This window comes from Leptinotarsa decemlineata, unplaced genomic scaffold (assembly GCF_025532065.1).
Source record: "Leptinotarsa decemlineata unplaced genomic scaffold, Ldec_3_MD MMD2_tig00001393_RagTag_RagTag, whole genome shotgun sequence".
Taxonomy (NCBI): Eukaryota; Metazoa; Arthropoda; class Insecta; order Coleoptera; family Chrysomelidae; genus Leptinotarsa; species Leptinotarsa decemlineata.
In genome coordinates this window covers 5,321,115-5,609,472 of record NW_027412562.1, presented here as the reverse complement: position 1 = coordinate 5,609,472, position 288,358 = coordinate 5,321,115, and the positions used below count along the sequence as shown (strand labels likewise).

At 35.7% G+C, this 288,358-nt stretch overlaps 4 protein-coding genes and 2 long non-coding RNA genes across 8 annotated transcripts in view; 2 read left to right on the top strand and 4 right to left on the bottom strand.

Annotated features, from left to right (window-relative positions):
• LOC111515765 (dopaminechrome tautomerase) overlaps window positions 1–153,378 on the bottom strand; it is a 162,119-nt gene extending 8,741 nt beyond the window's left edge. The window contains exons 1-5 of the mRNA XM_074175885.1: window positions 153,187–153,378; window positions 107,654–107,827; window positions 101,138–101,365; window positions 94,298–94,444; window positions 3,889–4,259 (exon numbers count right to left, since the gene is read on the bottom strand). Of these exons, the coding sequence (XP_074031986.1) occupies window positions 3,889–4,259; window positions 94,298–94,444; window positions 101,138–101,365; window positions 107,654–107,783 (876 nt within the window). The 5' untranslated portion in view covers window positions 107,784–107,827; window positions 153,187–153,378. The remainder of the gene's footprint in view (window positions 1–3,888; window positions 4,260–94,297; window positions 94,445–101,137; window positions 101,366–107,653; window positions 107,828–153,186) is intronic.
• LOC111514224 (15-hydroxyprostaglandin dehydrogenase [NAD(+)]) lies at window positions 27,079–81,969 on the top strand. Of its 2 annotated transcripts, none has more exons than XM_074175887.1 (5): window positions 27,079–27,259; window positions 44,838–44,964; window positions 45,026–45,147; window positions 76,144–76,475; window positions 81,757–81,969. In XM_074175887.1, the coding sequence occupies exons 1-5, from the start codon at window positions 27,161–27,163 to the stop codon at window positions 81,890–81,892; spliced, it is 816 nt and encodes a 271-aa protein (XP_074031988.1). In that variant the 5' UTR covers window positions 27,079–27,160; the 3' UTR covers window positions 81,893–81,969. The 2 variants fall into 2 exon arrangements, with proteins under 2 accessions (XP_074031988.1, XP_023026235.2); XM_023170467.2 differs by having other exon boundaries at window positions 27,084–27,259; window positions 45,041–45,147.
• Window positions 53,541–58,161, top strand: LOC141482503 (uncharacterized). The gene is made up of 2 exons (XR_012465566.1): window positions 53,541–55,087; window positions 55,146–58,161. It is a non-coding gene; the product is annotated as an uncharacterized lncRNA (long non-coding RNA).
• An 11,562-nt stretch (window positions 153,379–164,940) lies between the features above and the next one.
• LOC111515800 (major royal jelly protein 9) lies at window positions 164,941–233,716 on the bottom strand. The gene is made up of 8 exons (XM_074175886.1): window positions 233,606–233,716; window positions 224,562–224,771; window positions 213,696–213,886; window positions 208,233–208,328; window positions 207,940–208,177; window positions 196,257–196,441; window positions 182,560–182,748; window positions 164,941–165,319 (listed from the first exon to the last, which is right to left on the bottom strand). The coding sequence occupies exons 1-8, from the start codon at window positions 233,664–233,666 to the stop codon at window positions 165,131–165,133; spliced, it is 1,359 nt and encodes a 452-aa protein (XP_074031987.1). The 5' UTR covers window positions 233,667–233,716; the 3' UTR covers window positions 164,941–165,130.
• A 3,561-nt stretch (window positions 233,717–237,277) lies between these two features.
• LOC111512764 (major royal jelly protein 9) lies at window positions 237,278–281,610 on the bottom strand. 2 transcript variants are annotated; one of them, XM_023168916.2, is made up of 8 exons: window positions 281,322–281,602; window positions 267,388–267,594; window positions 263,354–263,544; window positions 262,886–262,981; window positions 259,119–259,356; window positions 246,940–247,124; window positions 240,500–240,688; window positions 237,278–237,570 (listed from the first exon to the last, which is right to left on the bottom strand). In XM_023168916.2, the coding sequence occupies exons 1-8, from the start codon at window positions 281,326–281,328 to the stop codon at window positions 237,337–237,339; spliced, it is 1,347 nt and encodes a 448-aa protein (XP_023024684.2). In that variant the 5' UTR covers window positions 281,329–281,602; the 3' UTR covers window positions 237,278–237,336. The 2 variants fall into 2 exon arrangements, with proteins under 2 accessions (XP_023024684.2, XP_074031983.1); XM_074175882.1 differs by lacking the exon at window positions 267,388–267,594 and having other exon boundaries at window positions 281,322–281,610.
• A 3,924-nt stretch (window positions 281,611–285,534) lies between these two features.
• LOC141482502 (uncharacterized) lies at window positions 285,535–287,198 on the bottom strand. Its single transcript, XR_012465565.1, has 3 exons — window positions 286,278–287,198; window positions 286,120–286,212; window positions 285,535–285,818 (listed from the first exon to the last, which is right to left on the bottom strand). It is a non-coding gene; the product is annotated as an uncharacterized lncRNA (long non-coding RNA).
• Window positions 287,199–288,358: the final 1,160 nt, after the last annotated feature.

The following is a 288,358-nucleotide window of genomic DNA, read 5'->3' as shown; positions in this document are numbered from 1 at the left end:
AACCAGACTAATGGATCTTCATCAAGTAACGACCGAATCAATCAGGTAATAATAATAATATGAGGTAATAAGCTTGAGGTTAGTTGAGAAGATACTCGAAATGGTTGCCTTGAACTTTTTGATATATGAACAGCCTATCCGATATTTCACGCCGAACATTTTCGAACACAGTAACGTCAATATCTCTACAGATATTTATTATTTTCTGCCATATAACCAATATTGAAGCAGGTTCAGTTTCGTACAACTTTTGCTTCAAATAGCCCCATGAAAAAGTCCAAAGGTGTCAAATCTGGCGAGCGAGCTGGCCAGGTCAATTGTTATGTCAAAATAGAAGCAACTTTAGTAATGCTCCTCACAATGTTTTAACATTTCCGTATTGTAATTAGACTAAAAACATTGCTTTTCAATCTACCGCAGTTGAAGAAGAAATCGCATATGGGTGCCTACTCTTTTCTTTCAAAATCTGCTCACTAACAAATTAGCCATGAAAAAATACAACGGGTTTCCTTGGTGCTTGTAAAAACAGTTAGCGAACTGAAAGCAATATTATCCCATGCAAATTTCTGCTTCGACTCTTTCACCATGAAGATACATCAGAAGATCCTAGAATCACATAATTTCGAATATTTTGGTTAGTGTCCTCATATCGAATATAATTGAAGAGGAATACATCCAACTTGCAAAAATTTGCATGGGACAAAATTGCTTCCAGTTATCTAACAAGCAGCCTGGGGATCCGGCAAAAGACGATCCGTTGTCTATAAGATGAAGAAAATACTTTTGTCTAATTTCTACTAAGTATAAATTAATACAATAATACAATACAATATATTCACCAAATATACAAGTAGTGTTTGAATACAACTATTGCTAAACAAACAGTAAATGGTGGTAAATAAATGCGAAGCGCACAAAAGGTTCCCCTTGTTCATAAGTATTTTAAGTTCTTGGGTAGTATATAGAATTATAGTTTATAGAATATACAATATATACATAGATATTACAAGAAGATAGATAGATATAGATACCAAAAAAACCAACGTAGATATCACAAACAAGAAAGTATATGAATATAAGTATGTTCTTGAACAATACAGATACGAGATTGCTTTATACATAAGTAGACAAGGCATAGTATATCTCACTTCAAGTTTTTCCAATTGATCGGTGTATATTTTCACTTGAATAGCTATGAATGCAATTGTTTAGTTTTTTTTTAGCAAGCCGAATGATCGTATTCTGCGGAGATCATCTGGTAAATAAATGAACTTTGACATTTTCGTGTATCAATTCTTGGAATAGCTTTGAAGCGTGTTTCATGTTTGTGCTGTATATGCCTGTATTTAAGCTTGTTTTTATAGTGGTGAAGAATTAGTGATTGGTAGTAAAGTTGACAGGTACCCAGAGCTTTTGCTTCTGTGAATAATGTTTCCGTTGGGCATCTATAGTTTTTACGGAGTATGATCTTGTGAGGCTCTTTCTGTCTTCTAGACGAAGTCTTGTTCCACCATCACTTTGGGGCAATCATTCCATTGAAGATCATTTTTGATGATGCCTAGTTTCTTTTCGAGACCTTCCTTTGTATTGAAAGCACGGTCTACTAGAGTATTGATGATTCCTCTACTAGTCGATTGATGTCATAGTCGATTGATGGTGGTTGGATTCCTAGTTCAGATACTGTCCCGTGTGACGGGGTTTTCGATATTTCCCATTTAGTGTTGGTCCTCTTCACCAATACGTTCCAGAATGGCAATTCGTTGTGGACTTCCTTGTCCATTGAGAAAGTGATGGGAGGACTTACGTTGTTGATGTGCTTCAGGAAGATGTCTAGTACTGCATGCCCATGGTTCCATACTATGAAGGTGTTGTCCACGTATTTCAACCAGACTCGGAGCTTCTTCTGGGCTTCTCCAAAGGCTAGAGTTTCAAACCACTCCATATATTTGTTGGCTACAACCGGTGAAAGTGGCGATCCCATTGGCAGTCCCTCATCTTGCGTAAAGAACTCGTCCTAAGGAGGAACACTCGTTTGGGAGAAAATTCAAAGGAGCCGCAAATATGTTGTCCAACAACCCATTCAGCACACAACCAACTCCCACCAAACGGTCAGCTCCCGCAAAAACTGACGAAGCGGAGAGAGGGAAGAGGGGATAGGGGAAATTACTCGAATGACCTATAAGGTTTGTTCTGGTTCTAACATCCGAAACTGTTTGGAAACTGCGCAAGACATGATCACTTCAAACAAAAAATCTTAAACAGTGTCGGACACTTGGTTAAACCAGAACGCATCTTGAGGAGACCACTGCGCCACCTATCGTATATATGAAGAAATGAAGACGAGAAAATACTGTTGATCATGTCCATTTTGCTATGTAGCGTATCCTTGTTGTCAGTCCCAATGTTATCTAACCTCAATCATTAATTATTTTAATCAAAAAATATCCTAGAAAATAGCCTAAACAAATTTCAACATGAATGCGCATGAGCAACGGGGACAGTTCCCAACAGTTCAGCCTCGAGAGCAAGAACGATTCGGAACGGTTCTAGACAGTTTGGGATCATTTCGCAGTCGAAACCAGAACAGAGGATTCATCAATTCGAACTTATTCTCAATAAACCAGAACGCTTTATATCAACCGTGCATGATCCTGACGTCCTAGATCCTGAATTTCGTAGAACCAGAACAAACCTATGAATAGTCAGATCTCGGAGGAATGGATCCAGTTATCACTCGAAGACGATTGTGAATACTAACAATCGAAACGTCGTGAAGTAAGTTTGCTTGAAATCTTTTAATTTTCATTTCTTGTTGATGATTTTTGATATTCATCTGGTGTTGATGTTTCAATTTTTTGATTTATTGATTGTTTCTTGTATTGTTTATTCAATTGTAATTTAAGTTTTTTTGTTTAATATAATTGTTATTGTTCAGCTAATCTTTTTAGTAATCTTTTATAGATTCTTTCAGAGATTTCAAATCAATTTATATCATATTAGATAATGGAAATCTGAAGAAATAAAATGCTCCTTTCAAAACAATCAAGTAAACCGTATTCCGTAGTTTTACTTGTATGCCTATTTGTGAGCGACTCCTTTGGACTCGATTTTGACTAACCTTAAACGGACAGGTTTATTTTAAACTTTATACTTATCAAAAATCGATGACAATACAAAAATTTCAAAAGTGTATCTCATTATGAATATGTCTAATTTCTACTAAGTTTACTATTTGTTAAGACCGGTCGTAACAAATAATAAACTTAGTAGAAATTAGACAAAAGTTATTTGCTTTATTTTTTATTCAATACGAATTTCTACAAAATAAATAGGTCATCAATCGAGTTATCTCATTATCCTAAACAGGTGGAATAATTCTCTCACACAGTCTTTGTGTGAGGAAAACTAATGGGCTTGAAATAGCAAGGCAAACTGAATAGTGGAAAATAAATAATGGTTTTGAAAAACTATAAAGAAACACGCTTTAATAGCAACACAAACTGAAAAATAGAAAACTAATTTAAGATTGTGTTCAACATCGATAATAAGTCCTATCCGGAATCAGAATAAATCAATTTACAAAAAATTAATTTTGTTAGCTACTATCCCGGTGTAACTAAGTTGGTCTACAGTAATGAGTGTTGAAAAGGGGTATACTATTTCTGTAAATGTCTCTACATGGCAACCGAATGAGAGCTTTTAATTTGGTTACCCTTTTCAACACACCGCCCTCGCCTCCGCGAATCAAGAGCTAGCCATTCCAGCTGGGCACATGTACCGTTTTTTTGCTCTAGATCAAGAAACGAGTAAAGGAAACGGTATAATCTTATACCGTATAAAGGGTAGGAAGAAGGGGCTTTAACGTCCGCATTGTACACTCATTCTTACCTTGTAAGCAGCAGCTAATGGTTCGGGAAAAAACAGATGATCCGTGACTCTCCATCCTCTCATCTTTTCCAAACTGAAAACAACTATCCCAAATCGCCAGACGTCCGCTAAGTAGGCGTGGACGTTGAGACAATCACCTTCACGTTCATCTATGACGATATTGGAATACAAACTATCCTGCTTTATAAACTCATCTGGTAGAACATATTTTCCCAAGAGCAGATCTGTTCTCAGATCGAATATCAAGACTTTGGGAGGACAGACCTGTTTTGGCTCCATTGTGACATCGATTTGACCACTGTCTAAGACCCACAAACGTCCACATTGGTCTGCCTGTATCCTGAAGACAGAAGTTATGCCATCACATGAATCTGAAACAAATCAGAGCATTATCTTTCTCGTCACGGAGAGAAGATATCCCGAATTTCTGAGAGAATCAGAAGCTAGTGACGGAGCTGTATATATTTTTTGTTCGGATTATCACATTTCATATCTATCTTTGGCGTGTATTATGAAAACATGGTTTTGTTTAATTCACTATTTATTGAACACAAGTGATGTTGAACACAAGTAATCTACTAAGGCAACATTGTAAAATCAATTTCAGACAATTAAGATGCAGGTATCTAGCAGAGGTAACTATGGTATAAATGAGCTCAACATTGTATGTAGATTCAGGTATATTCAGTATAATCTTCCTCTTGAAGATGATCACTATTTTGCAATAATAACAAAATTTTTTTTGAATCAAAATATGGTTTTCTAGAAAACAGATCAACAGAAAACGCAGTTTTTGAGATTGTTAACCAAATCAACAACTGTTTTCAAAATCAACAAAAATGCATAACTGTCTTTTTGGATTTGGCCAAGGTATTTGATACTGTGGATCATAATATACTCCTTCAACGTTTAGCTAACATTGGTGTGAAGGTTGTTGCTTTGAAAATATTTGTAGACTATTTGGCAAATAGAACACAGATTGTCAAGGTAAACGACTCTCTGTGCGACCTACTAAAAATTACTCGGGGCGTACCCCAAGGAACTGTATTAGGACCCATCTTATTTCTAATACATATGAACAACATCTTCAAAATTTCCGATTTTAATGGTGAAATTTGCTGATGACACAGCTATCACTTTTGTTGGAAAAACGTGGGAAGAAGTATACACCCAGTCTGAAATAGGCATCAAAACGATTTTCAACTGGTTGAGTTCTAATTTATTGAGTGTCAATATTAATTTATTGCATTTGCATTTACTCCAAGAACTAGATATCAACCAGCTACAAACATAAAAATCTACAAAACATCTTGTGCAAATGTTCCCAATTGTAGCTGTACTTCTATACAGAAAACGGATACAATAAATACCTAGGGGTATTAGTGGACCAATCTCTTCGGTGGAATGCACACATTGATTATACAGTAGCTAGAGTACGTAAAATAATATATAAATTTTATCAGCTCAGGAATATACTAAACAGGGAAATGATACTGATGGTGTATGATGCCTTGGCTAACTCCATAATACGTTACTGTATAATAGTATGGGGTAGTACCTTCAAAACATCGCTAATTAACTCAAAAGTGATTCAAAATTCATTAATAAGAATCATGATGAAAAAGATCGGAGGTATTGTACCCAGTCGTTGTATGATGAAACTGGGATATTCGGTGTTAGAAAAACTTACATTCTCCAGAGTTTATTATGGACTGCTAATTCTTCAACCCAATTTGTACAGTATGCTTTCAATACTCGTAACAGTTCAGTTAAGACCATGAATGTTCCATGATGCAGACTCACGCATAATCAAAAATATATAACCTATCTGGGACCCAAACTTTATAACACTCTACCTGAATTATTGAAAGGCATGAGAAACAAACTCAAATTCAAAATAGAGTTGAAAAAATTTGTTGACAATAATTATGATATGCTTCTTCTGATACTTGAAAAAGAAATATCTATTATTAGAGTTGTCTTTCAGAGGGCATCACAGAAAATCTTTCTCTCTCTCTCTCTCTCTTTCTCGTCCTCTATCTTCTTCTTATTATCTCTTCCTTTCTATACTCTCTTCACTACGTATGGTTATACAAAAAAAGATGTACTATTTAGTTTGCTGGCTACAATACAAGCTTGCTTAGGTTGCCGTAACTTTCATTAGAGTGTATAATCTCTACGTTTCATGTCTCTTCATTCATTTATTTTATTTTATTTTTCTACCCTTTTGTCATAGACGACTATGTATTTTGTCTTAATACCGAATTGCATAAAATTTACTTACTTGGTGACTGAAACACGTGTCGAGGTGTTAAAATTAACGGTTTTGTGTTGGGATGAAAGTCCAGTAATATTCACAAGTAATGTTTGTGGAGAAAATCATATTTTTTCTATGGATCTTCTGGGAAGTTCTCGTTTCCACAATCTGACAAAAAAATTGATGAAAAACTTTATACAGCTGAAGAAAAGGAGAACTTCTAGTTCTCACCGATAAGTTAGTGTGTTAATCCAACGTATTTTTCACCGAGAAAAATGCGCTTCTCATCTGTATTTGGTAGTTCTTCATAATTTTGGATGTCAAAAGAAGAGCTGAGGATTGTATGGATATTTTAATGAAGACAAAACAGAAGCACTACAGGAAAATCATTAAGGCGCTCTCAGAGCGATGCGTGTGCAAAAGTAGCGATTCACATTGGATTTGAATCGCTGGAGATGGAATCTATTTGGAAAAACGTTCTCAGGAAGTTTGTTTCACATAAACGCAGCTCTCCAGATGAAAGAGTTCTCAAACAGTGAAGTTTGTGGTGTACCGAGTTGAACCCCAAACGAGAGAGACAAATCTCCAACCTTTCTTCGATGTTCCAGGCTATTAAGGTTGCACGTGATGTTTACTTCCCTTCCCGTGAAGGTATCTATAGAAGGGAAACCAATCTCCAACCTTTCTTCGATGTTCCAGGCTATTAAGGTTGCACGTGATGTTCGCGTCTCCAATCGGGCGGATGGTTCTTTTCTGGATGAAATCCAGCAACTTCAGGACATGTTTGGGAGCAGAGCTCCATACATGAGAACAATACTGTGAAGAAGGTATGATCTCAGCTATATGAAGCATGAAAAGTTGCTGAGGTGTGAACCGTTGTCTGGTTTGTGATAGTGTCCCAACCTTTTGAGAAGCATGTAGCCCGCAAAAAGCTACTAAGAAATGGAAGTCGCTATGACGACCAAGTATTCGGCTCCGGCTAATTCTAGTGGAGGCGGGAGCGGGTTGTAACAAAAATGTCTTAGGTGTTTGGGCGCTAGGTACCTTTAACTCTCGAACACTCAATCAACTACCAATCACAAAGTACCCAACTAATTGGAGTTTGACTTCAAAAATGTTGCAATAATAAAAAGAATAAATCTCGCTGGTGAATTAATGCTTTACTAATAACAATAAGTTCTCTTCCTAGTCAATATAAATGGGAAGGGCGCAGAAATTAATGAATGGATAGTTATCAGCACCAAAATTAAGATAATAACCGTCGCTAGCTTTGGGCCCGAAGCGAAAGGCGCATTAACTAATGATCTTGTTTTTATTTTATTTTTATCGTTGTTTTAATAAAATAATTAATGATCTCTTACTATTCAACACCGTTACCGATTAATTTCCGCAAATAACAAATGTGAAATTTGAAATAATACAATAAATTTGACAACAAAAAAATCAAAGTCTCAACAATAACTCAAAATATTTTATCCCGGTTAAGAGTGATACGGGTAGCAGTCTACTTGCGTGACGCCAGTACATGCGTAATAGCTTGAAAATCCCCTCTACTACGGTGCTGGACAGAAAGTCTATTTCGGTTCCTCTCCTTTCGAATTAATAGTTCTCACTCTTCAGCCTTCAACGGTCTTCAGCAGGAAGTGGACAGTCTTCCACGACCGGTAATAGAATGGTATTTCACGTTGGAACGTAAAAAAACCCTTTCAGAAATAAAGTACCAATCAAAATTCAAGAAAAAAATGAACTTGAAATGAGAAGTACCCAACCGTGCGTCGTAACGCAAATTGAAATCAATGAAACCAACGAGAAAATAATGATTTAGATTTGCTTCAATTTTTTTGATCTGACAATCCCGCGAGGCCGAAAATTAATTAATTAAATACGAAAATAAAAATAGAACCGGTAGATTTCAGGTTTCTTAGGAAATTTGGCAACATGGCAAAATAATAAATTATCTAGGAGGTGAATTACAATGTTAAAAAAAGTATTCAAATCGTATTTCAGTTTGTGTGAACATGAAATACGTAGTTATTCATCCCTACGAATTCACAATAATAATTAATTAAAAAAAAAATCAAGTTAACGCAAGAAAAAAACTCAGACGCAGACCAAACTTTTTTCCCCATCTATCTTTTACACTAGAGTTGCATTGTTTGAAAAAAATAATACTTTTGCTACAAATTCTAACAGTATATACCACAAGAAAACTAACATTTTTGTTTAATGAAAATTACTGTATACAGTATGAGGTAAATTATAATTTATCCCCTTCAAAGTAGTCCCTCTGAGATATAATACACTTGTGCCAGTGTTTTTCTAATCTTCGAAGTAGTTCTGATACGAACTTTTTGGTATGTCCTTGAGCTCTATCGACGATTCGGATTTTATCTCCTCAATCGTCGCCAAACGTCGTCCTTTCATGGATGTTTTCAATCTTGGGAACAGGAAAAAGTCGCAGGGAGACAAACCTGATAAATACGGTGGCTGAGGCATGATCACAGTGTTGTTCTTGGCCAAAAAATCACAAAAAACAATCGCTTTATCATAATGAAGAAAAGAGAAATGAAACTTTCTATGTTTTTTACCGCTTTTATTTGTAACTAACGTTACTGCAGTTTATTGATTGATTTATTCATTTAAGTAGGACAATCCTAATTTACAAAAAATAAAATAGTTAACATACTTATTTTACACTAAATATAACTTATAATAAATGTAAGTATAAAAATATATAATGAATTTGAGTATAAATATACATATACACACATATATACACATATACACACACATATATATATATATATATATCTATAAAGTTGAATACAGTATAGAATAATGGTGGAATATTTTTTTTCAATTATAATACAAAATCAAATTTTGTTTGAATTCTGGTATACTTCTTGACTCTTCAACATATTGTGGTAAACTATTGTACTGAATGAATCCTTAAAAACTTTACACTATATGAGGTACTCTGCCTGTTTACATATAAATGATTCTGGCCTCTAGTATTGTATATGTGGATTTGGTTTACAGTTATAATAAACTTACCCATGTAAGTTGGAGTCAGTTTATGTATCATTTTATAGATATACATCATAGTTAAGTACGTCAGTCTCCGCTCCACAGTAAATAACTGTAAAGTTTCCAGTATCAATGACATAGGAGTTGACCTATTACATCGCAATACTATTCTCATTGCTCGATTTTGTAGTTTTTGTAATTGGGAGATTTTATTCAGATCAAAGCAGTAAAGTAATGTAGGGCAATATTCAAAATGAGGTTGAATGATAGTCTTATACACAGTTATTCTAGAATTCAGACTTAAGTTTTGGGACACTTTGTAAAAGAAATATAGTTTTTTCAAGATTTTTTTTTGATATATTCAAAGGCTACTAAATAATAAATGATTATCCAACATAAATCCCAGATATTTAAACTCCTTTACAATTTCAATTTTTTCATTGTTTATTTCTATGTTAATGTTACTACTATTTATTTGTTTATATTTATATGGTGTAGTAATTATCATTGCCTTACTTTTACTTACATTTAACTTCAATTTATTCATTTTCAAATATCTATCCATATTTTTCATCACATAATTTATTTTGATCACTGCTCTGTCGATATTCCCATCACTTACTGATATCAGAGTATCATCTGCGAATATATGAATGTAGTGACATTCAACATATTTTTCCATATCATTAATATATATTAAAAACAATAGAGGGCCCAAAATACTACCCTGAGGAACTCCATGATTCACTGTAATAGCTGACGACATTACGTCACAAATTTTTGTTGTCTATTTTCTATTTGTAAGGTATCCTCTGATCCAATTGAATACTTCACCCTCTACACCATATTTATTTAGTTTTTTAATAATATCTCTCTATTTACTGTTTCAAAAGCCCGTTTTAGATCCAGTGATACTGCTATAGTGTACAGATGATTACTCATTTTTTCCTTCCATTTAGTGACAGTAAGTTGTATAGCTGATTCACATGTGTGCTTTGATCTAAAGCCAGACTGATTAGTGGATAGCAAATTATTTGAGTGATTATATTCTAATAACTGTTGATAAACTACTGTCTCTAATAGCTTTTCTTCAAATGGCAAAGAATTGATTGGTCTAAACTCACCACTTTTACTAGTATTTGCAACCTTTTCGATAGGTGTAACAGTGCTGGTTTTTAATTCCTCGGACAATGTGCCATTTTTCAATGATACATTCACAAAATGGCACCACACATGACCAATAACATCAGAGTTATTTTTCACAACTTTACTGTTTAGTTCATAAATTTGACTTCCTTTATTTTCTAGATTTTTCATAATTATACCCAACTCATGTATAGATACTAATTTAAAATTACTGATTTTTTTTCAGTCCACTGTATATTACAAGAAAACTCAATATCTTCAATACTAGACACCATATCATCAATACTATTGACAAAGAACTCATTGAAATGTCCAGAAATCTCTCCTTTATCTCTTACACAAAAAATCTGAAATTTTTTTTCGAATTGCACACCATTGCAGAAATAATTATTAATTTGTTTAGGGTTTATTCATTTTTTTAGCGTTTTCCACATTAAACGTGGATTATGCACATTTCTGTCAATATGATTATAATAATAACAATTTTTTTCTCTTTTATCAAATTAACAACAGCGTTACGTTATTGTTTACAATTTTCCCAGTTAGTTGTATTAGAGATACTTTTGAAGATTTTATATGCACGATCTTTCTCTCTGCCTAATTTTTTTTATATTATCGTCATACAAAGGTAGGTCGTTTACGCCATATATTTCACGGATGCACGGATGCACTTTTCACGGATGTGATCTTATTAACAATTTTGCCTACAATGTCCTTAATATTGTTGTAAATGTCGTATATTGTTGTAAAAGTTTAGTCTTATATGGACATTTTCAAACTAATTGTATTTATTGTATTGTAGTTTCTTGTATAAGTTTGAAAATGTCCATATAGGACGAAACTGCAGTAACGTTAGTTACAAATGAAAGTGGTAAAAACATAGAAAGTTTCATTTCTCTTTTCTTCATTATGATTTTCTACCACGTAGTAACGGCTACATCCATCAATTTATTGAATATTTTTTTCCACAATACCGGACGTTTCCTTCGTATTGTTTTTCGCAAGCGGCGCATAACTTCAAGATGATAATCTTTATTGACCGTACGATCATGTGACAAGAGCTCCTGATGTACTTCACACCGGTAATCAGAGAAAACAGGCGCAGAACCTTGACATTTGATCGAACTCTACGTGTTTAATTGGTCTGTGCTCTTCTGAGCTCTTTCATTGGGACGAATAGATTTTGGTTTCGATGTCATAACTATATACCTATGATTCGTAACCATTTATAGCCTTTCAAGCAAATCTGGATAACTGTTGACGTTTACCAACTGGCCGGATAGCCTTAGTTGCTGAGGCCATTGAATCGAAAAGAAGAAGAAGAACTGTTGACGTCATTCGAAAATTCCTGAGCGATGCTCATGCTACGGGTATTTTGTCAAAACTCTGAGATTTTGGAACGAAAGTTTCTGAAAAAATTGCATACCATGAGCCAACCGATTTGCCGCCATCTTCAGCAACTTCTTAATAGTAATTCGACGATTCTTCATAGCAATTTTTATAACATTCCTAATATTTTCATCGGCTGTTGATGTCTTGGGGCGTCCAGGCCAAGCTTCGTCATTCACATGTTCTCGACCTTCTGTTTCTGACCCATAGTACAATCACCGTATGCCACTGTCAACATTTCAGGTGTTTTATATCACCTTATTACATTTTTTTACACAAAATTTGATGCAAATTCATTATTTTCGAACACTTCAAACTTTCATGACTTTCACCAACAAACTAAACATACTAAACAATTGAAACTATGTACATATGTTCGCGACAAGTGTCGATGAGCAGAAGAATTGCTTTGAATTGATGACCTTTTTGAGGAATATGTCAACACCTTGTGATTATTTTCCCAATTATTTCCTCTGCTTTGCTATACTGTACCTATCTGTTAGTGAGTTAAATTCATATGAAGAACTTTTGTAACCATCAATTGCTGAAAAAAATTATATTCCTTCAAGGACCAAAATTCGAAACGCATCATCGATTCTGAAATTCTTCCACTCGTATACGAAGTTTGTCAAAAAATGTGAATTTTGTTCTAGAGAAAAGGATATTTACTTTGGAAAACATTAAAAATTTTCATTGAAAAAAGTTGATGAGAATTGAAAAAAAAAAACGTCTGAATATTCCACTACATCAATTCAAAATATTTTCTTACATTTCGAAATGTTATTACGTTTTAATTATTCCAGAACCAAAATCAATTCATTAAGTAGAAATATTGGTGAAAAGTAAAGAAACGCGATTTTTTTAATGTAAATTATTGAAATTACATTGTAACGTGTTCCACAAAATTCATAATTTCTGATAAACTCCGTATACGACAGAAATAATTCGATAACCGGAAGTGACATTTCAGGTTCCAGTCCCCGCAAAACTTTTAATGAAGAATAACGTTTTTTCCCTAAAGTTATTAATAACGAAGTAAGTTATTAATAACAAAGTAAGTCTAAACGTACTGAGACATATTGTATACATATTACTTTGCTTTCTTTAGCGATCCGCTCTGGGTAGGTACTGTTAGAAAGTTTAGAAAAATGGTACGTTAGGTCTCATTCTCCCTGTACATCTCTCATGCCAGAAGATTATCTAACAAGCTCTGTTTGATAAAATTGTAATATTCGTATGGGTCATTGGTTTGACCTCGTATTTTTGTACGATTAGTGTTTGTTATTTTTTACTTGTGATAATACTGATACGATTCCAAAACATTTTTTACTATAAATCTGCGGGCTATAGATAATTTTCGTTGAAATTTATTTTCATGAGTGATTTTGTATTTTCCACATCTCTATCAAATACTGATATTATTGTATATAAAATGAGGAATCTCTAATATAAAAATATCTTCAACTTTTTATGAGCACAATTTGGAATTGTTTTTCATAAATTTCAAATTTTTGAAATTCGGATCTGTCGAAATGACTGCTTGAAAAATTTCTCTTTCTCAGATATTATTGTATATAAAATAAGGGATCTCTAATATAAAAACATCTTCATCTTTTTATGAGCACAATTTGGAATTAAATTAACTAAGAACAATTCGTTCAGGCCAGTATCAACTCCCTACACTGTAGGTTAATGGACTGACACCTATCAGAAAACAACTACTTCCCTGGCTAGTACCACGAAGGGCGTTGGATTATATCCAACGCGCATTTACATGACTAACAATATGTTTTCTGATAGGTGTCAGTCCATTAACCTACTGTGTTGAGACTGGCCTGAACGAATTGTTCTTAGATAGTTTGATTTAAAGTCAGTCTTCAAGTATGCCCACTGACTATATGTGACAATTTGGAATTGTTTTGCATAAATTTAGAATTTTTGAAATTCGGTTCTGTCGAAATGACCGTTTGGAAAATTTCTCTTTCAACTATATTGGTAAATAAATACAGAATACCCAAAAAAGGGTACCCTTGAGCATGGGTGTGATGTATAATCTACAGGGTGTTTCAAATTCGATCCTCACCATTGGGACCTCGGAAACTATCAGAGATACGAAGATGGTTAAATTGGGGCAAAGTTGCGCATTTACATGACTAAAAATATGCCGTTGGTAAAGTTTTGAAATTCTGAGTATATCCGGAGATATCCTGAAAAACAGAAATTTCGGAAAAATGTTTTCATTTTTTCTGGCGTTATTCTTCGAAAGATCCGAAAATGAATTGCACTTCCACATTGCCACTTTTTCCCTGCTACATACTGGTGTTTCCAGATTTGCTATCCGACGTTTCCTCTTCGGGCCACCATCATCAACTTTATTTTTTCTTATTGGCGCTACATTGGATTCTTTCTGTTTTGAATAGAACCAAATTTTACCTTTTCAATAATGTATCATAAGTAATCATTCTTTTTCAAAAAAATGAAGATATTGAAAAAAATAATTCTTATCATAATAGGCTTTGACTTTGATGTTTCTAAATTTGTTACACTCAATGACATTATTGTACAAGTCATTGAATTTTTGGCGAAAAATGGCTTTTACGAATGAAGGAAAAAAATACGATACAAATTTATTACAAATGCAGTAGCAACAATGTTAGGACATTGGAAATGTATTCAAACTTGTATCTCGAAAGACACGAACCACATCGAACTATACTTGTGATGCACTGTTTGGAAACTTTGGTGTAGTAATGAATATTACCGGAGATTTTTTTCTAACACCAAACCGTTATTTTAACACCTCTACACGTATTTCTGTCACTAAATGATCATCGTCAAGAGGAAGATCAAACTGATATTCCTCTCAAAAAAATCAGGTACTTGAAATGTAGCTACTTCAAATTGTAGAATAAGATATATTTAGCATTGAATATGTAGAATTAGTTAGTAAAGACACGCCCAAAGAAGCCTGTAGTAAGTAGTGGTCAAGTCGTACTAGTAGTCACTGCTGTTTGTGACAACTAGCTCAGAGACATAAAAAGGGTTCCTGCATTATCGACATGCACATGAAGATGATGACAGAATGTGTTAGTTGTTTTCTCTGTAGCTGTACTCAATTTTAATAAAGTAGTTAAGGAACGTGTTTGAGTATAAATAATATTATACATTATACTGTTCAGGATAATACTACATGGCGCAGTCGGAGAAGAACTATTGAGCTGGAAGAGAGTATATCAATCTGGTGGGTTGTAAATGAAAGAAGTCATCAGCAGGTCGAATTGATAAAAGAAAACATGGAGGGCAGAATACCAGAGCAAATGAAATGTGAGGGAAACCTCAGTGAATATTTCAAAAAATTTTACCAGAATTTTGAAACTTATCTCATAGCAACTGAGAGAGACACCAAAGTGGACAAAATTAAAATTGCATTGTTCCTGAACCTAATAGGACCAGAAGGATTAGAGATATACAATATTCTGAAAATTCCGGCAAAGGATGTGTACAAAAGCGTTATTGATGCATTTAAAAAATATTGTGCCCCACGAAAAAATAAAACGTATGAACGCTTTGTATTCAATAGCAGAGTTCAAGGAATAAATGAGCCTTTTGACAATTTCTTTGGTGATTTAAAGAAATTGGTACAAAGTTGTGAATATGACACTCAAGAGGATAGTATATTAGTTGACAGAATAATTCTAGGAACTAATGACACACAAGCGCAAGAAAAATTGTTGAATATCGATAACATCACATTAGAAAAATCTGTGGAACTTTGTAGAAATGCTGAAGTAATGAAACGACAGATAGAGTCGGTCAGGAATAGAGAAGGTTTAGGAGCAAGCAAGGTAGATGAGGTGAAGACTAAAAGAAAATCTGAGAATATGAGAGAAAATGTAGGGAAGAATCCTTGTAAAAAATGTAATGGCCGACATGGATATGCTGAATGTCCAGCATTTGGAAAAAAATGTTTCAGATGTGGCGGAGACAATCATTTCAGTACTGTTTGTATGACTAGAAGATATGGAAACTTTGAAAAAAGAGGTGAAAGCTCTCAAAGGAAAAATGTAAGAACAATAAAAGAAATGAAGAAAGAAGAAAGTGAAGATAATTCTGATTTTGACAGTTTGTTTGTGGACAGCTTGAGAAAGGTAGGCGAGATCAAAACCAAGAATAAAATGGTATGGACTGAAAATTTTATAGTACATGATAAAAACATAAGATTTAAGATAGATACTGGTTCTGAGGTGAATGTATTGCCAAAAAAAGTTCTGAATGTTTTATGCGTAGGCAGTAAATGTCATGAAATAGAAAAATGTGGTATAGTACTGGAAGCTTATGGTGGTACAAAGCTAACACCTAAGGGAAAAGTTAAACTTCAATGTTTATGGTCAAATAAATCTCTTGAATTGGAATTTTTAGTAGTAGATTTGGATGTTAAACCAATAGTTGGTTTACCATCATGTTATGATTTAGGTTTGATCAAAAGGTCAGAAAGTGTTGTCAGTCAGGAGACAAGAGATAAAGAAAAAATAATTGCCCAAAATAGGGATGTTTTTGAAGGAATTGGTACGTTTTCTGATATTTGTAAAATTCAGTTGAGGGAAAATAGCACGCCTGTAGCAAAGCCTTGTAGGCGTGTACCACTTTCTATAAAGGATAGGTTAAAGAAAAAATTAGATGAATTAGAGCAACAAACTATAATAGTTAAAGTTGAAGAAGCTAGTGAATGGGTTAATAATTTAGTAATAATTGAAAAACCAAACAAATCATTGCGTTTGTGTCTGGATCCACAAGACTTGAATAAGTGTATTAAGAGGCAATACTTTGAAATTCCAAATTTAGATGAAATAAGTTCTAAGTTGTCTGGAAAACAATATTTTTCTGTGTTGGACTTTAAGGACGGGTTCTATCAGATAAAACTTGATGAGAGTTCTAGTTTGTTAACCACCTTTGCAACTCCTTTTGGCTGTTACAGATTTCTAAGGCTACCGTTTGGATTGAATTTAGCACCTGAGTATTTTCAAAAGATAAATTATAAAAATTTTGGAGATATTAAAAATGTAATAATATATTTTGATGACTTGTTAATTGCTTGTGATACTTTAGAAGAACATGACAAAACGTTGAACTCAGTGCTGGATAGGGCTAGAAAAAAAGGGGTGAAATTTAATGAACAAAAATTTCAGTACAAACAGAATGAAGTCAAGTATATGGGTCATATTTTCAGTAAAGAGGGTATGAGAGTAGATAATGAGAAACTTAAAGCCATTGAAGATATAAGGGCACCAGCCAATAAAAAAGAATTACAAAAGCTGCTAGGGTTGGTGAATTATGTCAGGAAGTTCATTCCAAAATTAGGAGAAATGGCTGAACCTCTTTGTCAGTTACTTAAAAAAGACATTATTTTTCAGTGGTTAGGAGTTCATGAGAAGGCACTAAAGAATATTAAAAAGGAAATTGCTAAAAATGTTACGTTGAAAAATTTTGATCTTGAGAAAAATATAATAATTCAAACAGATGCATCACTTAACGGTTTAGGATGTTGTTTGTTGCAAGAAGGGAGGCCTGTAGCATATGCCTCTAGACAGTTGACGGATACAGAAAAAAATTATGCAGTAATAGAAAAAGAGTTGCTTGCTGTTGTGTATGCTTGTGAAAAGTTTCATAATCTTATTTACGGACGGTCCGTCAAAATTATTACAGATCATAAACCTAATGTTAGCATCATGAATAAACAAATATCCCTAATAAATTCTCCAAGATTGCAGCGACTAAAATTGAAATTATTGAAATATGATTTACAAATACAGTACATGCCGGGAAAATATTTATATATTGCGGATTATTTATCAAGGAATGTAAGTTCTGAAAAGGTAGAAAATGATGATGAAATGAACGAAATGGTACACTCTGTAGAAAAGTACCTGAGAATGAGTGAGAGTAGGAAAGAACAATTCAGAAAAGAAACCGTGAATGATAGCATTCTGAAAGAAGTTATAGAGTATTGTGAAAAGGGATGGAATAAGAGAAAAAGATATGAAGGAGAACTGGGAGTTTATTACAATCTTAGGGCTGATTTGAGTGTGGTAGAGAATTTGTTGTTTTTTAATGATAGGGTGATTGTACCTGCGGTTTTGCGCAAAGATATGCTAAAGATTATACATGAAGGACATTTTGGAATAAATCGTACTATTGATAGGGCTCGTTGTGTGCTATTTTGGCCTGGAATGAGTGCAGAGATAAAAAGAGATGTTCAGCAGTGTAAAATTTGTGAGAAATACAGATATGCTAATGTGAAAGAACCACTATTGTCACACGACATTCCTGAACTGCCATTTCAAAAGTTAGGCTGTGATATTATGGAATATGGTGGAAAGTCCTACCTAGTAATAGTAGATTATTTAACTAAGTGGCTGGAAATAATTCCCTTAAAAGGGAAGCAGTCAGGAGACATTATAAATGCTCTCAAACAAATATTTGCTACTCATGGTGTGCCTGATATCATTGTAGCTGATAACATGCCATTCGGATCATATGAGTGTAGAAAGTTTGCAGAAAGCTTTGATTTTAAATTTCAAACAAGTAGTCCTAGATATCCGCAATCCAACGGTTTAGCCGAGAGGTTTGTTCAAACGGCTAAAAATATAATTCGAAAGTCTGATGATATGTGGATCGCGTTAATGGAATATCGTAATACTCCTATTACATGTCTTAAAAGGTCCCCCGCAGAACTATTGTTTTCACGAAAATTAAAAACAAAATTACCTCTGGTTGAAGAGCAAGATGTTAGGATTAAAGAATTTAGAGATGAATTGAAAAAAAGAAATAATGTATACAAAGAACGTTATGACAAACATACTAGGGAAAGATCTGAGTTTAATGTAGGTGATAATATTGTATATAGACAGGATAATAAGTGGTGTCCCGCAGTAGTCATAGGTGAACATGAATCACCTAGGTCATATTTAATAAATAATGGAACCAATGTTTTGAGGCGAAATAGTTATCATATGCGTGATTCTAGGAATAAGTTTAATATCGGGTATAACTCTAAAAACTGTACCTTAGATGATTACGAATATTCGCAAATGTGTAATAAAAAACCAACTTGTAATTTTAGTGAAACTGGAGTTGAATCTCGCGTTTCTATAAACCATGAGACTGATGATAATAATCCTCAAAGTATCTCCAATAGCCCAGAGTATAGAAACACGAGACCCACTCGTTTAAAAATGAAACCTGTAAAGTTTTCGGACTATATTATGTAAATAAGTTATAAGGGGAAGATGTAGTAAGTAGTGGTCAAGTCGTACTAGTAGTCACTGCTGTTTGTGACAACTAGCTCAGAGACATAAAAAGGGTTCCTGCATTATCGACATGCACATGAAGATGATGACAGAATGTGTTAGTTGTTTTCTCTGTAGCTGTACTCAATTTTAATAAAGTAGTTAAGGAACGTGTTTGAGTATAAATAATATTATACATTATACTGTTCAGGATAATACTACAAAGCCATTGTATGGCGGAACACGTGTTACGTTTTTGTAAAATCGTTTAGTGAAAATCTCACAATAAATTTTTTTTTGAATACGTTAGTAATGGATTTTCATCAAGTATCGGCCAATTCCATCATATATATTATTATAGTCACTGTAAGTCGTTCAGCTGGAGTAATGGCTTTCCGAAAGTCGGTATTTCTATAAGTGATGTGAGCTCGTATCAGCTCTAAAAGTTTGTCAAAACTGGTCACACTCATCCGGTAGTATTTGAAAAATTTTTCCGAATGAACTCCCAAGTCGTCATTAATTTTTGAAATTGCCATTCGGTTAATCGTTGGGAAGTCATTGGATGCAGCCAAAACCTCTCCTTTCGTTTTCTCTTTCTTCTTATTATTAATTCAAGCGCACATACCACTGCCACCTCAACGAAGTTCAGTTTGAAATTAAACGAATCAGTTGCATGTATGCGCGGTCCCGATTCCCAATCAGTTCAGTTGCGTATGTGTGCGGGGTTTGATGCAATCGCAACCATTCAGTTGCGCAATCGCATATTGCAAGTCAGCGCCCAGCCTAAGGAGTTCTTGCCACAATAAAGAGTACCCATTATCTCGAAGTGTTGCGCCGCTTGCGAGAAGTGATACGAAGAAAACGTCCCGTATTGTGCTTTTGCATCACGATAATGCACCTGCTTGGAAATAACGCCGACAAAGGAGACTGAGGAAGACTACTTTTGAGGGGGTAAAATAAAAATTGATGTATCAATAAATTTGGGAATAATGAAAATTTTTGTCAAAAGATGTCTACGACAATTGATATATAAAAACTTCGTTGAATCAGTTGTGCGCACCGAGGGGAGCAAGGGGGAGCAATATGCCCTCCGCCCTTTCCAAAATGTTGTTCTTGGTGCCCTTTCGATTTTAAATATTTCACAAATATATTGTTAGATACATAACACGGAACACCAATAAACGTGACAACATTCGCTTTCAATACCTCGACCTCGATCAATTGTGAATCCCATATCGGTCGCTGTCTAAAGCTTGTCATCGTCCACTCGTCCGGCATAACACAACACGGCGCTATCCGTCGCCTGATGGCGACGGACTTGTCCAGCTACAACCAGAATACTGAAGCTGCAGTTTGTTCTATTTAAGGGAATTTCAACTGACATCGAGCGGTGATGGAAACATGCCTATCATTAGCAGTTCTGACGAAGAAGTCGTCATTATAATGGCAGGATTATTGAATGTAGAAGAGGGTAAATCTGAGGGCTGTAGATAATTTTCGTTGAAATTTATTTTGATGAGTGATTTTGTATTTTCAACATCTCTATCAAATACCGAAAATGTCCATGAATGTTCCTCAGTTTCTTCAGATATTATTGTATATAAAATAAGGAACCTCTAATATAAAAACATCTTCATCTTTTTATGAGCACAACTTGGAATTTTTGGGAAAGAAAGTTTTTGGCTTTCTACTACTCCATCTTGATACAAAAAACAAGGACGAGGAAATCTTCCAAGGAAAGGAAGGAAGTAATCAATTTCAAAATAAGTAACTCTATACATGGATGTGTAGATCATGCAAAGAAGTAACTTTCAGACACAAACTGAAAGAAAGTCCTCCTGAAACAGCTACTTTCATATAAACATTGAATTACACGAAAGAAAATAATTCTTTCGAAACAAATACTTCTATATGAACACTGAATTATACAGAAGATACTTTTCTCCACTCAGTTTGTATTTCAAACATTCGTTGTGGAATAAAAATCAGATATCATTCACATGAGTCCTACTTTAAATGAATGGTAATAAATTGTACTCACATGGAACACTGTCACCCTCACTGGTATACACCGATGTTTCGCCTTAAGACACTTGCCCCAAAGCTCTTCAGTACCAAATTGGATAACATTATAGAAAATACACACAGTTCATTCATAAATTACGATTTTTAATGTCACGGAATAAGCTTGATCTGCTTATGTCCATGTATAGAGTTACTTATTTTGAAATTGATTACTTCCTTCCTTTTCTTGGAAGATTTCCTCGTCCTTGTTTTTTGTATCAAGATGGAGTAGTAGAAAGCCAAAAACTTTCTTTCCCAAAAATTATTATCTCCTAAAAATATAACCCCTTCAACTTGGAATTGTTTTGCATAAATTTCGAATTTTTGAAATTCGGTTCTGTCGAAATGACTGTTTGAAAAATTTCTCTTTTGCTAAATAAATACAGAACCCAAAAAAGGTTACCCTTGAACTTGGGTGTGACGTATAATCTACAGGGTGTTTCAAATTCGATCCTCACCATTGGGATCTCGGAACCTATCAGAGATACGAAGATGGTTAAATTGGGGCAAAGTTGGGCATTTACATGACTAACAATATGCCGTTGGTAAAGTTTTTTTAAATTCTGAGTATATCCGGAGATATCCTGAAAAACAGAAATTTCGGAAAAATGTTTTTATTTTTTCTGGCGTTATTCTTAGAAAGATCCGAGATCGAATTGCACTTCCACTTTGCCACTTTTTCCCTGCTACATATTGGCGTTTTCAGATTCGCTATCCAACGTTTCCTCTTCGGGCCACCGTCATCAACTTTATTTTTTCTTATTGGCGATACATTGGATTCTTTCTGTTTTGAATAGAACCAAATGTTACCTTTTCAATGATGTATCATAAGTAATCATTCTTTTTCAAAAAAATGAAGATATTGTAAAAAATAATTCCTATCATAATAGGCTCTGACTTTGATGTTTCTAAATTTGTTACACTCAATGACATTATTCTACAAGTCATTGTAGTAATGAATATTACTGGAGTTTTTTTTTCTAACACCAAACCGTTATTTTAACACCTCCACACGTGTTTGGGTCACCAAATGATCATCTTTAAGAGGAAGATCAAACTGATATTCCTCTCAAAAAAATCAGGTACTTGAAATGTAGCTAATACAAATTGTAGAATAAGGTATATTTAGCAATGAATATGTGGAATTAGTTAGTAAAGCCGCTATTAAAACTATCTATTATGCATTTGTTTATAGCAAGTTGAATTTCGCTAGCATTATATGGAATCCTTGCTATAATACATTCAAATTGCGTTTAGAACGACTGCAAAATAGGTTTGTTAGACATCTTCATTACCGACTCACTAATGTCTATGTAACTCACGGTATTAATCAAATCCGTAACTATTATAACATTCAGCCTCTAGTTCGGACTTCCATTGTCTATTATATAAAATGATTTGAAATCCCTGAAACAAGTAAAAAAGAATAATTAAAAAAGAATAGTTGAAAATAACAATTATATTAAGCAACAATAAACCTGAAATGAAATGATAGTAAAATAACCTACAAGTAAAAATATAATAATTGAATAAATAAAAAATTAAAGGAATGCAAAAAGAAAATAATAAAAATAAAAAAGTGTAGAGATTCCAAGTCACGTTAGTTCACGACGTTTCGATTGTTGGTATCTACAATCGTCTTCGGGTGATGACTGGACTGATTCCTCCGAGAGATGACTATTTTATAGGTCGTTGAAATACTTTCACTTTCTCTACTTTCCATTTTCCGCTTCACTGATTCCGTGAGAGATGACCGATTTGGCGGTCAATTTATTCAATTATTATATTTTTACTTGTAGGTTATTTTACTATCATTTCATTTCAGGTTTATTGTTGCTTAATATAATTGTTATTTTCAACTATTCTTTTTTAATTATTCTTTTTTACTTGTTTCAGGGATTTCAAATCATTTTATATAATAGACAATGGAAGTCCGAACTAGTGAAATTCATCACGAAACATTGTCAATCACCTTCAAACATTCAGCCTCTAGAGCAACGGAGAATCACTTCGGATCTAGTGTTTGGCTATAAAATTTTAACGAATCTTATTGACTCACCTGAGTTGATAGCAATGATGTCCTTTCATGTACGCCAGAGAAACACAAGGAATAAATATTTATTAGCTACTTCCACATATAACACCAATGTGGGGAAAAACTCTCCAATAAATAGAATTACAGACTCATTCAACAGATACTGTTCCAATTTGGACGTTTTCTCCATGTCCTTACAAATGTATAAAAGTAACATAAGGAAAATATTCAATTTTTAATCATTTATGTTTTAGATTAAGCATTTAGATCATTTACCTGTTGAACGCCAGTTTAGTTAGCACAATCTGTATTTTAGTGGATACTTGTTTGGGTTCTTTTACCTATATGTGTCCCGAATTTAGAATAAATAAATAAATAAATAAAAAAATAAATAAAAAGACACGCCTAAAGAAGCCATTGTATGACGAAACACAATAAAGTTTTTTTGAATACGTTAGTAATGGATTTTCATCAAGTATCGGCCAATTCTATCACATAAATTATTATAGTCACTGTAAGTCGTTCAGCTGGAGTAATGGCTTTCCGAAAGTGGTTATTTTTATAAGTGATGTGAGGTCGTATCAGCTCTAAAAGTTTGTCAAAACTGGTCACACTCATTTGGTAGTATTTGAAAAAATTTTCCGAATGAACTCCCAAGTCGTCATTGATTTTTTAAATTGCCGTTCGGTTGATCGTTGGACAGTCATTGGATGCAGCCAGAACCTCTTCTTTCATTTTTTCTTTCTTCTTATTATTAATTCAAGCGCACATACCACTACCACCTCAACGAAGTTCAGTTTGAAATTAAACGAATCAATTGCATGTATGCGCGGTCTCGATTCCCAATCAGTTCAGTTGCGTATGTGTGCGGGGTTTGATGCAATCGCAACCATTCAGTTGCGCAATCGCATATTGCAAGTCAGCGCCCAGCCTAAGGAGTTCTTGCCACAATAAACAGTATTATCTCGAAGTGTTGCGCCGCTTGCGAGAAGTAATACGAAGAAAACGTCCTGTATTGTGCTTTTGCATCACGATAATGCACCTGCTTGGAAAAAACGCCGACAAAGGAGACTGAGAAAGACTACTTTTAAGGGGGCAAAATAGAAATTTTTGTCAAACAAACAGTTAATATATAAAAACTTCGTTGAATCAGTTGTGTTTCTTTCGATTTTAAATATTTCACAAATATATTGTTAGGTACATAACACGGAAAACCAATACACGTGACAACATTCGCTTTCAATACCTCGACCTCGATCAATTGTGAATTCCATATCGCTCGCTGTCTAAAGCTTGTCGCCCACTTGTCCGGTATAGCACAACACGGCGCTATCCGTCGCCTGATGGCGACGGACTTGTCCAGCTACAACCAGCATACTGAAGCTGCAGTTCGTTCGATTTTGAGGGAATTTCAACTGACATCGAGCGGTGACGGAAACATGCCTATCATTAGCAGTTCTGACGAACAAAAAAGAGGGATATGGGTCCATCTCATTATTCAAAAGAGGGCGAATCTGTGAGAGTTTCATCATCTTTTCAACGACCTGAAAGAAGACGAGGAGTAATATTTCCAGTATTACCAAATGACTCCAGGCAAATTTTCAGAACTTCTGGATATTCTAGAGCTTGCCTTAACAAGCAACCCAATTTTTCCTCGTCTATTTTCATAGGTACCGTCTGACACTGTGCTGTCAACTGATGTAAGAGCAAAACAGAAAGACATAAACTTCCCATACACATTTGGACAAGTTAATGCTGGTAAGCACTGGCCGGCGAGGCGCTCATTTGGCCAGTCCGTCACAGCACGTATCGTTATTCATCTCCGATCCAGTCCGATGGACTGGATCGGAGAGCTGGAATCTTTTCCGGCGGCAGACTCTCTTGGCTGTGCCGTGCCGGGCTAGTGGACGGTTCTCCATTCATTTTTATTGTTCCGATCCTATCCCTATTTTGACAGCACGGCGCTGTCCGTCGCCTGATGACGACGGGTAGTAGCATCGCCCACTTGTACAGCTACAACCAGCATACTGAAGATGATGTTTGTTCGATTTCAAGAAAATTTCAGTTGACATCAAGCGGTGACAGAAACATGTACATCACTAGCAGTTCTGACGAAGAAGTTGTCATTACAGTAGCCGCATTATTGTATGTAGAAGAAAATAGTCACAAAAAAGAATGTTGTGGGTACATCCAATTAATCAAAAGATGGTAAATCTGTGAGAATAGCAAAACAGAGAGACCTAAACTTCCCAGGCACGTTTGGACAGGTTGATGCTGGCAAGCACTGGCCGGCGACGCGCCCACTTGGCCAGTCCGTCACAGCATCTAACGTTATTTGCCGGACAGGATCGGAGAGCTGGAATCCTTTCCGGCGGCGGACGCTCTTGGCTGTGCCGTGCCGGGCTAGTGGGCGGTTGTCCATTCATTTTCATTGTTCCAATCCTATCCGTATTTTGACGGGACCTTGCTGTGCTGTGCCGGACAAGTGGGCGACAAGCTCAAACAGTTTGTTGATTTTATTGATTATGGAAAAAAAGATAAAATTGCGAGTTAAAATATGCTGCTACATCACATTCTCAAACAAAATAAAATTTTTGTAGAACTTGCAATTCGAAAGTTGTTGATTTTCAATTGAAGATCCGAGATATTATTCATTATGGAAACTTATACATTCACAGAGGAACAAAAGAACAATTAATTTAAACTGAAAGTTGTGTGTAGAGGAATCGGTTCCAAATAATCCTGACACTACGGAGAGTATGGTCAGTACGAAGTCAACATTTCTTGATGTTCCATCTACATCAACTTATAGAGTAAGAACAAAATCTGATTTCTAATAATGATAATTATAATAATTCATTTAACAAGAGACAAAACATTGAATTGGAATACTCAAGCCTAGAAAAAAAAACATACAAGGTAGATTTTACAATATCACATTCAGAGCTTTGGAATACGAAGACTCGCCGTTAAAAATATATAAACACATATAAAAATGATAATACCTATAAAAATGTAAAATATAACAGAAACACTAATGACAGTATTCACATGAGATATCTTCTGAAAATAATTCATCTGTTGAATAAAAACATCTTGTAACAAGTAATTTTTTGAGCTGCTTTTTGAAAGTCAATAACGAAGAACAGTTTTTCAATTCATTCGGTAATTTATTGAATGCACGTAAGCCATTATTAAATCACCAAATGAATTGAAAAAGTGTTCTTCGTCATAAGGTTCTACTGATTTAACATTTAAGAAAGTAGATTATAATTCGAATTTGGATAGTGATAGTACTCAAGAACAAGACGATTCTGATAAGATCTGCTGAGAATGAAGGTGGGTGAAACATTTTATTTTCACATGGATCATTTTATAATTGATATTTCAATTTTGTAGGTATTCACTTTTCTGTCGATAAAGATTCTTATCCCGTCGACCCATTTTTATTCAAAAATACTATTTTAATCCTTGAAATAGTGCGTCAACTAATTCTTCCAAGACTTTCCAGTTTCCAATTAGGGAAAATTTTCCGCTTCTTGGTACAAATTAAAAAAAAAACGTCTTTTGGATAGCGCACCGTATGAGTGGTTAGTTTACTTTCCAAGAGGTAATAAAATGTTTTGTTTTGTATGCTGGCTTTTTGATAGTACGCAATGTTTATCTTTTATTGAAATATATTTTTTGTTATACTTTTGTGATATTATTTCTTTTCTTAATGGAAAATACTGTATTACTTCAAATATCTATACCTTTTTACTGAATCTTGGCGCCTAGTTATGTCGTGCCCTCTCCGACCTTAATTTTTAAAATCGCCAGTGCGTTGAATGGACTATTTAGTTCAGTAATCATTACAAAATTCATGTCTCTTATCAAAGTGAGTTAATATTCAAAACAACAAGAGTTATTGAATTATTATCTTGTTTGATGCGAGTTTTACATAGTGAAAGAAAACAAACATAGTGTTATCTCGTTTGCTAGTTACGACTTCTGGATCTATAAGATCATGTGATTCGTCTCCTCTGCCTCAGTTAGTTTGTTCGTGCCTGCCTTTTTTGATAATCGATCATGGCTTTTCAAGTAGAAGGAAAATACGCCCTCATTACTGGAGGTGCCTCAGGTCTAGGTTTGTTATATGCAAAGGAATTGTTACGAAATGGACTTAAGGTAAGAATACGAATTAGGTAAGAATACGAATTCATATTAGGAATATTGAATTAATTGAGAATATTTATAATGATCGATTTGCTCGTCTTGAAGTATGTGTAATTTCAGTTTTAATCTCAATATACAGGTAATGTTACGGACATTTGAAAAGCCGGTAATAGATTCAAAATCTGAGGAAAAAATTAAATTAAAACCGCACGTTTGAAGGTTAGATTTCGGTAATGCTTATCTTGACTATGTTTCCACTTCTGAGGGTGGTCATTCACAGAGAGGCGACATATTTCAACAGATTATTTTAACAGATATACGGGAATTATTGAAATTACCGATATGATGATTGAACTAACAGAATGTCAAAAATAAAAAAAAAATGATAGAAATTGAAGATTGTAGAAACAGTTCGTGCATTTGAATGAAAATGAATCAGAAATGGGTTGAACAATGGGTGAAATGTTGATTATATGCAAACAAAAATGGAAGAATGAATTAAAATTGAAATAATAATAATAATAATAATATTTATTTCGACGGCAAGTTTCCATATACAAGTAAAACAATTAAGTAAAAATGAATAAATATAAGAAGATTCCACGAGGGTTTCCCCTGTGTGTGGAAAAGGGTATATTTAACTTAAGCCTAGGAGTATTGAGATCATGGAGTATTACAATAAAATTAAATTTAATATTCAATAATAAAATTATATTTTCAAATTCATGGTTTACATTTTATCTAGAAATAATGAGTGTTTAGAAATAATAAGTGTTTTTCAGGTCAATATATTGATGGATTTTTAAGCGTGGCAACGTATTAATCCAGGCGATGAGATGTTTTCTGAATGATTGCATTGATATGATTATTTTTAGTTCGTTGGGTATCATATTGTAACACCTGGGTGCTAGAAAGTTATAATTTCTCATTAATGTGTTTTTCTTGGTTCTTGTTAGTGTGAGTGTGTAATGTTTATTTCGCGTTTCATATGTGTGAGTTCTACTGGTCGACATGTTTTTATTCAAATGCTGTCTTATAACGATTTTTACAAAGTATAACTGTCTGACGTCCATTATTTTGGTCTCTCGATATAAAATTTCAGTCGGGTAATCATATGGTTTTTTATAGATAAATTTGAGTATCCGCTTCTGTATCATTTCCAGTGGTATTATATGGTTAGAATAGGCAGCTCCCCAGGCAATGATACCATAGTTGATATGACTTTGTACAAGTGCGTAGTATATTGTCCTCATTTGTTCTAGGTTCAAACAATTACAGTAATGTCTCATTCTATAGAGCACAAATATGAGTTTTTTTACTGTGGCGTTTATATGATCATGCCATTTGAGATGTGGATCAATGATTATGCCCAAGTACTTAGTATTCTGTGCTGGGAACACATTGACCTCTTTGCCATTGTTCAAAATAACTCTGAGTGATTTATATTTAGGGAGGAATTTTTCATATGATGAGAAAGGTAAAAATATGGTTTTTTCAAAGTTGATTGTTAGCAGGCGACTATCAAACCATTGTATGATTTGTTTAAAGTCTTCCTCCGCAACCCTTTTCAGCTCAGCCCAGGTTTCTTCCGCATAAAGCACCGCAGTGTCATCAGCGAAACTGATAATATCGCCTTTAACTAACATGGTGTATAAATCATTGAGGTAAATATTGAAAAGGATTGGACCTAGAACTGTTCCTTGGGGAACTCCATAATTGACTGTCTTAGAATCACTGTATTGATTATGTATCCTTACACTCTGTGTTCTTGATGTTAAGTAGTCTTTCATTAATTTATGCGTGTTTCCTCTGAATCCTATCCTTTCTAGTACCTCAAGTAGTTGGCTGTGACTTACTGTGTCAAAGGCTTTTGCTAGATCTACGAAAATACATAAACTGGGTGTTTTTGTATCTATGTATTGGCTGATTTTATTAACTAGATGACTTATAGCGTCCTGCCTTCTCTAAATCCGAATTGGCGATCAGACAATATGTTATTTTTATTCATAAAGGTAACAATACGTTTCTTTAATATTTTTTCGAAAATTTTGGCCAAATTTGAAATGAGCGATATTTGCCTATGATTTGACACGTCAGTTTTATCTCCTTTTTTGAATATAGGGTTGATAATGGCCGTTTTTAATGCTATTGGGCACTGTCCTGTTGAGAACATTGTATTGATTATATAAGTGAGGGGTTTTGCGATTTCATGTGCTATCGTCTTTAAGGTTTCAGCTCTGATACCGTCGATTCCGGGGGATTTTTTATTTTTTAATTCAAATATTGTTTTGAGAACTTCATCTTCAGTTGTTTCTTCTAGGAAAAATGACTTACATAAGCTTTTTTTTGGAAAGTTACGGAGTTGCGTTTTATCTATTTTATCAGCCAATGATTTACCAACGTCAGTAAAATAGTCAAGGAACTCATTCGCTATTTCTTTTTTGTTTTCCAGTATCTATCCTGTTTTATTTACTATCTTATCAATTTCTCTTCCTTTACTTCTTGTAGATATTTCATTTATTGTTTTCCACATAGCGTTAGAGTCATTCCCATTTTTTTAAATCTGTTTTTGGTAATACTCTCTTTTGGCGTTATCTATTATTTTTTCAAGATCATTTTTCATTTTATTGTATCCTGTTTTGTTTTCCGTAGTCGGGTCAGCTTTAAATTTTCCGTACAAACAGTTTTTCTCATTTGTTAACTTTATCAAGTGATTTGTTATCCATGGGCTACGTTTAATAGTTTCTTCCTTTATCTTAATTTTATTTGTGCTTCTTTCGACTACAGTTTGTATTTTTCTAATAAATAGTTCTGTTGATAGTTCTAGATTCTCGGCTGTGTATATATGGTGCCAGTTTTCTTTTCGGATATTTTTTATTAGTTTACTATGATCCAGATAACTTTTTGTTCTTGTTAAACTGGTATTGACCTTCTTATTCTGTGATGTAAGCTGTAGAATGATAGGGTAGTGATCAGTTATATGCTCCTCTAATATATAAGGTATGTATGTGAAGGTTTCCTCCCTATCCTTCACAAAAAAATGGTCTATGCACGTTTTCGTTTCACCTTGTATACGTGTGTAATTATAATTATAGGAAAGGAATCCAAATGAGTTCATGATGTTTAAATAATTGTGGGTTACTTCGCTTTGGTTGTCCAATATATTGATGTTTATATCGCCAACTATCAGATGAATATCTGATTTAGTATTTTTTGGTGATTGTAAGTATTTTATGAGACTACTACAAAACTCATTGACGCATGTGGATGGAGATCTATATATAGATATATAAATAATGCAGATAAATGTTGGAAACAATGCAAATGGATGGAAAATATGAAAAAATAACAGAAAAATCAAACCAAGCTATTTCTCCATGTTTCGATTGTCAGTAACAAGTAATAAATGACCTATTCCTGATACTTGTAACAATTCATTGAGTTTGTTGGGATTCAACCCATCATCATTTAATTTTCATTTCAGGGTAGTTTGTACAATTTTAATTTTCATTTTCAATCTTATTTCAATTTTGAAGTCCATATAAATATTTCGATTCGGTTGTATTTAGTATTTTTGAAAATTTCAATATTTCAATATCGATTCTTGCTTCTGTCCGAACCTGTCACAACTACATTCAAAAATTATCCAACGAATCTTGCTTTGATAATTCCACTCCATATCTTGGTTATTAGAGAAACTATTCCTACAGGGTGTAACAAAATAAGTGTAAAACATTTAAAGAGGTGATTCCTCATCGAAAAAAAGATAGGATCTTTCATATAAAGAAATTTCATCGGAGCATCCCTTGTTAAGATACAGCCCCTTAAAGGGGGTACATAAAATTTGTATAACAATTTTTTTCACAAGCACTAAAAAAGTTACAATATTGAAATTAACCTGACGTTTTGTACTACCAAAAAGACACTTAGCCAGAAATTTATTTTGGTTTACCCCATGGTTGTAAGTGGTGGAAAACGCAACCCCTAAAATTTATTTCCAATGTAACTTTTTGTCTTATTATGTGTTTACCATTAAAATATTTAATTTCGATAGCCCGTTTTATTCTAAACAAAAAATGTCTCTTGGGTTTTTTGCCAAAAATAAACCAGTTCGCAGCAAAAAATTATTTTAGGAACAACTATAGAGATACATCGTCATAAATGCGAAAATACAAAACTAATCTATCTAGTAGGTCGCTATTAGCGATAGTGACAATTGAATTGGTATGACGCTGTCAGTTTTTGAATTTTCGAAATTGAATTAATACTAATTATGTGTTTTTGTTCTGTTCCTAATTTGTTACTTTAATAAATCACTTGTTATTAAAATGGCATACACAAATGAGGAAATGGCTGATATGCATTACGTTTACGGTCTGTCGCAGGGGAATGGGTTAGAAGCTTCTAGAAGATATGCTGAAATGTATTACCAACGGCAGCATCCTTCACATAGAATATTTGCTCGACTTCATCAACGATTACGAGAATATGGTTCATTCGACAAAAGAACGCAGGATTGTGGTCGCCATCGAGAAATAGGAACACCACAGCTTGAGGAAGCAGTACTCAATTTGATTGAAGAACAACCTGCTACCAGTACTAGAAAGATTGCTTTCCAGCTAAATGTTGATCATATGATGGTATTTCGAATTTTAAAGGAACAAGTCTTATACCCTTACCATCTGCAACGAGTACAGGCACTGTTACCGCGCAATTGGATGCTGGAAATGATTAAAAGAAATTGTGACTTTCTGAAGACGATAGAATTCACAGACGAATGTGGTTTTTCTCGGGACAAGATCATTAATTTCTGATGAAGACCCTCACGCTATTGTCGAAACTAACCATCAAGAACAGTTTTCTCTTAACGTGTGGCTCGGAGTTATTCGGAATGATTTAATTGGGCCTCATTTTCTACCTCCTCGATTAAATGGTGAGGCATACGTTCAATTTTTAAGAGAAGTGCATCCAGTACTGCTGGAGGAAGTTCCTTTGGGCGTCAGAAGGGATATGTTTTTTATGTATGAAGGGGCTTCCGCCCATTTTAGTCAAGTAGCACGGTAGCATTTAACTGAAACATATGCAAATCGGTAGATAGGTCGAGGAGGACCACAGAACTGGCCCGCTCGATCCCCGGATCTCAATCCTCTCGATTTCTCTATTTGGGGCCATTTACAGCATTTGCTTTTTCGTTCTCCTGTTCGCGATGTAGAGGACTTAAGAAACCGCATCATCGATGCGTGCATGGTATTCAGAGAGACTCCAGGAATATTTGAGCAAATACGTGGCTCAATGCGCCGACGTCTAGATGCATGCGTAATGTCTGAAGGTAGACATATTGAACATTTACTATGATTTCTACTTGTTGTGTGTTTTGTTGCTATTACATTAGTTTTGTTCATTACCCTTTAATCGTTTAATGCAGGTACTAACTACAAAATAACAATAAATCCAGTTCGCATTTATGACGATGTATCTCTGTAGTTGTTCGTAAAATAATTTTTTGCTGCGAACTGGTTTATTTTGGGAAAAAAACCCAGGAGACATTTTTTGTTTAGAATGAAACAGGCTATCGGAAATAAATTTTTAAATGGTAAACAAATAATAAGACAAAAAGTTACGTTGGAAATAAATTTTAGTGGTTGCGTTTTCCATCCCTTACAACCATGTGTGTCTTTTTTTTTGGTAGTACAAAACGTCAGGTTAATTTCAATATTGTAACTTTTTCAGTGCTCGTGAAAAAAATTGTTATACAAATTTTATGTACCCCCTTTAATGGGCTGTATCTTAACAAGGGATGCTCCAATGAAGTTTCTTTCTATGAAAGATCCTTTTTTTTTTTTCGATGAGGAATCACCTCCTTAAATGTTTTACACTTATTCAGTTACACCCTGTTTAATAGATGCAATCTACCGCTACTCAAAATCAGGATGGAACACTGAAGCCTTATTCCTGTGGAATGGTTACAGCATTTCGATAAATGTGTGAATGCTTCTGAGTAAGAGCCTTTGTTAGTTGTTTTAGACAACTATGCCACAAACTCCTCAATGCAGTCCTATAAATTCTATCGTGAAAACGGGATCGTTCTTGTTTCGTTACCACCACTCACCTCTTACCGGCTTCAGTCCCTGGACACAGTATACTTATATACAGTAGTCCCACTTAGCGTCGGTCCCTTTGATGTTGGTGTCCAGGAGTTTCAGTTTTTGTTGATACTAATGACATGTCTCCCTACTACAATCTCAACCAAAGCGTCTAAACACTGCTCAACATAACAACTATTCAGTCGATGAAAACCATGTTGGGCACCTGTACAAATGATAATTTTGCTTTTGTGTATGTAATATTCAAGTAACCCAGATCATTTGGACAATGATGAACTATGTTTCAAGTAGATTTTAAAAATTCATGGGATCGGCAGATGTTCATATTCCGATTTGACAAAATATATTTCCATTTCAACAAGAAAGACAAGATGAAGAACGAGTTTTTTTATTCATGAACCATGGTACGAATCCATGCGAAATTTCTTTGTAGTGATTTTTGGGGTCGAATATAGCATATTCATTTATTGATTTGAGAATTCAAAGGCCAATTATTAAAAATATTCATAATCGAATTCATCACTCAAGATTTGAGAATCTGAAGAGCCTATTCTTTTTGAATTCTAATATTCAGTATTTGTAGTAATAACTTACTGCATATAAATAACTTACTTGAATTATGTAGTACTATTTAGGACTTGAAGAAGTGAAAAAGTAAATGTGTAGTGTTCAATCATGCAAAAATATTTTTTGTATGTATGTACTAACTATAAATGTACGTGAGAGTTTTCGGAGTCGGAAGTTATGAATTATATACACCGTATGATAAATAATAGATTGTTTTGCTGTTTTCAGATTTCACCCAAATAAAAATTGACAATGAATTTACTGACAAGCCTAAATGCATTTTGACTATACCTTAATATATGTTTTCTGACAGAAAACAACTACTTCTTCAGCTAATAACTTGATATATATTGAAAAATGTACAATTGATATTACAATCTATACAAAATGTAGATATCTAATCAACCCCGAAAAGTTGCTGCGTTGATTAAAAACAGTTATTCTAAATGAAACATGTCCAATTAGTCAGCAACTTCTTATATAATGTAAATTTGACTATCAAAAATACCTTACGACTGTTAACGTTTCGGAATCCAAGTCTCCTCAGACATAAGTGCAAAGATTCTCACTTTGGAGAAACAACTTTGCAAGAGCTCTCTAGGACAAATAGTGCGACTTCGCCTGATTCGAACAAGGAACCAACTGCGGACCGTTTTGAAGTATTCCTCATCAGTACAGACCATGCTATCACTTGGTATTCCTCCTAGAGAGATCTTGCAGAGTTGTTCCTTCAAAGAAAGGATCTTTCATATGTTCGAGATACAATTCAACATCTGTTGGGATAGTTGCCCGAGAAGTAGTTGTTTTGTCAGACACATGCCATACAACGTATACAAAGGTATAGACATTTCCAAAATGAATGTTTGCGACTGTTCTACAGTCCCTAAATCATTTTAAGAAGGTTTTTCCTCCTGACCTGACTGATAAGTACAGTAGAACAAAAAAAATTATATCCTATAGTGTATCTGGAAAAGCTTTAGTGGGGTTGCAGTCAGAATTTTTGGTACTAGGTCAAAGAAGACTCCTTATTTTCGTCAAGCTTTCGATAGTTTATTTTTATCTTCCTTAAATAAGAAATCACCTCAGGCTTTGAATACACTTTATTCAGAAAACAAACAAATTTTTCTATTGCTGAAGTATGGGTACATATAAACACTAGGTATTTAAGAAGTATTAGACAAAATTTACAAATGTCGAATAAAATACGTGGAATATTTCTAAGGACCGACGCCTCATCCAGTAATAGTCCTGTAATCAGAATTTGATGGAATAAGAGACCACCTTTAACATTTTTTCACGATTTGTAAAATAATATACCACAGTAGGTTGGGTGAAACCCATGAAATTCGACAACTATGAAACGGTTGCGTGCCTGTCTTGAACTCGGCATTTGCGCAGACCTGAGACTGCAACTCCTGGGTCTGCGTTTAGAAAATTCAAACCAAAAATCACCCGAAGTGGGATTACTGTATATAAGTATACTGTGCTCTTGACGTTTTTCAGTTTATTGAAGACAGCATGTAGCAAAGAATGCAATCTTTATATGAAATTCCATCATTTGTATACAATCGTATCATTTCCAAAGGCTTGAGCGTATTTAAAAATACGGGTATCTTTCCGTTGAATAGAAACGTATTTGGAGAAGAGGAGTTCACTGAAATACTAGAAGAACCAAATTTCTATATTCAGGTAGAAGCGAGCGAACTGGACGAGTTTTTCGAGCAAACAATACATTTAGATGCGAAGCCCGGAACAAATAGAGATCCAGACCCATCGTATGTACCAAGCAGACATGATGAATTCGATATGCGTCAGGTTACACCGCCACTGGAAGAGTGTAACATGGAGCCACGTGTTAAATGAAAGAAAAAGAGGCATCAACGAAGGATGCCTCCCGTGATAGTTCATCAGCAATGATAGAAGTATTCCATGATAACGCCACCGATGATGAAGCCAAGACCGTTCAATTAATATGCACATCTTTTGAAGACTTTGATCCGATACCCCAATTAACAAAAAAACCACGCCCTAAGAGAAAAACATTCAAATCTCAAATACTAACTTTCACAACGCTGAAGGAATCTTTGAAGGAGAAGGAAGAAAAGAGGGACAAGAAGAAAGTTGAGAACGCTTAAAAAAATTTATTTCAAAAATTGGTAGGATTCAAAACAACAATAGCTAGAAACCAAATAAAGAACGAATGTAAACCTAAAAAAAAACAACAACATGATGCGGGGCCTATGAAAAAGAAATACTTATGTGCAATATTCGTGAAAACTGGGGCATCAGACGAACTGTGGTGGCGGTGTAGATCATGTGGTAACTGGCTCCATTCTGTCTGTTCTGAGGTGTCTCAGCCAGAAGACCTGGATTCGTGTGAAGCATGCGTATAGACATTGATCGACATTACCGATGTTATCCTCCTGTATGATCGATATCAACAGACCATAGTTGGTTTGCGGACTGCGCGGACAGCAATTCCAATAATTGCATTTGCCGAATACCCTGCGAGTGCGGAGAATCATATATCGGTGAAACTGAGAGGCCATTGAAAGTTCGCATTGCTGAGCACAAGAAACATACACAGCGAGGAGAAACCAGCGAGTCCGGAATAGCAGAGCATGTTTGGAGTCATCAACATAACATCAAGTGGGCTCAAGCTGAAGTAATCCACAAAGAGGAACACTGGTTTAGAAGAAAATTCAAAGAAGCTTCGTATATGTTGTCGAACAACGCATTTAGCCAAGCTAGCGTAGAGATACGTAACATATGGAAACCTCTAATCATGCGGAAAACGACCAACTCCCGCCAAACGGTCATCTCCCGCTGAATCCAATGAAGCGGAGAGAGGGGATAGGTGAAAGCACTCGAGTGACCTATAAATAGTCAGATCTCGGAGGAATAAGTCCAGTTATCACCCGAAGACGATTGTGGATACTAACAATTGAAACGTCGTGACGTAACTTGGTTTGGAATCTGTTAATTTTTTATTTTCACTTCTTGTTAATAATATTTTTTATTTTTTTTTTAATTTTCAGCTTGTATTAATATTTCAATTTTTTTATTTATTTTGGTTGTTGCTTGTATGTTATATCTTTGTAATTTCAGTTTTTGTTTAATAAAATTGTTATTTTTCGGTTAATCTTTTTTAATTTTTTAAAATTTTTTACAGATTCTTTCAGGGATTTCAAATCATATCGATCAGTTAGAGTTTTCGTTTTTATTTTTTTACTTCTTTTACTAAGATATATGGATTTGTTTGTATTATTATGTTAGTTAAGAGTTGGTTTTCAAAAAATAAGTTTTTAAAAAGTTTATTTTATTCAAAAACACGTGTTACAATAAGGATGTATCAAGTCAGACTGAATATAAAAATGAAAATTCTCATAGGAATAAAAATGCAAGTTCATCTTCGTCAGCGGTGTCGAGTATCGCTGACCCATCATGAACCTTGTCGATTCTCCGTGGATTCAGATTGTAACTTCTCCATCCCCTGAAGAAGTTTTATGAGGGTGGAATAAAACTTGAGTCCTGGTGGTGTTTCAGAGATCCTCTGGCATCGTAAAGTGTGACGGAATTTGAATACCAAAATTCCAATTACCGCTGTAGCAATTATGAATACAGGGGTAGTCCAAAAGTGTGTACTATCGACTGGAATATCCTCAAAACCTAGGGGTTGCAATAGGCTTTGTTCGTGAATTTTGTGAAGTTCATCTAAGGGGATTTTTTCTAGCTGGATAGGTAGCATCTTCTTCTCATGTGGTATTGAAATTGTTCGGACTTTTGGCAAGGCTAGGGGCTGCTCGTATGTGAAGCCCTTGGAATTGATGTAGTTGGCTTCGGGTGTCTCAAATCCGCATCATGGAGGCACTTCTATAAGGTAGGTGCCGTGCAATTCCTGCATTCCGGGAGTGGAACATTCAGTAGATATTTTTGTTGGCTTTGGGAATATACCAACATAGTGAGCTGGTGTGATTTCCTCTATCAGGGTACCCTTTATTGAAACCGGAACTTGTTGGCATCTGGCTTCATCTTCAGAGATGTGTAAAATTTGGGAAATGCAATCTCGTGGCTGAATGTCACCTCGAATGATTGGAATTTGGCAAAGGAATCCAAGGTTGATCTTCTTGCATGGTCTCTGCGAATAGTGGTGTAGTCCAGTATTCAATGTCAGATACGGAGCTGGAGGGATGATTGTGGTAAAGTTACTAGTAGGGATTGAATATAAATGGAAATGTGTAAATTTTTCCGGGTGGAGGAGAGGAAAGTGCAGAACAAACACGATTATTGCATTGGAATAATAAGCATCGACAGTGATCAAATCGTAATATTTCCTGAAGTCTTCTGGTTTGGTATAGAATAGTTGGCTAGTTGTATGGTGTCGAGCCATCGTCTGAATTATCGTGTTCATTTCGGTTGGCTGTATGATGTTATTATACAAGGTATTAGTTTTTGCAAACACAATTGCATTTTCCAGGTCCGTCAGCAGCTGTAAGGTTATTTGCAATGACAAATTTAGTTGGTCTAAAACATTCCTGATCTCCATAAAGTGATTGAAATCGAATGTTATTGTATCGATTTCTTTATTAATTCTATCAATTGGAGATTGGAGATTATATCGTCGTTATGCCTGATAAGTGACACGGTTTTATTGAAATTCTCTATGAGTGAGGTGGTGAGAGATATGTGCTGGTTCAATCTTTGTAGAATGTTATATCTACCCTTCTGTAGTGATGCTATTGCTTGGTCATACCGCTGAGCATCTTCTTGATCTAAATTTCCGGATATTGATTTTATGATGCTGCCAAGTCCGTTGATTAGACCTCTTTTGGTTCTGTGGGATGGGTTGATGCTGTGAAATTTTTGATATACAATTTTCAGTTGATATTTCAGTGCTTGATTGAAATTGATGAGTCCTTCTAGGTAGGGGTAACTCGGGCCGTTTGTGAGGGTTTCAGTGATGTCATCGAATTGCTTTTGTATTAGATCGATTTCCTCGGCAATCGGCGTCAAGTTATAGTAGTGCAGGAAGTCGTGAATGCTAGTCTGGATCCTGGCTTCTCCCAGCTTTAGGGGAAGAATTCCCGGGTTGTCTTTGAGATCTTGAATTCGAATTTCTAGACCCAATGCGAGGGTGCACCTGTAAAACCATTTTCTTGTTATGTTTTGGGATGTGTTTTATATTCTTTTTATGAACAGTAGTATAGGGTGTAGCTACTGTTACTTTTTTGTTAGATTCAACTACACGTGGTACAAATCTAGGTAAAAGCTTATTTCGAACACCTGTTGTTTTGGTATAAATTTTTGTGCTAGGTGAGTAGGCTACAGGATGGTGTCTGCTCTCATTTCGTTTATTTATAGTCCTTTCTTTCAGTTTGACAGCTTTTTCATTGATTTTTTGGTAGACAGCTTTTGTTTTATCTCGATGTTGTTGCATGTAGTTGTTCAGTAGAATCCTTTCTATGTCGATATCAAAGGGGTCCTTACTGTCGAAGTGTCCATTGAGAACATCGATGGGCTTTTGTCCTGTTACTGAATGGATTGTATTGTTATAGCCTAATAGTGCATAAAGCATTTGTTCCTTGATGTTCAGCTGTTTCTTATTTTGCAATAATAATCGTAAATGTTCTATAATGGTCGAGTGAAAACGTTCAATCATTCCATTTGATTGTGGACTCTCCGGGGTTGTGTGGTGGATCAAAATTTTATGTGTATCCACAAATTCTTGTACAAGGCCGTTTTTGAATTCGGTGCCACTGTCTGAGACAATGATCTGTGGCAAACCATGGTGAGTAACGAATATCAGCAATGCTTTCAATATGTTAATGGCATTGGCTCCTTCTAATGGATAGGCTTGTCCATATTTTGAAAAGGCGTCCACAATTGTTAAAAATTTCTGTCCATCTGCCTGAAAGGTGTCTAGGTGAATAATTTCGAGAGGTTTACTTGGTGTAGGAGTTATCATAAATTTGGGTTTTGGTGGGTTTCTGTCATACTTATTCATTTGACATGTTTCGCACATATTGACGTATCCTTCAATGTCTTTTTTCAAAGTTGGCCAGTAATATTTTCTTCGTACTCGCAATTCAGTTTCATTTATTCCACGATGGTTTGACTTCCCTTCGTGGTAGTTTCGAATTATTATTTGTTGTTGATCTTCGTTGTTAACATCTTCCAAGATTTCATTGTATTTTACCAAATCGAAGGCAGTGTTTCTGAAAATTTTCTGAAGAATATTGCAGGTTGACTTATATTGGGTATCTGGGTCGAAATATACAGCATGTTTGACTTTTGGTGGAATATAGTCTTTGAAGAATTTCACAATGTTTTCTTCTTTTGCATTCATACCAATTTGAACATGAATTCGTTTTTTATTTGCGAACGCTTGTTCTATACAGATTGGCCCTGGGTTATAATGGACAAATGTCATTTTTATCTGGTTATTGTAATAATTGAAAGGCTTTTCTGATATTGGAATTGTGAATGCCGGTTCTTCTTGAGTTGTGTGTATGGTTCTGTTACTTCCTTCGTTTTCAGGTTGGTTAAGGTCATTTATAACTTCGTCAGCTGTGTCAGTTGATGATGTCCTTTTTGGTTGGTCGAGGTCGGGATTTTCGTCAGCTGTATCGGTTGATGATGTTCTTTTCTGTTGAAGACGGTCGGGATTTTCGTCTGCAGTGTCAGTAGCGGAGGTGTCTTCGCTGATTCTTCTTTGAGATTGGTCGGTAACGGTATTTTCAGATGGTGCATTGTTGTATAACGAAGCATTTTCTTCAAGTTCTTTGTTGAAATTTTCTATGTATTCTTTCAAACTGAAGGCTTCTTTGGTGTGTACTTCTATTCTTGAAAGGGCATCAGCGTTCGTATTGCTTTTTCCTTTCTTGTAAACGACTTCATAGTCGAATTCTTCTAACTTCAATCTCCATCTCACAAGTTTGGAATTCGGATCTTTCAAAGAGAAAAGCCATTGTAGAGGGCGGTGATCGGATAAGATTTTGAATTTTTGACCAAATAGGTACGGTCTAAAGTACTTAGTCGCCCACACCATAGCAAGCATTTCCTTTTATATGGTTGTGTAATTTTGTTCGCTTTCGTTCAACGTACGAGAGGCATATGCAATTGGTTTGTCCTTTCCAACAGGTCCTTGCGATAGGATGGCACCTATAGCAAAATTGCTGGCATCCGTCGTGAGATTGAATGGTTTTGTGAAGTCGGGATATTGTAGAAGCGGTTCGTTTACTAGAAGATTTTTGCATGTTTCGAAACATTCTATGAATTTCGGTGTATGCTCAATTTTCTGGTTTTTCTTAAGACAGGAGGTGAGTGGTTTGGTTATTTTTGCGAAGTCCTTGATGAATTTTCTATAGTATCCCAGGAGTCCTAGGAATCCTTTGATTTCTTTGGTTGTTCGGGGTATAGGATACTTTAAGATTGCCTCAATTTTTTGGGGATTTGGTCGAATTCCTTCTGAAGTGATGATGTGTCCCAAAAATGCTACTTCCCTTTGCAAAAACTCTGATTTGTCTAGTTGAACCTTGAGATTTGTTTCCCTGAACCTTTCGAAGACTTTGGAGAGGTTGATCATATGCTCCTGCAATGAAGTTGAGTACACAATTATGTCGTCCATATATGTAAGACATATTTTTCCTTGTAGACCCTTCAAAACGTTATCTATAACACGTTGAAAGGTAGCTGGAGCTGATTTCAATCTAAACGGCATCCTGGTGTATTCGTAGTGCCCATGCTCCACTGTGAAGGCTGTTTTTGGAATATCCTCTTCTGCCATCTCAATCTGGTGGAAGCCACTCGCTAGGTCCAAAGTAGTGAAGTATTGGCACCTTCCTAGCTTGTCCAATATGTCATTGATGTTGGGGACTGGATATTTATCGTCGATAGTTTTCTCGTTCACCTTCCTATAATCTACGACGATCCTCCATTTGATTTGTCCAGAAGCGTCTGCTTTCTTTGGGACGACCCATATAGGTGAAGACCAGGGTGATTGGCTTGGCCTTATGATTCCCTGATCCAACATTGAGTTTACCTGTTTTTCCACTTCAGGCTTATGCAGATTTGGGTATCTGTATGATTTGGTAAAAACAGGAATTTCGTCTCTTGTCCTGATTCGGTGTTTCACTTGATTTGTGAACGTTAGTGGTGTGTCTGGCACATAAAAAATATCGGAATATTTTTTGCATAGCCGTAGTACATGTCTTCTCTCTTCCTCGTTCAAATGTTCTGTTCTGATTGATTTTTCTATATCCAAATGGTGCGACGATTTTGTTGAAATATCTGCCGTAAATAAATAAAATTCACCTATGTCAAATTTTCTCGATTTTATTGAGTCGGTCAGTGCTATATTGAGTTCAAAATCCGTATCATTGATAAGTTCTGCCCACGCAAGATTATTACATGCGATTGTTAATGTTTCTCGTAATTTTGCTCCTTGAATATTTTGTTGTGGTAATATGATAGTACCTTCGCACTGTGCTACTGGTAACCTGAGACGTGTAATTGTATGAGGCTCGAGTTGAGCGGAATAAGACTGATTATTGTTCGTTTCGTGGTAAAAAATGGGTGACGTTGCGAATGCAGAAATAAGATTCGAGTTAATGAAATCTAATTGGGCTTGCATTAATTTTAAATTATCTAAACCAATTAGTCCATCAAAAACTTTGTGAAATTTGAATAGATAAAATTTCAAATTGGAGCTACTGTTGAATTCTGAAAAACTAGGAATTCCGGCACAATAATCTTGAGAATAACTTTGAAAAATTGAAGTTACTACAAATGGCTCGTGTTTAATGCAATTTTTGAAAAATTTAAAAGCCACTTCAGGGTTGAGAAATGATTTTGTGGAGCCTGTATCAATCAAAAGTTTCAAAGGTGGATTGCTTATAATTATGTAGGGCAGTTCTTTCTTATCGGTGAAGCTGTGTAATTCTACTACGTTTCTGGCATTTTGTTGTCGTCCTCGAGAAAATTTTCTTCTTCGTGCTTCAAGATTTCTTCAGGCACGAAATCTTCAGCACATGCTTCTTGATATTCTTCGTTGTAGTATCCACCGCATTCTTCGGGTATTTCGCAATTATAAACTTGTTCTTGATGTTCAACATTGAAAAGTTCTTCGGACGTGAAAGTTGGGCGAAAAGTTTGAGGCCTAAAATGATTTTGTTGGTGAGTATTTCGTGTTGAAATACTCATTGGTACTAGATCTTGTCTGTACGATGGTTTTTGATTATTTTTCGGGTCCCGAACGTTTTGTGGTTTTCCAAAGACTTGCTGATTGGTCGGAAAACGTCGTGGTGGTAAATTGACTCGAGGTGGTAGGTTAATCGGTCCAGTTGGAAATTGGGGTCTGGTATAGGCTGACTGGGAAGGCCATACTGGGCGTTGAAATTGTTGATATTGAGACGGGGGTACCATTCGTTGCTGTGTGTATCTTTGGGGTGGTAATGGTCTTCTAACGGATGATGAAACTTCTGGAGCGTGACTTTTTTGTAGATAACGGATGTTATTTTCTTCCTGAATGTATTGCATCGCTGTGGCCAAAGAATTTGGACGCATTGCTCTTATCGTCGATCCTAAAGGTTCCTTCAATCCGGCCAAGAAGGTAGTTAAGGCTTGTTGTCTGAAGAATTCTTTTTTACTCGTTTTCACTACATCGTTGTCATTATGAATGTCGATATAATTGCAGATCACACTCAGTAAGCCCATGCACTTTTCGTAAAATCGAAAAGGTGTTTCATTTGATTGCCTTAAGTTAACTAGGTCCCGTGTTAATGCATTCTCGTCTCTTTGGTCTCCAAAATGTTGAATGAGGACATTTTTGATTTCATCCCAAGTGTTACATCCATATACAGAAACGACTTCTTTTGCTTTTCCTGTTAACTTTCCGAGAATACCATACATGAGCAGTTTATTTTGGATGCAGTTGATATTGGCAGGTGTTGTATCAAAATAGTGGTTGAGAAGGGTTGCTGATATGTTAAAAAATTCGTGAAGGCTGTTGGGGTTCCCATCGAACTCCGGAACTACGCACAAATTTTTGATGTCAAAGTTTGGTCGTGCCATTATTACTAAATTACTATTATTGATATTCAAAGGTATATTTGATTCACTGTGGTTCTGATTCGATGCATTTTCAATAGATAAATTCGCAACTTAAGTCTAGCTCTGCACTAGGGTCAATAAATGGACTAGGAACAGAGGAATCTGACATTAATACTCACAGAAGAATGGTGATGGCTTGATGCATTCCCAAAGATCTGCTTTCTCCTTTTGGTCCTTGGAGGGTAGTCGTGATGCTGCCGTCAAGGGATGGTTTGTTTCGGATCGCGAATAAACGTTTAAAAACGACGAGGAACTTTCACAGACTCTTTCGCGAATCCTACCGACTGCGCCAGTTAAGAGTTGGTTTTCGAAAAATAAGTTTTTAAAAAGTTTATTTTATTCAAAAACACGTGTTACAATAAGGATGTATCAAGTCAGACTGAATATAAAAATGAAAATTCTCATAGGAATAAAAATGCAAGTTCATCTTCGTCAGCGGTGTCGAGTATCGCTGACCCATCATGAACCTTGTCGATTCTCCGTGGATTCAGATTGTAACTTGTTCTAAAGATAATAAAGTTTACGTTTAATACAAAAAATAACAGTGTTTGTTGCTTTTATCTTACATTATCTTTTAAGTGATCGATATTCGATTTCCTTTCCCAAAACGCTCGAACGATTTACGACAAACTTCATTTTACAAGAAAGGGTCATATTTCTGACTTGTTGAATAATAAACTTCCAGATTCGATATAATTCTCAATTCCTGCCATAAATTCAAAGTAGAATTGATATAAACCAGGTTTTCGATGTGACCCTAACAAATGAGTCAATTAATATACAACAAATCTGGAAAATATTTGTTTCAGGGAGTTACACTTGCTGATATGAGCGAGGAATTCGGAGAGAAGGCTTTGAAGGAGATTGAAGAAGAATTTGGTCCAGATAGAGCCATATTTGTGAAGACCGACGTTGTTGACTATCAGCAGTTTGACAGTTGGTTTTGCTTTATTTCTAAATAAAATCGAAAGATAAATTTATTCTGAGACTTTATAAGATATTTCTATTTTAGATGCTTATCAGAAAACCGTAGAAAAATTCAGGAATGTTGATATCCTCATAAATAACGCCGGTATTTTGAATGACGCTGTTTGGGAAAAACAAATTGCGATAAATATAGTAAGTATTTTCATGGTCGTAGCTCTAATCGTAAATTTGTTGGGCCAAATCCATGTTTATGCAGTAGCTTTAACAGAATATTTTGAACTCACTGATAATTCCGTTATCTCAACACTATTTATAAACGTAGATACAGAACCAATGATTATTTGAGGGGGGGATTATTTAAGGCATGTTTTCAATTACCCATTCTCTCGGAAGTGTGGGATCACATCCTTCAATTAGAAGGTAGAGTTTGTCGGCCAATATGTACAGATTTTTGTTTCTGAAGTCTACCGTCCTTGTCTGCGGTAGATTTCATCAAAGGCGATTGGGCAACGGAGGGATCGTTCTGCTTGTCCTCGAAGTAGATATTATACAGTGCATTTCTTTAATGTCCCCCCTTTTATTTTTTGAACGGGTCAACTCAAAAAATTGAAATTTGATATAATGAAATTATTGCATGAATTCCTAATTTTGATGTGAAATTGACAGATGAAACTTTCAAGATGGCGACTGGGCGCCATCTGGAAAAAAAATTTATTGGAAAGGGGGGTCTTGTGATCATTTTGAATCTCCTGATGAAAACTTCACAACCCTAGAATATGAAGTCAATATCTTCACCTACTACAAAATTGCAGAACATTTAAAAATTTTCTGAAGACAAACACATCAATATGGATATTTCTATAAATATTCCTTTTTATCTGCCATATAGCAATTTCAACAACTCGATAAGGTTTGTTAGGTTACTTTTTGTTTATAAAATCGACAAAAAATGTTAGTACGACAATGAACATCATTGTTCAGTTAGAATATTCTCATTAAGTTTTCGGTTTTACTAGTAGAAAGGTACCACGTCAACAATCTCTAAAATGGACAACTCTCGTCCATTGGAAGAAAAAATTTAAGTGATTTTTATTTACGGTGCGACGCGTAACTTTCACGAGACCAAAAGAATTTTCAATTAACGTTTTCCGAATCGTCCTATCTGTAGAAAATATTTGAGGGAACTTGTATCCAAATTCACAACTACCGGTAGTGTACCTAACAAAAAGCCCCCAGGTCATCCCTCCATTCCGGAAGAACAGCAAATGCCAATAATTGGTGAGATGGTAGTAAATCCTGAACATTCTACTTATTCCGTCGCGAATGTTTGTGAGGTGTCTTCTGCTACTGTGTGGGGACTTTTGAAGAGGAACAGGTATCATCGTACCAAAATCAAGATGGTACACCAATTAACTGAAGATGAGCCTGATCGAAGAATAGAATTCTGCGAAATCATGACGGAAACTATTGCAAGTCCTATCTATCTCCAAAATATTTTTTTTTAGTGACAAATGTACATTTTTTTCAAACAGCAATGTTCACAGACAAAATTGCCGTTGTTGTTTCGGGAAACACATACCCATTATCTAGAATAAATTGACGTTTGGGCAGGAATATTGGGAAACCATATTGTAGGACCTCTAGTTATTGATCAAAATTTAACAGGGAACTGTATTTGAATATGCTGAAAACCACTATTGATCCTCTCATCACTGAAATCGTCAAAGCGAATCCTAATATTCGATTGGATATTGTATTCCAACAAGATGGAGCATCACCACATTTCTCCAGACAAGCAAGAAACTATTTGGAGACTACTTTTCCCGATCGTTGGATTGGACGTCGAGGTCCTACAGGATGGCCAGCCCGCTCGCCAGATTTGACAACTTTTGACTTATTTTATTGGTGTAATTTGAAGCAAAAGGTGTACGAAACTGCACCTTCTTCAATATTGAATATACGGCAGAGAATAATGAATATTTGTAGAGGTATTGGCGTTACTGTGTTCGAAAATGTTCGGCGTGAAATATCGGATAGGCTGTTCATATGCCAAGAAGTTCAAGGCAACCATTTCGAGCATCTTCTGAACTGACCTCAAGTTTATTACCTCATCTTATGTAGTTAAATGTCAATGTATTCAGGCAAGTATTGAAAAATCCACCATTTTGTAGTAGTGGAAGATATTGACATGATATTCTACGGTTGTGAAGCATTCGTCAGGAGCTTCAAAAATATGTGTCATAAGAACCCCCTTTCCATTTATTTTTTTCCCAAATGGCGCCCAATAGTCATCTTGAAAAATTCATCTGTCAATTTCTCTTCAAAATAAAGTATTCATGCATTAATTTCATTTTTCCAAATTTGAACTTTTTGAGTTGACCCGTTCGAAAAATAAAAGGGGGCGGGCATTAAAGAAATGCACTGCAGAATTGTTTTGGAATTCTGGTTTTATTCCATTGGTGATGGTACTATCTTCGTTTCTATCGGTTCAAGAAATGACCTGGTACGACAATTGAATGTAAGTGACCAGATTTCATTAATGTTGATATCATCTTCCTTTCGGTTGAAATTATTAAAGTGATCCACAGCTACAAGGGATTCGGTAAATCCCCGGTGATTCTGAAGACTCTCTGAGGTCCATAGTTGACCTAAGGTTCTAGCTGGCCTGAAAGAAAATGCCATTTCCGTGATGAACACGAGGGAATACAACGAGAAACTCACCACCTCACTTCCACCACGAACGAATAATTTTGTCCCTTCATCAAGTATTGATGATCATACAAAAAGGCTTTTTCAATAATATGAAGCTTCTTTCGCTACGTCTACATGACTTGCTAAAAATATACGAAGATGATGTGCCACTTACACTTATCGATACTGGACGGATACATCAGGAGGATAGCATTATATGCATCCCCTCTGAATGACCACCAGTATGCTTATCAAACGGGCAAATCGACAGATTTTGCATTAAACAACCTTGTAGAGAAAATCTCCCAATCCCTTGTCAACAAGGAGATTGCGGTTGCTGTATTTTTTTATATTGAAGGAGCATTTCACAATGCACTACCTAAATCTATAGGATCGTCTGTGGCTAGGAAAGTTATAGAATCGACCATAACTGGCTGGATCTATGCTATGCTGGTAAACAGAACTGCAACTACTACTCTTCAAGGCGTGGCCATTAAGTTAAGGGTCACCAGAAGCTGCCCTCAAGGTGGGGAACTTCTATGGTTGCCCCCGATGGATAGTCTGCTTGATGTCCTCGATAGATGAAAAGTAGATCTGCAAACTTATGCAGATGACCTTGTCATTTTGGCAGGGTCCACGTCGGAAAGGGTAGCTTGTAATATCCTCCAAAGCATGTTGGTAGTTGTTTACAGTTGGTGCCTGAGGAAGCAGATGTCTGTCAACCCCAGCAAAACTTTCCCGCAATGGTGAGGTCATTCCATTTGGAATGAAGGTGAAATATCTTGGCTTTGTCCTTGATAAGAGAGTCACATGAAACGCCCCCTTTGAAAAAGGTTTACACAAAGCCAGACTGTCTCTATTGAGTTATCGAAGGATTTGTGGTAAAACTTGGGGTGTAGGTCCCAAACAAATCCATTGGATTTATGTGATGATTGTCAGACCAATGATCACTAATGGTACAATTTCCTGGTGGCCGAAGGCTTTACAGAAAACGGTTCAGGCGAAGCTCTCTGGCTTACAGAGACCGGCTTGTCTGGCTACTAGTGGTGTCATCAGTACCACACCGTCAGCGGCCATGGAGATCCTTCTAGATCTACCTCTTCTCCACATTTTTCTGCAGAGTGCAACAGACTGTTGGCTGACACTGGAAGTCACAGCATTCTGGAAATGACCTCTGACTTTATGCCTCCAATTGTCATCTACGAACTGCCTTATAAAGTACTGTTCCCGAGTAGAGAGGACTGGGTCTTCTGGGAGAAGGAAATAATAAGTGTAGATAGTTGTTGGTTCACAGATGGATCAAAAACACCTTCCGGTTCTGGTGCAGATGTTTTTAGTCGCAGACCCAGGACAGAGATATCTACCTGCCTAGGAACCTATGCGACTGTATTTCAAGCGTAAATTTACGCTATTGAATTGCGTGCAGAAAAATCCAACCTCATACACAAGTCAATAAAAATATTCTCGAACAGTCATACGGCGTTGGAAGCTCTTGGCTTCTAGCGAGCAACGTCTAAATTGATAGCAAATTGCCAAAAAACGACTCTCCCCGATAGGAAGACTTAACAGATTCCTGGCCATACTGGCCTGGAAGGCAATTAGGCTGCTGACTCCCTTGCAATGGAGGGTGCTGCAAGCAGCTTCATCAAACCAGAACCTGTTATTGGCATCGCTTTAGGCTTTGTCAAACCTGGATGGCAAAAAGAGTTATGGACTTCTGGCAGAATCTTCCAGGATGGCAAAAAGAGTTATGGACTTCCAGGATTGGCTCACTCCAAGGCGTTTATTGACCCTTCGAAGCTTGATACCAAACAGTTGTTGGACTACACTAGAGATGAACTACGATGTCTAACAGGCCTTCTCACAGGTCACTGTGTGTGTTGCCTGTTTGGAAAATGATGAAACAGCAGATCACATACTTTGTGCCGGTCCCACTGGGGATCGAATCAGGTTTTTAGAGTTCGGCAGAGCCGTACTCTTACCGTCTGACCTAAAAGACCACTCACCATACGAACTAAGCAGCTTCGTTGAAAAGCTGGTTTTATTTGGTCAAGTGTGAATAGATGTGAGCCACAATAAACCCTTGCGGGTTGCGGTGGAGGGTCGAATGGACCCACTCACTTCAGACCTAACCTAACTTATACTAATCGTGAAATACTTGATGAAAACATTCTCAATGCATCCCTTATTCTTTCAGGAATTGAGGGTTGAACTCTACCTCATCGACATATCAGGCCATTTGCAGTAATTCAATTTTTTTTCAGGACAAAACACAAGCACTACAGGAAAATCCTTAAGGCGCTCTAAGAGCGGTGCCTATGCGAAAGTAGTGAATCATATTGGATCATTGGAATTGTTATTATAGAAACTAACTGATTCATCATCAGACTTTAAATCACGAACAGTAAAACAGTAGCTTGAAAACCAAAACCGATCTACTGCAGATTGATTCACAATATTCAGCGGTATAATTATATTACGGTTTCACTGTCAATGATTAGATTTTCCCGCTTGCAGTTTTGTAAATGATACTTTGATGGGTATTGCTGACTTTATTTCCTTTATGACACAATAATTATTCATCGTGAATGTCATAACATCAATTGTCTTTACGCGCACCATGACAGTTACTATAAACGGTTATGAAACGTAGCTGGTAGATAATCTACAAAACATCGTTGGGAATAGTGATAACAGACCACTATACAGGGTGTAACATAATTACGTTAAAATATTCAGGTAACGTATTCCTGATAACTTGCGTCCAGAAATGCCTCGTTTCGAAGATATCGGGTTTTGAAATTGTTTTAATTTGTTCGTAATAACTTCTGCAAAAAATAAGTTATTTGCGCGAAATTTAGCACCCAGGGTTTTCTCGACGTGTGGAATCAAATTTTCTCATTGATTTTTATGTAACATCTAGAAGGCGCCGCGTATGCTCTCATTATTTATTTCAAATTGCCCTAACTTTCTTGACAATGAACTTTTGGTAATTTTTAATGAAAAAAAAAATAATTCCCATACCTTCTCCAAGTAAATAAGGTACAATTTTCTATATCGACGCAAATTACTTATCTCCTAGGGCGCTAGTGAAGTTGCTGAAAACATAAAAAAAAAACTAAGTATATAGTGGATATCGTCAAAATTCAATTCGATTCAATTCAATGTATTCACGTAATGAAAGGAGGAAGATAGAAGAGAATAAGGGCATTAGAAGCTAAATAATTCGGGGTTACTTAGGATATATTCTTTGATTTTGATTTTGTATTTTTTCATGTTGGATATTCCCCTCATTTAAAGTGGTAGTAAATTAAATAACTTTGGTCCATAATACAAAACGCAATATATACCTCAGGGTGTAGAATTTGTTGATCATTTGTCCCAACTTTTTAATTAACAACTTTTTCCTATAAAATGTTTATCTAAAATTCATTCGTTTTCGAGATACAAATTGTTGAAACTTTTCAGAATATGATTGGTTTTTGTCATAAGTTTTTGCAATTTTAGTTATTAGTATCTCGAAAATAAATGATTCTTCGATAAACATGTAATAACAAAAATTGTTTATTTTGACGAGATCCACCATATACTTAGGTTTTGTAATGTTCTCAGCAACTTCACTTAGCACCGTAGGAGCTAAGTTATATGCATCTGTTTAAAAAAAATCTGTTTTTCCGTTAATCAGCTGTCGCCCCCATACGAACGATAACTCTCAGAAGTTGAGAAACTTGTGCGAGCTAAGGACTAACGAGGTATTACCTTTTAACGTGTGATTCCTAACACGGTTGCAGAATCATTCCAGCTTCAACCAGATAAATTCTCTCGAGAAAAATATCTGGTCAAGGCAGGAATCGAACCCACGGTCTTCCGATCGTGGTCGCGGCCAATTCCACATATAGAAGATTGAAAATATCTAAAAAACAATCACCTCTAGTGGTGTTGAGGAAGTGTACCTTTTTCGTTTTGAAAAGGTGTTAGAATTAGTTTTTTTTCACGAAAGATGCCAAAAGTTCACTGTCTAAAAAGTAAGGGCAATTTGAAATAAATAATGATATCGTACGCAGCACTCTCTGGATGTTACATACAAATTAATAAAAACATTATGATTTTTCACGTCAAAAAAAACCCGGGTACCAAATTTCGTGCAAATAACTTATTTTTTGCAAAAGTAATATTTAAAGAACGAACAAAAAAATCACTTTCAACACCCCGTATCTCCGAAACGAAGCATTTTCGGACACAAGTTCATATAGACTTTTTTTCTTAAAATTATCTCAGGAATACGTCACTTGAATATTTTAACGTACTTATGTTAAACCCTCTATGCATAGGTACAATTCCTGAAGTATTTTCGAAGATTGGTTGCCTAAAGAGTTATATTTTCCGCCTGTAGCTGATACATGGTTTCGATCACAGGAAGTGTTCGATTCCGTCATTACCATCTTCAACATCTGAAACGTCATGCCCTAATTCTTGTTCCGATGCAGTGCCACTATCCTCATCAGGTAAATCAATAATCAGATAATCTACGTTGATTTCTATCTTGGGTTCATTTGATATAAAATCTTCCTCAAATGTCTTTGCTTGTTCACAACGAGATTTCCATTGCTCGAAAGAAAACTTTTCTAAAAAATTGTGTAGCATGAATATATGTTTCATCGTCATAAATAATAGGTTGACCTTCTCCATTTTTTTCAAGAAACAATTTCTCTGCTTCGACCACTTATTATCTTGTTTTTCAGTCTACTGTTCGAGTACATTTCAATAAACAACAAATAACCCAAAGTTCACCACATATAATTATTTATCCGCTTACTGTACTAACACGATGTTCGCTACACGAGTTCCTCGATGTCAATCAGCTCCCGTCCCACTCTGCCGGCTGATCTACTGCGCATCTAATATTCAGAGTAGCTTCGAGTAGTGAAATGTGATGTGGGCAGTTGGTTAGGCGTAAATGTGTGGTGTAGGAGAGGGGGCCGCACAAACATCTCGTAATTTATCTTCTAATCTTCATCACAACGGCAGTCAGTCAGCTCGTCACCTGTTCTCGTTCAGTAAACCATTCAATTGACTGAACTATTCTCATTTCTTTTCTTTTACAGCTTTTCCTTTGTCTTTGGTACATGTACTTGTTTAAATGACGATGTTTTTTCTTGATAACAAATTAGTGTCAAATAGTGAAAAAGTATTTTTCAAGTTGGAAAATTCCTAGTTTCAGCTCTCCCGCCGTGTATGCGTTGTATTACATATTTCACATCAAAAAGATGCGGATATATACTCATAATAATAGAATAGAATAGGAATTCATTTATACTGAACAACAAACAGAATGGTTTCCACTTACATGATGTACAGTTTTTTCGAAAGTTCCTTACATATTGTATTCATGGAATACCATTGATACAGTTAAAATCTATATAAAATATCACAATATAAAACAGTAAATAATAAAATGGCCGTCAAAATATTTACACACATTTGAGCACTCGAAGGAGTTGTCCCTCTGTAATAATGAATATATCCAGTTCACAGTTCCTCGCCATTTTCTTAACTGTTTCGAGACATTGTTGAAGAGGAGACAAATTGTTTGAGATACGAAATAGATTGTCTCTTCTTCTCAGTCTTACGTCAGATACAATAAAATCAATATTATAGAGAATTTCAGGTACTTTCAGTTTTCTAAGAATGTTAAAAACAAAAATTATTTCCGAGGACTCACGGCGGTCTTTCAATGGTTGCATGTTAAATTCTTGTAATTGGCTAGAATATGATATAAATAAAGGCCAAACATTGTGTTTTCTGGAAAAGAGTGTTCCTAATAATCGTTTCTGGACTTTTTCTATAGTTTCAGAATATAAAAAGGTCTTTGGATTCCAAATGATACAACCATAGTAGGAGATTTGAGCCGGTTCTAAGCCTCCCCCCACCACTATGACGTATTAATTGCTTTTTTATTGGTTGTTGTTTGGTGAAGTCAAGGTGATGTGACCTTGAAGGGTGTGGTGTATGGATTGTTCAGAAATTTTTTCCCGGTTCTAATCCTCCCCCCACCAATATGACGTGTTATTTGCTTTTTTTTGTTGTGCAGTGAAGTCAAGGCGTTGTGACCTTGAAGTGTCTGGTGCATGGATCGTTCAGATTTTTTTTTTCATATGAGATTTTGTGTGTGTATGTGTGTGTGTGTGTGTGTGTTAGAGAATGCACGGTACAGGGTTTCATCATGTGCTTGTTTGTCTATGTACAAACATACGTCTGCATACTTCGAAGATCCTCCAAGTAATGAATGCTCCATCGGTGTGAGGGCACCAAGTTAGTAGTGGAGTGACGTCACAGCAATAACCGTTCAACGGCTAGAGAGCGACATGTTCACTCCACGACGTGTGGCAGAGTAATGCGTATTCATCGGTCTGCTCTCACCTCCCTCGATGTAGTGAAGGATGTGACGTAACGCCCCAGACTCGCCATCAATGGTGACACGCAGGCGGGCGAGGACTGTGCTAACGTCTGTCTTCTCCGAGAGCGCAACGACAATTGCTTGTTCGGCTATCGCTCTCGAAGCAGTGAATGATGTGACGTAACGCATCACCCTACCCTCGCTATTGATGGTGACACGCAGGCGGGCGAGGACTGTGCAAACGTCTGCCCTCTCCGAGAGCGCAACGATCACTGCTTGCTCGTGCCGGCAACTCGCATCAAATTGGGAGATGGGCTTGGCTGTGACGTCAGGCATTTCTAGCGGATGCATCGATGTGTCCTTACCTACCCTCACTCTCTACGGTGATGCGCAGGCGACGTGGATTATGGTATTTAAGAAGCGGGCGAGTGTTGGTTATGTCAGTTTCCATCGAGTGAGTTAGTGAGAACATATCATAGAAAATGTATTCTTGTGAATGTGGTAAATCTTTTACCCGTAGTGACAACCTTCGTCGTCATCAGCTCCAGAGTTGCCAAGGAGGGCCATCAGTGAAACGAGTGAGATTAGATGACGCTGCAGCACCTATGTACACATGTAATTGTTGTAATGTGATGATTCCATTGACTCAAGTGAATTCTCACAATAGAACTCTACAACATAAGAATAATACATGTGTTCAATTCAGTGATGGTGTTCAAATTATAAAGAGCGCCTTCAAACGTCGGATTGCGACATACAGGGTGCAGAGTTCCATTGTTTCCACCGATTACATGTTATTCTTTAATGAAATCAGGCAGAAAGTTATAGAATTATTGGAATCGGCCATCAGGGTTCACAAAATCATCAAAGTGAATATGGAAGTATTTGGGAGTTATATTCTACAAACACAAGACCTGAAGGAAACCAAATCATTTAATTCACAGAATAGAACAGTTGATCAATCTACTGATTTGAATTCCTTATTTGATGGATTTCGAAATGGGATTATCGCTCAAACTACAGAATTCCAGGAACGTGATTCAGGTAAACATTTCTACCAAGTTTTAATTGGATGGATTAGTAATATTGTTCTGTATTTAAGGTTGGACTTGTGAAAAAATCATGTTTCTGGAGTTGAACATTAATAAATACAGCCCGCTCAGTGGATGTTCATATGTGAAGCTGCCTGAATGTATTGAGCGTAGGAAGGCCGTGGTTAATGTCCGTAATGAAGATCAGCATTGTTTTGCATGGGCTATCACTTCAGCACTACATCCTGCAATCGATAGAACATCAGAAGTTTCATCGTATCCACATTTCAGTACAGTCATAGATGTAACAGGTATGAATTTTCCGGTAAAGTTGAAAGATATTGTGAAATTTGAAGACAAGAATGATATTTCAGTTAATGTGTACGGTTTAGAAAGTAAATTCGAGAAGGGTAAAATAATGTATGAAATAATTGGACCATTACGTTACTCTCAGAGAAGACTTAGAAGACATGTCAATTTGTTACTTATCACAGATGATTTCGGTAATAATCATTATTGTTGGATCAAAGATCTTTCAAGATTAGTTTCAAGCCAATTATCGGCTCATGAACATAAGAAATATTTTTGTGATGGCTGTTTATTATATTTTTCTAATGAACAATTACTATTACGTCATAAGATAAATGATTGTAATCACTTGAGTACTACAACACCATCAACCAATTTCAAAGTCAATAAATATGGGAAAACGGTACCTGAAAATATACTAACTTTTGAAAACTTTGAGAAACAAATGAAGGTACCATTTGTAGTGTATGCAGATTTTGAATCAGTACTGAAGCCGATTCAAACCACTAAACCAAATCCTGAATACTCGTATTCGATCAAGACATTCAAACATGAGCCTTATTCATTTGCTTATTTGATTAAATGTTCATACAATGATGATTTATCAAAATTTGTTTCGTATAGGGGTGTGGATGCAGCCCAGAAATTCGTTAGCAAAATCGAAGATGATTTGAAAAATATTTATGAAAATCATCTCAGGTTTCCTATTCCTATGGATGTACAAACTCCTGAGGAAGAGGAACAGTTTGCTTCTGCCACAAATTGTGGCATTTGTTCCAAACAATTTAATGATGGCGAAGTCAAAGTGAGGGATCATTGTCACCTCACAGGAAAAAAAAGGTCCCCTGCTGCTCATTCATCTTGTAATTTGAATTTTAAATTGCCAAATTTCATTCCTATAATTTTTCACAATCTCAGTGGATATGATTGTCATTTATTCATAAAGGAATTGTATAAAAACAAAGATAAAGTGGATGTCATCCCACAAACTAATGAGAAATATATATCTTTCACAAAACATCTCTTTACACACTCCTATACGGATAAAGATGGTAGGGTGAAGAAGAATTATTTGAAAATGAGATTCATTGATAGTTTCAGATTCATGCCTAGTTCTTTGGAGAATTTAGGTGCAAATTTAACATCTGATCAGTGTATCGAGATGCGCAAACATTTCCCACAAATTGAAAATTTCAATTTGATGAGAAAGAAAGGTGTATTTCCCTATAGTTTTGTTGATGACATCGAAAAACTGAATCATCCAAGACTTCCAACCAAAAATCAATTTTATGATAAACTCAATTGTGAACATATATCAGATAATGATTATGGGAGAGCTCAACTTGTTTGGAATTTATTCGAATGTCAGGATTTGGGTGAATACTCTGATTTATATTTAAAGTCAGATGTGTTACTATTATGTGACATTTTTGAAAACTTTAGAAATATATCTGTTGATAAATATAAATTGGATCCGGCACAATACTTCACTGCACCCGGATTATCGTGGGATGCCATGTTGAAATATACTAATATTGAATTGGAATTACTAACTGATATTGATATGGTTCACTTCTTTCAAAAAGGTATTCGTGGTGGAATAAGTCAATGTAGTGAAAGGAAACATAAAGCAAACAATACATTTTTACCGGATTATAATCCAAATGAACCATCTTCATTCATTTCATATTTGGATGCAACAAATCTATATGGTCACAGCATGTCGCAACCATTACCAACAGGTGAATTTTCATGGTTAGCACCTCATGAAATTCTCAATCTTGATATAATGAATGTGGATATCGATAGTCCTTATGGATATGTATTGGAAGTGGATATACATTATCCCCAAGAACTTCATGATAAACATTCCGATTTACCATTCTTAGTTGAACGTTTGATACCTCCATATGCAAAATCGAAAGTTCCCAAATTAATTCCAAATTTAAACGACAAAAGAAAATATATTGTTCACTATAGAAACTTACAGCAAGCTGTCAATCATGGTTTGATAGTGATGAACACACATAGAGTATTGAGGTTTAAGCAATCATGTTGGATGAAGCCTTATATAGATTTGAATACTGAAATGCGTAATAGGTCTAATAACAAATCTGAAAAAGATTTCTACAAACTAATGAATAATGCAGTCTATGGAAAAACAATGGAAAACGTAGACAATAGAATTGATGTTAGACTCATTACACATTGGGAAAATATAAAAAGAACTATAGGTGCTAGTTGTCTCATATCTCGACCAAATTTTAAAAAATGCTCTATTTTTACAGAAAATTTTGTTGCCATTCAATTGGCTAGAGTAAAAGTTCATTATGATAAACCACTATATTTAGGATTTTCCATTCTAGAATTATCTAAAACAGTTATGTATGATTTTTTCTATGGATGTATCAAACAAGAGTTTGGAGAAGATGCGTCCTTACTCTACACTGATACCGACTCCCTTATTCTCAAAGTAAATACAGACAATTTCTATGAATTTATCAAAAATAATATAAATAAGTTCGATACATCTAATTATAAAATAGGAAACCAATTCAATATTCCAGTGACAAAGTCAGTTCTGGGTAATTTCAAAGATGAATTCCCAAATGATCCAATAATCAGCTTTTACGGTACAGGTGCTAAAGCGTATTACGTGAAATCTGTTGATGGTGAACTGAAGAAGGCCAAAGGTGTGAAACGATCTGTTATAAAGAATGAATTGACATGTGAAGACTATGAAAAAATCATTGAAGAGGGAGGTATGATATTCAGGAAGATGAACTCGTTCAGAAGCGTATTGCATGATATTTACACTGAATTGAAAAATAAAGTCGCTTTATCGTATCATGACGACAAGAGATTCATCATTCCGAATACCACTCGAACTCTTCCATGGGGTCATAGCGATATAGAATTTTATCGAAATGATCCTAATGATAACATTCGTTGGGTGTCTGAAATCGTTCATTCTTTTTCTCAAGAGAGCGCCTTAGACCAACTAATCAATTTGTTGACTGTAGAGATGAATAATTGAATTATAATTCGAAGTATTATTGCTTATTCCTTCAAACCGGAACATTCTTATTTGTGATTATTTGTGATTATTGTATTATGTATTGTATATGTATCACTTTTACCAAGTTACTTAGATGAATAAAAAATGATAAAAATATTATTTGTTTCATTTCTATTTTCCTAACCAATTACTGTAAAGTATATAGCATAATGTAAATGAAAGAAATATCAGTTTGAAAAGAATCATCGTAGAGTGCACAATGTCTAAAACAATCGATAAGTTTGGTAGAAAAAGAAAATTGGGTGGTAATGTCATTCGAGGTCCTCCCGGGATTGGTTTTAAATTAACAAAAGATGGTCATTATGACATGCAAAGAAAAATATTGAAAAATATAAGCGAACCAATTGACAAGAGTGATTGTGTAACTGTATCATATCTTGAGGGGGAAATTAACGGAACAAAGGAGGTTATACTTCTAGCCCTACAAGCTGCAATACAATCCACAATAGGTAATATTGCTCGCGATGCCCGTCAAGCATTTGACGATAAAATTGCAGAGGCTCGGATAACTTTCACTCGTAAATTTGACAAACTTACAAATGATGTGGACATAAAAATGTCTGACATAACAGCGTCTACAAATAAAAAATTTGATGCTATGTCAAACATAACAGGGACTACAATGAAAAAGTATGATGTACTAGAAGAGAGAGTTGAAGTTTTGGAGAAAAGCCATAAAGTCAGGCCATCAGGTGGACTGGGATATCCAGGACTGGACATTGATCCAAATGTTAGAATAATAGAACCAAAACCAAAACCAACAGATGACGTATTAATTGAACCAACATGGTGAATTTACTCCCGCGTTAGGTTAGATTAGATTAATACATACAGTAGGTTAGGGTCATAGGTGTTAGGTTAGGTTAGGTTCCACGGCGCGCGAAGCGCGCGGGTGGGGGTGGGGGGCGGCGGGGCCGCGCGTAGCGCGGCCCCGCCGCCCCCCACCCCCCACCCCCCCCTCCTCCCCCCGGGGTGGTGGGTGGGGGGCCACCGCGCCGGCGCGCGAAGCGCGCCGGCGCGGTGGCCCCATTACGCTCGCGCCGGCGCGCGAAGCGCGCCGGCGCGAGCGTAGCGAATTGGGGCGTAAGCCGCGCGGAGCGCGGCCCGCTTTCTTCCCACCATTGCTCACCCCGCCCACTTCCTACCATTTCTCGCCCCACCATATTCCAACCATTGCGCATGCACGCCCCCACCTCATTCCCTCCACTCCCAATGATGTTGATACCCCGAGGAGCACGTTCTTCTACATTCAGTACGACAACTCCAGTCATCCAGAGCAGTCCAGCCATACTCAACCAGAAGCAGTGTACTATACGACGAGGAGCTAAGTTTGAGTAAGTTAACAATGTACTTTAATTTTTTACATCTACTAACTTTGTATTATTTTACATTTTTAGAATGGCATCCAACACTCAGGAATTAAATAACGCTGTGGCATCCATCATGCCTATGACAGAGCAGGAGAAGGCATCCACTTCGCGAGTTAGGTGCAGATCCACCAGCCCTGACTTATTCGAGGAGGAGGAGGAAGTCAGGCCTGTAAAGAAGGTTTGCCAACGACCTGCAGCGAAGGTTGGTCCTATTTCTAAGTACCGAGCTACTTGCAATAGGACTAATCCTTATGCAGGTAGTTGGTCGACCGCTCCAAACAGCTTAAGGCCCTCCACACCACCCGCAGCAGTAGTGGAACAACCTAGGGCGCCTTCTCCGGAGGAGCCACCAGTTGTATTGTCCCCATCGGAGGAGGCTCCCATCGTATTCACTCCGTCGGTGGTGCCGCTTTCGCCGATGCTGGCAACACCGGTGACGAATCCTGAAGTGTTAGTGCCACAAGTGCGACAGCCTATCGGAGAGGTTAGTGAAATGTTGGACAGTTTTCTACAGAGATGTAAGGAAGCAGAACATGCTTCTCGAGCTAGTGAGGCCGCGTTGGTTAAAAGGAAGCGCGAAATGGCTGAAATTGTTAACCGACGGAGGGAAGCAGAAAAAGTAATAGCCGAACTAGATCGGAAGTATGCATCTCTGGAGAAAAAGTGTGAAGCAGATACCTCTTCGATAGAGACTTATAAAAAGTTAGTGACTTTTATAAAAACTTTCCCATAGATTAAGTGTAAGTGTAGTAAGATTAGTTTTAGGTTAGTTAGGAATATTTAATTAAGATAGTTTTAAGTTTATGTTTGTAATTTTAGGAAATAAAAATAAAATAAAAAAAAAAAGAAGTGAAATTAAGGGTGTACATTATTTTGGTTTGGTACACATTGAACAATGCGATGGTTGGAGCATTTTTCTTCACTTCGTCTCATTATTATTTCCTTTTTTTATTTCAATTACAAGTTCTTCTATGCAAATACCTCACATCAATTTTTGTGTTCTCTAATCTATTGTAAATAATCTCTTGGGAAGAAAATATGTTTCATAATGAAATCAATAAGTATATTTCATATAATTCATATAGTATTTTCAATTTTCTCTTTCATGGAATATAGCTCATGTCATTTTTGAAATTCATTCCCACTCAATCCCCTCTCCTCCCCACTCCTCCCCCACTCCCTTTCAAAAGTATAAAAGTAGGAATTATCTGTTGGAATATTCAGTTGATCAGCCACCTTCAACATGGAACCTGATTCAACTACTGAGCCGTACAGTGACCCAGCGCATCAACATCCTTACTGGGCTTCTATCCATGAAGGTTTCGTTACCTCCACGACGGCACCTCACTCGATGGATTATGATGACATAATTTATGATGATCGGATACAAGTGCTTCACGTTACTGGAACCGATCAAGCGGACCTGTCTGATGGGGATTATCCAGATCCCTATGATTGGCGGAATGATTACGAATGGGATACACAGTCCGGAAACACAGACGACGACGACAGCGATGACGATGATGACGGTGACGCTGACAATGAGTCCGATGATAGTCCTCCACCATCCCCTATCCTGATTGATGAAGTCCTGAATTCAGACGATGATATGTAATCGTTTCCTCATTTCTCCCATCCTTTCTATTCCTTTCCTTTACTTCCACGGAGTACACACTTTTTGGTTGGTGTACACGAGGCACTGCGAGGTTGGGGCAGTGTCTTTTTCCCTCTCCCTTATTAGTTTTTTTTATAATAATCACTCAGAGTTTCTCATAATAATAATCACTTAGAATTTCAAGAAAATTGTCATTCTTATTGCTTTCGAATTTCAAACACTGAATTGTTCTACATTTACACTTCACCCCCTCCTTTTTTTTCCAATATAAATAAAGCATCAATCCCAGTTCTATATCATTCTTCCACAATGTCGAGTGCTGATTCCACCACCGAACCGATGAGTGTACCAGAGTGTTCTATGACGAGTACAGGCCCCATCCAGGTACATGGAATAGATTCAACGTTCGATCATTTCAGTACAAATTTTGCACAAATGCTGCAACGTATCTATGATCTACCTGATGATTTCCCGGCACGTATGGAAGAAGGTATGCAAGAGGAAGTAGAGGCAGAGTTAGAGATGGATGTCAATGAGTTAGACGATCTAGAGGATAACGAGCTAGATAATTATGCTAATGATGATTCCATTAGTATATCGTCTGATTCAGATGATTATGAGGATGACATCATCAGTATATCATCAGATACAGATGATGATACAATCATCATTGTTTCTGATGATGATGAGGAGCGTTAGTCCATACCATTGCATGGATTAATAAAAAACAGCCCTTTTCAGGGCTACAATTGAAGACTGAAACAATAAAAAAAAATAGCTCTTTTCAGAGCTATCATTATACTTTCAAACAGAAACAGGTTCATACCATTGTTAACATTATAGTCTCAAACAAAATGTATGTATGTAAAAGTATTCATCATTATATGCATACAATGATTGACAAAATGCCAACTTCAACTTTCATTTAAAGTAGTACTCATCATATGCATAGATATTCAATGACTATCAAATTCCAAATATCGACTTTTCAGTCAAAGTAGTAATTTATTTGTCATATAATGTATAGATATTCAAAGACTAACAAATTACTTAGACTTTTATTAGTCAAAGTATTCATTTGTCATATAATCTATGAATACTAATACAACTAACTACTGTTTGTGTGAATAATGTAGCCCTGAAAAGGGCTGTTGTTTTTTTTTTGACCAGTAGGTCCACGGTTATTGTGCCACAGGTTGGACATTATTACATATAATACATGTAGATAGTCGGGTGAAGTTTGTTAGTGGCCTCTCGCAAGCTTCACACCAATTCTGTCCCATTTCCATAATTGAGACAGTGTTGTGGGTGTTGACATGGGCATACCACCCTCCATTATTGTTTCTATGCGAATAAAACCGAAAGCAGCACCAACATAGTTTTTTGTTCTCTCCATCTATTGTGCTGATCAATACGTATGCATCCATTGCACAATACAAATCCAAGGGATCTTCCAGTGTCTCACTGACATTGAGCGTTCGCATACCGATCCTCAAAGCACCATCGCCTTCAGTTGTGTCAGCTTCTATCCCTTCATCATCTCCTTCTTCATCCATGACCCTCTCAAACTCCATCACGTCATCATCTTCGTCGCTTTGGTTGGCCTCGTTTTCAACTTCGTCTATCTCATCTTCATCGACTCCAACATCTTCTGCTTCAACTATCACTTCCTCTAGCGGAACATTGACATCCTCATCATCTGATTCGTCTATCCAATTGTTTTCATCAACAGCAGATATTCTATTTAATGCAGCATTTATTTTTGCAGAATTCATCTTGTTGTTGTTTGCTCACAGTTGTAGAGAGTGAATGAATGAACTCTAGGTTTGCAAGTCGACTTATATAGGAGGTGATGCGACTCCCACTTGACTCGTTTAGAGTGGAATAGTAGGAGAAGTTATCCCACTATACTTTCACATGATGTCGATTTGTATAAATAGAGATCGTAGGTGTAGGAGAGAGCATTCAGAGTTTCTGTAAGTCATCTCTTAATATTTCTAATCGAATTAGTAAAATGCCGTTTCCAAAAGAGTGGAATGAAAAACCAAAAGTGTGTGTCTACCCAATGATGATTGCAGGGGCTATTGTGTGCTACTTTTGTCAAATAAGTAGACCTAAGGATTCAATCAATCCATGTACTGGTATGTGTAGTGATTGCGTGTTGCGGATTCAACTATCGCCTCCTTCTCATCCACCGAAGCGAACAAAATCGGATTATCGTCAACAACAGTTACAGTGTCTGAAGTGTTCCGAACCTATAATATTTAACAATATAGGTATCTGTAGAAATATTTGCGGTACCTGTGCTGCCGTTCCAACTCCACTGCAACGTTGTTTGCGTTGTGATACATATTCCATGAATTGTTGGAATCATGTATGCAATGCATGTAGAAGTACTTGGGATCTGTGTGAGAAGGTTGGTCAACTCTACCCCAATAGGAGAATCCATTTTTTTCAATGTTGGTGTTTGACGCACGAGCAACAACTATTGAGGAATAGAGTCAAAGAACGTTCCACATCCACAGAGACATATTAACATTTTTCATTTTATATTTTTTATTATCGTTATTGTCCTCTATTATTAATAAATATATATATATATATATTTTGAATTTATTTGTATTATTTTCTAACATTTAAAAATACATGCATGCAACACAAAGTTTTCCTCTTAAATGACAAAGATTGTTACATGCGTGAATAGTTTAGTGAGAGAGCGCATGTGCCAGTTGATGAAAGAGCGCATGCGCTAGTTTATTTTCTTCTATAAATGGTGAGGTCTCAGTAACATCATCACCTTTCCTATCCACATTCTATTGCTATCACATATCATTCCTCAGACCTTAATAATCATGAGCTCTATGCCGCTATTGATTGCTGAAGATGGTTCACCACTTATTGATATCGATCAGACTGATTTTGAAAATATTCCAGTATTACATTTATCCAGTCAAGATTCGATAAATGATTTTGATATTAACGACTTCGTTAACTTTGCAGATGTGCCAGAACCAAATGAGCAAATTATTATTGAAAATCCGATCGTTTCGCAATTATCATCACTCAAACACTCTTCATCTACCCTTCCTCTTGGTGTTGATAAGAAATCTAGAACAATCAAGAGGAAGGTTACTAAGGCATCTTCATCGATTGTCACTGACTTTAAAGAAAAGAAAGAATCCAAAAGTGTTGTGCGACAGAAAAAACCCGCAACGAAAAGTGACAGATCGAAGAGGAAGCCAAAAGGTACTCCTAAAGAAATGAAGAGTGATTTGAAAGCTGAACCGCTATCTTCTTTCAGTCCCCTCCATCGGTTTGGGGAAATGAAAAGGAAAGCAAAATACCGTCTTGTAAAGGCACAGATGACTATTGCTGAACTTGAAAAGAGTGAGCGAGCTATTAATGCTAATAATGAAACTCTTGAAGCATTAGATGCCAAGATTGCATTAGCGAAGGTTGAATTGGCTAGAATGTCTAAAGATGCTGATGAACTCCGTTCAAAAATAGGTAAAGATAAGCAATTCCATCAACGTTCGAGAATGCAAGCTCAGGCTGAGCTTGAGCAGTCGACTAAGCTTTATGAGACGGCATTATCAGTGAGAGATAATTGGCAAAAGGAGTTGGATACTGCATTTCAAAGTGACGGCGATTAGTTTTGGGAATGATAATGTGTTTTCAATATCGTGAGTTGAAAAATATAAGCGGGAATGGAGTATACAATTAATTTGGTTTGGTATACACAGAACATTGCGAATGGCTGGGGCAATGTTTACCGCTGCAATATTTTTCAATTCACATACTTATAATTGAAATGAAAACAATAATGAACTTTAATATTACTTTATTCATAAAAGTCACTATTAGATACATTTAAACCATATTTGATTCATCAATCCAAGAATTTTGTTCGCTAGGAAGACCTAACCACTTTACATATACTTTATTTTTTCTTCTCTTCAACACCTTCTCAATCAGATATACGTCAGGATTCTCGGTTCGTAATAACTCTTCTTCGTAAAAACATCCTCTAATCGGCTGTTCATTCATATCTTCAAGATTATAAGTCGTTGGGATGGTTTTATTAATTTTAACAATCTTGAATAGCTCCGTGGTAAAATTCGCAGTGTAAGACTTTTCAAAAATATTTTTGTATTTACTTATACGTACAATATCATTCAATTGGAATTTGGGTTTACTTTGTCTTCCTCCAATTCCATTGATACCCTTGAATTTCAATTTTGTTGTTGAATCAACATTGATGGGTGCCATACCTATTGTACGATGAACTTTATTATTATATCTACTAGTTATAATTGGAAGAATATCAAGCCATTTGTGGTGACCTCTCATCGAAAATTCCTTGTAGAGCCATGCCTTTATTGTACGAATCACTCTTTCTGCTATAGCTGCCTTCTTTGTGCTGAATGTTGAATAATGATTGATATTATATTCTCGCATGAGAGATGAGAAGCTTCTATTAAAAAATTCTTTCCCTTGATCGCTTTGTATATGTTTAGGGGAAAATTTGGCTTTCTTCAGTACATATTTCATTGCATTAGTTATTGTACTACCTGTTTTATCTTTAACTGGCACAGTCCATAGATATTTTGAGTAACAATCAATTACTATAAGTATATATCGGTATCCTTCATTACTTTTTGCATAAGGCTGTAGTTCAGCTAGATCTATTTGCCATAGATCTGCAAAACCTTTGATGGTAGTTATTCTTCTACGAAAATTACGTCTTGCAGGTCTATGTAATTCATTAACAACTTGTCGTTTGATATCACTTACTTCATTAGTCATTCTATTTCAATATGATTAAAGAGAAAAAAAGTGATAATGTTACTGCATTGAATGATGATGTGACAGTGATCATTACTTGTGGATATATATTAATATATTATACCTTCTTCACGTAATTCTTCAATTATTGAAATTATTTCATTATCATGTCCGGTATGTCCAGCTGACTTTGATGCTACCAATAGTCGTAGGCGAGCAACTAACTCTTTCGGTGAATTCCAGTACACATAATTCGCAGGTTTAGAATTATATGTTTTCTCCATTTTCACTCGTTTGAGTGCTCCACCAATTTTACTTCTACTCCTAATTGGATATTGTCGTGAGTCTAATAGTGGTTTGATGACTTCACGAAATTTTTTAGAATTTGTATTTTTAAAACCATTCTTCAGATGATATTGTTTATATGGAGCATTCGTTATTTTCAATATTTTGGAATATACTTGACGAGTTTCTTCATTATCAACATCTTGTGGATTCTTCAAAAAGATCATATCATATAATTCTGGACTACCTGCGCATTCATATTTTTTCACTTTATTAGCATCCCAAAATGAAATGTTTCCATCTTTGAAATGTACCACTAGACTTCCCATTTTCAGCTTTTGTGTAATTGGATCCATACGTACGCCAAATGTTCCATCATATGCTGGATTTCTAGATTTTACATTATTCAAATGTTTCATCAAAACATCTTCACCACTTTCATTCATAACAGGTGAGATGTCAGGATCCGAGGAATCGATGTGGGACGATGATGGTGTTTCGAATAGAGTTGTTCTCATATCGTCTTGAAGTGTGCTCGTGTCACTATTCACAGATGATACACCATCAAAAGATTGTTTTCTTCTTATTGGAGTACTCATGGGATAATTTGAAGTAGATTGAACAGATCCACGATTTGGTGATAACACTGCTGATTTAGAAGTAGCGTTTGATGATAAAACATTCAATGGTTTCATTATGGGCTCATACAATCTTTCAAGTGTCGAACGATTTTCAATATTATCATTCTTGATAGAGTTGAATTTCTGTCTGACAGCTTCTGTTGTCTCTACTAGTTGACGTTTCAGATTCATTTCATTGTTTTTATGTTCAGAATCGTTTTTTGTATTCATAATGCCCTTTTTAAATTATAGCTCAATTCGTTGATGAAGTGACCTCTACAATATTCAGTGATCGAATAAGTTTCAAAAACAAGATCATGGGTATATAAAACTATCGAATCCTTTGCGATATCTACCTTCATCTATTTTTCTATCCTTATCAATTACTAGAAATCCATATTGATCCTCCCAGCATTTAACACACATCAATTGGAATTGTTTGAATGTTACATCGGGTGAAACATGATCTGAATAAATGTGATGTAAATTCGTCTCATCTTGTTTGAACATTATAATGAAATTGGTATTGTCACGCACTAACTGTTTGGGTACCCGTGAATATGTCTGTGCTAGATAAAAACAATCAACATCCTTATGACGTCCCATACAGAAATATGATCTAATAATATCTTGCTTTTCACATATCACATCATCGAAAATGAAAACAGAATTAGGCTTAGCGTCGGAGGGTTCCACTATTTCTGCATTATTGCTGAATGTATAAAAACCTAATCCTTTTATAGGTTCCAAAACACTTCGCAAGTACTGATATTTAGGTTGATTGAGTGACTTCGAATAGAGATACACATTTCTAAATCTCAATCCTTGTGGATGTGTTAATAGTGATATCATTGCATTCGTCTTTCCACAATTTGAAGGTCCTATAATGAGTCCTCGAACTGATGATGGAAGTAGTGGACCATGTCTGAATACTCTTTGTCCATTCAATCCACACCCAAATTTCTCATCTAGATTATCTACAGCAAACTTTTCTTTCTGTTTTACAATGCGCATCGTGCCGTGGTTGGAGACTATATAAATGTTATTAGCTTATTCATTTCAATGTGTACCATCAAACGATACGGACGTATTGAAAGTGATCGTAAAATTAAAAGAGGTTGTGGTTTTGTTAATGATTTAATAAACAAACTTCCTTTCGAATTACATCTACCTGGAGGATATCAATACTGTGGACCGGGTACAAAATTGAAACAACGTTTAGCTCGTAACGATCCTGGAATCAATAAATTAGATATTGAATGCAAAAAACACGATATTCAATATTCTAAGCATCCATCTGATCTTGCAGCAAGACATTTAGCCGACAAAGAACTTGAATACAGCGCTTGGGATAGGGTTAAATCAAAGGACGCGAGTATTGGGGAAAGAGCAGCTGCATTACTTGTCACCAACATTATGAAAGCGAAAAGACATATGGGCATGGGTTGTAGTACCAATAAGAAAAAATGTAAGAGGAAACAATCGAAGAAAAATAATATTAAAAAAGTTGCATTTGGTGCTGGGATAGTCCATAAAGTGCGAAATGTATTGAAGAAAGCTGGTGGGAATCAATTTGTGACGAATAATAGCAAAAAAGCTATCACTGTGGCATTGCAGGCGGCACGTAAATACCTTAAAGCTGCCGGTGGAAAGAAGAAAATCCGCACACCACGCATAATTCCTGTTCCCAAGATCGGTGGACTTTTACCATTGATACCAATTTTTGCTGGACTATCCGCACTAGGAAGTTTGGCGGGAGCCGCTGCTGGTATTACCAAGGCCGTGAATTCGGCAAAAGCCAGCAGAGCGGCTTTAATGGAAGCCAATCGTCACAATAAAACCATGGAGGCTGTAGCATTAGGCAAACGCGGAAGTGGAATATATCTCAAACCATACCGTAAAGGTTTAGGACTATATTTAAAACCATACAAAGCCACAAACAAAACAAAAAACTGATTGAACCCCTACCTCAGAGGCCTCTTACTGATCTCGATCTCAGTTATTATGCACAAAAAATGAAAATTCCACATTTTCGTGGTGTTTTTATGCGTGATAGATTACCATCTTCAGGTCCAAAACAAAACGAGACAGCTATTGTTAATTTAGATGGAATAAGTGGACCAGGAACACATTGGGTGGCATATAAAAAATGTGGGAAAGAAGTCACATATTTCGATAGTTTTGGAGATCTACCCCCACCATTGGAATTGACTCGATTCTTTCGAAAATGTTCGAATGTAAAAATCAAATATAACTATGATCGACAACAGAAATTTAATACAGTTCTCTGTGGTCACTTGTGCTTGCAGTTTCTCTCTAAATAATTTTCCAAATAAAAATGGATTCAACACCAAAACTGGATCGGGAGGCTATCAAGGGAATGGGGTTTTCACTTAGAATGTTTTCAAAATATGGTACCTTGAAAAAAATGGATAAAGTGATGCTTGCAAATATGCCTAAGGAAGTGATACTTGCATGTGTTGCACATGAGATTGCATATGTTTGGGAAAAGTTGCCTAAGCATCTGCAAGATGACATCGATATAATGAAACATAGATATTGTTATGAGCACCACCACGATCAAAATTCAGATTCGGATGTTAATGATGGTCCTATACCTCGAAAATCTATGTGTTGTATTTGTAATATAGAGGATGTGAATATTGGTATCAATAAAAATGATACTTATTACAATACAACACCTTCCAAAAAGTGTAAATTGTCTCAAATGTGCTGTTGCTGTGTACAATAATAAATTGAAATGTGTTTCAAAATATTCATCAGTCATGTCACGAAAGTTCGAGCTACAAGCTGTCGGGACAAGTGTCTTGAGTGCGGATTTTTTTCCACCAATTGAATTGGATAGGAACAGTCGTTATGGATTAGGACTTTTGGGATTCTATGGATGCAATACAATCAATAATATAACTGAAGCTAATAACTTAGTTAGTTTTAGAATCAGTAATGACAACTCATCGATACCCCAAAAGTTGACAATTGAAATTCCATGTGGTGCTTACGAAATAGAAGAGATCAATGCCGTCATACAGAAACATATCATGTTCAGATTGTTTCATGATAAAAAACCAAATGATGTCGTTGCAGATGATATTTTCTATCTACACGCCAATAATAATACATTCAAATGTGAAATGCGATCCAAATATGAAATTGATCTGACACATCCAAATTCTATAGCAGAAATGATGGGGTTCGCTCATGGAATATTTCCACCAAATCAGATACATGAATCATCATTACCAATAAACATTACAACTGTGAGACTTATCCGCTTAGATTGCAATATAATATCAGGTTCATATATAAATGGTGAAGAATCTCACATTCTTTTCTCATTCGATATTGATGTTGAACCTGGCTACAATCTTACTAAAGAACCACACAGTATTATATATATGCCTGTCAGTCCAGAAGGTCGTCAATTGATTCACAACATTACAGTGCGTATTTTGGATGAAAAAAATAACCTTATCGATTTTGGAAGTGAAGAAGAGATTTTCATTATTTTGGAATTGAAGAAAATCGAATAACTGTTGTTATGGGTTTCATTTACAATAGACAAAATCGCATTGAACAATCCCAAACGAGTTGCACTATCAAAAAGAAAGGTGTGCATAAAAAGAAAAGTGTGCATAAAAAGAAGCTCATTCCACAAGTGTATGCTAAACAGTTAGCACATAACGCTCTGTCTGTGAGTGATCTTAAATTTTTGAAATCGATTGGATTGAAAGTGAGAAAATAACAATGGTGCTCGAAACAAACAGTGAAAAGTTGAATATATTCAATGAACCAGTGCTCGATCATTCTCTCATAAGTTTACATGAGCACACATATAAGCCCTATGGATCACCGCTATTCAGGAATTCGGATGAAATCAGAATTGCAATCAATAATCAAGATGTTATACTAGATATTGCCGACAGCTTCATTTACATAGAAGGTAAATTCACCCCCAAAGATGTAGCGAAAACATGCTATCTCTCGAATAATGCAATTGCATTTCTCTTTGACGAAATTCGTTATGAAATGGGTGGTGAACAAGTGGCTGTTGTTAGAAAACCTGGGATAACATCTACAATGAAAACCATGATATCATTTGGACAATCTCATGCTAACACATTATTGACATCTGGTTGGGGACTTTCACAATTGAAGCAAGATATCTTGGATACAAACAGTCATGTTTTTAGTGGAAAACTACCACTGAAATATTTGATGGGTTTTGCTGAAGATTACAACAAAAGTATCTTGAATGCCAAACAGGAATTGATTTTGATTATCGCTCGATCATTCAAAAACTCGTATATAGGTGAGGTTGATGCTGATTTGGAAATAAATAAAATCGAATGGAAAATAAGACATATTGTACCAGATGATAAACACAAGCTAAAACTTTTGAGTAGAATAAACAAAAGCGGTCTGAATGCCAAAATCAAGTTGGCGTATCGTATGTGGGACCTCTATGAACTACCATCATTACGTGGGACTTCTTCAGACATATGGGCCATCAAAACAACTAATGCATTGGAAACTCCTCGTTTTGTCATCATCGCATTCCAAAGTACTACCACATCTGAAGATAGAACACAGGATATTACAAAATTCACAACTGCTGATATCAATAGTATTCGAGTATACTTGAATTCTGAAGTTTATCCATATGAGCGTTGGAATTTGAATTTCGATAAAAAACTTGATGCTCCTGCTTATTATGCTTTTGAGAGTTTCCAGCGAAGTTATTATGATAAAGATATGAGTGAACCTCTGATGGACATTGGGCAATTTAGAGATAATCCACTATTCGTCATCGATTGTTCCCATCAACCGAATGCAACAAAATCATCAACTATTGATATAAAGATTGAGTTTGAGACGAGGAAGACCAAGTTTCCAGACAACACTAAAGTATATGCATTAATTTTGCATGATACAGTTTTAACATACAATGCATTGGATGGTTCAGTTCATAGCAGATATTGACACTTTTTTTCACTCTATCATATACTGTTTTATGATCTTTTTTTTATTTGTAACTGACTTATATCATGTATTGTATTTTATATCATATTTATTGTTTTGTAATCATTTTCTATTGTATTTCATGAGATTTAAATAAATAAAACATGAAAATAATTCAAAGTTTTTTATTTGACATTATTTATGATTTACAGGAACATACAGACTATCTAAAATAACTTCTTCCTCATAATCATCATTTTCGCGACCATCTTCAATTTCCTCTCGATTTTCATCATTCAATTCAAAGTGATGAATAATCCATTCTGGCAAGTATGGTTGGAGGCTATACAGGAATCTTCTTAGGTTCAGTTCAATCATAACCTCACAAAGTTGCCACAATTCCAATTCATTATCCAAAAATTTGTTACAAACTTCTGCACCACTCCAATACTTCTCAGCATCACGAAGGCATAATTCGATTTGTTTTTCATCATAGCATACACTCATATCATAATTGCTTGCATGTTCGGCTCCATCACCCAACACCTTCAATTTAGACGACAAATGTTGAACCGATGATTTGAGATCTACAACATCGACCCAATCTTGACTTGCGTACTGCATCCACATCTTTAAATGGTGGAACTGAAATCGAATAAAAAAAAACAATAAGCAACCTCCAATTTTTCAGTGATATAATACTCACATTCCCATTTTACTTGTAGTTACAAAGTGGGTGTATTCAACTAAGTTAGTAATGTTTATATTTCCATATAATTATCATCTAATATATGAATATTAATAAAACAATAAGAAATTCATTATAATTACTATTATTATTCAATCATATTGAATTTGACTAGAGTTAGCGTTTTCACACCAAAAAACTTTGTAAGCTATGACCTAAAGAAATTCGCTATAAATTATTACAATTATTATTCAATCATATTGAATTTAACTAGAGATCGCGTTTTCATGCCAGCAAAACTTTGTTGGCTCTGTCCTAAATACACCATCGTATATTTACCACCTGATGAGTTGATACAAGATATATCGTCATCACTGAATTGCAACGAAATACGTTTTGGTAGCCATGTTTTAAATAATTTATCATTGCTCACATCTTGCAAAGTTAATAAAATTGATTTACCAAATCGTGTAGAATAAGTTGACATATTTTTAATTATGTACACTTCATCAATTGGCAATGATGATAAGGCCTTTTGCTCTAGTATTTCAACCTCCTGTACAATCAAATTATTAATTTTATTCAAGTCTACTTTTGAAACGGACATGATGATAATATATATGAAAATATAAACAATTTCCAACAGACAAATACACTCACCGTCTTCCTTCTATTACGAACTGAATAACACTCTACCAATTGCTAACTGCTGCAGATATATTCGTCTACTGATTTCATAGTGTGCCAGGCATTTCTTTTATATTAAACAGTGCGAGTCACCCCCACCATGAACCGTGAAAGGTTCACATTGCTAGTTGCTATCCACTAGACATGCCTGACGTCACAGCCAAGCCCATCTCCCAATTTGATGCGAGTTGCCGGCACGAGCAAGCAGTGATCGTTGCGCTCTCGGAGAGGGCAGACGTTTGCACAGTCCTCGCCCGCCTGCGTGTCACCATCAATAGCGAGGGTAGGGTGATGCGTTACGTCACATCATTCACTGCTTCGAGAGCGATAGCCGAACAAGCAATTGTCGTTGCGCTCTCGGAGAAGACAGACGTTAGCACAGTCCTCGCCCGCCTGCGTGTCACCATTGATGGCGAGTCTGGGGCGTTACGTCACATCCTTCACTACATCGAGGGAGGTGAGAGCAGACCGATGAATACGCATTACTCTGCCACACGTCGTGGAGTGAACATGTCGCTCTCTAGCCGTTGAACGGTTATTGCTGTGACGTCACTCCACTACTAACTTGGTGCCCTCACACCGATGGAGCATTCATTACTTGGAGGATCTTCGAAGTATGCAGACGTATGTTTGTACATAGACAAACAAGCACATGATGAAACCCTGTACCGTGCATTCTCTAACACACACACACACACACACATACACACACAAAATCTCATATGAAAAAAAAAATCTGAACGATCCATGCACCAGACACTTCAAGGTCACAACGCCTTGACTTCACTGCACAACAAAAAAAAGCAAATAACACGTCATATTGGTGGGGGGAGGATTAGAACCGGGAAAAAATTTCTGAACAATCCATACACCACACCCTTCAAGGTCACATCACCTTGACTTCACCAAACAACAACCAATAAAAAAGCAATTAATACGTCATAGTGGTGGGGGGAGGCTTAGAACCGGCTCAAATCTCCTACTAACCATATTTCAGCTTAGAACGAACAATGGAGTTAAAGAGTAACAAACAAGTATCGTGATTGAATTCACGGCTAGATCTTAAGATAAAGCTTATTTTTCTATAACATTCAGATACTAAGTATTCAATGTGCCCAGAGAAACTGAACACACTAGTAAAATGATCCCGAGATCTTTCATCTCATTGATTCTCTGTAAATTGGTATGATTAATGAAATAGTCCTTGATAGTGGGTGACTTCTTTCGTGTGAAACTCATTATTTTGCATTTAGCTTCGTTGAGAGATAGGTCAGATACTGAAAAGTAAGTAGATAGATTATTGATATCATCTTGAAGCATATCAGAATCGTTTTCGCTTTCAATTCTTCTAAACAGCTTGAGATCATCGGCATATAGGAGAAATTGAGAATGCCCGGTATACCGAGAAATGTCATTAACAAATAACACGAAAAGGAGAGGTTCCAAAATCGGAACTCCCGAAGTAGCGGTGAATTTGAAGGAAGATACGTTGTTAAACTGTACGAACTGTATTCCGTTGAATAGATAGCAGTGAAAGAAATCAAGTGTGTTGTTTGTGAAACCGAATGCTTTTAATTTCAGGATCAAAACCTCGTGGTTAACTCTGTCGAATGCCTTGGCCAGGTCAGTGTATAAAACGTCTATTTGATAGCCATTTTTTATTCCATCCGTAACAAAGTTACTAAATGCGCATAAATTGGTAATGGTAGATTTATTACGAATAAAGCCGTGCTGTTGGTCGATTATTACTGAGTCCACTTGATTGTATACTCGACTATATTTTACCCGTTCAAATATCTTCGACAAAGCTGGTAAGACTGTTATAGATTTGTAGTTTCTTACATTGTTCTTATTGCCGTTCTTGCGTATGGGGGTAACTTTGCCAAGTTTGAGAAAGCTTGGAAAACGATTTTCTTTCAGAGAAAGATTGAATATCAATGTCAGTGCTTGCTTTACCAAGTCACAGTAAGCCTTGAAAAAGTAGGCTGGAATGCCATCGATTCCAATGGCTGCTTTAGGTTTCAGTGTCTTAATAGCATTTTCAACCTCTTGTTCCTTAATATCATCAATTTCAATGATGTCTAGGTCGTACTCAGGAACTAGTGTGGGGTTTACCGGCACACCGCTATTCGTGAAAGTTGATTTGAAGAAAGTAGCAAAACCGTCTGCAATATCCTTATCATTGAATAATTCATCATTATCATAAGTGAATCTGTTAGCAACAGCACAGTTTCTTCGACGTTCCTTGATATAAGCCCAGAATTTTTTGGGATCGTTCTGTAAGTCTCCCTCTATTTCTTTTATATAGGATTCATTATTATACGGACGTATCACATCCATTCTGAGTTCGTTGTATTTTTCTTCATAATAATAATGTATTTTGACTTTTTTCTCATCATTTTGAAAAGGTGTTCTTTTAATTTGATTTTGTGCATGCTTCGAAATTGGTTCTTTTGAGAACCATGCGGGAAATCGATTCTGGATGAAAGTATTTTTTTCCAAGCATTTCTCAAAAACGGCCTTCTGGGTGATAAAAAAACTATGTGGCGTTCTGCACACAACGAAAACGCGCGGTAAGCAGCGCGGCACTGAATTCGTGTTCGCTCCTGTCGTCTGCTATAAACTATACAATATGTTCAAAAAACTTACAGAACGGTACCATCCATGGAATTCTTTTGGGGCTCGAGAAATATTTTCCAAAATACAAGCAAGGAACAGAAGCACTCATCGTCAACATTAGTTCCACTGCTGGTCTGCAAGGATACGGCCACGTTCCCGTTTATTGTGCAACCAAACACGCTGTAATAGGAATGGGTAGGGGCTGGAGCGACCCCTTTCTCTACGAAAGAACCAAGGTCCGGTTTATCACTGTCTGTCCAGGAGTTACTCTGACCCCGTTGATTTTCGATATGGGAGGCAGGAATATGGGAGGAATCTATGAGGAGTTCCTTCAGAAAAATGGCGAAAAATGGGTTTCTCAAGAGTAAGTTTGAAGTTTCATTTACTTGCTAAAGACAGGGTGAATCAACGATATGTGGGTGTACAATATATGCTTCATTTCTGGTAGATTACATAATTAACTACCGCCATACAGGGCGTCCGATAGACGTGTGACCTAGTGGTGATTTTGAAAAAAATATTCTATGTATTTTACTCGAGTACTTTTTTTCAAACGAAATTTAATCAAATCGAAAATTGAACATTAATTCATTGAAGAAGTGAGTTTACTATTGCAACATAGGCTATTACGGTCAGAGTCACTACCAAAGAGGGCAAAATTCGGTATGATAGCCCGTTGTCAAATGAAACCTGAAGTAACGAACGTTTCATCTGCTACTGCGACAGACATCATCAGTGATGTATGCGTTGACTGCGAGGACGGAAGTCAGTCTCAGCTGTGACTCCGAGATATAACCTTCGTACTCGAAGTCAACACTCATACCACTGATGATGTCTGCCGCAGTAGCAGACGAAACGTTAGGTACTTCAGCTTCCATTCTATCACGGCCAATAGGCCGGATTTTGTTTTGTTTGAGAGAAAGTATACTATTTGAATTTCAAAAACTACACCACTATTTGATCTCAACAAAATTTTATTTGAGAAATATATCACATTTTTCGTTAGCACAGTAGCTTTTTCAAGTGATTTGAATACTTTAAGTTGTTCTTGCATTAATATTTATATACTACAGGTAACCATAATTGAGACGACCTTCAAAAAAATACCTAAACCTCTACCTGAGGTACCTGTTCAACTATGATCACCTGAAGCATATTACCTCACATCTTCATCAATAATAATTCTTTCTCGGTTTTTAAGAAAACATGTTCAATAATGGTGATCTATTCAAATCTAGTTGGTCATTCATTGGAATGTTTGCATTTTTAAGTTTATTAATTTCAATTGCTTTCAAATGATTCAGTTTCAAACCTTTATTTACTATGTGCAAAATTTCGAACTCTTCGTTGACGATATGATTTTTTTCTAGAAGTTGATTTGAATATGTTGAATTTGTTTTCTTATTCACATAGCTCATATGATGTTCCTGGATTCGATTCCTAAATATTCTGCCAGTTTGACCAATAAACCTTAGGACACGTTCCACACTATAATTCATATACTCCTGATTTCTCGAATTTGGATGTTTAATCTTCATTATTTTTAACTAACTTTCCCAATGTATTACTTGTTCTATATGCTATTTTCATATCTAGTTTCTTCAAAAATGAAGCCACTTTTTCCGTTGGTTGTCCAAAATACGTTAAAGCTCTATAATTTTGATTTTGTACCTCAACAATAGGAAACACGTCTCGAATCACTTTTGCGTAGACTTTTTTTGACAAGTACCTATTTTGTTTATTAATTAGGCTTTAAACCCATTGTCAACCCCAATTTGCTTGATGATATTAAGTTCTTTATTGAAATTATCTATTGAAAGAGGAACATTGACTAACCTGTGAATTATGCTATTATAAGCTGATACCTTGTGTGGATAAGGATGGGTAGAATCGTAATGTATAGTAATATCCGTATAGGACGGTTTGTGATAAATTGTTGTTCCTTCTACTAATTGTTAAGTCCAAGAAATCAGAAGATATCTAATTTTTATTCCACAACGAATGTTTGAAATACAAACTGAGTAGAGAAAAGTATCTTCTGTATAATTCAGTGTTCATATAGAAGTATTGTTGTTTCGTGTAATTCAATGTTTATATGAAAGTAGCTGTTTCAGGAGGACTTTCTTTCTTTGCATGATCTACACATCCAGTAGTTGACGCCGTAATTCACTTCAACATGGGTCAACACGTCTACTTCTTTTTCTTCACTGACGATGAAGTTATTGGCATTTTCTTCTGGTTTATTTCACATTTTTCTTTCCAGTCTTGGAAAATAATGCCAAGTGGCATAGCGACGATTAGGGAACCTCTGAGCATAAATTCGAGCTGCATCAGTTGCAATCTTGGTTCCATCAAATCTGGCGAATATGGTATATGCGGGAGCAATTCGAAGCCCATTTCATGCAATTTTGTTATCATTTTCATTGATTTGTAATACTGTGCATTGTCTTGATGAAGCAGCACTCTCTGTATTTTCAAATGGGGTCGCAATTTTGACTGTCAAATGCTTCAATAATGCTATATAATTTTCACTGTTGATGACATTTTCCTTCTCAAAATAGTCGATGAATATTACACCACGCACATCCCATAATACCGAGACCATAATCTTTCCTGCCGATTTTTGTACTTTCGGGCGCTTTCGCGAGGTTCATCAGTTTCTCTACACTCAGATAACGATCGTTTTGATTCCGCAGTGAAGTGATGGATCCATGTTTCATCCATTGTCACATATCGATGTAAAAATTCCGATTTGTTGCGTATAAACATAGCCAACCACTGCTCAGAATCATCAGAGTTTTCAACCTGTCTTACAAGAAAGGGATTTTTCCTTCTTCTTGGAAGATTGCTCGCGTACAGCCCATTCCCAAAAAGGGTAAGAGACATTTTCCAAATAACTTTAGACAAGTCGTTTTGCTATCAGTGATATTAAAAATCATGGAGAAATTGGTAAACTACTATATACTTAACGATGAGTAACGATGAGATTGGAACCTTTGGTGTGAAAGTTGAATAACTTTTTTCGAGATCAATTGCCCTAACACCAAACTGATATTTTTGCACCCGACGCGCGTTTCGCCAACAAAATAAGCATCCTCAGGAGAAGAAAATTGTAATCAATTGATTGGAGACAAAATGCATCCCCAGGGAGGTGTTCAAGTGACTTGACACATTTGATTCCACCAAGAGCGGTACATATCACAAATACACAACGGACTGTTGCTGCTCATCGTTTTGAGATACACCTCGAACTTCACAGTTTAAGAACTCTTTCATCTATAGAACTGCGTTCATGTGGAATAAAATATAGACGTTCTTGTTTTTGATCAACAGTGAGCTCGCGCGACACCCACTTTGAACAGAGCTCTCTCATAGTCGAATACTCATGCAATAGAAAGCCAACACGTTTTTTTGATATCTTTATAATATCAGCTAACTCACGCAACTTCACTTTCTGATCATTCAAAACGATTTTGTGGATTTTTTGATATTTTTTTTGGTGTTGCTGCCTCATTTGGACGTCCACTGCGTTCTGCATCATCGGTGTATCTATGACCACGTTTGAAGTCAGCAATGTTGTTTCTGATGGAGCGGTGTCTTTATAACACTTTTCAAACCATTGCTTCGCTTGAACGGTATTTTTGCTCATCAAGAAGCGGTGTAAAATTAAGACACAAAATTGTTTTTGATCCATTGTTTTGAAAATAACAAAAGTGGTATCACTCTTAGCCCAACAACTCACAAACTTATGAGTGGAATATCAGCTTTCTTTTGAAGGTTAGTAAGTACTAACTGAAAAAGCAGTGAATGCAATTACACTAGCGCCACCTATGTGTTGGTCCCGAAACTTTTCAGTCCATATAGTAGGTATGTGGTGCAGTCATGTAATTGAAGATTGTGTTAATAAATATTATAGACCAGTAGTAAATTCAATGGGATGCTAAGTCAGGGCCGTAGCGAAAAGTAAAACCAGGGGGGGGGGAGGGAATCCAAATTTTCCCAACTCCACCAGCAAAATTATCCAACTTTCGAAGAAATGAAAGCCGATGAATTAATTACTACTATAATATATTAATTTTCTTACTCAGCTATCCAAAGATTGGCTGAATGCTTATGCCCATTAGGGTATGCACAAACAAAAATAAATTTTGATTATAAAAATAATAATGGGAATTATTCTACTTTGGATCAAGGTCCCTGGTTTTCCACCATATCCACCATGTATAGGAATATTCAATACAAATGAAAGGAAACAACACTTAAATAATATTGTGCTTATTGTTTTCTGCTATTATTTTTTCTATCTTCACGGCCCGAAATTTCCCAACTTTTCCAAGTCGGCAAAACGTCAAAAAGTTGGAAATTTTGTAAAATTGTCACTTCAAAATTTGTGGACTGTTCAGGACTGTTCTCTTACTTGGGAGAAATTAAACTTTTTTGAAGATTTCAAACAACTCAGAATTCTCTTCAAGTTATGCATGTGGGGAAATCCCAACCTTCTCCTAGTTTTTTCACTTTTCTTATCACCTCTCCTTTTCTTTTCTCTCTTTTTTATTTTTTTAATTTTTATTCATTTTTTTATGATTATTTTTTTCCATCTTCATGGCCCAAAGTTTTCCAACTTTTTCCCAAGTCGAAAAAGCAGGGGGGAGGCTCCCCCCATCCCGCCATGGCGGCGGCCCTATGCTAAATCGCTGTGGAAGACATGACGGATTTGGGAGATTATCAATTACGTTGGAAAATTAACCTCATTTCCCCCTACTGAAGTTTTTGTGACTGATATAGTTTATCCAAATTGAAAGAAGACATTATAAATGTAAATTGTGGTGGTACAATTGATTTATAAACATATTATGAATGGACTGACCCGTTACCTGAAGGAAGTTGATGACACTATCCATGTTAATAGATATACTACAATTCCATAATAGTAGGAACCAAATTCTCAGAAATATTACCTATTGCATTAAAACGAAACGATTGTTGTCAAATGGTGATTATATATATTTTATCCTTCTATATATTTCATCAGTCGATAAAATATCTAGAATGACACCCTGACAACAATGTTTTCGTTTAAATGCAGTAATATTTCTGAGACTTTATTATGGAATTTTAGAATAGATAGATACTTGATGGAAATCCATTATAACATATTCAAAAAACACACTTCAATGTGAGATATTCATTTGAAAGTTTACAAAACTGTGACACGTATTTCGCTATTCAACGACATCTTTGGGCGTCACAATACACGTGTTGCGGTTTTGTAAACTTTCAAGTGAAAATCTTACATTTAAAAGTGTTTTCTTGGAAACAATTCTCAGACATTCATTCTTGCATTTTTTAACAAGCTGATGAGTGGCTAATGAGCCCGAAACCCGTCTGCAAGTGTGCCCATTCCAAAATTGAAGGTCGACTCTTGCTAGGGAAGCAGTTGTTTTCTGATATCGTCAGTCCATTTAACCTGCTGTATAGGTATATTCGAGAGTGGCTTGAACGTTTGAAGTTAATTTCTTTAGATCTATTTTTTGTAATGTTTGGAAAATCAGTGAAGAAGCAGAATCACAATGGAAAACTTGAAAGTGACTTTTCAAAAATTTCCGATTAACAAGTTGAAAATAAAAAATATTTCTCCATTACAGACCTGACCACATGGCGAAGGAAATGGTCAACATCATCAAAAATGCTTCTAATGGAACTATTTGGGTGGTGGAAGGTGGAGACCCAGCTTATGAATACATTCCAGCAGAAAGGAGGGGAGTATTGAGCAAAAAATAAGAAAAGTTTTTGTTTGTTATACTGTATTGTAAAAACCAATCCTGAGTTTTTAGTGATATTACACTATTCAAAATATATTACTGTAGTTATGTAACCATCCTTAGGAATCACACATTAAAATGTAAGACCTCGTTAATCCTTAGATTGCACAAGTTTCGACTTCTGAGGGTTGTCGTTCATAGGGGTGCGACAGCTGGATTTTTGTTAAACAGAGAGATCCTGAATTTCTAGCATTTTTAATAATTCAATCAAGTATGGGGTATTTTTCACAAAACATTATAAATATGAAATTTCAAAGACTATGAAAAATGAGGAAAAAAATTCTTTATTTTTTTACCACTTGTATTAATTCATAACTAACGTTACGCAGTTTCGTCCTATAGGGACATTTTCAAACGTATACGAGGAGGGGTCCTACTATTTATATCAAAAATCATCAAAGAACAAAATATCTTGAGAATATTCCAAGAAATAGTTCCTGAATTTTTTGCCGCATGTTTAATAAACACTCTGTGAGGTTTTCGAATATTTTTATTTGATGAAGTTGGTAGAAACAAATATTCCACAAGATCCCTAACTACTACTTATACAAGGTGTAACTGAATAAGTGTAAAATATTTAAGGAGGTGATTCCTCCTTAAATGGAAAAAAGATAGGATCTTTCATATAAAGAAACTTCATTGGAGCGTCCCTTGTTAAGATACAGCTCCTTAAAGGGGGTACATAAAATTTGTATAACAATTTTTTTCACAAGCACTGAAAAAGTAACAATATTGAAATCAACCTGAGGTTTTGTACTACCAAAAAGACACTTAGCCAGTAATTTATTTGGTTTACCCCATAGCTGTAAGGGGTGGAAAACGCAACCCCTAAAATTTATTTCCAATGTAACTTTTTGTCTTATCATTTGTGTACCATTTAAAAATTCATTTTCGATAGCATGTTTAATTCTAAACAAAAAATGTCTCCTGGGTTTTTTGCCCAAAATAAACCAGTTCGCAGCAAAAAATTATTTTACGAACAACTACAGATCGAAGAGGAATCACCTTCTTAAATGTTTTACACTTATTCAGTTACACCCTGTATTTCGGTGAAAGCAAATAACAAATATTTTTTTATGAAAATGGCTTTATTTTTTTTCGAAATATTTCCATTGATGATCAATACACTTTTGAAATCATTTGTTAAAGCAGTTTTTCCATTCCTCTTGAGACACCTCCAAAACATAGTTTTTGAACGCTTCAACTGATTCTTCGGCGCTCGTAAATCATTGACCACGCAGTTTACCTTTGATATCCAAAAAGTAGAAGAAGTCATTTGGTGCCAAATCAGTACTGCACGGAGGATGTCATCAATTCGATGTTTTGACTGCTCAAAAACTCACCTGTTTGACGAGATGTGTGAGCTCGCATTGTCATGATGGAGAATGATTCATCTTAGGCAGTTAGTTAACGAATTTCTCCGAAGACTTTCGGCAAACAAATGGTTGTATACCACTCAGAATTGACCGTTCTACGTTGCTCAAGCGGAACAGTGGCCACATGACCCTTTCGGCAGAGGAAACAGGGGACCATTTGCTTCGCTATGCTTCCACAAACAACTTCTGTTGGATTCAGCTCGTCTTGGAATACCCACACGGTTGACTGCTGTTTTGTTTCCGACTCATACGCATATATCCATGATTCGTCACCTGTCACGATCTTATACACGTCTTTTGAAGCACCACGGTCGGACTTTTTTGAATGATTGATGAGTTATGGGATATTCAACGAGAACTTTTTCTTTCACAAGTAAGTGTTTATTTGAGTAGGTAACTGTTCATTGTGGGACCCCCGCTTCCAGTAATCACATGGTGAAACTGATCTACTCGAACTCTCTTCCTTAGATTATAGGTGTGGGTGGTACCATTTACCTGGGTTTCTTATTCTGCTTGTTTTAGCCCAATTACCTGTGTTGGCTGGTTACCGGTGTTGTCACGCCTGCTTTTGTCATCATACCTGAATTATCACATGTACAATAAACAAACAGAACACACAACCCCGAAAGCAAAACTAAACACGTGATTCAGGGATAATGACAAATATATTTCACAGACTTTCATGAATTCTCGCCCAGCTATTTCTTCCTTGGAATAAAACGGATGTACGATTCTTCTAATTGCATGTTTGTAGTTTTCATCAATAGGCACAGTTTTTCCTCCTTTCACAGCTCCATGTTATTCTTTTTTCTTGAATATATAACATTTCCACCAGAGTAAACCACCATATCTTCAAGTATTTGGGAGGCTTCAACATCTTGAGCGATCATTGATATGTCTTTAGGAAAAGATCAACAGGCGACCTTCTATCTTATGTCAACCATATTTGGAATAACGCAATCGAAAAACATGGAGAGTCAAAAACTTCTGCGCTTGATATTTCTAAGGCCTTCGACAGTGTGTGGCATGAGGGTTTGCTGGACAAACTTCGATGCTATGGCTTTGCGGATCATTTTTGTATGGCTCTTCAGCTCCTTGAAAGAACGTTCCCTGTAAGTGGCCGTCGATGTATATCTCTCGAATATTTTCACTATCAAAGCTGGTGTTCCCCATGGATCCATATTGTCTCCACCTTTTTTCTATTGTATATCAACCTCTTATTGGAAAAAACTAAGGCATCGGTTTCCTTTATGAAGATAAATGACTCCAAATCGAATATAATAATATCAGGTTGAACAATTTCGCTTGCCGCTTCGATAAGTTTATTGGGAGTTAAAACGGACACCAATATGTCTTGGTATAATTATGTCGCTGGAATTGCAAAGGCTGCTTCTCAAAAGCTTGGAACACTGTTCTGAACCAGAGAACTGTACACACTTCAGCAACTTTTGATGCTTTATAAAGCTCAGATCAAGCCTTCTTTGGATTATTGTTCTCATGTATGGAGCTCGGCCCCCAAACATACCCTATAGCTGCTGGATTCCATCCAGAAAAGAGCCATCCATCTGATTGGAGACGCGAACATCACTTGCAACCTTGAAAGTGTGGAACATCGAAGAGAAGTTGGAGATTTATCTCTCTTCTATAGATCTATAGATATTTTCATGGGAAGTTTTCGATATCCTATGAGGCAGACACTTGGCTTGAATTGAAAAAGAACGTAGAAACAAATTTCCACTTGCTCAAAACATGGTTTGACCAAAGGCGCCTGTGAATCTGGAAAAAACTAATTTTCTTTCTTTCAGCTGCTTTCTATCCAATGATTGTCCATTTGAAACTCTTGATGTCGGCCAACAAGGAAAAACATTAAAAATAGATTCCCTAAGAGAAATCAAATACTTGGGAGTCTACATAAATAGAAACTTAAGGTGGGACTCTCATATAAAATATATAATAAATAAACTGCAAACAATGCTCCACAACTTCCGTTCATTGAAAAATTACTTACCTCACAAAGAACTTAATCAATTATATAGTTCCCTAGTAGAGAGCCATTTGAGATTGGTATAACAGCATGGGGATCAGCTCTGCGTGTACACCTCAATCCCTCAGAGGTATTACAAAGGAGATTCATGAAGTTGATCATGTCTAGAAATTCACGTTTCTCGTCAGATCTCCTGTATAAAGAGTGTGAAGTTATGGATATGAGACAATTATATTACTATTGTACAAACGTGAAGTATTATTTCCGCAAAAATAAAGCATCTTCACGAAACCACGACTATAACACACGACATCGCGACCAACTAACCTATCATACTGTTAAAAAGTCAATTTCACAAAGAGCATATTCTTTCATGCCAACTAAATTATATAACACCGTACCTCACAAAATAAGAAATTCTTATTGCAAACCAATATTCGAAAAACAAATAAGAAAACACATTTTCGAAAAAGATAGACAATTTAAAAAAAATCTGTTAGAGTGAATTAAGTTAGTCTTAGTCAAATTTATCCCAAAGTTGTATCATACTGTATTGTAAGTAGCATAATCTTATCCATATCGCCTGAGATTTTATCTATTTGTGCATGGATATTTTATTCTTATAGAACGTGTAACGTTATATAAGAATAAATATTTCTTCCTTTTTGTTTGTCTAGTATTTAATCGGCCTATTTTACCTCAAGCCGACATATAATTTGCTTAACTAAAACACCAAATTCACAAAATTCAACAAATGTTTTGTAGTTTCTACTCCATGAAGGCCATACTTACTTTTATACAAATATTTATGTACTTACATATTCTTTATAACTTCGTGGGAAACAAGAGCTCTGCTCTAATCGTCAAACCACTTTGTTCACATATTTTGTTTTAATTGTACTCGAATCTGTATGCGTTGTGAATAAAGTTATTATTATTATTATTATTATTTGATTCTACCAAGAGCGGTGCATGTCAGAAATACGCGACGTACTGGAGCTGCTCATCGTTATGAGGTTCAACTCAGTATACCACGAACTACACTGTTTAAGAACTCTTTCATTTGGAGAATGGCGTTTATGTGGAATTAACTTACCGGGAACGTTTTTCCAAATGAATTTAATGTTCAGCGATCCAATTTGAATGACTACTTTCGCACAGGCACTGCTCTGAGAGCGCATTAAGGATTTTCATGTAGTGTTTGTGTTTTGTCCTTAAAAAATTATACGAATGATTTAGGGGTATGAGAGCGTCATATACATTAAGAATAATAATTTTTTTTCAACAGAAAAAGCACATTTGCTCATTCGTTTTACTGGAAACGAAACTGAAGTAGCCATTTAAATTTTTACCCCACTCAATTATGTATGTCTATGGAACAGGTACCTGAAAGTAATTCGTTACTCCGCTGCTCAAGGAAATAGAGTGTAGTTCGCCATTTTGATCAGCTCGATATATTTTATTCACTATAGCGTCACTTTGCTTATTGTGTTTCGCTTATTATACCCATACCAATAAAGAGGTTACTGTGAAAATTATAAATCGCCATTTTATAATGTCCGCCATATTGAATTGAAAATTTAGGCATTCAGGTAATCGTATATTTTCACGAGATCCATACGTGTATATAAAATTTCAGCTCAGTCGGACAATGGGATGTGAGTAAAATTCAACAGACACTGGGACAGGTAAAACTAAAAAAAATAATTTTCTTTTCCCGAAGGACAGTAGCCGGTAGGTCAGGGAAAGTGATTCGTTCGACTCTTTCAATCGAACGCTATGTTGAACGGTAGTTCGAGCCCGACAGACGGATGATCGATCTCCATTGCGTATAGTTGAAACCGTGCTTGGAATTACACGTGGAGAAGTGAGACCTCGCTAATCCCTAGCTCGTATAAAGTTCATACTCCTGAGGAGTTTCGTTGGTTAGTGGACAAACATATCCTAAATAAATTTCAAACAGTGAATTGACAAATAAAAGTTCGAATTATAGATGTTACTGAAATTTCGACTTTTGTGTGACCGTAACTCGGAAAGTTGACCGGAGCAACAAATTGTGGCGTGAAATTCATGAATAGCAGAAAAATTTATGTGACCACGATCCAAATTCTTAAAAAACAAAAAATATATTGAACGAACAGAAGATGATTTCGTAGACAGGTGTGAAGAAAGTCGTCATTGTTTTCTCTACCACTGTCAATGTGAAAAGCTGAAATTTTAAATGAATTAATTGCATTATTCAAATAATCAACTGATGTATTATTTCAGATTTACATTTAGCGGAACAATTTCTATATATCTATTATATAATCAAATTGGTCAAAAAATGTTATTATAATATTATAAACCTGTCTCAGATGCATTCGATTCATAACACTGTTTCGTCACTACCAAGATATTAGTTGGCATACAAAATTATCATAATTTATTGAAGGCATTGCGGGCCTTGACTCAGAAAGACCAATCCCCGCATAATTAGAATTTCAAAACATGTTCTGCAAGAACATTTTTAAATGAGGCAGTAGCTCAAGTCCAGTTTATGAAACGATTGTAGGTTAGACAGGAGAAAATAAAATAATGAAGTTATTCTAAATCAACATTTCTGTTGAGGGATCCTTGTTTGTTGCCATAAAAAACAAACCACACCACAAACATTCAGATATTTTCCACATATTTTCCACATCCACACAAAAATATGGATAATTGAAGGAAAATACTACGACATTTCTAAAATTTTATCCGTTTCAATGTCATGTGTTTATGTAGCTCCATATCTCAATTAATATTTATTCTACTGTGCCCTCGTATTACACCATAGTCGATAATTTTTGAAACAAAAAAAATAACAGTAAGATTAGAAAAGGAGGGAAATATGATGAAAATGAAAGGAAAAATAAATTACGCGTGATCTGAGTTCGTGAAGTGGGAGGGAGTCAGTTTTTAAGGGTAAAAAATGGTTTATCTCGATTTCCAGCAAAACTACAAGTGAAATGGCAAATTTGTAGGTAATAAAAAGATCTACAACTTTGGTATTCACAATTTTTTCACATTACCTCAAAATTTATTTGAAAAATTCAAATAACCAAGTTTTTGGTTTTTATTTTTATCTTTTAAAAAAAAATTCACGAAATTTGGTGAAAACTTAACTTTTTATGTCCAATTCATTCAAAATATTAATTTTTTCACCCTATTTTGACTTAGTATCAAAAAGCACCCTAATTTTCAATCGAAAAAAAAAAGTGGTGTAAAGAAAATATACATTACTAAAGTAAATGTTCTCAGAACATGCAAAAAATCGAAAAAAAAACTCGAATTAGAATTTTTTTTTAATCATGTACAATTTCATAAAAAAAATGTGAGTGCTGCAATTTCATTCAGTTCAAAAGTTTATTTATTTAATTTCAATTACATTCATGTTATACATAGAAAATCTCATAAAATACAAATATACATGTGAATCGTACTATTGAATTTAGATACTTCATTCTGATTAAGTTATTGATTAAAATATTTTTGAAAACGTTAATCTTGTTGTTTGAAGGTGATTGACAATGTTTCATGATGAATTTCACTAGTTCGGACTTCCATTGTCTACTATATAAAATGATTTGAAATCCCTGAAACAACTAAAAAAGAAGAATTGAAAATGAGTAGCTGAAAATAACAATTATATTAACCAAAATAAACCTGAAATGAAATAATAGTGAAATAAAATACAAGTGAAAATAGAACAATTGAATAAATAAAAATAAAGAAATAAAAAATGAAAAGAAAATGAAAATAAAAAAGCGGAGATTCCAAGTCACGTTAGTTCACGAGGTTTCGATTGTTAGTATCTACAATCGTCTTCGGGTGATGACTGGACTGATTCCTCTGGGAGATGACTATTTATAGGTCGTTCGAGTACTTTCACTTATCCCCGCTTTCCATTTTCCGCTTCACTGGTTTCGTGGGAGATGACCGTTTTGGCGGGAGTTGGCCATTTTTCGCTTGATGATGGGTTTCCATATGTTGCGTATTTCTACGCTAGCTTGGCTGAATACGTTGTTGGACAACATGTATGCGGAGAAAATTCAAGGAAGCAGGTAGCAAGTAGCAATAGCTGTCTAAGTGGTCGTGTTAGATGTAGCCTGGGAATTCTAGGTCTTCTAACTGGAACCACAAATGTGCGGTTGGCTCCTGTTATTGACTCCGTGCGTTTGTGTTGTTTCCTGATTTCGGCAAACAAGTGTTGCCCATCTTTACACTTGGCTGCACCGCGCTGATGAGGCCAATAGCCAGAAATACGTGTCCGCGGTTTGCCCCCGTGTTTGGAGTGTTGTGTCCACGAATTGTTTCATTTTTCATTTATATCATGCCCACTCGATATATATATATATATATATATATATATATATATATATATATATATATATATATATATATATATATATATATATACATATATATATATATATACATATAATATATATATATATATACATATATATATATATATATATATATATATATATATATATATATATATATATATATATATCGCTTCGAGAGGCGAAGCAGTAACTCGTCTTGATAATGCCATCTGAGATGATGGCGAAACGTCGACTATCGAATAGTACACAACGGATGAACACCCGGAAAAACAACACATCATATTCTACCATCCGTGAAAACCTACATTGTAATATATATATATATATATATATATATATATATATATATATATATATATATATATATATATATATATATATATATATATATAGTTGACTTATCAACTTCAATGCCACGGGGATAAATTACTAAATTCATTTTATATTTACTTATTTACCTACTTGTTAGATTTATCCGACTTTGCACTTTGTATTTATAAAAAAATATTTGCTTTTGACGACTCTTCTCCTATTATTGTACATTGCAACATGGTTGCAACAACTGTACTTTTTAATTTGAGAAATAAAGATATTATTATTATAATACCCTTACAGTCTATTGCTACGTGAATCAATATTCTAACAGTTTATTTGTACATGGATAACGGCACATGGTACGTTGGTACAACTCACCTACACAGAAGGTTCTGGTAAATACCTGTCGGAAAACTACTGGTATGCGTAGGACGAAGGATTCATACATGCAGTCGGGCTGCGTTGGAATTATTCGAGTCTCAGGCACACTGCTTTTTTTCAGTCGCAGATCCAGGACAGAGACATCAACCTGTCTGGGAATCTATGCGACTGTATTTCAAGCGGAAATTTCCGCTATTGAATTGTATGGGGATAGATTGGTGGAATCCAATCTCATACATAAATCAATAAAAATATTCTCGGACAGCCAAGCGACATTGGAAGCTCTTGGCTCCTACTAAGCAACGTCTAAATTGGTAGCAAATTGCCAAAAACGACTCTCCTCGATAAGAAGACTTTTGGACTAGATTCTTTACCATACTGGAATGAAAGGCAATGAGGCTGCTGAGTCCCTTACAAAAGAAGGTGCTGCAAGCAGCTTCATCGGACCAGGACCTGTCATTAGCATCGCTTTAGGCTTTCCCATACAAATATTGAACACCTGGATGGCAGAATCTTCCAGGATTGGCTCACTTGAAGGCGTTTATTCGCCCTTCGAAGCTTGATACCAAACAGTTGTTGACTATAGTAGGGATGAACTGCGATATCTAATAGGCCTTCTCACAGGTCACTGTCATTTGTATCATCATATGCAGAGAAACGGACGGTCGGAAGACAGTGTATGTCGCCTCAGTATGGAAAATGGATGAAACAGCATAGTACATAATTTATGCCTGCTCCGCTGGGGACCGAATCAGGTTTTTAGAGTTCGGTAGAGCCGTTCTCTTACATCTGACCGGAGAGACCACTCACCATACAAACTAATCGGCTTCGTTAAGAAGCTGGGTTTATTTGGTTGAGTGTGAATAGGTGTGAGCCACAATAAACTCTTGCGGGTTGTGGTGGAGGGTCGAATAGACCCACTCACTTTGGACCTAACCTAACCTCACACTGCTTTTTGGCTCGGACATTTCTGCACTGATGAGAAGTAATACCTCGAAACCGGTCTGAAGGCATGGTGCTGCTTGACAGAGGCCAACCTCTGTGAGGTATTTTGCATAAATGTCTGTCGGATATAGTCCAAAGTCCAGCGTAGTATTAGCCGGGGAAGTAGTTGTGTTTCGGAAAGCATTTACCAGATTCTACTGTGTAGGGAGAGATGGATATTTTGAGATTTCATTTCGAAATGTTCATTTTCTTCGAATCGAAAAAGGGGTATTTTGTTAGGATAGAACAATTTTTGGGAAAGAGGAGTTTTGGCTTTCTGCTTCTCCATCTTCACACAAAAAAATGTGGAAATCTTCCAAAGGAAGGAAGCAATCAATTTATAAAAATTGACTCCACACAAATATGTGTAGACCATACAAAACCTGAATATTTTGTTTTGAGTGAAGCAGTTTCGTGTTACAACCCTTCAAATTATGACAAATTCAGGTTCAGCAAGGTATGCTTTACAGAAAGTATTCAGAAGTAACTCCTCGAATAACTAATACCTGTCATATACTGTCATATAGATGGTGTTCCATAAAAGATACATAAGTCTGGCTTTTTCACACTTTCTGTGACAACTTGTTTGAATGAAAATGAGCCTGCTTTAAACTATCCCACCTAACCTAGTGCTTCAATGGATTTCTTGCGAAAAACAGGAAAAGGTTATCTATTATAATTGTTAAACCCGTCGTTTAGCCTTTATACTCGATTAAAGAAACTTTTCAGCCAAAACATCCCGACAGATAATATTTATACAAAACTATATGTGAGAAATCCTTTATTCATACAAACACTTTCGTAGAAACCTACAGTTTTAAAAGTATTCCGACTCTGCCGCAATTCCATCACTCCCAGAACTAAGTGTTTCTTAACAGTTTTATAGGGGTAACATAGTAGCTAAAATACGTTGAAATGCTTGCTACTGATACCAATTTATTTTATAGAACAACGCCATGTTAGCGATCCGGGATACTGGAATTAGATGAGTTGAAAATATGAAATACCGCACATTTAGTGATATTTACAGCTGAATAGTACATACATATTATATTATTTAGAATGAAGTGAGTTGAGTTTGCGACTAGAAAATAAATACGTCGACAGAGTGAATTTTTGTATAATTAATAATTTTACCGAAAACATTTATGAATGAGTGGCGCGCCTAAATTTTGCTAATAATAAATAGGCTATATATTTGTCAATAAAATTTCATTTGCCGTAAAAATATCAGTCTTCGAAACACAAACAATGTCTTTAACAGTTTAATGAGTGCAAAAGTGAAATTTAAAAATGGCTTCAACCTTTCTATTTGTTACTTTTCAGTTGGTGACATATCTATTACATTTTCCTAGTATCCAATACAAAATTACTTCTTGGGTCTTCAAAAAACATTTTTAACACTTTTTTATTTTATTGTTATCGTTTGAGGATGTATTATATTTTATAACGCCTACTAGGAACTACTAAAAACTCTTACTGTCTTCTGATTGTTTTATAAGTATCGCTTGAATATGTTGCAAAAGTGCAGTAAGGGAAGTCTCTACAAAACTACTTTTTAAGAGTGTTAGACAAATTTTATAGTAACTGCCAAAATGTTTATAAAACTGTTTTCCAGTGTTTGTAAAAGGCCTTACAAAATATTGATAATAACTATAAATTTTAATAAAACGGTGACAATTTCCTATTTATTGCAGTTTTATAAACACATTGAAAACATTTCTGGGAGAAATGCAGTTTTATAATTTGTTTCTCCGAAACGTGTCCGCAACTATTATAAAATATGAAATTGCTAGTTGGGATATTATAAAAGTAAATTATCTCCCAAGTATCCCACAGAATTTTCTGGTTTTTATGTCAATTAACAACTGAGCAACAGCAATTGAAAATGTGATATCGCCCGCGGTACATCTTGACGTCACACCAGGCAACGAGCTTCGAGCGGTGGTAACCGGGCCTGTAGTTGTAGATTATGAATCGCTGCCATCGTCGGATTTTGTTTCATTTGCTGACTGGGTTGAAAACACCACGTGTTACACATTCACGCAGTTGATACACTGCAGTAAACAACACACAACTTGCTCTCTACGGCTTCAGTACACGTATGTATTTCGCTTATCCGCCAGCACTTCCTTGTCGCCGAATCGGCTGATGTGACGTCAAGTTTGACCACGCCCCGTTTCGGTGAACTATTAATTTGAAGGGGAAGATAAAGAGTGAAAATTCAGATTTTTTGCAGACGTACTAACTGAAACATGAACTTTCAAATAATTGAATTAAAAAAAATAACTCATGACAAATCATGAGTATTAATGGTTATGATATCGAAATCATACTCCAATCATCTCGATTGAAGGAGATCCATTAGAGCCAAGAGTAATTTCGATCAAGCATCAAGGTTTTGCTCACTGTTTTCTTCGATAACCGTGGCGTAGTGCACCAGGAGTTCTTGCCACATTGTCGCACGGTTTTTCAGTTCAAGTGGTAGCTGATTAAATAATCTGAGCCCTATAACATTGGGGGAATGGTAAATCAGTGTATTTTACAATATGGCATAATTATGAAAGTTATGAGTTATTGTACATCTTATAATCTTTTTCTAGGCGACCAAAACATGAAGAGGAAGCTTCCCAGAAAGTAATACCATACCGAAGACGCGATTCGACTTGAGCATGATACAGCATAATCAGCTGTTTCTGGTCTAAAATATTACGAAGGTTTCTCAGAAGATAATTCATGGAAGTTATGCGCTGCTTGCCAGAAGCAATATGAAGAAAACGTCCGGTATTGTGGAAAAACAATTCATGGCTTTTGCATCATTATAATGCACTTGCTCACTTGTCATTGCTGTTTGTAATTTTTTAATTGATTTGAAATGAAAAATGTCACTCATTGAGGAACGGTTTCCTCGCATACAGTCAAACTAAAGGATAAGATCTTTTTTGACTCACCCGTCTGATGCCATTCCCAACTTGGATAGGGTACTAACTTTGGTGACTGTTCTTTGGGAACTCTTGGCAATACTGCTAAACTTGCTGGAACTCCAGGTTTCCATTTTGGCATAGTTAGGAAAAGTCTATCCCCAAACACTTCCACACCTTCAATGGAGAAAAAAATCGTCAAAAATGATTACTGAACATGATATTCAATGAACAAGAAAGTTTTTGGAACACCACTTCCATTGTCTGATTTTTTCCTTCACTGTTATCTTCGAATGTTTTTTGTTCTATTTCAATTCAGAGAGACAAGTTTTGTGACGTCAAACTGCCGTCATATGGAATTTGAAGAAAATGGGTTGTATGTACGCTAGTATTTTGAAAAAAAATTGTTACTTCTGTTGAACTGTTCGAAGAAGATTTTTATATTCTACCCAATGATTTAAAAAAATATATTTTGGTACAGAGTGTCCCAAATTCAAGGGACTGTGAGAGATACATGGTCGGTTGAATCATCAAGACAAAGCTGCGTTGCTTGGTACTCTTTTAAATGATGTTTTGGAATCTGATGAATTCCGGATTCTTCCGGAAAGATCCTGAGAAAATCGAAAATGTACAATTTCGTTTTAGTTTTTTCTGACGTTATTGCAGTGCTTCAATTTTGAATCCAACAATTCGTTTCCCAGGAACCATCATGAGCTTTGTATTTTATATGAAACACGCTGTATGCGATAGAGCTTTTCAAAAGGAGTTCAATGATCAAGCATATCAAGAGAAAAATATGAAATCGCTTACAGAAACTTGGACGGGAAAATGAGAGCCAAGGTAAATTCTTGTTCCGAATTCTTGTTAGTTTATTTTGAAGAGTTGTAAAGAAGATTGGAATCATCAACATTATGGTCTCAGTACTCTATGCTGAGGAGTACCTTGATTATTAAAAACTGTGTTGATATATCGAAATACGTAAAACTACGTTCATTTTTAAAACGCCAATCTGAAAAATGTGCTCCATAGCTAACAAAATGAACATTTCAAAAAGTATAGTAGAATCCATTTAGCATCCAGTGCCATTAGAACCTGAAAACAACAATGCTGTGGTATGTTTCCCCATCAACTTCAACTTCGACCGCTGCTAATATTTCAATTACCGAAAAGATGTTGAAACAAAAAGACCTACCAGGAATTACTTCACAAAATTGTTCAAATATAACTGTTAATTACTATTTTAAATAAAATATAAAAATGAGTTATTGACATACAAGGATTATTATACAGTGTCACCGATAAAGTCCGCATCAAATGGGAAACTTTTTTATTTATCGTTTTATGTGAAATTTGATTTTGGCAGTAGATTTTGCTTAAGAAATGATGTCAAATGGCGTCTACAAAATAGGTCACGTGATTTCCTTAACCTGTCAAAATTGACATTTAAAAAAGAAACATCAAAAAATGACATTATTCTTCAAAATATTCAAAAATATCAAATGATAAAAACATTTTCTTTTGTAATTTTATACCCACACACCAAGTTTCAAACCCATAATAAGTATTTTATATTTTCACTATTTTTCCGCATTCCTGCTTTTTCTACTTATCAAAATTTAAGCACACCTGTACTAAATCATTTATTTTAACTGAACTCGTCACCGAATTTCTTTTTTTGTAATATAATAATATTTTAAGAGCCTCTTTGATGTTAAAAACAAATTTTGAAAAATAAAAGTTGTCAAACTTAATGCAAAGTTCATCTAGTTTCAACGGGGCTTTCCAAACTATACAGTACTTAAGTTTTTTAATGAGCAAATGGCCTCACAATATGAATTAGAACAAAACGGAACATTAGGAAACAATATCTTAGAGTGTTTATTGTTTTTTTAACAAAAAATACAGTGGAATTTAATCTTAATTAAAAGGAACTGAAAATAAACATGTACCTATACCTAATAGCAAAAAAACACGAAAAAAAGACTCACGACATTAAATACACTACATTTCTGTATGTCTTCCATCGCGTTCTATGCAGATAATTGTCCTTCTTGATACATCTTTTATTGAGTTGCTGATACTCACAGGGTTTATGTTTAAAATAGAGTTTCTAATAACAGTTTCTAGGTGATTCACGTCACGAAAAGGTCTTTATTTATAAACGATTTGTTTTAAATAACCCCACAAGAGAAAATCTAGTGGGGTTAAATCTGGCGACCTAGGCGGCCATATTTGCTCCATATTTCGCCCAATAACTTTGCCCCTAAACATTTCTAATAGTTTCTCTTTGACTTGTCTTGAACTATGAATAGGAGCCCCGTCACATTGATACCACAGACTGTGTCTTATTTCAACCGGCATATTGTCCACTATATCACTGATCTCAGTATTTAGAAATTGCAAATAATCCTGAGAAGTTAAATTGTGTCTAAAAAAGAATGGTCCCATTACCTGATTATTTAAAACACTGCACCACACATTTGTTTTAAATGAATATTGGTCCCGACATTCTATCACAAAATGAGGATTTTCCTGAGCCCACCACCTACAATTCTGGGAACTGACTACGCCGTTCGATGTGAAGGTAGCTTCGTCGGTCCATAGGATTTTGTAAGGAAATTTTCTGTTAAATTCTATTTCTCCTTGGTACCAGAAAGAGAAATCTAGTCGAACATCGAAATCTCTTTCCTTTAAGGTATTTATAAATTTGGGTTTGTAGGGTTTGGATTTATTTTCATGTAAAATTGCTCTTACGCTTTCTCTTTTAACGCCAGTTCTATCTACAATATTGGTAATACTTGATTTTCCCTGTTCGATAACATCCAGGCAGACAGCCAACTGAACCTCATCATTATTGCGTGATGGATTATGACGTTTTTTAAAAGTATTTTCAAACGAACCAGTCAGTTTAAATTTTTTTAAAATCCTACTTACAGTGGATTGCTGTACATGTCTACCAGGATGTCTTGCGTTAAAAATATCAGCCACTTGTCGATGCAATGTGTTTTTACCACAAATTAGCACAATTTCAATTTTTTCTTGTAAAGATAACATATTATTTTAATTTTCATACATTACATTGAACTAACGGGCATTAATTTATTCAGTGACAGTGACGTTTTCTAAAACACATTATGTAGTTTCATATTTATTCACAGCCTACCCAGTTTTTTTAAATTAGTGTTGTTATGAGTTTTTTTCTTTTATTGAATGGGCTTCAAGAATCACGAAATGATGTTTCCTAATGTTCCGTTTTGTTCTAATTCATATTGTGAGGCCATTTGCTCATTAAAAAACTCAAGTACTGTATAGTTTTGAAAGCCCCGTTGAAACTAGATGAACTTTGCATCAAGTTTGACAACTTTTATTTTTCAAAATTTGTTTTTAACATCAAAGAGGCTCTTAAAATATTATTATATTACAAAAAAAGAAATTCGGTGACGAGTTTAGTTAAAATAAATGATTTAGTACAGGTGTGCTTAAATTTTGATAAGTAGAAAAAGCAGGAGTGCGGAAAAATAGTGAAAATATAAAATACTTATTATGGGTTTGAAACTTGGTGTGTGGGTATAAAATTACAAAAGAAAATGTTTTTATCATTTGATATTTTTGGATATTTTGAAGAATAATGTCATTTTTCGATGTTTCTTTTTTTAAATGTCAATTTTGACAGGTTAAGGAAATCACGTGACCTATTTTGTAGACGCCATTTGACATCATTTCTTAAGCAAAATCTACTGCCAAAATCAAATTTCACATAAAACGATAAATAAAAAAGTTTCCCATTTGATGCGGACTTTATCGATGACACTGTATATGTATTTTACTTTTCAATACTTGAAAACAACGCACCCCTATAAAAAGTACAGTGTACAACGCGTGAGAAAATGACATATTTCTCATGTCATTTTTCTCACTTGTTGTACAATATACTATTATCTCATTTTACTTTTATTCAAACAATAGGCCATGTCAAAGTGACATTGGCCGAGTCAGTAACTGAAATGAAAGAAGGCTATGGAGAGAAAAAAAAATGTAATTGTTCAACGTCAATATCAGTTGTTGTAACTTCAACTTCCAAATTCTATAAAAAGAGAAAATGCCGTTTTCAAATTTAGAAAAGCGTTATACGTTTCGAATTCATCATGGCTCAAATCGGAATTCTAGAACGTCTTATCAGCGTTACTTTCAACAATTCCTCAACGGTTGCAGCCGAATGAAAATCACTTTGCCAAACTTGGTGAGAATCAATTGGAATTTGGAGGTTTTGACGAACCCAATGGTCGGCGAACAAATGCTGAGGAAGAACAAAATATTCTGAATTCGGTAAGTTTGGGAATATTTTTTTTAATTTAAGGTCACTAGTTCACCTCAAGGATCCACAAAGCATTTTAAAAACTAAATTCAACTGCCCAGAATAAGAATAAGGTGATATGGTGAACTGTGAATTTGAATAACAGATCTGATAAAATTTACTTGAGTCAAAAACTCAAACCGGTTGATAATATTAGACGCCTGGTATTTTGTCACTGCCTTTCTAATGTCAGTTTTAACTTTAAGAAATATGAATCGATGAATGCTGTTTTTTCACTTCTTTTGATGTGTGAGTAGGAATGTGGTCCTATAATATATGAGGGTAGTTCATCCAGAGAAAGATATATAGCTTCAGTATAAAACAACATACTATATCAAGTCGATACTCTCAATATTATTAGGCAGTTATGGTGGCAACAAGATGGTGCCCCTCCTCATTAAGGGAAGATTGGTCACAGCTAATTTTAATGAAATCAAATTATCTAGTAGAACAATCCGTCCAGGCCAGTCTCAAATTTCCTACACTGTAGGTAAATGGACTGACACCTATCAAGTGTCAGTGCAGGATTCTTCACTGAAGTTATTTCTGCATATGCTGTTGAATGCTATTGAAACACATTTGCAGACCGGTGTCGGGCTGTTTGGCCACTCGTCAGTGCAAGGTAATGTCTATCATCAACATGAAGTCGATAATTTCCGATAACTCAAAATTGAATTCCGTCAGAGTATCATTCCTCGAACTAGGTTGAAGCAAACAACAAACAACTGCTTTGTCAACGCCCTCTCTGCCTGTGAACGAGGTAACCAGCAACAGCATATGCAGGAATGACTTCAGTGAAGAATCCTGCACTGACACCTGTCTGTCGGATATAATCCATCACCCTTCGTGGTATTAGCCAGGGAAGTAGTTGTTTTCTGATAGGTGTCAGTCCATTGGCCTACAGTATAGCTAGTTTGAGACTGGCCTGAAGGAATTGTTCTTTTAGATAATTTGATTTTCAGCCAGTCTCCAAATATGCCCACTCAATTTGTGAAGTTTTCTTCGTTTTACGAGGAATTGGGCAAGTTACCTCGTTCACAGGCAGATGAAGCGATGACAAACCAGTTGTTTGATGTTCCTTTGGGGTTTAGGTTTGTGTACAATTAGGGACTGTTAACTAGATTTTATTAGGTGTTCATTGCTTCTTTTCTCAAATTGAAAGGAATTCTATTGCCTCTCCATGTATTCTTAGATAGTAATTTTGAGTTCTATCGAGTATTCACTCATCTACGAATGAGATAATCTGAGTGCCTTGTTTGAGCTACAGCTTCATGGTTATAGTTTGAACATCTTTTATAAATAAGAGTTGATTTGGTAATTAATGTTTAAAATTTATGTATTTGTATTATTCATGCAGTGCTATATTATAATTTCAAAATAGTAGGCACTAAATTCTCAGAAATGACTGTCGTTTTTGCCTCAATCTGTCTCTTGCAGTGGCGCACGGAAATTATACTAAACAAGTGAAAAAAATGATGATGAAATATATAGAATCACAAACTTTACAACAATTTTTTCGTTTCACTGCAATAATATTTCTGAGAATTTAGTGCCTACTATTATGGAATTGCAATATAGTTCGATAATGGTTTTTTCAGTGAATATTTATTATAAAATAATGTTTAGTGAATCAACGTTGTTTTTGTTTTGTAATATTTATTAAACTAGAAATCTTTTGGATGTAAAAATAAAAAGTTTCAGTAAGAAATAACGTTTTAATAGCCGCCTTCCATTTCATTCAGCTACCCCTCCAATGTCGCTTTGGCATAGCCTACTGTTTGAATAAAAATAAAATAAAGTCGTTATTTTAGACCAAAAACCATATAATTGATTGTGATATATCATTGAATTCGTTTTAAGAAGCTCTATCAGACACAGGGTATTTCATTATATCGATCAATATAAAAAACAAAGCTGGAGATGGTTTCTGAAAAAAGAAACGTCGTATTCAAAATCTGAGCACTGCATGTGGTGGAACAAAAAAGTTGCTGTTTTCCAATAGTCTGTTCAAAATCTTCAAATGCTTCAAAAAACGCAAAAAAATATAGAAACGAAATCGCTCATTTTCGTTTATTTCAGAATATCTCCGGAAGTGTTCGGAATTTTATAGATTTCATAACATTATTTTGAAGAGTACTAAATTACGTACCTTTGTCTCAATTAAACCGACTATATATCTTCCACGGTTTCCGATATTTCAATAATCACCCTCGAATTTGGGATACCCGTGATACGGCTTCATTTCAAATTAGTAATTTCTTATGTCAAAAAAAAATAACGACGTCGTGTACATCGGTTTCTTCGTCACCCGGTATGCTTAAAAATGATAATTTCAATTATAGTTTATTCGAATATATTGCGCATAAGCACTTATCCAATCTTCTGGTTGCTGATATCTTCAGCAATTCATCTATGTTTATTTTTTATATGCATTGATTTTCAAAAACAAACATGTTATATGCCAACATTATTATAATCATAATGAGATCGAGTCTGATTCAAAATGAGGTTCTTACCTAACGGGAGATTATTTTTTTGTATGAATTCTTCTTTAGAGATGGCCAGATCCCTTTCGTATTCTGAAGGATATGCGAAATCCAAAACTTTCCAACTATACCACGTTGTAAATGGGCCGGTTCTTTCTGATCCAATTGTACTGCTACTATCTGGAAAACTTGGTTTTGCGAGACCAAGTGATAGTAAATATGGCAGAAAAGTATCAGGTCGTCCATGGTCTGGATTTCCTAGAATAGAAAGATTTTTAATGACATAGTGACAGATTAGGAAAGAGTGTGTTTTGTGTAATTCAATGTTCTTATCTATTAAAGAAAAAATCTGTTTTTCCGTTAATCAGCTATCGCCTCCATACGAACGACAACTCTCAGAAGTTGAGAAACTTGTGCGAGCTAAGCACTAACGGGGTCTTACGTTTTAACGTGTGATTCCTACATATGAATATAGTTTTTTCGAAAGTGATATTTGTTTCGTGTAATTCACTGTTTATGTGAAAGTATTCGTTTCGAAAGGGCTTTTTGTTACAGTATGTATAATAATAATATGTTTATTCACCCAAATAATTTATCACAATTATGTCGGATACATTGGATATGAGACAAAAAGGAGAGAAGTTCAACGTAGTTGCTCTTCCACTTCTCCCTAGGAAAAACTGTTTTTTTCATTTTAACACAAGACAAAAATACCTAAGCTAATTTTGTGGTAATAACAAATTCATATATTTGTATACAAATGAGTTATGAAAGCATATAAGTAAAACAAAAAAAACTGAAAGAAAAAAAATGGGAATGAAATTATTGAAGAATTCTTATACGTATTGCTCTTTGAAAATAACTAGACAGTAGATGTTTATACAGAGTGGTCCAACGAAAAGTATGCACCTTGCTTTTCTCCTTTTTTTGTAACTTAACGCAAAAATGCTCGGACAGGTCAATTTTGCTTTTGAGGGGGACACATTTTAGAAGTATTTTTCTACCTGTGCCTTCAACCCCCTAGCGAGGGTGAGTAACAACTCTAAAATTTTAAATGAAAAGTGGGGTCGAGTGATATATCATTTGAAAGGGCACAAAATTATCTTTCCAATGATACCTAATTTGTTGTATTTCACTCGAACATATAGGTATTATGAAGAAAAACAACTACAACCCAGTACTTTGAAATGTGTAATTGACTCAGAAGAATCCTACTTCAGCAAGTGCTGAAAATGTGACGCATTTGCTTCCATACAATAATACAGATTTTGTTCAAATCTATTCCTAACATTCTGTAGCATATCAGGTGTTATACTTCTGCACTCTACTGTGATTCGTTGGCGAAGATCTTCTATGGACTCGGGCTGCGTAGCAGCCGTGGCCTCTCCTTCCAATCCACCGTCCAGGAAACCGGTCATCTAAAAACTCTCTTACCGGAGCAACATAGTGAGGAGGTGCTCCATCTTGCTGGAAATGAAGCCGTTCATTATTATGATTTTGGTCATTTTCAATTATTTCTGTCGTGAGAGGATCAATTGTATCTTCAAGCATGTTCAGGTAGACCTCACCAGTTACATTCCCAGGATGTTACATTCCCTACGATATGACAAGTTACATTCCCTACGATATGACTACCTAATATGCTACACCAGACATTGATTTTTTGAGGGTACTGGGTATGGACCTCTCGGAATAAGTGTGGGTTACTGTCATCCCAGTAACGGCAATTATGCATATTCACAGCTCCATTAAAAAAAAATGTATTCTCATCGGAAAAGCACGTGTTGATTGATAGGTGCGGATCATCAATTAGTAGCTGGCTCAGTTGTTCACAAAATTGCAGCCTTCTATCAGGATCATCTTCATTGAGTTCCTGTACTAATTTAATTTTGTACGGATGAAATTTATAGGCTTTTAATATCTGTATTATGGACGAACGGGAGACACCTGAGGCTGCAGCAAGCTGACGGGTACTTTGAGTATGATCCAATGCAACATGTCCCAAAACAGCGACTTCCACTGCTTCATTTCTGATCGGTTTCCGTGGCTGGTGTTTCACATTACAGACAGATCCGGTATCGACAAACTTTTGGACTAACTTGGCAACGTACGAATCATTCACATTTTTCTCGGGATGACTGTTATTAAAGAGGCGAGCAGTAAGTCTAGCGCAACTATCATGTTGATAATAAAGTTTAACAATTTCAACTCGTTCAGGAATGGAATGAATCAGTTTTACAGTAAAGTTGAAATAATTTCAAAAGCAACCGAACTGAATCAATGAACGTTTGCCTAAATTCTTTTTGTACACTTATCTGCTGTTGTTATTTGAATCAAAAAACGCACGAGAGAAATTGAGGAATGTAGTAGTGATACAAATGCCGTTTTTTCCGCATTTTCATCAACACCAAAAATATCGAGTAAATGTTCTTGATTTTTTCATAACTATTCAAGTAAATACAACAAATTAGGTGTCATTGGAAAGAGAATTTTGTGCCCTTTCAAATGATCTATCACTCGACTCCACTTTCCATTTAAAATTTTAGGGTTGTTACTCACCCTCGCTAGGGGGTTGAAGGCACAGGTAGAAGAATACATCTGAAATGTGTCCCCGTCAAAAGCAAAATTGACCTGTCCGGGCATTTTTGCGTTAAGTTACAAAAAAAAGAGATATAGAAAATCGTATTATCAGTTTTTCTATTGCAGTTTTGCTTTGAAAAGAGTTCATCTGAGGAGTCTTTGTTCATTCAGTAGTTTGAGTTTGATTTCTTTCTTCAATTTGTGATATTTAATTTTTTTATTTCAATAGCTAAACCATTCCAACGTTGTACGGCTACACAAGTGAAAGATTCATGATAAGAAGCGGTCCTGTGAATTGAAAAAACAAAATTTGTGTTATGATGTCTAGTTCTGTGTGCTTCTGTGTGCTTCTTGAGCTTTTTTGCGAGGTAGATTGGCCCGTTTTGATCTACAATTTTGTGAATTAGAGTGTAGAAATGGAGTTCCCGTCGTTTCTCCATAGTGAGCTCGGAGTGGCTATTTAGGTAATGTGTTCTCGAGATGGTATATTGAAGGAGTAACGCATACAGGAGTTTTGAACGTGTTGAATTTGCTTGGATGTAGATGCAGCAACAGAATGTGTATATACAACATGTGAAAGTTACTTCTTTGCATCATCTTGGAATTGGCCGCGGTGGTAGTGCGCCCCATTCACGATCGGTAGACCGTGGGTTCGATTCCCGCCTCGACCAGATAATTTTCTTGAGAGAATTCATCTGGTTGAAGCTGGAAATATTCCGCAACCGTGTTAGGAATCACACGTAAAAGGTAAGACCTCGTTAGTCCTTAGCTCGCACAAGTTTCTCAACTTCTGAGAGTTGTCGTTCGTATGAGGGTGACAGCCGATTGAGGGAAAAACAGATTTTAAACAGATTTTCAAAGAGATCTACACACATTTTGAAATTCTTTCTTTTTTGGAAAATTCCCACATTTTTTATTTCTCCAAAATGAAGTGTGATATTTAAAAAAATGCTCAAAATTGAAAAAAAATTGATTTGAAAAATTGTATGATACTATGAGGATACCAAATTTTAATATTTTTCTTCAAATTCAAATTCATTTATTCATCTGAATAGAATATCACACAATACATGTAAGTGAGGAGTTATTACATTTAGTACATACAGTGCATTTCTTTATTGCCCCCTTCCCATTTTATTTTTTGAACGGGTCAACTCAAAAAATTTAAATTCGATATGATGAAATTGATGTATGAATACTTTATTTCGAAGTGACACTGACAGATGAAACTTTCTAGATGGCGAATGGGCGCAACCTGGGAAAAAAATTAGATGGAAAGGGGGTCTTGTGACAAATCTTTTTGAAGCTCGTGACAAATGCTTCAGAAACCCAAAATATGATATCAATATCTTCAACCACTAGAAAGTGGCGAAACTTTTAATAATTGCCGCTGTTCATTGGCATTTAACTACATAATATGAGGTAATAAGCTTGAGGTCATTTCAGAAGATGCTCGAAATGGTTGCCTTGAACTTCTTGACATATGAACAGCCTATCCGATATTTCATGCCGAACATTTTCGAACACAGTAACGTCAATATCTCTACTAATATTTATTATTCTCTGCCATATATCCAATATTGAAGCAGGTTCAGTTCCCTACACCTTTTGCTTCAAATAGCCCCATGAAAAAAAGTCCAAAGGTGTCAAATTTGGCGAGAGGGCTGCCTATTCTGTAGGACCTCAACGGTCAATCCAACGACCGGGAAAAGTAGTATCCAAATAGTTTCTTACTTGTCTGAAGAAATGTGGTGGTACTTCATCTAGTTGAAATATTATATCCATATCGAATTCATTAGGATTCGCTTCGACGATTTCAGTGATGAGAGGGTTAACAGTAGTTTCCAGCATATTCAAATACAGTTTCCCTGTTAAATTTTGACCAATAAATAGAGGTCCTATAATATGGCTTCCCAATAATCCTGCCCGAACGTTAATTTTTTCCGGATATTGGGTATGTGTTTCCCGGAAAACGTGAGGGTTGGTGTCACTCCAATAACGGCATTTTTGTCTGTGAACATTGCCGTTTAAAAAAAAAGTACATTCGTAACTAAAACAAATATTGTGGAGATAGGTAAGATGCCTTGCAATGGTTTCCGTCATGACTTCGCAGAATTCTGTTCTTCGATCAGGGTCATCCTCAGTTGATTGGTGTACCATCTCAATTTTTCATGGATGATACCTATTCCTCTTCAAAAGTCTCCACACAGTAGAAGGAGACACCTCACAAACATTCATGACAAAATAAGTAGACTGTTCAGGATTTACTACCATCTCACCAATTATTTGCATTTGCTGTTCTTCCGCAATGAACGGATGACCTGGGGGCTTTTTGTTGTGTACACTACCGGTAGTTGTGAATTTGGATACAAGTTAGTTCCCTCAAATATTTTCTACAGAAGGGACGATTCGGAAAATGTTAAGTAAAAATTCTTTTGGTCTCGTGAAAGTTACGCGTCGCACCGTAAATAAAAATCGCTTCAATTGTTTCTTCCAATGGACGAGAATTGACCATTATAGAGATTTTCGACGTGGTACCTTTCTACTAGTAAAACCGAGAACTTAATGAGAAGATCATAACTGAACAATTGATGTTCATTGCCGTATTGACATTTTTGTCGTTTTTATAAACAAAAAATATCAAACCTTATCGGGTTGTTGGAATTGCCATATGGCAGATAAAAAGGAATATTTCTAGAAATATCGATATTAATGTGTTTGTCTTCAAGAAATTAATAAATGTTCCGCCATTTTGTAGTAGGTAGAGATATTGACTTCAAATTCTAGGGTTGTGAAGTATTCGTCGTGAGCTTCAAAATGATGTGTCAAAAGACCCTCCTTTCCTTTTAATTTTTTTTCCAGATGGCGCCCAGTCGTCATCTTGAAAGTTTCATCTGTCAGTTTTAATTTTTTGAGTTGACCCGTTCAAAAAATAAAAGGGGGGGGGACATTAAAGAAATGCACTGTAAAACCAAAATCAACATTTTCATTATTCAAGGCAAAACAAAATACCAACACATAAGATAAGTAAGCAAAAAAAACGTAAGAAAACATTCTACTCATTATCTTCAACGTCTGATTCATCTTCTTCCATGAATTTATTTTCTTGGGAAGCTTCGTCTAACACCTTATAAAATTCTCGATTTTCTTCCTTTCCTATATACTGAACAAGGAATTCATAATTGGCTAGTTTTTCAGATTTAAGCTTTATGAAATGATATATTTTCTTCAAAGTCACTTATTTTCGCAAAAAAACAAGGCTACTATATGAAAATAACAACACAATGAAAGTAACAAAACGCGCACTTTTCTGTATCTATTCAACACTTAGGTTCTTCTTGCACGAAACCTGCACTTCGGAACATTTTAGGCGAAAACTAGATAGTCGTGAAAAGCAAATTGAATACTACATATATATTTCGAGAATATAATATTTCAAAACAATATTTATTATATTTTGTTTCCACTTCGAATTTTATGGAAGCGAAGGCAGGCTTTAGAGTGAATATTCATTATCCTGGTTTAGAATTGCCGGTGTACGAAATCATATTTTCTAATTTTCCAACGTTTAACAAAAAAAGTAACATTAATTTCATCAGAGTTAATGACATATCTTCAATTTTTACTCACAATATTGAAATTTGTGTTTTTACACCCACTGAATACACGATAATATCTTAATGAATGTAGAAGTTACAATGTTGACGTAACGTATCACACGTTAAAAGGTAAGACCTCGTTAATCCTTAGCTCGCACAAGTTTCGACTTCTGAGGGTTATCGTTCGTAGGGGTGTGACAACTGATTAACGGAAAAACAGATTTTAAACAGATTTAAACAAACGTATTAAAAATGTCGAGGAGCATCCAATGATTATTATCTAAATAAACAATCGAACAACGCTTCGATCGTTCGGCTCCATTTAGCAAATGAACACACAAAAAAAGAAAAGTGAATAGGTACTCACTTGGTTTTTGTTGGTACCCTAAATCGTAAACGTTGCTGAAATTCGTCAAGTGAAGTGGACCATGAAATGGCTGCTGGTCTGGTATGAGACCTGTGGGCGGTTGCCAAGAATGGAACCAATTGTCCGTCATTTTTCACGCTGTCCAAATAATCGACAAAAATATCAATATAGCATCTGTAACAAAAAAAAACGTTATATCATTCATCTAATTGTTTATAATAATAATAAAACAGAGTGTACGAGGTTTGTTAAAAAAATAAGGTAAGTGTTAAGATTTCGCAAGCTACGTACATTTGATTAGCGATTCTATCATGTTGGTAAATTCGTTTCACAGTTTCAGCTGTTGAGCACGTTTAGTTTGTTGGTGACAGGTATATAAGTTAGAAATGTTTTACGTGTTTGGCAATTTTCTGCTATCTAAATGAATGGATCAAAGAATTTGCATAAAATTTAGTGTGAAAAATGGAATTGTGTTCTCAAAAACACTTGGAATGTTGACAGTGGCATACGTTGATTGTACTAGGAGTCACAAAAATGTTTACAAGTGGCACGAGTTTTTCACAGAAGGCCGGGAAGATATGAATGACGACGCTCACCCTGAACGTCTCATCAGATCAACAACCGATGAAAATGCCGAGAAAGTGAAGAAAATCGTTGAGAAAGCATATCAGTTAGCTCATGCCACGTAATGTTTTCGAACTTTATGGACATGAAGCGTGTGGCATCGAAGTTAGTTACAAAATTGCTGAATTTTGACCAGAAAAATCGTCGCACGAGCATCGCTCAGGAATTTTTGAATGACGTCAACGGCGATCCAAATCGTAGGTGAATGGTTATGACATCAAAACCAAAGTCCTGAAACTTGAATGGCTGAACGTCCAGCGGTACGGGAAAATGGGCGTTCAATCCTCGGTACAATAAACGCCCAGGGCCTCAGTAGAAAAAGATATCATACCAAAGCTCTCCTTCACATCCAAAATATCCAAATCCTTTGCATCACCGGTACCCTAACCAAAAATCCTCCCAACTTCTCCGGTTATAACACTACCCACAGACTGAAAGGCCAACTATCCCGAGGCATTGCCATCCTAACCAAACGGGGACTAGCACACAAAAACCGAACCTTCAACCTAACCTATCTGCGATTGCCTTGCGATCGATCCACTTTTCAACACCGGCAACATGACAATCATAGCCTACTACAATCACCCAATTCAATCAGTTTCCAGAGAAATAATTGAATATTTAGCTTCTCTCCCCAAAGCATTCTTAATAGGAGATTTCAACTCCAGACACACTCAACTCGGAGTTTCTACCTCAAATGCCAACGGCCGTCTTTTAGGCAACCTTTTACTCGACCACAACCTGTACAGAATTCCCTGTCCTGACTCGACGTTTCAGAGCCACCGGGAGGCCTCAATCATTGATCATATCTTGTGCTCTGAGAGTCTGATAAAAATAGTCGATGATCTGGCCTATATCGGTGACACAATCACGTCGGATTACCTCCCCTTGATGGTCAAACCTTTTTTAACATTTCCTATGCCGTCAACCCCTGAAACCATTTCCTATAAAAACCACAAATTTACTAATGTTAAACGATTCCACTTCCTCATCAACCAAAAACTTTCTTTCCTTGATAATCCTCCCCTCACTCATGCCAGACAAATAGACGCACAAATTGACAAAATTGTGATGACTTAGCCACCCCAACTTCAACCAGACAAATCGATCAACCCCCACTTCCACCTTATCTCATAACACTTATCAAGAAAAAACACAAACTATACAGAACATTCGTCCCAACCAGAGACCCTGTTCTAAAAACCGAGTGGAACCGACTTAATACGCGCATAAGTCTCCTCATCAATCAGTTCACCCAGAAAAGATGGATCAAGGAGACAAAAAAACTTGACTACTGGGACGGAACGGATTTCTGGAACAAATTCAAAGTCCTTACTGGACAAAAACGGAAAACCGACAGTCACCTGGTGATTGACAGTAACATCATATTCAATCCTTCTGATAAAGCAGAAGCCTTCCGTGAAGATCTCGAACTTACATTCCGACTTCCTAACGACGCTCATTTCGACAACCTACATCTCAACTACATACACCAGCAAGTGCCTGCGCAGCTGGGCAGGCATCCCTGTCAGATTCCCCTTGACATCAACTGCCCCTTAAGATCCCCATTCAGCGAGGAAGATATCCTCAATACTATTCACAGTGGTAGAAATATCGCTCCAGGTCCAGACTCAGTGAACCGCCGAGTGCTGATATACTTTCCTGACTCCGCCATTCTTTTCCTCAAACACATCCTTAAAGCTTGTCTAGTACACTTCTACTTCCCAAACGCCTGAAAACAGGCAAATTAAATCCTAATTCTAAAACCTCACAAGGATCTCACCAAACCGGATTCCTATAGACCTATCAGCCTGCTTAGTTGTCTGGGCAAACTGCTGAAACGTTTAATGAACAATCGACTGAATGACTTCCTCTCCACCAGCATGGTTTCAGACCTGAACATTCCACTAGTTGAATAACACACCCACATCTCCCAAAATATCAACTCTTCTTTTGGCACTATCGTCATCCTCTTAGACATTCAAAAAGCTTTCGACAAGGTCTGGTACGCGGGCCTGATCTGGAAACTTATCCAAATTCGTCTCCCACACCACTTCATCAGACTAGTAGCTACCTATCTAACCGAAAAATCCGCGTTAAAATCGGTGACGCCTTATCCTCCCCACTTTCTCCCAAATCCGGTGTTCCCCAGGGCTCAGTCCTCGCTCCTTCCTTATTTCTAATTTACGCTCACGACGTCCCCACTACCCAGAAAATCCTCCAGTATGCCGACATACTATTCTTTACTCTTCCGCTCCCAACACCCGCAGCTTGCAAATTCAAGCACAAAACATGATCGACCACTTCAAGCAGTGGTGCAACAAGTGGCGTATCAAAATTAATCACGCCAAAACCTGAACCATCCTATTCCGACATTCTCATACCACTACCCGCCTTAAACTAAATCCCCATAACTTGAACCTCAGACTCTTAGGAGAAAACCTCATACTCCAGGATTCGGTGTCCTATTTGGGGTTCACCTTCACGAGGAGCCTCAACTGGGAGGTCAACCTGAAAGAAACTCTGGACAGAATCTGGACAGGTAAACCTGCTGAAAGCTCCGGGAGGCATACATATAAATCTTTCATCAGACCAGTCTTAGACTACAAAGCTATGATAAACTGTACGCTTCCCCCGAGACTATCCCACCGTATCCTAACTACCGAGAGAAGAATCTTACGCAACATCCACAACCTCCCTTACCGTTACCCATCCCAAATCTTATGTAACCTAATAAACACAACACCAATCAACCTACGATTTCAGGAACTTCAAGGACGATACGCAACAAGAACGATGAGCAGTAGTGACATCGATGCCATCAACTCGCTGACTACACCGTGGACCCCGTGGAGGACCCAGAACAATTCCTAGGAAGAAGCTCCCGTTTCCCCCAGCAAGACTCCTGGGAACAATGGAAGATCCGCCGGAACAGATACAGGATATCCTAGAGGAATTCCCACTTGGAATCAGATAGTGGACAGCTATGTCCTGGAAGGAGCTGAAATCTGAAGCCATTACCCCCGGCCTTACAACCCGTACCCAAAAAACCCCAATGGCCACTGCAACGGAGCAACGGAAAAAACAACACATGTCAACTAAAACAACACTATATTAGACATCATTACACAAGACACACACATACAACCCTTAAAGCTAATAAACATTTTTGATTTGACCAAAGTCCAATAATCCCAATGGAAGATCCCAGGAAAACCAAGACAAAAAAAACATGGTTCGATCAAATATCAAGGTTTTGCTCAGTGTTTTCTAAGGTTACCGCGGATAAGTTACCGTGCATAAGGATTTCTTGCCACATGGTCGCACGGTCAATAAGGACTATTATTTTGATGTTATGCGCTGCTTGCGAAAAAAACGTCTGGTATTGTGAAAACACAATTCATGTCTTTTGCATTATGACAATGAACCTGCTCACTTGTCATTGTTTATTCGTAATTTTTCGGCCAAAAACAACTCTGTTATCATGCCTCAACCACCGTATTTACCAGATTCAGCCCCTTGCGACTTCTTCCAGTTCCCTAGATCAGAAAGACTCATGAAAGGACGGTGTTTTGCGACGAATGAGGTGATAAAAACCGAATCGCTGAGAGAGCTTCGAAGATTGAAAAAAACGCTACCACAAGTTTAATATATCTGAGTGGACTACTTTGAAGGGGACAACGCGGTCTGATTGTATGTATGAAAACTTCGTTCAAGAAAAAACTTTTTCAACTTGACCTACAGTCAAACCGCGTTAAAGCTGCTCTGTAGATGATCTACTCGATTGACTTCAGTGTGGTCCTACAGCAGGATAAACTAGAAGCATCTTTAGGAGAGACATAAATTTTCTGAGGGATATGGCCTAATGTACAGAGTGGTATTAGCAGGAGAACTAGGTGTGTATGTACATTGGAAGAGTTGAATGTTTCAAGATTTCATTTCGAAACTTTCATTTTCTCATAATTATTGAGCACTCTTTTACAAAACTCATTAGGCCACTTTCAACGATTTGTGATCCTACCTACATATGCATAATCACAAGTAATAAAATATTTGAAAGAGAAGGAAGTATTACCCGAAGTACAATTAGGATTTAGGCGAAATTATTATACTAACCTGATATGAATCTGTTCAGTCTGTTTAAAATCTGTTTTTTCCGTTAACCAGCTGTCACACCCCTACGAACGACAACTCTCAGAAATCAAAACTTGTGCGAGCTAAGGACTAATGAGGTCTTACCTCTTATACATGTGATTCCTAACACGGGTTGGACGATAGCGAGTGAAAATCGATCGTTCAGCCTGGGGCTTGAACCACCGACCAACACGGCGGCCAATTTGAGTCAGTGAACAAAGCACCCATGTCGAACCGACGGCTACCGATCGGAATAAGTCGTTTGATTTAGTGAATTTAGAAATACTACATCACGTAGAAATGTTTAATGATGCTTCATCTTGGTTTGAAGACTCAGTGAGTGAGAGTAATATCATCGGGAGTTCCTCAATATACTGTCGTTGAACCACTTCTATTCGTCATATTCAGTTTTTCACTTCATGATGTAACAAAAACGTCGAAAATCCGAATGCTATGCAATTATCTCGGTAAGTAAACTGTATAAATTTGGATCCAGATATATTTCTATGATATGGTGCAGTGAAAGCTGCAGTGGAAGACAGAGAACGAATCTCGTCACTTTTGAGGACAGTGGAGTCCATGCATTTGTGGTTCAGCCTAGCACGACTGATGAGACCTACGGCGGATCAAAACAACACTGTCTGGTGTCGACTCATATATGTGTTCTGTTCAGGCTCTGGGTTTCAGTTAACTACAATAGAGATGAATTACAGAATATTCCAGAGCCTCACAAGGAAGAGAAGCCATTACAACTAGTTCTTGCCCTTTTCTACGTCAGAAGATTGTCGGAAAAGATAGGGAGAATTGGGTTCATGTACGACATCAGAACCTGCTTCAGATCTGGAAACACCATCCGTAGCAGCCCACAAAAATCAGGCCTTCAAACGCGGCCTGCAATTCCAAGAATTGCATTTACCGGATACCCTGTGACTGCGGCAAATCCTATATCAGTGAAACTGTGAGGTCATTGAAATTCCGCATTGCTAAGCACGATAGAAATACATAGCGAGGACCCATCAAGTGGTCTCAAGCTGAGATCATCCACAGGGAGGTTCAAGAGGAAGTTCAAAGAAGCTGCATATCAGTTTTCCAACGACGCATTCAGTCAAGCTAGCATATAGATTCACAACATATTCAAACCTGTAATCAAGCGGAAAAACGGTCAACTCCCGCTGAACCGATGAAGCGGAGAGAGGGAAAGGGGATAGATGGAAGTGTTCGAATGACATATGAATAGTCATCTCTCGGAGTAATAGTCCAGTTATCATCCGAAGACGATTGTGGATACTAACAATCGAAACGTCGTGAAATAACTTGGTTTGAAATATTTTTCAAAATGTTTCTATTCAATTTTTATTTGTTCAATTCAACATTTTTTCTGCATATTTTTATTTAATTGTTATTTTATTTCACATTTTATAGCCTGCTATAGTCGATGTTTTCAGCTACTCATTTTAATTTGATTTGTTTTTCAGATATTTCAAATCAGATTAAAATCATATCGGACAATGAAAGTCCGAAGTAGTAAAATTTAAGATACTCAAAATAATCATTCAGGAATTGCTAGCAATAACCTTAGATAGGTTACTATATTCCATTTACACTCCGTACTGATGAGATGATCAATTGTCTATGATGTTGATGAAGGGTTAATAATTTTATAATATTTCAGCACTCAACAAGAGAATTTGGAAATACTTTCTCACATAGCTCATTAGTTTTATCAAATATCTGCATAGACAAATATAATGTATCATTCAACATTTCTCCAGAGCAATATCTGATCTATTCGAATATTTTCCAAAATATATACGGAAAAACTTATATAGGTGAAACATGAGAGCACCTAAGTGTACGACGAAACGAACATCTTTACTATCATTGCATAGTATAAAACAAAGTCGCTTCCCGCTGTCTGTCCCTATGTATGCTCAGATCTTCAAAACTACGCAACGGATTTTGATGCGGGTTTTTCACAGATACAACGATTCAAGGGGAAGGTTCATGTATAACATGCATGTTGTATGTTGTTTATTGACCTTCTCCATTCATAACCAAGGTGACTCGAAGTAAACAAGATCCAATGTCAACGCTGATGCTGCAGAATCAACACCTGCATATATACAACTCTTCAAGACGACACAAAGACTCTTTCTTCTCTTATTTTATTTTTAGAACATGTAAACAATATTTTCCTATAAATACCGTCCTGCGTGGCGAAATAAGTTAGTTACAGACTGTCAGACTTACATTCAAGTTAGTGACGAATAATATTGTTGTAACTCAGGGGAAGTCAGTACTGTTTCCCCATTTTCAAAATAAATAATTTTTAAAAAAACTTATATTTCAAAAGTGAGATATAACATGCATAATACAGGATTTTCATGATGAGCGTTAATTAGCCGTTTTTGGCAAACTATTAAACGGATCAACCTGAAAATTACACAGTATGCATAAGTCAATATGACCTACACGCCTAATAGTAATATTATGCAACGATCATGTAATGATGGTTATTAAGACACGAGCATTAACCGGATACGAAACGAGCCGAAGGCGAGTTTTGTATGGTATATGCGAGTGTATTGATAACCATTACATGAGAGTTGCATACGCTATTTTTTCTAAACCCGATAAATATTGAATATAACAACTGTAATTAATCTGATCTTTTAAAAATATTGGAGTCGATGGTATTCCTTCTATATCGCTGTTTTCAGACATTGGTAGTAGCGGCTTTCAAACACATAATGGAAGAAAAAGTCCTCTCAAAACAGCTCTTTTCATATAAACATTGAATTACACGAAAGAAAAATACTTTCGAAACAAATACTTTTATTTCACCAGTTCGGACTTCCATTGTCTACTATATAAAATGATTTGAAATCCCTGAAACAACTATAAAAGAAGAATTAAAAATGAGTAGCTGAAAATAATAATTATATCAACCAAAATAAATCTGAAATGAATTAATAGTGAAATAAAATACAAGTAAAAATAGAACAATTGAATAAATAAAAATAAAGAAATGAAAAAAATAAAAAAAAATTAAAAAAAATGAATAAAAATGAAAAAGTGTCAGCCAAGTCACGCTGGCTTGGCTGAAAACGTTGTTGGACAACATGTATGCGGCTTCCTTGAATTTTCTCCTAAACCAATGTTCCTCTCTGTGCAAGATCTCAGCTTGGGACCACTCGATGTTGTGTTGATGGGTCCAAACATGGTCTGCTATTCCTTTTATATGAATGCTGAATTATACAAAAAACACTTCTTTCTATTCCGTTTGAATTCCAAATATTCGTAATGGAATCGAAGCAGATATCATTCACAGAATTTCTCTACAATATAATGAACAAAATAAGTGAAATTTCACTCAAATGGAACACTGTCATCCTCACTAGTGGAACTCCGATGTTTCGCCGTAAGACACTTGCCTTATTGGCTCTTCAGTACCAAATACGTATAACATTATAAGAAAAAACACTCAATTCATTTATAAAATTACGGCTTTTTGTCACGGAATTAGTTGAATCCACTAATAACATCGATGCCAGTACGTAAATAACATTCATTCGCTTGTTTGATTAATAATGTTCAAATTGGAAGGGTATACTTTTAGAAGAGAATAATTTTTATAGAGAATTGATTTTTTGAAATTGATTGCTTCCTTTCTTTCTCTGGAAGATTCGCCTCTCAATTTTAAGTCGTCATTAATATTGTTATCGGTTCTTGAAGTGTTGATAATGATATGGTGATAACACTGAAACTAAATTACACCTTTGATAAGGATGTCCATTTATAAAAGATAATTTTTTTCAGAGTCCGTCAACTAGAATCCTGATCCTGTAACTCATCAGGCTTGCCGCCTACGATGTTGACGGACCAGTTGATTTCAATTATTTCGTACAACTTTCTCTGAAAGCAATTTCATTGTAGAAGAAATTCAAAATCAACATAGCCAAAAATAGAATCGATCAATAGACCAGATATAACCTATAAAAATGTTCGTTTCTGTTTCACATAAGAACGCCATACTTTGCATATTCGTCGAATATATTTACGAAACCGTTTCGAGAAAGTGGAGTATATCGACATCTGTTTTGTCTATGTGACTGGCGACTTGTATCAAACTGATCTTGATTTTCACTTCAGTGTTGCAATGTCACATTCCAGACATACATCGCAACATCAAGGTGATCAGATAATATTGTGGTGTTTACCTTGTAGAAAAGTCTACGAAATGTGGTTTCTTTATCACGCTGTTTATACTGCTCACATGCTGCGAATTTAAGGCATTTTCAAAACGTTTCAGCATAACAAAAAAGTAGGTGAAAGGCAAAGAATTTCTGGTATAAGACGACTCCAACAAAGGCATGTCTGAAACAATCTCTGCTCACCAAACAAGGTGACGTCATCAGGAGATTAACCATTATAACTTGTTTGTATCTAACAGGGTGAACTTCCACTTTCAATTACATATTGATGATTTTTCAATACAAATTGAGTAGAAATTTTCGTGAAAGTTCCCGGTAATTTTGCAAGAGTAGTTCATATAATAGACAAGGGCTGAAAAGTCTTCAAAAATTGTAAAAGTGATAAAAAAATAGTAGGATGAAATCCATTAGAAAATGAGGGAAATATGATGAAAATGAAAGAAAAAATGAATTTCGCACGATCTGAGTTCGGGAAGTGGGAGGGGTGGTCTTTAAGGGTGAAAAATGGTTTATCTTGATTTTCGGAAAAAAGTTCGATGACAAAGTTGTAGGTAATAACCTCAAAATTTATGTAAAAAATTCAAATAACCAAGTTTTTGGTTTTTTATTTTTTTTACGAAATTTGATGGAAATCTACCTTTTTATGTCCCGAATACACTGTAGTTATTTGATTAAAATATTTATTTTGTTCACCTCATTTTGACACAATATCAAAAAGCACCCTAATTTTCAACCAAAAATGCATGCATCAAAATATCAGCGTTTTTTAAAAAGTCGGTGAAAATGGCAAATCGAAATTGACTACTATAATTAACAAACAAATAAGTTAATAAGGTCAATATTTGATAAGACATCTACAATATTTTGAGAAGGTTGTAGAATTTTCTTTGAATATTTGAATACATATTTGTGCTATGTAGAAGAACATTATACAGCAAGCAGCTACATTGTCTTTGATGAGTACCCCGAAATTGAAAAATCAGTTACTATCACATCAGTAACAGCAGCTACTCCAATTAAGAGAACGTAGTCGTAGAAAAACCTCAGACAATATTACAGAGTTTGATTATCAAAACCATACAAAAACACCATTTTTGCAACACGAATTTTTATCTTACAGAAAAACTAGAACAAAACAAAAAAAATTGATGAAATGATTACAGTCACAGTGGTTTTCCTATAACTGTCATTGTTGTGGGTCAAGATATTGATCTTTTGGTCCTTTTAAATCAATTGAATTCAATAATTATGACATTTATTTCTCAAACCAGGTTCTGGAAAAGTAAAGGATCTATTTTTCACGCATCTAATAGTTTCAAACATGAATCCTTCAAAAATATTGTTGCATTTCTGCATTGTTTTTCCGGTTGCGATACAACCGGAAAGGGAAAGACAAGTATCGTAAATACATTATTAGACGCTAAAAATCTGTCAATGTTTTGCCAATGTTGTTTATAAGGAAGATGTAAGTAAAGAAGATATAAAAAATGGATTACAATTAATCAAATCTATTCATAAATGTTATAATCAAAAAATAACACCGAATCAATTAAGATTTCAAAAATATCAATTGGCAAAAATTGAATCATATTTAATTTTGGCAAACCTCCCACCCACAGATTGAGCAGCAGAACAACATTGTTACAGGGCATACATCAGCTTCAAACTTGGTTGGGTAACGAACTGATAGCAACAGATTGGGGCTGGAAGCAACATCAACGTGGCTTTATGCCTAAATTTACAGAAAAGGAATTAATTCAGGAAGTATTGCTTGAAACTATTCGCTGTAGTTGTGATACTGGACGTAACAGTTTAAAATGTGGCTGTCGAAGACATCGTTTAAAATGCACAAATATATACTCAAATTGTCGTGGTTCTGAAAATTGCTCCGATATGGATTAAAAAATCTAAGAGGAAGTTAATGATTCAGATGAAATTGTGGATGAAGAACCAATGCAGGCTGGAAATAATATTGGAGACGAAGGAGGTTTGTCGATTCTAACGATGTCGAAAAGACATCAAAAAGACAAAAACTAATGGGTATGTACCAAAGTGTTGAAGGGCCACACAAAAATATTTTTTCCGATTTGTATAATTCTGACTTCCATCTCAGAATTCTGACTTGCAAGTCGGAATTCTGAGATACAAGTCAGAGTTCTGACTTGCAAGTTAGAAGTATGAGATGAAAGTCAGAATTATACAAATCGAAAAAAATATTTTTGTGTGGCTCTCCAACGCTTTCATAGGTAAGTGATTAAAATTCAAGAAAAAGTATTTATAAATAACAAGATTACCGTTTTTAAAATATTATAATTAATAAGGTGATCAGAATGAAGTATCTAAATCCAATAGTACGATTTACATGTATATTTGTATTTTATAAGATTTTCTTTGACATGAATTTATTTAGAACTCAATAAATACAATTTCAAATCAATAAGATTGCAACAATCGCATTTTATGATGAAATTGTTAATAATGATTTAAAAAAATTCGAATTCGAGTTTTTTTCAATTTTTTGCATTTTCTGAGAACATTTACCACCGTAATATATTTTTTTACACAATCAGAAAGTAGAGATTTCAACGAATAGAAAGCACACCAACTTTTTGAAAAAAACTGATATTTTGACACGAGAATTTTGATTGGAAATTAGAATGCTTTCTTGATAATAAGTTAAAATAAGGTGAGAAACTAAATATTTTAAATCAAATGAATTAGAGTGTATTTGGAACATTGAAAGGTAAATTTTCTCCAAGTTTCGTGAAAAATTTTTTTTAAAAAAAGAAAAAACCAAAAACTTGGTTATTCGAATTTTTCACATAATTTTTGAGGTTATGTGAAAAAATTGTAGAGACAAAAGTTGTAGATATTGGCTACAAGTTTGCTATTTTACTGTTTTTCATAGGACTTGTAGTGTTGTCGGAAATCGAGATAAATCATTTTTCACCTTTAAAAACTCACCCCCTTCATTTTCCGAAGTCAGATCGCCCGTAATTTAGTTTTTTTTTTCCATTTTTATCATATTCCCCTTCTTTCTAATGGGTTTGATTCTACTGTTAATTTTTTTGTTTTCAAAAATTATCGACCCCTGTCTATGAATGTCAATTCAGCTCAGTGTTTCGAGTGGGACTTTCATCACTGATAATGATTTTCATGCCACACTCTGCTATTTTCAGACTTTTCAGACCGAAAGCACTCAAGAGTCGAGTGTCATAAATCAATCTCAACAATTTTGAACAATGCTCAATGGCTATTTTCTAAGGCGCATTGAACGACTAGAGTTTTCTTGTTTCCGAAATATGATATGTACAGTTTCTTGAAACAAATTTCAAAAGCTGGTTCAATTCAACCACGATACTTTTCGCATTATCAACTAAGTCCATTTGCCAAGTCACTGAAAGAATATGTATCCAACGTTCCGATGATTTTTTTTCTTTATACAAATATTTAATGTTTCAATATCAACATTCGTTCACAAAAAGGATTTGAAGCTTCAATAACTTATTATTATAGCAGGCTGTGCTATCATCTTCATGGATCTACTCAAATTTGAGTAGATCCATGTTAATATTAAAATATTGAAAATAAAAGAAAACTAGTTGTATCAATCAAATTTGTTTAATGATACACGACAGAAAGATATATCGACTGAAAATAGTCCAGATGGTTAACTGCCCAGATTTGTTATTTCAACTAGATTTTCACGTACCGAGACGAAGTAGTAGAAACGTAATATTTTTCTATTTGTCTTTGCCTAGGATCAACGTGTTAATAAAACCCCCAGTTCATAACATATGTAAAATTTATAATAGTTTCTATTCAGAATGTGATATTTCTGTTGTTCCATTTCGCTTCAAGTATATAATTCGTAACAAACTATTTTTTATGCAAGTCGAACTACAATCTAATTACAACCTATGTTTAAAATACTGTGTTTGAACTCTCTGCACACTGCCAATTCTATTAGAATTCTACAGTATATGTTTTTTTATAATTATATGAATGCTGAAGAGTCATGAAATTAAGTTGGAAGTCATGTTGCGGTGGCGAATAAAAATCGTGAAATTCGGAGATTATTATCGCCGTCGTGCTCAGTTCAGGACTGATTGCGATTTGAGTGTTGAAATTCGATATTGGTGAAGTTTTAATTACTTAAAATCTTTGTTATCTGTTTAAAATGTGGCGTCCTTGGATAAGTACTAATAGTACTACTATATCAGTGAATAAGATTCGGATGCATTTGAATATTGAAACACAGAGAGTAGGGGAGACTGGGGCAAGATGAGATAGCTAAGACAAAACTCGTTATACAAGGAAAATTAAACTGTTTAATAACATTCTTCAACAAAAGAGGTAACCATTATACATTTCTCTCTTATAATTGAACGTTGTAGCATGCAAAATCACAGAACTTTTTTTGGCAAATAATGAAAAAATAAACTCGGCAAATTTCCCGTTTTGCCCCATAACTGGGGCAGATTCCAACCTTCGGTTGAATCTGAGTATAAGTACCCACAATAGATGCAAGCACAGTCATCATCCTCTTCTTGGGATGAAGTATCTTCCGATTCAGTTTCTTTTTTGCACCTTTTGGTTTGACGCTTTTTCTGCAGGTTTTCCTTGTCAGTTGTCTTTTTAATCTTTTTTGCAGTCTTTTTTCCAGGTTTCTTCATTTGTTTTTTACTTTTTTCAGTCATTTGATTATCAGTACATAGAAAATGTTATTTTAATCACAAGGGCGGGGCAAAACGGGATAGTATCCCATTATGCCCCGATCATCTTGCCCCGATCCACACGTAGGTAAAAAAGATGACGCAATTCTAACCTCAAACTTTACCGGCGAAAAAATCTGGTTTGAATTTGAGGTTTTGGACTACTATAATAAGCTCGGGATTGAAATAATACATTAACACAGGTACTTACATGTCTGTACATCAGTTTTCGGATCAAATATCGCGTAAAAACACTTGCAATATCACTTTTTTCTCTCTGCAACGCAAAAACGAGTTCTAACCTGTTCGCTCTGCTTGGACACACTAGCGGAGAGTGAAGTTCGTGCAAATGGCGCTGTTGCCGCTCCGAACACGATTACTATTCACGCACACAAGCTTACTTTCCGTGCTGCTCCGAACTTCATCTTGCCCCGGTCTCCCATATGTTTCAATGAATATAACAATCTACATCTCAAGTTTGGTTTCGAGGGAAACAAATTATTATAAGCAACATCAGATTTGACTGAAATTCATTTCTCAATTGTACGTAACATAGTCAAAAGCAAACGTTAGGAACGTAAGACTCGATGCGGTACAGGATTACCAAAACCTTGAGATGTTCATCTGATAAAATCATTGAAAAAAACAATATAGGACAATATGTTACAAAAGCAATGAGATTCGTACAACTGAAATTATAAGGAAGAAATTGAATACTTCCGGCCATAACGTTAGCTGCTGTGATAAAACTCTTCAGAATTGGATAAAGAAACTAGGATTCAGATTCAAAATAATGAACAAACGTGACTGATGGTTCGAGAATGTGTACGCCTGATATGCCTGCAAACAAAGGATCGTGACTAATCATTGTGCATTGATGAGGAAGTAAAAGATGGGTTTCGAATTCTTTGAAATTGTGTGGAAAAAAAACTTGAGCACTGCAATGTTGACAATCATAAGAACATGAAAGCTAATATTTTCGAGGGATCATCCCAAATTTGGATGCGAACAGTGTAATAGTTCTCGACAATGCTTCGTATTATTCGCGACAGCTCATCAAAGTACCGAATAAAAATTTGAGGAAAGATGAAATACAAAGTTTTTTAATGGATATCAATTTGTATTTTGAAGATTACTATACCAAAAACCAACTACTGGAAGTATGCTTTGGAGAATATTGCTGGAAAGTAAGGATACAACATACTGAAACTTTTCTCCTACGTTTTGTGTTTTCAATCCCATGGAGTTGATTTGGGGAAAATTGAAACAAAGCATCAGACGTAAAAATGATTGATAAGAAAGTAATAGAGCTAATTGAAGAAGAATTAACCCTGACAAAATGGTTTAGACTTTCACGGCTGAGGTTTTCATTGTCATTGTTTTTTGAGTTTGAAAGCCGTGGATTTTGGAATTTCTTCCTGACGCCAGCGCCAGCGAAACGTTAGGAAGAAATTCCAAAAATCCACGGCTTTCAAACTCGAAAAGCAATGACACTGAAAAAGTAACCCTGCTATTTGAATCCCAATTTCCCACTCACCTATATAAACGAAATATTTTTCATATATATTATTATATATATTTTTAGTTATTGTGATTCTTCTATATTCAGAAATGATTATTGAATAAGGAAATTAGTTAGCTCTCTAACTATATTATTGAAGGGGAGCTGTTGTAAGGTATGTTGCACTATATTGTTTACTTGAACTATACAAGCAACGCGATCTCAATGTTGCGTATTGTCCGCCATGATAGGATATATAACGTAAAAGTGCATTGGTGTCCCATTGGTGTCCCTCAGGGGTCCATGTTGGGGCCAATTTTTTTTCTGTTCCATATTAATGATTTGGATAAACTTTCTGTACCTGCATCCTTGGCAATGTACGCTGATGATACGTCGTTAATCATATCTGTCATGTTAAATTCTTTGAATGAATTGTTTTCAGCAAATTACTTATTTTGAATATTTCGAAAACGCAAGCACATGTTTCACCATATCCAGAAGGAATGTAACGAGTTGTCATTCCAATCAAACGAATCGGGTCCAACGATCTCAACTAGTTCGGATCAAACAATTTCCTAAGGATAACGAATAGATAAAAATCTCAATTGGAAGGCTCACTACCATTACCTAATCTCAAAATTGAAATCGATTGCCTTTCAATTTAGAAATTTGCGGCATGTACTCAATATTGATCAATTGATAGAGCTCTTCTATACACAAGTTGAGAGTAGGCTACTACGATACGGTGTGATATTTTGGAGTTTATCTACCCTAGCAAAAGACATCTTCGTGGCACAAAAACGGATTGTTTCATGCAAAGATATGTTCAAGAAACTGAAAATATTAACATTACCATGTCTATATAGTCATATCAGAGTTGAGTATGCTAGTATTCGACAATAATGATGAAATTTATGTGAGGAACCAACAAAATCATAGTTTCAATACAAGACAAAAGAATTATTTTTCAATTCCATTTCGAAAATACGAATAACTCACCAATCTCCCAGTCATATGGCTCCTACAATATACAATACTCTTCCTTCAAATGTCAGAAACTGCTTGACAAAACGATCATTCAAAAATAATTTAAAATCCTTTTTGACAGAGAAGAATGTTTTTATAAACTGAATGAATATTTGTCGTGGCAATTTGCAGTGAAATAATTTTTTAGTATTTCGTATTTTGAATGTAAGCAACTGACTTTTCCCATATGATTTGTAACTGTTCTAAGGAAACAAATGAATATTATTATTATTATATTATTATTATTTTCCACCGCAGTGTGCGCTGGTCAGGCCCTATCCCCCGAAGCTCCGATACATTCGGGAGGGCGCGCCAGCATTATCAACCAATGGCCACTCCTTACATCGTGGGGTAAGTGATCATTGGATCCCAGAATCATGTGCCTCAAGCAAGCGCAGTGAGCCAAGAATGACAGCCTTCTGCATCTGTGCGGCTAAGATTTCTGCCTTACTGCGGCAAGCCGGTATGATTTTAATATTCGAGAGTAGGGAGGGCATCATTCCACCAAGGACTCCACTAATCAGAACAACCATCTTGACAGAGTGATCTGGATAGAGTCTGCGGAGTTCAAAGAGAAAATCTCGATATTTCATCTGGTGTCCCGTCAATACCGTAAGAGTGCCGTAGATGGTAATATAGCATTCTTAGGGCCGCGTTATGTCGATGGCCATAGGCCGAGACCGCATATGCTGGACATTATTATTATTAAATGAGTCATCGTTAATAGTATTCAATTCATTAAATGATATAATATGTCGGTTTCGTTACCAATGTGTTACATTCATTACATTCACCAGACTTGAATTATGTGAAGTTTATGTTAATATGGTATAAACTTGATATTAGAAATTCGAAATCAGTAAAAAAAAGAGAAATTGAATCATTTTATGTTTCAACATAAATCAAGACCAAGTTTGAATGTAGAACAGTTTCATTTGAACAAGTATGAGAAAATTTGATGTAATATAGAATATCAACCAGCAAGTCAAGTTTAGGGAATTGTTGTCAATGATAGTACTCCAAAACATTAGAAAGTAGTTATTAGATTTTGAGACAGAAAAGGACTCATAGGTATTAGTTGTTGAAATCAAAGTAAAGAGTGGACTATTTGATGAAATAATAATTATAATAATAACAGAACTGAGCGAAAAGTATCGCGGAAAACCTTAGGTTCCGCGAAAACATTCTCGCTCATTCCAACAGCCTCCGCGTGTTGTGGATAATCGACGCGGGTGGGATACTTCTGGAAGGGCATCTTTAGACACCCATAGTCAATCCAGTCCTAGTGCAGTGCGATGCTCAATGAGAGCTCCATGAACTGTGCAGATTGATAACCCCGGAAGTCGTTTGAAGAACCCTTGTGGAATCCAGGAACAGGGCCATATGAGCCTGGGATCGGTGGAAAAACTACCAAGCATTCACCACCATCTGGCCAGAATTTTCAAATCATGCCTGGATGGAGAGCAGCCGATTCCGAAATGGTTTTTCGAGGGGCGAATTGCTCTCATTCCCAAAAGCGAAGATTTGTCGATTTCTTAGAATTACAATACTCAAATTCGTATTATAAGTTGTATATGAGCATCTTACACACACAAATACTCACTATACTTGACTGAGTATTCGAACGGATATATGAACAGAAAGGGTCAGAGAGAGGAGTCGCTGGATGAGAAGAGAGCCTGCTCATCGGTAGATGTATAACGCAGGACTCGATACAGTATTAATGTAAGCTCTCTATAGCTTGTATAGAACAGAAGAGATGTGTTTCGCGGCGATTTTCTCAGTCTCCTTCTTTTCTGCATCTTACTATTGTCAATATCCATTGCACTCAAAAATACTGGATGGTATAACTGTGGCACCCTCAGAAACCGGAGACATAAGTACAGTCATTTGTTTAATATGTATGATCACAAACCTCAAAAGGATCCCCATCGGTGGTTGAGAGTATAAAATTCGGGATAGACCAATGAGCACTGGTCCATGCCAAAGAGGACGATGCGGGAACTATGGAGGGGATGTGAAGCTCGTAGATGAAAACATTCTGCATCATCTGGATGCTGGAGAGATGCCACCTCAGGGTGGTACAACACCACTCGCAAGAGGTAATAGCATTGGAGAACTCTCTCCACCGAAAGTATCAGTACAAACTCTGATAGATCTGGTCATCGGAACTGTCACTGCTGTGAATATGTTTGCCGTTTCAAGCTTTTTCTACTCGTTTGGTATAGTGAAATGGACCTGAAAGGAGCTGTATCACCTTGTCCTGAAGATCCTAGAAATGATGCATCTCCATTGGAGTATTCTCAAGGTTGTTGATATTGAGTTGTTTCAAAAACTGTTTTCATTTCTACTTCAATCTGTAATATCTAAGCGGATACTTATTCAATTTGATCAAAATAAGCGTCACTTGAATCAGTGCACTTCTGCCAAAAAAATTGGATGCTCACACGAGCCGCTGACTGACATACAGCTACCATGCTCTTTTTGGTGTGTTTTCGCCTTGGGAAAGTACCTGGGTGGCTCATCGGTGCCAAACCATTTTTCTGAACGTCTCCTTTTTTTTGCGCAAGAGCAAAGGAGAACAGATCTCGAAACGTGACAATTTCTGTCGATCGTTCAAATCAAGCTTTCTGAACTCTCCAACACGTTTTAAACCATCAAAAACCGCATGAGAGTTGATGGGAGTTTTCTGGGAACTATTTGAGATCAAATTCTCACTTGAAATAGTCGAACATAATAAGTGGGCAGTAAACGCAATTTGGCTCTCCATAGAGTTGAAAACTTGTTCAGATATGCTTGGTGGAGGCAAACCGCGGACACGTGTTTCTGGCTATTGGCCTCATCAGCGCGGTGCAGCCAATTGCAAAGATGTACAACAACTGGTTACCAAAAATGAAAAAACATCACATATGCACGGTGTCACCAACAGGAGCTAACCGCACATTTGTGGTTTCAATTAGAAGACCCAGCATTCCCAGGCATCATCTAACATCACCAAGTAGGCAGCTATAGCTACCTGCGTGACTTCCGGGTCCAGGATATAAATACATAGATATAGATTATTGTCGAGTGTGTATGATATACATCAAAAGGGGAAAATTCGTGGACAGAACACTCAAGAAATATGGAGGCAAACCGCGGACACGTGTTTCTGGCTATTGGCCTCATCAGCGCGGTGCAGCCAATTGCAAAGATGTACAACAACTGGTTACCAAAAATGAAAAAACATCACATATGCACGGTGTCACCGCGCTGATGAGGCCAATAGCCAGAAACACGTGTCCGCGGTTTGCCTCCATATTTCTTGAGTGTTCTGTCCACGAATTTCCCCCTTTTGATGTATATCATACACACTCGACAATAATCTATATCTATGTATTTATATCCTGGACCCGGAAGTCACGCAGGTAGCTATAGCTGCCTACTTGGTGATGTTAGATGATGCCTGGGAATGCTGGGTCTTCTAATTGAAACCACAAATGTGCGGTTAGCTCCTGTTGGTGACACCGTGCATATGTGATGTTTTTTCATTTTTGGTAACCAGTTGTTGTACATCTTTGCAATTGGCTGCACCGCGCTGATGAGGCTAATAGCCAGAAACACGTGTCCGCGGTTTGCCTCCATATTTCTTGAGTGTTCTGTCCACGAATTTCCCCCTTTTGATGTATATCATACACACTCGACAATAATCTATATCTATGTAATATATATATATATATATATATATATATATATATAATTATATATTATATATATATATAATATATATATATATAAAATCGAGAAAGGTTAATGCAGTCAAGCTGCTGGAAAAAATTCCATAAATATCAAAATATGAATAGATAAGTACTTTCTGATCATTCCCATATTGATTTCAATTTAGGAGCCACCGGGAGCCTGTTTCAGCCTATTGGGCATCGTCAGTATCGAACAGGCGGTCCTCGATTGAAGACAAAATAGGAAGAACCAAGAAAGTACTTGATAAAAATAGCTGCGTGAACGCAAGCGAAACATACGTGGAACCACCTATTGGTGGACACCCAAGTCAACTTGCCAGTTTTTATGTCAGTGTTGGTGGTTTGACCAATCAACCGACAACTGCGGTAGCAGAATTTTGGGAAGCTAACCTGAAATGCCATCGGAAAACGAATCCACATGTTTCTAGAAATGATATGAAATCTAGAAAGGTTAATGCAGTCAATCTGCTGGAAAATAATTCCATTAAAATCAAAAAATAAATAGATAAGTACTTTTTGATCATTCACATATTGATTTCAATTTAAGAGCCACCGGTAGACAGCTGTTTCAGCCTATTGGGCATCGTCAGTACCGGGCAGGCGGTCCTCGATTGAAGACAAAATGGAAAAAAACCAAGAAAGTACTTGATACAAATAGCTGCGTAAACGCAACCAATCAACCGACAACTGCGGTAGCAGAAATTTGGGAAGCTAACCTGAAATGCCATCGGAAAACGAATCCACATGTTTCTAGAAATGATATGAAATCTAGAAAGGTTAATGCATTTCAGGTTAGCTTCCCAAATTTCTGCTACCGCAGTTGTCGGTTGATTGATCCAACCACCAACACTGACATACAAACTTGGCAAGTTGACTTGGGTGTCACACCAATAGGTGGTTCCACTTACGTTTCGCGTTTCGTTTGCGTTCACGCAGCTATTTTTATCAAGTACTTTCTTGGTTTTTCCTCCGGGGGTCGACTCAATAACTAATAAGTTGTTGAAGAGGCTCCCGGAAAATTGCGTCGAATGTTTACTGAACATTATAAACAGGTCGTTGGCCCTCAGACACTTCCCCAGAAGGTGGAATCATACGACCCCTCCCGATATAGAAGGCCCCGACACTCTGTCGAATGAAGCCCCTATGTCCTTCGTTAAAAGATGAACAACTTTCTCATCCAACTCACCCCAGCCAGGTAGGGGTACACCGTGAAGGGCGGTACTGATGTCTGAGGACATTCGTGCCGCCATACCATCAACACTCATCATCAGTTATGATCCATTTGTCCTTCTGGCAAACATCAGTTCAAAGGGTAAGGGAGCCAGGCTTCAACCTGATCGAAATCAAGATGGCTGTCGACCCATTTTGTCTTCAATCGAGGACCGCCTGCCCGGTACTGATGATGCCCAATAGGCTGAAACAGCTGTATACTGGTGGCTCTTAAATTGAAATCAATATAGGAATGATCAAAATATTTTCCAGCAGATTGACTGCATTAACCTTTCTAGATTATATATATATATATATATATATAATATATATATATATATATATATATATAATATATATATATATATATATACAAATCGTACTATGAAAATGGTATCGTAAAATTAAATGACGCCTATAATCGTCGTACCGCCCCCGAAGGCAACTATCATGAATACTGAAGTGAAATTTTATCGATTTTCTTTATGTTAGCCTACGAACTTTCAAGCCCAACTATTAAACTAGCTTCAAGAAACAATTTTGTAGACCAAAGAGGTCTAGTGTTGGTTGTACAGAGTGGACACTTTTGAAGGAAAACTGATGGCTGTGTCAAATTTTATGACAAACTCAATGGTGAAAACCGCATATAGATATCTATGTAATCGTTTTTGAGTTACAGCATGTTTCCCGAAAATGTGCGTTTTCGAAAAGTTGATTTTTTTCATGTCAAATTTTTTTTGTTTCTGTGAAAACATTTCAATGATACTTTTTCACGTGAAATTCAATGGTGTAAGAAACTAATTTTTTCAAATGAGATATCAATAGTTATTGATGTCAAACTTTTTTAATGAGACACCCTGTATATTCCAGCATATTTCAATAGAGCTTAAAATAACCTTTCTAAAAATGTAGATGTTTTGCTAGAGTTATCTTTGAAATGCAGAGCCTTTAGGTTTTCTCATGTAGACTTTGAAACGCACACTTTGATCATGTAGGCTTTGGGCGATTCGGCGATAAAACAGGTAGCTATAAAATTTCGATTCAAGCAAAAAAAGGCGTTCTTCAATTAGTTATTTTTCTTCAATTCTCAAACACATTCGCAATGAAGTATGAGAATATGAAAAATGGAATATGATAGTCTGTTTTATACAAACCGGGGAAAATGCAGAAGCAGCAAGCAATTTGTATCACGAGAGGTGTTCAGAGAGAAAACAATCTTTTAGAGACATTTTCGCAAGATTGCGGCACAACCTAATTGATGGTGGTCAATTTGGAAAGAAAAGGCCAAAAGTATATGAATCGAATAAGGATGAGGAGTTGGAAGAAATAGTCGCTTGAGGAGCTGTTGAAAATAATCCCGAAACGTCTACGCGAGATTCGAAAATGAAAAGCAAGCCTAGCAAGAACTAATGTTAGGAGGATTTTGAAAAAACATAAATCCAAGCAATTTAGGACCAGAAGAATTCATCAACTCCAGTACCAGGAGATTTTGAATGCCTCATGAATTTTTGCCAATACTTTCTGAAAAGTGTTTTTTCATAAAATTGTATTTGGACAGACGAATCTTATGTGAGAAGTACCAGCATTTTCAACCGCTACAATTCTTATACCTAGGTACTTGGCTCAACAAAATCATTATCATATTGTGGAGCAGATAGTGGATTTAGTGTGTGGGCAGGTATTTTCAGCGGTGGAATTTTGGGCCCGTTTATTTATAATGGCACTCTCACATCTCAGAGGTATTTATAAATTTCAAAACAAGCTATGGAACTCTTTGTTGATGAATTGCCACAAACGGAGCTCAGAAAAATAAATCTTCAACAAGACGGGGCTTCGCCTCACAACACTCCAATTGTCACAAATTTTTCGTTGCAAGTTTTGGTAATAATTGGATAGCCAACCAAGGACCCCAACCGTTGGCCGCCCAGGTCACCGGACCTAACCCTTATGGACTTTTACCTCTGGGGAAGGTTGAAAGATCCTATTTTCAAATTGCCGACCAATTCTAGATACAAATTGGAAGCGGCGCGGCGGTGATGAAAAGTTTTGCTTTTGTCACTCCTATTGAACTTATGAATTAGACAAAAAACGTTCAGAAAAGGTGTCGCATTTCTGTGGGTCTGTGGGAAAAGCTGACAGACATTTCGAACACCTTCTTTGAAGAAATATATATCGTTGTTCATTCTTAACTATCATTATTGTTTCAGTTTCATTTATTAGAAGTAAACATAGTATAAATTGTTGACAGTTTCATTGAAACTATGCATTTTAATAACTGCTGTGAAAAGCTTTCTTAACATTTGATGGCTACTACTAAACATATTTCATCAGTTCGGACTTCCATTGTCTAATATAATATAAATCGATTTGAAATCCCTGAAAGAATCTGTAAAAATTAAAAAAAAAAGAGTAACCAAAAAATAACAATTCTATTAAACAAAAAACTGAAATTACAAAGAAATAACATACAAGCAACAACTAAAAATTTAAAACATTGAAATATTAACACAAGCTGAAAAATGAACAATATTATTGACAATAAATGAAAATTAGAGTTATGTCACGACGTCTTCGAGTGATAACTCGAGTTATCACCCGAAAATTCATGTTCCTTTTCAGTGAGTTAGACATTACATTATTTTTGAATATGTTAAGAGATAGATCATTCTTTCGACACCATGTAGCAACGCGATTTAAATTGTGATAGAGTTTCAAGTCATCTGCGTATAATAGGAAATTGACATCAATCTCAGCTCAGATATCATTAATGAACATATTGAACAGTAGGAGTCCTAGACTTAATCCTTGTGGTACACCAGATGTGGCTATATATTCGATAGACTTGAGGCCATTCAGTTGGACGTACTGGTTACGGTTGTAAAAATACGATTTGAAGAGGGTAATTAATTCAATGGATAACCCAAAAATCGAAAGCTTGTTGAGCAGGATACTATGGTCAAGTCTGTCGAACGCTTTAGAAAAATCAGTAAAGATGACATCAGTCTGAGACTGACAATCAATACCCTCTGCAATACATTAAATGATTGTTACAAGATTGGTGGTGGTTGAACGTCCTTTCATGAAACCGTGTTGATTGGGACTAATAATGTTGCTGATATGACAATAGATTGTCTTCTCAAGACGCATCTCAAACACTTCACAGACATATATTCATATATTAATTAGAGTTGTTAGTGGTTCAACCATAACTGAGGCACAATGTTTAATGATGAATGCTGGAATATGATCAGGTCCCGCAATAAACTTAGGCTTTAATTTTTTAGGCTACGATAAACATCTCCAATACTGAAATTTTTGATTTCTTAGCTGGGAATATCACTTCTGTTGTTCGCATGGTCACTTGATGTTGACACTATATAAGAACAACCACTGAAGAAATCTGCAAAACCATCAAGAATATCTGAGGGATTATCGAGTAGTTTGCCTTCATGTAACATTTTATCTCTGATTCCATTCGTATATTTTGACTTGTTAATGAATGACCAAAACTTATTGGGGTTATGGATAATCTCGCTCTCAGTTTTTCAATCAATTTTTTATAACCTATATTAATGGCTCTTTTGATTTCTGCACGAAGACGCTAGAATTCGTGGAAAGCGTGAATGTCGCAGTTTTTTTTATTCAAAATTTTGTTTTAGCTCGAATTTTCTTTATCATCAAAGTGGGCTGGATAATTATTTTTAGATTTCATCGAGAATTTTGGCACGCAGCGATCAAATACAATGTATAACTTTTCATAAAAGTGAAAACAGGCCCCATTTGCATTGCGAAACGCATTTAGAAACGTCCAATCGAGATTGAGGATCATAATCCAGTCATTTAAGCTTAAATTAGGTAAGAATCTCGGAATTCGAGATACCCAGCTGTCAGTCTGTAAATACTTGTATATTGACACCCTAAAAGTTTTCTCAAAACCTACATATGGTAAGGTGTAAGCAACTATTAAATTTCAAGGTCAAAGGTCACAAAAATCGGTTTTTTGCGCTTTTTTTGGAAATATCTCATTTCCTATGGGTTTTTGCTATTTGTATTCATCACCAATATTGTAGAATACAAAATTCTCTACAAATTTTGTTTAAAAAAAATTTCTATACGGTGAACCGTTTTCGAGATAGAGGGCGGAGAGCGCGCGGTCACAGCATCACTTCAGGTCAACCGGTGCCTCCGGTCGAAAACGCGCCATATACAGTTGATGAACTATCGATAAATCAATAATTATAAATATTTGTCAATTTTTATTAACTATTAGCTTTCAAATATTCTACCAACAAGTGCAGCTGCTCATCAACATTTCAACCGTGTATATTATCAAGTTCAAACTTGGTTAGGACATGATTTGGAACCCCAGGTATGGGGTTGGGCAATGCGAAACGATTTTCTGGAGTCTATCATGACAATTTTACCACCTGCTCCAGAAGATTTGCTGAATACAATTTTCTGCAACTGCAAGAGTGGTTGTGGTTCGCGATGCGGATGCAGGAAAGCGGGCTTGCAATGCTCTTTAGCTTGTGGCCAATGTAATGGGCAAGCTTGTCTCAATGCTCTACCATATCAGAGCGACATTAACGAAGATGGAACCTTTGACCCCGAAATCATAGAAGAACTTGAGACAAATGTCGTTGAAGACGATAATGAAGACCAGTTTGAAATTTACCAGCAGCCAGAAGACGACGATGAAAAGATAAAAATAAATGTATTCAATGATATTTTTTAATAAAAAGATTAATTCATAATCTATTTGTTTTTTGTTTCATCATGTAAGAAGTTATAAATATTATTTAGGTTAAAATTCAAATATAATTCCTATATTTTCATTAACAATTCTGCAATTACATGGGCAGGTAAGTGTTGTTAAATAAATTAATACTGAATAAAAAGTGGATAAGTTTGGAAAAAAATGATAAAATATAATATAATAGTTAATAAAAATTGACAAATATTCATAATCATTGATTTATCGATAGTTCATCAACTATATAGGGCGCGTTTTCGACCGGAGGCACCGGTTGACCTGAAGTGATGCTGTGACCGCGTGCTCTCCGCCCTCTATCTCGAAAACGGTTCACCGTATAAAAAATTTTTTAAACAAAATTTGGAGAGAATTTTGTATTCTACAATATTGATACTAAATACAAATAGCAAAAAACCCATAGGAAATGAGATATTTCCAAAAAAGCGCAAAAAAACGATTTTTGTGACCTTTGACCTTGAAATTTAATAGTTGCTTACACCCTACCATATGTAGGTTTTGAGACAACTTTAAGGGTGTCAATATACAAGTATTTACAGACTTACAGCTGGGTATCTCGAATTCCGAGGTGAACTTACTATAATGACTGGACTATCAGCTCATACATGAGCGGAAAGTAAGCTTTTTTAAAATTGTATGCATCTTGGAACCATGATACAAATTTATTCTTCGAGTTCGTTTTGAAGTTCAGTTCGCATGTTATTTCCAAAGCAGGATGATGACCGTCCTCTTTTACTAATGGATCTAGGGTTTTTCAACAAGACAGAAGTGATTGCAGAACACCAGGTCTAAAAGTCTGTGCATCTCATCGAAAACAGAGTTATTTTGCAATAACCTGAAAAACTCTGGACATGTTCAACAAAGTAGTATATGTGCTACTACGATCTGTTTCTGAATATGACGCATATTCAGGTACGTTGAATATATCATTATAATCCTCGAAGTTGAAAATGATACTTAATTTTTCGAAATATGAACAGCAGAACAGGTGTCTGTCATTATTAATTCGATTACCTAACTCTCCAAAACGAAATATCCTCCACCATTTATGCTATCTTTCAAGAAGAATGGTATTATAATATGGGTACCCAAAATGCTAGTCCAATCATTCAGTTTTGGGGTTATTGGATGTGAATTTACAGTGTCATATTGGGATTTGAATCAGTCTACTATAGGAAATGTTGACGATGCACTTGCCCATCTAGATGAATGATAGAATTGGAACCTCTGGTGTAAAATGAATACAAAACAAATACTGTTTCGGAGCACCAGAACTGCAACACTTTTCTTGACGCTTGTTTAACCAACCAAGTTGATGTCTCACGGAGATGAAGACACTCTTCTTCCACCAGAAAAAAACATCGTCTCCTGATGATGCCTTATTAGGAATCACACGTTAAAACGTAAGATCTCGTAAGTCCTTAGCTCGCACAAGTTTCTCAACTTCGAAAGTTGTCGTTCGTTTGGGGGCGACAGCTAATTAACGGAAAAACAGATTATTTTTGAACAGATTGCTAACTGTTGATGGTGTTGAAAAGAGTGTTAAAAACTTCAAGTTTCAATGGTGATAAGTTCACTTCTGGTGTGAATAGAAGAAACCTACTGTAGATTATTGATCCATCTCTAATATATGGTCGGAACTTTGAACAGGATCGATCATATGGATCTATAGACAAGCAGAAGTAGGAAATGTCCTGTGTTTGTGAAATATTTGTATTTCATACAAATACTCGCGAGGATATAATTACGAAAACCTTGTCAGCGTTTTATTCCTTTCTAAAATTCAAGAACATTCGAACCATGTTTGCACTATAATTAATTACCAGTTTCAGAAAATGAAAGAATACTTGGATTCAGGGAGTACTCATTTCATTTCTCATTTTAAACCTTGAACCAGTTCGTGAGGAAAGTAAGACCAAAATAAATCTTCGAATATTCCGACATAAAAGGCCACCGCCATTTGAATGTTCTCAAGTTATGAAATCACCTTGAAATACCTCCAAGAGTTATTTTGAATCTATTTTCGTGAAATTTGAGATATTTGTTCTCATAAGCATTTGCACCAGTTACATATGATGTTTATTTACTACATCTAATCGAGAATAAATTAGCATTCAATCCTGTATATATTCAGTGAAGCGAGTAAATATTATATTCAATCTGAATGGTATGTTTCTTTCTCTCAGAAAAACGTAAATAATATTCAGAATTGAATTTGTATTTTTTATAACGTTTTTCAACAAATATTGCCAAATTTACAGACGGGTGATTAAACATGCAAAAGAAATTCATTACACGGGTAGAAAAAACAAAGCTGATAATAAAATCAAAGAAAACTGGACCATAGTGAATAGTCTAAGAAATAAATCACAACACAACAAAGTTTTTGTTTCGGGGTTGAAATTAGATGATTTTAATGTATTTCCACGTGTTAAAACCGAAAGTGACCATAAAAATTATATATTAGCTCTTGTTTTCAACATATAGTATCATTATATTATATATATATGTATATTGAGTTTTCAACAAATGAAATATTTCATCACCAACAATTGGTACACATGTTTGTTTACATAACACCCCTCTCATCAGCTGTTCTTAAGTAGTAAACATAACCTATGTGAGTTTGTCAATTGTACGCACGTGGTTGCTATTGAAATTATCGTGTGAAGTTGATTTTTAAACTAATTTAAGTGCTGATCTGAAATGCCTCGGAAGTGTGTGAATTCTGTCGATAGCTTTTGCTATATATGTGGTGAAATAACATTTAAGGCTCAGAAACGTAAAATGACACCTATCGTTAAGACAGCCTATGAACATTATTTTGGTGTGAAAGTTGGGGACCAAGATAAATCATGGGCTCCTCATATATGTTGTAATTCTTGTTCCGTCATATTGCGAGAGTGGCTGAAAAATAAAAACCGGGCAATGGCTTTTGCAGTACCTATGGTTTGGCGTGAGCCTACCAATCATACAGACGACTGTTATTTCTGCTTAACTCCTCCCATTAAGCAAGGTTTATCTATGAAGAAAAGAGGAACGGTTAAATACCCTAATCTCCCATCTGCTCTTCGGCCTGTACCACACTCAAACAATTTGCCAGTCCCTTCTCCACCCCAAAACTATGAAATTTTAGAGGAAGGTGATGAAGACTGTTTAGAAGGAGCAACCCATCCTTCTACATCCTATAACCCTGATTTTGAGGTAAGCGATAGGTCTAGTGATCCGCACAGAATTAGTCAAGCAGAGTTGAGTGACCTTATAAGAGATCTTCGCTTGTCTAAGGAAAAGGCTGAGCTGTTAGGGTCAAGACTACAACAGTGGAATCTTCTAAAACATGATGTGAAAATATCTCAGTACAGACAGCGTCAAAAAGATTTGCTTCCTTTTTTTGAGAAAAAAGAAAACCTCGTAGTTTATTCTGATGTTAATGGTTTGATGGACTGCTTGAATTTGGATCACACTCCATCTGAATGGAGACTGTTTATAGACTCTTCAAAACTAAGATTAAAAGCTGTACTTCTGCATAATGGAAATCAGCTACCCTCTATTCCTATAGGTCATGCAGTTCACATGAAGGAAACGTATATAAATATGAAAACACTTCTCCAATCAATCAAATATGAACAACACAAGTGGCACATCTGTGGTGATCTGAAAGTCATTGCTATACTCCTAGGAATGCAATTAGGGTTCACCAAGTACTGTTGTTTTTTGTGTCTGTGGGACAGTCGGGATAGAAAATCTCACTATAAAAAAATGAACTGGCCTACACGAGACCTAAACCCTAATGAGAAAAATGTAGTTTACGAGCCTCTTGTAGATCCTAAGGATGTTCTCCTTCCCCCATTACATATTAAGTTGGGACTAATGAAAAACTTTGTGAAGGCCATGGACCAGGAAGGACAAGCTTTTAAGTACTTGAGATCAAAGTTTCCCAGGTTGAGTGATGCTAAAGTCAAGGAAGGCATCTTTATTGGGCCTCAAATCCGTGAAATCGTAAATGATCCTGCTTTTGACATGATTTTAACAGGAAATGAAAAAAGAGCCTGGGAAGCCTTTAAGGGGGTTGTACATGGGTTTTTAGGTAACAAAAGAGATGATAACTTCACAGCATTGGTTAAAGAGCTTCTTCAAGCTTACCACCAACTTGGATGCAACATGTCCTTAAAAATTCATTTTCTTCACTCTCATCTTAATTTCTTCCCACAAAACTGTGGAGCTGTGAGTGACGAACATGGAGAAAGATTCCATCAAGACATTGCCTTAATGGAACAGAGATATCAGGGCCGTTGGAATGAAGCAATGCTTGCAGACTACTGCTGGTCTGTGTGTAGGGATGCTCCAGAAGTGTTTTATAAAAGACAAGCTAAACGACAGCGATCTTACAATGAATCGGATGGACTTAATTGAAATTTGGTGGTACAAACTTCTTTTATTTGTCAAAACACTAAGAATAATGTTTTTTTTTATTAATTTTGTACTTAAAATATTCTAAAAGAAACATAACAATATTGTTTTATGTACTTTCACTTTTCACGTATAGTATAACTACTCTTTGAGATTAAGTACTGTGTATCTCAAAAACCAGAGCTAATAAAAATTTTTCATTGTTATTTTCGTTTTTATCACCCCAAAATTAGTAGAAATTGACTAATTTAGTCTAGGAAACATTCAAAAAATATTTTTTTGTTGTGTTTTGTTGTGTGAAATCAAATTTAATTACAGAAGACGTCAATATAGATCCAGAAACACTCAATAATTTTTACAGCACAATTGCTCGAAAACTAACTTCATTCCTTGTTCCTACTTCAAATCCTATGGATTATTTAAATAATGTAAATATTCCCAACAACTTTCATTTTGAAGACACATTAGGCTGAAAGAAATCTTGCAAAAAAATAAAAACAAAAATGGAACAGGCATTGACGAAATTTCATTAAAAATTTCAAATAATCTTCTGGATTCCGCTTTAAATACACTAGTGATGATTATAAATGAATCCTATTCACTTGGAAATTTCCCTCCGTGTCTAAAAATAGCTCTTGTAACTCATATTTTCAAAGGTGGTAATGCAGAAGATCCAAACAACTTCAGACCTATCTTCTGCTCTCACCACTCTCAAAAATCATAGAAAAAATGGTAAAAAAAGTGTATTAGCTTTTCTTAATAAATACAATATATTAATCACTGTCAATTTGGCTTACAGAAGGCAAAAGGCACAAATGAAGCAATCTTTTCTTTTCTTAAACATGTCTACACACATCTCAATAATGGTGAGGTCGTAGCTACAGTATTCTGCGATTTCTCCAAAGCTTTTGCAAAAAGTTGAATTACTATGGCTTCAGAGGAGTGTGTAATGACTGGTTCAGGTCTTACGTAAGTGATAGAAAACAGTGAGATCAAACGAAAAACTATCACACACCAAGGATATCACATGGGGCGTTCCACAAGGGTCAGTACTGGGGTAAATGTGAATAACCTTGTTACTCTCTGAATTCAAGGAATTTTATGATCTTTGCGGATGACACTACGCTCCTTTTGTATGGAAAAAATACTTCTAATATGAAATTAAAATTTGTTCAACATATTTCAGCTTTGAATAAAAAATTGGCATCAGGATGTTACGCACTTCGATTAGTTTCAAATGAACTGAGTTCATCCACAACAAAAATGGTATATCATTCCCTGATTGAGTCCCACCTGAGATATGGTGTTGCCTTCTGGGGATTTTACAAACAACTTTTTCATTGCGTTTGTTTTGCAAAAGCGAGCGGTTAGATACTTATACAAGATGGGAGTGCGTGAGTCATGCAGACCATTATTTTAGAGAGAAAAAATGTTCACTGTTACTTGTATTTTCATACTGGAAACTGTTTGCCTGATTTCCAAAACTCCGGAACATATAAATTACATAACCCGGCAAGTAACCGAAAATAAAATACATCTTCCTGTTCCAAAAACAAGTCAGACACAGTATTCTTCAATTTATGGAAGCAAAAAGCTGTATCACATCCCTTACAAAATTGGGAAGAAAAAAAGCTATAAAAAATTCAGAAATATTATTAAAGATGCCCTTGCAATAAAAGCATATTACAATCTTAAAAAATATTACATTTGTCTTTTTTTTGTTTATATTGTCACCTATACTTCAAATTATATTTTATACTGGGATATATCTCATTTTATTGCCATGACATGTGAACTTATGTTCAAATTGTGTAGGTACCTATATTTGTTTTTAACATTTTTTCAAAGGGTCAAATTTTATTTTTTATTGTTATATTTTATCAATTAGATGTGTGAACTCAGTTTGGCTCAAATTGTGTTTCTGGGTATTTGTGGTTTTTGAATTGTTTCTTTTCTTTATTCTTTGAAGTGCTATAGATACCAGATTTTTTAACAAGTCTCGTCAATAAGATTGTATTTTCGTGGACCATAAAGTGTATGTCTATCTATCTATCTATCTACCTATCTATCTATGAGATTGTGTATTTCTAACAATATTATAATTCTATTCTATAGTTTTCAAATATGTTTCATTTGATGAAGTTGGTTGAAACAAATATTCCACAAGATAACTAACTACTACTTATATTTCGGGAATAGCAAATAATAACAATGTTTTTCAAATGAATATAGCTTTATTGTTTTTCGAAAATTTCACCGTGATGATCAATATACTTTTGCATTCGTTCAAACCATTTGTCAAAGCAGTTTTCCCATATCTCTTGAGACACCTCCAACTGCTTCAACTGCTTATTCGGCGCTCGTAAATCGTTGACCACGCAGTTTACCTTTGATATTCGGGAAGAAGAAAAAGTCATTGGGTGCCAAATCTGGACTGTACGGAGGATGAGTCATCAATTCGATGTTTTGGCTGCTCAAAAATCTACCTGTTTGATGAAATTTGTGAGAACTCGTATTGTGATGATGGAGAATGATTCGTCTTCGGCGGTTAGTTTTACGAATTCATCCGAAGAGTTCTGGAAAACAAATGGTCGTGTACCACTCAGAATTGACCATTCTACGTTGCTCAAGCGGAACAGTGGCCACATGACCCATTCGGCTGAAGAAACAGACGACCATTTGCTTCGCTGTGCTTCTTTCACGAACAACTTTTGTTGGATTCAGCTCGTCTTGGAATCCCCACACAGTTTATTGCTGTTTGGTTTTCCTGTGGTTTCCTTCACTGAGTGCGGGTTCTGGCACAGCCGGGATCCATGGAAACAAGGTTGAAGGAGCATGAGATGAACTGCAGACTAGGCCAAACGGAAAAGACGACTGTGGCAATTCCAGAAATCCACGGCCTTCAACCCAAAGAATATTCACACTGAAAACGTCGACCGCGAAGCAAGTTGATGTTTCTAATAGAGTAGAGAGTCAATGCTGATGACTGTTAAAGGTAAACAACGGTTTGAGAATGAATCACCAATACTAAAAAAGGTCAAAAATATTCAGATACTTTTAAAACTCAATTACATTCGATGAACAACATAGTTGCATCGATTGATGTGAATAACAATTCCAACAGACGTAGAATTTTTGGCTTTATCGTTAGTGGTTTAGTTGATCTTATATGTTACTTTTACTATTGAGGAAATTCATTGATATCAAGGAATGTAGATTTATGAAAGTGCGAAAGTGCGTCTAGTTAAATGATATAGGTGAAAGCAGTTTTTTAAGCAATATTCAATATTTATGAACATGCTCTTTCTGAATGTGGAATTGTCGAAGCCACATAATTTGATATTCTTTCTACTGGAGAAACTTCATTATTACGGTTTTCCATTCAGCATAAATTGCATTCGTCGCAGATTACTGCATTACGGATAAAAGAAGTAATTTATGTATTCTTGTTTTTGTGGTCTGAAAAAGTCCTTCCTGACTATTTTCACAGCAAATCCAGTGCGGAAAAATGTACATTTCTGAATAATTGTGGATCATACCATTAATGACTTGAAATCATAAGAGAAAAACTGGCAGGCATTTGATCAAATTTGCAATGAGTAGTAGTCATGATGAACACAGAAAAGGTAATTTTCAATTATTCTCTAATTTGATATTCTTAATTACTATCATATTGATTGAAAACAAAATGTAGTGGAAGCAAACAAAGAATAAATGGTGAAAAGGAAGAAACATCATTTTTATATTTTGTAGACATAAAAACGGGTCAACCGGTCAGGCCCTTTATCCGAAGCAGTGCATACATCAGAACTTCTTTATCACAAGCCATTACACGCCAATTTGAGAAAACACCCACAATTATTATTATCACTATGGTTGATTTAAACGCTATCGCATCATTTCGAGAATTGATTACGAGTAAGTCGGCTATTATAGTCGAAAGGTATTACTCCACCGTTATTGTATTTATATAGCAACTGTGACATAATTGGCCAACACGAAAATTAATTATTTGAAGTGAATTAAAAAAACAAGTTGTTCTGCAAAACCTTTGTTTTATAATGATTATTGAAAATATTGTACTTTCGGTTTGTCCACTAGAAAGGTATAATAGTTTTTCAAATAATTTTAATGCAGGTGATTGGGAAACTACTACAAAGATTATGAACTTAGGATCCCAACTAATTTCATGGTTCTAATATCACATAAGTAATATCTTTCTTTCACGAGTTAATTCATTTAAAGAATAAGGAGTTACTTTTGACTCCAAACTTATGAACATATAGATTATGTGGTAAGAGTAGTAGAGCTATGGGATATGCCACGAGAAAATGTAATAGTGACTGAAACTTTGCACCAGTGATGTTAAAATTTTTATAGCACATTTTTTATTTCTCTCTAAAAATGTCCGTATAAGTAAAAATTTATCAGAAAAGTTAAACTCCATGATGAGTTTGTTATGTATATATACAAGAATTGATGACAATTAACCGAACTTGTTTTTTAAAATAAAGGGGATATCTGTCAAAAATAAGCAAAACGTTAACTTTATCCTAGTTGCATCAAATTTGGCATATGGATATAAAATTGCCGTATACACAACTTTTTCAAGTAACTTTTTGTTAAATTCGATCCAGAAATACACTTTTTCAATTTTTTTTTTTTAAAAGTTGAATTTGACAAACACTGAACGTCAGTGGGTCGCAGTTGGCCGCATCATTTCAAATAAAATTTAAAGCACAAACAAGTGCCGAAGTTAAACTTCATTGAAACTTTTTGAAAAAAAAGTTTCCCATATGGTGCGCATATATATATATATATATATATATATATATATATATATATATATATATATATATATATATATATATATAATATATATATTGGAAATTTCAAAAATCTTTTCTATTGGTAAGAATTGACAGACAGTTGACTTGACATATGTCAGTAGTAATAACCCGGGTGATAACCCGAAGACGATTGTGGATACTAACAATCAAAACGTTGTGAAGTAACTTGGTTTGGAATCTTTTAATTTTCATTTCTTGTTAATAATTCTTTAATTTTCATCTCGTGTCAATAGATCAATTTTTTTATTTTTGGTTGTTGCTTGTATTTTATTCCATTGTAATTTCAGTTTATTTTTGCTTAATATAAGTGTTTCTTTTTTCAGCTAACCTTTTCAATTTTTCACAGATTCTTTCAGGGATTTCAAATCAGTTTATATCATATTAGAAAATGGAAGTCCGAACTAATGAAATGCATCATGAAACATTGTCCACCACCTTCAAACAAAATTGCCGTTATTGAAGTGACACCAACCCTTACGTTTTCCAGGAAACACACACCCAATATCCAGAATAAATTAACGTTTGGGCAGGAATATTGGGAAACCAAAATTCAACAGGGCAACGGTATTTGAATATGCTGGAAACTACTGTTGACCCTCTCATCACTGAAGTCGTCGAAGCGAATCCTAATGAATTCGATATGGATATTGTATTCCAACAAGATATAGCACCACCACATTACTCCAGACAAGTAGGAAACTATCTGGATTCTACTTTTCCCGGTCGTTGGATTGGCCGTCGAGGTCCTAGAAAATGGCCAGCCCGCTGGCCAGTTTTGACACCTTTGGACTTTTATGGGGCTATTCGAAGCAGATGGTGTACGAAACTGAACCTGCTTCAATATTGGATATACAGCAGAGAATAATAAATATTTGTAGATATTGACGTTACTATGTTCGAAAATGTTCGCCGTGAAATATCGGATATATTGTTCATATGTCAAGAAGTTCAAAGCAACTATTTTGAGCATCTTCTGAACTGACCTCAAGCTCATTACCTCATATTATGTATTTAAATGTTAATGTATTCAGGCAATTATTAAAAGTTTCGCCATTTTGTAGTGGTTGAAGATATTGACATTATTTTCTAGGGTTGTGAAGCATTTGTCAGGAGCTTGAAAAGGATTTGTCACGAGACCCCCTATCCATTCAATTTTTTCCCAGATGGCGTTCAGTCGCCATCTTGAAAGTTTCATCTATCAATTTCACTTCAAAATAAAGTATTCATGCATTAATTTCATTATTCCAAATTTCAATTTTTTGAAGTTCACCCGTTCAAAAAATAAAAGGGAGGGCATTAAAGAAAAGCATTGTAGAATTGAATGAAAACGTTCAAAAAGGTAATTTTGTTGAAAAATTAAGGGAAGAATCTAATATTTTCCGTTTGAAATTGCAATGTCACGTAGCAACCAATATTTTGATATTAGTAACCTTCGATTCGTTACACTGCGATGAATAATACCGTGATAGTAATTTACGTAACACTTCCGGAAACTACTGTTTTTTTTGGACCAGTAAACAAAATTCTATTACGAGCCGTAGGCGAGTCCTGAAGGGTGCAAATTCAAAATAGTATATTGTGCAACTAGTGCAGAAAATATGATATTTCATACGAGTTTGGCAAGATTATGAACCTCGAGCCGTAGGCGTTGTATACTATACTTTTCCGACGACTTACATGAGAAAATATAGGTATGTTGGATTATAATTACGCATTACTGTATTATACCTACCTACTTACAAATCATTTTTACAGGAAACCAATTTAATAGCCTGAAGAAGCATATAAGAAAGATGTATCACACAAAGAGAACAAATTTAATTGAACATTCAACAAAAATATTTTGGTCTGTATTTATGAAATATTAGAAAAATAATTACTGATGGTAATTTTCAAATAAGTATTATTTTTTTTTCATCAAGCTCTGAATAGCTTCATTATTAATTCCTGTCATATTATTATCAGTTTCCACAATTGTAGTGGAGGTCGATGGTCTTGCAGTAGGGACTGATTGTGATTCCGAGCTAGTTCCGAATAGTTTTGTTGAGAAGGTTGTTGCAGTTCAATATATTGGGTTATTCGATTGGATATTTCCATTTTTCATACTGATTGATTCATTAATATATATAACCCTATGCGACTGTGCTGCTTTTCCAGCCGCCATGCCTTTTCAGAGTCAATAAATCACCGCCACTATCCACTACTATTGTGGCTGAAGATGGTATAAGTGAATGGCCAGTGCAGTTTTTTGGGTTCGGTAATTTCAAGAATGTAGCGATTTATTTGGTCATTGCACCAAACTTGTTAATTCACAAAAACTGGGAGGTACATTTGCCTTTCTGGTAATTAAATGAAAACTTTATTATTTTTATCGACCATGGTTTTTGGACATAGATCAGCATACTTTTTATATATTTCATAAAATGATGTAAAAATTCAGATCGTTTATTTTCACATTGGCCAATTCAGCCCGTCTCAGGGCTCCGCTTATAGCGAATGCTACAACAACCTAGAATGGAACACTCATTTGTTATTTCTCTAGTAGTGAGCTCTGCATCAAAAAAATTATTCTTTGGACAATTTGTATGATATTTCTACTATGAATATGTTAATGTGAAATGATTATTGTTAGAAACGGTTGGTTTTCAGTCAGCTCTGTATTGAACTGTTCAATTTATTTTGAGTGTGCCCTGTAGACGTGTTTAGATGTTAATATTTGTTTAAAAAAATGTTTAAATTATGTTTTCTCCGTTGACCAGCTATCACACCCCTACGAACGACAACCCTCCGAAGTGGAAACTTGTGCGAGCCAAGGACTAACGATGTCTTAACTTTCAACGTGTGATTCCTAACACGGGTTGGACGATAGCAAGTGAAAATCGAGCGAGTAATAATAATAATAATAATAATTTTATTAGTCTCGAGAAACGCACAGTTTTTAGACACGTCAATATAATTTCTAAAATAGGTTTGAGAGGATAAGATTCGTCAATATAGTTTCTAAAAAATGCTTGTAGATAAATTAGATTAACAAAAAAATACAAGTTAACAAGATAACATTCCAATCTTATGAAAATTGACTAAAATGCAAAGCCACGAGCTTTTACAAATTATAAATCACACAGCTAACATATTATATATATTCAAAGTTTCGTAAAATTTCGGGAGGTGACAACAAAAGTGCCTCATTCTTTTTGAATAACTTCAAAAATTGATCAATTTCATAAAAAGTATGTTTGGGTAATATTTTTTTCAATAAGTTTTTCAATCTTCTAAATGGCAAGTTACGAAATTCGACAGTTAAGGTATTGTATAGCTTAATTTCTATATTATCTGTTCTTTTCAACCTATTAGCTATAGGAACAAGGTTTGATTTATTTCTTGTATCATGTTGGTGTATATCCTTGTGAGCAACTTTATTCATCAAGTTTTGTTGAACAAGAAGCAGATTTTCATAGACAATAACTGTATATAGGGTCATTATTTTAAGTTTTACACATATTGGTCGACACTTTTCATCATAATTGGCAGAGAATATGCTTCTTATTGCAGATTTTTGAATGACAAATATTCTATTAAGATGTACCTTTGATGTATTAATCCAATTGATTATACCATACCTAAGGACTGAATGAAAAAGTGAATGACATGTTGCAAGTGCCGCACTTTGATTTACTATTTTTTTAATTCTTCTGATAGCAAAAACTGTCTTACTAAGTTTACTACATATGCTATTTATACGGTCTATCCATTTCAGGTTCGAATATATTTGTACTCCCAAAAATTTGGTAGAGTTTTTGTTATCTCGATTTAAGCAAATTGTTTCAAAATTTAGTGGTTCTGTTTTTTGTTCATTGAGAATCAAGTCATTTGGTGTGAACCATGATCGAGCTTTCTCTAATATGTCAGTATTTATCATATGAGGATCATCTATTTTGTATATTTTTTTTGCTCAAGGTTGCATAATCTGCATACAATATAGTTTGTATCTTTGACGAGTTCATCACCTAAGGTAGGTCGTTGATATAGATTAGAAACAGAAGTGGCCCCAATATTGACCCTTGGGGCACTCCTCTTGATCTTTTCTTTTTTTACTTTTGTTATTTCTTAGATCAACAATATGATATATTTCGTTAAGGTATAACTTCATCATGTCCAGGCAGACACCTCTCACTTCGTAGAAATCTAATTTGGCCAATAAAATCGAGTGACTTACAGAATCGAATGCTGAAATAAGGAAAGTTGAAAGGCTCACATATTTTTCTTGGTTTTTAAAGGCGTCTTTTATACTATTTGTGAGAAAGTATATTGCATCAGACGTCGATTTTCCTTTCCTTTGAAAAGGTTGGCAGTATTGCTATCTGTCGAACATTTTTTGGTTCGGATGTAACAACTTTTTTATGAGTTGGCAGGATTCTACCAATTTTTAATTGAGGAAAGTAGCCTCCACTTAGACAAGTATTGATAATATTTGTTAACGGTTGGGTTATACATTCAATGGCACTCTTTATGACTAAAACATTCACACCGTTTATATCTTCAGTTTTTTTATTTTTTAACTTGATTATAATTATTCTCAGCTCATCTGTCGTTATAGGCCTGAAGAACATCGACTTATTTGTGTAAATTTTTTTATCCATAAAAGCAATCGGGTCAACATCAGATTTTGGTAGTGCAATAGAGTTGTGTTTATGTTATTGATAACGAAGTCATTCATCTTGTTTACAAGTTTACAAGTTTTATAGATGTTTTTATGTTGTTCAGGAGGAGTTTGTCTTTGTATATCATATACAAGCATTAAAATATCTTTTGAGGCTGTAACCTCAGGACTCATCCATTTTGATGCTCTCTGTGATTCAAATCTAAGTTCAGTGAGTGGAAAGCTAATGTTATAATAAAACATAAATGAGATTTCGAAGTGACTGAATTTTTCTTTAGCATCATTACTTGTATATACACTGGACCAATCTTCTTTTCGCAGATATGACTTTAGTGTTTCTATATTATTGGTTGTATAGGTACTTCTTTAATAGTTTACTTTCACTGTGTTAACTCGACTCCACTTCAATTTTGGCTATTAAACCCAAGCGAATAGTCCTAGAAAGATGTGACACAGCACCTTCCATGTCGCCATTTGTCAATTTTGACGAATGAAAGTCATTGCGCAACTATATTTTTCTCTTTCGATTACGAACGTTTTCAACTATATGAAAATAGTTGAACCATTGCTACAAAAAGTTCAACAATTATCACTCTTCAATTATGAAACATTCGAATGAGAAAAAAAAAGTCACTTCATCAGTCAAATCTACCATTTCATCGTCGGATGACATTGTACGGAAGAAACTATAGGATTCGGTACCTCTCTACTTAGAAAATCACATTGACATTTCACTGTTATGAGTTCGTTTGTAGATATGTCATTGTCAGAGGTATGAGTTAGATTTTTATAAAACTGTCAACATTGTCCGACGCTCACATTGTCTGACCGACGAGAGAGGAGGAGCCTGCTTTTCGCTGACGTATGCGTGAGAGAAAGGGAAGCCAGACAAACTGGCGCCGCGCCGTTACGCATTAGGTAACGGAGCGGTTTACCTTCTCATAAGTTATCATTTCAATAGTTTGAAATTGCGTTGTTATCTCTTTACTTTGGGGTCGCATTTTTGTGTTTTGCTTTCTTTTCATAGGCAGGTGCTCACATATTTCAAAATTGAAATTGATGATTTTAAACTTTCGCTTGAGTAAATTTATCGAAGGTCATTATTATTAGTTACAAGATGACGTGATGCTATGACAGAAAAATAATGTGAATTCTTGAATGAGTTCCTGAATTAGAGTTTTGTTTTCGAAAGGTTTTATTGTAATGATATGATATAACAGGGGAGCCCAAGCGGGGATTTCAGGATTTACTAAAGCGCGGCAGATTAATATACAGGGGGATACCTTGTACCCGGTTAAGTACCTCCATCAAATATGAGCCCCATATATAAGGCTGCCTGTGAGGGATAAAGGATCAGATTAGTAAAAAAAATTGATCATCAGAAATTCTCGAGCGCGTCAGATTGAGGCAGGGTGAGTTAATTACCTGCTAAAAAGTGTATATTCCAGTAATCTGATAATTTGAGAGTGACGTAAAGAAAGGGGAGGGCAGCAAAGTTGTAAAAAATAATATCATTTCGACATTCTCGAGCGTAGCTATTTTTTTTTCATTTGAAGGAAATAATTCAAGGATAACGAAAAATATATAATCTGACGATTTTCGCAAGCCGAAATAACAAAAATTCGTCGATAAAGTTTAATGCTTGCAGCTGTATGATACCTATATTTCTCTCTCCGAGTTTCTATTTCTCTATCTATTACTCTCTCATTCCGTCCCCACTCTGAATGCCATGACGCCACCACAGCTGATCACAGAGACTCCTTCGTGATGAAGATGATAATCAATTAATCGATTAATTGATGGATGTAGCCGTTACTACGTGGTAGGAAATCATAATGAAGAAAAGAAAAATTAAACTTTCTATGTTTTTTACCACTTTTATTTGTAACTAACGTTACTGCAGTTTCGTCCTATAAGGACATTTTCAAACTTATACAATATATAAGGATATTTTCAAACTTATACAATATATAAATTTGAAAATGTCCTTATAGGACGAAACTGCAGTAACGTTAGTTACAAACGAAAGTGGTTAAAAACATAGAAAGTTCCATTTCTCATTTTTCATCCACATTGTAATTGCTACATCCATCATCTGTATCTGTATCTGTAAAGTAGGGAGGGTAAGTGTCCATCCTGTCCATCGTCTATCCTGTCCTTTCCAAGAAGGTGGACAGGTCTCTGGGAGACATCTCCTTTATTTTGGCAGGTGAAGGCCAAGACTCGCCGAACACACACACAGAAATCCTACTGTTAAGCGTAGAGTTTTCCTGATCATCGTCAGATATTTCTTCGGCGCCAGCTTCCCAGGGTCGTCTAAGGTGATCCTGGCAAGATTGCATCCTTTGATCCCATCCTATCTCTTTAGGGATTGAGCATGGGTGTAACATTTGGCCAGTTTCGCAATTGTCGAAGTCCCGTGTTAGAAATCACACGTTAAAAGGTAAGACCCCGTTAATCCTTAGCTCGCACAAGTTTATACTTCTGAGGGTTGTCGTTCGTAGGGGTGCGACAGCTGGTTAACGGAAAAACAGATAAAAAACAGACAGACAGATCAGGCCGTAGGTGCCACTGGGTCCTAAAATTCTTAGTCCAGCCGCTTCCTTGGCCAAAGTTTCAGCAATGCGATCACCTTTACTCCTGCCGTGCCCATTAACCCACCTCAGGATAATGTTATCATCTACCGAATGATCAATTTATATGAAAATTACCTTTTCATCAACGTTTCTCCGTACCGCTATATTTTTGAAAGTTGAACTAGCCTACATAGTTTTATGTCGTAGATGTACACTAAAAAATCTGTTCTGTTTGAGAATCTGTTTTTTCGTTAATCAGCTGTAGCACCCATACGAAAGACAACTCTCAGAAGTTGAGAAACTCGTGCGAGCTGAGGACTAACGAGGTCTCACCTTTCAATGTGTGATTTCAGACGATGCGGCGTTGTCGCTTCTACTATAAAGTATCGGCTTCTTTGATTTCTCAAGTGGAACACCCGTATATAATATCATATTATGATTCATTATCACTTTGTCAACAAATTCATATGCTATTTCCCTATACCTATCCATTACCGTTTAGAAGATATAAATTAATTTCGATATTTTTTTTTACCAAACATGAACTTTTATAAATGCTGATAATCTTGAACTCTCTTGCACCAAAACGATCAAATTCGAAATGGAGTGGATTGATACTATGAGGATCTTCACTCCGAGTCATATTTTCATTTGCCTCATACAGGGTCTTCAAAAAATGCAGATACTTTGATCTCATGGAGAAATCAGTGGAACTCAATTTTTTCAAATGGAACACCCTGTATATTTCAACATTTTTGAGCTCTACATCCAATTTTAGATTAACTTTGTTCAGATAATACTATTTCTATTTTGAACCGTTTTCGAGATAAACTGTTTCAAACGGAAACTGACGTGGTTTTCTTGCTCGTTTTTTTGAATTCATCACTTATTTTGGATATTCATCTTTTTTTTATACTTAGTAATATTTATTTTCGATCCAGTTTTTTAACTGTCTCAGATCAGTCAATTCGAAACTGGTATGTACCTACCTTAGAAAAAGTTACAATTTGTATATATTGAGGTATTGGTCTCTAACGTACAACAGTACACATTAATATTTTTTAATAGTGTGCTTTGGAAAAATAAATAAACCAATTATTTAACGTCAGACTTTCGTTGGTGGTTTTGACTGATTGTGATAGCTACCAATTATAATAGAATAATGTCAAGATTAGGTTACAGTAATGAAGATTTTTTGAATTTATTAATAATTTATGGTGAGTGCATGAAAGATATCCACAACTTCCGAAGCCGAATAATAATGTGATAAATCGACTACTAAAAAACTGTAGGTTGAATGGAACCTTCCGTCCAAAAATCATTCGTAAGAAGACTAAAGTGGATAATGATGACAATGGTATAACAGTTTTGGGATACTTTCATGCATTTCCAAATGCTTCTCTGCACGAGGCTGAAAGGGAGATAGGTATACCCTACGTGACAATTTGTCGAATTCTTAATAAGCATAAATGGCATCCCTATAAGTTCTACTGTGTCCAACATTTGAAAGAGACTGATTTACCTCGTAGAGTGGAGTTCTTTGAATGGTTACTTGTCAAGACTCAAGAGAATGAATATTTCCTAGACAATATCATATGGACAGATGAGGCCAAGTTCACAAAAAATGGAGTTTTCAATAGACACAACAGTTATTATTGGGCCTTTCGTTGGCCTCCTAGAACACCAGATGGCAATCCATTAGATTATTTCGTGTGGGGTTTCATTAAGAATATGGTTTACTCTACTCCAATAACAACAATGGAAGATATGAAATCGAGAGTTACAACTGCTTTAAATAGTTTGACTCCAGACTTGATCAGAAGCGCTACACATGACGATCTTTTGAAAAGATTACATGTTTGTTTAAGTAGAGGTGGAGATGTGTTTGAACATACTCTGAAATACACTGACGATTAAATTAACTCATTAATTTATGGGTTTATTATTTTCAGTTCGTGTTTCAGCGTTAATAAAACTATTGTTTGAAGAGAAGTTTCATTCGATGGTTGAGGAGTATTTTAATATTTATTTTTTCATTGAATTATCTGTGACTGATTGAGAAACATCAAACGAAATCTGTTTTACAAAAATGAGTGATGAACAAGGAAACCATGTCAATTTCCGTTTGAAACAGTTTATCTCGAAACCGGTTCAAAATAGAAATAGTATTATCTGAACAAAGTTAATCTAAAATTGGATGTAGAGCTCAAAAATGTTGAGATATACAGGGTGTTCCATTTGAAAAAAATGAGTTCCACTCATTTTTTCATGAGATCAAAGTATCTGCATTTTTTGAAGACCCTGTATGAGGCAAATGAAAATATGACTCTGAGTGAAGATCCTCATAGTATCACTCCACTTCATTTCAAATTTGATCGTTTTAGTGCAAGAGAGTTCAAGATTATCAGCATTTATAAAAGTTCATGTTTGGTAAAAAAAAATATCGAAATTAATTTATATCTTCTAAACGGTAATGGATAGGTATAGGGAAATAGTATATGAATTTGTTGACAAAGTGATAATGAATCATAATATTATATATGGGGTGTTCCATTTGAAAAATCAAAGAAGCTGCTACTTTATAGTAGAAGCGACAACGCCGCTTCGTCTAAAATATTTTAGGCGTGTAGGTCATATTGACTTATGCATACTGTGGAATTTTCAGGTTGATCCATTGAATAGTTTGCTAGAAACGGCTAATTAACGCTCATCATGAAAAGCCCTGTTCAGTTGGATCTATAAAATGCTCGTCAATAAAACAACGAATTTTCCATCTAATACCATGACGCATATTGAACTGTATCCGACAGACATTTGTGTAAGTTTCCTCGAAGTGAAAATTTATAACAATGCCTTTTGTTCATCCAGAAGAAAGAGAGAGCGAGGATTGTTTTCGATTTCAAAATATTTAGAGTTTCTTAGTTCTTATGTATCCCTCCTTTACATAGTCATCGAATTTTTTCAAAATTTATTACTTATAGAAAAATGTTTTTACTGTTTCATAAATGGATGAAAAAAGTCCTGTAATAAGTCAGTTATTTGTGATTCTCATCATTGCAGATGCATGTACAAATTGAAGACTAACGGAGTTGAAAAAAAAACTTACAGTCAGCAATGAGCAACAAATAATCACCTAGCACACAACAACTTTTTGTCCACCAATTACCGAAAACGCCGATTTTGCAAACAATCAAAGTAAATAATGAACTTGCGGTTGGAAATGCGTAACACGGCTGATCGGCAGTCCGTGTGAAAGTAGACGTAGTTCTAACCTGTACGGGTTTGTAACAACTAATATTTTTTCGGTAGCGTAAAGTTAATAATAATAAACAAGAATGGGATATTAGACCTGAAGAGGGAGGTTGTTGGAGGGGTGCGAGTGGGTTTTGAGAAAACCTTGTCGGATGGCTGTTGAACATTGACTTGATTGTATTAGTGTTGAAAATATTTTGACTTGGCCACTTATTTTTTTCAGTGCTGAGCTCGAAAACATAATCCGTTTTTATCTCAAAAAAACAATTGTTTTCTTGCCGACGTTACCAATTGAATTAAATTCTTCTTCGGGGCTCTGTAACAATGAATTTTCATAAACATACCTTCCACAAAACTTATACGATTATTATCGTGTCAATTTCAGGAAAAATAATGAGTTTTAAATTGAATTACTCACCGAAAATTACTTTTTTCGTGTTGATATTACTACTATTTTAAAAACTATCAGACATATTAGATACATATTAAAAAAAAATTGCAGACAACCAAAATTTCCGAGACAACACCAACACAAAACATTTTTTTTTCAGGGCTCTCTAACAATGAATTTTCATAAACATATATTCTGTAAAACTCATACAAAACAAATTTTTGAGTTGGGAATGAGTAATTCTCTGTCACCCATTTGTGCAGGCTAGGTCATGACAGAACTATAAAATAAATGCATAAAAAAGTTGCCATTTTCATTGCCTCTTTTCAAAAGATATGTTGACGATATTGTTACTTCCATTCCAAAAAATAAACAAACTGAAATATTAGATACTTTTCATAGTTTTCACCAAAAACTAAAATTTACTCTAGAAATGAAAGAAAACAATTCGTTAGCATTTTCAGATACTAAAATAATCATAAATGCAAACAGGATTTCTTGAAGGTAGACTGATGGTATCATAAACTAACTTTTTCTCAGAGATTTTTGAATTATTTTTCGAAACATAATTTTCAGAGTAAAATCAAGAGGAGTTGCAATTTTTACTTCTGAATTCCGTAACAAAAATCTCCAATAAATTGAGAAAAACCTAGTAAAAAATAATTATCCTAGAGCCCTCATCAGAAAAATAATTAAAGAAAGAAGTTTCCCGTCCCAAAATACAGGAGTGAAACCCAAACATCACAAAATTCCATTTGTAGAAAATTCATGTGATAAATTTGGAAAGCATTTTTCTCTCGAAACAAAAAACAAAAACAACACAAGAAATACAATCCAATATAGTATGCAAATTGAACTGTAGAAGCTGTCACGAATGCTATGTTGGTCAAACCAGACGGTATAATAAACCACGAGTTTTAAAACACATGAGAGACTCTGAATATAAAAACCCCACAGCTCTCGTTGAATATGAAAAAGAATATGGACACATTTTTGATCATGATCATAAAACTATTCTAGATGTTCAACCATATTTATCCAAAAGATTTTTGAGCGAAATGATACATATCCTCAAGTGCGATAGTGTTAATACTAGAAGAGATGTCGATGGCCACAATACTGCATATTTCAATTTGATAAGTGAAATACCGAAATAATTTACCCTTTTTTCATCCTTTTTCTTTCTGCCATTGATTAAAAAACAGACACCACCTTATCACAATCACAATCACAATTGATTTTGTGTTGGTGTTGTCTCGGAAATTTTGGTTTTCTGCGATGTTTTTATTTATTTTTTCAAATTGCCAATAGATAAATTTGAGTTCAATGATTTCAGAAAACCTAACTATACAGACATTACCATCCCAAGCGATTCTTTCCACCTAGACAGTCATACATTAGCAGTCTACAATGTTGCACAGAGCATTCCACTGCCTTTGTCTGCAGACAATCTAGCTAGGGAAATTGATATAATTACACAGATAGGTCATAATGAAGGTTTCAACGCAGATACTATCCAGAAGTTAGTCAGGAAACAAATCCGGAAATTCACTTACAGATTAATATACCCTCAGGTCAAACAACCAGAAATCAAGAAATGGGTAACGCTAACACATTTTGGAAAAAGAACAGAAATAATCATAGGTTTCTTCAGAAAAAACAATGTGGAAGTAGCCAAAGCCAATGCCAAAGATAAGGTCGGCAAGTTGGAAAAATCTGGAGTTTTTAAGCTTAAGTGTCCGGAGTGTAATAGTGTTTATGTGGGACAATGTGGCCGAAATTTACAAAAACGATATGCTGAACATGAAAGGTCCTTCAGACTAGGAAAAATGATTCGACGTTTTTAAACCATTCCTTGGCATGCAACCACAAGTTTCCGAATCTAAACGATACGGAAATTCTGCACTATGCAAGGAAGGGTTGCAAACTCAGTTATTTAGAATCCTTGGAAATTCACAAGCATAAACATTGCGGGTGCAACCTGTTAAATGATCAAATCGATTTAATTTACTCTCCGGTTTCAAATTGGGACATCCGCATTGTGAACTGTAAATTCAGGTACTCAATCAAGTCAAGTAGGTACCTCTATTTCTATTAGTACCTATAGGAGTGGTATATAATAGCGAATGTAAGGAATCATTGTTAGTTTATTGTATAAGTTTGAAAATGTCCGTATAGGACGAAACTGCAGTAACGTTATCTCACAAATAAAAGTGGTAAAAACATGGAAATTTTCATTTCTCTTTTCATTTTTTTTTAAATATGTATCTGATATGTCTGATGGTTTTTAAAATAGCAGTAATATCAACACGAAAAAATTGATCCTGTTACCCAACCAACCTAATTTCAAAATATGATTTGCCCACAAAATACGGATGTATTTCAAAAATAGTGAGACTGAATACAAATACTGTATATTCAATTTTACATTTTATTAAAAAACATACTCATAAGTAACCAAACAATTTTAATAGGAACAAGATAAATTTAGTGAAACTGAACAATTTTCATTATTGAGTGTCGTGCCGAAGAGGCATACGAAAATAAATATTTCGAAACAGAAACACAGAGATTCTACATAGTAGAATGTAGTGAATACTCGCCGGAAAGTAACCATTTTCTCGGCAATTAGCACGATGGACATTGAATTATACCCGATGAACATTCTCGCAAGTTACCTCACAAAGGTTAGCCTTGTGGATGTTTCTCGTTCATCCAGCAGCAGGACCATGCTGAATTAAGTCGAATAGATCCCCTACAGACTGCTTTCAAGGTATTCTATGAACTTTTCCCTCACCGATTTATGTAATGATGATATTTTGACTGCTATCAAAGAAATAAAATCTAATGCTTTAGGTATTGACGATATAAATATCAAGATGATTTCTTTAGTGATACCATACTATATTGATGGAGTTAAACATATTTTCAACGAGTCCTTCAGACAGGGTATTTTTCCAGATGTTTGGAAGGTTGCTAATATAATTCCAATTACAAAAAAGAATGCACCTACCATGTTCAGTGACCTACGCCCTATTAGCATTCTGTCCTCATTCTCTAAAATATTCGAGAAAAATGTTTTCCGTCAAATAAGAGATTTTCTTGAAGAAAATCGAATACTCCCGTACGAGCAGTCTGGGTTTCGCAATAAACACGGAACACAGACTGCCCTCTTGCGAGATGCAGAGATCAATTAAAAGTCACCCTTTTAGTACTGCTTGATCAAAGTAAAGCTTTCGATTTAGTTAATTTCGATTTACTCATCAGTAAGCTCAAGTTCATAGGAATCGATGGCATTTCTCTTGAATGGATGACCAGCTATCTCACAGACCGACCACAGAGGGTCAAACTGGATCATTACTCATCCCTTAAAGAAACAATCTCATATGTACCTCAGGGAAGTATTTCAGGACCCTTGACATTTTCAGTGATTATTTTTGATTACCCAACTTTCTTATCACATTGTCAAGTACATCTATACGCAGATGATATACAGTTATATTTGTTTTCTCATAACACCGATACAGAAAGTTGCGTGGCCAATATAAACACAGATTTGCACAAACCATTCCTATACTCGAAAATCATGGACTGAAAATCAATCCAAATAAAACTTTGGCCTTATGCATAGAGTCTCAAAGACAAATAGTAGAAACTCAGTGTAACTTTAGGCCCTCTCTCGATAACGCAGACATTGACTGGATAGACAGTGCTGAAAATCTTGGCGTAACCGTAGATAACTCTTTGTCTTTGTTTGTGACAAACATTTTCAAAGTATCATTCTTCAAACTCAAATCGCTATATGAATTGAAGTATCAGTTATAAGAAGAAATGAAACTCAGGTTAGTTAAAACTCTTATTTACCCCCATATTGAGTATTGTTGTTCGGTGTATTACAATTTTTTGCCGCAATATAACAATCAGAAGTTACAATGTATACAAAATGCTTGTATGCGATTCGTATGCTGTATACCATATGGTGAACATGTCACCCCATTTTTGTTAAAAATGAAGGAGCTGAATGTGAGGTACAGAGTCCAATATTTGATAAAAATGTTTTTGTTTAAGTTGCTTCAAACTAAAACACCTAGTTATTTATATAGTTTATTAGGCAGGTATTCTGACATACATATGGTCAATTTGAGAATTAACTCATTCAACATACCTAGGCACCGAACTTCCAAATTTCAAGGATGTTTTTCTTATACAGCCCCGTCTCATTTGAAAGAAATTTTAGCCCTTTTAAATCATAATATTCATCAATTTAAGAAAGAAATGAAATCACAGATGCTTACTGCTCAGTGCTAATTCAAAAAAATCAAAATTGAAGGTATGGTAGTGCAATGAAATTGTTAAATTGACCAAAATAATGTTAAGAATATTAAGAGTTATTAGCAACTATATGATGTATTATTTTTTTCTCTTCTCTATCATTGTTATGATAGTAAATAAGTATGTTTACAACTATTTTCTTATACTCATTGTATAATTTTTGGGAGGGGTGGAAGATAGCTTTTAGCTAACCCTTTTCCTTTTAGGTATAAATGTATTTTTATTTTTCGTAGTGTGCGCTGGTCAGGCCCTATCCCCCGAAGCCCCGATACATTCGGGAGGGCGCGCCAGCATTATCAACCAATGACCACTCATGTGCTCGGAGCAAGCGCAGTGAGCCAAGAATGACAGCCTTCTGCATCTGTGCGGCTAAGATTTCTGCCTTAGTGCGGCAAGCCGGTATGATTTTAAGATTCGAGAGTAGAGAGGACATCATTTCACCAAGGACTCCAATAATCAGAACAACCATCGTGACAGAGTGATCTGGATAGTCTGCGGAGTTCTAAGAGAAAATCTCGATATTTTATCCGTTTTTCCTTCTCTTTTCTGACGATATTCGTCTCGTCAGGAGCGAGAGAGGAGCGATATTATTATTATTATTATTCAAACATCATTGTGCCTGGGATTCGGATAGTTTTGTTATAGATTCATTACATACACGATATCTTCATCTGAGAGGAAGATTCTTTAAATATCACGTTGTTTCAAAAGTAATGTCCATTTTTATGAGTCGACTAGTTGATTGATTCCATCAGCATCAACATTGTTGTGTGCTCGGGATTCGTTGAAGTCGACAAAGGCAGTTTTTGGCTTGTCCTAATTGGTGAAGGTTCTACCGGTGAGAAAGTTATCGAAGTGCTTGGAAAAAATGGTAGTCGGTTGGTGAAAGATGTGTGGAGTGAGGCAGGGCGTTGTCGTGGAGTAGGATGGGACCTCTTTTGTCGACCAGTGCTGCTGACGCAATTTTCGGTACATTTCGTCGTTACTGATAAGAGTCTGCTGTGATGGTTTGGCCCGGTTGCAGAAAGTTATAGTGAGTCACACTGCTGCTGACCACTATAGAGTAACCATTGTGTTTTTCAATGGATATTCGCTTTTGGGAAGTGCCGCCAATTTGACTGTACTATTTACTATTAATTCAACGTCTTAAATAACTACAACTGCTGCAACTCAGTGCAAAATATTTTTAGTTTCACTTTCACTTTAGGGGGAGTGGTTTATAACTTTACATTTGTGCCCTTTTTTGTAATTGTAATATGAACTCTAGCTAAACAATCATCACTAGGAACCCAACAATATATAACCTCTTTGCAAATAGAAAGTGGACTCAAGATAAAATAATATGTGAACTCTCTCTCAATATCAACTGGTTAGTAAAAAAAAACAAATACTCACATAACGCCTCTTTGGGTGGTTCATGGTCCCATATGTTTCGTTGAACCGGTGTGTCTTCAGCACCAACACTTTTAATTTAAACTCCCCTGTACTCAATACTGGCTTTACGATTTTACTGAATATAATATATAGTATATACATTAAAGAGACACAAACATGCATTTTCTACTTGCTTGAGTACCTGAATGTGTATATACGTGGCTAATGTGTGCATATTACACAGAATGTGACTTTTACAATTGCGATATCTCAGGAACGGTGATACTCACAGAAAAAATTATGAGGACTATTTTTGTAGAGAATTTTGAGATCCTCAACTTTAATTTGGAATTTTTTTTTGATAAAACTCACGGTTTTCGAGAAAACTCAATAAACCTGAAATTTTGACTCTTGACCCCGAATAATCTGTTTCATGGGACAGATTGGGACTTTCAAATTTTCATTTTATATGGTAGAATAAAGGTCTTCACTGAAGTTTAGCTCTGTCGCAAATTTTTGGTTTTTTCATTACTGTTTTCAGGTCTAAATTGACTGAACTATTACATCTCTCCCTGCATAACTTTGATTTCTCAGACTATTGATGATCTGTTCAATATTGTTCGTTGGCAAATTGTGATGCTGATTGACAGGAACATTCCTCTATTCAATGAACGCTCTCTGTGGTACTCGTACATATTCATAGTTCCCGATAAAGCTTCCGCTAGTTTTGTAACAAATGCAAATTTATAGGTTTCATGGAGAAGTTCTGACAGAGGTGTATCGGAGAATTATTGAAACCTATATAATTATTGCCCAAAAGCATTTCATAATGATCTAATTAGTACCTACTACTAATTTAGTAGGTTGTATCGAAAATCATAGTTGTGTAATTTCGTGTTTGCACGAATGTTTATTATATTTATAGTAAATGATGTGGTTACGAAAGGTAGCAATTATAACAATTGTTCTTTCAAATTCCAAGTAGTCACGAATCTGAAATATTGACTAGAATTGAGGAATGAAATGAGGCCTAAACGGAAGATATTCAATATATTTTTTCTATTGACGTTTCATGAGAGTGAATTTTCGGTTATTTTTTAAGAATTATGATTGCTGACGTTACAACACTTGAGTGAAAATAAAGAAAAAAAAGGCTTGTATTCATATCACACTTAGCACACTCAAAACTGAGTCGCTCAAAAATGTTAGGATTTATTTTTGTTGATAGGTGTCATTTTTTCCTTGTGACAGGCTTTAAATATATCTGCTATTGAAACAACTTTTACTACGGTATATCTTCTCAAGCTGCGGAGTAATAAATCATTTTCGAATAGCTGTGGAAAATGTGGTTTCTATTCAAAACATTCAGTGTTGTTGTATGATTTGATATAATAAATCTCAAAAGACTTTTTGTGGTTGTATGTATATGGTTAGTAACAAAAATATAGAACACTCTCATTAAAAAGTGATAGACCATTCAAAATTGTTTTTACTTTTCAATTTCGATGGAAATTTTCAATACGTTTAATGAAAAGCACTTTTTAATGTATCACATATAGCCGAAGTAAATGATATTGTGAACATTTAAAGTTGGCGGCACTCTCAAAGGCCAAAAAAGCCAATAAATAGAAATGAACCGGCTACGAAATGATCTACGTGGACTGCAGAATTGGCGGCGGTTCGTATTGGATAATTTTTACTAACCGAGTTTTATGATTGGCTGAAGAGTCATCAAATTGAATTTGAAGTCATGTTACGGTGACGAATAGAAATCGGGGATTTCAGGGATGGTTATCGCCGTCGTGTCATCAATGTTCAGTTTAGGAACTGATCGCGATTTGAGTGTTGAAATTCGATATTGGTGCTGTTATAATTACAAAAAATTCATCTGTTCAAAATGTGGCGGCTGTGAACAAGTACTAATAGTAATAACGAATGTGATAACAGTGTAAACTTTTTATAGTGTAGTGATTCTAATAGCGATGGTGAACAATGCGAAAAAGGGATACCGGTGAATAAGATTCGGATGCATTTGAATATTGAAACGCAGAGAGTATGTATCAATGTATAGAAGAATCTACATCTCAAATTTGATTTCGTGGAAAACAAACTATTATGTATGTAAAATGTACGTAAAATAGTCCAAAACAAACCTTATGAACGCAAGACGCGATGTGATATAGAATTACCAAAAGCTTCAGATGCTCATCTAATAAAATTATTGAAAAAAACAATATACGACTGTTACAAAAGCAATGAGATTCCTACAACTGAAATTATAGGGATGAAATTGAATACTCCCGGCCATAACATGAGCTGTTGCAACAAAACTCTTTAGAATTGGATAAACAAACTAGGATTCAAATTTAAAATAATAAACAAACGTCTAAAACAACAAATAACTAAAAATAGACAAGAACAACGGCAAATTTTCTATTTGGACTAAACTTGGTATGACACTCACGACACAGTTACGAAAGGGTGGACTGATGGTTCGAGAATATGTACGCCTGACATGCCTGCAAACAAAGGATGGCGACTAGTCATTGTGCATTGCGGAGGAAGTAAAGGATGAGTTCCGAATTCTTTGAAATTATGTGAAAAAAAACTTGAGGACTGCAATCTTGACTATCATAAGAACATGGAAGCAACTCAGTGAGGATGACTATGATAGGAGAATTGAATTTTGTGAAATAATGACTGCGATAATTCAAAATGACGCGAATTTGATAAAAAATATTTGATTCAGTGATAAATCAACTTTTTTTCTTAATGGCTTTGTAAATAAGCATAACTGTGGATACTGGGATAATGAAAATCCACACTTGTTCCGAGAGGATCATACGCAATATCCACAAAAAATAAACGTCTGGGCTGGAATTCTGGGAACCGAAATAATTGGCCCTATTTTTATTGAAGAAAATTCAACTGGTCAATTATATTGAAACTTATTGGAAAATGTAATCGATCCACTCATAACACAGTCCTTAGAACGCCAAGTTAATGAAGAAGACGCTCTTGGATGAAGAAAATTTAGATTTTCATCAGGACGACGCACCGCCATACTACGCATTGCATGTCCGACAGTGGCTCGATCAACGGTATCCTAACAAATGAATTGGCAGAAGAGGCGCCCTGGAATGGTCGGCGAGATCTCTGGATTCAACGCCATTGAATTTCTTTCTCTGGGGTTATTTGAAGACAATAGCATACAAAACTCCCCCGCAGGACATTCAGGATCTGAGACACAGGACTACTGACACATGCAGACCAATTAATAACGAAACATTTTCAAAAGTCCGACAGGAATTCGAGAATAAATTGTGGTAAATTTTCGTTATGTGGACACCCGGCGATTTTGAAAAAATTTTTGACTGTACTTACGTATTTTGATGCGTAGATTACGAATCCGAAAGAAAAAAAGTGGCGCTCTCCCTTATTTAAAAAGTTACGGCCCTTCAAAGTTCAGAAAAGGGCAACTTTTCAGCCTTCTTTTTCACTAAATAAACTATTTAAAAACACAAGCATTTATTCACTAGGTCACCTTTACACCTTATTCCTCCTTCTTTAACACTTTTCACTTCAATAATCAACATTTTTCTTATAAAAAACCTAATTTAAAAACGAATGCTTCTCCTGGTGACATTATTCTATTTTTAGGTTAGTTACTAGTGACATTTCAGAAAAAAGCGGTTGGTATTTGCCGTCGCCTACTATTTCAAATTCGTAATACCCCACCAAAAACCAATTTACGATCTAAAGAATGAAGGTAAAAAACATTTGAATTACTTCAGGAATATGGACTGCATCAGTCGTACCAACCATATCATCAACCTTAAAAACGTAAAATACAGTGATATGTAACCAAAAAGCAGCTCCGTACATTTTTTAACATTTGTATAAGAAAAATGTTGATTATTGAAGTCAAGAGTGTTAAAGAAGGAGGAATAAGGTGTAAAGGTGACCTAGTGAATAAATGCTTGTGTTTTTAAATAGTTTATTTAGTGAAAAAGAAGGCTGAAAAGTTGCCCTTTTCTGAACTTTGAAGGGCCGTAACTTTTTAAATAAGGGAGAGCGCCGCTTTTTTCTTTCGGATTCGTAATCTACGCATCAAAATACGTAAGTACAGTCAAAAATTTTTTCAAAATCGCCAGGTGTCCACATAACGAAAATTTACCCTATTATTTTATATTTCATTGTAATTAATATCCTTTTTGCCATATTTTACAAGAACGGATCAACCAATTTCAGTTTTCTAAACGGGGTTGATTGAGGATTTTTAAGATCTTCAAAATGATGTGTTACAAGATAAGAGATGTCATTTAAAATTATTAAGTGGGGGTAGCAAGGGGTAAGGGGGTTAAACCTGAAAAACCACTGGCACTGGTTTTAAACTTCCCCCTTGATATCTAAATTGATGTGTTTTTTGCCTACGGCGAATTCTTTTTGCTAAACGAAGGCACTCTATATATATGCATATATATATATATATATATATATATATATATATATATATATAGATAGAGATTTTATCGAGTGTGTATGATACAAATCAAGAATGAAATAATTCGTGGACACAACACTCAAAAAATAGGGGCAAACCGCGGACACGTGTTTCTGGCTATTGGCCTCATCATATAGCCAGAAACACGTGTCCGCGGTTTGCCCCTATTTTTTGAGTGTTGTGTCCACGAATTATTTCATTCTTGATTTGTATCATACACACTCGATAAAATCTCTATCTGTATTTATATCCTGGACTCGGATGTCACGCAGGTAGCTATAGCTGCCTACGTGGTCATGTTAGATGTATCCTAGGAATTCTAGGTCTTCTAACTGGAACCACAAATGTGCGGTTGGATTCTGTTGTTGACTCCGTGCGTATGTGTAGTTTCCTGCTTTCGGTAAACAAGTGTTGCCCATCTTTACACTTGGCTGCACCGCGCTGATGAGGCCAATAGCCAGAAACACGTGTCCGCGGTTTGCCCCTATTTTTATATATATATTTATATATATATATATATTTATATATATATATTTATTTTATATACAAAAAGGATTTGAAGCTTTATATCTTCTATTAATTATCTGCGAGCGCTCTCGACAGTTGGTAGTACTGTCATCTTCTGGCACTCCTCAAACTGAACTGGTCATCCTGTTGTCTGTCTCTCTATACGGTCAGAGCGTCTTAACTCAGGTATTTCAGGTACATTAGGTAAATTTGCCTGTATTTGTTCTGCATCAGGTACGCGGGCGCTTTGTGAAATATTTTTTGTATATCTAGCGCCCACGCATTTTCCACAATAATACTAGTATTTTTTGATCGTTATTGTTTGAAGCTTATTTGAAAAAAAATATTTTCAACTATTTATGTCGATGTTCTTCAAAAGCGTGTTTTTTAGTTTTTTCAAACTGGGTATGTTTATTTTAAACACAGGTCTTTACAATCCACCAACGCAAGATTTTTTTTTCAGAAATGTGTAAGCTTTTTGCAAGAAATAATTTCGAAAATGACACTACGAAACTTTTATTCGAAAATTACATAGAAGTAAAATATATTTCTGTCATTTTATAGTTTTACAGGTGAAATTCGTCTGCAAAAACTCAATTATGGATTGATTATAACAAAATTGGATAAAACCAGAATGAAAAAAGAGTGTTTCATATAAAAATGCATTTTCATATTTAAATTTTCGTGAAGTTACCAAAAAACACCATATTCTTTCCATATATTTTGTTTTCCACAATTCTTTCTATATATCAAGGTATCAACATCAGCAACTAGGATTCGGAAATTTATTTCAGACGTATCTAAAATTCCTTTTGCCACTTTTTGGAATCTGGATGTCAACACTAACAATTTTTCCACTCCCTTTCTGTTTTTGACTACCTGCAAGTTGAGAAAATGAATCACCAATTTGTATGGACTGTTGATAATGATAATAATTCACTTTAAAAATTGAAATAATAATATAGAAATACACGAAACCGAATGAACAGAAAAACACAGGAACATTAATTAAACAGATGTTGAGTAGGTGAGCTCCATTTTCAAATCAGGGGATAAATCTGTATTAGGTATTCATCGACCAATATCAGTAATGAACAATTTTGCTGAATTATTTTAGCAAATTTTGAAAAATGGACCAGTTTAATTTTTTGAGATAAGTGAGGAACAACCGGGGCCTTGGAAAACTTCGAGAAATGTTCAGCAGTGTTATTGGACTTGACCAAGGCATTTGAGTTCAAAATGAAAAACTCCCCAATAAACTTTATGTAGACGGTATTCGTGAACCGGTTTTTGTTCTGCACAATTATTCGTTTTAGAGAATTCACTATGTTGAAGTGGGTAATAAAAATAAAACCTATCGTAATATTTCAATAGGGGTTCCATAGGAAACAGTTCTATACCTACAGGTCATATCATATGCTGATGATACAGTAATAAATACCCTAAGGAGGCAGACTATTGAAACATGTTTACAAAAATCTGGTTATGATAACCTTCTCATTCCAAAAACAAACTAGTCATCAGCCAGAGAAATAAAAATTAACATACATGTATAAAATGGTGGCATATGAATCTCTCAGAATGCAATTATTGGTTTAGGTGACCATTTGCGATGGTAACATTTAGTAATTATAAAAAATGTTTTTGGTGCTGAATAAATCTGAAATGAGAACTTTACTGAAACTAATATCAGTTAATATACACGGTGAATTTCTGTGTGATTCAGTAGTATTATTGGTCATGATATCATCGATTCATCGTGTTCAAATTCAAAGAGAAATCTAAAGAAATGAACTTTGAATGTTCAAGCCCGTCTCAGATATACCTACACAGTAGGTTGAATGAACTGAAAACAACTACTCCACTGGCTAATACCACGAACGGCATTGGATTATATCCGACATGCGTCAGTGCAGTAGTCACAGAAAATTTTCTGCACATGCAAGTGGCAATACAACTGAAAGAGTCGACCATCAATTTTGGAACAGGCACACTTGCAGATCGGTTTTGGGCTCCTTAGCCACCATCATCACCATCATCGACCTAAAGTCAATGATATTCTATAATAATGTCGGATATAATCCAACGCCGTTCGTGGTATTAGCCAGTGGAGTAGTTGTTTTCTGATAGGCGTCAGTCTATTCAACCTACTGTGTAGGTATATACGAGACGGGCTTGAAGATTCAAAGTTCATTTCTCTAGATTTATTGTTTACTGCATGTCTTCAAGCATAGCCCACTGACTAATAAAAAAGTTTTTTCTCTCTTATTCAGAGGAATCGGGCAAATTTTGGATATGCAGTTGGTTAGTACCTCGTCCACTGAATGAAGTGACATTTTTGATGTTTGCTCCAACTTAAGACGAGGAATGAAATACTCTGAAAGGATTTCGATTTTCAATTATGAAATATCCTTGACTTTAGGTCGATGATGGTCACTATCTTGCACTGACGAGTGGCTAAGGAGCCCGAAACCGGTCTGCAAGTGTGCCCGTTCCAAAATTGAAGGTCGACTCTTTCAGTTGTATTGCCAATTGCATATGCAGGAAATTTTCTGTGAAGATTCCAGCACTGACGCCTGTCGGATATAATCCAACCCCGTGCGTGGTATTAGCCAGGGGAGTAGTTGTTTTCTGATAGGTGTCAGTCCATTCAACCTACTGTGTAGGTATATCCGAGATGGGCTTGAATATTTAAAGTTCACTTCGTTAAGATTTGTTTACTGCATGTATTTAAGCATAGCCCACTGACTAATTAGAAATGAAAGACAAATGTTCTGAGGTTTTTGGGGAACAGTTCTGGCTTTCTACTTCTGCATCTTCTTACAAACGAATGTTGGAATCTTCCAAAGAAAGAAAAAAAGCCATCAAATTCAAAAATCAGGTCTTTACAAAGATGTGTAGATCGTGATCAGGCATCAACTGGAAAAAACCCTTTTGAAATATCTTCTTTCATAAATATAATCTTGAATTACACGAAAGAAAAATACTTTTATACAGTGTCACCATTAAAGTGCGCACCATATGGGAAACTTTTTTTTCGAAAAGTTTCAATGAAGTTTAATTTTGGCACTTGTTTGTTTGTGCTTTAAATTTAACTCAGAATGATGCGGCCAACTGCGACCCACTGACGTTCAGTGTTTGTCAAATTCAACTTTCTTTTTGAAAAAAATTGAAAAAGTGCATTTCTAGATCGAATTTAACAAAAAGTTACTTGAAAAAGTTGTGTCTACGGCAATTTTACATCCATATGCCAAATTTTATGCAACTGGGATGAAGTTAACGTTTTGCTTATTTTTGACAGATATCCCCTTTATTTTGAAAAACAAGTTCGGTTAATTGTCATCAATTCATGTATACATAACAAACTCATCATGGAGTTTAACTTTTCTGATACATTTCCACCTACACGGACATTTTTAGAGAGAAATTAAAAATTTGCTATCAAAATTTTATCATGACTGGTGCAAAGTTTCAATCACTTGGTAATTTTCCTAAACAAACCTTTGATTTCGAAAAAGCAGAGGCAACTAAAAAAAAATGCAAATAATTTCGATAGAATTATTATTATTATTATTATAAATTTTAAACAACAATAATATTATACAAAATACAAATGGGTACAAAAAATTACTTATTGATCTAAATGAGGTTGTCAAACACCTATAGCCTACATTTCAGTATGTCGTCCTCCACGTTCAATACAAATTATGGTCCTTCTACTGACATCTGTAACTGAATTTTCAATAAATCGGGGATTTATATTTGCACAGCACTCGCGAATGGTATTTTCCAGATGTTGTATGTCAGTAAATGGTCTACTTCGGTACACTTTTTGTTTCAGGTAACCCCACAAGAAAAAGTCTAAAGGCGTCAAGTCGGGTGATCTAGGTGGCCAATAATGTTTCCAGTTACGTCCAATAACTTTGCATCTGAACATTTGTTGGAGGGACTGTTTCACAGCAACCATGTGATGTATTGGTGCGCCATCAAGCTGATCCCATGGATCGTATTTAATATTTGAAGGCATATTATCTAAAACTTCACTAACCTCTTCACTAACCGACGGATGATAAATTTTTCCTGAAGAAAAATGGCCCAATTATTTAGTCGTTAAGTATCCCACACCTTACAATAGTTTTAAAGGAATACTGATCACCACATTCAATTGTGAGATTGGGATTTTCTTGGGCCCACTATCGGCAATTTTGAGAACTTACCGTTCCATTTGAAAAGAACGTTGCCTCATCTGTCCATAAAATTTTATATGGAAACTTTACATTTTCTTCTCTTTCTCCTTGAAACCAGAATGAAAACCCCAAATGGACATCAACGTCTCGTTCTTTCAATGTGTTAATAAATTTTGGCTTGTAAGAACAAAATTTATTCTTTAATAAAATTTTTCTAACACTTTTTCTCTTGTAATCGGTATTTTTTATAATATCGGTTATGCTCGTTTGCCCGTGTTCAATAACTTTTAAACAAATGTTAAGTTGGGCCTCCTCATCATATTAACTTGGAGTGTGCTTTTTCTTAAATTGATTTGCTACGGATCCTGTTTTTCTGAATTTCGACATTATCCTTGACACAGTAGGTAGTATGTTGAACATTTTTTCCTGGATGCCGTTCATTAAAAATGTTAGCTACTTGCCGGTATGGTGTATTCTCACCACATATTAAAACTATTTTTATTTTTTCCTGAAGAGACAACACTATTGCAACAATAACTGTTAGAAATTTGACAAGTTAATCAACAACTTGACAGTACCATAGCATGCATTTTGTTTGTCAAGACCTACTTGAAAATTTTATTCAACGTGATTAAGCATCCTTACCGCCCTAGTTAGTGTTTATAAATAATCTGTAAATACTGCATATTGAAATTTCAATGTAATTTCAACTCTAGTAATTTTATTAATACTTATTGCAGTTTTTGAGTTGTGTCTGCTTTTTCAAAATTGAAGGTACTGACGTTTGTTTAAGAAAATAGCCAAGTGATTGAAACTTTGCACCAGTCATGTTAAAATTTTTATAGCACATTTTTTATTTCTCTCTAAAAATGTCCGTATAAGTAAAAATTTATCAGAAAAGTTAAACTCCATGATGAGTTTGTTATGTATACATGAATTGATGACAATTAACCGAACTTGTTTTTTAAAATAAAGGGGATATCTGTCAAAAATTAGCAAAACGTTAACTTTATCCTAGTTGCATAAAATTTGGCATATGGATATAAAATTGTCGTAGACACAACTTTTTCAAGTAACTTTTTGTTAAATTCGATCTTGAAATGCACTTTTTCAATTTTTTCAAAAAAAAGTTGAATTTGACAAACAGTGGGTCGCAGTTGGCCGCATCATTTTAAGTTAAATTTAAAGCACAAACAAGTGCCAAAGTTAAAATTCATTGAAACTCTTCGAAAAAAAAGTTTCCCATATGGTGCGCACTTTAATGGTGACACTGTATAAATACTAAATTATACAAAAAAAACTTCTCTCCATTCAGTTTCTATTCCACATTCGTTATGAAATTGAATCAGATATCATTCACAGGATTCCTACACAATATAGTAAATGAAAGAGGTGAAATTCCACTCACATGAAAAACTGGTATATATCCGATGTTTCGGCATAAGACACTTGCCTTATTGTCTCTTCAGCACCAGTCTTCATAACATAATATAATGAAGCACTCAAATTATTCATGAAATTGGGAATTGATGTCACTAATGACTTTGATCTACTCATGTTTTCGATGATAGTACGTAATGACATTCATTCGCTCAGTTGAATGAATCTCAGCCATAGGAATATTGTTTAAATTGAAAGGGGTATTTTTTCAGGAGTCATCGATAACATGTTTGTAGATTTGACTCATATGTGACACCAGGTCGTAATTTGATTAATGAAGATGCAACAAGGCAAGTATCTCATGCCAAAACATCGGATATATACCAGTGTTCCATGTAAGTTAAATTTTTACTTTTCATTCAGTATATTGTTTAGGAATTCTGTGAATGATATCTGATTGAATTCCATAACGAATGTTTGGAGTACGAACTGAACAGGAAAAAGTGTTTTGTGTAATTCAGTGTTCATATACATTTATTTGTTTGGAAAGTGTTTTTATTTCGTGTATTTCAATGTTCATATGAAATAACTGTTACTAGAGGGGGCTTTTTCTTCCAGTTTGTGTCTGAAAGTTACTCATTTGCATGATCTACGGAATTTTATGAAGAGTCAATTTTTAAAATTCATTTCTTCTTTCCTTTTTATGGAATATTCTCACACTTTTTTGTATAAAGATGGAGGAGTAAAAAGCCAAAATCTCCCGTTCCCAAAATATAATCATTTTTATTGAAATCGTTTGTATCTTTTTCATGAATTGGAAATTAGCTTAAAAAGTTACTGAACATCTGCATCCATTTGCGAAGCGAACAATGAGCCCTCACTGAATTTTGGAAATCCTAAATCCATTGTTTCATTCTATTTTTGATTACGTAACAAGATCCATTATATTTTTCATGTCGGTATTTTGTTAAATACTATCATAATAACTGCAACACCAATTATCTACTCAAAGAATATCGTGAGAAGTCAATTGGTCTCGCAATTAATAATATTTATACAAAAATTTGATGCGTGAAGTCAGTTGAACTGAATCGTAATCACTATTTTATTGTCAGTGGCATTCAGAAGAGATTCGCATTTGAAATTGAAAGTGAATACACTTTCGTGAGGTTCGTATTTGGAAGGAAGCAACAGAAGAAAAAAAAGATGAAAAAGTCGCCCCGCACAGTACCTGGAATTTTGAAAAGAAAATGTGTTGAAACACATGTGCTGAAATGTACCGGGACTAAGAGAGAAAACGCGTTTTTTTGTTAAAAATTGGTTTCATTTATCAACGTAATCTCCATCAAGAGCCACACAATCATTCCAGCGCAGCTTTAATATTTCAATACCACTTTTGTAGAACTATTCTTCTGCCTCAAAAAAGGCTGCAGTTTCAGCAATAACCTATTCTTTCGAGCGGATATTGAGGTCTGTGAACAGAAAAAAGTCGCTGGAGGCCAGACCTAGAGAATACGTTGGATGAGGAAGCAATTCAAAGCCCATTTCATGCAATTTTGCATGACTTGTGACACTTGTGCCATATGCGGTCTTTTCTCTGCAATTTCGGCCTTCAAACGCTCGGATAACGCTATATAATATTCACTATTAACTGGACAATTATTCGCCATCCATCAAGCTCTCCAGTACGATAAGTCAAGTGCATCGGACACTGTCTCAATTATTTCAGACTCTCTCAGTGCCTTACAACTCCTATATATACAGGCTGATTCACGGTGGATGGCACATTAGACGTTTCTGGTGAACCAGACAACGGATCACTTTGAAAATTCAATGTAGGGCATATTCGGACATTCTCTAGCCAACTAAAATATTTTCGGCAATGCGGTGTTGCCGCTTCTATTAGAAAGCAGTAGCAACTTTGATTTTTCAAATGGAACACTCTGTATATAATATTATTTTTGGAATCTCCAACAATTGCCCGACAACTTTTCTTGATATCTCCCTATACCTATCTGTTACCGTTTTCGAAATAAAAATTAATTTCAATTTTTTTCTTCGAAAATCATGACTTCTAAAAATGCCGATATCTTTTAGTTAAGAAGTACTATGATATCGAAATTTGGTTTGGAGTTAGGTGATACTTGGACACTTCCCACACGTCAGCCTAATCTCCGTTACTTCAATACAGGATGGTAAAAAAATACAGTTTTTTCGTTTGCTTGAAAAAGTTGCTGAAATTTGATTATTTTGAATGGAACACCCTGTATATTATTGAAAATTCGGAAAGCTGCTGAAATTTGCTTTCTTTCTATGTATATCATACCTATACCTAACTAGTCAAGTTTCGGACTTATGAACATTTATTTGTGAAAATGTCCCTTCAGAATGGTATTTCCATTCGGTATTTGGTAAGCAGGCCATGATTACTATTTGACAGTAGCGTTGTGACATTCTCCTAATAATATCGACATTTTCGTCACTTCAGAAGTTGCAAATACCTTCAAAACGATGGAACAAAACTATTCAAACGAAGTTCTTATGAATTTGTTTATTATTTTTGGACAGTGTGACAAAATTATCAGCAGAACATGTAGAAAGTTCAATGAAATGTATCCGAATCTACCGCCAATGAACCTCAACCTTAGCATATTTTCACGCATTTCCCGAGTCATCGATAAGAAGTGCTGAAGAAGATTTGGGTATAAAATATTCATCGGTTCAAAGAATCTTGCGAAGACATAAAATGCATGATTATAAATTCACCAAAATTCAAGCAATGAAGCCTCAAGATCCTCAACAGAGAGTAGAATTTTGTGAAATGTTGTTGACACGCATTCAAGAAGATCCACTTTTTTTAAATAAAATTATTTGGACTGATGAATCGAAATTTTCGAGAGAAGGGATTTTCAATAGAAAAAATCGTCATTATTGGTCCAGTGAAAATCCTCACGTCACAAAAGAAGCCGGATTTCAAGAAAAATTTAGTTTTAATGTCTTCTGCATGTTGATGGACAACAAATTGAGGTACGTGATATACGAGGAGTCATTAACATCCAGAAGCTACCTGAATATTTTGGAGAATACTGTAGACAGTTTCGTGAATAATCTGCCACTCGAAGATTATCGAAACTGTTGGTACCAACTAGACGGAGCTCCTGCACATTGCACAAGAGAAGTGAGCGCAGAACTGGATAGACTATTTGACGATCGGTGGATGAGGCGCTTGGGACCATGGAATTGGCCAGCGAGATCACCCGATCTTAATACATTAGATTTTTATTTGTGGGGAATGTTTAAAGAAAAAGTTTACAAAATACCCGTGCGTTCGAGAGATGAATTGTTAGAAAGGATTGCCCAAACATTTGAAGATTTGGATCCCAATGAAATCAGATCTGCCACCACGAAAGCAGTCAACACCCGCATTTTAAAGTGCTTGGAAGTGAACGGCCAGCGATTCGAACATATTTTGAAATATTCCACATGATTGTTTTACTTTTTTATAATTATTCATATCAATATTTCCAATTTCAAGTTTCTTGGTGCTTTTTTAAAGTTTATCCAAACATATTGAAATTGTTCTGAATTCGTATAAATTTCTTGAGGTTCATTGGCGGTAGATTCGGATACATTTCATTGAACTTTCTACATGTTCTGCTGATAATTTTGTCACACTGTCCAAAAATAATAAACAAATTCATAAGAACTTCGTTTGAATAGTTTTGTTCCATCGTTTTGAAGGTATTTGCAACTTCTGAAGTGACGAAAATGTCGATATTATTAGGAGAATGTCACAACGCTACTGTCAAATAGTAATCATGGCCTGCTTACCAAATACCGAATGGAAATACCATTCTGAAGGGACATTTTCACAAATAAATGTTCATAAGTCCGAAACTTGACTAGTTAGGTATAGGTATGATATACATAGAAAGAAAGCAAATTTCAGCAGCTTTCCGAATTTTCAATAATATACAGGGTGTTCCATTTAAAATAATCAAATTTCAGCAACTTTTTCAAGCAAACGAAAAAACTGTATTTTTTTACCACCCTGTATTGAATTAACGGAGATTGGGCTGACGTGTGGGAAGTGTCCAAGTATCACCTAACTCCAAACCAAATTTTGATATCATAGTACTTCTTAACTAAAAGATATCGGCATTTTTAGAAGTCATGATTTTCGAAGAAAAAAATTGAAATTAATTTTCATTTCGAAAACGGTAACAGATAGGTATAGGGAAATATCAAGAAAAGTTGTCGGGCAATCGTTGGAGATTCCAAAAATAATATTATATACAGAGTGTTCCATTTGAAAAATCAAAGTTGCTACTGCTTTCTAATAGAAGCGGCAACACCGCATTGTCGAAAATATTTTAGTTGGCTAGAGAATGTCCGAATATGCCCTACATTAAATTTTCAAAGTGATCCGTTGTCTGGTTCACCAGAAACGTCTAATGTGCCATCCACCGTGAATCAGCCTATATATATATATATATATATATATATATATATATATATATATATATATATATATATATATATATATATATACACAGGGTATTCCATATTCGATGGTCTATTAGACGTATCTAGAGAACAAAAAAAGATGAGATTCTCAAATTTTGGTTACCGATGTAGATGGCTGTGATATATCCTTTGGAAATATTTTCATCGCCGCATTGTTGCCACATCTACATGTAACAGACATCAACTTGGAAATTTCAAATGGAACACCCTATATATTATATCATTTTTGAATTCTGCATCGAAATCCAAGTTACTTTTCTGAACCGTGTTCTGTACCTATCTCTCACCGTTTTTAAAATAATAATCATTTTGTATTTTTTTTTGTAAAAACATGGTATTTTTAATATTTAATATCGCATGAATTAACTGATACATTGAACTCAAATTCTGGCAACATTGAGATAAGGTATAGTGGTCATTATTTCAGAACGAAACTCAAATCTCATTTTATACAGAGTGTCTGAAAATTACTTCTCAATTTGCATCTTTGAAAAACAACCATAACTATTTTGTTTCAAATGGAACACCTGTATATTATTCAATTTTCGAATTCAGGCAACCAATGTAAACAACTTTGATCAACTATGTCCTATACCTATCTCTGACCGTTTATAAGATATGAATTGTTCTATAATTTTTTTGCTTCTATACAAATATAACATTTCGATTACAAAAGTCGGGGAAAAATGTATTTATTGAACACATTGAATAATGAATAATAACTTTATATCAGTTTAGAAACGTTTAATGGAATACATGAATGAAATTTCATATTGGGTGAATGACAAACATTTCTATTTTGACCGAAGAACGAACACTTTCCAAAATTAAATTGATAACAAAATAAATCTACACTAAGAAATAAGGGATAATATTGTGAAACTAGCTTCGCAATTATTTGACATTTGATACTGACATGACAAAAATTCACTAGCTCAGGTGCTTGAAATGCTGACTATTCGCTTATAAACATCGATGGATTGATGATTGTATTATGTGATCAGTCGTGGCTCTGCGGATTTCCGACGGGTCGATTTCCTCGAAGGCACATCTAACCCAATCTTTTAGTTCCTGTTTCGTATTGATAAGTGTTCTATATATCTTTCCTTAGATTTTTCCCCACAGTCAGATCTGGTGATACCAACAATTCCGATACAAGTTCAGGGGCAAATTGTCTAAAAAATCACGCATAATCGATCTCAGAATATCTAAATATTTTTCGGAATTCAACTCCTCTCCATAAATGCAAATAGAAACTTTATCATCCGTGAGCATACAAAAAAACATTAAAACAGACTTTTTGTTGAAATTCCCTTTGTCTAATGAAATGGGGATTTTCTGAAGCCCAGAAGTGTTAGGAATCACACGTTGAAAGGTAAGACCTCGTTAATCCTTACCTCGCACAAGTTTCGACTTCTAAGGGTTGTCGTTCGTAGGGGTCCGACAGCTGGTTAACGGAAAATCAGATTTCGAAGCTTGACTATTCCCTCACGTGAAATAAATTATTATGAAACGAGTTTAGGATTTTAAGAGTTTGAATAATTATTATTATCCATCTTCACTATTCAATATGACAGTCGAACTATTCAAACAGGTTATTGTCAAATCCATTATTTTATTTTTTAAATCAGACTTCGATCATGATACACCTCGATCATGATCCTTGCCGAAATTCAGTTGCCAAATTGAAAATTAATGTTTAAATCAAAACTCTTTTGATATTCGAGTAGTATATTGGAAATAGAAAAAGATTCACCATATGTATTGAATTTTTCAGACTGATTTAATAATATTCAAAAGTATTTCTTGTGTATTAGGCACTTGATTTTTAATTTTATTGGAAATTTTATGCTTGCATAGGAGAATTTTTTTTAGAAATAGTTCATATATCATGAACGGTCAGTTATAGGTATAGAACATAGTTGATCAAAGTTGTTCACATTGGTTGCCTGAATTCGAAAATTGAATAACATACAGGGTGTTCTATTTGAAAAAAAATAGTTATGGTCGTTTTTCAAAGATACAAATTGAGACGTATTTTTCAGACACTCTGTATAAAATAAGATTTGAGTTTCGTTCTGAAATAATGACCACCATACCTTATCTCAATGTTGCCAGAATTTGAGTTCAATGTATCAGTTAATTCATGCGGTATTAAATATTAAAAATAACATGTTTTTGCCAAAAAAAAATTAAAAAACGATTATTATTTTAAAAACGATGAGAGATAGGTATAGAACATGGTTCACAAAAGTGACTTGGATTCAAAAATGATATATTATATAGGGTGTTCCATTTGAAATTTCCAAGTTGATGTCTGTTACATGTAGATTTGGCAACAATGCGGCGATGGGAATATTTTCAAACTATAGATCACAACCATCTACATTGGTTACCAAAATTTGAAACTCTCATCTTTTTTTGTTCTCTAGATACGTCTAATAGACCATCGAATATGGAATACCCTGTGTATATATATCAAACACCCCATTGGTATACTTATCCAACCACAATTTTTCGAACTGCAATCGCTCAAGAAGAAAATCATCCTACTTTGGGTTCCTTCGCATGTGTGGATTATTGGAAACGAGAGTGCTGACTTTTATGCTCGTGAAGCGATTGATAATCCGAACCAAGGAACAACAAGGTATAGCCCTCATACCGACTTGAAACAATACTTCAAAAGTTTATTGTTGAGTAAGTGGAACATTGAATGGCAGAGTACCCCATCCAAACTGAGAGAATGGAAACCCAAAGTCGGACCATGGAACTATGGAACACTGAAACGAAGGGAACAAGTTATAATCACCATTCTTCGATCAGGACACTCCAAACTAACCCATGAATACTTGATATCTCTAGCAGATCAACCACAGTGCCACATTTGTGAAGTTGTACTAATAATACATTTTTCATTTCATTTTTCAATTAGAAAGGGAAATGTGCAAAATATCGACGGAATCGCAGGAAACCTTGAGTTATTTTAAATTATTTAAGTGCTCTGAACTTATCTAACGAAATATAATGTTGTAATCAATATAGTTACTGCTTGTAAATATTTTTTCCGCTGCTAATAACCATAAGGTTGATGCGGTTATTTTCAAATAAAAAAAAATTCACTATTGATGGCATTTTCCTTCTCAATATAGTCGATGGATATTACATCACGCACATCCCAAAATACCGAGGCCATAACCTTTCCAGCCAATTGTTGTGCTTTCGGGCACTTTGGACAAGGTTCACCAGTTGCTCGCGACCAGTTGGTCAACAGTGAGCTCGCGCAGCATTCACTTTCAACCGAGCTTTCTCATGGTCAAATGCTTATGCAATTTAAGGCCAACACGTTCTTTTGATATCTTCACAATATCAGCTAACTCACGCTACTTCACTTTTCGATCATTCAAAACCATTTGTGGATTTTTTTTGTTCTCTAGTGTTACTGCCTCATTTGAATGTCCACTGCATTCTGCATCATTGCTGTCTCAACGACTACGTTTGAAGTCAGCAAACCAACGTTAATTGTTGTTTCTGATAGAGCAAAGTTCTTATAACACTTTCCAACCCATTGCTTTGCTTGAACGGTATTTTTTCCCATCCAGAAGCACAAAATTGTTTTTGATCCATTGTCTCGAAAATAAAAGAAGTGATATTCTTAGCACTGTAACTTAAAAATGAGTAAAATATCATGAAATCTCAACAGCTTCCTCTTGAAGGTTACTACTGTTGGAATTGTTTATTATAATATATCGATGTTAATATTTTATCTCCCTATAGGAATAATTTTGTTTTATGTTTTTGGTAACTATTGTATAGAGTAGAGTTCAGTTGTTGAAAGTATTAATAAAAGTCATTTAGAGAAAAGTCAAAACCTATTTCTGAAACGATTAAATAATAAGAATCCATCCCATTTACAATAACTACTAACTGAAATAGCAGTGAATGAAATGTTTATGAGATAAATTCACAACATAATTGTGTAGGTACGTCAAGACAGGTGTAGATATAAAATTATGTATGAAATTTGTAAAACTATGTAGAAACGGAAGTAGTGAATACACTGTAAAAATGACATAATGCTAGAAACTAGGCTTTATGTAAGGTAATACGTTAAATAGACAGAACTAAATATTAAGTCCATATATGGGAAAAACATCTTCAATATTGTAAAGTGGATTTACAAGAAGTGATTTTTTTTAGTAGTAGTGTTTCAATTCTTTTGTAGTAAATGTCTTCCAATCCACTGGTATAAGGTTATATAGTTTAATTGGTAGATAAGTCAGTCTGCTTCATTGTTTTAGTTTAGTTCACTCGAGGTAGTCTGTACAATTCTTTATTGCGGGTATTGTACTTAAATTTCACTCCCCGTAGTGATCGCATTTTTGTTTTGGTGAATCCACAAGATGGCATCTGTGATATATATATATATATATATATATATATATATATATATATATATATATATATATATATATATATATATATATATATACATGGAAGTGTTAAAAGTTGCATTTTGATGAACAATGGTTTGGCATGTTCCCTTGATCCAGCCTTAGCCATAGTTCTAACAATTTTTTTGTGATTTATTAGTAACTGGTGGCACGCTGAGCTTGTACCCCATAATAGAATCCCATACATTAAGTGGCAGTGAACCATACCGTAGTATACAGTTTTCAGCACTTCAATTGATACTATTTCTTTGAGATTTCTAAATAAAAATTGACTTCTGGACAACTTTTTTTGCAATTCCTGAATGTGTTCTTTCTAGTTCCGGTTGGAATCTATGTGAAATCCTAGTATTTTGACCGATGAATCATTTGCTGTTTTTTTTTGAGAAAGTTATTTTTCAAGTTTTATTTTCATTCAAAGATAAAATATTTGCGTTAAAATAAGCTTCACCTCGTGACAGTGTTGAGTCGTCTGCGTACATAAATACATCTGCGATGTCTAAGAAAATTGACAGATCATTCATATAGATTATAAACAATAGTGGCCCTAGGAGTGAACCCTGAGGCACACCATGTTTGATTTGTATGGTCCTGGAAGTCACATTATTGTAGTATATGTATTGTTGTCTGTCCGTAATGAATGTTTCAGTGAGTCGAAGAGCTGGTCCACGTATCCCGTATTTATGGAGCTTTTCTAATGGGATGCCATGTGAGGCACTGTCGAAGGCTTTCGACAAGTCGCATAGGATTGCACGTGTATGTACTCCTACGTCTGGATTTTTTGCTATTAAGTGAACTATCTTAGAACAGCTTGTCAGGTTGATCTCAGCGATCGAAATCCATGTTGGTGGTCATTGACATGCTTTCCGTTTTCCAAAAAGCTTGTTATTCTGTCTTTGATAATTACTTCAATTATTTTTGATATTATTGGGGCAATTGTTATATATCTATAATTATCACAGTTATTTATATTACCTTTTTTCATAATTGGGGTTGCTCTACACAGTTTCAGATGTAATGGAAATTCTCCCTTCTCCATGCATGTATTAACTAGGTGTGCGAGTGGTGTGCTTGGGATTTCCGGTATGAGTTTGATTATTTTGGAGCTTATGTTATATGCATCCGTAGCTGAACTATTTTCGAGTGTTTTTATCATACTTGTTATTCCTTTTTCATTTGTGGGACTCAAGAATACTGAATCTTTCACAGTTATTTTAACGAGATCATCCCAGATTCATCCGTGAGGTGCATTTGTTTAATAATGTTATCGATCATTGTGGAGCTGAATTCACAGAAATCATTTGCAGTAAGGCAGGTATCGTGGTTGTTACTTTTACCTGACTTACGATCTTCCAAACTGTTTTTGCCGAGTTCTTACTGTTTGTGATAACGTTATCATACATACTCCTTTTTGCTTTCTTCACATTTTCTGTATAATTTTTTTGTTTGGTTTGATACATACGTTTTATTTCGGAGTCTCCTGTGTTAATATATTGGCGTTTTATTCGTCTTACATCCTCCCTCATAACTTTCAGTTCCTCAGTATACCACTTTGGTTTTAGAGCTTTTTGATTTATATTTCACAAAGAAAAAGCTGTTTCTGTGGAATATGTGATATGCTCACATATAAATTCAGAGAGGATGTCTGGATCGTTAGTTAAATAGTAGCTTGACCAACCTATTCTGTTTATACATTGTACAAATTCAGCTCTACCCAATTCACTAATATGTCTAATTTGTTTGTCCTGGTTCGAACTATTTTTTATCTCGATTTCGATAAATTGACCATAGTGGTCAGAAATATCTTCCTTAACAATTCCAATTTTTTTATAGTTGAAGTTAGTGCATATGTTGTCAATACATATGGAAGAATATTGGGTAACTCTCGTTGGTTCACATAAAAGAGTTTCAAAGTTATAAGAAAGGAGGGTATTATTGAGACTGTTTTTTTCTTTGTTGTCTGCAAGAAAATTGACATTAAAATCTCCTTCTAGAATAATTTTTGGGTATTTTCTAGTGAGGAATTCTATCAGATTATCCAGAGTATTTAAAAATATATCGAAGTTGCCACGGTTCGATCTATAGATTGTTACTATGGCAGTGTTTTGAATAAGTATAGCTGTGAACTCAGCGTCCAATTACTTTGATTTCCACAGCGAATAGATTTTCTTGTATAGAAATTGCAACACTTCCATGTTCAAATTTCTATCTGCAGAAATAATTTACCAAGTTGTAATTACTTATTCCGGCGGACTGAAGCTGTCCATTTGTCAGCCATATTTCACTAAAGCATGTCACACAGTACGGATTGTCTGATAAGTCATCTAGTTTGTTACGAAGACACTGTATATTGAGATGAAAGATACTTAAGTTTGAGTCCCTTGTTCTGGTGGTGTCACTTAGTTTGAGGTTTCTGTTGTCAGAAGTATCCTTATATTGTTTCGAATCTAGCCAGATTTGATAGGTAGATGGGATGCTTTCGGCTCTATTCATAAAAAAGTTCTTGATTGATGAACTTCTTCGTCATCTCGTTGATCATCCAGAAAGTGTTGTCCTATCTTGAAATTGAAGCGATTGTATAGTATCTTCCTGGGCCAAAAGTTTGGTTCATATACCATTTCTATGAGGTGGGGCTACACTCCAATCATGAATGACTGGTTATCCTTTCGAGTGTTTTGTGTTTTCAGTTTTTTGATGTACATATTATCTGTTTTTGTATGTTCTTTGATATACTTCTCTATGTTTTTCTCGTTAACTGTGTCAAACAGCCATATCATTTTGTTTTTCTTTTTCTCTTTTCTGCTCAGTTTGAATTTGCATTATTTTAGGTGCAATCTGATCAATTTTGAAAGTTGGATCACCCTGTAGTTGGGAATTTCCTGTTACGAGTTGTTCTTAGTTACCTCTGATTCATTGATAGGGTTTTGTTTGTGATGCGTTTTGCAGCTGGGCTTTTTTACTAGTGGGTCCTCTTTTTCAGCTATTTGGCTGGTGTTTTTTATTGGCCTTGATGGGATGTGGATATATTGTTCTAATTTATTTTCAAGGAATGCGATTTTGTCATTCATCAATGAGATGACTGTCTCTTTGTCACTTATGATTGTATCTTTATCCCGGATTATAGATCTTAGAAGTTTGTTTTCCTCTTTGAGAAATATTTCCTCTGTTATGATTGGATCACTGTGACTAATTCGATTGCCTTGATTTGGATTTTCTGCCGAGTGTTTGCAATCTCCTTTTTTTGTATCATTTGCTTGTCTGAGACAAGCAGGATGAAACATTTCTTCACATTTATTACACTTTACTTTGTTCACGACTTTTTTTTGACAATGTTTACACGTATATTCACTATTTTCTTTGGAGTGAAGTGACAGTGAACTTGTACCTGTCGCCATAGTATTTTAATATGAAAGTCGGCATTTGGAGTCAATTACAACAGAAACAACAACCCTAGGTGTATGATCATTGTTGAAGGTAAGCCTGAATTAGGATAGATCCATCCAAAGAATTGAACATTTTTTAGTTTAGATTATATGAAAACAGTAGATCAATCATTCTATTTTAGGATAATATTTACCTTCATTCCGCTAACAAACTGTAAAGTGATCGGATTATCAGCGACAATGTCCGTACTTCTCCAATCACCATAATCTCCTCTGATATTGAAGCATGCAATTTTTATGTCGCTCATCAACCCGAAAAACAGAACTCCATCCTTATTGATAGCTTCGGCAGCACTTTGGGTCCTTCTATCTAGACGGTAAGTCTGAAACAAAAGATGTTATAATTTTATCACAATGTGTGTATTTTTTTAAAAGACAAAAACACAAGCACTACAGGAAAATCTTTAAGGCGCTCTTATAGCGCTGCCTGTGCAAAAATAGTGATTCACATTGGATTTGAATTGCTGGAGATTGAATCCATTTGATAAAACGTTCTCAGGAAGTTTATTCCACATAAATGCAGTTCTCCAAATGAAATAATTCTTGAACAATGAAGTTCGTGGTGTGTGATAACTGTTATCACCCGAAGACTATTGTGGATACTAATACTCGAAACGTCGTGACGTAACTTGGTTTGGAATCTTTCAATTTTTATTTTTATTTTTCATTTTTGTAAATAATATTTTTTAATTTTCAGCTTTTATTATTATTTCAATTTTTTATTTTCTGGTTGTAGCTTGTATGTTATATCCTTGTAATTTCAGTTTTTTGTTTTAATAAAATTGTTGTTTTCAGTTAATCTGGGGATTTCAAATCAATTTATATTATATTGGACTATGGAAGTCCGAACTGATGAAATACAAAACATTTTATTGAATTTTGTGAATTTCGTGTTATTAAACACATTATATTTCAGCTTGAAGTAAAATAAGCCGATTAAATACTAGACAAAAAAAATAAGAAAAATAGATAAAATCTTGGACAAATATTACACGTTCTATAAGAGTAAACTATCAATATACAAAAAGATAAAATCTTAGACAATACGGATAAGATTATGCTACTTACATTACAGTATAACACAACTTTGGGATGAATATGACTAAGACTAACTCATTTCACTCAAAAAGATTTTTTAAAAATTGTCTATCTGTTTCGAGAATGTGTTTCCTTATTTGATTTTTGAAACCTATTGGTATGGAATAAGATTTTTTTTTGTGAGGTACAGTGTTATATAATCTAGTTGCCATGAAAAAATATTCTCTTTGTGAAATTGACTTTTTTAACAGTAGGACGCTATGTCATGTGGTATAGTCGTGGTTTCGTGATGATGCTTTATTTTTGCTGAAATAATACTTCACGTTTGTACAATAGTAATATAATTGTTTCATATCCATTACTTCTCACTCTTTATACAGAAGATCTGACAAAAAACGTGAATTTCTAGACATGATCAACTTCATGGATCTCCTTTGTAATACCTCTAAGGAATTGAGGTGTACACGCAGAGCTGATTCCATGCTGTTATACCACATCTCAAATAGCTCCCCACTGGGGAACTATATATTTGTTTAAGTTCTTTGTGAGGTAAGTAATTTTTCTAGGAACGGAAGTTGTGTTAGGTTAGGTGTTAGGTTAGGTTAGGTTAGGTTAGGTTAGGTTAGGTTAGGTTAGGTTAGGTTAGGTTAGGTTAGGTTAGGTTAGGTTAGGTTAGGTTAGGTTAGGTTAGGTTAGGTTAGGTTAGGTTAGGTTAGGTTAGGTTAGGTTAGGTTAGGTGTTAGGAATCACACGTTAAAAGCCAGGACCTCGTAAGTCCTTAGCTCGCACAAGTTTTTCAACTTCTGAAAGTTGTCGTTCGTATGGGGAAGACAGCTCATCAACGGGAAAACAGATTTTGAACAGATTTTAAACAGATTTAAATAGGTTATAAATGAGTTTATCCTTTTCTTTAGCCATTTTTCAAAGATTTTTGACAAATGGGTGAAAAGCGAGATTGGTCTATAGTTTGTGATTTCAGTTTTATCTCCTTTTTTATGGATAGGAGTCACTACTGCAGTTTTGACTGTGTCGGGCTACACACCAAGTGATATACAATTATTAATAATAAAAACTAAAAGATCTAGTATATAATGGGATATTGATTTCAGCAGTTCTGCTTTAATTTCGTCTTTTTCTACCGCCTTTTTTTTGAGATTGCAGATTAAAGAGTTTACTTCAATTTTGTCAGTTACACGGAAAAAAAGATTCGTTGAATGAAAGAAAATTCACTTCATTCAAAGAAATAAAAGTGTCATATATGCACGACAAAATATTTTGTTGATGCAAGTAAAAAGAATTCTTGACTCCTAACTATTTCTTCAAGCATATGTTCATTGTATCAAACAAATATTTGATTGAAACAATCACATCCATTAGTTATTTCAATTCAAAGAAGAATTGAATTCAAGTAATATTTTGTCTAATTGATAGCGAGAATGATTTATAGTAATTCGAATATTCTATTGAACAAACAAAATTTAAAGATGAGTGAAATAGTGGATCTGATTGAAATAATCAAATGTATTTTCTATTTGAGTAAGAGTTATGTTGAAGAAACATGATATATCTGCAGGATGATGAAGAAATTTGCTTGTTTTGATAATGGGAAAATTTCCACTAAAGTAATGATTTTGTTGAACAAATAATGAATAGTAGTTGAACGAACAATGTTTATACCTCATTGTGAGTATCTTGCTGATACAGTTAAGCATTTCGAAAGTTCAAAATAAGTATGAATAATGATGAACTAAATGAAATAAAGATACAAATCAAAATCCTTACCTCTTGTTTGAATTTGGTTATGGATTCAATTAACCAAATATACTAATTTGGGTACCAGCATCTCGTTGGTAGTAATGGAGTTTCAGATCAGTTCTACTGAAAATTACTTTTCTCTTCTCTAAAACTTCAATATGTTTTTTAAGTTTATAGATAAAAAACATTACGTATAGTTTTAGTATATTGAGAAAAGTACTTTTCGGCAGAATCAGAAATACAGAGTCAGTGATTGAATTTACATGAATCTCCAATCAAAATAGATCAAGTTATTGAATTATTGTGGGAATATATTATAGTTTGTTCAACAAGCCGATTTCTTAATACATGAAATACACTTTGTATCATTTTCTCAACTGGATTATTGATCTACTTACGTACCACAATTTTTTAATCAGCTGCTGATGGGAGTCTTGCAGATAATATTTCATATTCAATAATAATTATGTAAATGCCATGCCAAATTGTTCAACATGAGAATGAGCAAAATATAAATAAAAATCGAGAAATTTTAGTAACAAATTTATTCAAACAATTAATAAATTATAATAGACTTCTACAAATATTTAAATAAAAATATAAACTTTTTACAAATGGTTAATCCTAATCTAAAACATTAACATATTTCATTATTTATTATTATTATTGGTGATATCTACTAAAAAACAATTAGAGTTGATTTCGAAACCTTTCACTGAAGTAATGTTCTAAAATGAAAGAAAACAGAGATTAGTGATTGTCTACATTTTCCCAATAATACTATTGGATTAATTTCTACTAACTAGCTTGGATATCATCTTATAGAAATATAAAAATATATTTATTTTTTTTGTGTACAAATCCAATTTAACAAACGGAGATACTCTTATTTTTTGATAATAGGAAAAAACAATGAAGTACTTCATCACAGAAAAATTTGATTAGAAATATGACTGTGATGACAACATTTACCTAGCTCTCTAATCATAACTTCCAGGCCTTCAAATCTACTAAATTTGAGAAGTCTAGCATTTAATTACTTAGGTACAGACCTGAATAATAATAAGTATCTACAGCAAATCGCAAAAATATATAGTTATTTGAGAAAACTGAATGTTTTTAATTGTAAAGTTATACATATTTATTATTAAATTTATGAATGAAATACATACCTCTGTTATACATGATTCTTAATTTATTCCATAAATTGCTTCCTTGATTGAATATTTTTCTTTTGCCAATTGGGGGAGTCATTTCTTTCATTTCTTCATCAGTGAGCCTTTTAGCTATGTCTAGGGTTACATCATTTTCTGTTTGAAAAGTATGTGTTTTAAGTATATTAGTAGGAGATAAAGAATATATGTATTTTTTTACCTTTAAAAATGCCAATCAGGTCATTTAATCCCAAGTTATTAAGAAATTCCTCCATGTCTGAAAATAAAAGAGATTATATTGCATGTTTTGAGTTCGTGCAGTTTTGTTGGATGTCATCATTTCTGTAAATATGTTACAAATAACTTTCCTTTTTCGGTATTACTGATTTTAATAAAGTAATACAAAAGAAAACTGTGATTATTTCACAATGTTCTTTGAAAGAAAAATCTTAAAAAGAGGTTCCTTCAAGGATTCAGTATATACTATCATGATGAAAATGAAATCATTGTTTACGGCACCATTCGATTATTTATGATGTAAGAAATTTACAATTCAAAATAAAGGTACAGCTCTTCGCCGACATTGTATACCTACACCTATTTCTGTGGCAAACACCTCAACTGTATTTACTCTGAAAATGTCCAATTCCTTCGTATCCAAAGATCAAAGGTCAACTAGGTACCCAGTGTATGCATACCTACCTACCTCTCAATGATAATCATTTCACTCGACAACTTCTACTTTCTTAAAAACAAAATTGAAAACATGGAAGCTTTCTTTCAGTCATTACATTAAACAATAAGAACTTCAAGCCACTTTAATATTCAATTCAATTTTTCAAACCAACAAATAATAAAAATATTGAAATGAAATTATCCATAATCTTGAAATTATTTCCAAAATTAGTTAAAGGTATTGATATGTATTGTTGAAGTGAATATAAATATTCAGTTGATTCAATTATATATTAGTGTCAAAATAGCACCCCATAGTGTTTAACTGAATTGGAAAGTTTTCATTCAACAGATGTACTTTTGATTTGATGAAATTATATTGTTTGACTCAACCGAATTATTTTGAGAACTCAATAAATGTTATTCTTGAAATGATCCACAATTCATTTGACTAAGTAAAAGATATCTTGAATTGAAATATTAGAGAAATCAAAATGAGAATTTCATTTTGTCTCCGCAAAATTATCATCTAATCGATACAATACACACGTCGTTTGGAATGAATGATATTTAATCAAAGTGATGAAATAAATTAGACTAAATAAATTTCTTTGAAGTAACAAATCTTTTTTTTCCGTGTAGACTTGAAACAGAAGAGTTTGGTAAAATGTTTTTTCTACACCCGTACTCTAACAATACACTCATATGACCATAATCCGTTTCATAATGATATCCATTATGATACAGATTTTTTATAACGATACAGATTATCAACCAATAGAAACCCATAATTTTTCAATCAAGAATCCTGTTTCTTTGTTTGTCCTAGATTCTAACCTAAGTAACTAATTGCTTTATTTGTCAAAATCAGTTTTCATATTACCTACCTATATTATCAAAATGTCTGAAAACAGCGATATAGAAGGAATACCATCGACTCCAATATTTTTAAAAGATGAGATTAATTACAGTTGTTATATTCAATATAAATATAATTAGAATCTTTATAGTTTTCATATATCCATGATAATACCATTAAGTTTGTGTTTTTTTTTAAATAAGAGTTAATTACTGTAAATGTGTTCAATTACAAATATTTATTTATCGGGTTTAGAAAAAATAGCGTATGCAACTCTCATGTAATGGTTATTAATACACTCGCATATACCATACAAAACTCGCCTTCGGCTCGTTTCGTATCCCGGTTAATGCTCGTGTCTTAATAACCATCATTACATGATCGTTGCATAATATACTATTGATTGAAAACGAGGTTATTATTTTTGACTATTTTATTTGCCAATTTCTTTCCAATACATACGAAATTATCGTTGAATTCATTGGCTATGTCTCTGTTATTTGCTGGGAGTACTCCCTGATCATTTCTTATTGGTCCAATTGTGGTTGATTTAGGTTTAGTGCCGGTGATTTCTTTCACAATATTCAATAGTTGTTTGGTATCTTGTTTTTCGTGTTCCATTTTGTTCTTATAGTAGTTTTGCTTGGTGGGTTTTATCAAATTGGTTTCTCAAACTTTTGTAACGGTTTTGAATAAACAATTTTTTCGTTAATCATTTTCAGAAAATGATTAAATGATAAGAGACTGACAAATCTTCAACCTTTCTTCGATGTTCCAGATTATCAAGGTTGCAAGTGATAGAATCCAAATGGAATGACAAGACAAGTGTGGTGTCGCCAGCAAAGAAATATATTGAATTCTTTTTTCCAATGAGTCGTTGATGTAAAATAAAAAGGGCGTTGAAGGCTATACGGATCCCTGGGAAACACCAGCGTTGATGGTGAAAGTATTTGACGAGGTTGAAAGCTTTCTCTTGTAGAATTAGTTTGATGGAATTGTTCATTATACAACCCATGAACGCAAATACATTCAATTTCAATATTGCTCTTTCGAATTTGAAAATTTGATGTTTGATATATGTTGAAATTGGCTGATACTTGATTAAAATTCATAATGTTTTCAAGTAACACGTTATTGTGAGATTTTCATAAACAGTTTTTTCCAACTCATTGAACGGACATTTAATGAACTGATAAACAACAACGATAACATCTCAGTAATTTTTTCGAATTCCTGATGATTCTGTTGATTTCTAAGCATTCCTAGAGATTGAGTTTCAAACTTTTCTCTTTCAAATATAAAAATACATTATCAACTCATGAACCTCAGCCAAAAGATGCTTTGCAAGGTGAAGTTTTGGGAAAAAACACCATATGCTGAATTCGTGAGTAACTGAACTCAGTTTCGTTAAAAACATTTCTATTTTTCCCAGAAACAGCGATTGTAGTATAGTCAACAAATACACACATCGGAAAAGTCTAGGGATATTTTTAAAAATGGCAATAATTTTTTTTTATATCGCTTTAGGGAAAAAAAGTTGACGGGTGATTATTAAACGAATGTAACTTACAACAAAATTTATTAAATGGTCAAAAATACTGAGTGCGCATATAAGCAAAACTAAAAAAAATATGGCTCTTCTTTGGCACCCCGAAAATAAATCATAATACAAAAAAAATTGGAAACAGTACAAAGTATGGCCTCCACGATGGTTTATTACGGCCCTACATCTATCGTCCATCGACAAAATGAGATTGTCAATGTCTTGTTGAGGTACATTTGCTCATTCAGCGATTAAAAGCTCTCTCAATTGAAACGTTGTGTGAATGTTCCCCACATGCGGAGTAATTCTTCGTTGAAGCATGTCCCACACATGCTCGATGGGATTCAGGTCCGGTGATTGTGCTGGCCATGGCAATACATCAACTCCTTCGTTGGTGAGCCAGTCAGTCACTTGACGCGCGACATGTGGATGAGCATTATCGTGCATTAGGTGGAAGTTTTCACCAACAGCACCAGCAAACGGACGGACGATAGGTAGAAGAATGGTGTCGAGGTACTGTTGAGCTGTGAGGGAGCGATTTGGAAAAACGAGATCGGTTTTGCCGCCGATCATGATTCCGCCCCATAGCATTACTGTACCACCTTTGTATGTGTGGACTTCCTGGACGTGACTCAAACGTTCATTATTTCCAGGTCGTCTCCACAGTCTTATCCGACGAGAATCTGGATGAAATCCAAATCTGGATTCGTCTGTAAACAAATCTGTGGCCCAATCATTTGCATCCCAGTTTTGATGTTCTTGACACCACTCTAATCTTCTACCGCGATTGCCTCTCGACATAGGTGGCATCTAAGTGGCCTTCTGTTGTGGAGATCTGCTTCATGCAGTCGATTTCTGACAGTATCACGACCAATGGTTACCTGGTGCGTCTGCTGCAACACGTTAACCAACTCAGGTGCTGTGATTGTTGGTTGTCTTCTTGCGGTTAAGACTAAAAATCGGTCTTGAACTGCAGTTGTAGCGCGTCCTCGCCCTGGATGTTGTTCGGCTGGACTGCCAGTTTAACGGAAACGCCGCCACAATCAACTGATAACACTTTGGGAGACCCCCAAACGAAGAGCTACATCATTTTGTCGCATGCCACCTTGAAGGAGCCCTACAGCTCTATTCATCTCAGCCAATGGTGAGTGATGGCGTTCCATGTTAAAGCACAATATTTCCAGTTTAATTTCTGAGCAAGAACTGCATAGAATGTACAAACTCGACACTTTCAGATTATTCATTTTAGCCGAAAACCTACAGTTTGTAAAAAACTTGATAAAAGATTAGTTACCGTTTTTGCAGGATTTGTTCAACCCATAGAAATCTACAGGGTGGTCGAGTGTACCAATTTAATCGAAATTAAACGACCTCATGCATTTATTTTTATGATATTTTGTATGTTATAAAAATATCCCTAGACTTTTCCGATGCGTGTAAAAATTTCAAACAATCAGACATGAATTCATCTGTCTCTTGAAGATTATCACTTGGTGACTGAAACATGTGTCGAGGTGTTGAAAATAACGGTTTGGTGTTGGGATAAAACTCCAATAATATTCATTACTACATCAAAGTTTCCAAACAGTGCATTACAAGAAACAATCAAGGACAGCAATTCATAGTACTCGTTCACTTTTGCAAATTTGCTGCGGATGCATATCTTCACCGGCAGCAGGAGGTTGCATATATTGAGGATCTAGAGGTGATTTTCAATTGGGGTGAAAGTAACCAGGTCCAATTCAATCCAACGAAAACCCAAGCATCGGTTTCCTCCAGAAAGATGAATGTCTTCGAACCAGATATAATAATGTCAGGACAAACAATTCCGCTCTCTGGTTCGATAAGTTTGTTGGGGGTTAAAATGGACACCAATATGTCTTGGCACAATCATGTCGCTGGAATTGCAAAGGCTGCTCCTCAAAAGCTTGGAAAACTGTTTCGAACCAGAAAACTGTTCACACTTCAGCAACTTTTCATGCTTCATGAATCTCAGATCAGACCTTCTTAAGAGTATTGTTCTCATGTATGGAGTTCTGCCCCTAAGCCTATACTGGAGGTTGGAGATTTATAAGTCTTCAAAAAATACTTTCATAAGTGTTCAAGTGACTTGGCACATTTGATTCCACCAAGAGCGGTACTTATCAGAAATACGCGACAGACTGTGACTGCTAATCATTTTGAGGGTCCAATCAGTAGTGGTAGTAGTAGTAGTTTATTAATCACTAAATTACATGTATTTATGAAAGCATACAATAGAAAAAAATTGGCGATTAATATAGATATTAGGAAAGGTTCGTCAAAGCGAGTCTTATTATTGAATTTTTATATGAGGAACCATATGTATTGATGATTCACTTAAGTTTTTGAAAATCTTGTCTGCGAAACATCAATATCGAAATTATTTCCTTTGAAGATGGTCAAGATTATTGTATTTTGAGTTACTCGAGCAAAACATTTTAGTGCTCATATTTATAAATAGTATTAATAATGTCGATATTATCTTTTCCTGAAAAGTAGTGAATAATATTCTCGGTATACTACAAAAAAGACACATTGAATATAAAATCTAAAAGTATAAAATATCTAAACGTGTACATAGTGTAAAACATATAAAACGTAAAAATTCAAATGTGTAAACGTATAAAAATATGAACGTTACAATATAAAATACAAACTCGTTTCAAATTAAAAGTATTCAAAACGCTAGGTAGGGATGAAAAATATACGTGAAAAATTGATACATTAATTCAGTAAAATTCGTTTATAATAATGTTATATTTTCATTTTTGAGCCATTTGATCACTGACATTTTGAAAAACTTAAGCACATATTCCGTTTTTATATGATCTGGAGCAAGATTGAATAATTTGGGTCCAATGTATGTAATTGATCTTTGTCCAATAGCTTCGTTCATTTTCGGTATATCTAGGTTACTCGCTTTTAGTCGGGTTTCATATCCATGTTGATGGTTTTCGAACTTATTTCTATTGTGAAATATAAATAATAATATTTTTTGGGAATGAAAGTTTTTGGCTTTCTACTACTCCATCTGATACAAAAAAATGGATGATAGAATCTTCCAAAGAAAGGAAGGATTAATCAATTTGAAAATAAGTAACTCTATACATGGATGTGTAGATCATGCAAAGAAGTAACTTTAAGACACTTGCCCTAAGGCGAAACACGTGTATACCAGTTAGGGTGACAGTGTTCCATGTGAGTACAATTTATTACCATTTATTCAAAGTAGAACTCATGTGAATGATTTCTGATTCTTATTCCTCCACGAATGTTCGATATACAAACTGAATAGAGAAAAGTATCTTCTGTATAATTCAGTGTTCATATAGAAGTATTTGTTTCGAAAGAATTTTTTCTTTCGTGTAATTCAATGTTTATATGAAAGTAGCTGTTTCAGGAGGACTTTCTTTCAGTTTGTGTCTGAAAGTTACTTCTTTGCATGATCTACACATCCATGTATAGAGTTACTTATTTTCAAATTGATTAATCCTTCCTTTCTTTGGAAGATTCTATCATCCATTTTTTTGTATCAGATGGAGTAGTAGAAAGCCAAAAACTTTATTTCCCAAAAAATTAATCACTCCTAAAAATATAACCCTTTCAAATCAAATAATAATAATTGTTTAAAATAAAGATATCTCAAACTCATCAGATCACAATATTGGCATATTTTTGCCGATGGGAAACGATAATTTAAATTATAGATGATTTTGAGAGATCGTTTCTGTAGTATCATAAGCGGTTGTACAGTTGTACTCCCATCCTAGATTTCCATACATTAAGAGTGACTGAACTAACGAAAAATATAGTCTTTTACAAAGATATTCTATATGTATTTTCTAAATAAGATTATGGTCAATGTGTATTCCAAGATATTTCACTGAACTGGATTTTTTCAAAGTCATGTTCTTATTTCTGCTACTTAAATGAATATTGATGCTTTGTGCATTGGGAAAACCATGACTGTTACTACAAAATGAAATGTAAGATGTTTATTCAATATTTATTGTCAGTAAACTATCATCAAGCCAATTTACTATAGTGTCAATATCGTTTCTTGTATGAGATATTACATCTTCCCAGGTTGCTCCATCAATTATTAGTACTGTATCATCAGCATATGAGACCATTTTTCCAGAAATATCAATGGATAACAAATCATTCAAATATAATACAAATAGGATTGGCCCTAAAACAGTGCCATGGGAAACTCCGTACTTAATTTCTAATGAGTCGCTCAGAACACCGTCTATTTCAACCATTTGTACTCTTTCACCCATGTAGTTTCTGATTAGATCGTTTGCCAGACCTCTGATACCAAGATTATTTAATTTCGATAGCAATTTTTCATGACTAATGGTATCGAAGGCCTTAGCCAAATCGATAAATACTCCCAGGCATGGTCGTTTTTTATCTAAGTGATCATATATTTGTGTGACTGAATTAACTATGGCATCAGAGGTTGATCTTCCATTTTGAAAACCAAATTGGAAATCTGAAATTATATGATGTCTCTTTGTGAAAGTCATTAAACGTTTTTTTAAAATTTTTTCCAATATTTATGCCAAATTGGATATTATGCTTATTGGACGGTGATTGCTTACTTTGTTTTTTTTGCCCGACTTAAATACAGGTTTAACAATTGTTATTTTGAAGTTTGAGGGGCGTATACCAGTGGCAAAAATAGCGTTTATGAAAATACATGAAGGTTTCGTTAAATGTTCAGATGAATAATAACTTTTACAGAAATTCCATCATACCCAGGTGCAGTATTTGTCTTTAGTTCTTTAATTAAATTCAATATCTCAACCTCATCACATGATTTTAGGAAAAAAGTATCACCTACAGTATTCACATTTTGAGTTATTACCTCATGTGCTTCTTGCCTGATTTTTCGAGACATTTTTTCACCCACGGTTGAGTAATGATTAACAAATACATTAGCAATATCGAGTTTGTTAGTGATTATTGAATTATCTTCTGTTTTTATTTCTTTCAGTTTTTATGCTTTCCTGAAAATTCATTGACAGTAGACCATAGTACTTTTGGGTTATTTCTATTTTCTGATACTTTCTTCTTATAGGTAGTACTTGTATTTTTCATTTGTTATTGTATTTGTGACTTTATTGCGTTGAGTTTTATATTTTTCAAACATTTCTTCATTGTTAGGAAATTGTTTATGTAACTTAAATAGTTTGTCCCTTGTTTTCATCCATAAAATCATTTTTGAGGTGATACATGGTCTTTTACTATGTAGGATTGGTAATATTTTTTGTCGTGTGACCCTTTCCATTATACTCTTTATTTTTGTTGTTAAAGTTTCAGACATATTATCAACATTGGTGTTTTGACTGAAATAACTACTCCAGTCTTTCGTTCTTGCCAAAAATTCTAGCATTTTATAATCGACAGATATAGATGAGTGTTGGGTTTGTTGCGTTTTCTCTTATGACGCATTCAAATTGATGATTGTAGGATAATGATCTGTTATTTTTGACTCAATTATCATGGCTTTCACCTCATTATATTGAACAATACACCCCGAACTTCATTGTTTAAAAACTCTTCCATTTGGAGAATTGCGTTTATGCGGAATGAACTTCCTGAAAACATTTTTCCGAAAGAATTCAATATCCAGCGATTCAAACCCAATGTGAATTGATACTTTCGCACAGGCACCGCTCTCAGAGTGCCTTTAGGATTTTCCAGTAGTGCTCGTATTTTGCCCCCCAATAAAATAACCGACTTTTGGATGCAAATTTTTATTATGGAATGTTTACTTAGTTTTCTGAATCTTTCAATGATTTTTGTGGGTTTTCACAAATTTGTCGAAAGATGTATCTCATATGTAATTAATTCTAAGATTCAGTGATTCAAACGGAAACAGAAGAAGGTGTTTCAAATTGATAAGGCGATATGCTTTCGCTAGAAACTGAACAAGCCTTATTAGAAAGCAGGGTCAATAAAATTTAGAGAATATGAAGGAAACTGGGCCATCGTCAATAGTATCCAATTTTTTGAATGATCTGATATGTCAGCAATGTAACATTCACCAGACTTGAGTTATGTAAAATGTATGGTAATATGGTATAAATTCGATATTAGAAACTCAAAATCAGTAAAAAACGATGAATTGGGTTATTCCTTGTTTCAACATAAATCAAGACCAAATTAGAATGTCGAACAGTTTCATTCGAACAGTTACGAGGACGCCACTGAGTACTGATACTGTCAGTAAAAGTATCACATCTTCAATGGATCAAAATCAAGTGACTTCAACTTCTTAACTATATTTCATTTGAATATTTGGAAACTTTCCAACAAATTAGATCAACTTTCTCTATACATGGAAGAAAGTGATTTTTTGATGTCCTGTGTTTTTCTGAACATTGGCTTGAGCAAGGTTGCTTACAACTTTGCAATATTCCTGGTTATAATCTGGCACCATTTTTTTGTAGATCAAGGCATTATCACGGTGGGGTGGCCATATTTGTTCGTGAAAATATAGCGTTCAAACAACTGAGTGCCAATGATTTTTGCATTGAGCGTGATATTGAGGTATGCGGCATTGAACTTATCCGACCTCAAATTGCAATTATTATTACAATCCATACATCTGTATGTATTACTGACTGTGCGATCTTTTTCGATGATCTTGAAAACTGTTTACTTTCTATTTCTGAAAAAATGTCTAAGATTATACTGTAAGTTTACGTCCACTGGACGTAAACTTACAGCTTGTTCAGAAAATAAGACAGGATTGCCACTTGGAACAATACTCACATTGAAAATTTCTGGAGAGGATTCTGGATTCTGCGAGAAACGTGTTTCATTTCTGAGATACGACGTATACACCCAATTTTCTGTGGGACTAGACATTGCATGATAATATAATCTTCTACCTCCTTCATCTACAGAGGGAGCTAAACTCATGCCGAGTATTCCATCCATCAAGTCAAAACTATCTCCTGAAAATGACAAAAAATTATATAATAACCTTCAGTATTCACTGTGAGAAATAGAATCGTTATTATTAAGCTAATAATGATATCTCGATAATGAATGTCAAAAATTCTCATTGATTGTAACCAGCAGAGCCAGAAAACAAACTGATCCAACATCAGGCAGTGCCTAAATTGAAAGGGGTATAATTTTCGAAATAAATTAGTTTTTGGGGAAAACTAGTGTCTTTTATTTACCAAGGTAAAAAAAAAACACAAAGAAACATACAATGGGTTTGGTAAAGTCCCGGAGCGGAATTCAGAAAACAAGCGTGTGGAACACGTCAAATCCTGCTCTTCCATTCAACTCCTTTACAATATACAAAACTTAAAAGTATTCATCGAACATATGATGTACAAAAATTATAGTGCCGATGTAGTACTTCTTTTTTCTCTACAACAGTGTCCAACACCCTTTTGAGTTTGATATACGTCTCAAAAGACAACCCGTCTGTGTTATACCTACTCTTATACATGCCCATATGATGAAGTGGTTCTTTATTTTAGAAGAAAATGAAATTAAAAGGCTCACTTGACCTTTTCCCATCTATTCCATGTATTATATCACGTGTAAGCTGTAATAGCAAAGCTTCAGTGCTCTGCGATAACGTTTCGGAAAAACAAAATATAAAACTGTATTTTATCCAGAAATGTTTTCAATGTGTTTATTAAACAGATATAAGAAGAAAATTGGCTTCGTTTTATAAAACATTTCAGTGTTCATTAATCTTTTATTTTACAAACACTACAAAAGAGTTTCTATAAACATTTCGGCAGTTTATACACAATTTCTCTAACACTCTTAAGAAGTAGTTTTGTGAAGATACTCATTAAATAATCGAAATATAATTTCGTAGTTTCAAGTAAGCGTTATAAAATATTATGCAGCCAAAAACGATAACGAAAACATGAAAAAGTGTTAATTTATTTATTTATTTTCAGTGGAATACGAAACGGGACAAACCCAAAAAGAGTATTCACAAATTATGAGGTGAAAATAACAATAATTGATTTGATTGTTATAAATGATATGCAATATGTTATGGAGAGTTATTACAGTTATTAGATATAGATGTTATGTTTAGCATATTTCGGTACATATCACAACACAACAAAAAAATATTTTTTGAATGTTTCCTACACTAAATTAGTCAATTTCTACTAATTTTGGGGTGATAAAAACGAAAATAACAATGAAAAATTTTTATTAGCTCTGGTTTTTGAGATACACAATACTTAATCTTAAAGAGTAGTTATACTATACGTGAAAAGTGAAAGTACATAAAACAATATTGTTATGTTTCTTTTAGAATATTTTAAGTTCCAAATTAATAAAAAAAACATTATTCTTAGTGTTTTGACAAATAAAAGAAGTTTGTACCACCAAATTTCAATTAAGTCCATCCGATTCATTGTAAGATCGCTGTCGTTTAGCTTGTCTTTTATAAAACACTTCTGGAGCATCCCTACACACAGACCAGCAGTAGTCTGCAAGCATTGCTTCATTCCAACGGCCCTGATATCTCTGTTCTATTAAGGCAATGTCTTGATGGAATCTTTCTCCATGTTCGTCACTCACAGCTCCACAGTTTTGTGGGAAGAAATTAAGATGAGAGTGAAGAAAATGAATTTTTAAGGACATGTTGCATCCAAGTTGGTGGTAAGCTTGAAGAAGCTCTTTAACCAATGCTGTGAAGTTATCATCTCTTTTGTTACCTAAAAACCCATGTACAACCCCCTTAAAGGCTTCCCAGGCTCTTTTTTCATTTCCTGTTAAAATCATGTCAAAAGCAGGATCATTTACGATTTCACGGATTTGAGGCCCAATAAAGATGCCTTCCTTGACTTTAGCATCACTCAACCTGGGAAACTTTGCTCTCAAGTACTTAAAAGCTTGTCCTTCCTGGTCCATGGCCTTCACAAAGTTTTTCATCAGTCCCAACTTAATATGTAATGGGGGAAGGAGAACATCCTTAGGATCTACAAGAGGCTCGTAAACTACATTTTTCTCATTAGGGTTTAGGTCGTGTAGGCCAGTTCATTATTTTATAGTGAGATTTTCTATCCCGACTGTCCCACAGACACAAAAAACAACAGTACTTGGTGAACCCTAATTGCATTCCTAGGAGTATAGCAATGACTTTCAGATCACCACAGATGTGCCACTTGTGTTGTTCATATTTGATTGATTGGAGAAGTGTTTTCATATTTATATACGTTTCCTTCATGTGAACTGCATGACCTATAGGAATAGAGGGTAGCTGATTTCCATTATGCAGAAGTACAGCTTTTAAGCTTAGTTTTGAAGAGTCTATAAACAGTCTCCATTCAGATGGAGTGTGATCCAAATTCAAGCAGTCCATCAAACCATTAACATCAGAACAAACTACGAGGTTTTCTTTTTTCTCAAAAAAAGGAAGCAAATCTTTTTGACGCTGTCTGTACTGAGATATTTTCACATCATGTTTTAGAAGATTCCACTGTTGTAGTCTTGACCCTAACAGCTCAGCCTTTTCCTTAGACAAGCGAAGATCTCTTATAAGGTCACTCAACTCTGCTTGACTAATTCTGTGCGGATCACTAGACCTATCGCTTACCTCAAAATCAGGGTCATAGGATGTAGAAGGATGGGTTGCTCCTTCTAAACAGTCTTCATCACCTTCCTCTAAAATTTCATAGTTTTGGGGTGGAGATTAGGTTATTTAACCGTTCCTTTTTTCTTCATAGATAAACCTTGCTTAATGGGAGGAGTTAAGCTGAAATAACAGTCGTCTGTATGATTGGTAGGCTCACGCCAAACCATAGGTACTGCAAAAGCCATTGCCCGGTTTTTATTTTTCAGCCACTCTCGCAATATGACGGAACAAGAATTACAACATATATGAGGAGCCCATAATTTATCTTGGTCCCCAACTTTCACACCAAAATTATGTTCATAGGCTGTCATAACGATAGGTGTCATTTCACGTTTCTGAGCCTTAAATGTTATTTCACCACATATATAGCAAAAGCTATCGACAGAATTCACACACTTTCGAGGCATTTCAGATCAGCACTTAAATTAATTTAAAAATCAACTTCACACGATAATTTCAATAGCAACCACGTGCGTACAATTGACAAACTCACATAGGTTATGTTTACTACTTAAGAACAGCTGATGAGAGGGGTGTTATGTAAACAAACATGTGTACCAACTGTTGGTGATGAAATATTTCATTTGTTGAAAACTCAATATACATATATATATATATAGATATATATATATATATATATATATATATATATATATATATATATATATATATATAATATAATGATACTATATCTTGAAAACAAGAGCTAATATATAATTTTTATGGTCACTTTCGGTTTTAACACGTGGAAATACATTAAAATCATCTAATTTCAACCCCGAAACAAAAACTTTGTTGTGTTGTGATATTTTGTTACGTTGTTTGTTACCTTAGAGTACATTTTAGAAACACTCTCCTCAGTGTTCAAGGGAAAAAAATCACTATTCCAATCAAATGCCTCAAGTTCCCTGCGGATACATTGCATTACGCCCTTCTGTTATCAATTTATCAATTTTTTTTCTGAAATACTCAAATTATTAATGCAGTATCAACCCAGTTGGTATAAATACGTTTGGGAAAATGCCTTCTACCATTGCTGAACCTCCTGGAACCAAAGGAATATAGGTACAAGTCACTGTTTCAGGTCTTCTGATTCTTTGCTAGCAGAATCAGGAGCAAATATTACGGATATTAAGAAGCACGAAGGATGGAAGTCTACAAAAGTAGGTGAGGATTATATCAATCAATCTATTTCTTATGAAAAGGCTATTGCCGAGAGAATAATCCCAACAGCTAGCACCAGCGTTACAGCATCGTCCTCTTCTCTTCAAGAATTAAATAATAATAATAATAAATAATGAATTTTTTATTATTTCCTTGTTAAAAAGTACATTGTTATACGTACAGTGACAAGGAAAACGTCTGAGGGTAGGACACGTTACAGAGTATAATGTTTGTAGTAATCAATAATCTAAAAATATGATACATATAGGTATATACATATAATTATTTGTTTGGCTTAGATTATTTAAAAAAAATAACTATAAATAAATGAAAGTTAATTTTATCACATAGTTGTGATATTTTGTTATTAAAATATAAAAAAACAGTTTAAAATTCGTCAAGTGTGTAGCAATTTTTTTCAATAAGTGCCTTTTTCAGTCTTGATTTGAAAATGTTAAGATTTGGTGATATTTTAATTGATTCTTCTAATTTATTAAACATTTTTGGTCCAAGATAAAGAAAACTTTTCTGATAAAGAGTTTTTCTATGAATATTGGGCATCAGTTTGCCTCTAGAACGAGTTGGATAATTATGTTGCTGGAAAGGTGTATTATGCTTATTTCTATAAACGTATATACACAATTCATAAATATAGAGACCAGCAACAGTTAGTATCTTGAAATTTTTAAAAGCATTTCTACATGATTCTCTCCAACCAATACCGGCAATGATTCTTACTGCATATTTTTGCAAAATAAATATTCTTTCAGCAGCAGATCCGGTACCCCAATTCAAAATTCCATATCTCAAGTGGCAGTTTATGGTCGCATAGTATAAGCTCAGTAAAATCTCTTTACTACAAAAATTAGCCATGAATCTCAGAGCATAGCAGTTTTTTCTCAATTTAATACAGAGGGTCTCAATATGAGGAGTCCGTGTGAGTTTGTAGTCCAAGGTGACGCCTAACATTTTTGTAGAAGTACAAGATTCAATTGGCAGATCCCAATTTTCATGGATACCAAAATGTTCGGGCCACTTACTAATTGTGAACTTCATCATCACAGTTTTAGATGTATTGAGTGTTAAGTGATTTTTTTCTGCCCATATGTTTACTTGTTTATGTACATCCTGGGTTCTTTCCTGTAGGGTCGTTACATCAATTTCATTCACTATGAAATTTGTGACATCTGCATACGCTACTGTGTGAATAGTTGACAATCCTTGAAAATATTTCATCAGGTCATTTGCATATATCAAGAATAGTATAGGTCCAAGGATTGATCCCTGTGGGACACCCTGCCTAATGGTTGCCAACTGACTGAGAGTGTTTCCAACACTGACACGTTGCCCTCTATTTTCCAGGTAGGATTTCATTAAATCTAGGGCAACTCCTCTTACACCATATCTTTCCAATTTCCCTAATAGCAGGTCATGATTAACGCAATCGAAAGCTCTGGAGAAGTCTATGAGCAATCCGCAAATATGGAATTTACCATCAAGTGCATTAACCACATGCTCATTGAACTCATAAAGTGCTGTTTCTGTACTTTTGTTCTTTGTGAAACCGTGTTGGTTTTCTGAAAAAAGGTTATTTGTTGTGAAGAAAGATATTAATTGATTTTTTAAATTTAGTTCAAAAATCTTGGAAATACTTGAGAGTAAGCTAATTCCCCTGTAGTTTTCATAGAGGTTATTATCCCCTTTTTATAAATTGGTGTTACTTTTGCTAGTTTTAGACTATCCGGAAAAATTCCATTTTCAGTAGACAGGTTTATGATATACGTCATTGGGCTGCAAATGTTAATGCTTATAAAATTGTCAACTCAGATAGTTCAAATATATTACAAGACTCTTCAACATCGCAAGGTATTAATATCAGCAGTTGTTCTAATTGCATTTTTGATATTAATCTTTTGAATTTAATTGTTCATGAATATTAATAATAATAATAATAATGTAATTAATGTATATAATACATTTTTAACAGAATTTAATCGTATTTATATATATATTGTGCACAATAAAATTGAATAATTATATTTTGTTTATTGCTATTTGGTCACAAAAATTCGAGTTGAAAATACTTTTAACACTTTGAAAATATTTTTAACACGCTACTTTGTAAAGATCATCTTTCAATACTCTCGACAACCATTGAAAATGTCACTTTCAATGACAGTTGTACAAAAATATTTTTCCATAAGTTAGTTGTAAAAAAGTTTCTGCGATAAATTCGTGACTATTTTATAACAATTTTTCAATTTTATTTTATGAACCTTCCTATGACAAATTCATTGCCTACACTTTTATTGCCTATTATTATGTTCACATTTCGTCTGACATAATCAATTAGCATTTTGGAAGTGATTATAAAATACGAACAAAATAAAACTTTTGCTGCACCATGCAACTATAAATCAATTATGCTGGTTGAGTGATTCTTCTGTTCATTCCGCTATTTCACGTTTATGATGTCAATTGTTATATGTATCATTGAAGTGAACAATATTATTCAGTAAGGTCGAAGTCTATCTTCCTCATGAAGAAGTCATCTATGGGAAAGACAGAAAACTCATTCCACAAGGCTTCTCACTGCAGTCAGTTGCAAAGCCAAGCTTTGACATCGACCACCAACGAAATTCGTCACTTCCGCTTTTACTGCAAAGTAACTAGTTGTTCAGACAGTTCAGTCCAGTAAAGCATATGCGGTTCAGCCTACCATCACTAATGATACCTGTGGTGGGTTGAAAAAACAGCGTTATCTGGTGTTTATTTATTTATTTATTTATTCAAAATTTAGGATACAAACAGATAAATACCTATAGAAGCATCCACTGATAGTAGTGGTTACAGAGATACACGGTGTCAACAGATACAAGAAAAAATAAAAAATTTATGAATTTATAAATTTTCTACATACTAAGCAATTATTTTTGCTATGTGTTGAATATTCTTTTCATCGTTATTTTAAAGAAATTCAACGTAATAGAGAAAACATTTACCTTACCACAATATTTGTTGAAAATAATTCTAGTAATTCTAGTAATTGGGGAGTTTTTGCCCAAATTTGTGCTGAAATTTGGACTGGCAAGTAATTTTCTGTTTCGAGTGTTCCTATGAGGAACGTGATAAAAAATCATTGATACTAGATTGGGTGAGTCATAACAGTTTGTTATAATTTTATAAATAAAATCTAAGTCGGTTATTAACCTTCGTTGTTCTAGAAGCTGTATTTTGTAGTGAGATCGAATTTCGCTAATGCCAAGTGTTACATAAGTCTTCGTTATTTTGAAATGCAAGAACCTTACAAATCTGTTCTGGAGTCTTTCTAATCGTAATTTATGTGTATTATAATGTGGGCTCTATATGACACTTCCGAAATTAAGTTCACTATAAACAAATGCATAGTAAATAGATTTGATTGCTGCCTCGTTGTTGAAGTCTTTGCATATTCTGCAGAAAAATCCCAAGGTTTTGCTGCAGGCATTTATTACATAATCCAAATGGGGATTGAAAGTCATTTTTGTATCAAAATAGATTCCAAGATCTTTAATTTGGTCTACTCTGTTATTATTATTATTGCCCAGGGTGTATTGATAATGTATCGGTATGTTGTTTCTACAAAAAGATATACATGCACATTTATTAATATTAAGTTTTAATTTATTGAGGTAGCAGTATTCTAAAAAAGCATTGAGGTCTTCCTGAATTTTTGAGCAATCTCTAATTGCCGTTACTTTTCTGAAGATTTTCAAGTCATCAGCATACAATAGTGCTTGTGAATGCTTGAAACAATCTTTCAAATCATTTATAAATACTAAAAACATTAATGGACCCAGATGTGAACCTTGAGGGACTCCCGAGGTTACTACAAATGGTGCAGATCTGTATCCATTTACGCTCACTAGCTGACTGCGATTGTGAAGGTAGGATGAAAGCCATCTAAGGAAATCTCCCTGTATACCGATCCCAGCAAGTTTTGAAATAAGAAGGTTATGGTTGACTTTATCAAATGCCTTACTGAAGTCAGTATACAGTGAGTATACCTGTGCTCGATTATCTAATGCAGTTGAAATGTAGTCGGCATATATTACCAAATTTGTTTCTATGGCCCTCTTGGAGAAAAAAACATGCTGGCATTCTATATTTGATGACTTGATATAGTAAAACAGAGAGTTACATAAACGATGCTTTCGAACAATTTGCTCAAAATGGACAGTTTACTGATACCTCGATAATTTATTACTGAGTTTCTATTACCAGAGTTTTTATAAATCGGGACTAGGAGAGCAGTTTTCCAAACCTCTGGGAAAGCACCAGTCTGCATGAATTTGTTGGATGAGATGTTCAAGGCATAGCATAGCCCAGAGGCACAGTTTTTAACGAAGTATGCTGGGTTACCATCGATCCCAGCACCCTTATTCACATCGAGTGACTTCATTTTCTCTAATATGATTTCTGGACTGAACTCTATTGAATTTAACAAATTATTATTGCTGAACTGAAGAGGAACATGATATGTTTGCTGATAGGGCTCGTAAACGCTGCGAAAATATGTAGCAAATAGGTGGCATATACTTTCACCATTTTTAGTCCAGTCATTACAGTAAGTTCACCTCGGAATTCGAGATACCCAGCTGTTAGTCTGTGAATACTTGTATATTGACACCCTAAAAGTTATCTCAAAACCTACATATGGTAGGGTGTAAGCAACTATTAAATTTCAAGGTCAAAGGTCACAAAAATCGGTTTTTTTCGCTTTCTTTGGAAATATCTCATTTCCTATGGGTTTTTTGCTATTTGTATTTATTATCAATATTGTAGAATACAAAATTCTCTACAAATTTTGTTTGAAAAAATTTTTTATACGGTGAACCGTTTTCGAGATAGAGGGCGGAGAGCACGCGGTCACAGCATCACTTCAGGTCAACCGGTGCCTCCGGTCGAAAACGCGCCATATATAGTTGATGAACTATCGATAAATCAATGATTATAGATATTTGTCAATTTTTATCAACTATTATATTATATTTTCATCGATAGTTCATCAACTATATATGGCGCGTTTTCGACCGGAGGCACCGGTTGACCTGAAGTGATGCTGTGACCGCGCGCTCTCCGCCCTCTATCTCGAAAACGGTTCACCGTATAAAAAATTTTTTCAAACAAAATTTGTAGAGAATTTTGTATTCTACAATATTGATAATAAATATAAATAGCAAAAAACCCATAGGAAATGAGATATTTCCAAAAAAAGCGCAAAAAACCGATTTTTGTGACCTTTGACCTTGAAATTTAATAGTTGCTTACACCCTACCATATGTAGAGATTCTTACCTAATTTAAGCTTAAATGACTGGATTAATCGTTGTAGCTGATTTTATTAGGAATACCTACATCATATTTACATGAAGTTATATATTTCCAGAACTTTTTGGGACACGTTTTAATCTTGTTTTGGATATTATTTGTATAAGTTTCATAATCATTATACATAAGATTTTTACTCCTTCGTCTCAGAATTCTGAATTCCTCATAGTAATATCGATTTTTGTATTTATTCCATTTTTTATGCAATAGATTTTTTTTTCACGCACTTTATAGTATCGATAGAAAAATATACGGGAAACTCTTTATTTTTCATATAAATCTTAGAAACATGCTGTCTGGTCCCTTCTTCTAATATTTTATAAAATACAGAAATCCCCTGATCGACTGATAGATTGGAAAAATGCTCAAGCCAGTTATGATTCAGGAAGAAATTACTAAGATCGTTATAATTACCTCTTTTGAAATTATAAAAATTCGGAATTGCTCTATCAAGTACTTTAATTCTTGGACAACTAAAATAAAATTCAATTGGTGGATGATAGGAATCAGGGTGTACTAATGCCATAACATTTTTTTCTAAATTTATCACTTGTAAATCTAATATTCTAATATCTACATTTTTCACACTATTATATTGGGAAAATTCACCAAATGATAAGAGGTCAATCAGAGGAGAATTGGTGTTATCAGTGTTCGTTGGAACAAAAAAAGTGTTACATTCACTGGGAACCCATTTAATATATGGAAAGTTAAAGTCTCCAAATATAAGTATCGGGTCACCTGTAAGTTCATCAAGATTTTGTTGAAGTTCTGAAGCAAAACACGTTCTTGCGTAGTCATTCCTGGGTGGTAAATAAATACAGCAAATATGTACCTTGAAACTATTGTCGTCGTTGAAGATAGTGATTCATAAATCTTCTGCTTCATTTTGGAATTGTTCTCGAAGCACAACTTTAATATGTTTTCGAACACATATTAAGACACCCCCTCCAGATTTTTTAACATCAGAACAAGAGGCACTTTTCCGATCGCGCCGAAAGAGGTTGTACTGAGACACATCAAAAACTTCAGAGTCGCAAATTTCATTAAAAAGGTTAGTTTCAGTTATCAGATAAAGATCAGCCAAAATATTCAGTGTATTGAGTTTAAATTCCGTCAGTTTCGAACGTAATCCATTAACATTCTGTCCGTATATCATTAATTTATCCATGGAAAGAGTAACTACTATAGGAGACGTGATCTGTAATCGTGAATCACAATTTACATTTTATTGATTGAGTCTCGATTTTTTATGGCTATTATTCTGGAAGAATCAGACTGTCTACAGAAAATTACACCATTTTTCATATACTTGTATTCCTTGTTTTTCGCAGCTAGCCTGTCTTCCTTATACAATATTTTGTTTGCTAATGTTAAATGCTCGTTGATATAGAATGCATCTGAGATTCCATCCAAAGACATTTTAGGGGAACTACCATTAGCGATACGTTTGGTCTTGACTGCCATTAAGTAGTGCTCCTTTTCTCTCCTCGATGTAAATCTAACGATTATATTTTTTGCTTCAACATTAGTGGAGTTGTGGTTCACCTGAACTCTGTGAACATAGTCGATGGCAGCGGGCCTGACTTCGCTATCAGTATATATCCCAATTTTTTCTATTATTTTGTTTAGATCTTCGTTATTCTTTTCAGAGACACCTTGTATCTCAATATTATTTGAGCGGGCGGCCTGATCTAGTTCGTTTATTTTCAACTGAAGGGTCTCCATATCTTTTTTTATTACTTTGTTTTCATTCAATAGTTGATCGGTTTTTTTGATGTAATTATTAAGCCTTGAGAGTTCCTTCTCAAAGTCAGATATTTTGTTGCTACAAAAATTAACAGACTCTAGAAGTGGAGCCTGTTGTTCTCGGATCTGTCGTAAGTCGGCACGGATTTCATCCAAAGCATTCGGAGCAGAGTCACCGGACCTCTGAGTATCAATCATTGGCTGTGAATTCAACAATGCTGCTGCTCCGACTGTTGTTCGGGGACGACTTCGGCAATTCAAGCATGTCCATGAAACACCTTCCGTTCGTAGGCTATCGAGCTGATGGCCAACAATATTGATACACTGCCCATGATAAAACCGAGCACAAAAACTTCCACACTGTAGGTAAACCAGGGTTTTCTCGATTCACCGATTTATTGCAGACTCTGCATAGTTTGTCGGTCATTTCCAGCTTAAAAAGATGGAAATGAGTTGATTCATAAGTGCGTTTTGTTTGGGCACTGGATTCCAACTCAATTATTATCATTATCATAACGTTTCAAGAAAAAAAAATAACTTCACTCACCAGCGATATTATAAGTACCAAAGTTGGGATATGGATACATTGTCTTGTGAGATACTCTCCAAGAAGTCTGTCGTTGAAGGTCATACACAATGATGGAGTATGTTTGGCAATCTGCCAAGTAGACAAAGGTGTTTCGACATTGATTTCTTGTATCCCTTATCTCCACTACGGGAGTGACTAGAATAGAGCGAGATTCTATCTGGCTGTTAGGAATTTCGTACTTGTGGATAACTCTGTTCTGAAAATATGGCAAAAATCATCATCATCTGCAATGGTTATTTTAGGGAACTCACAGTTTTCAAGTCGAAAGCTAGTAGCTGAGGAGGACATATCATTTTATCCACCAGTCTGCCTGTATCTAACACCCATAGCCTTCCGCAATCATCTATCTGCAAACAGAAATACTAATTATCACGAATATGTTGAATTATTGATGAACCATTTCTACTTTTTATAGCTAATGACCAAGGACGTATTAAACAGTGTGGACATGAACAGCCCAACTAGCAATTTCGTATTTTATAATAGTTGCGGAAACGTTTCGGAGAAACAAATTATAAAACTGCATTCCTCACAGAAATGTTTTCGAAGTGTTTATAAAACTGATATAAATAGGAAATTGGCACCGTTTTATAAAGCATTATAGTCATTATCAATATTTTGTAAGGCCTTTTACAAACACTACAAAACAGTTTTATAAAATTTGTCTAAAACTCTTAAAAAGTAGTTTTATAAAGACTTCCCTTATTGCACCTTTGCAACATATTTAAGCGACACATAAAATGATCAGGAGACAATTTTATAAGAGTTTTTTAGTAGTTCAAAGTAGGCGTTATAAAATATAATACAGTCGAAAACGATAACAATAAAATAAAAAAGTGTTGAAAATGTTTTCTTGAAGACGCAAGAAGTAATTTTGCATGGGACACTAGGAAAATATTATAGATATGTCACCAACTGAAAACTAACAAATAGAAAAGTTGAAGCCATTTTAAAATTTCACTTCTGCACTCATAAAACTTATAAAGACATTGTTTGTGTTTCGAAGATTGATATTTCTACTGCAAATGGAATTTTATTGACAAATATATAGCCTATTATTAGCAAAATTTAAGCGCGCCACTCATTTATAAATGTTGTCGGTAAAATTATTAATTATACAAAAATTCACTCTGTCGACATAATAATTTTCTGGTCGCAAACTCAACTCACTTTTTTCTAAATAATATAATGTTATAATATTTATGTACATTTCAGCTGTAAATATCACTATATGTGCGGTATTTCATATTTTCAACTCATCTAATTTCAGTATCCCGGATCGCTATCATTTAAAATGGCGTCGTTCTATAAAATAAATTGATATCAGTAGCAAGCATTTCAACGTATTTTAGCTACTATGTTACCCCTATAAAACTGTTGAGAAACACTTAGTTCTGGGAGTGATGGTATTGCGGCAGAGTCGGACTACTTTTAAAGCTATAAGTTTCTACAAAAGTGCTTGTATGAATAAGAGATTTCTTACATATAGTTCGAATAAATATTATCTGTCTTTGATGTTTTGGCTAAAATGTTTCATCGATTATAAAGGCTAAACGACGGGTTTTAACCATTATAATAACCTTTTCCTGTTTTTCGCAAGAAAAAAATTGAAGCACTAGGTCAGGTAGGATAGTTTGAAGTATTTTTTAACATTTCCAATATACAGGGCGACTCAAAAAGCTTTCAGAAAGTCTTTTTATGGAACACCAAGTCATTTCTTCGTCTATTTGAAGCACTTCGAACTGAATCTAAAACTATTATATACCCCCCAATAAATGCTCAAAATGGCCGCCATTGAGTTATCATTTATTTTTATTTATATACTTCGGATACAAACAGAAAAATCCACTACAGTATCCACACAATGGAATTATTATCAAATTGAAAATATAAATTATTACACTAATATATGCATATCATAGTGTCTAAAATTGAGGATGAATTAGAATTGAATACAGTAACAATAAAAACTGATTATCAGTTATTGACAAAATATATCAATGAATTATAATTTATAGTAATGAGTTTTCAATATTTTTTTGGCCCTAAGCTACGATGTATTGAAAATATAGAAGTATTTTGCAAGAGTGGTACCTCATATTACTGGAGTTTTCTCCCAACACCAAACTGTTCTAGATCCACTATTAAGATTTCCGACCGTCTTTTTTTAATAGATGGATTTTCTGAAATAATTTGAACTCAACCAAACTAGCCCAAACCAACCATTATCCCTTCTTTTACTAAACAAAAAATTATAAAAAAATATTTGTTACAAATAGAGTATTCGAACCAGTCGTCACAAAAATTAATCATTAGTCAATCAATCAACATCCCAACATCAATGGCATTTACACTAACGAATACCTATGGATATGAACACTGTCACGAATTAATTATAGAAAGCGGATAGCGCACCCATTTAATCGAATTTGAACGCGAACGCATACGCTCAAATCATAAAATTATTGGAAACCTAGATACTCCCAAATGGATGCAATTCCGTGAATCACCTTGTATGGTTTAGCTGCTATAATTGAACTCCCATCCAACTCATTTCTATATGAAATATTTTTTCGAAACACAACTAAGCACGCCGTTATTTTGATGTTTTTTTACACAGAATACTAAGAATACGGCCCTATTAATATTTGTTTGCCTTTCTGCTCCGCTGTGGCTCTGCTGTCGGTACACAACTATTGTGATTGTTATAAGTTAATTGGCAACATTTTTGCTAATAAACGACACTTTGTTGACTCTTATAATATAAATTACTTATATTCATCACATATTACCTTTTTTATAATAAATATCTGTTGTCTAATGCTAAATACATGGTGAATATTAGACATAACCTATATGATCGCCGATGAAATATTGTCGATATATAATGTATCATGCGTTTAGAGAAAGTGAGGGGTAAGTTTTTGATGTTAGAATATATCTTTTAATTAGCTTCAATAATTGACCAGATATTTGATAATTCAGGCCTATATTTTCAGTTGATAGTTTTTTTTTGAAGCTGGATTTGACTCATTTCATCTACGTTTTATGTATATATGTTCACCATAGTTCCTTCGTCATGGGTAAATAATAACCAACTCTCATGGCCAAAAATTGATGCTGATAAGCTTATACGAGCCCACAATTCTATGCCCGAAGCCAGTTGGTTTACAATGATGTATAAACTGAAACGAAGTCATTTGATGACCTACCAAATTGCTGAAGAAGAACTATTAGAACGAATGCTGAAGAATGACGGTACAGAACAAGAAAAAATTATCAATTCTATGCAACCCAAAAAGCAAGCAGGGTTATTTTCATTCAAACAAGTTGTCACAGAAAGTGTGAAAAAGCCAGAGTGATGTATCTTTTATGGGACACTATCTATATGACATTAGGTATTAGTTATTCGAGGAGTTACTTCTGAATACTTTCTGTAAAGCATACCTTGCTGTACCTGAATTTGTCATCATTTAAAGGGTTGTAATACGAAACTGCTTCACTCAGAACAAAATATTCAGGTTTTCTAAATAGATAACTAAAAACTGAAACTTCAAAGTGCAAACCCTTTGTATTTTACAGTCCTCCAAATTGTGAATGATAAGGTTGATTTACTGAACCCAATGCCTTGAAAATATTGAATTTACTTACTGGGTACCTATACTCAATAAAAATCAAATATTTAGAAGTTGCTGAAGAATTAATTTCCACCACGATATCGATGGTGTCCCATTTGAATAACTAAATGAAAATATTCTTACTAAACACAACTGAAATTTTGAAGATTTTTTCAAAGCTGTGATAAGGAATCGATGTCAGCTGGTTGTTCTTAATTGCTGCATTTTATTCTTGGTGGCTGCAAATATATATTAGCAAAAGCAATTCAATTTTATAACAGTTTTATTAGTGTTTTTGAATTGTTGTGAATATACCATACTATAAAATAGTTGGGAAATTATCATTGAAGTGAAGTGACAAATTTAGTTATCACAAATTACTCAACGGTTGTGAGATAAAGATATTGTTCACGGAAATTAATCGTTTTAGAATAAAATTCGGCATTCGCCGAAAAAGCGCATTTCAGTTTTTACTCCGATCTAGAATTTTTTGGTGATCGGACTATGTAGATAAGAATCTTCATCGTATTATTCTAGAGAGTAGTGTGTTAGGCGGGGTTTGTTGAAGTGGTCTTCTCGTTCATCTGATTTGACTACTTTCGATTTTCTTCTTTGGAGCATATTGAATCGAAAGTTTATGTTACGCAACCTGAGACGACGCAACAGAAATTTATAGACCTAATTACTGGAACTTGTGCTCGCATTATATTCTAAAATGTTAGAAATGCGTTCGAAAATAGACCAATGAACTGCCAAGGGGTTCCAGTAGAACATTTTGGTGCACAGATGTTTTTATTATACATGAGATAAAACATATCGAGGTTGAAATCGTCCTTGAAATCAACACTCATCCGTTGCAAAAGATTGCAACTGATTTATTTCTCTTTCCATTGAACATTTATTTAAGAAAAGTTGACATAAGGCGGCGGAGTTACGAAATTCCTAGTCCCAAATTCAAGCATCGACAGTTACACAACCATTTATCGTAATTCAAAAAAGTGAAAGTCATACCTTTCATACATGTCACAAGACCCTCTTTTCCATTTAAAAAAATTAGTTTTTTTATGAAAAAGTACTGAAAATGATTATTTTTCATAAAATGTTAGGTATTATAGTTAATGGATGAGAAAATTGTATTTTTTAAGGTGTTATTCACTTTGACGTGACAAAAAACTGATGGAAAAAAATTTTTTGGCTTTCTACTCCCATCTCCATACAAAAAAAACGTGTGAATCTTCCAAAAAAGAAAGAAACTAAATAATTTCGAAATGAACTCTTTGCAGAGATTTTTAGATCATCCAAAGAAGTAACTTTCAGACACAAACTGGATGATGGAACCTTCTCGAAACAACTACTTTCATAAAATAATCAACCAACCACTTTCATATGAACATTGAATTATACGACAGAAAAATTATTTTCTAAACAATTATTTTTTTATGAAAATTGGATTACATTCAGTGAGTACTCCAAGCATTAATTATGGAAGTTATTCAGATACGATGGGGGACTATATTTGTATTTAGGAAACTGGCAAAATTAATAATAATGATAATAATAATAATAAAAATAGAAATCTTAGCCGCACAGATGCAGAAGGCTGTCATTCTTGGCTCACTGCGCTTGCTCAGGGCACATGATTCTCGGACCCAATGATCACTTACCCCACGGTATGGGGAGTGGTCATTGGTTGATAATGCTGGCGCGCCCAACCGTATGTATCGGGGCTTCGGGGGATAGGGCATGACCAGCGCACACTACGGTGAAAAAAAAAAAATAAAAATAGGACTCGATACAATATAAGCGTAACCTCTCTATGGCCTGGATCGATTACCGTAAGGCATTTGATACAATTTCGCATGAGCTCATCTTGCATTTGCTCAGATGCCTTGCGGTACCCGACAACATAGTGAGATGCATTGAACAACTGATACCACTTTGGCGAACTCGCTTTAGCATAACATCTGGTCAAACAAGAGTCCAAACAGGGTGACGGAATTAATCGACTTGTGTTACGTTGATAATTGAAATGTCTATGAAAAAATGAGACGAGGTGGACAAACAGATAAATATACAGAAAACGATTATTGAACTCACCATTACTCTGAATACAGAAACAAGTCTGTCAGTCTTACAGTCATTGGAATTAGTGTGCCAGTCCCATGATGGGTATGGTGTAATCACTGGATTACCATCCTTGACTTTATCAGAAACCGTTCCCAATGTTGCTGGTGCTCCCGACTGAAATCTTGGAATTGTAACGAAGACTTTCGGAGGCAATTTGTCGCCTGAAAGGAATAAAATAATATTAGTTTCAACAAAACAGATCAGTGGTATCTTTGTCTCAAATGTGAATCACACTGGTACTTTTTTATGGCGAAGAAATATAAGATGATCCATTATGGTGATAGATTGCAAGATCCTACTTGCATATTAGCTTTATCATGGGAAATGAGAACAAGGTAACTTTTTCATACTGCCTGACTCCCATTTATTTTTTCTATAAAGGTCGTTTTTAGTTGATTCGTTTTCAGGTCAAGGATATCATTGGTTATTCCGAAGAACATCTAATAACCAAGTAATAAACAAAAAAAAAAAAACTCCTAACTATCTACGTCGTTCACGATATCTCATTCGTTAATATTGCCTGAAGTTAAGCCGAATACCTTGTCTTCAATGGATCCCCACAATGAAAAATCTAGATGGGTCAGATCACGTGAACGTGGTGGTCATTCCTTAGGACTCCTTGCTGTTTCCTATCCATCGTCCTGACATAGTCGTTGCAAATAGTTCTGTAGCGGAGCCCCATCGCGTTGGAAATACTGATATTCCCTCTGGATATTCAAATGCAATACTTGCAATAACTCAACTAAGAATTTCAAATATAATTCCCCCGCCAAAGATGTCTCAAAAGGGTGAGGATCAATATTGTTGGTGTCTAGCATACCGAGCCAAATATTAACCCTAAATCCCTCTTGGAAATATGTAGCTCTATTTAGAAAGGAACTTTTGTGTCGCCAGTGATGATGGATGTTCATGTTGAACCATCCGTTATTTGTGAATTTACTTCTATCACACTATTATAAACTTTTATTACAGATTTCTTATCCTGACGATGTTGTCTGAGTAGTCATCTAGAGAATATTTTTCTTCTTTTATAAATTAAACGCAAATGGTGGATTTTTCTGATTTTGTGAGTTCTGAATTTATTTCTTCTCAACATTTTTCGAACTGACGTAGTCAATATAGCACTATAATGTGTATCTCAATGATACTTCTTTGTTATCAATTTTTCGGTATTCTACAAATCCTGAGTCAAATGAATATCACTTCATTATTATCGAAAATGTTTTCTGGACTTACCCAAAAGGCAAATTTCAGTATCGCCACTAGTTACTGCACAACTCTTAACGAACGAATAGCCGACATCTCTCAGGTTAAAATTCCCCAAACAAAGCTAGCGATCCAGTAGCTTACTCAAACATCTCGCGTATACTAAGGGTAAGCGCACACTACAGACTTCTTATCGGCTGATAGTTAAGTTGGATGCTTATTAGTATAGAATCGTAATGTGAGTCCGCACATCTAAGCGATTTCAGTCGGCCGACTGAATAATCAGAAACAAGTTGGATACGTTTTCCAATTCTGATTCAATTACAAAGTTGGACAACTATCGGCCGAGTTCTAATCAGACTGTGTGTTTATGAGAGTGCGCAGACTCACCAACTAAACAGTCGGTGCCTGCAGATTCCCCACTCTACATTCCATTGTTGATATCTAATATCAAATAGTATCTAGTACGTACTTTATCTTCAAATATATTTGCGTTTTCATTACATTTTTTTTTTTTCATAATTATGTCGAATATTGCCGAATGTTCAGTAGAAAATTTAATTGCGGAAGTTGAAGAGCGACCTGCATTATATAATGAAGCATTAAAAAAATATTCCGATGTTAATATTAGAAAGAAACTATGGGATGTGGTTTGTGCAATTGTTATTCCTGCATGGGGTGAAATGGATGCTGAAGACAGAAGAAATCAAGCTTTTCTCGATAAAATTCTTCAATACTTCCAATACAACGCGTCAAAATATTCATCAACAACTGTTCAGACTTTTCAGTTGGTGGTCTGCGCGCCCGCTCCGAACCGAACAGTTTTGTTTGAGTAGTATCCCCCCACCCAACCCAACCAGACTAAACTATCGGCCGATAAAAAGTCTGTCGTGTGCACTTGCCCTGAACAGTCGGTGCCTGCAGACTCCCCACTCTACATTTCATTGTTGATATCTGATATCAAATATTATCTGAAGTCTATCCAAATCCAAGATAGAGTAAAACAAAACAAAACCGAAGCGTGATGTTCACGTGATCGCCCAGTGTCAAATGGAAAGGGCAGCGTTCATTGGTGAATTCGCCTTCTTGTTTTCCAAGATGTCCATTACAGACACTGCTGATGACATTGTGAGCTATCCTCGGAGTCCAGCCAGGAAACGATTCAAAAAAGACATTTGAGTGTTGAGATGAAAGAAGTGATTTTAAATGTGTTCATGAAAGAGAAATTGAGACATCAACTGTCGAAGAAGTCGTATCGAAAGTTTCCGATAAAATTGGAGTGTGTTGCGCTTCGATTTACAATGTTTTACGGGAATATAAACAAAATCATACATTTTCCAAACCAAATACAAATCAGAATCGTCAAACCATTATAAAATCATATTGATGATGTTTTTTCGGAGACAAATTTCGGAAAACACATACATTGGAATTCCTAACTGAATCTGTTATTATAGTGGCTACAAAAATCGACGAAAAAAAAAACAGAGGAGCGTATTTGAAAAATGAAGTTGATGATGAAATATAATAAATGAAACGTCGCATTGTGAATTGTATTATATCAGATGATAACGAATATGAAACAGTTTTCAAAGTTCCTCTGCCTTTTTTATATCATTCAAAATGATATAAAATGATATAAAAAAGAAATTCGACAATCTTAGTTTTTGGTGAATATTTCAAGAACAATCACTGATATTCTTAATCTAAAAAAAAGATTATTCTAGTTACCCAAAATGAAAAAAAACTTTTGACCAATTGAACCGATCTTGTAGGCCCTATCGTTTTCGAGATAACAATACTGAGATCAGCCAAAAAACGCCTCCGTAGATGTAATGAAAATGAGTACGAAACTAAGCTAAAATGTAATAAAAATGAATGCCATGAATTGAAAACACTTCTACAATGTTTTTGTAATATATCGTGTTTAAAAATTGTGTAGATAAGATCATAAAAACTCATTATTGCCTTATAATTTTTGAGTATTTCCTACAACATATTATAAATTGAAATCCCCTAGTTTACGTGTTCTGATTATTACCGTTTTTTTTATGAATCGGTTTAAATAAGATGATGATGTTATCCATGAGAATTGGTGTGGTGGCGAATACGCTGCCTAATCCATTCTCAATTCACAGAAAAAAATCACTACATATTGGTCTTTTTCATAAGTCTACAAAAAGTCCGCGATGACATATGTCTATTTTTTAAGGACAGCTTGCTAAACACATTTCATTTTCGAAAATAATGATATAATGTAGTATGGATGAAAAAAACAGTAAACCACATAGTAAATCATTTTGAACATTGAGGTTCTTGAGTTGATGAGTATAGTCTATACGAAGTCAATCCAAACAGCTAAATGAAGGACTAATGTATTGGGTCTGATAAATTCATTAATCAATGCCATATAGAATCATCTCCCACATAAAAATAATAATAAGACCTCGTAATTATATCACGCCTCCCATGCCATACAAAAAAACTGCCAACTTTCGGTAACTATTTAGTATTTATGCTATTCGAATTGACTTCGTATACAACTACTATACCTACCTATACCCATTTCAAAATACGGACATATATTTATTAGTGAATTGAAAGAATTGAGTGAATCATTCAATGAAATTATTATTAGTTACTAGTTGGGTTACCTGGCTTCACGCAGATACTTGATATGAAATTGTGCTGTGGTTGGGAAAAAAGTAAACTTTAAATTATGAGAGGTCGATACATTTTCATATCTTGTTATATATAGCCTTACCAGTGGGTATCCCTACTCACACAAAGAAGGTTTGAAATGGTGTGATGTTCCTGAACCTCACAGATCATTTTTGAACATTCTGAAATACTCCATAATGTTCCTGTAATATTGTGGAATGTTCCCCATAATTCAAGATATTCTAGAAATGTCTAGAGGATGGAACTTCCTGTTTCCATATCTTCAAAAACACGCTTTTCAAATAAAAACGGAAATTTCTCCTTGGATGGGGTATAGAGAGTTATCTGGAGTATTCCCGAACATTCCAGACCACTCCAGAATGTTGTGGATTGCTCTCAGAAGACTTGAATATTCTAGATCATTTTACACTTTTCTTTAAGGCCAAATTTCTAGTCTTCATATCTTCAAAAACATGTTTTTTAGTTAAAAACTGATATCCCTTCCACGAATAGGAGAAAAGGGGCTACAACCACATACTCCGGGATTTTCTGTTCCAGATAAGTTACGAATATTCCTGAATATTCCAGGATGATCTACAACACATTCGGATATTCGGATATTCTGACTGTTAAACTTCTAGCTTTAATATCCCCAAAAGCACGACTTTCAGGTGCAAACGGGAAACTTTATCATTGACGAGATGATGCGACACTAGGATACCAGAGCCTGATCCGGTTGCTAGTAATTTAATGCTCCATTCTATAGATTATGAAAACAGGAACAAAAGAAATTATAACAAGAAGACTGGGAAAAAATAAGTTTTCAACCCCTTCTGTGAAGTGTACATTTTTATATAGGGTACTGTTTTTTACTAAACGGTTTTATATGGCTTGCCCTGTTTGTTTGGGTCGAATTTAGTCCTATTAACAGATTGATCTGATATTTGGTAAACACATTTAGTTTTGATGACAATACACTTCAATAAATTATGTATCATGGTAAATACAAGATAGCCGCAGCTACAGTATGGCGAATTATACATTTTTTCACAACTACCTCAATATTGGTATAAAATGATAGTGTTCGACTAGCAGACACTTTGAAAATAAAATTCAAATTCTGTTGAACTCTTGAATGAATGTATTAATTTTAGACAACTCAACTCGTACTTTTATTATGTCAAAATTAATCTCTTAACTACATATAAACATATACAATGTGGACGAAAACAAATTAACAAATTATGAAAATGGTAGTTTTTCAACACCCTCTCCCATCGAATAATTTGTTCAATTCCATTGTTTGCCGTACAATATTCAATCTTGGCTTGAACAGCGCTTTGGTAAGTGCATCTGCTATTTGGTGTTCTGATGCTGTTTTTTGAATTGAAATAGCACCATTTAAGACCAGTTCCCTTACAAAGAAATGTCTTATATGGATATGTTTGGTACGTCTGTGATATTATGGATTTTGGGCCAAGCGTATTGCAGCTTCGTTATCGACCATCAATACTGGATTACACTCCATATCCAAAAATTCTTCATATAGCTGTTTCAACCAAACCAGTTCACAGGAAGCTTCACTTGCAGCTACTATCTCAGCTTCCGTTGAGGAAATAGCTACTGAAGTTTGTCGTTGACTGAACCAAGATATCGCACCTCCAGCATACATACAAATAACACCTGTTGTTGAACGTCCCGTTGTTTCATCTCCGCCATGGTCAACATCACTTAAACTTCTCAGGCCATCCATACTGGTTGTTTTGTACGTTAAACCGTAATCAGTTGTTCCTTTGAGGTCCGAAGTATTCGTTTTACTTGGATACAATTATGATTGCTGGGATCTTCTAACGACCTGGAAACAACACTGATTGCATAAGCAATGTCTGGTCTTGTACCTGTCATTAGATACATAAGAGCCCAACCGCCTCCCTGTATGGAAAAGTTGTATTCAAATCCATTTCGGATTCGTTCTCTGATTGAATACAATCTTTAACAATCGGTGTTGAAACGGGTTTACAATCTTGCATGCCAAAGCGTTCTAATACTTTTCTTGTATAAGCTGCTTGATTTAATTGAATGGAACCATCTTTTCTAGTTTTGATTTCTAATCCTAGGAAATAGGAAGCAGGTTTCACTGTCATTTTGAAATCATTCTGTAAGCTTTGCAAGAAATTATTCTTCAATGTATCATTAGTTGTTGCAATCAACCCATCATCAACGTATATGACCAAGATTATCATATCATTTCGATGTTTCTTTATGTATAAACATGGATCTGCATCACTTTGCTGGAAATCAAGTTTCTTCACAACATCATGGAATCGCTTATTCCAACATCGTGGTGCTTGCTCGAGTCCATATAAACTTTTCTGAAGTCGACATACTCGATTAGTACCATCCTCATATTCTTCAGGTTGCTTCATATAAACTTCTTCGTCAAGCTCGCCATAGAGAAATGCAGAAGTAATATCAAACTGGGTGAGAGTCATTTTTCTACTAGCAGCAATACTCAGAACAGCTCTTATCGTACTACCTTTTGCTACAGGGCTGAAGGTTTCATCGTAGTTTTCACCCTTCCTTTGTGAATAACCTTTGATAGCCAATCTGGCCTTGAATTTATCTACAGTACCGTCTACATTCAGCTTCCTTTTGTAAACTCATTTACATGGAATTGCTTTCCTACTAGCTGGCAGTTCTTCCATAATCCAAGTTCTATTTTCATTTAGGGATTCAATTTCATTTTCCATTGCTCGAATCCAATTATCTTTTTCAGGGCAGGAGATGGACTCTTCGTATGTGAGTGGCTCTTGAGGTTCGGTTATTTCACTAGCAACGAAACGGAGTGGCTTTCTGATTTCATGTCTATCTCTCAGCTGCTTTTTTATTACAATGTCCTCATCTTCTAGAAATGGATCTTCTATCTCTTCAGTTTGAGAGCCGGAGATATCCGGTGTATTTTTAGCATCTGTGTCAACTGGTATGTCTTCTTCTGACGTCCCATTTTTACCAGTAGAAGGTACTCTTGCCATAACAGAATTCAATGGTTTATCTTCGTGAAAAATTACATCACGAGATCGTATTAGCCTCTTACTTTCTTCACACCAGTTACGATATCCATCATCATTCTCATATCCAATGAGTACTCCTTTTATAGCCTTTCTATCCATTTTCTTTCGGCATCTTTTTGGTATGTGCGCATAGCAATAACTGCCTATTACTCTGAGATGCCTCAAATTGGGCTTCTTTTTAAACCATATTTTGAAGGGAGATTTGTCTTTAATACCAGATGTACCGGATCTGTTTAAAATATAAACAGCTGTATTGATCATTTCAGCCCACAAGCTTTGACTTATTCGTCCTTCTCTAGCATGCATCAAAGCTTGGGCAGTTTCAACTACTGTTCGATTATCGCGCTCTGCGCAACCATTCTGCTGAGGAGTGTCGGGCATGATGATTCTTTGTCGTATTCCATAGTTATTGAGAACTTTGGTTATTTCTCTATTTGAGAATTCTCCACCTCCATCTAACAAGAATTCTTGAACGTTGTAGCCCATAGCTTTAATCTCTGCGAGTAAAATCTTCAGCTTTTCTACAACTTCAGATTTTTCTTTGATGAAGAAAACATAACGGAACCTACTGAAATCATCTTTGAACTTGACATAATACCGGTAACCTGACTTGGATGGACAAAAAGGTCCACATACATCAGCATGTATTCGTTGTGCAGGAACATCAGCTCTGTCTCTGGTACCAAACTTCATTATATGAGCTTTTCCGTAAACGCATCCTTCACAAAATTCACTGTCCAAATTGACATGTAAACCAAGTTCACGTTCGAGTAGCGATTTCACATGTTTTTTCATTTTGGTGTCCAAGTCTCTCATGGTACAGCTGTAATACGTTTTCATTGCCAACTGCATTCACATTAACAGCAACTTCGGGTTTGACGAATTTCAAATTCAGTTTGTACAATCCTCCACATCTGTTTCTTGTTCCAACTAAAATAGTTTCTCCGGAGAGTTTTATTTGACATTTTTCAGCACTTGAAATAAATAAGCTATCCGTGTTTTTATCTTGCACGGATAAAACAGAGAAAAGATTTTTGTTTATTTCTGGAACATACCATACGTTTGTCATGGTGGAAATCTGTATTCTTCCGTTCACACAAGCTTTCACTGTCAGAGTACCTTGACCTAGAGCTGGGATTGAATCTCCATTAGCTATTGTGACCCTGTGATTTTCATCAAATGGTGTATATTCTTGAAACATATCACTTTGATTGGTGATATGATTCGTAGCACCATTATCAACATACCAAAACACGTAGAATACAACACGGAGTTTGTTTCTGCTATGAGAGTCACATTGGTATCATTAGTTTTATGTTTTTCATTTCAAACAGTGTTTTATTTTATGCCCTTTTCGTTTACAATATTTACGAAACAGGTTCATATTATGATTTTCTTTGAATTTTTCTTTATTTTCCAAGAACATCACTTCCTCTTTGACCAAGGATTGGGATGATAAAGCTTTTTCGTATGCACAAAGTTGATTAGTTAAACTGTCAATTGTTCTATCGCTCTTCGACATTAACATCCAACTTGACTTGAATGAAAAATACTCTGGAGGAAGAGTCTCCAGAATCTTTCAAATCAGCAACAATTCTGGTATTACCATTTATTACTTTATCCTTGGCGATTTCATTTTGCAGAATATTCCAAAGATTTTTGAGTTTAGAAATATGAGATGCAATGTCATCTTCTGCGTGTTGTGTGTAGCTGAAGAATTGCATGCATGTGTCATATGTTTTGTCCTCAACATAACCATCATACAGCCTGTGCAATTCTTGCCACACTTCACGAGCAGTAGTGTACCTCATCACTTTTGCAAGAGTTTCTTGAGTCATATTTACTGTAAGAACTAGTAAAGCATTATTGTCTGCTTGAATGAAGTCTTTCAACTCCTTGTCATACTTTGTTCTCTGAGTTTGGGTTGCGTTTTCTGGTAAAGGTTCGGGTAAAGTTAATTTTCCTTCAACTACCTCAGTACCGCCTTGAATACTTCTTAATAGTAAGCTGCTCTTGTATTTCCATGATGACCAGTTTGACTTGCCCTCAAGTAATCCTATTTGTATTTTAGTTGCATCCATTTTGCTTTAGGTAGAGCTTGGATTCAACTGAATAAAAATGATAGTTTTAGAACACTTGTCAATGTCAAAAATTTTCAGCAAGAAAATTTCAGCAGTTTCTTAAAATTTGCAAATATTTTTTATACTCCGGAACCTCAGGCTAACTAACCACGCTCTGCTACCATGTTGAAGTAGAGTGTATATCTCAAGTAAACTCTTGAAAGAATGTATTAATTTTAGACAACTCAACTCGTACTTTTATTATGTCAAAATTAATCTCTTAACTACATATAAACATATACAATGTGGACGAAAACAAATTAACAAATTATGAAAATGGTGGTTTTTCAACACATTCAAGATGACCGCAGGTAGAAAAAGGCTGATTACGTATTTGTTCACAACTACCTCAACATGGGTATTAAATGACAAAGCTTGACAAGTAGAGTAGTAGTACACTTTGAGAAAGATGCAAATTCAAGATGGTCTCAGCTACAAAATGGCGAATTACATATTATTTCACACCTACTTCAATATGTTGCGGTCCAATATTGACATTTCGAAAGGATTGGTAAACGGCGCTATCGGCTACATTGTAGAAATTGTTCGGCCTCAGTTTCATCGAACTGAAATGTACGAAACATATATACCGTTAGTTCAAATCAACTTTGGAAGAAACAGCGTACATGTTATTCACCCTAAAGCCATACAGTTTCTAGCAAAGTTCAATTATGGGACGGCTGAAAGAAGGATGTTACTCTTAATTTTGTCATGAGCTTCCATTGTCCACAAAATTCAAGGCAGCAGTGTAGACCACATTTGTGTATTTGGGCTCGAAATTGTTTGGAGAAGGACAAGCATACGTGGCTTTGAGTCGAGTGAAGTCTTTGGACGGTTTATGTATTTAGGAGTTAGATTGCAACATATTTTTGGGAAATAAACCTTGTGATACTGAGGCACTGAATGAACTGAACAGATTGGGAAGATCTGAGTAACACAATTAGAAAATAAAAACTTGAAAATAAAATAAATAACAAAATGTTCATATTGGACAGTTTCATTGAAAAAAAAAGAAAATAATGATGCAGATAATGTATTCAAAGCTGAAGAATAATTCGGAAGTTCCTAGGTAGCAGTTATCACACCACCCTCCTCAGCAATCTACGGGATTGGTTGGATGAAAAAATAAAAAAACCGTTAGGAGTAGCGTACTACGCCCAACGATTTTATTATTTTTTTATCCGATCATTACCGTAGATTACTGAGGGTGTGGTGTGATTACTGCTACCTAGGACTTTACGAGTCATTTTTACCTTTTAGCCAATACCTACATCATTATTATCTTTTTTTGTTCAATATAACTATTTTAACAGATTTTTTTCACTTATTTTTCACTTATTTTTCATCGACAGTATCAACTTTTAACCATACTCTTTCAAAAAATTAATCACAGTTCACAAGTGGAAAAAACCTCTTTGATTAATTTGAAAATAACTATTACTTTTTTGGTAAAATTTTTTTTCCTCTCTATTCTAACTCACTTTTTAATCAAGTAAACGTTTTTATATCAAAATTGTGATTCAAATTGTGGATTTCTCAATGTTTGATATTATATGAGTAACTATGCTCTTTGGTTTACAATATAGGTGGAAATGTTTATCGAAAGAAAGGAGGCGAATTCAAATACACCCTAAAACAATGAAGTGACGGACCAAGAGAGAGAAAAGAAAAAAAAATAGTTTTTCCAGTTATATTATCCTACTCAAAATTCACTATTACCTTTGGTTCGGTGACAACTCTTCTCAAATATAATTGATTTTAAATAACATAATACTCACCTGGTGGGTAATACACATCTACATCGATAGGTGCTGCTTGAGATGGTACGAAATTTCCATTGTCAAGATCTGCTTGTCTTTCGTATTCAGAAGGATAGTCAAATTCAAGTTGTGACCATTGATATTTTACTTCTAATTCAGCATTTTTACCGAAATTAAAATGAGCATTTGCTTCCCAGAGTCCTATTATCAGGTAGAAGAAACTGACTCCTACAGCAAGAATGATACATTAGATTATTCAAGTTGCCGCCTGAGAACATAACGTATTTTATCTACATTTGTGGGCATTTTCACTCCCAACAGACTGGAAAAAATAAAAAGCGTGAATAAGCACTTCATTAAGGGGAAACCTATTTAGTTTATCTCGATGAGATGCGGCGTATTTTTCACGAAAAATACTATCTATCAGTAACTTTCCGTTCTCAATAATTTCTGCTTCTCTTCATTTTTGAACTTTCTTCACATATGTCACAGAAGTTTCTGAATATGGCATATGTCAATGTTGTTGACTGACTTCTGAAACATTCGATGTAGTCCAAGTTGTTCCCTGATATCAGTCTGTTGCTATTTTGCCACAGTACATATTTTTCTTCAACAACGTTCACATTAATTGAAAGGAATATGTTTTTAGGGGGAAAGATAGCTTTGGGCTTCCTTTTTCTCCATTCTTTGTTCAATAATGGAGAGGTAGAAACGCAAAATTTTCCTTTTCTAAACATTGACATATTCTTCATTTCAAAACTCCTTTGACATCTGTCGAGGAAGTTTATAATAAAGAGAATCAGCGGAAAAAAACTGCTAGTATACTTGGAGTTTTTCCAATTCTGGCGATTTATACCTCGAGAAATATGGAGAATCAAGAGCTGTTGCGCTTGATATTTTCACGATTTATTATTAGTTTTGGGCTAGGTTTAGTGGAAATTTCGTTATAACCTCTAAAATTAATTACGCGTGGTTGGGGTAAAAAGGTCCAATGTGGACTCTTTAACCACTCATTAATATGTTAGTCAATAAAGACTTTTTTGTTTCCGTATGCGCAATTATAAAAGAAAATTCGATCGTGGTACTATATCTGTTGAGTTGATGCAACGTGCAGCAGATTTAGTTATCAATGAAAATAAATCATTGAGGCAGGTATGTCGTGATTTTGAATTAAATAAAACTTCATTGTCAAGATTTATCAAACGAATGAAGATTTTTTTTTAAATTTCAATTTATTTTTCAAAACCATTTCACATACAATCATTAATATTAAAACCACCAATAATATGAAAATAAATAAAAATAAATAAAATGATGGATATTGAATAGTTGTTTCAGTTTTTTTTTAAATGACTCACTGAAGTAGAGTCACGCTAGGCAAATATAGCCTGTTTTGTGATGTCTAAATCAGCATGGCGATTGTACAATTGTACATCTTATGTAATTGTATTCACATGGTAAGTGAAGCGTTCTTTCATTTTTTATGAATATAGAAAGAGGATAAGAGAGAGAATTCAAAATTAGGGTTCAAATGAGATTGGATAATTTGAATCATTTCGATTGGGGCATAACGGCTTATTGTGATGTTATTGTTAAATTTTGGTAGGGTATGTGTAGTGATTATATACACAATATATACAAAACATAAGTAAGTATTTATTTCAGTATGCAGTTGGAAATTTTTCTGGGTGATTATGACCCTGATAATTTGAGATTTGGCTATGGTTCTCCACGGCAGATATTCAATACAGAACAAGAAACCAGTCTCAAACTTGTAAAAATTTTCCACGGCATAGGTCTTAAAGAAGTTCGTCGCATGGCTTATGACTATGCCATTAAATATAAAATAAATATACCGAAAACATGGCATACAAATAAAATGGCCGATGAAGTTTGGATGTCTGCCTTTCTCAAACGTAATTCAAGTCTCTCCATTAGAAAACCTGAAGCGACTAGCCTCAGCAGAGCTACGTCTTTCAATAAGTCTAATGTGCAAGAGTTTTACACTAAATTAGCTGACGTAGTGGACCGATTTAAATTGACAGCCGAAATGTTGGATCAATAACATTCGGTGAACGTGGAACTAATATATCCCTGTTTGTAGTGGTTTCAGCTACAGGTTCATCAGTTCCACCCACGTTCATCTTCCCTCGCAAAAAATTTCAAGACCATTTCATTCGGGATGGTCCTACGGATTGCATTGGTGCTGGGAATTCTAGTGGTTGGATCACCAATGACGAGTTTTTCATATTTATGCAGCATTTTATCAAGCACGTTAGACCTTCTGAAGAATTTCCCACTCTGTTGGTTTTAGACAACCATTCTTCCGAGGACATGATTAAGGCCGAGCTTATGAGTGTCATTAAACAGCATCGTGACAGATAGCGCCAGCATATGGTGGATACAATAGCTCGTGCTGAAGGCATCACCATTTTGAGACTTCCTCATTACCATTGCGAGTTAAACCCGATACAATTAATCTGGGCTCAAATTAAGGGTTACGTTACTCGTGAAAACGTGACATATAAAATTTCTGATGTCCAACGTTTATTAGAACTCGCAATGAAACGGATACGGAAAGAAGATTGGGCTAATGCTGTAGCCCATGTGATCAAAGAAGAAGAGAAAATGTGGAGATTGGATCATTTCATTCGGGATGGTCCTACAGATTGCATTGGTGCTGGGAATTCTAGTGGTTGGATCACCAATGACGAGTTTTTCATATTTATGCAGCATTTTATCAAGCACGTTAGACCTTCTGAAGAATTTCTGTTGGTTTTAGACAACCATTCTTCTCATTTATCTGTACCCACACTTGATTTAGCTGAAGAAAATGAAGTGGTCATGCTCTCTTTCCCTCCACACTGTTCACAAATTACATCCACTTGAAGTGGCCCTTTTAAAAAATATCTGTTTTCAACTCAAGATGCTTGGATACGGAATAACGCTGGAAAAACCATGACCATATATGATATTCCTGGAATAGTCCGCACTTTTTTGCCTTTAGCTTTGACACCGAGTAACATAATGAGTGGATTTGAAAAAACTAGCATATTTCCTTCAACCAACATAAATTTAGTGACGCTGATTTTGCATCTAGTTACGTAACGGACCGACCTATGGAAACTGTCAGTACTGAGCCACAGCCTTCGACATCGTCCACTCCTTTGCCAACAGTATTGTCTAATCCACAGCCTTTAACGCCATTAGACCCGCAGCCATCAACATCATATGATATACAGATATCAACATCAGTTGATCCGTGTGGATGTTTTCCCCCGAAATCGAGCGACCACTACCTAGAGCCTGACCAAGAAAGTCAACTATTGATAAGAAGCGTCGGCTATTTTGACGGATACCCAGAAAAAGAAAATCTACGTAAAGAACAAGAAACTTTGCTACGAGAAGTACAGTGACAGTGTTCCAGGTGAAGTTTGGATACAGTGCAATCTTTGCAAACAATGGGCTTATGAAACATGTATATCAAACAGAAGTTGAATTTACTTTGTTTGTGATAATAATTGTGATTCAGAAAACAATGAGTCTGATTAGGATAAAATAGAGGCACCAAGACATGTTGACTAGGTATGTGTAGAAATTGAAATTAAAGAAGAGTTTAATTTTTGTGTTACGGTTAAAGAAGTATATTTTGTTTTTTGAAAGATTGTTAATTGTATTGTTAAAAGCCTTTAAAAGATTATGTGAGATTAGTTATAAAGTCAGGCTATGCCAACATTCATAATGAATAATGCTGTCTTGTTTAATTGTGTTCTTCAATATAGACTGATTAGTGAATAAACTATTATAAGCTCAACAAAGTTAGAAATTATCAGTAAGACTGTTACTGTTGTAATATGATTAGAAAAAAATATGTTTTGTTTGTTGAAAAAATATTTTCTTTCAGAATAGAGACTTTTCAATAATATGAAACTGGGAATTATAATATTTTTTTTTTGTTTGAAAATTATAATACTTTTGAAATTTTGTTTTTGGATTGAAAATAAACGACTCAATTTTATTGAACCAGATATTGTTTCAGTTGCATAAAATCATTTTTGAATAGAAATTGATTATTGGACCTTTTTGCCTCCTGCCTATCCCTTTTTACCCCTCCTATGGGACAAAAAGAGACAGACGACAAGGCCTAGAAAAGTTGTAGAAACACATATTTCTATTACAATAATTCAATTAAAAATTGAGTTAAACATAGTCAGATAACTGTTAATTTGATTAGTGTTATATATTTTGATATAGTATAGGTCGGTTGTCACAGTATAATTCAAAATAGTCAAATTGGACCTTTAAGCCCCGTTCTACCCTACATATCTCAGCAACTATTGATGCTTTATAAAGCTCAGATCAGACTGTCTTTGGAGTATAGTTCTCATGTATGAAGCTCTGCCCCCAAACTTACCCTGAAGTTGCTGGATTCTATCCAGAAAAGAGCCATCCGCAAAATTATCAGTTACGACATGGAACTGATAACAAGAACGATTTTCTTTGTGATCAATATTTTGGAAGTACGCAGTAACCGATCGGAGTGAAATAAACACTTTGCCCTTTATACATGTGTATAAAGTTCTCCATTACAATTTCCACATTTTTTTGAATATACGGATTACTTGTTTCATGACCGATTTTGAAAGATTTATCTAGACCCAAGAGAAAAAAGAAACAGCGGCGTCCTGGGACGTTCAGATTTCACAGTGAAATTTTCATATAAAGATACGTGACAAACAACTTTCACGATATTTCTATTAGTGAATCATTTTAATGAAATCAACTGTTCAAAAATAAGGTGAATGTTCAAATTCTGCATGATACGTCTATTCGATTAGCGATTTTCCAATCTTTTCCTGTTGGTTCACTCATCTCGAACCTATGTTCACAGTCTCTGCTGTTTAGCATGTTCAGTTTGTTGGTGAGAGGCATAAATGTCAGAAGTGTTTTGCGTGTTCCGCAATTTCCTGCTATCGAAAAAAAACTGATAATTATAATACAAAATTTATTGATAGAAAAATAGTTACATAAACTAAAAACCACGAAGTCGAAGACTGTCTGTGGTGTGCATGTAGTCTTTGGTAAATAGTGTCGATTAATAATGTTTTTTTGATTGATACAACTAGTTTTACTTTATTTTCAGTATTTCAATTTTAACATTTGTTTCCAAAAATGATTTGAAGCTTTAATAGCAGGCTGTACTATCATCTTCATGGCTCTACTCAAACTGAAAGTTTTATCTTCTTGTTTGTTCTTTTATACGGTTAGAACGCCTCAGTGTAGGTATTTGCTCTCTCCTGTCTTCCAGATGTCTCTTTGAATTTGCCTGTATTTGGGTTACATCAGGTAATATCCTTTGTGTTGGATTTTCTCCAGTTTCATTGTTTCTAGAAATGTGTATTGTATCGTGTAGTATATTGAATGTTAGGTCATGTGTTTTGATTTGTATCTGCTCCCCCATAAGTGAATTATGACTTTTGAATTTATAGATGTTTAGGTTTTCCCAGAAGGCCATACATTTTCCTTTATTGACTTGTTTATGAGTTTGATGTTTTCTGGTGGGGGAAAGTTACGTTTGTTTTGTATGGCATGTGTTTTTGTGCTCGTCGTACCTTTGGATCAGTTTTTTCTTGAATTGGCAGATATATAATTTACTGCAGTCCGAGCATTGTAAGCTAAACACTCCGTTTAGGGTTTTGTCTTCTCCTTTTTCATAGCTGTTTATTTTTTGTGTTATTTTCATGATCGGCTTGTGAGTGATGTTGATGTTCAAGGGTTTGGAGATGTTTGTTGATTTTTTGGTTTGGTTACCTATGTATGTGAATGCAGTCCATCGTTCTGTTGTTTCATCTGTTGAAGTAGTCTGATCCTTGTTCTGTATTTTTGTTTGATTCTATTTTCTAATTTATCTATTGTCTTTTGGGTGTATCTATTCTTCTTTGCTATATGGTATATAATTTTCTTTTCCTTGTTCCGGGCTTCATTCGTAAGTGGTATCCTTAGCATTCTGTCTATGAATGCGTTATATGCAGCCATTTTGTGTGATGGTGGGTGATTCGAACATGCGGGTATGGTGGTGCTTATTTGTGTAGGTTTCCTGTATATCACCATTTGAAATTTTGTTTTGTTGTGGTTAAATCCGATAGTAATGTCCAGGGAAAACCTAAGCATCCATGAATTCGAAAATCATAATTCACTTATCGAGAAACGAATACAAATCAGAAGCCAAACCTTACATTCATTTACTACACAATATACTACACATTCCTAGAAACAGTGAAACTGGAGAAACTCCAACACAAAGAGACATCAGGAAGACAGGAGAGAACAAATACCTGCACTGGGACGTTCTAACTGTATAAAAGAACAAACAAGATGATATAACGTTCAGTTTGAGTGAAGCCATGAAGATGATAGTACAGACTGCTATCGAAAGCGCTCGCATATAATAAGTAGAAGTTATTAAAGCTTCAAATCCTTTTTGTAAACGAATGCTATCAGGGAAAATAATTTTCCGAATTGCTCAATTTTTTTCGCATTCATATCGATGAATACTTCTTTAAATATTATTTTCTCGCATATTGGCTGATTTAGCCGAACGTGGCCAACTAAAGTTATATTTTTCTAAATAGAACATCCAGTATATGAATACCCCATTCGATTCCAATTTTTTTTGTTCTCTAAGAAATTTTTGTTTTCAAATTAATTATCAAATGATAATTTCTGAAACAATATATAAGGTTCTTGGTAAAACTGGTCAAGTTTCATTCATTTTCAAACAGACATAATTCAACTTTTTCAAATGGAACACCCTGTATTTTTTCATTTATGTGAAATGTTTTGACATTCCACTACTTTTCTTATCAGAAATGTTCTATTAGATGGAATTTCATCAGAGGAACGTTTCATTGGCAGTGGGGTTCCACAAGGTTCCGTTTTGGGACAGATGTTGTTTCTCATTTATGTCAGTGACTTAGTCCATGTTGACATAAGCGGTAGATTGACATGTTTCGCTGACACCACTATTCTCTGGCATAGCAATACCGCCCCCAATTTACTTGATCAAATCATCGTCGACATAAGAAAAGTGAAAGAGTGGTGTGATTCCAATCTTTTATCATTCAATATCGATAAAACAAATGTGGCCACGTTTAGATGTAACAGGGGAAGTACACTTGGTAAATGTAAAAATTGAAAATTTGGAGAAAAACAAATTTTTAGGGCTCTTCATTGATGAAAATCTAAAATTTGATTCCCATGTCGACTACTTATGTAAAAGACTAGCAGCAGGATGTCATGCAGTGAGAGTTGTTGCAAGAGAGTTAGACACTACTATCACAAGATCAGTTTATTTTGCACAAATTGAGTTCTATTTACGTTATGGAATTTGTTTCTGGGGAAATTGTGCAAAATTTTGATTTAATATGGTAAACTCTCTACAAAAAAGATCCATCAGATATTTTTGCAAGGCTAGCTACAGGTATTCATGCCGCCCATTATTTGTGAAGCAAAAAATTCTGACCTTAGTATGTCTTTTTATTTTAGAAACAGTGTGCCGTATCCACAAAAAATATAAAAATCAATTTATTGACACCTCAACTTACTTCGTTTCCCTTCCCACACCTTCTTTAGCCCTTACACAAAATTCTATTATTTTCAATAGCAAGAAGTTATTTAACCACCTTCCCATTAATTTAAGGCGAATATATAATGAAAAGAAATTCAGAAAGAAAGTAAAAGAATTCCTTGTTGGGAGGCCGAATTCTACCAAGGCTCTATCGAGTAATTGGCATGTAGCTTTGTGTAAACAAGTTATTGAAACCAACACGAAATGGCTATCAATGTTCATTATGTAGCATTATATATTTACATCTACCTAATATTCATAAATTCATGTACTTATATTAGTATCTGTTCAGCTGGGCTTAATATTGTTCTGTACATATACTCTGTTCTTGTCTTTAAGCATTATTTTATAGTTTATATTTGTTAGACTTTGCCAATAAGATGTTCACATCTTGGGTAATAAAGCATATTTTGATTTGATGAATTAATTTGATGTATAATATACGAAAAACTAATATTTTACAAATCATACCAAGTTTGAGTAATTTTTGTGACCACAAAAAATGTATTTTTTTACGTTCACTTACTCAAATTTGTTTTTTGAACTTTCAAACTAATATCTAGCATTCTTAACATCATCTAGTAATAGTTATGAGTGGTTTCAACGGTGAGAAATGCATAAAAAACCGTAAGAATATTTAAACCGATTTTCCCTTTGAAAACCCACAATTATCCATGACTGACATCAAAAAATGAATCTTGGAATTTGTCAATAACACCATGTGTCGAAGTTTTTTTCTCGTGTAGATTGAATCATTTCCATTATGAATTATGTATTGGAAGATATGGTGCAAATGGTCTATGCTTTGGGGGAAAGTGACGGAAACTGCCTCCTTGCATCTAGGATTTACAAAGAGAAGACAACCGAAAGAAGACAACCAGATGGAAGGGCATTTCAGGCTCTAAAAACGAGATTTGAAAGAACTGGTAATCTTAATCACGAGAATTTCGAACGTGTCTGCCCTGTGAAAAATGAAGAGGATACATTTCTAATTGCTCTTCACCTTGTTGAAAATCCCCATATGAGTACCCGAGACCTGAGCAGGGAATTAGGATTTTCTCAAACTAACGTGTCTCGAATGATACGAGCAAGCAAATTTCATCCTTACCACATTCAATTGATGCGAGAGTTAAGAGGAAGAGATTCTGAAAAACGCGTTCCATTTTGCCGATGGTCTTGGAAAAGATCAATTAGAAAATGATTTTTTCGATTTTGTGTTATTTTCTGAGGAAGCGACTTTTCATAAAAATGGAACTGTGAATCGGCATAACATGCATTATTATGCAACTTATAGGGGCGAACTAAAAAGTTTACTTTTTCTTTACCTGTATGAAGTCATCTACTGCATTTTTATTTTTTTCAGATAATGGGTGGTGAAAATTTCCAAACATATTTTATCTAATTACGAGTATATATGGAACAGTAGTTAACTTACCTGTGAAATAAACCATTTTCACTGAAGATATCTTGACGACTAGCAATTTTTCTGAAATCATTCAAAATTTGTGAAAAGTCGTCAAAAACTCATTACATGGCAATTGAGTTCATTGCCTATGAAATATATTTATTATATGCATGAATATTATCGTACTTACTTAGATTAGTACGAAACTAGTTGGTTTCCCTTATTTTGGTAAAATATTAACTATCATTTATTTTCATGAATTGTGAACAATTCGGGGTTTGCCACATATTTTTATTATTTGTATATCCGAAATTCCGAGAATGAAGTCAAAATTTTGGGACTTGAGTGGTAATTTCGAGTTAAAAGTAGACATTTTGGGATTAAAGTCGAAATTTGGATTTTAAGGGGGAAATTTTGAGTTCAAAATAAAAATTTCGAGTTGAAAGTCGTAATTTTGAGTTCAAAGTCTACATTTCATAATTTAAGTCGTAATTTCGAGTTCAAAGTAGAAATTTCGAGTTTGAAGTCGAAATTAATCTTGATACCATGCATTCGTGGTTCATCCTAACAACACTGATGAGGCCTATGACAGGTCGAAACATCGCTGTCCGGTTTCGAACCATGAATGCGTTGTATGTTCAACTAGTTTACAAGCAGTTGCCTTGCAGTGAAATCTGCGGTGAAAGACAGTGGACGAATCTCGTCGACGGTCGAAGTTTGGCCATGATCGTCTCACCAAGAGAACTATTCGCAAAATGGTGGATAAATTTGCGTCCAATGGTTTAGTTAACGATCTACCAACACCCGTACGTTGACGGAACGCAAGATCTACCGAAAACAGGACGGAGCTACGTGTCACACAGCTCATGCCACATTGGATTTTTTGCAGTGGCGATTAGAAGGCATGGTCATCTCACGTGAAGTAAATGTAAACTGCGCTCTACCTAGACAAGCCGTGGCGGATATTTGGAATGTTATATTCCTCAGATGACATCAACAGGTCTTCCAAACGAATAAAATATGTCGATGATATCACACTCTTACTTTGTTTCATTCAAATTTAAAGATGAATAGCGCTTAATTAAAGACCCTACATATATAAACAAAACTTAGCAATTTTGTGTAGACGGCACACGAAAGTATACTCTTATACACAAGCTACTCTTTTCACACTCTTTTTTCTGTTCAAGCCTTCGAGACTTTATTGGTTTTTCTTCTGGAACTCCATAGTAGTTCGTAGTGTTCGTGGTACACCAAACCCAGCTCGTCTGGTAAATCCCTGCATCATTAATCGATTCATAACTACAAACAAAAAGGCAATTTGATCTTATGAATGGAAAACAGAATTACCGTTACAAGTCATATGATCCTAGAGACTTTTAACCTTGAAAACTTGCAAATTCATGAATCAAAAGTGGGTACCCCCAAAGCCAGTCCACAGTTTGATTTTCAACCGTTCTTACGCACTTACTATGCAGAGGGAGTTAGACACTCTACACCCTATTAATAATTGTGTAATTTCCAAATATTTCTCCATTTCACATATCGATATTTTATTATATAAAATAAAAAAAAAATCTTCAAAATATTCAACTTTCTTCAAGAAATCTTTGTGCCGATTGCTACCAAATTTACATAGGTCAAACCAGTAGACATTTCAAAGACAGAATCACTGCTCACAAAATTGATATCAAAAATAATAAAAAGAGTTTCACCTTAGCAGAACACTACAACAACTTGGACCATAAAATAGCATTTGTCAGTGGAAAATATCAGACCATTCCAACAGCTTGAATAAATGAATTTTGCTAAGAATGTCCAACATGTTTCAATATCCACTCAGTATGCTAGGAGAAACATAAAAAGTCTTGACATAATCTCTACTTACTTGCATCACCACGATGAATAAAATAGATTTTACAATCCGTCTGTCACTAACTGTTTTCTCATGATAATTCATTTTTGATTCATCATCTAACTTTCATTCATTTTAATAATGTATTATATTGATATACTAAAATTCCATAATAGTAGGCACTAAGTCCCCAGAAATATTGTATTAAAACGAAAACGTCAAAAATTTAAGGGTTGGGCTATTTTAAGGATATTTTGATAGGGTGATTTGTTTCGTAACACTGTATTACCAAAAATTACCTACATGTAATATTTCTTAATCTACAAGAACTGTTAAAAATGACTATCCCCTCGCTCGTACTAATCCAATCTCCTCATCGACTCTCGAACTCTTTCAAAAATACCAGGATCATTTCTAAAATCTTCCACATCTTCCAGTGGAGTAGTATAAAATAATTACTTTAGGTGGCTCCATAAGAAATAATCCAGGGCTTTTTTTTCACGTATAGTCGACGGAATTCGATTTTCAATTATCGGAAATCATCGACTTCATGTTGATGATATACACTACCTTGCACTGACGAGTGGCCAAACAGCCCGAAACCGGTCTGCAAGTGTGTTCCAATAATTGAAAATCTATTGCGGCAGTTGTATCGCCAACAGCATATGCAGAAATAACTTCTGTGAAGAATCCTGCACTGACACCTGTCGGATATGATCCAACGCCCTTCGTGGTATTAGCCAGGGGACTAGTTGTTTTCTGATAGGTGTCAGTCCATTAACCTACTGTGTAGGGTGTTGAGACTGGCCTGAACGAATTGTTCTCTTAGATGATATAATCCAGGGGGTTTAATTCCGGTGATCGTGCAGGTCATGAGTGAGTTTTTGTCGAAATTATGTTTCGCCCTGTATCTTCGAAACAAAGGACCCTATCAAAAATCATCAGCGAATAAAATATTCTTAGAATAGTCTAAGGAATAGTCCCTTGATTTGTTGCCGCATGTTAAATCATACACACATATATCATAGTATAATTTCCGTACGCCACTGCAAGAGACAGATAAAGGCAGAAACGTCACAGACATTTCTGAGAATTTAGTGCCTACTGATTTGAATAATAGTTTTTCATAGTACATGTTTATTTATTGAATCCTTCTGGTCATTTATATTATATACTTTTTTCTACATAACAAATATTTTGAAATCGAGTTCCATGCCTCATTGACATCACTTCTACATTTTATATTTTGCCAAGGCAAGGCAAGTCATCCCTCGTTTTCACTATGTACAGTTTTTTCCATGTGCTTAAACTTTACAAGTGTTCACATATCCTTCAGATTGAGTAAAACATTAATTCTTATGCTAGCTTCATATTCATAACATCACCTTTCGTAAGTACTAGTTTTCAATTGTTTTGCAATTGTTCCAATCGTACTAATTGTACCATAGAATTCCTGAGGAAGAGCCGATAAATTCTCGAAAGCTTGAACAGAAAACGAATTCTCATTTTTTCAGTCTTCTACTGCAATATCTGCTCCAATCTTTTTCTGTTTCTTCACTTAGTCAGACGAGCTAACCTCTCCACTCTCGTTTTAGATGTTTATTCGTTTAGAGTTCTACGAAGCATTTTCTCGATGAATCGACAGCATTGGTCGAAAATTCTTCAACGCAAATCTTTGAAAGAAACTGAATCTATTCTAAATAGTTCACTTATTGAGACTCTATACAGAAATAAATCAAACAGCGTTAAATCTGGTGAACTTGGAGTATGTTACTGTCATCGAATATGTTGGTCTAAATTTCAATTATGATGAAATTTTTTTTTCTATGTATAAAATGAAACCAGGGGTGATCAAATAATTTATTTTCAATAGACAATTCACAAATTGAAAACATCGTTTTCGCCTTCAAGTGTTTAGCTGTGAAGGTAAGTTATATCTTCCTAAATTTTTATTATTGGGATAGGAAATTATGGTATTAGGTTCACCTGCCACTTTGCAATTTTTCCCAGATATCAGCGTTTCAACGTCGATTGCTAATATTCGGAAATTTATTTCGGCCGTATTCAGTCCCGCTGCCACTTTCTGAAAACGAGACGTCAAGACGAACAATTCCTCGATTCCCCTCCTGTTTTTGATAATCTGCAATAACACATAATAATATTACTGTTGAGTCACGTATATAGAAAAAAAACCAAATAGTATGTCCACTTGCGAAGAGAAGGGAATGACCAAAGAGACAAGGTCGAATGTAAGCAATTTCACTAGACCTGTCTAACATAATCGTTTACAGATGAACTAGCGATACATACAGTCATCGCACGGGTGCAAGTCAGAGTTGAAATATAGTCCACGGCTTATTATACTAGGACCCTTAGGTGTGGTGTACTACGGCCCTTCCCGGACTTTTTCAATAGTTGGACACATGCTACTTTGGAGCAGTTGTTCAGAATCGAATAATTAACATGTCTGTAACCCTGTCTGTCGTATTAACTTTTTATTTCACTTTTTCAAGAACAAGTTGATATGTTGATCAAAAATTTAACACAGTTATAGTCTCATTATCTGCAGATTTATAAGTTTTTGAAATTTATCGGAACAAGAAAAAGTCAGTTTTCTGGAAATTTTTCGATTTTTTTTCTGGAACCTTATTAATCCTGTTTCAGTACTTTCCAGAAAGTGAACAAAAAGTTGATAACACTTTTTCAGTGGATTAAATAATACAGGAATCTTTCACTTAATGGATATTGGGCGTTCGAAGAGTAATACAAAAAATATTTGACTTTTTTCATATAGTCCGATTATTGTAATGGGAAAAATTTTGTTTTCAGTTTAGAAAGGAGGCAACTGTTTCTCTTGTGAAGCTGTTCGAAATTCTTCTTTGAAATTTTTTTGTAAATGCTTCAGTTCAGGAATTATTTCAGAAATGAAAATTTATTTGGACTTAATTTTTGCCATCGAAAAACTAAAAACAAAAAATATCGATAAAACTCATCTTGTTTGTTTTCATTGGGAAGGTGAACACTCTACTCCATTACAGTTCTTCCGTAATTAAAATACTTCAGGAATTATTTCAGAAACCAATATTAAATGTATTTTGAAAATTTCTATCTTCGAGAAGCGGCAACTTAGAAATAGATTTGTGATAGATTATGGATAGGATAGGGTTGGCGGTACCATCATAGGTAGATGCTGATATATTTTGTTCATAGAAAACATAAATAATTCACTTAGTGTTTTTGAATTAGGAATTGTACTTGAAGATTAAGCTATATTTTCTCTTTGACTCAGAATGCTGATTTTTTTGAATCGACAAAGTGGTAGCTCTTGGGCCATTTGTCTCTTTGGAAATCCTAATGCCGATTTTATGAATGAACTCCATTGCTTGGGGGCCTAAGGTACCGAATGTTTCAATTATATCTGACGTTTCGTATTCTACTGTGGTAGACATTATCAAAGACTGTCAGGCAATGGACAAAATGCTCAGGTTGTTTTCATTGCAGATACTTCATTCAAGGTTGGTCCTCGGGTTTTTTCTATTGAGCGTGACTCCGTTTATCGTTCTAATTGAATGGCCTCTTTCCACAAGTGTGATTTGGACGTCAGACTTCAGTAGTCAGGCTTTATCAATGTTAATTTCTTCTTCTGTACCTTAGAATATTTATAACCTCCCTATATGATCTTGGAAAATATCTCTGAATCCTAGCAAACACCTGGGTCTTTTCAAACGCGAAAACCAGGTATTTACACTTCATTTCATGGCTTCGAAGTAGACCAATCCACAACTAGAAGAGATCCGTTATCCGGTATACCCCGGTGTTGTGTTTCTGCACACCCCTGGGATCCATCGCTGATCTCAGACTTTCTCTGAATGTTTTCGTTGACCTGAATTGCGATTTCGAATTGTGTTTTTTCAAAGTGCTTTTCCATTGACAGGCTCATTTGAAGTTGCTTCATTATGTATTCCATCCAAAATGATGGATTTTTTCAAAAGGGTCACATATGCTTCATACGCTCTCAACAAAAATTCCTCAGCAAGAGGTTGAAGTATTTATTCAGATACCTGTACCTACGATGTGTGTACACTATGTCTCAATGTCCCATCTTCTTGTCTGTTTATCAGCACATCCAAAATGGCCATTACTCTTCGGGATTCCCTTTTCATTGTCCATTGGATTGGGTTAAGGAAGTTCAGATGTGAAAGAATTTCATTGGGTTTCTCCCCACTTCTGCAATACCACGAAACTATCATCAATGTAACCAGCCAACAATAAGATTTCAGGATGGCCCGCTCTAAGGCACTTTGTTAAAATTTTCCCATGAAAAGAAATGAAGAAGAAAGTATATAGTAAGCATTCAGAAAGCATATGGTTCCGAGTTCTATAGTACACTTTCCAGCTTTTTCAAATTTGAAAGACTCCACAGTGCATATGTCAAACGAAAACCTGCACCAAACTTCCGAATATCTCTCAAATTGATGTTCCAGAACCATCAGATCTACGCCATTCTGGCAAATCAAATATTTTAGTGAAGCTTATGTTTTGAAGGAGATACATTTTCTCTTTGTATACTGCTATTGATGAACAACATTGCCCCTAGATAGTCATAAGATCAGAAGTTTTGATGTGATAAAATTACCAGGATCCTTGACCCTTTTAACTGTCCTGAACTATTGACACAGTTCAATGATAATGTCTCAATCAGCTGTGATCTGTGGTGAGGATGCAAATCAGAGTGCAGTCAGGAAGTCGGGAGTCAACAGTGATCATCTGGGACTTTAGGATATTGCACTATCAAGAATGTGCACACCTCCTACAAATCGACAGAAAACTCAAAATTGACATTCAAATGGGGATCAATTTCTATCTTCTTACAGCTCTTCCTGCAAACATATAATTGCTAACAAAAAAGACCTATTATGTATTTAGCTACTGTTAGAAATCACACGTTGAAAGGTAGGACCTCGTTAGTCCTCAGTTCGCACAAGTTTCGATTTTTGAGAGTTGTCGTTCGTAGAATTTTCTTTAACATTAAGTGAAATTCTCACAATATCAACTTTTCAGTACTTCACCTTCATTCCGGTAGCAAACTGTAATGTTACTGGATTATCAGCGACGATATCCGTACTTCTGCTATCGCCATATTCTCCTCTGATATTGAAGCAGGCGATTTTCACATCGCTCATCAAACCGAAGAACATAATTCCATTTTTGTTGATCACTTCAGCTGCACTTTGAGTACCTCTTCTTTTAGGGTATGTCTGAAAATAAAGAGGAGTCAGTTTGTTATTAAATTTGCATACTAGGGATGGACAACCATATATGAGAAAAAGTTTTTCAACATAAAACAAACAAGAAGAAGTAATGTCAACATAAAAGAAACAAGAAGAAGGAGATCTCACTCAGCGGAAGCTGGCTTGTATATCTGCTTGGAAAATATTTAGTTTTAGAAGAGTTCACTGATTGAGAAATAGACAAACGTATGGATGTTTGAAGAGAAAATCTAGGATGTCCAATATTCGAAAGAAGTATATCAATAGAGAACATATCAATAACAGAACAGACAAGGAAAATCAATTGCGCCCATGGCTACGAAACAAAAGCATTACAAAAATATAATGATTACATACTCGTCAGGAATTGTGGACAATGAAAACTATAATTAGTGCACTATACTCGAATCATCATCTCTATACAGTGTGTAAAAGCCAAACGGAATAAATTCATTATTTCGGTTACTGTACGTATTTAAAAAAATCCTGAAACACGTCAAATGTAGAATATAATTTGACATTATTCAACGTGAAAATGCCCACCCTACCTTCAACCCCCTCCAATTTTTTAAATGGGAAGTATAGGTTTCCAAATATGTTATCGCTTTAAAGTTTATTGCAACAATTAAGATAAAATGAATGGAAATCATGTGGTTATCGAAATTCGATAAAAACACTCAAAAACTAAAATGTAATGCAAAACGTAATGAAATGTATAATACGAAAAAGAACTATGGATGTTGACAAAGTAGGTGTTCAAAATGTTCACCGCGAACGTCTTGGCAACATCCTAATCTCAAATAAAACTGTGTTCTAACATTATTCAACATATCAGGCGTGACTGACCTAATCGCGAGCGTTATTCGTTCTTTCAATTCATTCAAATCTGAACACATTGCTCTACACATATCCCAAAAAAAATCTGATGAAAGATCAGATGATCACGCTGGCCACTCAATCGATCCTCGCCTCCCAATCCATCGATTGGAAAATGATTTATCGAGGTATTGCCGGACATTAACTTGGTAATGTGGTGGTGCTCCATCCTGCTGAAACTATATCGTATTCCGTGGAACTTGAGGGTTTTCTGGATCAGGATATAAATTTGCTGAATTTTGAACGATATCATTTTGAATTAGTGGCAAACAATTATCGCCATTTAAGTTACCCTCAATGGAAAAAAGACCAATGATATGGTTTTCTACAATCACTGCTCAAACATTAACCTTTTGAGTGTATTGCGTGTGTTCTTCTCTCAGACAGTGAGGATTTTCCGTTGTAGTGGATGCTTGTCTACTCGATGTATGTGGGTTTTCCCCAAACTCAAGCATCACGTCTAATTTGAATTCATCACTCATTGCATTGGCAGCTGCACATGACCAAGCTCGCGAAACTGCTTCTTAATTTTGCTTATTGTTCCTTGAGATATGGACGGTAAATAAGGAAATTTCTCATGGAATAAGCGAGCTACTTCCTGTTGTGTTCGGGTTTGATCTCCGTAACCAATCACACAACACAACAAAGTTTTTGTTTCGGGGTTGAAATTAGATGATTTTAATGTATTTCCACGTGTTAAAACCGAAAGTGACCATAAAAATTATATATTAGCTCTTGTTTTCAAGATATAGTATCATTATATTATATATATATATATATATATATATATATATATATATATATATATATATATATGTATATTGAGTTTTCAACAAATGAAATATTTCATCACTAACAGTTGGTACACATGTTTGTTTACATAACACCCCTCTCATCAGCTGTTCTTGAGTAGTAAACATAACCTATGTGAGTTTGTCACTTGTACGCACGTGGTTGCTATTGAAATTATCGTGTGAAGTTGATTTTTAAATTAATTTAAGTGCTGATCTGAAATGCCTCGAAAGTGTGTGAATTCTGTCGATAGCTTTTGCTATATATGTGGTGAAATAACATTTAAGGCTCAGAAACGTAAAATGACACCTATCGTTAAGACAGCCTATGAACATTATTTTGGTGTGAAAGTTGGGGACCAAGATAAATCATGGGCTCCTCATATATGTTGTAATTCTTGTTCCGTCATACTGCGAGAGTGGCTGAAAAATAAAAACCGGGCAATGGCTTTTGCAGTACCTATGGTTTGGCGTGAGCCTACCAATCATACAGACGACTGTTATTTCTGCTTAACTCCTTCCATTAAGCAAGGTTTATCTATGAAGAAAAGAGGAACGGTTGAATACCCTAATCTCCCATCTGCTCTTCGGCCTGTACCACACTCAGACAATTTGCCAGTCACTTCTCCACCCCAAAACTATGAAATTTTAGAGGAAGGTGATGAAGACTGTTTAGAAGGAGCAACCCATCCTTCTACATCCTATGACCCTGATTTTGAGGTAAGCGATAGGTCTAGTGATCCGCACAGAATTAGTCAAGCAGAGTTGAGTGACCTTATAAGAGATCTTCGCTTGTCTAAGGAAAAGGCTGAGCTGTTAGGGTCAAGACTACAACAGTGGAATCTTCTAAAACATGATGTGAAAATATCTCAGTACAGACAGCGTCAAAAAGATTTGCTTCCTTTTTTTGAGAAAAAAGAAAACCTCGTAGTTTGTTCTGATGTTAATGGTTTGATGGACTGCTTGAATTTGGATCACACTCCATCTGAATGGAGACTGTTTATAGACTATTCAAAACTAAGCTTAAAAGCTGTACTTCTGCATAATGGAAATCAGCTACCCTCTATTCCTATAGGTCATGCAGTTCACATGAAGGAAACGTATATAAATATGAAAACACTTCTCCAATCAATCAAATATTAACAACACAAGTGGCACATCTGTGGTGATCTGAAAGTCATTGCTATACTCCTAGGAATGCAATTAGGGTTCACCAAGTACTGTTGTTTTTTGTGTCTGTGGGACAGTCGGGATAGAAAATCTCACTATAAAAAAATGAACTGGCCTACACGAGATCTAAACCCTAATGAGAAAAATGTAGTTTACGAGCCTCTTGTAGATCCTAAGGATGTTCTCCTTCCCCATTACATATTAAGTAGGGACTAATGAAAAACTTTGTGAAGGCCATGGACCAGGAAGGACAAGCTTTTAAGTACTTGAGAGCAAAGTTTCCCAGGTTGAGTGATGCTAAAGTCAAGGAAGGCATCTTTATTGGGCCTCAAATGCGTGAAATCGTAAATGATCCTGCTTTTGACATGATTTTAACAGGAAATGAAAAGAGAGCCTGGGAAGTCTTTAAGGGGGTTGTACATGGGTTTTTAGGTAACAAAAGAGATGATAACTTCACAGCATTGGTTAAAGAGCTTCTTCAAGCTTACCACCAACTTGGATGCAACATGTCCTTAAAAATTCATTTTCTTCACTCTCATCTTAATTTCTTCCCACAAAACTGTGGAGCTGTGAGTGACGAACATGGAAAAAGATTTCATCAAGACATTGCCTTAATGGAACAGAGATATCAGGGCCGTTGGAATGAAGCAATGCTTGCAGACTACTGCTGGTCTGTGTGTAGGGATGCTCCAGAAGTGTTTTATAAAAGACAAGCTAAACGACAGCGATCTCACAATGGATCGGATGGACTTAATTGAAATTTGGTGGTACAAACTTCTTTTATTTGTCAAAATACTAAGAATAATGTTTTTTTTTTATTGATTTTGTACTTAAAATATTCTAAAAGAAACATAACAATATTGTTTTATGTACTTTCACTTTTCACGTATAGTATAACTACTCTTTAAGATTAAGTACTGTGTATCTCAAAAACCAGAGCTAATAAAAATTTTTCATTGTTATATTCGTTTTTATCACCCCAAAATTAGTAGAAATTGACTAATTTACTGTAGGAAACATTCAAAAAATATTTTTTTGTTGTGTTGTGTCATATGTAAAACTGTTATTTTATGCATTTCCGTTAATCTAACTATTTGTCAGACTTGAAGTTAACGAACTTAAAACTTAAAATACTGACAACTAATATTGTAACATACAAAACAAGTTGACAAAGCGTTTCCAACTAACATTGCCACGGAAATTATTTACAGTTTTTTAGAGGATACCATTTGAAAATAACATCGCTATGGTTTCTGCTTACTTTCTCAGTATCAGCACCTCAACATGAAATAAGTTTTGAGTATATTGCAATAAGTTTTGAGTGTATTTTATCTAATTCCGGTAACAACATGATTTTATTCATTTTACCTTAATTGTTGCAATAAACTTGAAAGCGATAACAATTTTGAATAGAGAATGAAAAGACTTTTTAAACGATATATCACAAGCCTATGCTTCCCATTGAAAAAATTGGGGGTTGTACCTGTCATTCGACAGGCGTTGAAGGTAGGGGTAGCATTTTTCTGTTGAAGTATGTCAAATTATTATTTAAATTTGACGTGTTTCGGTATTTTGTTAAAATATGTACCGTAACCGAAATAATGAATTGCTTTTCCATCGAACTAGTAACTGCCGAATCATATCAATTCAAAATATTCTGCAGTTAAACTTGAAGAAAAATGGAAGGGAGAAATGCAAATAGAGCAAGAAGAAGAGGCGAAAAACGAATAGATGAGAATTTAAACCCTCACATGTGAAAAGTCGAGCCATAAACATGAAATAAATTCAATAAATACAACGATAATGTTATTATTTTCTACGTATGCATGGTGAATGAATATTAGATATGGGTATCAACTGATCATTATTATAAAAGAAAAGAACTGAATTGAAACATATATTTCTTCCGACTTTTTTTGAAACTGAGTGTTGGTAGTGATTTCAATTCGATGGGTAGCCGATTAAACAAGCTTGTAATGTTATAGGAAAAAGAGCCTCTAAAAAAAAGGTTTCAGGTTAAGGTGCAGTCAAAAAATGTTTCAAACTCAAATTCAGATTACGTATATCGATTCTCAAGGACAATTCAGTTAATAGCAGTTAAGCAGGTTTTCCAGTTGATATTACCTTATGGAATATAGTAGTAGAATGCAGTGTCTGTCCAGCATCCATGTTCAGCCACCCAATTTGTACCAAGTATTGAGACACATGTTCAGCTCTCCTTGCGCCTATGATGAGACTTATGTACTAATTCTGCCTATCAGATTTCGAATGTCTCGAATCATAAACAGTATCTGCACAATTAACATGAGATAGTACCAGTACGTCGCAGAATACTATTTAACTTTTTTTGTTCAAAAGATGTTTACTCGCGTTTACTAGTTTTGGATTAATTTTTTGAGAATCTGAGACAGGCGTGTAGTGAATCGCAGAAAATTATCGAGATGAAGGCCAGCATTTTTCGAGTTGAACCCCATCGATGGAAATATTAATCAATCGCTACAACGATTCTTTGCAATTGGCCCAGCAAAGAGCATCACATAAGATTTAGATGGTCTACAGAAAGACAGTATTCACTTGATTCAGTTATCATAGTGTGCAGATCATGACTCTTTGATCAAGAGCAGTATTGAGCGAGTTCTCATCGAATTCTAAATACAACTATGTATTGACGGCGTAACAATGCATGGAAGTATGAAGAGGGCACTGTGAGAACTGAAAATAATAGAAACCAAGAGAAACGGGTCTAAAATCGATCCTTGAGTTACCCTATTATTCATTTTGAGAGTGATCAATTTTTGTGCTATCGAGTATGCCATACTGAGAACGGTTGAGCAGGTTTTTTCTGAGCAGTGTTACCACTGCCCAGGTATTTCAGTATTGCCAGAAGTAGGGAGTTGTTAATGTGATCAAATGATTGAGAGTTGTACAGCATTACTCAAAAACAAAGTTTTATATTGTCGATTGATTGATGCAAATCATCTACACTTTTCAAAAGAGCTGTTGTGCAGCTGTGATACAAAAAAAGGCACTGCTAGATGACAAGAAAGAACGGAATTCCAAATGAAGACAACAGGGGAAAAACTATGTGAGTGGTCAATTACATCAATAGTTATGGAAATTCAAGATGAGCAGAAAACTGGCTTATGAATGAGTTGATGGAAAGAAGTCCTTCAAGAAAAATGAGCGAGAGAAGCGTCAGGTCAAGGATATTACTAAGCAATGTATTGGACAAATCAATCTAGTCGATGAAAAATGAGCAGGCCAATAAATATTGATGCCTCATTCATTTTTTCCAGTAACAATCATTCATCAACTAGAAGAAATTATATTCTTGCGGAGATTCATTAAAAATGATTTCAATGAAAATCTATATTCAGATGGGATATGATTGTTAAATCTTACATTGAATATTTCTGGGGATGATTCCGGATTCTCGCTGAAACGAGTTTGGTTTCTGAGATACGAAGTGTACACCCAGTTTTCAGTTGAGCTGGACATCGCATGATAGAACAGTTTCCTATCTCCTCCTAGTGAAGCAGGTGATAAACTCATTCCCAGCACACCATCCATCAAATCAAAACTGTCACCTGGAAATCATATGCTAATGAAGTTAAAAACATTGAAGTAATTTCAATCAGTAATGTAATAATAATAATAATAATAATAATAATAATAATAATAATAATAATAATAATAATAATGATAATAAATAAGCAGGGATGGCCACTAACACCCTTGGCCTTTGGTGAGTTGCGACACCACTTACCCGAGCAACTGGTGCAAAACCGGACCGGCAGCCCAGGCGCACCCGGGAAGGAGAACTCTATTCTTCCTCCGGTGCCGGCCGTGGGTCCACAGGGCTAACCACCCGGTGGACCCAACACTTGGTTCCCAATAATCAAGGAAGGGGCCCCCACAATCGACCCGCTCGGAGGGGTCAGAGGCAAGGTGGTGGGGCCCAAAACGATGATTTGCCTACTGATGACAACCCTGGCAATGAAAACGGACGTTTTGAGTGGACGCATGAACTAAGAGATAGCCTTATGCATTGCTACGAGAGTAGTGAGCCCGCGCGAAGAGGGTACATGGCGAGATTGCATGCTCTGTGGTGTGAAACACATCCGGAGCATGCCGCCTTTTCCGCCCAAAACCTTAGGGATTACGTATCCTATCTTCGGCGGCAGGGCTATATAGCTCCTTTCCAGCCTGCTAACGAAGTGGTGGAAGTGGCAGTTCTACCACCCGTTGGCACGGCTGGGGAGGAGACCAGCACCATACCACCAATGGAGACGACAATCAGAACACGCAGGGCGCTCCACAGGATCAAGCCCCTGAAGCCACAAGAACTGGCTCGTTTGGATGCGGAGGTTCATAGTGTTCTAACAGAAGAGGCTGACATCTGGCAAATCAACACCGCCGTGTATAACGTCGTTCAATCGCTTTCCGAATCGGAAGGACGAAATCCCGGCCTTGCGGTTCGGAAGATTGAACGGCGTGTACACAAGATGGAGGCTAAAATCACGTCGGCGAGACAACACGCGTCTCGTATCCAATGTGTGATGGATTACAGGGCAGCCAACAGGCCTTTCACGCCCGCAGTGCGGCGAATAGCCGCCAATCTACGACGTATCCATCACACTTTGAGCCAAGGCGTGCTGCTGACCACCAAACAGCACTGCCTTGATAGGATACGAATGCTAGTGGCTGCTAAGAAGTCACTAGTGAGGCGAGCGAGAAGTATCGCGGAAAATCTTAGGTTCCGCGAGAAACCTTCTCGCTTATTCCAAGAGCCTCCACGTGTTGTGGATAATCCGCCGACCGCTGATCAGGTGGAATCCTTCTGGAAGGATATCTATGAACACCCGCAGCCACTCAACTTAGACACTCCAGCCCTAGCGCAGTTCGAAGCTTTCAACAGAGAGCTTCGACAGCCTGAGCCCAATGAACTGCGCAACCCGATAACCCCGGATGACGTTCGAAGGGCCCTCGTTGGTTCCAAGAACTTTGCTGCTCCAGGCCCAGATGGGCTGAACACTTATTGGTGGAAAAAACTACCAAGTACCCACCACCATCTGGCCAGAGTTTTCAACTCATGGCTCGATGGAGAGCAGCCGATTCCGGATTGGTTTGTCGAGGGGCGGACCGTTCTTATCCCCAAAAGCGGAGATTTGTCGATTCCTAAGAATTACAGACCGATAACATGCTTGAATTCGTGTTATAAGTTGTTTACAAGCATCTTATACACACGAATACTCACCGCAGTTGACCGAGTGTTCGAACGGATATATGAGCAGAGAGGGTCGAAGAGAGGAGTCGCTGGATGTAAAGAGAACCTGCTCATCGATAGATGTGTAACGCAGGACTCGATACAATATAAGCGTAACCTCTCTATGGCCTGGATCGATTACCGTAAGGCATTTGATACAATTTCGCATGAGCTCATCTTGCATTTGCTCAGATGCCTTGCGGTACCCGACAACATAGTGAGATGCATTGAACAACTGACACCACTTTGGCGAACTCGCTTCACCATAACATCTGGTCAAGCAAGAGTTCAAACAGGGTGGGTCACTTTCAGAAGGGGTGTATTTCAGGGTGATTCCCTCAGCCCCCTTCTATTCTGCATCTCACTATTGCCATTATCCGTTGCGCTCAGAAAGACTCGAGGGTATAACTGTGGCACCCCCGGAAACCGGAGGCACAAGGTCACCCATCTGTTTTATATGGATGATCTTAAACTTTATGCCTCTGGAGAGAAGGATCTCTATCAGTCCTTGAGGGTGGTGGAAGAGTACACGCATGCTATCGGTATGAAATTCGGGATAGACAAATGTGCAATGGTTCATCTCAAAAGAGGACGATGCGGGGACTACGGAGAGGATGTGCAGCTCGTAGATGGAAGCATCCTACACCATCTGGATGCCGGAGAGACGTATACTTACCTCGGGGTGGAACAACGCCACTCACAAGAGGTAACTGCAGTGAAAAACTCTCTCCGCGGCAAGTATCAGCACAAACTTCGACAGATCTGGTCATCGGAACTGTCGGGGAAGAACAAAGTAGCTGCAACAAATATGCTTGCCGTTCCAATCTTACTCTACTCCTTTGGAGTAGTGAAGTGGACTCGGGAGGAGCTGTATCAACTCGACGTAAGGACCCGAAAAATGATGCATCTCTATAGGAGTTTGCATCCCAAATCATCCGTTCCACGGTTGTACTTCCCCCGACAACAGGGAGGTCGTGGACTTTTGAGTTTGGAGTGTCTACATGACAGAATGGTACTGGATACAGCCTGTAAAGTCGTCAGGAGTTCGGATCCCCTTCTCTGCATGGTCCGAGACCATGAGAGAGCAGGAATTGGAGCATTTCTCCTTAGGGCAGCTGCTCGAGCAGCTGATGAACTCGGTATAGTTTTCGACTCTGAACGAGGTGACTACAACTCTGTCACCGAGTTGGAACCCGTTCAGCAAAAAGCTCAGATAAAAGCCGCAGAGATCACCTTACTTCTGCAGAGACACAGGGATAAGCCGATGCATGGGGTCTTCTTCAATAACATTGAAGACCTTGGCTTATCAAAGCGCCTGACGTTCGCTTTTCTCAGGTCGAGTGGGCTGAAGTCGGAAACTGAGGGGTTCATCATGGCTTGCCAGGATGGTGTCTTCAACACCTTAGTCTACCGCAGTCGCGTGATGGGTATAGAGGTTCCTGACACAAGATGCAGGGCCTGCCGCGAGGCGCCCGAGACCCTAATGCACTTGCTATCAGCATGTCCAGCATATGCGGTCTCGGCCTATATCCATCGACATAACGCGGCCCTAAGAGTGCTATATTACCATCTACGGCACTCTTACGGTATTGACGAGACACCGGTGTTGCCCTACGCTCCGGGGGATATTGAATCCGTTGTGGGGAACGAGAAGTGTCGAATTTATTGGAACTATTCGTTCCCCACCCTCAGGCTCATACAAGCTAATAAGCCTGATGTAGTCCTTCTCGACCACCAGACCAAAACGATATTTGTCATGGAGTTTTCAGCTCCTGGCGAGACGAATATCGTCAGAAAAGAGGAGGAAAAACGGATAAAATATCGAGATTTTCTCTTCGAACTCCGCAGACTCTATCCAGATCACTCTGTCAAGATGGTCGTTCTGATTATTGGAGTCCTTGGTGGAATGATGTCTTCTCTACTCTCGAATCTCAAAATCATACCGGCTTGCCGCACTAAGGCAGAAATCTTAGCCGCACAGATGCAGAAGGCTGTCATTCTTGGCTCACTGCGTTTGCTCAGGGCACATGATTCTCGGACCCAATGATCACTTACCTCACGGTGTGGGGAGTGGTCATTGGTTGATTATGCTGGCGCGCCCTCCCGAATGTATCGGGGCTTCGGGGGATAGGGCCTGACCAGCGCACACTACGGTGAAAAAAAAAAAAAAAAAAAAAAAAAAAAAAAAAAAAAAAAAAAAAAAAAAAAAAAAAAAAAAAAATTGATAATAATGATAAGGGATGGCCACTAACACCCTTGGCCTTTGGTGAGTTGCGACACCACTTACCCGAGCAACTGGTGCAAAACCGGACCGGCAGCCCAGGCGCACCCGGGAAGGAGAACTCTATTCTTCCTCCGGTGCCGGCCGTGGGTCCACAGGGCTAACCACCCGGTGGACCCAACACTTGGTTCCCAATAATCAAGGAAGGGGCCCCCACAATCGACCCGCTCGGAGGGGTCAGAGGCAAGGTGGTGGGGCCCAAAACGATGATTTGCCTACTGATGATAACCCTGGCAATGAAAACGGACGTTTTGAGTGGACGCATGAACTAAGAGATAGCCTTATGCATTGCTACGAGAGTAGTGAGCCCGCGCGAAGAGGGTACATGGCGAGATTGCATGCTCTGTGGTGTGAAACACATCCGGAGCATGCCGCCTTTTCCGCCCAAAACCTTAGGGATTACGTATCCTATCTTCGGCGGCAGGGCTATATAGCTCCTTTCCAGCCTGCTAACGAAGTGGTGGAAGTGGCAGTTCTACCACCCGTTGGCACGGCTGGAGAGGAGACCAGCACCATACCACCAATGGAGACGACAATCAGAACACGCAGGGCGCTCCACAGGATTAAGCCCCTGAAGCCACAAGAACTGGCTCGTTTGGATGCGGAGGTTCATAGTGTTCTAACAGAAGAGGCTGACATCTGGCAAATCAACACCGCCGTGTATAACGTCGTCCAATCGCTTTCCGAATCGGAAGGACGAAATCCCGGCCTTGCGGTTCGGAAAATTGAACGGCGTGTACACAAGATGGAGGCTAAAATCACGTCGGCGAGACAACACGCGTCTCGTATCCAATGTGTGATGGATTACAGGGCAGCCAACAGGCCTTTCACGCCCGCAGTGCGGCGAATAGCCGCCAATCTACGACGTATCCATCACACTTTGAGCCAAGGCGTGCTGCTGACCACCAAACAGCACTGCCTTGATAGGATACGAATGCTAGTGGCTGCTAAGAAGTCACTAGTGAGGCGAGCGAGAAGTATCGCGGAAAACCTTAGGTTCCGCGAGAAACCTTCTCGCTTATTCCAAGAGCCTCCACGTGTTGTGGATAATCCGCCGACCGCTGATCAGGTGGAATCCTTCTGGAAGGATATCTATGAACACCCGCAGCCACTCAACTTAGACACTCCAGCCCTAGCGCAGTTCGAAGCTTTCAACAGAGAGCTTCGACAGCCTGAGCCCAATGAACTGCGCAACCCGATAACCCCGGATGATGTTCGAAGGGCCCTCGTTGGTTCCAAGAACTTTGCTGCTCCAGGCCCAGATGGGCTGAACACTTATTGGTGGAAAAAACTACCAAGTACCCACCACCATCTGGCCAGAGTTTTCAACTCATGGCTCGATGGAGAGCAGCCGATTCCGGATTGGTTTGTCGAGGGGCGGACCGTTCTTATCCCCAAAAGCGGAGATTTGTCGATTCCTAAGAATTACAGACCGATAACATGCTTGAATTCGTGTTATAAGTTGTTTACAAGCATCTTATACACACGAATACTCACCGCAGTTGACCGAGTGTTCGGACGGATATATGAGCAGAGAGGGTCGAAGAGAGGAGTCGCTGGATGTAAAGAGAACCTGCTCATCGATAGATGTGTAACGCAGGACTCGATACAATATAAGCGTAACCTCTCTATGGCCTGGATCGATTACCGTAAGGCATTTGATACAATTTCGCATGAGCTCATCTTGCATTTGCTCAGATGCCTTGCGGTACCCGACAGCATAGTGAGATGCATTGAACAACTGACACCACTTTGGCGAACTCGCTTCACCATAACATCTGGTCAAGCAAGAGTTCAAACAAGGTGGGTCTCTTTCAGAAGGGGTGTATTTCAGGGTGATTCCCTCAGCCCCCTTCTATTCTGCATCTTTCTATTGCCATTATCCGTTGCGCTCAGAAAGACTCGAGGATATAACTGTGGCACCCCCGGAAACCGGAGGCACAAGGTCACCCATCTGTTTTATATGGATGATCTTAAACTTTATGCCTCTGGAGAGAAGGATCTCTATCAGTCCTTGAGGGTGGTGGAAGAGTACACGCATGCTATCGGTATGAAATTCGGGATAGACAAATGTGCAATGGTTCATCTCAAAAGAGGACGATGCGGGGACTACGGAGAGGATGTGCAGCTCGTAGATGGAAGCATCCTACACCATCTGGATGCCGGAGAGACGTATACTTACCTCGGGGTGGAACAACGCCACTCACAAGAGGTAACTGCAGTGAAAAACTCTCTCCGCGGCAAGTATCAGCACAAACTTCGACAGATCTGGTCATCGGAACTGTCGGGGAAGAACAAAGTAGCTGCAACAAATATGCTTGCCGTTCCAATCTTACTCCACTCCTTTGGAGTAGTGAAGTGGACTCGGGAGGAGCTGTATCAACTCGACGTAAGGACCCGAAAAATGATGCATCTCTATAGGAGTTTGCATCCCAAATCGTCCGTTCCACGGTTGTACTTCCCCCGACAACAGGGAGGTCGTGGACTTTTGAGATTGGAGTGTCTACATGACAGAATGGTACTGGATACAGCCTGTAAAGTCGTCAGGAGTTCGGATCCCCTTCTCTGCATGGTCCGTGACCATGAGAGAGCAGGAATTGGAGCATTTCTCCTTAGGGCAGCTGCTCGAGCAGCTGATGAACTCGGTATAGTTTTCGACTCTGAACGAGGTGACTACAACTCTGTCACGTTGTTGGAACCCGTTCAGCAAAAAGCTCAGATAAAAGCCGCAGAGATCACCTTACTTCTGCGGAGACACAGGGATAAGCCGATGCATGGGGTCTTCTTCAATAACATTGAAGACCTTGGCTTATCAAAGCGCCTGACGTTCGCTTTTCTCAGGTCGAGTGGGCTGAAGTCGGAAACTGAGGGGTTCATCATGGCTTGCCAGGATGGTGTCTTCAACACCTTAGTCTACCGCAGTCGCGTGATGGGTATAGAGGTTCCTGACACAAGGTGCAGGGCCTGCCGCGAGGCGCCCGAGACCCTAATGCACTTGCTATCAGCATGTCCAGCATATGTGGTCTCGGCCTATATACATCGACATAACGCGGCCCTAAGAGTGCTATATTACCATCTACGGCACGCTTACGGTATTGACGAGACACCGGTGTTGCCCTACGCTCGGGGGATATTGAATCCGTTGTGGGGAACGAGAAGTGCCGAATCTATTGGAACTATTCGTTTCCCACCCTCAGGCTCATACAAGCTAATAAGCCTGCTGTAGTCCTTCTCGACCACCAGACCAAAACGATATTTGTCGTGGAGTTTTCAGCTCCTGGCGAGACGAATATCGTCAGAAAAGAGGAGGAAAAACGGATAAAATATCGAGATTTTCTCTTCGAAGTCCGCAGACTCTATCCAGATCACTCTATCAAGATGGTCGTTCTGATTATTGGAGTCCTTGGTGGAATGATGTCTTCTCTACTCTCAAATCTCAAAATCATACCGGCTTGCCGCACTAAGGCAGAAATCTTAGCCGCACAGATGCAGAAGGCTGTCATTCTTGGCTCACTGCGTTTGCTCAGGGCACATGATTCTCGGACCCAATGATCACTTACCCCACGGTGTGGGGAGTGGTCATTGGTTGATTATGCTGGCGCGCCCTCCCGAATGTATCGGGGCTTCGGGAGATAGGGCCTGACCAGCGCACACTACGGTGAAAAAAAAAAAAAAAAAAAAAAAAAAATAAGGATTCCACCTGATCAGCCGACCGCTGATCAGGTGGAATCCTTCTGGAAGGATATCTATGAACACCCGCAGACACTCAACTTAGACACTCCAGCCCTAGCGCAGTTCGAAGCTTTAAACAGAGAGCTTCGACAGCCTGAGCCCAATGAACTGCGCAACCCGATAACCCCGGATGACGTTCGAAGGGCCCTTATTGGTTCCAAGAACTTTGCTGCTCCAGGCCCAGATGGGCTGAAAACTTATTGGTGGAAAAAACTACCAAGTACCCACCGCTATCTGGCCAGAGTTATCAACTCATGGCTGGATGGAGAGCAGCCGATTCCGGATTGGTTTGTCGGAGGGCGGACCGTTCTCATCCCCGAAAGCGGAGATTTGTCGATTCCTAAGAATTACAGACCGATAACATGCTTGAATTCGTGTTATAAGTTGTTCACAAGCATCTTATACACACGAATACTCACCGCAGTTGACCGAGTGTTCGAACGGATATATAAGCAGAGAGGGTCGAACAGAGGATTCGGTGGATGTAAAGAGAACCTGCTCATCGATAGATGTGTAACGCAGGACTCGATACAATATAAGCGTAACCTCTCTCTGGCCTGGATCGATTACCGTAAGGCAATTGATACGATTTCGCATGAGCTCATCTTGCATTTGCTCAGATGCCTTGCGGTACCCGACAACATAGTGAGATGCATCGAACACCTGATACCACTTTGGCGAACTCGCTTCACCATAACATCTGGTCAAGCAAGAGTCCAAACAGGGTGGGTCACTTTCAGAAGGGGTGTATTTCAGAATGATTTTCTCAGTCCCCTTCTATTCTGCATCTCACTATTGCCATTATCCGTTGCGCTCAGAAATACTCGAGGGTATAACTGTGGCACCCCCGGAAACCGGAGGCACAAGGTCACCCATCTATTTTTTATGGATGATCTTAAACTTCATGCCTGAGGGTGCCTTGAGGGTAGTGGAAGAGTACACGCATGCTATCGGTATGAAATTCGGGATAGACAAATGTGCAATGGTTCATCTCAAAAAAGGACGATGCGGGGACTACGGAGAGGATATGCAGCCCGTAGATGGAAGCATCCTACACCATCTGGATGCCGAAAAGACATATACTTACCTCGAGGTGGATCAACGCCACTCACAAGAGGTAACTGCAGTGAAAAACTATCTTCGCGGCAAGTATCAGCACAAACTTCGACAGATCTGGTCATCGGAACTGTCGGGGAAGAACAAAGTTGCTGCAACAAATATGCTTGCCGTTCCAATCTTACTCTACTCGTTTGGAGTAGTGAAGTGGACTCGGGAGGAGCAGTATCAACTCGACGTTAAGACCCGAAAAATGATGCATCTCTATAGGAGTTTGCATCCCAAATCGTCTGTTCCACGGTTGTACTTCCCTCGACAATAGGGAGGCCGTGGACTTTTGAGTTTGGAGTGTCTACATGACAGAATGGTACTGGATACAGCCTGTAAAGTCATCAGGAGTTCGGATCCCTTTCTCTGCATGGTCCGTGACCATGAGAGAGCAGGAATTGGAGCATTTCTCCTTAGGGCAACTGCCCGAGCAGCTGATAAACTCGGTATAGTTTTCGACTCTGAACTAGGTGACTACAACTCTGTCACCGAGTTGGAACCCGTTCAGCAAAAAGCTCAGATAAAAGCCGCAGAGATCACCTTACTTCTGCGGAGACACAAGGATAAGCCAATGCATGGGTCTTCTTCAATAACATTGGAGACCTTGGCTTATCAAAGCGCCTGACGTTCGCTTTTCTCAGGTCGAGTGGGCTGAAGTCGGAAACTGAGGGGTTCATCATGGCTTGCCATGATGTTGCCTTCAACACCTTAGTCTACCGCAGTCGCGTGATGGGTATAGAGGTTCCTGACACAAGGTGCAGGGCCTGCCGCGAGGCACCCGAGACCCTAATGCACTTGCTATCAGCATGTACAGCATATGCGGTCTCGGCCTATATCCATCGACATAACGTGGCCCTAAGAGTGCTATATTACCATCTACGGCACTCTTACGATATTGACGAGACACCGGAGTTGCCCTACGCTCCAGAGGATATTGAATCCGTTGTGAAGGATGAGAAGTGCCGAATTTATTGGAACTATTCGTTCCCCATCCTCAGGCCCATACAAGCTAATAAGCCTGATGTAGTCTTTCTCGACCACCAGACCAAAACGATATTTGTCATGGAGTTTTCAGCTCCTGGCGAGACGAATATCGTCAGAAAAGAGGAGGAAAAACGGATAAAATATCGAGATTTTCTCTTCGAACTCCGCAAACTCTATCCAGATCACTCTGTCAAGATGGTTGTTCTGATTATGTCCTCTCTACTCTCGAATCTTAAAATCATACCGGCTTGCCGCACTAAGGCAGAAATCTTAGCCGCACAGATGCAGAAGGCTGTCATTCTTGTCTCACTACGCTTGCTCAGGGCACATGATTCTCGGACCCAATGATCACTTACCCCACGGTGTGGGGAGTGGTCATTGGTTGATAATGCTGGCGCGCCCTCCCGAATGTATCGGGGCTTCGGGAGATAGGGCCTGACCGGCGCACACTACGGTGGAAATTTATAATAATATCGTTCATTATGAATAAAAAATACATTTAGACATGAAAGGAAAAGGGTTAGCTGAAGCCTATCTTCCACCTCTCCCATAAATTATACAGTGAGTGTAAGAAAATAATTATAAAAATACTTATTTACTATTATAACAATGACAGAGAAGTGAAAAAATAATAGATCATATATAGTTGCTAATAACTCTTTAATATTCTTAATATTATTTTTATCGATTTAACAATTTCATGACACTATCATATATTAAATTTTAAATATTTTGAATTAGCACTGAGCAGTAAGCATCTGTGATTTTATTTCTATCTTGAATTGATGAATATCATGATTTGAAAGGGGTAAAATTTCATTCAAATAAGAAGGGGCTATATAAGAATATCATCCTTGAAATTTGGAAGTACGGTATATCTAGGTATGTTGAATGAGAATTCTCAAATTGATCATATGTATGTCAGAATGCCTTAATAAACTATATGAATAACTAGGTGTTTTAGTTTTTGAAGCAACTTGAACCAGAAAAATTTTATCAAAACTTGGACTCTGCACCTCGCATTCACCTCCTTCATTTTTAACAAAAATGGTGTGACATGTTCACCATATGGTATACAGCATACGAATCGCATGCAAGCATTTTGTATACGTTGTAACTTCTGCTTGTTATATTGCGGCAAAAAATTGTAATACACCGAACAACAATACTCGATATGGGGGTACATAAGAGTTTTAACTAACTAGAGTTTTATTTCTTCTGTTAACTGATACTTGAATTTATATAGCGATTTGAGTTTGAAGAATGATACTTTGAAAATGTTTGTCACATATTCATGGAAAGACAAAGAGCTATGTATGGTTACCACAAGATGTTAAGCACTGTCTACCCAGTCAATGGCTGCGTTATCGAGAGTAGGCCTAAAGTTACACTGAGTTTCTACTATTTGTCTTTGAGACCCTATGCATAAGGCCAAAGTTTTATTTGGATTGATTTTCAGTCCCTGATTCTCCGAGTATGGGAATGTTTTGTGCAAATCTGTGTTTATATTGGCCACGCAACTTTCTGTATCGGTGTTATGAGAAGACAAATATAACTGTATATCATCTGCGTATAGATGTACTTGACAATGTGATAAGAAAGTGTTATAATCAAAAATAAACACTGAAAACATCAAGGGTTCTAAAGTACTTCCCTGCGATACACCTGAGATTGTTTCTTTTAGGAATGACCATGAGTAATCATCCAGTGTGACCCTCTGAGGTCGGCCTGTGGGATGCTTGACATCCATTTAAGAGAAATGTCATCGAATCCTAATATCAACTTGAGCTTGCTGATGAGTAAATCGAAATTAACTAAATCGAAATCTTTACTTTGATCAAACAGTACTAAAATGGTGACGATTGATTGATCTCTGAATCTCGCAAGATCGTCGATAACTTTCAAGAGGGCAGTCTGTGTTCCGTGTTTTTGTGGAACCCAGACTGCTCGTACGGGAGTATTCGGTTTTCTTCATGAAAAGCCCTTATTTGACAGGAAACATTTTTCTCGAATATTTTAGAGAATGAGGGCAGAATGCTGATAGGGCCTATATCTATCTATAGGCACTCGTGCTTGCGAAACGTCAGGAAAAAAGTATTAGACGACAGCCTTATGAATATAGGATTATTGGATAAAGTTCTTGAATTTGATAACCCGTGCTATTTCTTAAAATCAAGATCCCCCAAAGACGTGTTGATATTGATATCTGCCTACCTTGAATGCTGAATGTACCACAATCAGGATTCGGGTACATGGTCTTATCAGTCACTCTCCAAGAAGTCTGTCGTTGAAGGTCATACACTATAATGGAATATGTTTGACAATCTGCCAAGTAGACGAACGTGTTTTGACAGTGATTTCTCGTGTCTCTTATCTCCACAACTGGTGTGACTAAAATAGAGCGGGATTCTATTTGAGTCGTAGGGATTTCATATCGGTGTAGAAGTTTATTCTGAAAACAAATTTTGTCATCGTGTTGTCATATGAATGGTTAAGGGCTTTAAGTAATTGCGAAGAAATTAATTCAGTGAAAGAAAGGAGGGCTCCAACTCTGAGAGTGTGTTTCTAACAAACTGTTGGGCTGTTTCGAAAGTTTTGTCAGTTTCATTGTCTTGTGTTTTTGTAGCGCTATATCTAAATACATATTTATTTTACTGATACTGATCGATAGAGAATTTTGCATTATTTTTTATTCACTTATTGATGAATGAATGTAATTTTTTCAAGTACAAAATACAAGCACAATATAAAAATCCTTAAATTGCCTCTAAGAGCGGTGCCTTTGCAAAAATAGTGATTCACATTGGGTTTGAATCGCTGGAGATTCATTAATTTGGGAAAACGTTCTCAGGAAGTTTTTTCTACATTAATGCAGTTCTTCAAATGAAAGAGTTTTTGAGCAATGAAGTTCGAGGTGTACTTAGTTGAACCTCAAAATGATGAGCAGCCACAGTCCGTCGCATATTTCTGATATGCACCGCTCTTGGTGGAATCAAATGTGCCAAGTCACTTGAATACTTCCTGTGAAAGTATCTATAGAAGAGAGACAAATCTCCAACTTTTTTTCGATGTTCCAGACTATTCACATTGCCAGTGATGTTCGCGTCTCCAATCAGGCGGATGGCCCTTTTCTGGATGTAATCCAGCAGCTTCAGGGTATGCGTAGGGGTGGAGCTCCACAGATGAGAAAAATACTCCAAAGATCTGATCTGAGCTTTATACAGCATCAAAAGTTGCTGAGGTGTGTACAGTTTTCTGGTTCGGAACAGTGTTCCCAGCTTTTGAGAAGCGGCTTCTGCTATTTCACTTCAACCCCCAACAAACTTATCGAAGGAGAAAGTGGAATTGTCTGACCTGACATTATTATATCCGGTTTAGAGATATTCATCTTTTTGGAGAAAACCGATGCCAGGGTTTTTGTGGCAATGAATTATACCTGGTTATTCTCACCTCGATTCCAAATTACTTGTAGATCCTCATGATCCTCCTGCTGCCGGTGAAGATGTGCATCTGCCGCCGATGTCCTGGAGTCCAAATGGAAGGACGTCGTCGGCAAATCAATATATTGAATTCTTGTTTTTTTCCAATCAGTTGTTTATAAACAATAGAAAGAGGGTTGGAGATAATATAGATCTTTGGAGAATGATAATTTGGAGAATGATAAAAGTATTCGAGAGATATTCGTCGACGGCCACTTGCAGGAAACGTTCTCTCAGGAAGCTGAAGAGCCATACACATAAATGATTCGACATGCCATAACTTCGAAGTTTGTCCAGCAAACCCTCATGCCACACACGGTCAAAGGCCTTAGAAATATGAAGCGCTACAGCTCTTGACTCTCCATATTTCTCGATTGCGTTATTCCAAATATGGGTGACTTACGAAAGAAGGTCGCCTGTTGATCTTTGTTTCCGAAAGTCATATTGATGATGGCTCAAGATGTTTAAGCCTTCCAAATATTTGAGTATAATATGATGGTTTACGGCTGTCTCCATGATTTTTGATATCACTGACAGCAAAGCGACTGGACTATGCCCTTTTAGGGAATAGTCTAAACGCGAGCAATTTTCCACCAAGAAGAAAAAACCCCTTTCTTGTAATACATGTTGAAAAGTCTGCAAAATACTGATGCGAGTCCATTTGCGCATTTTTTAAGTACGATGACGGTTACTTCAACAGGACCAGACGCCTTGTTGATATTGAGGTGTTTCAGAATTCACCTGACTAGATGTTGTCGAAAAGTAATTTCCGGCATTGTGGATTCTAGTGTGGAAATAGTGAGTGGTACTTTTCCCAGAAAATCAACTGTGGAGTGGGACGCAAGTTGTTCTGCTAGTAGATTTGCTTTTTCTATGACTGTTGTTGCAGTTGAACCATCCGCTTGTGTAAGTGGTGGAATTGTGAATTACATACTGTCATTGATGACATGAGCGGATTTAACACATTCGTGACACGAGGTCGGAATTTTATGTATGGATTGAGTGCTTTATCATGTGATGTTATCCAGATTGGTGCTGAAGTGGCAAAAAGACAAGAGTCCTATTCCGAAACAGTTTGTGCCTGAAAGTTAATTTCTTCGCATGATCTACACATCTATGTGAAAAGTTCAATTTGAAATTAATTGCTTTCTCACTTTCTTCGGAAGATTCCCGCATTTTTTGAACCTTAATAGTGTTTCTGTGAGCCTTAAAATGATCTACAATATTTAATGATTCTACAGCCACTCTATCGAGTTTGTAACTGAAAGACACGTCATGTATCTTAGATAATGTGGATGAACGGTAAAGTTTTCTTCCTAACAAAGATACAAGACATGTTTTCATTTTTTTTTTCATTTTTTTTTCATTTTTTTTTTTTTAATTTTTTTAATTTTCCAACATAGTGTTCTATGTAAGGCAGATGATCAAGCAGGTGAAACCGTAATTCGCGGATTTTCGCAACCGCTGAGGTATGAGACGGTGTATTGTTTTGGTAGAACAGGATTTTTTCTTCTGCAAATGTGGCCTTCACCTTGTCAAGTAATGATGCGTAGTAGGCTTCTGTAATGGTTTTACCTTTTGAAGATGATCAATTGAAATAACTCCATGCTTATTCCAAAAAAAGTCGCCATCACTTTCCCAGCCGAAAAAACTGTTTTTCCTTTTTTTTGGAGCTGGTTCCCCCTTTGCAGTCCACTGTTTGGACTCTATTTTTGTTTCAGTCGTATAATGGTGTGTCCAAGTTTCATCTACAGTAATTTATCGACGCCAAAACTCGGATTCACTGCATCTAAACTGCGCCAACACAGCGTTGGGAATGTTCATTCGAACACGTTTTTGGTCTAACGTGAGCAAGCGCGGCACCAATGAGCGGACAGCTTTCTCATGCCCAAATGTTGATTTAATATGTGACAAACACGTTTTTTATAATCTCTGCTATCTCTCTCACTTTGATTCGGCGGTCGTCTAGCACCATTTGATAAACTTTGGCAATGTTGGTGGGTCGGTAGCCAGGCGGTTCGACGTGGGTGCTTTGTTCACTCACTCGAATTGACTGCCGTGTTGGTCGGCGGTTCAAGCCCTAGAATGAACGATCTATTTTCACTTGCTATCGTCCAACCCGTGTTAGGAATCACACGTTAAAACGTAAGACTTTGTTAATCCTCAGCTCGAACGAATTTCGACTTCTGAGGGTTGTCAGATTTTGAATAGATGTTTTCTTCGGTAGTTGCAGTTGAACGTCCCGAACGTTTATCGTTTCCTAAGCTCTTATGGCCACGTTTGAATTTAGTTGCCCAAAATTTCACTGTGGTAAATGATGGTGCGAATCCAAAATGGCTGAAAGTTCGGTGAGTAACAGATGAACAACGAAATTCACCAGCTTTCATTGACTAGTGTTGCAGATCTCTTTCGTATTTTTGTATGAATGTAGTTAAATTCAGGATTTTTAGTTTATTTGGGGGGACCGAAATCTCAAATTTCTGGTAATTTTTATTCACTCACAGTTTTCAAATCAAATGCCAATATTTGAGGTGGGCATATTATTTCATCCAAAAGTCTTCCAGCATCCAGCACCCAGAGTCGTTCACAATCGTCTATCTGAAAATTTAAAGAAATGTCAAGTGTGTCAACTAAAAATCTTGAGAGAATTTCACCATAAAATTACTTTTCTACAGGGTACGCAGCGCCCTCTAGATGGAACATGAAAATTAATACGAAATTATGATTTCACACGTCAAAAAACCCCAGGTACCAAATAACGTGCAAATTACTTTTTGTTTGCCAAAGTTATTTTTAAAAAACGAACAGAATATTTCAACGTACTTTTGTTACACCCTGTATATTGGTATTATGAATGAATTTTTTTATGTACTTGATTGAAACTCTGAAAAGACCAGTTGTTCTCGCCAGTTTTTATTAATCCCTTGCTAGATTAGATATTTTCTGTTATCTTATTGAGCCATAACTTACCATTACTCTAAAAACAGAAATCAATCTGTTAGCCTTGCATCGTTTAGGATTTGTGTGCCATTCCCACGAAGGATATGGTGTGATTATTGGATTGCCATTTCTGTTTTCATTCGAAACTGTGCCCAAACTAGCGGGTACACCTGCTTGAAACCTTGGAATGGTGATGAAGACCCTGGTGGCGCTATTGTCATCTGAAGTAAAATATAATATACAAGTTGAACAAACAAAAAGGGTTGAGGAAACAAAAGTATCAAGTACTGATTTTTTTGTTCTTCATATTCAATATTTCTGTTATTCAAGAATGAAAACTCTTGGAAATGAAAATGTTTTGTAGTTTCGACGATAACATCGATAATATCCAGTAGTGACTGTTTAGACTTTCAAACACATATGTCACCAATATGAATGTGTATCTATTACTTATTGATGTATTTTAAGTTTCAATTTTTCAGCTACCTATTATACGAGGGCGGCTTGAAAATTTTCGACCTCATCATGAAGATAGCAACACTCGTGAATAAAAACTAGTGAATTTCGTTGTTCACCCGTTGATAGTTACTCACCAAGGTTTTAGCTATTTTTTGCACACAGTTGTTATGCAGCAGTCGTTTAGGAGAGTTGATGTGAATGTTTTCATGAAAATGGACAAAATCGAGTATTTGTTTTTGAAGGCAGTACGCCTACGCAAATCGAAGATGAGTTGAATTCTATGGATGGGTACTCTGCAACATCATTTAAGACAGTTGCGTAGCTGAATTTGAACATGGCAGTAAAGATAGGCAGGCGATGAACGTTCAGGACGTCCAAAAACTGCAACTACAAAATTCACTGAATGGTGCTGGATGACCACCGAATTGAAGTGAGGGGATAGCAGAGGTTATGAAGATGTTAAAAAAATGTGTTTGTTATATATTAAATCAACATTGACACATGACAAACAGTGGACTGTAATGGGAGAACCAGCTTCAAAAAAAGCAAAAACTGTTTTTCAACGAGGAATGGGATGGTCATGGAGTTATTTTAATCAATCATCTTCAAAAAATAAAAATCATTACAGGAGCATTACTTGACAAGCTGAAGGCAGAACTTGCGAAAAACCGCCATGCAGAAAAAAATCGTGTTTCACCAAGACAACGCACCGTTTCACACCTCAGCGGTTGCCATAGCAAAAATCCACGAAGAACGGTTACTCACCAGCTCTAGACCCAAGCGACTTCTCTTCTCTAAAAATTGCACTCAGAGGATAGAGATGTTTGTCGAATGAAGAGGCAATCATCTTCGCGAACAATTATTTTGCAGACAAAAACGCCTAGTATTATTTGGACGAGTTTTAGAGATGGAGACTATGTTGAAAAATAAAAAAAATCAGAAGAAATAATAATAATAATTTATTGGAACTATTCGTTTCCCACCCTCAGGCTCATACAAGCTAATAAGCCTGATGTAGTCCTTCTCGACCACCAGAGCAAAACGATATTTGTCGTAGAGTTTTCAGCTCCTAGCGAGACGAATATCGTCAGAAAAGAGGAGGAAAAACGGATAAAATATCGATATTTTTCTCTTCGAACTCCGCAGACTCTATCCAGATCACTCTGTCAAGATGGTTGTTCTGATTATTGGAGTCCTTGGTGGAATGATGTCCTCTCTACTCTCGAATCTTAAAATCATACCGGCTTGCCGCACTAAGGCAGAAATCTTAGCCACACAGATGCAGAAGGCTGTCATTTTTGGCTCACTGCGCTTGCTCAGGGCACATGATTCTCGGACCCAATGATCACTTACCCCACGGTGTGGGGAGTGGTCATTGGCCAGCGCACACTACGGTGAAAAAAAGTGGTCATTTAACAATGATATAGGAAACGTCAAGTAAAAAAAATATGTAGATGTGTAACATAGAGATTACAGTACATTGATTACAATTATTTGGAAGTATACTCAAAATACTTATTGATAGAATATAAACATTCCTCTAAAAGGTATTCTTTAACTTTCCGTTCGAAAGTAGACATTGATAGGAAACTCTTTATATCTGAAGGTAGACAATTGAATAGCTTGGAGTCTACTAGAGAGGGTGATTTTTGAAACAATCTAGTACGATGTTGCTGCAGTTTAATTAGATTTCCATTTTTTGTTGGGTAACTGTGACACTTTGAATTAGTTTCATAGTCCTTTTTTTACAAAAAGTAGACAATATATATATATATATATATATATATATATATATATATATATATATATATATATATATAGATGGGTCTACAGGAATATGTGTGTCGTAGACCATACAGCATACGTATTGAAGAATTGAACTAACACCGTTTTGTTAGCATTGACTATAAGTTTATTTGTGTGACATCATTTCGTAAATTTACGACTCATTGTGTTCAGTTTCGACTGTAGTTCCGCAGGACTATCAGCTCCTTCTGAGACTGCAATATCATCGGCAAAAAGTGATATTGATTTTGTACCTGAATGTTGAGGTAAATCATTGATATAAATCAGAAAAATTAGTGGTCCCAAAACTTAGCCCTGTGGAACTCCAATGTCTACGTTGAATTTAACAGAGTTCGTATCATCCCATGTCACATATAATTTCCTGAACTTCATATATGATACTACCCATGCAAGAAATGTCCGTCTAATAACTATTGCATATGATTTGTTTGTGAGTATATCAAAATCTATGGAGTCGAATGTCTTGGATAAGTCAAAGAAAAGCGCAGCTACAAATTTACCTTTGTCAATACCGTTATAAATATGCTCCAAAAAAGTTGCAGCCGCTCCTTCCGTCGACTTACCGGGGTAGTATCCATGTTGATAGCTACTGATTTTTGTGAAACACTGATTGTGTGTCACAAAAAAAGAAATAATTTGTTACAGATACTTTTTTCAATTACTTTAGCCAACACACTGGGAATGGTTACTGGTCTATAATTATCGATTATAAGAGGGTTATTTTTCTTGCATAAGGAAACTATTTTTCCAATTTTTAGAGGGTCTGGAAAAGTTCCGTCCCCAACAGATTTATTGATTATGAATGCCAGTGGTTCACAGATGAATTCAGTTATAGATTTAATCATTTTTGTAGTGAGACAGTCCATTCCGGTGGAATTTTTATTCTTAATTTTAGTAATGACATTGAAGACCTCGGTTGGTGTAACAGGATTGAAATAAAAACTATGCATATTAACGTTTGAATCCTTTGTACCTAATAAAATTTCATTTTTGAATTGATTTTGTAAATCATTTGGAACCATAGTTGCATAGTATCTGGAAAAAGACTCGGCAATTATTTTTTTATTTTCAACCAATTTGTTTTTAATGTACATTTCCTGTGGGCGTTCTTTCAATGTTCGTTTTCTGGACAGTGTATTACTTACCAGATTTCTGATCGATACATTATTCGGCATATCTTCGAGATCGTACACTTTTTGTAAGCATGAAAGGATGAAAGAAGTAATCAACTGAAGAACATACAAAATTATTTAGTTTACTTGATACATATATTTAAATATTCTTCAGTTTTTTGTTAACTTTTCCATTTACAATTTGATGACGGGGAACAGACATCGGAATGGTGAAAAAACATTTCTACATTATATCTTTCATTTTGAATCTGAATATACAAAAAATATAACGACTGTGAATATTTCATCAATATCGTATGATCCTCGAATATCAAAGTTAAACGAGGCACTTCAAGGCAGTTAGTTGCAAAGCCAAACTTAGCTGACGTGATTCTTCCTTCATCTTTACTGCAGCTACAAAGCCACTAGTTGAATCCAAAGATCCAAACACAACACACCTATGGCGCTGTTTCAACCTAACTAGGTCGAAACAGCGCCATAAATGTGGTATCATCAGTTGTGTCCAGCAATGCATTTGTGGTTCAGACTACCACGTCACATGAAATCTATGCCGGGTCGACGCAGCGCTGTCTGTTTGGGTAGTGGTTTTTGACTACTGACAATATATCTGACAATTATTTTCTTTCAGATACTTTCTGGATCGTGAGAAAAGTTGATCATACTTACTTGGATAATGGACATCTGTATCGATTGGTGCTATTTGGCCAGGTATGAAATTACCAGTGTCTATATCTGTCTTCCTTTCATATTCAGAGAGATAATCAAATTCGAGTTGGGACCACTGATAAAGCACCTTCAAATCCAGATTTTTGAGAAAAGTTGAATACACACTAGAATTCCATAGTTTGAATATCAGAAGGGAATATACCAGTCCTGTGAAAACAAATTATTAGTTAGAATATAGATTTCATTGAGTGTTGATAATAAAGATAAAAATCTGAGATGGCATCTAACACCTGAAACCTTCGGTGAGTGGCGCCACTACTTACCCCAGCAACTAGTGCAAAACCGGACCGACAACGTAGGCACACCCGGGAGGAAGAACATTACTCCTCCTCCAGTGCCGGCTATGGGTCTATAGGGATAACCACTCGGTAGACTCAAAACTTGGTCCCTTGGACCCGCTTGTTGGGGTCAGAGCCAAGGTGGTGGTGCACATAACGATGATTTGCCTACCGATGACAACCCTGGCAATGATAACGGACGCTTTGAATGGTCACGTGATCTAAGAGATGGCTTTATGCATCGCAACAAGAGTAGTGAGCCCGCGCGAAGAGGTTACTAGACAGAATATATGCTCTGTGGTGTGAAACACATCCGAAGCATGCCGCCTTCAACGTCCAAAACCTTAAGGATGAAGTATCTCATCTTTGGCGACAAGACTATACAGGGTGTAACATAAGTACGTTAGAATATTCAAGTGACGTATTCCTGAGACAATTTTAAGAAAAAATGTGTTTATGAACTTGTGTTCGAAAATGCTTCGTTTCAGAGATACGGGGTGTTGAAATTGAATTTTTTTGTTCGCTTTTTGAAAATAACTCTTGCAAAAAATCAGTTATTTGCTCGAAATTCGGTACCCATGATTTTTTGACCTGGGAAATCATAATTTCGTATTAATTTTCATGTAACATATAGAGGGCGCTGCGTACGCTGTCATTATTTATTTCAAATTGCCTCAACTTTTTTGACAATAAACTTTTCGTACTTTCCATGAAAAAACCTAATTTCCACACCTTTTCCAAGTAAAAAAGGTACACCTCCTCAAAAACACTAAAGGTGATCTTTTTAGAGATATTAACAATTTTCTATATCGATGCATATTACTTTATAGCCAAATTTGATTTCCATAATTTTTGTCACTCTCCGCTTACAAATTAAGTTAATTAAATCGAGTAGGCTAGGAAAGTTTGTTTATGAAAATAGAAGTTCGCTGTCACATTTTTAACTATTAATTGACAAATTCACAGTTCGGAGTTTATAAAGTGATTTTTTGGTACCATGCCCGACTTTACAAATGCTGAAATGGCTGATATGGTTTTTGCATACGGCTTGGCTGACGGCTTTTTCGGCGACTTTCCGAATCTGGAAGCTTCGAAACAAATTCTGCAGTAGGACGGCCACGGACTACAAGAACTGTAGAATTGGAGGAGGCGGCTCTCGAAGAAATTGGTGAACATCCAGAGAAGTACAAGAAAAATTAGTCTAACTTTAAACGTGAGTCACATGACAGTTTACAGAATTTTAAAGGAACGGCAATTATATCCTTATAATATTCAGCGTGTCCAGTCACTTACGCTACGTGATTTCCAACCAAGTATCGAATTTGCTCAATGGCTTCAAAGAAAAGTCGAACAACAACCGCGAATTTTTTCGACAATCCTCTTCACAGATGAGGCTAATTTTTCAAGAAATGTTATCATGAACTTCCATAACAACCTCATCTGGGCGGAAGATAACCCACATGCAATAACGCAAACTCATTTCCAAGACAGTTTCTCTTTTAATGTATGGGTAGGCATAATTGAAGATTGTTTAATTGGGCCCTATTTTCTCCCCTCACGTTTGAATGGAGATGCTTACCCACATTTTTTGGAACACGAGCTTTCCCAACTTATGGAAGATGTTCCCATTGGTCTCCGAAATCACTCTTGGTTTATGCACGATGGAGCTCCTGCTCATTTTAGTGTGATAGCAAGACATTTTTTAGACGTAGCATATCCCCAACGATGGATAGGAAGAGGAGACACTTGACACTTAAAATCACTAGTTTATGCTAGCTCCATTGAAAACGAGGAAATGTTGAGGGATCGCATCATAGCTTGCTGCGAAACGATAAGAAATACTCCGGGCATTTTTTCAACGGGTGCGGAATTCTTTGATAAGGAGAGCAGAAGCTTGTATTACTGTTGGGGGTCGTCACTTTGAACAGTTGTTGTGATAGTTGTTTTGTTCAATTTTTATATGTTTATTTTCCTAATAAATAACATAGTACTTCTCCGAATTGTTTTTTTTAACTCCGAAATGTAGCACTTTCTAATTGAATAATTAAACCTGACCATTTTTTTTTAATTTGGATTGAATAAGCAGTTCGATAATGCCCAGTTTAGAAGAAGTCTGTGCGGGTATACTGCGTATAAAGTTTGATGAAAATAACTAAAATTGCAATAACTTACATGAAAATTAATACGAAATTATGATTTCCCACGTCAAAAAAACCCCGGGTACCGAATTTTGTGCAAATAACTTATTTTTTGCAAGAGGTATTTTCAAAAAGCGAACAGAAAATTCAATTTCAACACCCCGTATCTCCGAAACGAAGCATTTTCGGACACAAGTTCATATAGACTTTTTATAATAAAATTGTCTCAGGAATACATCACTTGAATATTTCAACGTACATATGTTAAGAGAGATATACCTTTATTATCTGAAAGATTGAACAATCTTGTAGATAAACAAATTAGGGCTTGAAATCTAAGATTTATACAACTAAAATAACTTCACATAGAGTGAGATTGTTAATTGAAAACAGTTTTTTTTGTGAAATTATCATATGATAAATAAAAGTTAAAATATAGCAGTTAGTTGGGAATGTATATAATAATATAAAAAAAAAACGATGAATGAGGCAATAAAAAACACACTCCTCAAAACTCTAGACGATCCTCAAAAAACTCTTCAAGCGAGTAATACCCTTTCCTTGCTAGAATAACCTTCAAGTCCCTCCTGAATTTCGCTTGATTCACACTATTAGTCAGGGTAGCTGGCAGCTTATTATATATTTTTATTTCCGTGAACGCAATAGAATCTTTAACTAGGGTGGATGTTGGTTACACCCTGTATAGCTCTTCCCCAGTATAGTATCAGTTCTACTTGACTGGAGAGGAGACTTGCATCATGCCACCCCTGAAGCTACAAGAACTGGCTTGTTTGAATGCAGAGGTTCATAATGTTCTCTCAGAAGAGTAGAAGAGGCTGACATCTAGCGAATTAACACTGCCGTGTACAGCGCCATGTATTCGCTTTCCGACTCAGAAGGACAAAAACTTGGCCTTACGGTTCGGAAAATTCAAGAGAGGGTACACAAGATGGAGGCTTAGATCATGTTGGCGAGACAACACGCATCTCGTATCCAATGCGTGATGGATTACAGGGAGACCAGCAAAATTTTCACGCCCGCACTGCGGCGAATGGCCGCCAAATTACGACGCATCCATCACACTTTGAGTCAAGGCGTGCTGCTGACCACCAAACAGCACCGGCTTGATATGATATGAATGATAGTGGCTGCTAAGGAGTCACTAGTGAGCGAAAAGTATCGTGGAAAACCTCAGGTCCTACGAAAAACCTTCTCGCTTATTCCAAGAGCCTCCACGTGTTGTGGATAATCCGCCGACCGCTGATCAGGTCCTTCTGGAAGGATATCTATGAACATCAGCAGTCACTCAATTTAGACATTCCAGCTGTTGGAAGTTTCCAGCAGAAAGCTTCAATAGCTTGAGCTCAATGGACTGCGCAACCCGATAACTCCGGATAGCCAATTTTGAATGGGTTTGTCCCCATACGCGGTGATTTTTCGATTCCTAAGAACTACAGGATAAAGTGCACAAATTCGAGTTTTAAGTTGTTCACGAGCACGAATACTCACTGCAGTAGATCAGGTATTCGAACGGATATATAAGCAGTCAGAACCTGTCCATCAGAAGGCCTATAGAAAAGCCTACTAGGATGGTGTTCTACATCTTAGTCTACCGCAGTTGCCTGACGGATGAAGAGGTTCCTGACAAGGTGCATGAACTGCCGCGAGGAGCCTGAGATACTGATGCTCTTGCTGTCAGCATGTTCAGCATATGCGGTCTCAGCATATACCCATCGACATAACGTGGCTTGTCGGATCATTTTTTGTATGGCTGTCCAGCTTCCTGAAAGACCGTTCCCTGCAAGTGGCCGTCGATAGATATCTCTCGAATAATTTCACTCTGAAGTTCTCAGGGATCCATATTGTCTCCAACCCTCTTTTTATTGTATATTAATGACTTATTGGAAAAAACCTTTTCTTTGCTGACGACAGCACACTTGTCTCGCCATTTCATTTGGATTCTAGGAGATCGGATACGCAGGCACATCTTAACCAGCAGCAAAAGGTTGCATATCTTAATAAGGATCTAGAAGTGATTCCGAATTGGGATAAAAGTAACCAGCTTCAATTCAATGCCCCAAAAACCGATATATCGGTTTTCTCCAAGAAGATAAATGTCTCCGAACCGGATATAATATTGTCAGGTCAGACAACTCCGCTTTCTGCTTCGATAAGTTTATTGGGGATTAAAATGGATACCAATATTTCTTGGCACAATCATGTCGCTGGAATTGCAAAGGCTGCTTTTCAAAAGCTTGGAACACTGTTCCGAACTAGAAAACTGTACACACCTCAGCAACTTTTGATGCTTTATAAAGCTCAGATCAGTCTTCTCTGAAGTATTGTTCTCATGTATGGAGCTCTGACCCCAAACATACACTGAGGTTGCTGGATTCTATCCAGAAAAGAGCCATCACGTGAACATCACGTGCAACTTTAATAGCCTGGAACATGAAAGAAAGGTTGGAGATTTGTCTCTCTTCTATTTATACTTTCACGGGAAGTGTTCAAGTGATTTGGTACATTTGATTCCACCAAGAGCGGCGCATATCAGAAGAACTGCGTTAATTTGGAATAAACTTCCTGAGAACGTCTTTCTAAATAAATTTAATCTCCAGCGATTCAAATCCAATGGGAATCGCTAATTTGGCACAGGCAACGCTCAGTTAGCGCCTTAGGGATTTTCCTGTAGTGCTTAAAAAAAAAAAGAGTGCTTGATTACCACCTACGGAATTTTTACGGTATTGACGAGACATCGGTGTTGCCCTACGCTCCGGGGGATATTGAATCCGTTATTGGGAACATCTAGCTGTCGCCCTCCTTAGAACGACAACTCACAACTGTCGAAACTTGTGCGAGCTAAGAATTAACGAGGTCTTACCTTTTAACTGTGATTTCCTTTGCTCTATTGCAGTTTGAGATGTATTTATCATATTCTTTCTCTCAAATTACGTGTGCTTGAAGAAAGTTGAATTAATACCATGCTAATATCTTTAAGAGTGATGATATCATGTTAATTTTATCATTAAGTACGAGGCGTGGAAGACAGCCATAGGCTAATTTTTATCTTCTTGTGTGTAATTTAAGCGAAATTTATTATTATTATTGTTATTATTATCGTTATAATTATTAACATAACATTGATTTCCGAGTAATAATTTGATAACTTCATTGAAATATTCATTCTCGTTTTTTTATCATATCTACTTTATATTAAGTTTATTTGAAAATAATATAATTCTATATGTTATTAACCAATTATAATTATCTTTTTGTATTGTGTTCTGTGATATTTGTAATTGGTAGCTTTAAAGTTAAATAAACTCGCTTTTATTCAGTATTACACTTTAATTATTCACTGAGTTCGATGAATGAAAACTGAACTGATCACCATGATAACATCTACATTCGACTATATATCTTCTAGGTATTCATTAGCAATTCTTCTGAAAGTCAATGAGGAGACCAGTTGACTAGAAATCTAATTTCTGCAGATATTAAACCCATCGTATTGAGTCCACAACAAAACGAATGCATTCATGATTACAATTACCAACGTATTTACAATTGCATAATTCAATTCAAGGTCTTGGCCATTGTCATCAGATTGAAGGTACATTCATTCATAAAATAAGTGTGTCGGACAATGTGCTGGCTGTTTCAATTGATTTCCAGGCCATTATATTGATTGTGGTCAACAGAATGTATTTGTTTTTTTTTTGTCTGAGCGATATAAAGCGGCAAGTTATATTTTTTACGAAATTGTGGGAGGTAATGAAAGGTATAGAGTATGTTGAATTACAAAAAGAGTAATTCTGCACTGGTTCAACAATATTTGTCTAAAGGTCTAAAGCATACGCTCAAAACGGGAACTGTTCATTTCCTGACAAAAAAATTGACGGTGTTCTTCGATAACATTTTGCAACATATTTGCGGTGATTTGATAGATTTCTTGCCTGATGTGGTGTTTTGAGTAATTTCAGTAATTTATTCATTCAATAACATACTTGTACATCAAATATTTCAAATAATATATGACATCAGAATTATCCCACTGAATGTATGGGTTGGTCCTAGGTATGAAATATACGTGTATTGTGCTTTCCCATTTATTCAGCAGGATTATAAATCATGTTAGATCTCAAATACATAAAATGGATATGTTTAATAAATACAATGAGTGAAATCGGAAGGCTGTACAATTCTAATAGTTTCAGTGAAATGTTGGCAGGAGCGCTAAGAAAACCTGTATTTCAAATTTAAAATACTTATATTGATAGGCGAATGATAGCAAAGGTGAACGGTATTCTATTTGGAAACGGATTAGGTTTCCTTGTATACAACTTTTCAAGGCAGTTTTGAATTTTCTCATACCATTTTTAGTTTTCAGGTTTTTAGGAGGAAGGTTGAAAAATTTTGGGCCATAATAAAAAAGACTTCTTTGGGAATGGAATTTCCTGAAAAATGAAATTTGTAATGTTGTGACTATACTTGACCTTGTTTATATCATTTTCTAGTTTTTTGAATTTACCAATGTTTGAATAGGCCCAGATAATGCTTCTATAAATATACAGGGCTATTCAATTTCGTTTCTGTACATGGGGATCCCGTAAACGATAAGAGTTAGAGTGTCAGTTAAATTGTAGCAAAGCTGCGTATTTTAGGACCTATTCAATGATTTGAAAAAATGGAATATAGCTCTTTTGGTTCTGGAGATATACAGGAAAAACTAAAAAATCCCAAATTATATTTTTGCCTTCTTTTTTCGCAGACATATTGAAAATCTGTCTACATTTTGCTAGTGGCACTTAATGTGAGCTATCAGGAAATGTTCATAAATCTTTCATATAAGGTGTCATCTGACTTGGGCCACCCCCATATTTGAATTTTTAAATACGGACCTGTATTTTTTGTTGTAGTTTTTGGATCGTAGACGTTCACTTCATACTGAGAAATTAAATTTTATTTTATATTTCGGGATGTTTCGCTTATATTTGATTACAATAGGGTGAATTATTCCATTTTAAATTACGGCCCTGGAAATTGGTTGACTGAATTAAATAAAAACACAGTAGCAACTTTCACGTTTTCGTAGAGATGTATCGTAGAGGTTTTAGAAAGTTTTTTTTTCAATTTTAGGTACCTATTCTTATTTTTTCATATTTCCATTGCTCTGATCGTTTTCTACAAATAACTTCGAATAAGAAATGGCGCAATAAATGTTCGAATTCGAGTCCTTCCACTTCGAGACAAATAATGAGCCAATAAGATGGCCTGCAAGATGGCCAGATCTTACTATTTTGGACTATTTTCTATTGGGGACATTGAAAAATAGGGTTTACGCTGGCAGAGAGATAAAAAATGTAGAAGACTCCAGATTGAGAATATTGAATGATTTTGCAACAATGCAGCAAATAAGTGTATTGAGGGCAATAAGTAATATAAAAAACCGAGTTCAAAAATGTCTCGAAATGGATGGATTCCAATTCGAACATTTATTGCGCTATTAATTTTTTTGTGTATATAAATTACTTCATTTCAATTTTGATTATAATTATAGTGTTCGATTCGGATATTATTGTTGCTAGCATTTCTTTTTCTGCTCATAAAACCACATATAATATATTTTTGATGTAGATATGTTTCAGATAATCATAAGACGTTTTCTTATTCGAAGTTCATTGTAGAAAACGCTCAGAGCAATGGAAAAAATATGAATAGGTACCTAGGGAGATGTGAGAGTTGCTATTGTGTTTTTATTCAACTCAATCAACCAATTTCTAGGGCCGTAATTTAAAAAGGAGTCATTCACACAATTATAATCAAATATTACTGAAACATCCCGAAATATAAAAATGAATTTGATTTCTCAGTATGAAGTGAACGTCGACGATACAGAAACTACAACAAAAAATACAGCTCCGTATTAAAAAATTCAAAAATGGAGGTGGCACAAGTCAGATGACACCATGTATAAAAGATTCAAGGACATATTCGATTTTTTCACATCATTGAATAGGTCTCTGAAATACGCAATTCTGCCACAATTTAACCGACACTCTATCCCTTATCGTTTACGAGATCCCCATGTACAGAAACGAATTTGAATAGCCCTGTATAAGGACTTTATATTATTATCGGTGTATTGTAGGGTATCATGGTTGAAAATCGTGTTTCTTTTGTGTAAATGGTTTCAGTGAAAAATGTTGAGCAATTTTTAGAGGGTCGAGAATATTTTTAAAGGCGCTACCCCATGCTGTAATGCAGTAACTTAGGACAGATTCAGCTAAACTGTAATATACAGTTATTAAATTATTTTTGGATCGTCAATATTAGTGAAATTCTTCTTGTAAACTTTTTATTTCTAATAGCCCCACAAAAAGAAATCACGTGGAGCCAGATCGCAAGAAGGGGCTGGTCATTCAATTTCGCCACGTCTACCGATCCATCGACGGAGAAAAACTTGATTCAGATAATGTCGTACTGTTGCTGCATAATGCGGTGTAGATCGATCCTGTTCAGAACATATGTTTCTATTGATATCTGCTGTGTTAACACGATCAGGGAAACGTTGTGGTAAATCATATATTAAAATATTTTGTGAAAAATTCAAGTAAGTGGACCCAGTTACTGTCCCCTCAAAAAATATGGTCCAATTATTGTGTTATTCAGAATGCCAGCACAAACGTTCACTTTAATAGGATACTGTGTGTAAACTTCCCTCATTCAGTGTGGATTTTGCGTACTCCAATACCGACAATTTTGCTTGTTCACCGTTCCATGTAAGGAAAATGTTTCCTCATCAGAAAAACTGTTTTGGAAAACATCGGACTATGTTGACATTTATCCACTATCATTTCACAAAATTCTAATCTACGATCAGGATCAACCTCATTCAATTCTTGATGTAGTTGACTTTAATATGGATGTTATTTATTAGTTTTCAAAATTCTCATTGCAGAAGTTTCACATACATTATTATCACCAGCTACTTTTTTGTAGGTGTATGTGGGTTTTCGTCAAAAGATAATAAAACATCTAATTTCTTGGGGGGCGTCCATAAATTACGTGAGGTGTTTAAGGGAGGGGGGGATCGAGTCAAATCTCATCTACATTGGAGAGAGGAGTGATCCCGGCTAATATCACGCAATTTTGTTTCTGATTGAAACAAAAAAAATTATACTATTTTGGTCCATTTAATCCAGATTGTACATGCTTAAGATTTAATCTTAAGCATTCACTAATTCGTTCGAAAGAAAATAATGTCATTCATTGTTCGGACTAGTCAGTCCTACTGTAAATTCCTCTGATTTAAAGTCGAAATAAACCAGGAATCAAACATATCAAGTGAATATCTTTATTTTATGTCTTTCAAATTATTGTCAATGTCAAAATCGTCTTTTTTATCAACAAAACCATGATCAATTATTTCAACATAGTAAGTAAACAAATGTGAACAAATTATTTGAAAGCAACAACATTCATACTTAGACGTTATACATCTACTGACTGTCAAACCACCATATTTGTTTGATACCAAATAGCTCAATTGATTCTGAATTTACGGTACAGTGTAACCCGTCCCAAGGAGCAAATGATTTTACTGAAAATCATATGGACATGTTGGTTCCAATAGTCTTTCTTGAGACCGCGCATGATTCTCCATGGACTGAATTAGAGTAGATATTTTTTTTAATCACAGTAGTTACGATTTAAGTATTCTATTGTTAAATTTTTATTACACTTATAATTAAACTCTCAGCAATATTGATTACTAGTCTAAACTAGTCGTAAATATAAGCACGAAGCATTTTTTTTCTTTTTACAATAACCATCCAACGTGTTTACATAAGAAACCCACATTTTGAAAAATCTCACGTGAGATTGGGGGATGGGGGAGAGGGTTGAGTAAAATCTCGTGACATTCAAATGTCACAAAAACATCCGATGCTAATATTTGACTACAAAATAACTGATAGACTAGTCAATTATGACAGGTAGGGGAGCGGGGAGACATTTGTAACAATTTGTATTCTCTTGGCTATGAAAGCTTTTCGATATCATTACCGTATACCCGGCAATTCTGAAACGAACTTTGCTGACACACGCTTCATGGCTAAAATTTCTAAAAAAATTGCATGGCATAAGCCAAACAATATGCCGGCATCCTCAGTAACTTCTTTAATAGTGATTCGACGATTCTTCATAACAATTTCCTTCACTTCCTCTAAATTTTCATCGGTTGTTGATGTGCTGAGGCACATCGTTGTTCACACCTTCTGTGAAAAGCTTGTATAGTTCAAGTGAACGATATAGTAAACCTACCTTCCAACAGTTCCCCTCCAATAATATAGTTAGGGAGCTAACTAATTTTGTTATTCAAAAATCCTTTCTAATTATATAGAATCGCACCTGGCGATTTTGAAAAAATGTTTGAGTGTACTTACGTATTTTGATGCGAAGATACGAATCCGAAAGAAAAAACGGCGCTCTTTCTTATTTATAAAGTTACGGCCCTTCAAAGTTCAGAAGAGGGCAACTTTTCAGCCTTCTTTTTCACAAGATGAACTAATTAAAAACAAAAGTATTTATTCACTAGGTCACCTTTACACCTTATTCCTCCTTCCTTGACACTTTTCACTTCAACAATCAACATTTTTCCAATAAAAATGTTCAAAAATGAACGGAGCTGCTTTTCGGTCATATATCTCTGTGTTTTACTTTTTCAAGGTTTGTGACATAGTTGGTACGACTGATGCTGTCAATATTCCTAAAGTAATTCAAATGTTTTTTGCCTTCATTCTTTGTGTTTTTCTTATCACTCAAGTCAAACTAAAAATACAAATCTACGAATTTGAAATAGTAGGCGGCGGCAAATATCAACCGCTTTTTTCTGAAATGTCACTAATAACTAACATAGAAATAAAAGAATGTCACCAGAAAAAGCATTCGTTTTTAGATTGAGTTTTTTGTAAGAAAAATGTTGATTGTTGAATTGAAAAGTATCAATTAAGGAGGAATAAGGTGTAAAGGTGACCTAGGTGTTTTTAAATAGTTCTTCTTGTGAAAAAGAAGGCTGAAAAGTTGCCCTTTTCTGAATTTTGATGGGCCGTAACTTTACAAATAAGAGAGAGCGCCGCTTTTTCCTTTCGGATTCGTAATCTACGCATGAAAATACGTGAGTATGCTCAAAAATGTTTTCAAAATCGCCGGGTGCTCTCAAATCGAATATATATATATATATATATATATATATATATATATATATATATATATATATATATATATATATATTCGATTTGATTATTGATTTAAATGACGACAGTAATAGGAAACAGAGAATATGGAAGAGGAATTATCAGAAGCTTTCGACGAAAAATAGTGAAGTGTTTTTAAAGCGATCGATTGTATATATATATATAGTGTCACCATTAAAGTGCGCACCATATGGGAAACTTTTTTTTTTCGAAAAGTTTCAATGAAGTTTAACTTCGGCACTTGTTTGTGCTTTAAATTAAACTTAAAATGATGCGGCCAACTGCGTCCCACTGACGTTCAGTGTTTGTCAAATTCAACTTTTTTTTTGAAAAAAATTGAAAAAGTGCATTTCTAGATCCAATTTAACAAAAAGTTGTGTCTACGACAATTTTATATCTATATGCCAAATTTTATGCAACTAAGATAAAGTTAACGTTTTGCTTTTTTTGACAGATATCCCCTTTTAAAAACCAAGTTCGGTTAATTGTCATCAATTCATGTATACATAACAAACTCATCATGGAGTTTAACTTTTCTCATAAATTTTTACTCATACGGACATTTTTAGAGAGAAATTAAAAATGTGCTATAAAAATTTTAACATGACTGGTGCAAAGTTTCAATCACTTGGCTATTTTCTTAAACAAACGTCAGTACCTGCAATTTTGAAAAAGCAGACACAACTCAAGAACTGCAATAAGTATTAATAAAATTACTAGAGTTAAAATTACATTAAAATTTCAATATTCAGTATTTACAGATTATTTATAAACACTAACTAGGGCGGTAAGGGTGCTTAATCACGTTGAATAAAATTTTTGAATAGGTCTTGACAAAGAAAATGCATGCTATGGTAGTGTCAAGTTGTTGATTTACTTGAATATTACTGAAGTGATCATCTTCAAAGAGGTTTTAATCTTCCTCTATGAAGATGATCACTTGGTGATCGAAACACGTGTCGGGGTGTTAAAAATAACGATTTGGTGTTGGGAAAAAACTCCAGTAATATTCATTACTACACCAAAGGTTCCAAACAGTGCAACATAAGTGTTGATTTACTTGTCAAATTTTTAACAGTTATTGTTGCAATTTCAGGAAAGAATAGAAATAGTTTCAATATGTGGTGAGAATACACCATACCGGCAAGTAGCTAACATTTTTAATTAACGGCATCCAGGAAAAAATGTTCAACATACTACCTACTATGTCAAGGATAATGTCGAAACAGGAGCAAACAGGATCCGTAGCAAATCAATTTAAGAAAAAGCACACTCCAAGTAAATATGATGAGGAGGCCTAACTCAACATTTGTTTAAAAGTTATTGAACACGGGCAAACGAGCATAACCGATATTATAAAAACTACCGATTACAAGAGAGAAAGTGTTAGAAAAATTCTATTAAAGAATAAATCTTGGCCTTACAAGCCAAAAATTATTAACACATTAAAAGAACGAGATTTTGATGAGGCAACGTTCTCTTCAAATGGAACGGTAAGTTCTCAAAATTGCCGATGGTGGGCCCAAGAAAATCCCGATTTCACAGTTGAATGTGGTGATCAGTATTCCTTTAAAACTAATGTATGGTGTGGGATACTTAATAACCAAATAATTCGGCTATTTTTCTTTAGGAACAATTTATCATCCGTCGGTTATCTCAACCTTTTGAATAATGAGGTTAGTGAAGTTTTAGATAATGTGCCTTTAAATATTAAATACGACCTATGGTATCAGCTTGATGGCGCACCAATACATCACACGGTTGCTGTAAAACAGTCCCTCCAACAAATGCTGATTATTGAAGTGAAAAGTGTTAAAGAAGGAGGAATAAGGTGTAAAGGTGACCTAGTGAATAAATGCTTGTGTTTTTAAATAGTTTATTTAGTGAAAAAGAAGGCTGAAAAGTTGCCCTTTTCTGAACTTTGAAGGGCCGTAACTATTCAAATAATGGAGAGCGCTGCTTTTTTCTTTCGGATTCGTAATCCACGCATCAAAATACGTAAGTACAGTCAAAAATTTTTTCAAAATCGCCGGGTGTCCAGATAACGAAAACTTACCGATAATTTTTTATTTTCTATAAACAGGATCGCTCTTATACTACAAATTAATGTTTTGTAAACATGAATGCATTTTGTTGAGTTGTTGAATAAATAGAAAATGTGATGATTTATAATCAACGTGGGAAAAAATAAATGAACTTACTTTTCATATTTCACGGGCTTGACCCAGTTTGTAAAACACCAAATCACGATGACAATAGCAGCACTACCAGCAAATTAATTGATAATTATACTTCCTGTATCTGATAGCCCCTCTTTTTATGACAAACACTGTATTGCGGATAACACTGGCGAATTTCGCACACACTGATCAGACGATGAGTCGCAATTCTCCTGTCAACTAGTCAAGTTTATAAACGAGACGGGTTTTTTTGATCAAGCTATGTTGAAAGGAAAGATCGCTTACTTGGGATGTTCACTCGTATCGAAATAACCGTTGTTTTTGCCGGTTTGAATATTGTGGGATAGGTAACTATACCTGCATTGAATTTTGATGGAGATGCCTGCATTGAAAATGTAAATCACAAACTGAATGTTGTCATGATAGTTCAGGACTGTAGTCTTTTAGGTCAGATGGCGAGAGTACGGCTCTGCCGAACTCTAAAAACTTGATTCTGTCCCCAGTGAAACAGGCACAAAATATGTGCTCTGCTGTTTCATCATTCTCCAAGCAGAGGCGACACACACTGTCTTCCGACAGTCCGAGTCTCTTGCATATGACAATTCAAATGACTGACCTGTAAGAAGGCCTGTTAGACATCGTAGTTCATTTCTACTGTAGTCCTACAACTGTTTGGTATCAAGCTTCGAAGGATGAATAAACGCCTTGGAGTGAGCCAATCCTGGAAGATTCTGCCAGAAGTCCATGAATATTCTTGCCATCCAGGTGTTCAATCTTTGTTTGGCAAAACCTAAAGAGATGTCAATGACAGGTTTTGGTCCGATGAAGCTGCTTGCAGCACTCTACTTTGCGAGGGAGTCAGCAGCCTCATTGTCATTCAGGCCAGTATGGCAAAGAACCCAAACCAGATACAATCTGTTGAGTCTTCTTATCGAGGAGAGTCGTTTTCGGCAATTTGCTATCAATTTAGATGTTGCTCGGTAGGAGCCAAGAGCTTTCAACGCCGCTTGAGTATCCGAGAATATTTTTATTGACTTGTGGATGAGGTTGAATTCTTCCAATCTCTCCGCACACAATTCAATAGCGTAAATTTCCTCTTGGAATACAGTCGCATAGGTAGGTTGATATCTCTGTCCTGGGTCTGCGACTGAAAATGCCTGCACCAAAACCGGAAGGTGTTTTTGATCCATCTGTGAACGAACAACTATCTGCTCTTAATATTTCGTTATTCCGAAGCATCATGTCTCCTCTATTCGAGAACAGTACTTTATAAGCCAGTTCGAGAATTGACAGTTGGAGACATGAAGTCAGAGGTCATTTCCTGAATGCTGTGACTTCCAGTGACCTTTGTATTGAATCAATTAGTGCAATTGGCAATGTGCACAAGTCTATATGCAGTCCATCTAGCCTCTCTCTCCAGCAAAATGTAGAGAAGAGGTAGATCTAGAAGGATCTCTATAGCGATTTACGGTGTGGTACTGATGACGCCACTGATGGCCAGACAAACCTGTCCCCCCTGTAAGCCACTAGGCCACTAGGCAAGTGCACTATAAGTGATCTTTGGTTACATGTCCATAGGGATAATCTGACTTTGTGTAAGAGAGTCATAGTTACGACCGCACCGGGGGGCCTGGGGGGCCGGTTAGGCCCCCCAGACGCACCCTGGCGTTGGATGCGATCGGGTGTGGAGGGGTGGATTTTCGAGAAATCCTTGCGGGTACCGCCCCTCACCCCACACCAACAGGATTTCGCAGGGCTTCCTCCCGCTCACCGAACCCGGAATTGCTTCCTTACATCTACTTAGTGTGGCTAACCAAGAGACAGGACCATCGGCAGCGTTCGACCGAACGTTCGTACAAGTTAACTAAGCTCTTCTTTCGCCAGAGAGTGCTCGCGTCGCACACCTGCCCCCGCCAGCCATGCCAAATCAGTTGGGAATATGGTCCCGGAAGTGGCCGGCCGGGGTCCTAAGCTCGGATACTAGTAGCTCCGTCCAATCGGGTTCCGACACCTCAAGCGTCTGCCTTGGTGCCCTCCAAGGCTAGACTCGGATACTAGAGCCCGGAAGGACCGCGAGCCCCGACACCTCGAACGCTTGGATCCGTACAGAAGCAGACGAGGATCACGGAACAGCATAAGCCGTCCAGTGCCTCAGAATGGGGCTGCAATGCACCCATGAATGGATTACCGCAACCCGTATCCCTTTACCCGCTAGCGGAGCCGCTGCCCCTAAGAGGCCATCGCCAGTTGGAGATGAGGCTCACTAGCATCCAGCCGCGAGCGGGCACTCACCTCCCCCCTAGAACTCATGTTAGGAAAGTTCCCTTTCCAACGTTTGATGAGTAACTCTCACGAGCATCCTATACCACACATCATATGTCGAAGATGTCGCGCCCATTACCCGTATAGGTGCGGAATAGGGCGGTTCATCAACAACTTTTGGGTGTACGCCGTGTGGTCTGCACCGCATACCCTTACGTTACCCCGAAGGGCACTCATGTTAGGAAAGCTACCTTTCCAGCGTTAGATGAGTAACCGCCGAGGGCTCTTGCGAGACACCTCTCCCACACATCTAGCTTGAAATCGGCCAACGCCTGTTGCCCGCAGATGCGGGATTGGGTGGTTGACCGATAACTTTACTGGGTGAGTGCCGTGTGGTCTGCACCGGGGACTGTCAAACACCCATAAGAGAGAGACAGTGATCCCCCGCCACTCACCCCGCCACTCTTTTTTCAAGTGAGCGTTTCAGTTTAGTTTTTTATTAAGGTGTTGACAGACGTTTGCTCCCTCAGGCAACAACTGTAAACCACGTCTATCGTGCTTTGGAGGATATTACAAGCTACCCTTTCCGGCGTGGAATTTGTCAAGATGACAAGGTCATACGCTTGCATATCTAATTTTCTTCTATCGAGGGCATCAAGCCCTTTATGAATTTTCAAGGATTCCAAATAATTTAGTTTCCAACCTTTGCCTGCATAGTGCCAAATTGTGGAAAACTTGACGGGAATGGAATCAGCTGGGAATGACAAAACAGAACATAACTCTCGAATGAGAATTATGAATTATTTGCTGAAGAAAACATTACCCAAGACAGAAGAGAGAGTTGTGACGTGAGAATAGCACGATTTCTCATCCGGACGAAACTTTACTTAGAGAAGGATGTATCGTTAGAAAGATGTGGCCTCAAAAAGAGGCCACATCTCTCAAGAGAGAAAAAGATGTTCGCCTCAAGCAATTTTAGTAGGATGGTCTACCAAATTGTGGTCGTTTTCTGGCAAAGGAAGGCGACTGATTATTACCCACATTTGAATTATTGATTGTTTTGTTAAAGACGGTGTATTGATTGATGGAGTCAAAGCATTTTGGCTATTACCATGAAGACATGTCTTGCATATCCAGCCAACGACATGGATTCGACCTACCCCGCAAAACATGGTAAACCTTATATACAATTAGAACCAAATGCGGGAAATGTGCTGACTCACTTTTTAAATGGGGTAAGAACCTTTCCCCCAGGTGCGACTGTGCAGATGACATGCAAACAATCAGCCACATCGTTGAAGACTGCCCACTGAGGGACTACGCCGTGCCCCCTTGGACTTCCCCCACATAGCAATAGATATTCCAGGTATATTTCATGAATATACATTTAAGGATATTGTATTATGCTATGAATATGCCATGGATATATATATCTTCTGGAGAATATTCCCTGGAAGTGCTCCTGGCGAACCTTTGATATATTTTAAGAATATTCCTTGGGAATATTCTTGGAATATCTTATAATATTCTTAGAATATCTAAGGTATATTCTATTAAGAATATTCCAGGAATAGAACCCGAGGAATATTCATAAAATATTCAGGATATTCTTAGTTTATTGTAGGAATATACAATAGAGAAACACCATAGAATATTCTTTAAATATATTTTATGAATATTCTAGGAATATTTGGAATATTCCAAGAATGTGACGAGTAACCGCTATTAGGCATGTATATATTGCATTTTGATACAAGATTCACACAAGTAATAAAACACATAATATTCATAAACAAATATATTTTAAAAACATAATACACTGAAATATTTGACGTTTCAACCAATATCAAAAATAAAAAATCCAATTCAAAATATTTATTCACTGAATAGAATATTCCTGAATACTGTCATATTACAAATATTAGAAATGTATTCAAATTAGGATGTGCCTACTCTCAAACAAATGTATACTAAAAAATATTCTAAAATAACAACTCTGTGAATTCATCAGCACTAATTAAAAAATAATAAATATATCATTTCATTGAAAAAGAAAAAGTGTATTACATCAAGAAATAGGTTAGGTTAGGTTTCTCACTTAGAAAAATAAACCCACAAATGAAGTATTTAAAATGAGTGGTATGATGGGTTCTTCAATGAATTTCACTTACTTAAAGTTATTCAAACTTTGCTCACCAGAAAAGTTTTCCTTATATTTGTCCAACAATGCATCAGCCAGTGTTTCAATAGTAATACCTGGAACAAAATGTACATTAACGTTCATTATCACTATTTGAAAGTGGCACAATGAAACTGGAATAAAAATCAAACAAATATTTTTCGCATAGGTTACTCATGAACATTTACAACATTTTATGACTTGGAGAACAACATGCATTGTCTTGTAAAAAAGTAATCATTACGTTTTCAGTTCCTTGGCGCACCTGCCTGTACCAGGTACCACTCTGTTTCCTTTTGGGCAAATTGATACTATCTTGAAAACGAGTGATAAAAATTATGAAAACAAATGATACAAAAGAATGTGTCATTCACTTACTTTTCTCTATTGAAGATACACAACTGAAATCACTCTAGTTCAAACATGTACTTAGTCAAACCAACAAATCCCACACACCAACTCTCCTCGAACCTAAAATGAGGTATAGTAGGTTAATCACCATGACTTTACTATCGATACTATTGCATTTTACTTACTTTTCTTGAAGACTGAATAGATGCAACTCTCCTGTTTGAAGATCCAAAATCAAACTATTCGCTGTACTGCAAATTGGACAACCCTAAATTATAAATGGTACACTGAACGTGATAGAATTATACTTTGATAATAACACCAACACACCATGCATTACACACGCGAACCTGCCACGTCAACCGCCATGTTGAATCAAATGTCGAATTTAACGCAAACGCAAATGTACCATGCATTAAGGGACAGGCGCTTTCACAGAGCTTATTCGACTGTCGCGCGCTACACTTCAATTGACCAATGAGAAACGTTTACTCCAATTATTCACTTCCCCATTTCTCTGTTTCCAGGATTTTTCGCTTTGTAATTAAATAATTTCAAATACAAAAAGACAAATAGGATGAGAATTAACCAATTTATTGATGCAATTGGTTCATTTATTGGCCCATTCAAATTTTTTTGTCGTTTCCAACAGTTGCTGTTGGAGCAATTCATCCAGAATCTTTGCGTTGAGTTCAAAAACTGGTTAACACTATCAGGGTTATATACATTAGGTTATGCATTCGATTAAGATCTTCAAATATTTTTGTTTTTAATAATATTGAATTATTTGAATACGTTATTATAAGATAATTCAAAATTCCATTGTATAGAATATTCCAAAATATACCGTGGGGATATATTCTAAGAATATACCATATGGTATATTCGAGCGACAATATTCTTAGAATATTCAAGGGAGAATAATCCATTTATAGACATTCTATGCACATTCTTTCGGGAATAATCCTGCCATATTCATTCAAGCATATTCTATGAATATTCTAAAGGCATCTATATATTCCAAGAATATTCTATGAATATTTGGAATATATACGTTCGTTTTATGATATACAGGGAATATTCCATGAATATCTAGTGCTGTGTGGGCCGGACAGCGACTGAGTATGCAATTGAATATACACGTGACTTAGATGTTTGTTTGTAAACTTAATTTCTTGTGTCTTTTTATGCCTTAAAAAATTATGTTTGTTATGTTAACTTTTGTGATGTGATTAAGCCATATGCTAAATAAATAAATGAATGTGAATATGATGAGAAAGTTGAAAACATACCAAATAATGCATGAAGGAAATCGGATATCAATGGGTGGCTTCGGAAAAAAACACACCATTTTTTGGTAATGAAAAATTGTTCAAATATACAATTCTACACAGAATAATGACATTTTTCACTATAATTTATCAAATCGTTTATTGAGTTGAAAATGTAAAAAAAATATGTTAATGTTTTTTGGAAGTTATTGAGATCCTAAAAACAGCCACATGAAACGAAAAAAAACATAGATTTTTTTCAATAATAAACAATAGTAACCGCTTGATTTGTTATGAAACAAACTGAAATAATGATCAATCATTCTTTAAAATGAGTTGACGGCCAAGTATGTAACTATTGTTGATGATCTATTGCAGCAATTGTTTATAAAATTTATAGATTTTTTGTCATTTTCGTATAATACAAATACGAAAATAAACCTTGGCAATAATTATCTCCTGATCACATTCATATTCATTATACTATAGTTCAAATTATACGCAGGTTAATATAATTTTTAATTTTTTTCATTGCATCACTCTTTTATATTTTGCTGCGATTTTACTTTCAATATATTATTATGAGATTCTTTCAGAAAATGCTGCTTTATTTATCCAAAAATAAATGGAAACATCAGCAAATACCAAAAAATTCATTTATATTTTTTAATTTGGCCGATATTTCATCGCCGAACAAAGTTTTTTGTGGGTCCATTACCGTACTGGCATTATTTAAAAAGTTACAAGTCATGAAAAATAGAAAAGTAACAGAACTATTTTTTATTTGTATTAACAAGTTGCCATAATGGCTGATCAACAATAGTTACTAAATAGATTTCAAATTTTTCTTAGATCAATTGCTCTTTCATGAAAATAACGCAAGGTTCATCATTGTATCTCTGGAAGTTTGAAAGTTATATCAGTTCATTTCTTCACAATGAAATGAAAAAAGAAACAATAATGAAAAAAAAACATACGATGAAATTGTTTTTCAA

Coding starts and splice junctions, on each gene's coding strand:
- LOC111514224 (XM_074175887.1), top strand. CDS start 27,161: ATGGCTTTTCAAGTAGAAGGAAAATACGCCCTCATTACTGGAGGTGCC. Junction 27,260..44,837: donor TGTTACGAAATGGACTTAAG/GTAAGAATACGA, acceptor TATTTGTTTCAG/GGAGTTACACTTGCTGATAT. Junction 76,476..81,756: donor GAAAAATGGGTTTCTCAAGA/GTAAGTTTGAAG, acceptor TCTCCATTACAG/ACCTGACCACATGGCGAAGG.
- LOC111515800 (XM_074175886.1), bottom strand. CDS start 233,666: ATGATTTCAGAAAAATTGCTAGTCGTCAAGATATCTTCAGTGAAAATG. Junction 213,887..224,561: donor AGATGTGTATTACCCACCAG/GTGAGTATTATG, acceptor TATTCCTTTCAG/GCGACAAATTGCCTCCGAAA. Junction 208,329..213,695: donor TTTCTGTATTCAGAGTAATG/GTGAGTTCAATA, acceptor TTCTGTTTGCAG/ATAGATGATTGCGGAAGGCT.
- LOC111512764 (XM_023168916.2), bottom strand. Junction 259,357..262,885: donor TGGCATTTGATTTGAAAACT/GTGAGTGAATAA, acceptor ATTTGTTTTCAG/AATAAACTTCTACACCGATA. Junction 247,125..259,118: donor TGGTACATTCAGCATTCAAG/GTAGGCAGATAT, acceptor TATGATTTCCAG/GTGACAGTTTTGATTTGATG.